Source organism: Myxocyprinus asiaticus, chromosome 23 (genome assembly GCF_019703515.2).
Source record: "Myxocyprinus asiaticus isolate MX2 ecotype Aquarium Trade chromosome 23, UBuf_Myxa_2, whole genome shotgun sequence".
NCBI classification, from domain to species: domain Eukaryota; kingdom Metazoa; phylum Chordata; class Actinopteri; order Cypriniformes; family Catostomidae; genus Myxocyprinus; species Myxocyprinus asiaticus.
This window is the reverse complement of record NC_059366.1, coordinates 9,631,634-9,919,991: the sequence shown is the minus strand read 5'-3', so window position 1 is coordinate 9,919,991 and position 288,358 is coordinate 9,631,634. Positions and strand designations below refer to the sequence as shown.

Genomic DNA, 288,358 nt, shown 5'->3' with positions numbered 1-288,358 from the left:
TGTGTGAAGTTTTGAACACTCAGGTTTTGCTTTGTCCCAGACTCTGTATTTTGGGTGATGGGGCGGTCATGCATTTAGGGGATAATCACATAAAAAATTGGGTTATGACCAGTCTCATGATCGGCAGGCAAGTCATTTTAAGGGGTTGGAAGTCAAGTGGAGCACCCTATTTTTCAGAGTGGTGTGTGGCAATGGGGAGGGTAGCTGCATTTGAAGAGGCGGTAAGTAGAAGGCTGGGGTTTAGGGACTTATTTGCTAAAAAATGGGGCAAATATTTAGTTTTTTGGGGGGACTCTCGGGGAGGGGATGTGGAGAGTTTAGTTTAATCATGTATGTTTATTATTATTTGATTTATTTATTTGTGTATATGTATGTATGTATATATATATATTATTTTATGTGTATATATATATATTATTTTATGTGTATATATACAGGTGCTGGTCATATAATTAGAATATCATCAAAAAGTTGATTTCACTAATTCCATTCAAAAAGTGAAACTTGTATATTATATTCATTCATTACACACAGACTGATATATTTCAAATGTTTATTTCTTTTAATTTTGATGATTATAACTGACAACTAAGGAAAATCCCAAATTCAGTATCTCAGAAAATTAGAATATTACTTAAGACCAATACAAAGAAAGGATTTTTAGAAATCTTGGCCAACTGAAAAGTATGAACATGAAAAGTATGAGCATGTACAGCACTCAATACTTAGTTGGGGCTCCTTTTGCCTGAATTACTGCAGCAATGCGGCGTGGCATGGAGTCGATCAGTCTGTGGCACTGCTCAGGTGATATGAGAGCCCAGGTTGCTCTGATAGTGGCCTTCAGCTCTTCTGCATTATTGGGTCTGGCATATCGCATCTTCCTCTTCACAATACCCCATAGATTTTCTATGGGGTTAAGGTCAGGCGAGTTTGCTGGCCAATTAAGAACAGGGATACCATGGTCCTTAAACCCGATACTGGTTGCTTTGGCACTGTGTGCAGGTGCTAAGTCCTGTTGGAAAATGAAATCTGCATCTCCATAAAGTTGGTCAGCAGCAGGAAGCATGAAGTGCTCTAAAACTTCCTGGTATACGGCTGCGTTGACCTTGGACCTCAGAAAACACAGTGGACCAACACCAGCAGATGACATGGCACCCCAAACCATCACTGACTGTGGAACTTTACACTGGACCTCAAGCAACGTGGATTGTGTGCCTCTCCTCTCTTCCTCCAGACTCTGGGACCCTGATTTCCAAAGGAAATGCAAAATTTAATTTCATCAGAGAACATAACTTTGGACCACTCAGCAGCAGTCCAGTCCTTTTTGTCTTTAGCCCAGGCGAGACGCTTCAGACGCTGTCTGTTGTTCAAGAGTGGCTTGACACAAGGAATGCGACAGCTGAAACCCATGTCTTGCATACGTCTGTGCGTAGTGGTTCTCCCCCACATTTTTGAATGGGTTTTGTTTCACAATCCTCTCCAGGGTGCGGTTATCCCTATTGCTTGTACACTTTTTTCTACCAGATCTTTTCCTTCCCTTCGCCTCTCTATTAATGTGCTTGGACACAGAGCTCTGTGAACAGCCAGCCTCTTTTGCAATGACCTTTTGTGTCTTGCCCTCCTTGTGCAACGTGTCAATGGTCGTCTTTTGGACAACTGTCAAGTCAGCAGTCTTCCCCATGATTGTGTAGCGTACAGAACTAGGCTGAGAGACCATTTAAAGGCCTTTGCAGGTGTTTTGAGTTAATTAGCTGATTAGAGTGTGGCACCAGGTGTCTTCAATATTGAACCTTTTCACAATATTCTAATTTTCTGAGATACTGAATTTGGGATTTTCCTTAGTTGTCAGTTATAATCATCAAAATTAAAAGAAATAAACATTTGAAATATATCAGTCTGTGTGTAATGAATGAATATAACATACAAGTTTCACTTTTTGAATGGAATTAGTGAAATAAATCAACTTTTTGGTGATATTCTAATTATATGACCAGCACCTGTATATATATATACACTATATTGCCAAAAGTATTCGCTCACCCATCCAAATAATTGAATTCAGGTGTTCCAATCACTTCCATGGCCACAGGTGTATAAAATGAAGCACCTAGGCATGCAGACTGATTCTACAAACATTTGTGAAACAATGGGCCGCTCTCAGGAGCTCAGTGAATTCCAGCGTGGTACTGTGATAGGATGCCACCTGTGCAACAAGTCCAGTTGTGAAATTTCCTTGCTACTAAATATTCCACAGTCAACTGTCAGTGGTATTATAACAAAGTGGAAGCGATTGGGAATGACAGCAACTCAGCCACGAAGTGGTAGGCCACGTAAAATGACAGAGCGGGGTCAGTGGATGCTGAGGCGCATAGTGCGCAGAGGTCGCCAACTTTCTGCAGAGTCGATTGCTACAGACCTCCAAAGTTCATGTGGCCTTCAGATTAGCTCAAGAACAGTGCATAGAGAGCTTCGTGGAATGGGTTTCCATGGCCGAGCAGCTGCATCCAAGCCATACATCACCAAGTGCAATGCAAAGCGTCGGATGCAGTGGTGTAAAGCACGCCGCCACTGGACTCTAGAGCAGTGGAGACGCGTTCTCTGGAGTGACGAATCGCGCTTCTCCATCTGGCAATCTGATGGACGAGTCTGGGTTTGGGGGTTGCCAGGAGAACGGTACTTGTCTGACTGCATTGTGCCAACTGTGAAGTTTGGTGGAGGGGGGATTATGGTGTGGGGTTGTTTTTCAGGAGCTGGGCTTGGCCCCTTAGTTCCAGTGAAAGGAACTCTGAATGCTTCAGCATAACAACAGATTTTGGACAATTCCATGCTCCCAACTTTGTGGGAACAGTTTGGGGATGGCCCCTTCCTGTTCCAACATGACTGTGCACCAGTGCACATAGCAAGGTCCATAAAGACATGGATGAGCGAGTTTGGTGTGGAAGAAATTGACTGGCCTGCACAGAGTCCTGACCTCAACCCGATAGAGCACCTTTGGGATGAATTAGAGCGAAGACTGCGAGCCAGGCCTTCTCGTCCAACATCAGTGTCTGACCTCACAAATGCGCTTCTGGAAGAAGAATGGTCAAAAATTCCATAAACACACTCCTAAACCTTGTGGAAAGCCTTCCCAGAAGAGTTGAAGCTGTTATAGCTGCAAAGGGTGGGCCGACGTCATATTAAACCCTATGGATTAAGAATGGGATGTCACTTAAGTTCATATGCGTCTAAAGGCAGATGAGCGAATACTTTTGGCAATATAGTGTATATATATATATATATATATATATATATATATATATTTATATATAATTAGTATTTTTTTTTTTGGGATTGTGTGTGTGTGTTATGTGGGACCACAGGGGTGTTCGTTAGGGGTCAGGGTGGAATTGTATAAGTAGGGTTTAAATGTAAAATGTTGATTCTTTATATATGTGTTGAGTTTTTCCCACTGTCATATGCATATGAATCAATAAAAATGTTAATTACAAGAAAAAAAAAATTAAATCAGTGAGCCTAACAGCTGAAACCAGGGCATTATTACATTAAATTTTTTAGAGCAATAACGGGACACCGGCACATACCTCGTAAAACCGGGACCGAATTCTGGTCACCCTAGTTTTCTACCTGCTTTGCTTCTCTCTATGATGTACTGTAGTGATTTCCTCCCGCTCTGTCTTTGCTAATGTAATGAGGCCAATAGTCATCTGCTGGTGCCATCGCCACTTAGTGGCATCTTCATGTTAAGGTGATAGCGGGTTTAAAGGTTTAAAAACATATTGCAACAAAAACGAAAACTAAAAAATGTTTACGATTATTTTTTATTTTAGTTTAGTTTTTTCAGAGCCATGAACATTTATTTTAGTTTAGTTTCAGTTTTTCCAATTATGTTGATTTTTATTTTTATTTCAGTATACAAATTTATTATTACTTATTTTTTTTACATTTAGTTTTAGTTTTAGTTTATGATAGTAACCTTGTTTCAGACAGACTATCATAGCTGACATGCTCTGTTAAAACTTTGCCCTATTTCTGTAATTACTTCACTATCCACTGGTAAATATTCACATCCTATCTCCCTCCACAAAAGTATGTTTATTATTTTGCAAATGCCCCCATTCTTTGACACTAATACAGACTGATATTCTTAATAACAGATAGGCAATGCTTTAGAGAGGAAGTTCAGACAGACAAGTAAACTCCAGAGCCCTTCTATCAGGGCGAGCCTACAAGGGCGGTATACTGGTGAGGAGACCAGAGGCCTTTGTTTGAATGGATGTCTATGGAGGAGATGCTTCAGTACACTGAATACATTTTTGTGAAATTTTGCAAAATTTATATATATATAAATATATACATAATATATATATATATATATATATATATATATATATATATATATATATATATATATATATATATATATATATATATATATATATATATATATATATATATATATATATATATATATATATATATATATATATATATATATATATTTATATGTATATATATATATATATATATATATATATATATATGTATATATATATATGTATATATATATATATATATATATATATATATATATATACATATATATATATATATATATATAAATAATAATCACACACATTTAAAATTGCACTTCTCTCTCCACTGCCCCTCCCCAAGAGTCCTCCAAAAAGGCCAAATAGCAGCCCCATTTTTTATTAAATGAATCTAAGTTGCCTAGCCTTCTATATGACATCTCCTCGAATGCCGCTACCCTTCCCATCTCTGCGCACCACTCTTGGAATGAGGGCGCTCCAGCCAACTTCCATCCCCTAAGAATGATCTGTCTACCCATCATAACACTGGCTAGGACCCAATTTTTTATGCACTTATCCCCTTTATTAATGACCGCCCCATCGCCTAAAACACAGAGTCTGGGGCTAAATTAAATTTGAGTGCCCAATACGTCACACACAAAACTCTGAACCCTCAACCAAAATTCCTGGATCTTAACACACCACAAAAAAACATGGGTTGTGTCCCATCTTCTGATTGGCATCGCCAGCAGGTGGGTGTGTCTTTAAGACCAAGCCTATTTAATCTAGAGGGTGTCTAATAGAATCTATGTACAATCTTGAATTGCATAAGGCGCCCCCTTGCATCTCTAGATACAGACTTTATGCTTTTTAGAATCCTAGCCCACACTCCTCCTCCAATACCAAGTTTAAATCTTTCTCCCATAATCTCTTGAGTGAAGTTGAAGCTCCGTCCCCCAGACTCTGAATTAGCAGGGAGTAATACACTGATTCCTCATGACCTTTTCCAAAAGCAGTAATGACCACTCCCAGAGTATCTGCCGCTTTAGGGGGGTGTATGCTACTCCCAAAAATAGTACAGAGCAGGTGGCGCAGCTGTAAAAACCTAAAGAATTGAGACCTGGGAATCCCAAAATGTTGAACCATATTTTCAAACGATCTCAACACTCCACTCTCATATAGGTCACTGAGCATATTAATCTCCCTCACAATCCACTCTGTCCAGCAGAAAGGGGACTTATTAATACATAATTTGGGGTTCAGCCATATGCTCGAGGCAACATTTAAATAAATGTCAGAATTAAACACTCTGGACACTTTTGTCCATACCGTGTGCAAATGTGAGATAACGGGGTGTGACTTAACTTCTCCGGTTAGTTTGATAGAAAGGCTTTGCACTGGCGAAATAGGGGCAAGAACTTCCTGTTCAATACAAAACCAGGGAGGGGCTCTCCCAGGTGGAAGAGACCAATGAGCCAAATGTCTGACACCGAATGCATAATATTAAAGCAAAATCTTGCATAGGCCTAGCCCACCTTTGTCAATCGGCCTATGCAACTTGAAATTTTTGCTTTTGTGAGGAAACAGCTCATCACTTAATGAACTGACTGCCTGTCTGCTAATCTTCAACATGTTAAACACTAAACAATACTTTTGTAATGAACTATGTGTGGAGTTTACTACGATAAAATTGCTGTTTTACAAGAGAAGACAGTGACAATTTTGCGACAGATAGGTCTCCGTTTACGGCTCTCCATATTCATATGTATGGTATCCGCAAACGGTGACTCACTGTCGTAATACGCTAGTTGACTGTTTTGCTCTCTATATTGTAAAAACACAGTATGTTATTAAATGATCTCTGGTAAATACAGTTTGTTTCCATCCAGCACACAAACGAACAAGCGCCACCGTGTGGCAACATGCACACATACAGCCATGATCACATTTGATCACAACACAATTATATTATTATATTTGTAAGTCAACTGAAAATATTTTTTGTTTATTTTTACATTTCCTCGAGTCAAAAAGCTTGACTTATTGCTTCATAGATTTATTTCACCCCACTACTCTTGATACCATTTTATTTGTTTATTTTTTGTCAGTGCATCAGCATCTGTTAGAAATACTCAGGGGTTACAGTTTCAGTTATAATAACAAAAAAGAAAAAAAGAAAAAAGAAAATAAAAACATGTAAATAAATAAATCAATATACAAATTAATTAATTATATAAATGCAATTATATTATACTCTTAAGATATAAAATCACTATCTGCTTTTATCCTTCCTTTTTTTTTTTTTTTTACTATATAGGTTTGTGGTTTTATGAAATTTTAATTAGTTGTTTTCATAAGTAAATGTTTGAATGTCAGAATCTCCTAATAAAATATATAAAAAATAAGTATCAGTTTGTAAATAAATAAATACATATTTTTTCCCCCCCTGGTGTTTGGACGTGGTGACGCAATCAGTGCGCGGTTCTTCGTCTGCGCAATACCGGAAGCAAATAACAGCTCTTCAGATACAATTGAATTTCACCAAAACATTTGGAGAAAAGAGTTTGATAGAGGAACCAGGTAAAACAATAATAATAACCAGACAGTGTTTGTTGACGTTTTCTTTTTATGGTAAGTGCTTGTCCTGTCGGCTAGTCAATGCACCGGAGTGTCATCTATACAAAAAGTCGAATATATGTCGAATATATTCTTTATATGTCAATGTGCGTGAGTTAAACTGCAATGAATCGCTCTATCACAAATAACGTGTCTCGTATGACAGGTTTCTGTCAGGAGCCGTTGAATGGAAGTGGAGAGGGGCCGAGAGATGGGTCCAGAGAGAATCTCGCCGAACACCGAGGAGGATCTGGCGCAGGATCGGCCTGTAGACGCCGCAGTGCAGGAGGAGTGGAGCGGAGAGGACATGGAGGAGGATGAAGGAGGAGCTGGAGATGAGGATGAAGGCCATGGAGGAGGATATTATTATCAGCCTCTGAATCAAGACCCAGACGGCATGAACAGCTCACACACTGAGCCAGCTGATGAGGGAACGACTGCCGAACAGCTGCAGGACGTCCAGGATAGAATAGAGGTACGAATTCTCTTTTTCAGGTGACTCGTTGTGTACTAGTGCGGAAATGAGGTTTTACCCATCAATGGTTATAATTACATTTGAATTGTCATCTGTATCAACATTGTGCAGGCCATGGGCCTGTTCCTGCCCCAGCCTCCTCCTCCAGACAGCGATGAAGAGGAAGACCCTGAAGGAGCTGCTGCTCACAGGAGCAATGCATCTATTCCCATGGATGCAGGTAATAGTTTAGTGCATTTGCTCTACAACCTTTTTACCAACTCTCATACAGTACACTGGCACATAATTTCCTGACAGCTGTTGCAGTAGTTCTCTATCAGTATCAAAATCTCATCACCCTGATCAATTCAGTTGGCCTGATTAGAAAAGAAGCCATCATAAGTGGTCAACCAATATATTTATTTTAATGGCTGATCTGATATCTAGAGGGAAGAGTGGCCACTGTCCAGTATAAATAATGATAAACTCAATGATAGCAAATAAGTTCTGATTAATTTGAGTAAAATATACTCAATTCATTGACAGTCGCTGGCAGATTTGGGAATTGACAGGTGGAATGGCACACTGCTAAGTCAGTTCAATAGAGCACAACAATCTGGTTCCGCAAGTAAACATCCCATTCATTTTTTTAATAGGTGAATACATTTTTTACGATAACATATAAACCTTCAAAGATAGACATACCATGAGCTCTGAGTTTGTTAATAATGGTTTATGCTTCTACTGAAGCCATCAGTCCACATAATTCAACGCTAAGGGTTTTTTCTACTGGCCCAGTAGATTGAGCCAGTGCCATGCCAACATTTTCACTGGCTCCAACACAAAAATGAAAAACCATCATGGCTTTAAAATAATGTGTTGAAGGTAAATATTTTGTGTATGTATATATATATATATATATATATATATATATATATATATATACATACATACAGTTGTGCTCAAAGGTTTGCATACCCTTGGAGAATTGGTAATATATGTACCATTTTTAAAGAAAACATGAGTGAGCAGGCAAAACACATTTATTTCTTATGGGATTCATATTCAACTGTAGGTTATAACAGAATGGCACAATCATAAAACAAAACATGGCAACAAAGAAAAAAATGAAATGACCCCTGTTCAAAAGTCTGCATACCCTTAGTTCTTAATACTGTGTTTTTCCCCCTTTAGCATCAATGACAGCATGCAGTCTTTTGTAATAGATGTCTATGAGGCCCCAAATTCTTGCAGGTGGTATAGCTGCCCATTCGTCTTGGCAAAATGCCTCCAGGTCATGCAAAGTCTTTGGTCGTCTTGCATGAACTGCACATTTGAGATCTCCCCAGAGTGGCTCGATGATATTAAGGTCAGGAGACTGTGATGGCCACTCCAGAACCTTCACCTTTTTCTGCTGTAACCACTGGAGGGTCAACTTGGCCTTGTGCTTAGGGTCACTGTCATGCTGGAAAGTCCAAGAGCGTCCCATGCGCAGCTTTCGTGCAGAAGAATGCAAATTGTCTGCCAGTATTTTCTGATAACTTGCTGCATTCATCATGCCATCAATTTTCACAAGATTTCCCGTGCCTTTAGAGCTCACACACCCCCAAAACATCAGTGAGCCACCACCATGCTTCACAGTGGGGATGGTATTCTTTTCACTATAGGCCTTGTTGACCCCTCTCCAAACATAGCACTTATGATTGTGACCATAAAGCTCTATTTTGGTCTCGTCAATCCAAATTACAGTGTGCCAGAAGCTGCGAGGCGTGTCAAGGTGTTGTCGGGCATATTGTAACTGGGCTTTTTTGTGGCATTGGTGCAGTAAAGGCTTCTTTCTGTCAACTCGACCATGCAGCTCATTTTTGTTCAAGTATCGTCGTATTGTGCTCCTTGAAACAACCACACCGTCTTTTTCCAGAGCAGCCTGTATTTCTCCTGAGGTTACCTGTGGGTTTTTCTTTGTATCCCGAACAATTCTTCTGGCAGTTGTGGCTGAAATCTTTCTTGGTCTACCTGACCTTGGCTTGGTATCAAGAGATCCCTGAATTTTCCACTTCTTAATAAGTGACTGAACAGTACTGACTGGCAGTTTCAAGGCTTTGGATATCTTTTTATATCCTTTTCCAAACTTTTGATCAGGGCCATTTGGGTGATTTCTGTTATCATTATGATTTAAAAAGGAGCAAAACAACTATGTGATAATAAATGGCTTCATATGATCACTATCCTTAAATAAAAGACAGTTTTTTTGGCATGATCAGTCATATTTTCAAAATCAATGCCAAAATTTCACAATTTCTGTCAGGGTATGCAAACTTTTGAGCATAACTGTATATATATATATAATATTGTTTTTAAGAAAATTCCCCCCAGAATTGTATCACATTTATAATTTGCAAGATATGATTTATGCCTCATGGTAATCGCATAAAAGTGCTTTACAGAAAAGTGCTTTTACTTTTGCTTTAAAGTTGAGATCTAAGCAATTGATTTTCATTGATTTAAGTCTCTTTTAATACCTATTCTTTTAATTACAGTCAGATTATTTGAAACACACAGCACGGATGTGGTAAAGAAACCACTCAACTGAAACAAGTTCACTGAACAACCACTGTTCTTAAAGAGACAGTACCATTTTAACGTTTGTTACACGTAAAGTAAACTGAATGTAAATACTACAGATGATGCATAGAAAATGCATATATTTAAAGGGGCGATAGTAAATTATGAAATAATTATGAAACACACTATTGATGAATTTAACAAATACATTAGGCTCTTACAGTATCTATGCAAGAGTTTGGTGAAATTCGGCAAAGAGTTCAGGCAGTTCTTTCTCATGCTGCTATATCTTTTTAACTCATCTGAATGATGGGTGCGTTCCATTCAGAAGTGATCATCCCTACACCCTATTTCCTTCAAAGACTTTACACTAAATTGTGAGCGCTTTGAAGGGCTGAAAGGTGTGGGGCTCATAAATAGTGGTCCTCTCTCACACTGGCCCCTGGCCATCATGCATTGTCCATTGTCGAGCCCTGTAATTTCAAAAACTTGCTTCATAGCTGAATTCCTGGTGAAGAACTACTCTGCCTGTGAATCCTAAAGGAACGATCCACCAATTAGACTACAGAATCCTGGCACACAAATCGCGCCTAAAGCACTCTGCAGCTATTTGCATATTTATGAATATTTTGCAATACAATTAAAATGTATTGTTTGTATACTTATAACGAACAATTTTACATCGTGTTATATTTTTCCATTATTTTTAATTGATTACGCTTCTTGAAATTGTAGTTCATTCCCTCATTAAAGACATAAAAGGAATAGTTCACCCAAAAATGAAAATTCTCTCATTTACTCACCCTCATGCCATCCCAGATGTGTTTGACCTTCTTTCTTCTGCAGAACACAAATTAAGATTTTTAGAAGAATATTTCAGCTCTGTAGGTCCATACAATGTAAGTGAATGGTGACCAAAACTCCAAAAAGTACATAAAGGCAGCATAAAAGTAATCCATAAAGACTCCAGTGGATTAATCCATGTCTTCAGAAGTGATATGATAAGTTTGGATGTGAAACAGATCAATATTTAAGTCATTTTTATTATGTCTACATTTGACCAGCTCCGACCAGTAGGTGGCATTATGCATGAAGAATGTGGAAGTGAAAGTGGAAATCTGGGATGGTATGTGGGTGAACAAATGATTAGATTATTTTCATGTTTGGGTGAGCTATTACTTTAAAGGTGCACTTAGTCATTTTTTCCCCATTAAAATGTTTTACTCCTAAAGAAATGAATTGTAATTTGAAAACATGTATAAAATCATGACCGCTCACATGAGTTGAAGACTCCAGACATATCAGTAATCTTATAAAAGCTCTTTTATTCTACATGGGGCAGGGGCGCCCTTGTGGGGGCTGCCATTTTAGAATCACATGACCAGCTGAATACTACTCGCTTAATCTCAGTGACTGTCTTGTTTTTGGACGCTTTCACTCTTGGATTAAATTAATGGCTGATTGTGAATAGTGATTTTCTACAATGGCATCTGTAACTGAAAACTACTGATTTTTAATGATGTTGCATCCACACCAACAGGTGTCACTGTAAGTCCAAAATGACACGAGCAAAAAGTTACAGAGTGCATTTTTAAATATAGTCATGTACCTTTGTCTTTTTGTTCGATTTTAAATTTTTTATTAAAAATCCCTATTGGGAAAAATATTTCCTGAACAAAGATGGCTGAAAAAGTGGGCGGGCACTGTTGCACTCTATGACGATTATCAGAAAATGGCCAGATATCTGCCTATCATTAATCTTGACTTCCCATAGAACTCTTCCATTCTTCTTGTTTGTGCTCATAGATCACGTTGAGCTGGTGAAAAGGACCATGGCGGCTATAAATTTGCCAACATTAGGCATCCCTGCCTGGGCGCAAGAAATCTCCGATGACCAATGGAAGGACATGGTCCAGCAGACGCTTCAGTCCAGACAAAGCTCTGCAGGCCTGAGACTGGACCGCAAGTGAAAGCGTTTTAAGAGCCCAAGCTAATCCACTACATCTGAGTGCAAAAACACAAGCTTCTTACATGTGGTAACTCAATACGCTGAAAAGACGACGAATCTAAAGGCACGGTACCACTTTCATAGTGGACATGTCCTTTAAGTTGGATGTTCCGGGTTCAGTACAAGTTAAGCTCAATCAATTATTACAACAAACAACAATTTCGACTCGTCCATCGTTTATTAAAAAAAAATAATAATAATTGTGGTTTCAGGTTACAGAGGCACATGCAATGGAAGTGAATGGGACCAGTCCATAAATGCTAAAATACAGTTTCAAAAGTATAACCACAATATGTAAACATCATACGTTTATGTGATATTAGTGTGGTAAAATCCAATATTATACTTGTCATGATGACAAAACGCAAGAAAGCTCTGTAAGCGATTCCATCACACTGAAATCATTTAAACATATATAACATTTACATCCTGTTGTTATACTATTGAAAGAGTGTGTATTTTAACATTTATGGACTAGCCACATTTACTACACTTTATTAAGTGTTTTACTGTAATTGCAGTTTTTTTGCTTTTTAAATAAGGAGCGAGAACAAATGATTTTCTGTGGTAATCAACATTATGGTACGACAAATGCTGTCGATTGAGTTTAACTTGTACTGAGACCAGAACATTCCTTTAAAACTAAAATTAAACAATATGGACTGAAACTTTCGAAACGGAAATCTTATAGTTGACTTTCTGGAGCCAAGATTAAAAAAAAAAAAAAAAAAAAAAAAACAACACAAAAAATAATTATTTCAATATTTCAGCCTACTTCCAACGTAGTTGTGTTATTCAATGTTTTTTTTTTTTGTGTGTGTAAGGATAGTTTTCGCAAAATTTGTTGCTTTTGTATGACAGTATAGACAATAATGGTGCATCTCCATTGTGTTGTTTGAATCACGGTTCCAGTCATTTGATGGTTGACAAGAGACCACCTTGTGCAATGCATCTCACACTGCTTAAGCAACACACATGGCCATCACATCTTTTGTGTTTCTTTATTTTTGTTCTGTACATTCATGAACATCTGTACAAAATATGACTTTCTTACTATGTAATGCTCGACCTAATTAAAGTACAACATATGTACATATGACCTGGAAAGCAGCTTAAGATTAGTGTCAGACTTGGGGAACGGGGCTGGGAGAGGAGGGAAAAGGAAGGGTGAGTGTTGAGAGACCCATACGTTCTTAATTTCCCTCTATGTTTCACATTGCTGCCAGACAAGCTGAACACTGGCCCCATCCGCCTGTCAAGATGCAAAATATTGTCCCTTTGCATTTAGGAAGGAGGCATGCAGCATTGCCTCTGTTTCTGGAATGTTCTAGTCTGGTAGAGGCGAGTAAGATGGCAATTCATGCTCTTGATTGAGTCAGAGGTGACTAACACTTCAAACAGCTAATAATTGAAAGATTTCACTTCTGCACTGCATACTATACACTGTAATTGCACAAGTCAAAATATATATGCACACATTTGGACCTATGGAAAAGTACAGCTGGGACAGGTAAGCCAATGAAGTGTTGCGTTGTCCAGCAGCCTCTTGGAGGAGTAAATGTTCCCTCACTATTGGAATGATCAGAGTGAGTTATCCTTCACAAGCCAAAGACCTTTACAACAGAGACGGGACATCATACAAGCAAACAGAATTAAAGAAAAGATTAATTTGGGGCAAAAAAGGGAATATTGTAGGGCATTGGATGGGCAAGGGTGCAATCGTAAGCAAATATACAGTACACAAGTATTTGCGACAGTAACTGCAGGCTTTTAGTTTCCATATATTAAGCCTGCATAGGTAAGCGTGTATCTCTTAAGTATATTGTCCTATTAGGACGATTGTATAGCGCTTGAACATACACTCCTTATTTTTCTTATACCAGAAAAAAATAAAAAAAAAATAAAAAATACTGCTTAGGTGCTTTAAAAATTGAAAAAACATCAACAAGACCTATAATCTTGGACAGGAGTCTTGAGTTTTTAACACTCCTCTTTAGGTTTTTGGATGTTACGAATAGTTTCCTTTTTAAAGGCTTAAATATGAAAGGTTTTTCTTTCATTTCTAGGTACAACACAAAATCTATGGAGCAAAACAAGACACATTATAAAAGCTAAGACATTTTGATTTCAAAAGGTATAAATCTTAAAAATAAAACAAAACATCTGGAACCATGGACCATTTCAGCCTGTACATTAAGGACACATTAGTTTCTTTGCGACCATAAATGGATGGAGTATATACTATTTTTACAGCATTTTTAAAAGTGTACTGCTGGTGGTCTGAATAGAGGTGATCACTTTCATAAAGCTCCTTTACTGTTTTGGTTGACAATCAGATACATAATCACAAGGAAAACAGCATATGGATTATGAAGAACACTTCAGCCTCATGTGAGCAGGGTGTTGGGTCTCAAAAATGACTTGAGTCTTAAAGGGATAGTTCACCCAAAAATGAAAATTCATAATTTATTCTCCCTCATGTCATCCCAGATGTGAATGACTTTCTTCTGCAGAACACAAATTAAGATTTTTAGAAGAATATCTCAGCTCTGTAGGTCCATACAATGCAAGTGAATGGTGACCAGAACTTTGAAGCTCCAAAAATCACATATAGGAAACATAAAAGTAATCCATATGACTCCAGTGGTTAAATCCATGTCCTCAGAAGTGATATGATAGGTGCGGCTGAGCGACAGATAAATATTTAAATCCATTAAAAAAAATTTTTTTTGTTTTTTTTTTACTATAAATCTCCACATTCACTTTTGGCTATTCACATTCTTTGTGCACATCGCCACCAACTGGTCGGGGATGGTCCAAGGTTTATAGTAAAAAAGGACTTAAATACATATTGCTTCTGAAGATATGGATTAAACCACTGGAGTTATCTGGATTACTTTCATGCTGCCTTTATGTGCTTATTGGAACTTCAAAGTTCTGGTCCTCATTCACTTGCATTGTATGGACCTACAGAGCTGAGATATTCTTCTAAAAATCTATGTGTTCTGCCGAAGAAAGAAAGTCATACACATCTGGGATGGCATGAGGGTGAGTAAATAAGATAATTTTTGGGTGAACTATCCCTTTAAGATGACTAACTGGTGATGAGAAGCTTAGCTAGTCACATTAACTTGCACTGTAATGTGGGTCAGTTCTGTCCTTTTCTAATTTTTGTGATGGCTATGGAGATATAACCTGAGTTATTTCTAAGGAACTTGAAATAAATGTGCAATCTCATGAGAGTTCAAATTGCTGTCTAATATATTAGGCTTCTTTATAAGAAACCAGTTTCTTTCATTTGTTTTCTGTATATGATATCCAGATCACATTTATTTGGCTTCCATCCCTAAGCTGAGCAAGACAGATCCCTTGTGAAAGAACAGCACACACACACACACACACGAGTCCAGTCAGCTATCTAATGCAACAAATCCAGTACAATACAGGTTCACCATCACTGTCTTCATTTATCTCTTGAGTAACATGATTCATTTAGTTAAGTCTAGCCCCTTTGTGCCTAACATGTCAGAGAGATTGGATTTACAGAGTCAGGGAATGGAATACAGGAGAAGCTCTCAAGCAGCGGGAGGAAAAAATGGGATAAGGAACATGCGGACTAATGCCTGGAAACAGATTGGAGTATGGAAACAACAAACAAAAAGTGCATACTTTGATTATTTGTAAACCACACTGCTTTCTACCAACCCAAAGGTTGCTTCAGTTCTGTGAGGATCAGTAACTATGGATTTGTGTAAACTTTGGAAAGTGTTTGTGGGTGGGAGCTCTCCACTGCTCTGTGAGCTGGATTAGGCAGACAGGGCTCTCCAACAGCGAGGGAGGAAGTGAGGATTGATAGAGGAAGAGGAATAGAGAGTTGGGTTACAGCAGGTGGCAATTTTGGACCAAGACAAGAGGGACAGTTTAGGCATGGCTAAGGGTGGCGGTGCTCCCTGGTCAGAGGGCTTCCTGGTTGGCCGTCAGGTACTCCTCCGCTCGCTTGTGAGATTCTAGGGCTTTTATAGTATACACGTCCTGCGGCAGCTCAGATTTTCGCCTCATCAAAACCTTGTCTTTCTTGATGTCTTTCATCCCCTAAAAGGAAAGAGTCGTGGTCCTGAGACAGTGCAGCTTACAGCAAGACCAAGACATTACAAGACATGCGGAGTGTTTAGAAGCTGACTCCTAGAATAAATGACCATTTTTGCCTATGTTTTTAGAGCAACACTACAGGTCAAACATTAACTTCAGAAAAGTTGGCGGCATCATTATTTTATTTTTACACAGAGATAGGTAGGTCTATTACTAAAATCTAAAATTAAAACTAAAATTGTTGCATCATATTCCAATGAGTCAAAATATGGGGAAAAACACTTTTTTGTGTTGTTTTTCCAAAGTTGGAGTGTCTTTAACTCCTGGAGTATTAAATGTATCTTAATATCCCTTTAAATTCCGGTTCAGGACAAACTTTCTTTTTTGTATCTACATTGTTTAAGCCCTATGTGGTTAAATCCCAGAGATATGGGGCTCTCAGTGTGCTATCCATAAATTGATACATTTTCCACATATTCACTGGTCGAAAACCAAATGTGGGTCACATGATACAGTATTAAAGCTAGCATTTCTTGTCCAACAAACAAGGGTCTGAAGTTCAAATAATGTTGGAACTATAAATGTACCTGTATTTATTAACTTTAAAACAATCATCAAAAATAAAATAAAATCATCAAAAGCTTGATTTTCAAGAGACAAAAGTGTTTTTTCTCTCATTTTTTGGACTCACGTCATTGGCATGTGATGCAACAATTGGAGCTGAAATCAACTGATTTTAGTAACAGACTGACCTATCTCTGTGTAAAAATGAAATAATGATGGTTCCATCTTTCTAACCTGTAGTTTTGCTCTTAAATCATAGGCAAAATTGTTTTTTGACCCCCCCTGTATGAAGATAATGAATGACTCAGCAAATATTGATCCATGGCATTTAACATATTGGCTTTGATCACCACTGTTTTTTGTTCTGTTTAAAAAAATTCTGAGCCAGGCAAGTTTCTAAAATTAGGCTGATTTGACATGGAATAGCCCAAGAGTTTCATTCAATTGTACCTGTGAGGCTTCTGACTCCACAGTCTTCTTCAGAAGCTGGATGTCCTCGGCTGTAGGGGTCTCTGTCTCCATTGAGTACAGGGGGATTCCTCCCGGGCTTTCATTATACATCATATACTGCATATAAACATGAACCCATACATATATAAGTTAGGCGGTATGACTGTATATACCATGTGACGATAGAAACGTGTTAACCAAGATATATCCTGAATTGGACGAGCCACATTCAAAGCTGTTCTTATAAATGACTTCGAATAAAAAGTATTTTAATGACTTTAAGCCCACACCAAACAATAATTAACTTTATTACTTGGTGGATGTCTGAATTGTTTATTCCAAATACTATTAATATTAAATGTAACTACTGAATAACATACTCTGCTTTGTGTCATACCTAACAACACCACCCTTTGCCCTTAGTGAAATCGCTGTAAAGCACGGCCTCTTGTGGCTTATTGCTCTATTTCACAACAGCTTCAAATGAAGCTTATCCAATTTGGAAATACCCATTTTATAAAGTCTTTTCTCAAGTGTTACACAATCTAAAGTGGTTTTTGCACTGATGTCAGACTTATCATTCGTTATCAATACTCTTTGTTTTGTGTCCATTCAATTCCAAATAAGAGAAAACTGAATAAGAGAAAATAATAAAAATAAGAGAAAGTTACAAATGAGATAAAATGAGATTACGTTTATTTGTAAAGTTTATAATTCACTGGATTATCCCAAATAGGCATGATCACATGGTTTTTCTTTCAAATCTGTTATATAAAATGACTTATACTATGACAATATTTTTATTCACACCACCCAACTCTATGCCTAAACATGGTATGAAAGATGAAGTTTAAAGAAAACCCAAACAGTAGGATAAGTGCATTTTAATATCCATCATGTTTAGAGACAAAAGTGACTAACCTCCTCTTGGGCTAGACCAGGTCGAAGTGTGATCTTTGTACTCTGTGAAAATTCAAAGGTATGTCAAGGGACATTTATGAGACACTATGATTGACAAACACATTTACACCATTCCTTCACATCCACATTAAACTCTGGGGTTGTGTGTGTTTGCCCTCAGAGCACATGGGTGCCTCAAGAGAGATGAACTGCAATAATTAGACTTGTCAGGAGTATTTTGGAGTTAATTCATTCAAATTGCACACTAAGTTTTAACAGTAATAGTAAAACAACTGCATTATAAATATTGAAGCTTTTGCATCTTAAAGGTGCATTAGGGCAAATTTGTGTTTATTTTGTGCTGGTAAGCTAGCAGGGTAGATGCAGCATCATGCAAAAACAGATGATCTCAGTTACCGGTGTCACTGTAAAAATTCACAATTCTCATTTCAACTCATGAATGTTCTCCCAGCACTATATGTAAAATAAAGCAGTTTTTTCTCCAAGACTGATATGACTGGAGTCTTCATCTCATCCGAGTGTACACAGTGGTGTGAAGTACTTGAGTAATTGTACTTCATTACTATACTTAAGTACTATACTTCACTCAAGTGCAATTTAAATGGAATGATTGTACTTAATTACATTTCCAAAGGGGAAAGAAATTTACTTTTTTACTCCTTACAATTTTATTCAGACTTGAAAAGTACTTTTTTGCAGATCATTTTCTTTTGTCTTAAAGCCGCCTTTTCACTGCATTTGACAAACGATAGACTGGAAGTCATTCATTTCTAATGTAGAGCCACACGGGGGCAGCGTGGGTTTCCAACCATCTGTGGATGCAGTATTTACAGATCCATGCTGAAATATTTTGACTTGTGCAACTAGACCTTATGCGACCACCCAACCGGATGTGATAAATGCAAAGTGAGAAATATCAACAGTTTTGTCCCAAGTTTTATTCTAAAAGCCTGCTATTTCAGCAGATTGGATGGTATGAATGTAGAAGTCACAAATTATAATTTACATTGTATATTTCATAAAAGGAATTTGTATTTAAATGTACGTGTAATTTATTTCTGCACTTGAAAAAAACCTTTCATATCTAAATCATACATATTAATTTTCCTCTACCTATTTTTTGAATTATTATTATTATAATTTGTATTATTGTGGTCATTGTTAGGCTATTTTCATAATAACTATAAAAACAGTAATAATAATAATAATAATTACAGTAAATATTAATCATAAATTTGAGTAATTTCATTATGAGGTTTGGTAGCAATTTAATTTAAATGTTATTTATTCCACCAATAAAATGCACTTAAACAATTGAATTGGCCACATTCTCCTCTCACTTGATTTCATTCTAGCAAGGAAAAAAAGTTACATTTTATAATTTAATGTAAATACTTTTTTACTTTCACTCAAGTATGTTTTTGGCTTGATACTTGGACTTTTAATTGATTACAATTTTCACTTCAGAAATTTTCAATTTCTGAGTACTTTTAACACTCCTGTGTATATCATTTTAAACATATTTTCTATTAACTTTAAAATAAAATTAACTATTTTATTAATGACTTATTTCTGTTTAAAGGTTTAACAATAAAAATACTCCTTTAATTTGAGAATGCCTCATACAACTATAAAAGCTGCGAGCTAAAAAATTCTGCCAACAGTTTTGTTGTGAACGGTGCCCTGTCATTCTCATAGCTCTCTGTGAGCATGAAAAAATTGTTTCTCTCAGTGTATTAGTATGAGAGTATAGTGGAAGGTGTGTACCTGAGGGTTCTGTTTCGCTAACTCCTCAATTTTGTGCCACATTTCTTCCCGTTCCTTCAGTTTGTACTTCTCTCTAGGGAAGAACCGGAAAACAAACTGTTTAGGTTGCATCAGCGACAGTAACTCATGTGTTTATGGATGCACATGGTTGCCATTAGCTAAAACAAAATCCAAAGAGATTAAACAGACCTGCCATAATATCTAAATGGAGACAGTGGCTGTAACTCAGAATCATTTGAATGTGCTCAAAAATGCTGTCTAGGTAAGCAGCTCTCTAGTTTTTGCAAAACAAGCAGTAACAGCTGATTATAAGAGCGTCCCAAACAATCTGCCTGAGAACAATCCTATACAATCTCCAAATTATCTCTCTTCTCCTTTGATCTTCCACCACATTCCCTCTTTCTCCCATCATTCACTCACTTCTGCTTCTCAGCCTTGTACTGCTGAGTGCAGTCATCAAACAACTTCTGGTTCATCTCCATGAAGAGCTTCAGAGCATTGTAGATGAGCCCATGGATTGTCCTGCAGGAGGAATGACAACACTAGTACATCAGACATTTGAACAGAACTTTGATCTTCAGGTTTTCATCATTCATAATCAAAAAAAGAAACAAAAACACAAATAAGATGCATCATTTTTTAATTGTGTGACAACTCCAGAAGGTAAGCTGGATTAACAGAGGTGTGACTGTACTTGTTCCAGTGGCTCTTGGAGTTCTTGTAGAGTGCGGGGAACATTATGGGGAGAATCTTGGCGGCGTTGTCGCTGATCAGGCTCATGATGTACTCATTGTTCCAGTAATACAATGCTCTTTCAGCAACCTGGAACATACATGGACATTACATTTAATTGACCAACACATTTACAAGACAAGACTATAAGACTAGGACTACAGCAGAAACATAGAACATAGAAACACAGAAGAACTGATTTTATTGTCAATCTATCTGCCTAAATTGGTAAACTGAAAAGTTTCACAATTTTCTAGGAGTTTAAAGTGAAAGATGTCCAACACTTAAATTCTAGAGTGAGACTGTGCTGTCGCACCTGGAAGTGTGGACTTGATACACACTTGGCCAGTTGTCTAAAAAGGGGCTCCATGACTTTAACAAACTCTGAGGGCTCGATGACATCCAGAATTTCCTCCAGCTCATTCAGAAACATCACCTCTTTAGGACTGTGAGTCTTAGGCCAGAACTTCAGCAGACCCATTATCACCTGATGCAGACAAGAGAACAAGTAGAAGGCAATTAAAGGCTAATCTGTACTTACTGGGGGGACAGGCTTCGCTTAGCTCGCCTACAAATGATGACAAAATGCAGTGACGTTTTTGTTCTGCTTTTTTTTTTGGTGATATTTCCTAGGAGAACTCAGCTGGTCGAAGAGCATTGATGACTGATTAAAACTAATCATGGGTGTGGTTTGGACATGACAATCGCGCATGCCAGCTGAGTTGTTGTTACCTAGGTTAGTGTCATTAAATGGAAAACTTAGAAGCCCGTCTATCAAAGATTGTGCTGAAGTATACTTTTTTTTACATGATTCGCAGCACAAACTCCATAAAGGCAGGGTGGTCACGACAAATGAGTGGAGAGTGATTGTAGTTTTTAAAAGCGGAAGGGGCTCTGTGACAAGTTTAATAAAGCAAAAAAATCGATATAGCTCTAAAAGCTGCGATCCATGGAGAGCCATGCCATCCTGTATTACTTCTGTGGCTGGAACAGTACGTTAAATGCGTGACATCACCTTAAACAAAATAATTTTAAAACGACATTGCACATAGTATAAGCACCGGCTTCATTCGCCTAGGGTGCTTTAGTTAGTCCAGGAGAAAAAAGTTTGGCTTCTTCCAAAGTATAAAGACAGCTTTCTCAAAGATATCTATGCATCAACAAGTTTTTTTTAAAGGTACACACACTCAATTTTATATGATATGGCAATTGTTTTGGACTTTATATTAACACTAAAGCACTAAGTATACTTCGATTTTGATGTGAATGCTCAACGTTTACATACTGTCGAACAAGAGCCAGTCAAATTATACTCCATTTAACGGTGCGCGCATAAACAAGCGGTTGCCGCATGCGCGGTACAACTGCTTTAAGACACCGGACTATTTCTCTTCAGGAGTTTAGACCCATAAGGATGTCTTTATATTCCTACAGACTCGAGGTATACAATTACAGGTATCTCCAGACCTCCTCACACATGCGCTCTTGACGTGCACATCCACTGTTGCTATTTTTACAACAGTACAACAGGTGATTACATCATCTTCTAGCGATTCTTTGTGATAACAACAGCTCAAATGTGAGTATTGCCACCTTGTGGACACACCAATTCATGCAAATAATTCCAGGCACATGCGGATTCTGCACGTTCATAGACACACGGTTAGAAAAATCGGGCTGCACGCGTTCAGCGCTGATGATGAAATTTGCATCACGCGTCGTGTAGTCTGACCGAAGAATACTTGGGCTTAAGCGGTATCTGATGCAGCATCACACAAAACAATTATTGCATGAGTGAAAGTGCCCAAAATCTAGAGGGTTACCGAGATAAAATTAGTAGTATTTGGTCTGATATATAATCTTAATGTCTGCCCCCATGAATCGACTGGTCCAAGTAGAATAAAACACATTTTATAAGGCAACTGATATAACTGGAGTCTTCACCTCATGTTAGTGTACATGACTTTAAACACATTTTCTTATTAGTACTTTTCATATTTTTAGGGGTAAAACTTTTGAAATGAGGAATGAAATTTAATTTCATGTGCACATTTAAAATTGAAGTTTACCATGAAAGAATGAAAAGAAACATGAAATAAGGAAATTTTATTAATAGTGACAGGAAATGGCAAAGACATTGTTGCCAAAGCTGTAAAGTCTTACAGGTTCAGTGAGGCTGCTGTCCTTTTCCAAAAACTGCACCACACAGTAGGCCAGCTGAAAAGACAGGAAACAACACCTCAAACATTTTCCAAAAGGCATTACAAAGAACACAATAGGTTGGCTAACACAAGTCACTGCTATTCTTCATTCTATTCATATATTCTGCAAAACATATCACTGTGAGGGTGGGGTGGATAATATACCAGCTGAAATAACATACAACTTTGAGTATCACTGTTGTGTAAAACACAAGGGTGTTTTTTTTGGCCGTTGTTTGAAAAAAAGTGCATAGAGTGTGGTGTGGAAGTGACCCTGGCTGCGTTCCACTTCACTTTTAATCCCCACCACCATTTTGGAATTCCGTACCACTTCAATAAGCAGGCGAGGGAAGTTTTGTTGACTCCGATGTACGCTTCAGGCAGCTCCATATCCCACAATGGAACTCGATTGTGACATCACAGTAGATCGCTCTTCATCAACCCCCCACCCCACACAACTCTTATATCATCTTGTGAATGATATAACAGAAAGCTGTGCACAGCTGTATGTGAAGTTAGGTCAGTTAAGCAGTTCAGAAGAGTACCACTAGGATTTAACCGTATAATACTTGTAGCTACCTTAAACTGACACAGTCACAGCCTGTGTCCATTGCAATGTTACCATTTTCATTTGTGGAAAACTGGATTAATCCTAACAGTTGGATGAAAAGTTAATTCATACATGGCAAGATTTACATATAAGCCTCTGAATTTACAACTAAACTTTAGCTGAATCTGTCATTGCATCAATCTCTGAAGACATTGTCTTCTCAGGTGCAAAAAGAGCAACTTTTGCAGCCTTACTGCAAGAGTGACAACGAGCTCAAGTGTTCAAGGGTTTAGGCTGATAAATTTCAACCAACTGCATGGGTTCTGCCAGTAGTGGGCTCGTGCAATGTAGGCTATGATGTACATCCAAGTCCACGAGATGAAGGGAAGTTAGCGAGGGGAGGGTGTAATAGTTTGAAGTGGAACACAGCCCCCTTTGTTCAGCCCTGCCTCCCTTAGTTACTGTTGCTAACACTGGAAGAACAGGTGCTAGTAGGAAATCTTGACATTGTTAAATGTGGAGAAATTATTGTATTGAGTGATTTACATCAGGATCTGTCCATTTATGAGAGTGTTTCTTCAAACATTTTTCATTTTATCACTCATTTATGTCATTTGTCTAATGACACACATAAAAGCAGATTATTTAAATGCATCACAGGAGATTTCTGTGATTTTTGTCATGTTTTTGTGACAGTCATGAAAAGTCCCACCAGTGTCATTTCCAGCACATCTCAAATTCTGTATTGTGTTTAATAGAATTCTGTGGTGGAAATGTGTGGCTAATTCATAGCTAACATTTTATGTAAAAAACCACAATTTAATAATATCTTCACACACTTTTTGCTTTATTGGAAATGACACTGAATAAAAATATTCTCATCACAAGTGATATTCACTTAAATTTGTTAAAGTTTTTAGTTTTCTTCAAACATCACTTGTCTCATTTTTCATCTCAGGCATGCTCTTCACTGACACTTTAGTCCACTTGGTGAACAAGTGAACTAACTTCTGAAAAAAGTTATAAGGGGCAAAACTGTTTGTTGTGATGGAAATTATGTGTGGGACAGTCGTAATTGTTTAACAGTCAATAGAAATAATTTTCAAACATTAAATATTGAAAAGGTTTTTGATTTTTGTTTATATAATGGATTTTTATAGTTTAATCATAAAAGTCTAGGTCTGGGGGGACAAGGTGGCAAAAACAGTAAAATCCATACATAAAAGGCCTTTGAAAAGTACCAAAAATAAGCGATGAAAGCCTGATTGAAATTGTCCAAAGTGATCTTCATATAACAAAAAGAAAAATGTTTAAATCGGTTTGTTTTAATAAAAATAAACCCCTGGGAGTTTAGAATTCATGCAAACGATTATGATCAACTTAAAGAGGAGCTTAATTTTTGGTTGGGTTTAAAGAGAAAATGGTTCTAAGCAGATTCAATTGTAATTTTTTAACAATTCGTTTGATTCTAAATCGCTCACTGATAGTGTAAGTCCACTAACGCATGGTGAGCAAAGCTGAACGGGTGTTTTTAATTTATTCCAATGAGAATCAACCTTACGAGCGTGGCGCTCAGCTCTTATTTGAATAAATTGAAAAACACCCGTTCAGCTTCACTCACCATGTGCCAGGGGAGGGGACACATATAGTGACTGACATCTCAACCAATGTCAAAAGCGAAACTGCGCAAGAGAGACCCAGTGCGTGTGCAATAGAAACAGAAACAGGCAGAGAAGATTGTTTTATTTTTGAGATTATAAGCTTCAGCAAATTAAACTTCTTCAGCATTCACTATATTTTATTTCTGTATATATAGTAGGGCTGAAACAATTAGTCGACGTTGTCGACAATAAAAAATTGTCGACAAAAATTTTCATTGTCCAATAGTCGTTTGATCTTAACGTAACATAAGATCATATGAAACTCTAATGATTGCACACAAGAGCAGCACTGCAGCTCGTGCCTGACTGAGGAGAGAAAGAAAACACATCTCACAGTCCAGATGCACTCTAAACTTTCCAAACAGCTTCAGGTGATGTAGATCGCAAAGTATGAGGGAATTATAATGCAAAAATACAAAATAAGTAAATACAGAAGCACTCTTGTTGTGAAATAAGCGTAGCTGGAGCTGATGCTCAGCTTAAGCAAAACTTGCGTGTCGAGCGTCTTTAAAGGAAACACCCCGGCGTTACATCTTTAATGCAGCTATATTTAATGCGTTATGGCTTTATTAAAGTATTAAAGGAAACTGGCATTCCTCTTCTATGAGTTGCGCGAAGTGTCCCGATCTAAGGGGGAGAGATTGAAATTGCACCCGTCTGAGGTACACTCTGTTGCGGGTACGCTCATCCCTCGAGTGCGCACGCTTAATGAAGCTAGATTATAACGCGATGGCAACTTATTGAATCATAATATATGTCACTGTGCATTTCTTATCGTGAAGAAAATTGGCAAAACGCAGCTTTATTAATAAGAGAGAGTTTGTTTTTTTGTGAGTTAAAGATGGACTGAAGTGAACAAAAAGATGAGAGGGGGTAGTCTTCACCCCATTATACACTGCAACAAAATACGTTTTTTATTTGTTTTTGTTTTGGCTTGTTTTCCAATATAAATATCAAAAACTCCTTTAAAACAACGTACATTTACTTTAGCAGCTATACTGCAGAATTAAGTTTTTTTTTTTTTTTTTTTATCTGAGAATGTTGAATATAATATTAAAAATAAAAATATTTTAAAATATCTAAAAATCCTTTTAAAAAAGATGCATTCACCTGAGAAGCAGCAGATAAGATATTTAGACTTGCTTTTAGAGAATAGATCTTGAATATAAGTATATTTTGTCTTTATTGCACTGGCAGAAGTATAAACAAGTGAAAAAATACACTTATATACAAAATACACTTATATTAAAGATATATTCTCTTAAAGCAAGTCTAAATATCTTATATGTTGCATCTCAAGTAAATGTATCTTGTTTTAAAGATTTTTAGACAATTTTAAATAGAAAAAAAGACAAATATACTTGATAACAATAGGATTTTTTTTGTAGTGAAATTTTTACTGAATTAAATATAATAAAAAGTATTTTTTCCCTTTAATTCAGTGAATGTCATTTAGAGGTATTTTTAAAAGATGATTTTGTCCTCTTTATTGTTAGCAAGCACGTTTAATACAACCTTTTAAGTCGGGGCACAAGCTGAATAATCAGTTAAGAGCTAATGATTAATCATTGCAATAATCGCCCGAATAGTCGAATAATCGTTCTAATAATCGTTAGATTAGTCGATTATCAAAATAATCGTTAGTTGCAGCCCTAATATATAGTGTCTAATAATGCATCAGCTATGTACACTTAAATTTCTCTTGCCAATAAAGTTTGATATATTAACTGAATCTGCCCATTTGTATAAAAAAATATATAATATTTCCACTGGAAAACTGCAGAAGATTTTGCCCAACATTTAATTACAGCATATCCACTAATGTATGGCATGCATACATACAGTATACTTGTATCAAAGATGTAAAAGTGTGTCTAATTAACTCTATCCACCAAAAAACTTAACATTTCAACATGTACATATTTAAATAATTAAAATAAATGACTAATTAGTCTGTGTTTTGAGACAAATTATAAATTAAATATATTTATGATTATATTAATGTTTGTTTTATTGCACCATGCACCACAATTAATCGTGATTAATTACAGAAAACTGTGCAATTAATTAGTTAACATTTTAATAAAACAGAGCCCTATTTCAGACATTAAAGTAAAAATGACTTTTTTCAGTAGTTTTTCAAACAGTGTTTCTAGTGATAATTCTCATTAATCAGCCAAAGTTTTAGGAATACCATGATTTCTACTAGAGGTAGACCGATATATCGGTTTTACCGATAGTTGCATTTTGGAACAATCATTATCGACAAAAATCTATGCCAATACTTTTTTTTTTTTTTTTATTCCTCCGTGTTCGTCTTTGGATGGCGCTGAAGGAGTCTACAGTTAGAATGATTTGGTTCTACAGTATAACAGCGGCCTCAAGTGGCAAAATAAAAACAATCATTGACACTTCGTGGGAATTTGCTGTATCTAAATGTCATCATTGACAATATTCATCCATATTTTTATCCTCACTTCAATGCATATTTTGTAAATCAAATGTTCTAAACTGGAGTAGAAGCATGCAAAGAAAAATGCATGTGCCATCAGGTCAGCACATACATCGTGTCTCCAAATTCATTAAACCTCATCTGGTGAAATATATTGGCTATAAAAAGCTTAATTTTGTAAATTCTTGCATAAAGAGCATTGCAACAGAGCCATGTCTCTGTCATTTCAAAATCAGATTCTCTGGTGTATTCTGGGCTTGTTTATATTTAAGTATTGCGTAAAGCACCAAATCTTTTTTCCAGGTCATTATTGGAATTTTGGTTGAACAATTATCTACATTTGGGATTTTATTTATTTTAGACTCTTGTAGCCTATATGTCTGTGCCTGACACAGTAAGGAAAGCCTTATTTAGCCTATTTTAACATTCTAAAAAAAAAAAGAAAAACTATCAGCCGATTTCTCAGATATCTGCCTATTTCACCACCTTATATATCAGCAAAATCCACTATTGGTCGTCCTATAATTTCTACTGTGATTTTTTTGTTGTTGCATAACCCACCCCTACGAGGCAATCATTACCACACACAAACTGCCAATGAAACAAATGTTTTCAGGAAAGAGTTCCTCTTAAGCGTACCTGCGGGTGATAGACGCTGAGAGACTTGACTTTGTGTAAAGGCAGCAGGACTCTGATGAGGAACATCTTGTGCTCCTCTTTCAGTGGCAAGGCAAAGCCATTAATTATACTGTGGGAAGAACATGAGACTGGTCATGTGACAGACACGTTCTTTCAGTTCAGTAAACAACACTTGATAGTGGCAACACTCACCTTCCTAAGATTTCTAAAAGCTCTGCGATCCCATTGTGATGCTCTGTCTCGTATATAAACCTACAGTGAGAGATCAAGGACATCGACTCAGCTATCCGTCTCACCTGCTCTCATTCCTGAGAATGGAAAACTCTCTACTGATTCAAAGACCAACTCACTTCTTAGAATGCCAGCATTACAAAGCTTATGAATGAGGACACATTTTTAGAGCACCATATAGTCAGCATCCATAGCATAAGTAAGAAACTAATACAGATGTGGATTAGTTTGAGAGCTTGCCTGTAAAATATGTTGTTAATCTGCCGACGGATGTAGGCTCTCAGCCCCAGGAACTTTCCATAGATCCTGTGCAGGATGGTCTTTAGGAAGTCCCTCTCTCTGGGGTCTTCACTGTCAAACAGCTCCAGAAGCTGTAAAAGAAATGAGGCATTACCATAATCATCTATGAAAACACTTCAAAATATCACTTTTCCCTTATTACTGCTGAATCGTCTTGATGTTGGACAAATGAGAGCATCTGAAGGGATGGAGCAGCTCTCCCATTCACCATTGTTTGACTAAAGTAACCATATTTTAACCATTATACTCATGGTAAAACCGAAAGAAAACCAGAACAATGGCAATAAAAATCATAATCGTTCTGACTAAAAGTGAGAATGCAAAACTATTTCAGAAAATAAATTCCCTCCCTATCCTCAAAGAGCTTCTGTAAGAAACTGTGTGGAAGTAGTACAAAAGAAATCAACTGGCCCTGGTCATGTAGTGATATATAAATTATATTTCATTCAAACTAATCCAAGGTATTGAATCATTAGCTGCTGGACGGAATTTAGCGTGGTTTACAACAGATGAGGGTCACACATGAAATGGGCATCATTTGCCTTGATAAAGAACACTTTAATTTAAAAAAAAAAAAAAGTTTAAATCCTCAAACTTTTAACCCAAGTACAGTGCAGAAAGAGATAATCACTGCACTGCATAAACTTATATACAATTTATATAGCAATAGCAACTTATATAGCAACCAGAGGCCTGTTTTCTCACTCCACAACAGGTACAGTGTGTATCTTCCATTGCTGGTCTGTGGGTGAGGCAAACTGTGATGCAGTTATAGCACACAAGAAAGGGTACTCACCGACATTACAAACTTTTGGTCAATATATTTTTTGGCAACGTTGGGCTGGAAGTCAGGTGATTCCAGGAATCTTAAAAAGAACTCGTATACAAGCTGAAGGATGGAGAGAAAGAGAGAGACAAAAAGAGAGGGGTAGCAAAAGGATCAATATCAATACAAGATTAATGTATCAGTCAGGTCCTCTTTGCCACCACAAAAACAAATGTTGTTCGTTTTAGCACAAATGGACCTCTTACTAACTTGAGATGGACGCTCTGTGCTAAGACTTAGTGAATTGCCTTGCTTTGTACTGCCTATGCATGCAGCTGCCTTCTAAGGGTAAAACCTAATGAGATGGAACCTCATAAGTGACTATTTTGGAACACTACATAGTCAGCAACTCCTTGCGCCACACTAAATTGTGCTCTGCATTGGAGGCTAAACTAACGAATTTGTAAGAGTTTGATGTTAGCTTGTTGCTAAGCTAATAACATGATACTCTAAGTATAAAAATACACAGCACATCTAATATTAAAATAGTCAATTTTAAATTAGGTAACTTTTTTAACCCATACTTTTCATTATTGAATGAATTAAGTATATTACTAATTCAGATACCTTTCGCCTTGCTCACCATCTTGGATTACATTTTTCCCTTAGCTCAAAATTGAGTAAAATTGCAAACCATGTGTAACACTGGGCTAAAACTGCATCTAGAGAGTCAGTAAGAACATGTAAATGGACTTCCACATGACTAGCATCAGCGTTGCCAAATGCATTGTAGTCTATGGAGTGAAGCGTCAGCTTGCACTTCTGTCAAGCATTTTAACGTGGCCCTCAAAGTTCAAACTATTTCTGCTTTGACCCTGTAGCCACAGACCTTTCGAAGCATCAGCCAATAAGAAAGGACATTTTCAGATGGTGTATCATTAGATGGGAAGTGCCAGCATTTAAATCAAAACAAGATGTTCTCTGCAGTGCACTGACGCACGACATGAGTCATATGGAAGGCCCTTAAGAGTCAGGTTCTGATGAAATGAAGCTCCACACACACCTGCAGATGCGGCCAAGCTGCCTCCAGAGTGGGCTCATCCTCCTCAGGGTCAAACTCTGCTCCTGTAGGGTTGGAGGAGGGGGGCAGAGTCCTGAACAGATTTACAGAAAACTGAAAAAGAAAGGAAAAACACATAAGCTGTTATTTAGTTAACAGAGCAACTGCCAATTCCAGAAAAAAGGTATGTATACTGTATATCAGGGCTGTCGATTTAATGTGATATTTTAGTGCGATTAATCATAAAAAAAAAAAACTGTGTTAAAATATTAACGCAATTAATCATGTCCCTGTCCCTTACAAAAATTCTGTAATAAAAGCACGTATTTTTCTATCATCGGTGCAATTCAAAATTTGTGTTCCTACAAGCAGTGTCAGTAAGCGGCAGTCAGCGCTCCTCATTAAACCTCACAAAACTCCCTGGACGAAGCACAATAGAATGCAGGGATCATGAGACACGATTCTCAAAGTTTCAACTACTTTTATCTTGACACAGTATCCTAAAAACATGGCATTTGTGACACTGAAAACCAGTGCGATGCTCCAAAAGCATCCATCTACTGCACATGTACATAGACTGACAATTAAAAATAGCACAGATAGAACTGTGAGAACAGGACAGATTAAGAAACTCAACTGTAAAATAGATTGCTGTTGACTGTAGCCTTATGTTAAAGGGGTCATGGCATGAGGAATCACATTTTTCTTGATCTTTTGACATAAGATCAAAAGATTTTACAGTATAAAAACATACTGTAAGTTTCAGAACTTCCTCAATAGAAAAAGAGCATTTATTTAAACCAAGCTTCTGAAATGGCTCGTTTGGAATTTGTTGAAACTGTGACATCACAAGGACCAAATACATCTGCATATGACTGCCTCTTCAGCAAGACATCAACGCCTATTTTCCGTCATTGCACCCTTGGCCCTGTACACTGGTGCTCAGTCAGTCACACAGGTGAAGAGGAGAGAGGGCCTGTCATGGAAGATTCATCCAAAGGGGACTTACACAAGACACCTTCATGTGATTATCTGGATTTAAATGTTTTTCTACATAAAAATGCACTAGATGAATGAGTTTGACCATTATTATGTATCTCATGCCACTTTTAAAAGAGGCAATGCCAAGTTATAACTCTAAAAAGGAGAATTGACATGTTAGTAAAAAGCCAGTGAATCTGAACTGTCCAGTAGAGGTCGACCGATATATCGGTTTTGCTGATTAATTGGCACCGATAACAGACTTCTGGAGCTATCTGTTATCAGCAAAAATCCACATTGATAGTTGCGTCCGTTGCATGAGCGGCTGGGAAGGGTCCGCTGTTTTTATGCAGTATGAGAGCGGCCTCTGGAGGTGAAATAAATACGATCACTTCACTGATGCCTTGTTGTGTTTGTTTTGACACATGAGACTACATTCTGCATGGAGCGGAACATCAAACATCAAAACATCAACAACGAAAAGGTATGTATACAGTACACGTTGCCATATCATTATGAAGTAATTAATTTGTTGACTACATGCTGCATTAGTAGAGAACAGCAGTATGTTTGCTGAGAAGACGCTAACATTAAAACTAACCTCAAGCGTTTAGAACAATATGACAAAAATACATGCAAGTCCTACCCAAATGTTTAAATTGCACGACTGTTACCAACTATTACCATCTATTTGCATTCGTTTATATCCAGCTGGTCACGTTTATGCATTCATTAGCCAGCTAAGTTGCATATTTAAAGCTTGTGACGTGAGAAAGCAAATTAATATCTTCATGCAGCCGAGAGAAACGTATAAACAAATCAGAAACGCATCTGATTTCAATTAAAAAATTGTATCCTTACTGTAATACGATGACTTCAGATCGCTCCCATTCTTGCACTAAAAAAGTCTAGACACTGCGCAATAAATACAGTTTAACAGAAAGCAGGTGTCTCAGTATGCTTTTTAAGTTATTTTTAATTAGACACATCATTTAAAAAACAGCACTCCTGCAAGAGACGCTGAATAAACATAAACAAAGGGAAACAAAGACGTTCGTCTAGCGTGCGTTTACATAGAAAAACAAATGGATGGTTGCAAAAGCATTTGTTGTGAACTGTGAACAGCCCCTTACAGTTAGTGGAGGTCTTTAGCCATTGGGTCTTACTTTCTTATGAGCGTTTCTCAGATTAAGCAATGAGTTGTTTAAATGCTTTATCAGGAAAGATGTTCAACTTGGAAATGTGTTCAGTTCCAGTCTGTTGTGTTCCGTCTTATTGAACAGCCCCTGGCCTGGGCTCATAATCTGAGCCGCTTCACCACCGAGTTCAGCCGAATACCACTGCTATCTGTGAATATTGCTACTCTACATACAACTGTACTGAATAAAAAACAATGTGGTATTACACTGTTATTATGAAGCTCGAGTCTGGAGTAGTAGGAATCAGTGTAACACCATGTGAACTGTCTATTGAAGTGTTTCCCCCCCTCATTTTAAATTTGACTTAACGTTTGAGAATATGGACTGACTAAAAAATTTTTATTTTATGCACATTAGTTGAAAATGAAATGCTCTTTTTTTTTTTAAGAGCCAGGATAGGAATGTTCTATGCCAGTGTTTCCCAAACTGGGGTATATTAGTATATTATATATATATATATATATATATATATATATATATATATATATATATATATATATATATATATATATATATTCATATTTATATATTTATTTCATTTAAAAATGTACAATACATTTTCATGGTTCAGTCAGTATTGTTTATTTTTGTAATACAGTTCAGCACTATTTTACTTTGAGTGTTATTTCTTCATTCAGTATTAATTTTAAAAACTATCGGTTGATTAATCGGTTATCGGCAGGTACTGCCCAACTTAGTTATCGGTATCGGTAAAATCCACTATCGGTCGACCTCTACTGTCCAGCCAGTGAACCCTTTAACTCATTGTTTCTAAAGTTCAATAAGTGTCTGAAGTGGATGTAGGTCATTGAGAAGACACCAGAAAATCTAAATTTTACCTAACGGTGGCTGTTGCGTTTGGATTGATGCATGAGAAAAAAACGAACATGATTTCTTTTGATTAGGAAAATTAGAAAATGACACAAGTGCTAATTTTGTGATTTGAGCAGAGTGAATGGGAAAAATTGTGTTGAGCCCTGCGTTTCGCAATATATTTTTTGGAGGGACAAATAAATTTACATAATGTGAAAAGATTGTCTATATTTTTAATTCAAGAGTGTACTGTAGGATGACTGGCTTGCTAATGTAACCAGTTCTGTTGTATTTTGCCAGATATTCAAGTCAGTTCCTTCTAATAATCCCAGATACATATGAACATGTTTAATGCTTGCTTCATAATTAATTAGCACAGCTAAATAGCATACATTTTCTGATGGGTCAGTTACACGTGACAGCAGTGTGTAAATGCAGTCGACACTCATCTCTGTGATTTATACAGACATCGCTTATCCCATGCGAATCGAAGGTAAACCTTAGACGTCCGCAGTACCCTAATAAAATGGTTTTACATTACAGACGTATGTCCAGGAAACTAATCAGTGTTTTGAGCTGCCTCTGCGCTCTCACCTCACTGTAGAGTGTTGTTGGAATCGGCACCTGTCACCATCAGTTCACGAATCACACAAATGCACATCAGGGAATTGTGGGTAATTAGCCATCATAAATCAAGGGCCAGACACCTGCGTTTCCTCTCAGCCATTTATAATTCAGAGATCTGCTGTGCCCCAAGTGCTGGGTGATATAGCCTTAATCTCAATATTTTTCAGCCTTTTGACTACATTCAATATTTTATGTATTTGCTCTGAAATGGTTTATATTTTTGACTGATGTCCCAAACAAATCAAAATTTGATCACTTTTGAATTTATTTGATTTGAACTGATTCACATAAATAAATCAAACGTACTAATCTAAAGCCACTTTTTTTGCAGTTTGCGAGTTTAAACGCTGCCTCATCTCTGATAATACACTCTGTTTAAAATCTTGGACCTAATACAGCCGCCAACACCAGATATTTGTCAGTGTAGAAGCACACATATAGCCTATTAATGTAGCCATACCCGAAATGTAGCGCATTCTGTTGGGAGCGGAAAGTGAGCACCTTGTGAGCAGCCGGAGCAGGGCTGAGCGTGGTTTCGTGAAACGCACTCCTCGCTCCAGTGAAATTCGTATCGTTCCGCTCCCGCTACGCTCCGCTCACATGCTCTGCTAGACGGATGTCTTAAATCGGTTCGATGCATTTACGGCGATGTGTGCAGTGTTTTAAGAGGACTACAAGCACAACTTTTAAAAACGTCTCATTCTGCTGCTGCCACTGACCGGGAGAAACACATGCCGTTCTGTGTGTAAACAAACACGGACGATGTGAGATGTGAAGACCAGTGTCTCTGGTTGGCCTGTTTAAGCCAGTTGACGCACCCAACATCACCATGGATTGTATCACGTTTGCGTTTTCAGAACATTTCAGCATGGACTATTTGTGTATTCGGCTCATATCAGTGTGGACTGCTTGTGAACCAGTGAGTACCAAAACTCTTGGACCGCAAAACCGTAAGTAAACTATTTAATTCATGAATATTTCATATGTCATAACTGTTTGATAGTTTATGGTGCTGGTTGAGTGAACAGTTTAATAATTTCAGATGAAATGTGGTGGATGTGGGTTACCGTATTTTCCAGAAATAAAGTCACACTTGAATATAAGTCGCATCGAGTCAAAATTGCGTTGTTGAGAGGAAAAAAAAACACAGATAGGTCGCATCTGTGTATAAGTTGCACTGACAGAGGGTGTATGCGGCAGGCACAAGGACCCGGGAGCAGCCGCCCGAATTCCCGTCAGCCGTTCAGCAGCATGTCAGACTCGCTCTAGCGTGAAGATTACCTCAGCATCTACGCATTGTATCACAGTGTATTTTAATTGGGAGTATTTGCTCAAAGTAATCGTGTGTAACAGCTTTTCATATTCTGTTTATGTTTCATGAAAAACAAACCCCTTTAACCCTCTGGGGTCGACGGACGCGCTGGCGCGTCCTGCTGGATTTTTTTCCTCATAACAGCGGAAACAACTTAAAATACTCCGTAATTTTTGGGCATACAGATAAGTGTACGACATCATTAGAGACTATAAGGGTCTACTTTTATTTGTGTACACTCACAATAACAACAAAACCTTGTTATTAAAGAAAATAAACAGGGTGCGCTTTCAGCCGTCTCTGTCTCCGCGAGCATCTTTCTGAAACACGTCACAAAAATGAACTGAAACTCCACGAATATTTATCATACAAACATGAAACATACAGTATGTCTAAAGAAAGCTTAAAATGTCAACTATTAAATAAAACAATTCAAATTTAAAACAAATATTCTCCTGCAATGTAATCTGTATGAAACAAAGTGATGTACAGTTTCTCCTGGCTCAGCTAATTATCTCTAATGTGATCACACCCACCAGCAGTGCGCGCTATACATACGGTAATGTGCTGCGGTGATCAATGCAAATGGTAAACGCCCCCAACAATGCCTTAAAAAGCATCAAGTTCATCATCAGATCCATTCGCTTTTCTGCAAGTTTGGAAGATGGCACGCTACACAGGTGAGGAAGCTCCTGGATAGTGACGAAGAGTTCACGTTTTCCTCAGAAGAGCGGGACTCCGACGATGAATGTTTGCATTTTGAAGAGCGACTTGATCCAGCCAAGGATACAATTTCGGATGAGTAAGTCTTTTAGTTTTACATACATTAGTTGACATGCTATTTTATATAAACATGTACATATTTTACTAGTTGGACTATTTCCAGACTTGCCAGCCAGTATTCAAAGTATTGAAATTTGAAATATGTCCTAATAGGCAAGTTTTAGTTACATTTAAATGTTGTTTCAGCTAAAGCAGGTATTTAAATTGTATGCTGTATGATATCAATATGATATGTAATATGATATAAAAATAATATGAATGTTTAGATTATATTTTAACTAGTGTTTATGCTGCCTCATTATCATCAATGAAGCTTGTGCTTGCAAATATCTGTTTGGGTGTAAATGTGTAAAATGTGCTGTAAATATGCCCATATTAGAAAATCAGCATATTAGAATGATTTCTGAAGGATCATGTGACACTGAAGACTGCAGTAATGATGCTGAAAATTCAGCTTTGATCACAGGAATAAATTGCATTTTACAATATATTCAAATAGAAAACAGTTATTTTAAATTGTAAAAATATTTCACAATATCAGTTTTTGCTGTATTTTGAATCAAATAAATGCAGCCTTGCTGAGCAGAAGAGACTTCTTTTAAAAACATTTAAAAATCTTACCAATTTAAAACTTTTAAACGGTAGTGTAGGTCTAAAGTTTTTAAGTAAATCTTTATGTAAAGAAAATGTATAGTCAGATTATACATTCAATCAGTCTCCTCACATTCATTCTCTCTCAGGGGAGGGGTCTTTGTCTCAGGTGTGAATCACATCAATATTCACGATCATCCACGCCTCCTCGCATATGGCCTTTCTAACACTAAAGGTGTCTTACAAAAGTTAAATGACTATATTGTTTTGTATGAATGAGTGATCAGGATGGTTTTCACATCATAATTGTAGCAGATTTTGTAGCAAAAACTCTAGGCTACAAGATCCAGTTCTCAAAAGTCTTGTAAACAAATGTTTAGTATGTGTTATATGGCTTTATTTTAGTGACTTGAAATTTTAGTTTTTTCAAAAACCACACATAAATGTTATTTTCTCAAAAATACAAACATGTACACATATATTACTGTAGCCCAGTTTGTGCTGAATACAGTGTTATAAGACTTTAGCCATTAATATGTTTTTAAGCAACTGAAAAAAGCACAAACGTCAAGGCATGTCAAAATTTCTCCAGGGCCCAAAACACCCTCAGACCCCAATAATTGATATGGGAATAAAACAAACAATCTACTGACCTCAACAGCCTCTTTTTTTTATTGTCTATTCAATGTTAGAGCTGCACGATTCTGGATAAATTGAGAAGCACGATTTTTTTTTTGCTTAGAATAAAGATCACGATTCTGAAGAAATGCTTATGTGATTTACAAAACCTGGACATAAGGGTAGTAAACAAAATAACATGTAATGTACTAGAGGTTCTGACAAAATGTTCTCTACTTCGAACTATGCAAAAATGCAATAAAATTGTAAATCAAATAATAAAATGGTGCAAAGAATACATTACAAACTAAACAGCACCTTGTTATTGCAAAATAAATAAATAAAAATTATAATTCTGTTAAAAAAGTGCATAAAAAAATAAATGAAACGATTTAGCCTGTTTCTCACATGCTAATTAAGAAGTAAAACGAGCAGAAAAAAGCTTCATTAACAGTTTTGTCAACTTAGTTTTGCAAATATGCAATAAAACACTTATTTTACCTCTTAAATTTTTTTAAAATAATATATTAATTTAAATTCAAACTTTAAGTTTTCCAGCAACAGTAATTAAACATTTAAAAAATTACAATATAAAACATTAAAAAAGTAATTTAATGCTAAATGAAACTACTTAAATATTTGACATTCTTTACTGTGTGATAAGATTTACATTAATACTGATTTGATGCAGTAAGAATGTCTGAATGCCTATAACAGACAGCATGCAGTTTATATACATTAAGACATTGCACAGATCTAACATTTTTAAGAATTTGTCCCATCTGCTTATACATTAACGTCTGTGTTTGCTTTAATATCTCGTCAAGACAGCGCAGATTTAATCCCGTCTGTTTACACTCTCATAATTCATTAACAGCTGTGTTTACATTAACATCACCTAAAGATGGGTATTATGATTAAGAACAGTGCAGAGTCTCGTGCAGGAGCACTGCATTCATCACAAGACACAAGCGCATGGGCAGACACGCATGTGAGCGTTTGAAAGCAGCCGGCTATAATCAAACAGCTCACAGGTAGCGAAGTGAGTCAGATCTGGGTAATGCCGGTATTTTTGTTGCATCGGTGGCTATAAAAATATTGAACTGAACAGAGATTATGTCACACTCCTGGCTAATCGTGGCTGCACCCTTCAGTTTGTAATGCACTGTGCTGGCCAAACATCTTTGGCTGTTGCATTTTAGTTTAATCAGCATCTCGTGCAGGAGCGTTGTGTTTTGTTGATGCCATATAAAGTTTATCAACATTTAAAAACACGTTTTGAAGTGAATTTTTTATTTAAATTTGACTGCCTTACAAAGGCATGCCACGGGAACGTTAATATACATTGCAGAATCGTTGTCATTTAGAAATGAGATCGCGTGGGTGTCTGAATCAACATAGTGATCTTTTAAAGATTACCCGTGCAGCTCTATTCAAAGCTTTATTAATCTTATCTGATTAATATCTGAATATCTGAATTATTACATTTCTTATTCTGTAGGCCCTACTGATATTGAATTACCTTCCTTTGGGGGTCTTCCTCAGCAAATACTGATATGCGTTAATGAATCTGCATGTCATGCAATTAATTCGATTTAAAATTTTATTGACTGACAGCCCTAGTATATCTTAATACTTCGATAAACCACACTTATTATAATGGCTATTAGGTATCACTGTAAAATCACTGTAATGCATGGACTCTCGTTTCTTATTGTTTTAGTAAATGATGGAACAGGATAAAAGACACTCATGTTCCATAAATAGTTACATTTATTAAATTGTAAAAATCTGAATAAAAGGTTCTACTGCTCAGTAAAAGCATAACTGGACAAAAATTGTATTATAGAAATTTCCAAGACTTTTAAAATTTTCAGTATGACTTGCATTATATCAAAGTCTCTTTCAAAGCAAGCCAGTCCACTTGGTGGCAATCTTTGGAATGCTCCCAGGCAGGCTAGGGCAGTTATTTTCAATGTAACAATTGGCATAAATGTACAGCTCCTGTCTACTTGAATGGGTAAAGACTGAAATCTCCAAAACTGTTGGTCAAGATTATGATCAAAAAACATAACTGAAATCAGCAGTAACATCTGACGACAATGGTCACATAAATTGTGCTTCTTTAGTTCAGATCATGTATAAAAAAATAAAAATAAAAAATAAAATATATATATATATATATATATATATATATATATATATATATATATATATATATATAAAAATTCAGGCTGGTTCAGCTAATACGCATGCACATTCTCGAGTTGACTATCAGGCAATGTCTGTATCTCTTCCAATTTCTCCCATTTATTTTAATACCAGTGGTCATTCTCTGCTAAACGGCCTCTGATTATATTCAGTCTCCTGAAGCCATACAATAGTGAATCACAAAGGATGCTTTGAAAAATCTGCTTTTAAAACCGCACTCATCACAGTTGTGCAGTAACACCACAGAAGTACAGCACTGAAATGTCATCCAGCATTATCACTCATTATGGATGCCAGTGTTAAACGCATATGGTCCCAAATATAAACTCCCTCTGAAGCGACTATGGGTCTGTTCCAAAATTAAGGGACAAACCTATCTGCCTCCTGCCTATGGCAGCTCCTAACCAACATGAAACCTCAAAAGTGAATGATTTGTAATGATGATGATGTCTTTTGGAAGGATCTTCACAGCACAAGTGTGCCCATGATGCCCTAAAAAGCTGCCTCATTAGAGAGCTCAAGTTTTGGAACAGAGCTGATCAGAGATAAGATGCTGGTTGTTCTCCATGTCCCAAAATGGCTGATAAGGACAGGTGTTGTTACTACTTCTGCAGAGGGGCAGCTCTCTCTGACAACATGATGCAATGTGTCTCCGATGAGTGTTGACTCAGCTCCTCGAGACAGTGGAAGAGAGAGGGAGGGGCGAGACATTCTCCATTAACACCTCACTCTGAGACAGGAAAGCGGGACATGAGTCTAATGAGTGAGAAGAAATGAGGAGCAAATCTGATGAAGTTGTATGACAAACTATGTGAATGCACCTGAAATTTGTGTGCAGGGCAATATATCGAATATATTTTTCAATGATCTTGTATATAAAATTAAGCACCACAGTGAATATCGCAATGACTGTAATGCGATTTTTATTTGGCTATTAAATTTCACAATCCTCGTTTGTATCATTACTTGCGAGTTTTAAAGCAATAAGGCTTAAAAATGTTTAGATTTTATGGCTATATCACCCAGCCCTTGGGGCACAACAGATCTCAAAATTATAAATGGCTGAGAGGAAGTGCAGGTGTCTGGTCCTTGATTTATGATGGCTAATTACCCACAATTCCCTGATGTGCATTTACAGTTGAGCAGATTTGAGGGATTTATCCTGGCCTGGCTAGTAATCGCAGTCTTTGCACTGGTCAGGAAAAAGCCATTACTGTCAATAAATCAAAGATGATTTGTTGTGCTAGGACAAGGTGTGAAGGTGAGAACTCACTGAGCACTTCACTAGGAACACCTCTACACCTACTTATTCATACGATTATCTAATCAGCCAATCGCGTGGCAGAAATGCGATGCATAAAAACATGCAGATAAAGTTAAGGAGCTTCAGATAATATTCAAAATGTGATCTCAGTAATTTGGATCGTGGCATGATTGTTGGTGTCAGACGGGCTGGTTTGAGTATTTCTGTAACTGCTGATCTCCTAGGATTTTCACACAGAACAGTCTCTAGAATTTACTCAGAATGATGCCAAAAACAAAAAACATCCTGTGAGCGTCAGTTCTGCGGACAGAAACACCTTGTTGATGAGAGAGGTCAATGGAGAATGGCCAGACTGGTTCGAGCGAAAGGCTATTGTAACTCCGTACAATGACTGCTCCGTACAATTGTAGTGAGCAGAATAGCATCTCAAAATAGGGCTGGGTGATAGGACGACGTAATCGGATATCGACGATATCTTACAAATATCCTGATGCCGATTTGCAACACTCATTAACAGACGATGATCGACAATATCGGGAAATGGAAAAACCATGGCTCTGGGAAGTCACCAATTATCAAACAGCATCCCAGGGTGAGAAAGTAGCACCCGTCCAATGCAACGAGGCTGAATCCAGTTCGCAAGTTCCTCGTCCAAATGCATGTATTCCATGCACGTATAATTTTGCTCATTTACCCACAACAGGCAGGCGACCTGTAAGACATCTCGGAGTGACACATGACATGAAATGCTGTTAGTCACAAGGACTTTGAAGGCTTGATGAAACACACTTTATTATATTTTTAAGAACACACAAAAGAAAAGCAGTGAATGCGCGTGTCTGATTCGCTGTTTGTTCAGAGGCGTGCAGCTCGAGTCTTGTGGAACAGGCGAAAGTAAAGAGTTCCTCTTTTTCTCGGTTTCATTCGTCTGAACACTGTTTGGAAGAATAATGTCATCTATGAGAATGCTGCAAATTATCTCAGATCATCTCGGGAGGTGCTGTGAGTTTAGTTTGCTTTATTTCCACGGAGCAGTTCATGGTTAACATGCATTGTGAACGCAACTCTGCAGGTTCAGTAAGATATATCTTTGTATTACAGAAACAACGACGGAAGTGATTAAATCATAAAGTAATGCAAGACACGTTCACCTTAATTATGATAATTATTGTCTTTACCTTAATAATTGTCTTTAGTTCTTAATTTGTAGGCTGCTTGTAATTTTTCACCTGTTGTCGCTGACTATACTTGCATGATGGCAAATGGGGCCGTTGGAGACGGTAAAATTTTGGATTTGGGGAGGTGGTTATAAGATTTTTTGATCACTTCGTTATTTTAATCGTTTTTTGTTTCGTTTAGAGTACATTTTGAATTTAGAAATGTCTTTTAAGTTTTTCGTGTTTCAATAAATTAATTAAATTTTTAAAGCAAAACCCATAAAGCAAAAATATTCACTGGCCCTCGGTAGGGCGGTTGAAGATGTAATCCGATGTTGCAATATTATTTAAGGCGATTATCGATAAAATATTTTTTACATATCGCCCAGCCCTATCTCAGAATGCACAACACGTCAAACCCTGAGGCGAACAGGATACTACAGCAGAAGACCACTTCAAGCACTTTATTAGGACCATAGTGTTTACTCATACTGCTCGGTGAGTGTATTTATGTCAGAAGAGCGTGAGAGAGAGAGAGAGAGAGAGAGAGACATGGAAGTTGATGTGGAATGCTGATGTTGCAGGGTTTGTGTCTAGGGTTGGGCACGAGGAACGATCAATCATGAAAATATAATAATTTTTGATTTTGTGACTGTTTATTACTTTAACTTTCCATTGCGATCTGCTGGGGCATTGCACTGCAATAGTGTGGTTTCCCTCTTACATCATACTTAAGGAAAATGGTATGCGTATTTACATGCAAAAATCCTGAAATAAGGGCATGTACATGTAAATGGGGCCACTGTCTCTAGCTCATGATTACCAAAAACTATTTATTTTGATAGTTTATTTCATTTTAGCTGGTTTTTTAGTTTTGTTCAATTTTAATTTACTTTGGTGTTAATCGTTTTGATCATTTTATTTCAGTTTACATTTTTTTAGTTTTTAGTGTATGGTTACTAATCAATAGTTTTCATCTTCATTTTCATGTACAATAATAACCCTAATTCCTCCACATCTCTTCACATTGAATAAGCTCTTGTGACTTATATAAAAGGTGAGTCACACTATACAGCTGAGGCTTTATCTTAGTGTGCTCGCAATTCTGAGGGATCTCTAAATGGTAAGAGTGGATAAATGTTGCCATGGAAACTGAATTTGAGGGACAATCTTAATCATTCGAAAAACTGCTTAGTGAGTTTTAAAACAGTTTATTTAGCTATTGCTCTTTTTGTTCTTTAAACGGATAGTTCTCCCAAACATGATTATTCTCAAATCAAAATCAAATCACTTTTATTGTCACACAACCATATACACAAGTGCAATAGTGCGCAAATTCTTGGGTGCATCAAGAGTAAATGATGTTGATTATTTTGACATCATTTACTCATCCTCATGTTGTTCCAACCCATATAACTTACTTTCTTCCGTTGAAAAAAAAAAAGAGATGTTAGGCAGATGACCATTCACTCTCATTGCATCTTTTTTCAATACAATGAAAGTGAATTGTGATTAAGGCTAACATTGTGCCTAAACCTCCGTTCAGATTATGTGCATCCCAAATTACACACTTCTGCACTATTATTAGGGCTGTGTCGATACAATCAAATATCGATATATAGCGATACTTTTTTTTCAAGATATTGTATCAATACTTTAGATCCATGTATCGTGATATTTAGATTCAACTGTTTGTGTATTCATATCATGTCCAGCATTTCAATTAAGAAGAAGCAGGTCGTCTAAATAAGTGCAAACTCAAAGAGGCGCTCCTCAGTGCAGTCAGATATCCCAAGGTTGCTCTTTTATTCTATGTGCAACCCTCTACAATGCCAGTATGTGATTAAAAATGTCAGTGATGATTTGCCACTTGCTGGTAATTTTTCAGATTTCACTCACCAGTGTTTGAGTAGTGTAGTGGCGAAGTTCAGCAGAGAGATCTTTTCACTGCATGCTGAGAGTAACAGTTTGGTTTGACTCTTTCCGAGTTTTGTCCTTTCCGAGAGTCCAAACCTCACGTGACATAAGTGCGCTGGTTCATGCGAGAACTGACGCGATACAACCGGAAGAGCAGCTCGATTTGTTTACAAGAGATCGCTGTTCACAAGCTTCATTGGTTGTGTTCTGCTGAAGAAAGTCATCCATCCACACCTGGGATGGCATGAGGGTGAGTAAATGATGAGAGAATTTTAATTTTTGGGTGAACTACCCCTTTAAACTAAGGTTGGCCAATGCGCTAAAACTAGCGGAAACACATTACGTGCATTTGAAATAGACGTAGACGGTATATCGGTTTTACTGATTAAACAGTAGCGATAGTTGCTTTTTGAATCTATCGTTATCGGCAAAAAAACAACACAGATTGTTGCAGATAGTTTTTTTTTTTTTCTTTTTATTCCTCCGTGGCTGGCTCTGGAGGATTCTACAGTTAGAAAGATTCTACAGTATAACAGCGGCCTCTAGAAGTTCAAACAAATCAATCACTGATTGACAATATTTATCCCTATTTTTTTTTTTATCCACACAAATGGAAATTTGGTTATTATAATTAGATAATGAAGTGTACTAAATTGAAGCGAGGGCATGAAAGGAAAAATACAATTATGTGCCCTGTCAGCACATACATTGTGTCTACAACTTCATATATTTGTGAATAATAATTAAAAACCTCATCTGCTGGAATATATCAGGGTTTTTCCTGCATTGAAAATGTTTTGCCGGCCAAAGTAAATTGTATGATATTTATCTTGCTTTCGCGCTTTATACACGCTAAATATGCTTCTTATGTGGAACGCGAATGTGCGCGGTGTGACTGAAGACGGGTTAGAGCACTGACAATGAACAGCTCTGAGCCAGCATCAATTATAAGATTTTTCACATCTACACATCAACACCCTTACTAACATTTATCATTCGTTGCAATTCTGGCAGTTGTATTTAAAAAGTTACGTTTTTAAATGTGTTTAGGCTATTCATTTTTCATAACAAACGGTTAAATTTTTTAGAACGACTAACTAACCACTGTAATGAGCCATCCAGGGTCTTACTTTGATTATGGTATTACAAATGCAACTGTTAAACAATGAAAGAACTATGGTAAACAGAAGGGCAAGTACAACGTAGAATAAAAGTCTAGAACTTTATAAATCATGTAATATTTTAATAAATGTCCTGTTCTGATGATGTTTGAGATTGGGAAACAAACTGGACTGGTCTGATTTGGCTTCAGATTTTTCTAGAATTAAAATGATTCCCAAGTCATTAAGATTCTGATCATATGAAAACAAGGTCTGTTATGAGAAACAAACATTTCCACAAGAAGCACAGTCCCAAATCAGTAAAGTGGCTTACTAATGAATATTAGCTCTATAGAAATAAGGTGTTAAGTTTGATTTCCCACAGCACCATGAAGCACAAAAAATCTGTTGAATTTAGAAGGATTAAAAAAACTGTGTACATCAGCCACCACCGAAGACCATTTTTGACCCAGGAAAAACCCTGTATATAGAGCATTATAACACAGCAAAGTCTCCATCATTTCAAAATAAGAGTCCTGAAATAAATATATTTCGGGCTTGTTCATAGACACGCGTTATGCTCCAAATCAGCATTTGTTTTCCTGGAGATTATGGGCATTTTGTTTGAACAATAAACTGCATCTGAGATTATATTCATTCTGTACTCTTGTAGCCTCTTTCTCTGTGCCTGTCATAGTAAGAAAAGACTTTACATTCTATAAATCAATCTTAAAAACCTTTGGCATTTAATCGTTTATCAGCCTTTTCTACCACCTTAGTTATCGGTATTGGCAAAATCCACTATCTGTCGACCTCTAGTTTGAAACGTCACTTCCATCAGCTGTAAAACAGTGAATGATTCAGTGTAGTAATAAAAAAAATAAAATAAAATAAAAAGTTAAGAGTTCCATTTGGGATGATACTACATTTTTAAAATTCATACACTGCATGGCTGAGTGCATAGTGTATATTGTTAGTGCATCGTGTATCATGCGTAATTCGGGACACATCTATTGACATTCTATTCGCAAAGGGAATGTTGAAATCTTTCAACATTTGGAAATTGATATTTCCTACTGATACACTAAAAGCAGAATATATAAAATAACTGCTTTAAACGGTTAATCGCTGAAAAAATATAATGCACTTAAGACTTTTGCACAGTACTGCATTTATCCATGTGGTTACAGACAAATTATATAAAACAGTGAAATCAAGGACAACTCTGTATTTCCTGCACTCGACTCTCAGGGGACAGATGATGTGAGCTTTAACATATTCACTCCTATTGGTTTTCTTTGCGCAATATTGCTCTGCATTTGCATAAAGATAAACTTTTCTTAACTTGATTGCGTCACTTGACACATCCACATCCTGTTACCAAAGGTTGTTGTCGCTCATATCAACGGAAGTCACCAGCTCTCATTGAAAATGAATGGTCTCCTGTTGCTTTGTAGCTGTGAGTCGCTGACAATATGAACTGGCCTTAACATCTTTTTTTTTTTTTTTGTTCCACAGAAGAAAGTCATACAGGTTTGGAATGGCATGAGGGTGAATAATCTCGCTTAATCTCAGTAACTGCCCTCTTGTTAGACACATTCACTCATGGATTAAATGAATGATGGCTGACTGTGAATAGCGTAATTCTACAAAGGCATCTGTAAATGAAAACTATTGTGTTTGAATGATGTTGCATCTACGCCCCTAGGTGTCAGTGTAAGTCCAAGACGACATTAACAAAATTACTGAGTGCACCTTTAAGAGAGTTTGTGCTCTCTCACCATGATGACAGCTTCAGGGTAGATGGACTCCGTGACCACATCGCGGTTGTGTGTAATGTACTCCACCATTTCGTTAAGGCCAGCTCGCTTCACCTCTTTGTATTTGAGATCACTTAGTGGATCAGTCACAAAGTCGAAAAGCACGCAGCACTGCCGCAGCTTCTGCACAAACAACTCTTCTCGGTCAATGGGCGGGGCATCTGGAATGGGAGACACAAACAACACACAAAACAGCATGAGTGACAGCTCTCAGGCAAGAGACGGGCTGCAGGAAAAGTAATCAAACCGCAGGTTGAAACCTCCCAATGAAGCTTTCTAAGAGCCTCTCCTACTGTGCTGTTTCACACCAAAGCACTGTTTAAAGAGTTCCTATTTAGCAGGCTCTCTGGACCAACAGATTCTCATTAACACCTTCCTCTCACCTTGACCATGCACTTCATGTCTCCCTTTGCATTGTGAACTGTGTGCCCTGCATGGGCCTGAGGAAAATAGTACTGCTTTGACAAGAGTGCTGCAATTATGTTTGGGATCACATGACTAAGTACAAGCACTGAGCAATGTATTAAATATTTCACAATGTATTCAAAATGACTTTGCTGGCTATATAATTAGGCAACAACATGAAAACCGTAATGATTTTAAAGGTTTACTCTGTTGTTGTTTTTTTTGCCCTCATTAAAAAAAGTTTTACTGCTAAAGGAATAAGTATAAAATAAAATAAAAATGATTTCAAATGAAAGAAAATCTCTCTCAGTTAATGTTTTTTTATGAGTAGTTTTTCATCACTTTGGTCACATTTTAGCTTTTAAAAATATACAAATTTCATTTATTCCATCAATAAATATGATGTTAAAGAATTGCGTGTGTGTGTGTGTGCGCGCGTATACAGGGTTTTACTGTATTTAAATCCTTTGGCTGCAAACTAACTAACAACTGAGGAGCAATCCATTGTCTTAATGATAAACACAAGGACAAGTAGGCTACAATGTAGAATAAAAGTCTGGACCTTTATAAGTCATGTGTAATATTTTTCCTGTTCTAGTGATGTTTGATATTAGGAAACAAACTGGCCTGGTTTGGCTTCAGATATTCCTAGAATCACAATGATTCCTAAATTATTAAGAAATGTTATGCAGTAGTTATGCAGTAGGAAACAAACATATTTACTATAGAAGCACAGTCCCAAATCAGTAAAGTGGTTTACTCATGAATATTATAATTAGCCCTATTGAAATAAGGTGTTCAGTTAGTTTGATTTCCCACAGCACCTTAAAGTACAAACACCTCTGTTGAATTCAGAAGTTTCTAGATGTTCAGAATAGATGATCAAAAATAAATATTATTACATATCTTAAATATCAAATGTCTCAGTCTCTTTAGGGACAGGGAATTTAACGCGAATAGCGCTGAATGTCCGATTAGAATTAAATATTTATTTTTGTTGTTGTTTTTATCAATATCTAACTTTAAAGACCAAAGAGGGAATTATAAGAGACACTACAGTGTTTCCCCTAGGATTCTTTTCAGCAGCAGTGCTGCTGTGCGCGAGTCCACGAGCCTGCAAGGCCGGACCCGTATTTACGCACATCGGTGGAGTAACAGCTTACAATGACCTCAGAATCATTATAGATGTTATTCATGTTTGCCTTGTCATGTGTGTGTTTATTATTTACTGGGAGCTTTTGACACTTGAAGCGCTTTCACTATTTCTTTTTCTCCCTTTTTCTCCCCAATTTAGAACGCCCAATTCCCAATGCGCTCTCTTAGTCCTCGTGGTGGCGTAGTGACTCGCCTCAATCCGGGTGGCGGAGGACGAATCTCAGTTGCCTCCACGTCCGAGACCGTCAACCCCCGTCAAATCTTATCACGTGACTTGTTGAGGGCGTTACCGTGGAGACGTAGTGTGGAGGCCCACGCTATTCTCCGCAGCATCCACGCACAACTCACCACTCGCCCCACCAAGAGCGAGAACCACATTATAGTGACCACGAAAAGGTTACCCCATGTGACTCCACCCTCTCTAGCAACCGGGCCAATTTGGTTGCTTAGGAGATCTGGCTCAGCACACCCTGGATTCGAACTCGCGACTCCAGGGGTGATAGTCAGCGACAATACTCGCTGAGCTACCCAGACCCCTTGGTGTTTATGTTTAATAAAAATAGTGAAAGCGGGGGCCTGGGTAGATCAGCGAGTACTGACGCTGACCTCCACCCCTGGAGTCGCGAGTTCGAATACAGGGCGTGCTGAGTGACTCCAGCCAGGTCTCCTAAGCAACCAAACTGGCACGGATTGACGGCCTCAGACGTGGAGGCAACTGAGATTCGTCCTCCGCCACCCGGATTGAGGTGAGTCACTATGTCGCCACGAGGACTAAGAGAGCGCATTGGGAATTGGGCATTCCAAATTGAAAAAAAAAAAAAAAAAAAAAACAATAGAAAATATAAACCTATCTAACAGCCCATATGTCACCACAGGACTCCAGATTAACATATGAGAGTAGTTCCACAGATGGTGGCACCAGCACCTGATTTGGTAGCAACAGTGGAAAAATACATATTTTTTGTCCTTAATTAAAAAAAACAAATAAAAATAATGATAGAAACAAATAAAAAGTGACATTATTATATATTTTATATTATTTTGTTGCTGAAGTGCACATTAGACAGTATAGCATTGGTTTTGACTTGATGCAACAGTAAGATATATATAAAGGCCTACCTAACTTATATAGGGCTAAATTAAAATATTCTGCGTGTGATCCTACTGATTAAGTACAGTCAACTCTTTGAATTTCTGAAGGAAAACAAAGCCAGTTACTTTTTCCTACAATCAAAGAGCAGATTCTAGAACGGATTTTACACAGAAGAAAAACTGATTGATTGGTCCATAATAATTATGAAAAGTTGCCATGGTTCCTCCATTAGTGTCCATAGTTTTAAGTTATATTTGTAACTACCAAGCATGGCTCCTTGCTACGAAAGTAACTTCAACAAAACAATCTATGGCATTTTTATAATGAAATGACAGAAACTTACATTTAGAGACTATAAAAACAAAACAGAAACTTTTTGAAACTGACAAAAGTAACAGAAATTAATTATTTAATAGGACTATATAAATAATATACAAACATTTAGTATGAATATAACACATTGCACATCTGCCAAAATACCATTGTTAACACTGTAAGTGTTACTATAGTAAATCCATGGTACAATTTTGTTAGGGTGGTAATGTGTGGTTTGCACAGCCTTATAATTTATGTTCTGGTCTGTGTTGTTTATAACGGTGTCTTTAAACATGGTTTAAACTCGTTAAATCACCAAGGCAAGAGACACTAAGGGTTTTCATAGGGTTTTTCCACAGTCAAATTCAAATGAGTTTCGCGTCACGCTTCTCACAGCATTGTTTATAATGATTTGCGCTGCGTGGGTGAGACTGCTCTGCGCTGGCACTGCTCTGTTTATTGAGCTGGCTGATAATTGATCATGTCAGGTCTGCTGCTTCTCTGTTGTGTGTGTACACACTCGTGAACAGCCTTTGAAGGGCTGCTATACGATGACGTCACTGTGAATACGTGCATGTATATGATGGGGTTCCTTTTGCTTCATACAGGTGTTCCATTTAACTGCACGCAGTATAAGAGCGCAACTGACTGGTGCTGGCAAGTGTTGTTGCGTCATGATATTAATGAACCATGTGAAATGTCAATAGATAATAGCGGCACAGTGAATGCATATAGGAGAAACACTGCATCAATAACAAATACATTACGTGGATCTCATCTTTGGACACACATTACAAGGTAAACCAAACTTTTACTCTCAACACGCAGTGAAAGGATGCTGAACTCGCTGCTGAACTGGTGAGTGATATCTGAAATATTATCAGGCAGTGGCTACTTGCAGACATTTAAGTCGCATATGTGAGTGATATACTCTAATTGTAAAGTGCTGCGCATAGAGTAAAAGATCAATTTTAGGATTTTAAGAACTGCTATCGATATAACCAAATAAAGATTGCGGTTGGTGTGAAAATCAATATTTGTGCACGACTCTAGTGTTACATCCATGAGAGAGGACCAGCGGAGAAACGGATTCAGTTTCAGTCTCTCTTGTGCCTCATAGAGCTCTGACTGCACTGAGAAAGCTGCTTTGAGTTATTTAGATGACCCTTTTTGTCTTTATTGAACTGTTGGACATGATATGAATACACAAATAGTAGAATAAAAATACTGATTCAGGGATCAAAAGTATCGATACTATATTGTGAGGAAATGTATCACGAAATATAGATATTTGAGATTATTGGCACAGCACTAATGACAAGTGGAATACTACTTGCTTAATCTCAGTAACCGCCTTGTTACTGGACACTTTTTTTGTGTCCCAATGTGCTTTGAAGTCCTCGTGGTGGCGTAGTGATTTGCCTCAGTCCGGATGGCGGAGGACGAATCCCAGTTGCCTCCGCGTCTGAGATCGTCAACCCGTGCATCTTTTCACGTGGCTTGTTGAGCGCGTTGCCACAGAAACATAGCGCGTGTGGAGGCTTCACGCGTCCACCGCGGCAACCATGCTCAACTCACCACGCGCCCCACCGAGAACGAACCACATTATAGCGATCACAAGGAGGTTACCCCATGTGACTCTACCCTCCCTAGCAACCAGGTCAATTTGTTTGCTTAGGAGACCTGGCTCAGCACGCCCTGGAATTCAAACTAGCGAACCCCAGGGGCGGTAGCCAGCATCTTTACCACTGAGCTACCCAGGCCCCCCTGTTATTGGACACTTTAACTACTAAATTAAATAACTCATGAATAATTATGAATAATGAATTTTTACAATGGCATCGGTAACGGAAAACTACTGTTTTTGAATGTGGCTGCATGTATTCCCCTTTGCGTCAATGTAAGTTCAAGACGACATAAAAATATATATAATTTTTTACGTACTTTGTTGTTGGGTCTTTTTCCTTTCTTACTGTATTGTTTGTGATACAGTTTATGATATATTTCATTTTTGTTGTATGTGCAATGTTATATTTATAAAAAAAATACAAATAAATTGTGCACCATTAACACACTTTTCATTTGGCCATTAGGGTGATTTTCACGAAACCTGTCAAGAAAATGTCCTTGTCAAAATTTACACAAAAATCAAAAGAAACTGATAAGAAAATATATATTTTTGCACAAATTCTCTTTACATAAGTGCAAAAAACTATTATTTACATTGTAATGTACTCATCCATCATAATAGTAATCTCTTGGTACTGCCTTTCATTTTTTACTGATTTTAATTTAAAAAATAATTGTAAAAATTTATTTTTTTTAAAGTTACGTAATCTCAGTAGAAGTGAAACATCCAGATGTGTTACGGTAATGAGAATTTGGGGGTACAATATGCTTAAGTGTCATATGACATGTCAATAATGTTACAACACAAAAAAATCTAAAACTAAAGTTGGTAAATTCAAATGGTCCATTTAAGTTCATCTCTAATAAAAGGCGCAAAATGCCAAAAATGTAACAATATTGCTGCTTATTACAATGTATTGTTACATATAAATGAAAATGAGTATATATTCTTTCTTGTGTTCATTTAGTGTGACACTGTATTAGGATCACGATATAATCGAGTTGATTTTGTGATGATATAAAATAAAGCAATATTGTGTATATAGATATCATTTTAATTTGCTTTTTATTTGGACATTAAGATTCATAAAGAGTTTTTTAACGATCCTTCAGGGTTGCAAAATTAATCAAAATAACTATGGCAATATGTTCATATGTGATTATTAAACTGCAAAAGTTTGCGATTAAAGACAGATAAACATGGTTTGTGTGCGCTTCAGAATAAACCAGTGATGCACTGTTCCGTGCATGCACAGGGCTCATGGGCTCATGTTCATAGTGCTTTTACAGCAGCTCACATGCACTGTGATAGAAAAGTACTGCAGGTTCAAACATTCATGCAATTCCCAACATTAGTAACTGCTACAAGTTATTATACAAATCTACAAAGGTGGCACAGTATAAGAGAAAAGGGGGGGGATGACAGCATTTCACCAGATGGGGAACATTGTAAACTACACACTGCACTTTCAGAATCAAAATAAAAGTTCCAGGTGAAGGTGAAGTAAATACATTGCCTGGACAAAAAAAAAAGTTGCATACTCTAATATTTTGTTGGCCCTCCTATAACTTTGATTATGGCACGCATTTGTCGTGGCATTGTTTCGACAACCTTATGCAACGTCACAACATTTATTTGTGCAACTAGTATGTTCATTATTGGAGAACAACAAAGAAGACAAAACATGCAGTCAGCAAAATTGTCATTATGTAACTTGCACATTAGGCCAACTCATTCATTTTAGTTGCATAAACGCCTACAAGTGATCCTGATATTTACATCTGTTAACGAGTTGGGATTTGTCACCATAAAATCACAAAGAAGTGTATTACATCTGATGGTGGTTTTGGTTAGAGACATAGTCCAGTGAGGGTAACAATAAGAGGGAGGGGGATTGATCCACTTTTGAACAGCGATGGGGATGGAAGGAAAAATTTCTCAAATCCGGGGCGCAAACGACAGCTTCAGTGAATCTATAATAAACATGATTTGCAGAGAGCTGCACTGCACCAGCTCTACCTGAACATTATAACTTTCTGTTTCACATGTCATCAAACAGAATGGCACAAGACTCAATTCTGCAGGCAGCAGCTACCTCAACAATCCACTTGTAAAATGTTTTCATTATTAAACTATTTGAGAGGTGATTCTGTTAACTTGCCGAGCAGTATGTCCTGCACCACTGTTTAAGTCTAACAGAATTCTGAAGAAATGGTTCCATACATATATTTCTCTAAAAAAGTGCATTTTCAATTCTGTGAGAGTGTGAAATACTCTCAAGGTATAAGCTTTGAAAATAAGCCATATCTTTAACCCTGCTGACACAAGTGTATTTTTATCCTCAATGCTTTATGTCATGCTGAAAAAGCTGGCGGAGGATAGCAGGATCTTCAGACTATCTGCAGGCCATGAACCTCAGCATCCTGTACCAGGCCTGCAATCTGAAGGGGTGTGGGAAATGAGTCTGAAAGATATTATGCAACAGCACAAGAGAGTGAGAGTGGTGAGTGGAGAAGGACAGTACTGGAGGAGGAGGACAGCCTGCTGCCAACAGCTTTTCTGATGATTAATGCGCAAGAGTGCTCTTCATATCGATCTAATATAAAATATGCTCTAGTATACACATATAAAAATGTGAAACAAAATAATGTGAGTCAGAAGACATTGTTCACTGTTCAGGAAATTTGAGGCTGGTATTGATAACCAGTATTTTTCAAAGAGACCTTTCTACCTCACCTTTACATAAGTATTTCACATATAACATTGCAAAACTGGTAACTAGTGTTCCGCATCTCCAACATAAGCTCAAGCACTCAAGTGACTGAAACTTGTATTGCATTTTAAACGTGATAGTCTACCCTCAAACTTTCAAAAATACTGCCTAATATTGATACGAATGCTTTTTTTTTTTTTTTAGTGTTGACTTGGTATACCAGAAATGCCTTTTTTTTCCCTTCTTTTTTTTTTTTTTTTTAAAGAGACAGTACTGGTTTTAGCACTTGTTCAACAAATCAATGTAAATAGCACAAATTATGCAATTTAACAATAAATATGTAACAAAAATAATATATGAAATACCATATTTATTGATTGAATACATATGTTCATTTTTAAAAAGCCAAAATGTGACCAAAATGATGAAAAAGTAATAAAATATACTTTGTAAAATTAATATTTTCCTAATGTACCTAGTTAAAAGGTCCCCTGTATAATTAATTATCTTTTATATGTAAGCAAAAGGGACATTTATAACTGAAATAAACCCATATGAATCAATATTGAATCGAACTGAGAGCCTGTGAATCGGAACTGAATTGAATTGGTAAATCTGTATCAATACCCAGCTCTAAGTAATTGCTTCTGGTCAGCAGCGGTATGCACATGATTTAATGGTGTTGGCACATGAGACACGTGAGAACTGAGGCACGTGCGACACACCCGGAAGAGCAGCGCTGTTTACAAGTGAGTAGGAGAAACGCTGTACAGAATTTTCAATGGTTTTGGTTTAGATCTGTATTTGTATCCGTTTCTTTACTCACAATGGTGCGTCTGTGTGCTTATTCTGGATGTCTCAACCGAGATGAGAACGTGAGATTACGTCCATAACATGCCAACACGAATACATCACACGAGAGACCACATGAACTCCACCCTCTCATGGAGCTTTCTGGAAGCGATGGATTATAGTTAAAAAGTATTTAAATACTGACCTTATTTTTGCACCAAAAGCCATTATTTTAACCGCTGGAGTTGTATTGATGACGTTTATGCAGACTGTCTGAGATTTGTGGAGCTTCAAAAGTCTGATCACCATCCACTTGCATTTTAAAGACCTACTGAGCTAAGATATTTTTCAATTTTTCTTCAAATGTGTCCAGGTGAAGAAAGTAAGTCATACACACCTGGGAAATCAAAAGGGTGAGTAAATGTTAAGAAAATTTTCATTTTTGGGGAATTTGAGAATTTCCCTTTAATATAAAAATGGCTTACTTATAGTTGACTAAAGCAGAAGTATTTTAACACTGAAAAATGACACACTTCAGCTTTAAGATGAATATCACCCAATAACAATTTTTGGCCAATCAATTGTTGCATCCCCAATAAATGATGAACTGATGGCTCCAACAGTCAGTAATTTGTTGCAGGAAAAAAAGTGAAAAGCTAGTGTGTAAAAAGAACTGTAACAGAGCACTGCCTCAGCCCACACACACAAAGCAGAAAATGTAGCAGCACACAGTCAAATGTCTCACCTAGGGCCTATTCGATTATCTTAAAGTTGTCATACCCCCAGCAAATCAAACTGGTATGTGACAGCAGGCCTGGAGCTAGGCACCATTTATCTCTCACGGCCTCTCATACATACACAGTGATGGCATAGAACACACAGCTCTGGCTTGCCATTTATTCTTTAGTGATACTTGCTTAATGAGCCTTAGTTTTCCTTGAGTCCTGCAGATGGAGAGCAGAGCTGAGTACTGGAGGGGAAGCCCTTATGAATGTGGGATTGACTGTTTCTAGGCCTCTGCACAGGGACCTATTGCAACAGTAATCTCTCCCTTTAATACTCATTTAAAATACTGTTTTTTTTTTTTTTTATTCACTATAATGTGTTACACCATCCCATATACCATGTAGTGTTAAAGGGATAGTTCAACCAAAAATGAAAGTTATTTCATAATTTACTCGCCCTCATGTAGGGTTGCAACAGTATGAGATTTTTCACGGTACGATAACCATCTCAGAAAATATCACGGTATACGGTATTACACAATTATTATTATCAGTTACAATGACCCTTAAAGGAGTGAAAACAGAAGGGTTTTTTTTTTTTTTTTGGCTGAACAAACGCTTTATTATAATTGAAACTTGGAAGTATGTATAAAAAAAGTCTCCCTTTTGAAAATAAATAAAATAAATAAGAAAGCTAACAGAATTATAATAATAATCCGAATTATAAACATGATAAAAAAATAGCATGTAACTATAACATGTTATATAACTAAAGCATGTTATTTTACATGTTAGCATAGCATGTTAAATTAACTACTAAATGAAAAATATCATCAGCTGTGTGAGCTTTTAAAGTAATGTCCTATGATTATTAATAATTAACATATACTGTAGGTGCGTGACAGCACAGACTGCTCCTGTCTGTACCTTTAACTCTCAACTGGTTTTGCTTCAGGACCAGATTTTACATTGGAAATCAGTGTAAAAACATAACCTGTATTTAATGTATTCCTTTTATGTTGCATAGTTTTGTTCATGGTTTTCAAGTACAAGGACATGCATCAAGTGACATTATTTTTGTTGTTGACATCAACAACAAAAGTGACAGCAAGTTTTCTCTCCCCCTTTTAAAAATTGAAGAGCATATTTACTTATTATGGCCCATTATTATCCCGTTTGTTTCTCAATTACAAACATCATTCAATCAGAACATACATATTACACAGGAGGAAAGGCTCCTCATTACCCTGGTTAGGTCAGTGTAGCTAGTCTTAAATAATAATAATAATGATAATAATAATAATAAATTATAGTATTTATGAAAAAATAAACACTAGCTGAAACACATCTTGAAAAATGCCATGGTTGATATAAAATGAGGTCTAATAGATTCTACCTATAGAATATTTCATATGAAACTAACATTTTGTTGAAATATAACAGTTACTTTTACTCATGTAAAATCATGAAACAATTTTGTAAAGGTGATGATGTGTAATGAAAAACAAATTAGCGCATAACACAGTGTTGCTCTTTTCCTCCTCAGTGCTGTTTGGCATGTCAGGTCTGCCTACTGTTTGAGAGGTTTGACTTGACTTCCTCCGTAACTCTTTAAACTAGAAAAGTCTCACTAGAATTGAAATTGGTCACATTAGTTTTGAGGTCTGCACTCTGCAATATCGAGGGAAGCCCAGTTGTTACGCACGCACGCCAGAGAGAAGAGCAGATCATGATCGTGAGCTGGTTCCGTTACACTCGTGCGAAAGTGCAGATGAGAAGCCTTTAGCCGATTGCGAGATTATCATTAAATCTGCCTCGGCAGTCCTAAATAGGCTATCACTTGGGCGGCCGCCGAAATATCTTCAATGGAGAACCATGGCATTGTTCTTTCCCTGCTGTCCACGACCCAGTCCGAATAGACTGCAACCCACCAGTTGAGAATCACTGCTTTAACACACTCACATATGTCAGATCCCCTCGCCTCTCTCTGACATTTTCTCTGCTGCATGTGTGTGTGTGTCGCAAGTTGACAAGTCTGACAAGCAGTCGAGGAGGAAAGGAGGTGTGCATGCACAGGTGAGATTCTCCGTCCGTTTGCATTTTTTTTCTCAATACCATAGATAAGCAAATGTACATGGTATGAAAACAGTCAATTTTCATACCGTGGTATACCGTGAAACCGGTATACCACTGCAACCCTACCATCATGTTGTTCCAACCTATGACTTTCTTTTGACACGCAATGTCTCCGCAGTAACGCGCTCAACAAGCCACATGATAAGATGTGCGGGTTGACGGAGGCAACTGAGATTTGTCCTCCGCCACCCGGATTGAGGTGAGTCACTACGCCACCATGACGACTTAAGAGTGCAATGGGAATTGGGCATGCCAAATTGGGGAGTAAAAGGGGAGGAAAAAAATGCTGCTCTTTTGCTCGGTTTTGGTCTCAAAATTATCTTTGGAGGGTGGGGTTTTGGAATGAGGGAGCGAGGCTAATTAAACAGCTCAGTCACGTGAAAGCTTCAGAATGCTAAAATCGCTTACAGCACCTTTAAGAGAAACCTGAATTGTTGAATTCCCATCCCTAGCCAAATTGGTAGGTTGCTTGGCAATGGTAAACAGTCAACAGCTAAGCTAATGAACTACATTAGTCTACTTGGCTGAAGAATCCTTTCCTCAGATGATGATGATTAAAAAATGTAATATTGATTGAACATTGGTGTCTTTTATGATATTGCTGTTGCCACCATTTTATTTAAGTAATAAGTCACAAAAGGCTGTGCGTTTCAGTGATTCTACCACGGTTAAAAGGATTTTAGACACTCGGCTTCGAACTGTGTCTAAGAACACATCTTCTTTCATGTAAAATACTATACATGTTGGCAGGTGAGACAAATGGTGAGACAGCTGAATTAGCCAAAGTAACAGTTTGCTAAAACTAAACCCTTTTGTTATGTTGTTATTCCAGGTTTAGTAAGTGAGGGTCTAACTGTTCAGTTCATTTTCCTTTGCAAGAAGTCAATGAAATGACAGTCTACATCTTGTATGCCACATACAATGGAAAGTCTTTCTAATTGCATGAACATTTGTATGCTCAGACCGTGCTGCAGGCAACCACCGCGTGATATAGTGTACTCCACAAAATATGGAAAATATATGCAAGCATTCATTTGAAGCCCTGTTCAAAGATGCTATCACTAAAATTATGTAATCTACCTACTCTATGTTGAAATCTAGAGAACAGACCTCACAGGGAATTGATGTACTTATGCACATGGCTACAATAAGCACATATAAATAAATTATGAATGTATGCATGCAGTTGTCTACATTTTATCTCTACATCAGTAAATCGATACAGATATTTCTAATCATTAGGTCTACATTCATAATGAAAATTTCCCTATTTGCATGTTTATTTAAAACACAAACACTTCAATATTAGCATAACTACAAGGACTGTCTATTGACTTTTGTTTTTATATCAACCTAGCAATATCTTCTGTACCCTAATCCATACAGAAACATTACAGACAGTTTTAGATTTGATTTCATGTAATTTTAGATTTAATTTAATGTAAACCATCCAAACTGGCACCATGGCTGCAACATAGTACATGCACTGGGAAAACCACTTGTTCAATGGAATTCCAAGACAAACAAGCATTTGACTTCACTGAAGAGAAGTTCACATACAAAGACAGGAAAAGGGAGACCTCCAAGCTTCCTCTGTTTGTTTGCCATGTGGACATCCAGAGACAGTGCAAGACCACTAGTAGCAGTGTCGACTGGGACAGAAACAAACACACAGAGACATTGTTCTAACACATGCAACTGTTTGGCATCTGGCATAGAAAGGTGAATACTTGTAATGGTCAAGGCTCCATAGGAATTAAAAGTATTTTAAGATACAGTGAGACTATAATCTGACACTGTTATAGCAGTGCGTGGATGCACAACTTCAGAACTAAAACACATTCCTTGTGGTCATTTTTACATCACTAGGAAAAACATTTTAAAACCTAGCTGATGATTCACATTATTGTAAATTGAAGCTCATTCAAGACCAACCGAGCATCATTCTTCAAGTCAATTGAACTCATATGGGCCATTTCACAAGTTCCACCCGATATGTGTAGTGCAATACAAACATTAATGTGTATTGTGTAGTGGATAAAACACTTCAATAATCATATTCAAATATAAGAGTGTTGTTTATCTTCCTCAAAGTAAGTAGTATTGGTTATAAATGTTTTTTGCGAATAACATTATATCAACATGAAAATAGCTTGTCATGACTCCGCTCTGCAGGTAATTTCTGCAGAGTCCTCTCTCAAACCAGGAGATTCATCCGCCACAAGAGCAGAGCCGAATCACAACTGACATAACGTGTTCCTCTGCATGTAACTCGCAGTTTTATGCTTCCACCGCTAGAGGACCAAAAGTTACATAGTGTAGCTTTAACTGCAAGACTCATTTATCACTTGAAAAGAACCAAGAATTCGAAGTAATTACTGGATGTTTGTTGATATGACACTGTGTAGTTAAAGATACAATTTTAAGTTTAATTAGTGTTTTATAAAAATGAATGAATCAAATTTAAAAAGTCTATGTCAACATACCTTTTATAACAATATGTTCTATTACAATATGAAATCATGTTATTTGGAAACATGCTGCCTACGGCTGTATTAATAAGAATTGCATTTCCAAATATTTCTTCCTTAAAAAGTACTAAAAGAATCATTAATGGAACCATTAAGAACAATACAAAAGACCAAATACTAGGGCTGCAATGGTACACAAAATTCACTGTTTGGTTCGTACCTCGGTTTTGGGGTCACGGTTAAGTACAGTTTCGGGACAGCAGGCAGGGCTCCAGGCAACAAAAAAAAAAAATTACTAAGGAGCTGTTGACTCCTAAACGGAAACATTTAGGAGCCAAATGGCTGTTTTAGTTGCCACATCACAGAATAGCTTGATTTAGACTGTTGTTCTAAACAAGATAGAAAGTCAAAGAAAATACAGCCGATAGCTCATTAATCATGTGTTTAATATCTATACTAGAGCCTGACCGATATGGGATTTTTGAGACCGATGCCGATATCAATTTTAGAGTGGGAAAATTCACAGATTACCGATATGGTGGCCGATATATTTAATTTTTGAGCTGGAATGAAAACAGACCTTTTCTATGTGGATTTTTCACAGATTTTGCACTGATATGACTGTGCAAAGGTACTCAGAAGGCTGCTTTCTTAAACAAATATTTTTTTATCAAAGAACATTTGATATTATTATACATTGTCAACAAATTCTAGAAATGCACTGAGAAAATAAATAAAAATACAATAAATAGCTAAATAAACATCAGTTCTGTTTAGTATCAGTCAAATGCTGACTATTAAAATAAAGAATAAATACAAATACAATAAATAGCGAAATAAACATCAGTACTGTTTAGTATAAGTCAAATGCTGACTATATTAATATTGCCGAGTCAAGATAAACAGGGGCAGCGGTGTTACACCGTATTCTGCTATACAAGTTCAGGGGAAACTTTTAACGGTGGAAAACCAGACTTTTAAATATTACATTTTATAAATGCAACGATTGGAATTGTTCGGTTGAAGGGGGTACCAAACTGTGAATCCTGAACAAAACAGTTTGGTGAATACGTTTACACGCTGACAAGGTATGAAAGTAGCTACGTGATTAGCTAGTTAGCTGTAAGCTCGTTGTCACGGACAGTAAAAGATGGACGTTGTTTATTTTACTTTCCAGCATTGTGTCTCACCAACTAGGTAACAGCGTAGCATGAAATCAACACTCATCAGACACAATCCACCACCACACCGTTGTCTGCTGAGCTGAAAAAGATACTCTGATGTTTACCTTTCAATCTGCTACATTACTGACTGCACTGACAAACTATAACTGACTAACAGCAAACAGATGTGATAAACATGAGTGACAAGGTTGTCAGGGACAAGGTTAATGTTATATTAGTTATACTGAAAAGGGAAAATGATGGGGTCATTGTTTATTAAGTTTCCAGTGTGTATTTCACAAACTAGTTAACAACTTACCGAGACACTGCTGAACTCCGCCCGTTATATTGGTCGGGCACTAATATATACTGTATAGTTGAGTGCACAAATTTGCATTCCCCTTTTTTCACACTTATATACAAATAATTTATACAAATATAAGAGATCAAATATATTTTTTTTTATTTAGTACTGCCCTTCAGAATCTACATAAGAGGTATTTTTCATAAAGTATAGTATGCATATTGTAGTGTGTTGCCTTCTTGAACATCAGTGAATGTTTGCACATTAATAGTTGTGTATGAGTCCCTCAATGGTCCTAAATATCAAAAGCTGGATCTCACATCACAAATAAATAAATTATAATTATATATATACACACACACACATATATATATATATATATATATATATATATATATATATATATATATATATATATATATATATATAAAATCTTAGTCTTTCTTTACTGTAACTAGATGGCCAAGAAACAAAGACAACAAGAGTGCAAATTTAATGAAATCCCCGATGCAGTTTATTGTGCTACTCCAATCCCAATCAATAATAACCAGTAAAAAAAAAAAAAAAAAAAGATTTGGTACATAACACAGGACTTTTCATTTTAAACAAGCCCGAAATACACATGGGACTACTATTTTAAAATGTCTGTGCTCCCAGTTGTGAACACACTGACGGTTGATTCGCTGAGAAAGTGATTCGAATTCAAACTGCTAACCTGAGCTCCTGAGTTCAAATGAGCTCTTGCCGGGTGATTCATTAGAGAGACCCGGTTCAAAAGAGTCATTTGTTCACGAATCAGACATCATTGCTCACGCTGTGTTTGTTGCTGCATGCAGCCAGCGAGCTCATATCATCAACAGAACGGGTGAAAAGCAGCGCGAGACACACTGACGCTCTATATATGTATTCAATAACTCACAAGATAATATCTGACACACACAGCCTGACTGTCGTCAATGGCAACTAGATTTTAAATGATTGTCGCAATCGTTTATTTTTTTGGTCACAATTGTGACCATTTTAGTTGCAGTCTGAAGTCCTGGCAGGGAAAAGAAAGAATCTTTCTTTAAATTTATTTTGAAAACACAGTGGCTGATGGGCAACAATTATTTTTGTGAAGACTCATTTATACATGACTGCACTATTTCTTCAACTAAATTACAATACAAAACTTAAGAGCCTCTTATATGAACATTGTATAAAAACATAAATAATAATAAAAGTAAAAAAAATGCAATTATAATAATTAGAGATCAACCGATATTGATTTTTTAAAACCGATATGATACAGATTATTTGTCTATTTTTTTTATATCTGATAACCGATATGCAGAACCATTTTTTTTAATAAATTTAATTTTTTTCATCTTTATTTTACAGAGAAAATCAAATTTGCAAAAATTTTATATTACAATAATAATCACATACCATTTTTATATATATATATATATATATATATATATACTACAACAAAAAAAAAATAATAGGCTAAATAAATTGGCAACGTCTAATTTCAAATGGAGAACATAAATAAACAACTATACATATACAGTATGTACATACACCGATCAGCCACAACATTAAAACCACCTGCCTAATATCGTGTAGGTCCCCCTGTTGCCACCAAAACAGCTCTGACCTGTCGAGGCATGGACTCCACAAGACCTCTGAAGGTGTCCTGTGGTATCTGGCACCAAGACGTCAGAAAGCAGATCCTTTAAGTCCTGTAAGTTGTGAGGTGGGGCCTCCATGGGTCGGACCTGTTGGTCCAGCACATCCCATAGACGCTCGATCAGTCATGTTCCTCAAATCATTCCTGAACCATTTTTGCAGTATGGCAGGGCGCATTATCCTGCTGAAAGAGGCCACTGTCATCAGGGAATACCGTTGCCATGAAGGGGTGTACGTGGTCTGCAACAATCTTTAGGTAGGTGGAACATGTAAAAGTAACATCCACATGAATGTCAGGACCCAAGGTTTCCCAGCAGAACATTGCCCAGAGCATCACACTGCCTCCGCTGGCCTGCCTTCTTCCCATGGTGCATCCTGCTGCCATCTCTTCCCCAGGTAAATGACGCACACGCACCCGGCCGTCCACATGAGCTAAAAGAAAACGTGATTCAGACCAGGCCACCTTCTTCCGTTGCTCCATGGTCCAGTTCTGATGCTCACGTGGCCATTGTAGGCACTTTCGGTGGTGGACAGGGGCCAGCACGGGCACTCTGACTGGACTGCGGCTACGTAGCCCCATACACAGCAAGCTGCGATACACTGTGTGTTCCTTTCTATCATGGCCAGCATTAAGTTTTTCAGCAATTTGTGCTACAGTAGCTCTTCTGTGGGATCGGACCAGACGGGCTTGCCTTCGCTCCCCACGCGCATCAATGAGCCTTGGGTGCCCATGACCCTGTCGCCGGTTCACTGGTTGTCCTTCCTTGGACCACTTTTGGTAGGTACTAACCACTGCATACCGGGAATACCCAACAAGACCTGACGTTTTGGAGATGCTCTGACCCAGTCATCTATCAATACAATTTGGCCCTTGTCAAGTCGCTCAGATCCTTACGCTTGTCCATTTTTCCTGCTTCCAACACATGAAATTCAAAAACTGACTGTTTACTTGCTGCCTAATATATCCCACCCCTTGACAGGTGCCATTGTAATGAAATAATAAATGTTATTCACTTCACCTGTCAGTGGTTTTAATGTTGTGGCTGATCACTGTATATGTTTTACGTCTTTGGCTGCCGTATTGCGTGTCGTTGTTCCAGTGTCTATTCATTATTAAAGGATGTTCTAATGTAGTCTGTTACAATAAGTACAAAAGAGGGCATATAATGCATGATATTTTGTCATTGTGAAGACTCGCTGGCCAATTCAGTGAAACAATGCCCAGAATGTGCATGTCTGTTCTTCCTTCAGGTTACCGTAATAAGCTTAGTAAGAGCACACCACTGTTTCTGAACCATGTATCCGCAAACCGTGGTTGGCGTGACTGAAGATGGCATAACCATCGCATTTTTAAAATGCCGTGTTAAGTTGAAAATAGTTTTGTAGACCTGCATTCTGATACATTCATCTGTGCTCCATCTAGATGTTTGAAAGAAAGATTTCGCCTTGTGTGTGTGCACATGCTTCTCTAGAGTTTGGAGCACTTTCTTTGCCCCAGACAGAAAGTCACGCTCTGCTCTGACGGAGTAACGGGAAAACTGCAATGGAACGCAACTTTATGTTGAACTTACAACTCATGTGGAAATCTTCAGCTCTGATTTTGCAGAAATGCAGGTGTGTGACATCGTGTGTCGGCACAGAGGGAGATTTACAGTCAATGATAAACCTTCACTTTTATTAAATAATATACATTAATGACTCAACGTTTCTACATTATTTGACAATAAAACTTGTTTAGCAAACATTTGCAGAGACAAACATTCAAAACAGAGGTGGATTTAACTTTCTTTTTATTAACGTAAACCTGTAGAACAAATGCTAGCAAACGCTAGCTAGCAACGTTTATCAGTTCGGTAGCTATGGACGTCTATGTTGACAATCAAGGTACCGCTGAAAATCACAACGTAATCATTCTCAAAATTAAAAATAAGGCCCCTCTTTGACATGTTTGTGTATAGTTGTCAGGTATTTGTCACTGAATTTCGAATTCAGTGAAAAGTCATGACAAGCATTTTCATTATTGATCATAATTTTCATGATCGATCATTGCTGTCACTTCAGAGTACCCGTGGCCCATCCATACAACTCGTTGTCCAGTATTACTGTAGTTTAATCCGAAACCATAATGCTCCCAAACAACAGATTTTAGAGACAGTGGTGGGACTTCAATCTCTGGCTTATTTATGTCTGACATATTTATATTTTGTTTAGTTCCATCACAGTTGGGAAAAATAGTGAGCTAGCTAGTATAAACTTCACATGCATTTATCTGATCCGCAGTTTTTAGTGTAATGTGTGACGCTCTGTTCTGTTAAGTTTTGGTTCCGTGCAGTCCCGTGTTGCGCTGCAATCTTTTTTTCATTTTAGTTCTACACGGTTTGTGTTGTTCTTTATATGTTGTTTTAATAATGGTTTCACGCATGCTAAGATATGTAATCATTCATGTGACTGCGTGTACCGTACTGAAGGCCCTGTATCCATTCGGTTCGGCGTAGATACATGTACCGCTGCAGCCCTACCAAACACTCTACATTTTCATCTTCACCCTTATCTGCTGAATAAAATTTGTTTGCTCACAACATTCGGCTAGTGTTCCCTATACTCCCGTGACGACATAAGAGGGATGCTGTAGTCCTAAAGAAATCAAGCTTCTTTTGCGACTTGGGAGATCGGTTTATGTGATGGCCAAACAGGGTTGGGAGGGTTACTTTTGAAATGTATTCCACTACAGATTACAGAAGACATGCTGTAAAATGTAATTTGTAATGTATTCCGTTAGATTACTCAAAATCAGTAATGTATTCTAAATACTTTGGATTACTTCTTCAGCACTGGTAGATTATAAGAACTTGTTTTGACTATAAAAACTCTGCCAGTACAGAAAGACAAAATACACACATTAAAAATACATTCTCTGAAAAACCTAAATATCTTATGCAGTGTTGTTTCTAAAACAAGATCAATCAAATTGATCTTGTTTTAAGGATTTTTAGATATTTTTACAGGAAAACAATACAAAAATTATTATCAAGAATATGATTTTTGCCCTAATATCAAAGGTCTTACTAGAAAAAAATTAATTATGATCCAACGTGAATTTTCTTGTTAAAAAAATATGATCGTGCCTGGTAACATGTGCATGTAAAATGGCTAGAAATAGCATTTTATCTTAGCGTAAAGCTGACAATTTACACAAATGTATTTCTATTTCTTCTGCTCCAAACTTACTTCAAACTTACTTCTCTGTCTGCTCATATGAATGTAACACATCATAAGAAAGTGTTTCACCACTGTTCAAATGCACTTTGGATCACATCATTTATATGTATAAATGTTTTCCATCTGAAAGGACTAAATATTAAATGAAACAAATGACAATAAAATGCAAAGTAATCTCTTCAGTAATCAAAATACTTTTTGGATGTAACTGTATTCTGATTACCAATGATTTCAATTGTAACTGTAGTGGAATACAGTTACTTGTATTTTGTATTTTAAATACGTAATCCCATTACATGTATTCCGTCCCAACACTGTGGCCAAATTATGAGACCACCAATTGAGACAGGAAGTGAATATGAACCAATACCGATTGGTGGCCAATTGATCGGACCACCCCTACTCAAATCACATTCAGAGGATGTCAGAAATGGAAAGTGTAAACTCTAATGAGTTCTAATGTGATGAGCTCCAGACAACAGTGAAGAACAGGTTACTTGTCTAACACCAGGCCAAAACAAGACCTGCCATTCAAAAAATGTAAGTCATTACAGGAGTTAACCACTTACAAATAAACCTGGTCTAAACGACTATCTGTCTTAGCTGACCACTTGTGATCAATTCACTCGAGACATATGTTAATACCAGGTTTATACAGGGTGTAAATTAACACAGGATAAACACAGAGCACTGCAACTGAGGAATGATCATGAACCATACCATAAGCTTTCTAGGAAACATCCACTTTAGATTCTAAGAAATTAACTCCCAAGTATGAATATAAATAGAGTGTAAAACTACCTAAATTGTGGATTGTGGCAAGGTTTCACTGTCCTACTTAATGTAGACACTTGTACTGCAGATCCTATTACCGTCTATGAGTTGTCATGTGCTCATATTCCCTGCATAGCCAGATGGAAAGGAATCTCCCTGACTGAGCAACCAAGGACCATGTCAGAATACCATGAGAAAGAGAATAAAGGAAAGAACAGAGAAAGAGGTCCAGAGAAGAGGCAACAATAAGCAATCTTTCAATACTGAAAGATTCAATCTCCGTTTTTATATCATAAAATCACTGTGTTAACTACCAACTAAATGCTTTTTGGAAATCTAATCAGGCCCAACTGACCACCAAACTTGCAGCCATAGAATGCTTTTGATATTTTGATTTGGCTGGACTAGGGTTGGGAATTGTTTTATGCATTTTTATATATATATATATATATATATATATATATATATATACACATACAATTAATATAAAGTTTTGATTATCAAGGAGGTGCTTCCTCAAAAGTAATATAAAAATAATTAAATGGAACTGTTAACTGGAATCGGAAACAGAGTCGTTAAACTCCTTTCGATTTGAGTCCCTACACTAAACAGAAACTTGGTAAACGGTACACATAAATTTGACAGCAATGAAAAGTGTCTTTTACTTGGCTGACTGTGAGAGCCTCATAACTCGGCAATCAGCAATCCTTGGCATCAAACACAACTGCCTCAGAAACAAGTAAATTACAGCCTGAAAAAATGATGCAGAGGTCATGTAAGGCTGTTTAATTAACACAATTGGCACCAGTCAATGTGAAATGCTCTATGTACACAACAACAGATAATTTGATCAGTTCTAAGAAGGCAAAAAAGAACCATGACTGTTCAGGCGGTGTTTGGAGTCATTTCTACCTTTGAGGGCGGGGAGTTTCTGCAGTTCCCGGTTCTTGCTTAGGTTGAATCGTGATGAGCTCTGTCGACGCTCCTTCTTTACAATCTGTGGTCCACCAGAGTACTTAATTTTGTTGAGTTGAGTAGGAGGTGGAGTGCTGTTGCTCGGACGCTTGCTGGCAGTCTGCTGGGCCTGGGAAAACAGTATGTTCATAATGAAAATGGGCACTTTAAACTATTCTATGCTATTATACCGCTTTTGGTCACAGAAGGACAAACTCCAGTGTCTAATGGCAAACACAATATAAAAGAAACAAAATAAGACCACAAAATGTAAAGGCAATCCTGACAAACAAGACTGAAACCAATTACCAATTTTATTTTTGACTGTTCCGACAGTCCATGTGGTCTCTAGCCTATGACAAAAATCATAATAGGAGCGTTCTAGTTTTCTTAAACTGTCTACATTGCAAGTGAGCAACGTCATGCAACAAAACCAAAATAATTCCAAATGATGACTATGCTTTTCACTTTTGTTCTAAAGCAAGCATCTGGGCAACAGATGGTTTAAAACTTGCACATCTGGATCGGTTGTTATCATAATGGACAAATACAAATGTCTCTGATTCACCACTGATTCAGCAGCGGTCATAGTAATCTCAGTTTTTTTTACGATTAATTGTGTAGCTCTGTCCTGTTGAGTCTTTACTGGAAATTCCTGACAATGCAAATGGTGGGTGAGATAACGCACCAGATTTGTTGACCCTGAATATTATCACCCTGAAATCTGTCTGGAAAAAAAAAAAAAAAAACGCACAATAAGGAAAGTTTGCAACTGTCATAAGAGATTCACAGGTCATTTGTAATATGCTATACCCACTTATGAGAGGCATGTTTCGCAATAAACATTGTAAAGATTGTAGAATAAATCTCTTATTTACACTGTCAAAGGCTTAACAGTTACAATGGGAGCATTCTAGTGTATTTTGTGTAGGGCTGGGTATTGATACAGATTTCCAAAATTCTTGATTCAATTAAATTCTGATTCATATTGGTGTATTTAAGTCATAATGTCCATTTTGCTTACATATGAAAAATTATTTCTCAGACAATGCTGTTAATTATAGAGGAGACCTTCTAGCTATAGGTACATTACGAAAACTTTACTTTATCATTGGTTTTTCATCATTTTTGTCACATTTTAGCCTTTTTAAAAGTGTACAAATTTGTGGACCATCATAATGTCTTGAAATAGCATTTATATATTTTGTTACATGTTTATTACTTACGTGCATAATTTGTATTATTTTCAAGCAAGTGTTTAAATGGTATGGTCTCTTTAAGAATAGCGACAGTTCAGCAAGCGTCTCACAGAAGCGTTATGACTGAGTGTACTAAAGAGAGTGGAGTTGAATGGCTTCTTTACAGCATCTGTGCAATGTGTGATTAGAATTGAATGTTTTTTTGTTTTTTTGATCAACAACTGACTGTAAAGAACAAAATTAATTTTTACATTGAAATGATTCAATGACAAATGGACTGTGTGGATCTCATCTTTGGATACACATTAGAAGAACCAGTCAAACTTTACCCTCAACAATCAGTGAGAGGATGTCATTACCAAATTTATTCACCACAATACTAAATCATTGGTGAGTGAAATCTGAAAATTTTACCAGCCAATGTCTACAGTAATCTCTCATTTTTACTTACATAGCAAGAAATTTGGTCACATGTGCAAGTGATTTATTCATGTTGTAGAGGGTGGCACAAAAAGTAAAAGATCGATCTTGGGATTTTAAGAATCAATATCAGGATTGTTCAAATGAAGATCGTGAATAATCAGAAAAACAATATTTTTACCCTAATTACCCTTTTACAGCCCTAATTTTGGGTTTTAAAGGGGTCATGGCATGCCTTTTTTATTATTTTAATATGTTCCTGGAGGTTCACTTATAATATTAGAAAAGTTTTTTGCACAAAATTCAGTCACATATTTATAAAACATGATCATTTTCCACCCTTCTGTCCCTCTGACAGAAACACTCAGTTTTGGTGCTGCTTCCTTTAAAGAGGCCCTATTATGCTTTTGGGGATTTTACCTTTCCTTTAGTGTGCAATATAGCTGTTTGTGCATGTAAAAGGTCTGCAAAGTTACAAAGCACAAAGTCCATGCCAAAGGGAGTTACTCTCTCCCACAGAAAACACTGCTCCTGAACTGCCGGAAATGTCTGGTTTGCAGTCCAGCCATTACTTCTGTGACTTAGCTATGTCGCTATGTAACACATCTGCATAATGCCTGACCTAAGCAATACTTCGGTTATGGTAAGGGCCCTTACATTTCCGACACATGCTCTAAGCGGTTGACCAATCACAACAGACTGGGCTTTTCGGAAAGGGGGGCTTTAAAGAGACAGGAGCTAAAACAGAGCGTTCCAGCCAGAGGGTGAAAAGAGGTGCTGCAGCAATGTACAGTATGAGAAAAATAATGTTTTTTGAACATTAAAGCATGTAAACCTATTCTAGTAGACCCCCAAAATACAATTATGAACCTGTAAATGAGCATAATATGGGCTCTTTAAGACTTGACAGTAAACGCCCACTGTTTTGATTGCCGTTTTGGTAGCTTGGTTTCAACAAACACTCTTTTTGCAGTGAGGAGAAAGTTGAGCTCTGAAACGTACAGTATGTTTGTTTAGTACAATGATGACCTCTTTTATGTTAAAAGATCAAGGAAAATGTGATTCCTCATGTCATGACCCCTTTAAGCCATCTACATTTTAAGCGAGAGGCATAACATCCAGCAATTAAGTAATTAAAAAATTACCGCCAATGCTTTTCATTTTCTAAAGCTACTATCTGAGGGCAAGTTGATGCTTAAGCTGCATTTATTCATACATACCACCACGAACAGAAGAGAATCACTAAACACTGAGGATCAGACTGCTTACAATTTGCTTATTAGGACAAATAAAACACCTCTGAATCGCCATTGCGTTCATTTGCTTGACAGACATGTCTGTAGTTAGTAACAATGCTCAACTGCTGCAAAAATAGAAAACTCTGACACAGCAAGACCTTAATGGAATGCTGTAATCATCACTTTTCTATTTTTCACTCAATTAATAGTGCAGCTCTATCTAGTGTATACATGACAATGTTACACCTAATCATGGGTGGCAAGTCAGGTGTAAGTACCTCAAGAGATTATTTGCACACACACACACACACAAAAAAGTTAGGGTCTTGACTGTTTTTCAATGGCAAACCATTTAATGAAACTATGCAATTAATGTTACTGAACTTTGAGTTGTGGTAACACAAAGCAACAAAGTGCATCAGTCGACAAGCTGCAAGCGAACTGCCTCCCAAACCCCTAGAGTCCACAACAAGCCCAACCTACATACATACTTCTTACCATATCTAGATTAAGCTCACATTAAATTTTCAAGAGTAGCCTGAGCTACACTATTAAATAAATATGTGTCTTCCATGCAAGATGAGTGTCACAGAAACCTTTTTGACCATAGGTGAGAAGTACAGTATTACAACAAAGTGAGCCAAATAAACAGGTCTTGGACCAGAAGCATGGCGCAACTTCCCACAATGAGCACGTTTGCATGCATGATCTTACACGGTTATGCTTAATAACCTGACAACATGTAAGGTCATTTTAACACCTTAAAAAGTTTCACCCCGATTTCAATCTGCATGCAAACAGCTTTCCCAGCGTTTTGGCAGCTTATTCAATGGCAGGATGTCTTGGGCGCATGCTTGTTTACACTTGACATCAAAATTGGAGGACAACCTGATAATTTCTGTAAACACTGTTTTCATTCATTATCAGTTTTTTTGAATAAGCTGATTTTTGGTAATTATCAGCATTTTGGTGTGCATGTAAACGCAGTAATTTACTTCAAAAACAGAGCTGATCTCTAATTTATTAGAACACATGCTAAACCAGACTGCATTACTAGCACCATGGTGGAAAGTTGAAGCAGCGAAATGCTAAATGAGCAACATGTTAGCATGTGACATTTCCAAAATGACACAATCTATGAGTGCCCACATTGGAAAAAGGCTTGTAAATGTATTGAAGGTTTTAATGAGACCAAAAAAAAAAAAAAAAAAAAGTAAAAACTACAGTAACACTTTCCAGGCAACAAAGCTAGGGGTGGGTGTGCGTATTGCTGTGGGACACATGTTGAGGCCTGCCCATAACACTGCAGAGCTGGCCTGAGTAACGGGTTGCATGACTGAGCCTAGCTTAAAATAGACCAAATCGATAAACTTCACCCTATGCTACGTCAGATTCTCTGCCCATCGATTCCAGCCATCAGTTTTACTCCCTCGTAAGAACACTGGGATATTTGAGCACCTACAGAGACATGCTATTACATCAGAGTACAACAACCAGACAATTGGATGGAACTGAACACTGGCACTTTGCTAAAACACGCCTAAATTATCCAGCAAATCACTACTCTGGCAAGCAATATGAAAGCAGTGACATGCAAGGAAAGAAATGTCTGTTTGGCCAAAAACTACTTGAGATGTACCTGTATGGGCCGATAAAAGCAATTTACTGCACTAACTGCCTCTGGTCATGGCCAATTTTTTTCCCTGTCAATCAAAAGGGGGTGGAAAAAAGCATCGACAATTAGTCTACAACGTGTGCCGTGTGTGAAAGAAAATGTCTCTTGTGTGGAATTACTTTGAATTGGGTGGCAGCAAGCACGTTTATGGCCCAAACATACTCTATACAAGTACGTGAACGCAGACGCACCTTGCTACGCAAACTTGATTTCATGCGTCGTTGCGTTGTGAATGCGTCAGCGCTCAATTCAATACACAACGCAAGTACGCGCTGCATTCTCAGCGTTGCCGCAAGGGGCGCTAGAGCAGATTTTCTTCTTTCAATCAACAACTGTCATGGCAGACTCTGGCAGCAATTTGAGTTGAATCTTTTCTGAAAAAATATGTACAACATTTTGTCCCCAGTCCATTCAAATGAACTTGTTTTTTTCTCCGTGTCTCTCCCCACTCCTCAACTATTTTTACTCACCTACCACATCTAGGCTGCATCTGAAAACAAACGCAGCTGACTTGCTGCCTAATCAGTTAATGGATTAACTGACAGCTGTTTTGAATGAATGGAACGCTTAAGGAACTAGTCTCCAAACAGTTTGAAAAGCACCTTATTTTCATCCTGCCTCTGAAGGCAGCATTTTCCTGGTTTTGGACACGGAGCTATAAAATAACTGTTTCGGATGCAGCTTCGGTTTCGTGGTCACGCCTAAAAAGTCTATTGCCCTCTTGTGGTCTGTTTGTAACCGCCAGTGCAACGCAAAAGTGCACGTAATGTATGTTTAACGGGACCACACATTGGCCAAGTGCTCGCGTCTGCGTTTGCATACTTGCGTGAAGTATGTTTCGGCCTTTACATGCACGTTCTTACATCGATTATGCTTCATAAGCCGACAACGTGTGTGGTCATGTAAATGTATTCAACAGTGTTCCTTTACCAATGTAAGGTCATTAACAGTGTAAGAATAAACCGAATAAACACAAGTTAGATTTTTGCCCATTACACCAATTCCACGGTGCATGAAAACACCTTAAAGGTGCATTCAGTCATTTTTTTCCTCATTTCAAAAGTTTTACTTCTAAAGAAATTAATTGTAATTTTGAAACCCATGTATAAAATCATGACCACTCATGTGAGATGAAGAGTTCAGTCATATCGGTAACCTTATAAAAGCTCTTTTATTCTACATGGGGAATGGCGCCTTATGGGGGCTGACATTTTAGCATCACATGACCAGCCAATTACTACTCGCCTAATCTCAGTAAATGCCCTGTTATTGGACACTTTAATTCACAGATTAAATTAATCCTGGATTACTCTGCATAGTGAATTTCTACAATGGCATTGATAACTGAAAACTACTGTGTTTGAATGATGCAGCATCCAGGACACTAGGTGTCAGTGTAAGCCATACTTTGACATACATCCAAAAATTACTGAGTGCACCTTTAAACCGGCATTCTTACCAGCTTATCCAATGTATGGACCTGTTGTGCGCATGCCTCTTCATGGTTTGACGTAAAAAGAATAACTCAATTTCAAATATCATGTAAATGATGATTGTTTGCTTTGTCTGATTTTTTAAATAAGCTGAAATTTTGAGAGTAATCAGCGTATTGGGGTGCATGCAAATGGGCTCAATGACAGCAGTGTTGCAATTTGCAAGCTTTGCCCTGCTGGAATTTCATGAGGTGGAACTACCGTTAAAACTATTAACACAACAAATTTGATTACTCACCCTACAGCACTGACACAGCAAGAAAAAGATGCGTTTGTCAAAGTCAAAGTAGAGGCTGCTTCAGCTAAAAAGGGCCAAGCTTCATTATTCAGAAATCCAGTTAATGTGAGTTAAGAATGTTAATAATAGTTTTGTAAAGAGTTTTGTTTATAACTGAGACCCATTACTCTGAAACGTGGAAGACATGTACAGACTAAAGAAGAATAAAATTTACATTAAATTTATTTGAAGTTGTGTTTTACTAAATAATCGGATATCCTATCGGCCACACATTTTGTATCGGCGCATCCCTAAAAATAACATCAGGTTTGATTTAACTGAGTGGGACTCAAAACAAACTAATCAGCACATGTAGGCATAGCAAGGAGAAACTGTATTTACTTTGTTAAATGAAATTCTAGTAACCTGTCCTTCAAAATTGTGCTGCATTTAATCCTAGCTATGGCCTTCTGAAACAGTCAACTAACTCTGGGAAACTATGCATGGTCTATCCTCTTTACATCCAGTGCAATTCCACATCAAAATTCCATTAAAAGAAACTATAATGACAGGTTAAAACATTGAACTTGAGGCTTCTCCTTCTCACTCAACATGGAAAGGCAAACTGGTCTCTTACAATTTACCTGGGCCATACTCCAGAAAGAAAATTAAGCATGAATTAGAGACAGAAAATCACACAACTCTGTTAGCCTATTTTAAGCAGCTGCTATTAAATCTAATAACACATACTGTCTTTACCCATTTTTAAAGTGGATTTAAATTGCTTACAATAGAAAGAAAAATACAGCTTTAAAGTCGTTTCAATTGTACTGGTTATTCAAATAATATTTGAACAGCGGAAAAAGAAAGATTAAACAAAACCAATAACCAAACCAGAATATGCAACAAGTTCAGCTGCATTAGGAGGAAGATACTGCATTGGGTAGCAAGATGTCAGAGGGTTACCCATCCTCACCAGATCTTAGATGTATAATGAATGCTCTGCTCACACAGAGGCGCCATTCCTTTTTTGTTTTTTTTAGTTAGTTAGTTAGAAAACCCAGTGTAGTCTGGATCTCGAATCTGCAAGTATTTAGTTATAGACCTACTGTTTGCCAACCAGAATTATGAGTGTGAAAATCCAAGCATGTTACTGTAAAGGAGGTGAGCCACATTATACTTTTATAAAATACTTTGCACGAATTTGCAAGGATTCATGAAATCTTAGATGCAAGAAAGATCTGCAAAATTGCATGATTGCAGTGATTGCTTTATATATTACTATGCATGCATAATTAATGCCATCTTGCAAAGGCACTGAAATTGAATTTTTTAGTCTTCTCGTGTCCTGAAAAGGCAAAAAAAGTTAACATTTTTAGACCCAATATGTCTTTATAATACATCTTTACCTCTTCAGAATTTTCAGTTCCAGCATCCTTTCCACCACCGGCATTACTGTTTTTCGTGCTGCTTTTTGCAGATTTGGTGGGTTCCTGCAATGACCAAAAACAGACCCAATAAATGAGATATCTGAGATATACATGTTTTCATGCAGATCACTCTAAAAATCACCATTCATCATATCACAATATGATGGTCTGCATACAGGCCATTAACATGACAGGGATGATATGACAGGTGGGGGCAACTAACAGCCCAAATGCAACTACATTTTGAATCAGTCAATGACATGCACAACTAATTGAAGTGTACTGGCAATGATACATTATTTCAGTTCACACCACCCAGCATATCGTGCCATACTTGTCCACTTCTGTATCGAGCGTTTATATAACGATGTCCAAAGCCTATCCATTGCTTCTGATCACAAAAACATTGACTCATACCGAGACAAGGGACATGCTGTCCAGCTTATGCTGCAGTGTGTCAACTAATGCGCCTCTGTATTCACACATTAACGACCGTTTATAATCTCACTGTAGAAAACTGATCTAAAGCAAAGACAGGGTAAAACAGATGTCTAACGGAACTGCCCCAAACATATATGAGGCATATTTGTAATACACGTGCCACCGAGCTTTCTAAAAGGCTTTCTTTATATTTAAATACTTCTGAACACATAACTGTCCGTATTTTGACTGAACATACACAGACACAAATGAGGGCTAGACGCTAGCGCGGCCTTCACTACCGAAAATGACACCAGCAAATGTTGAAGAATAATTCATTCGTAAACTAATATCTGGAACGCAATCATTAGACATAAACTAGCGGATCCGGTAACGCCAATGTAACCTGTACTTTACCTTTTCTTTTTTAGCTTTATTCGGCATTTTGCAAATGTTGTCTTTAGCCGTGCCTCGGTGATAGGGCTTCCCTTGCACTCGGGCTCTCGCGCACTCTGTTACCGCCAGCTCCCCGCGCCCTCCCTTCATCAGCAGTGTTCTGATTGGTCCACAAGGTGCGAAAACCACCTAGCAACAGCACAGCGGAATATTTCTATTGGGCGCTCCTCGAACCAGACAATAAGAGATCCTGCCTGCAACTGGGAAGGGGGCTACAGCTGTTGTTGACCAGTCTTTTCTATCGGTTTTGAAGGTGCCAGAAGTCACAAGAGGAATTGATTGTGGGAGGGATGTTCGAGTGTGTGGCATGTTTATTTGTCAGTGTAGGTTCACAGGGGATTTTAATTGCATAGGAAAAATGATCTGGCCTGACCTCGACCCCTTATGTACCCTCTGATGCAATTTAAGTCAATTGATGGACCAGCTTCAGAATAACAGTGTTATCAGTTTCGTATATTATATTTCGTTGCAACCTAATGATTTAAAGATGCATGATTTGAATGGTTATTTAGCATTTTATTCATTATGGTCTATTCATTAAAAAAACGAACCCTTTTTAATTGCATATAAGACATGCTACTATGGAATTCTTATAACACATGGTTAAAATGTTGTTAAAGAAGACAAGATGTCCAACAAATCATTTGGGTCTTCTCTAAAAAAATATAAGACATTATTTAGCTTATACCAATTGTTACACATTTACATCATAGCTTTACATCGTGTCAAATATTATATTTAATGTTTGCACTCCAAGATTTGCATTTATAGTATATGATGGCTTAGACTTCTTTTACTGTTTCTTTGTTAGGCATTTAACCCTTTTGCACTCTTCGTTTTAGAATCACACTTCTACTCTTTGGGTCAAATCTGACCCGAAAACAATAAAGTAAAAAAAAAAAAATCTTTTTTTTAAATTTATTTTTTAATGAAAGAAATGTAATAACACTTACATTAAAAAAAAAAAAAAAAAAAAAAAAAAAACACTAAAGTTGTCCACCTTATTTGGCTCTAAATTACATCATTCATAAAATAAGCTCATTTTATGTTATCTTTACTTCAATAAAAACCTTCATTCAGGGGTGGGGCCAGAAGGGTGGCACAGGGTGGCAGCTGCCACCCTAAGAATGAGCTTTGCCACACCAACTCGGACCTTGCTTGCGTTCTGGAGATGGTGTACAATGGCTTAACCCGTCCGTGTCGCCGTTCCTCCTCAGTCAGTTAGATGGCTTCAGTGCTGCATGCGTTGGCTGATCTCTATAAAAGCCAATGTTGTAACAAACTTAATTCCTAGATATTATATCAAGTTATGCATTGGATATATTTTTAGACATTATATAAAACAAATATTTGTTAAATTGTGGCTTTTTTTTTTTTTTTTTTTTAAACCACTTGGGTTGAAGTGTCAGGTTTTGCAATGATGCTCCACTCCAGGGGCAGTGGTGGCTCAGCGGTTGAGGCTCTGGGTTACTGACCAGAAGGTCAGCACAGCCAAGATGCCACTGTTGGGCCCTTGAGCAAGGCCCTTGACCCTATCTGCTCCAGGGGTGCCAAATCATGGCTGACCCTGTGCTCTGACCCCAGCTTAGCTGGGATATGGGAAAAAAAGAATTTCAATGTATATGTTCAAAATGTATAATGTGTGACACACACAAAAAAATTAATAAATAAATAAAATAAAGGGTTCTTCATTATGATGTCAAACCTGACCATATGCTGCCACAGTCAAATCTGATTATCTTTCAAAGATGTCATTTATTTCAAACAAAATAATTCTTGCATAAACTCTGTCGCACAGAGGTCAGGCTTAAACTTGGACCTGTTTGGTATGTGTGGACAGGTTTGTCCAAAATGTCCTTATCAGTAAAAAAAAAACAAACAAATAAAATAAAAATTAATAATAATAATAACTGGGTCAGATGATGTTGATTTTCAAATCTAGTGATGTGCACATGTTTGTGTGATAGTTAGGTTTAGGGGTAGAGTTTGGAAATAGAAAATATCATTAGCCTGATATGAAATCAATGGAAATCAATAAGAGATCCAGGGTTAGGCAGATTACTTTAAGAAAGTGTTCTGGGCTGAATACAAAATATATTCAGTAAAGTATTCCGAATACATGAAATAAAAAGTAACGTATTCAGAATACTTTTAGAATACATATTAGTAAAGGCAAGGCACAATTGGAAGTATTACATGTGATGTCATTATTATCTAATCTTAAGTGCTACACCTCCAATTTTAACTAATCTAAGTGAATCTGAATAGCTTGTTTCTTTAAATTAGATTTGAACACTAATGTTTTTCTTTGTGGAAGGCAGAAGGCAAACAGAAGGCAGTTTGTGGTCAACTACAATATTTTAATAATATTTTAACAACATTTTAATCTTCTTAACTCCTTATTTTTATTGGACTGACAAAGAATAACAGGCCTATATTTTGACACAAAATTAGAAAAGAAATGCAAATAAACCATATTTATTTTCGAGATAACTGGATGCCATGTGCAGAAACTAAACTAATGAGGTCATATGACAACAATGTAGCATATTCATGATTTTAACTAGACTTGCTTGCATATTTCCATATTAGGCCAATGGCGGGAAACAATGTATAATGCGCGCAAATGTTCTATTTGTGGAGAAACATGTTGCCGGCTGTATTGATACTGTTGCACAGCTGACACCGCGCTGATTGTCAAGATATTCAATCCGGCAATCATTGTACATGAATAATTTGTTGTATTTTCATTCTTTAGTGCCTGACATCAAACCTTTTGGTGACCGCGGTCCATTTTTAAAGAATCCCAAAAACGCAACCCACTATTTTACTATTTTAACCGGCGATTGTGTTTTCATATGAGCCCCAATTTGGCATGAAACCCTGGCAACATTACTACTGATCTGAAACACTCTTCAGAAAAACTATCAAGTTGCTCACTTGATTGACAAAAATGTTGTTCTTTATGCCTTATTTTTGTGGTCATTATGAGAGAATTATTCTAACAAATTTTATAAAGTAACTGTATTCTGAATACAGGTGCTTGAATACGTAACGGGGGCTGAATACAGTTACTTCATTATTGTAGTCTGAATAAGTAATGCCGTTACATGTACTCCGTTACAGCCCAACCCTGGAGAGATCACTAAAATAGTCAAACAAACCTGTATGTGTGTGTGTGTGTGTGTGCGCGCGCGAGCGTGTAGAAGTGCAAAAACCATATATGCAAGGTATGCAATGCATAGGGGCGCTATGTAAAGCGAGGTGCCAGCGGCTCAATAAAGGTGGTGTAATCGGCCTCCTGGACCCCTCCAACATCTTTATTTGACAAATAAACAAAATCTCTGTATTTTAGTATTTCCCATTAATTTTCTCTGGCGGGTCAATTTTGACCCGAACACCATAAGTGTCGCTTTTTTGTTTATGCCCACTTGATTTATCAAATCAAGTCTTGTACTTCTCAGATAAAAGATACCATTTTTTATTAAAGGAATATTCTGGGTTCAATACAAGTTAAGCTCAATCGACAACTTTTGTAGCATAATGTTGATTACCACAAAATAAATTTCTTTAACCAAAAAACGAGGTGACAGTGAGACATTTATGATGGAAGTGAATGGGACCAATTTTTGGAGGGTTTAAAGGCAGAAATGCGAAGCTTATAATTTTATAAAAGCACTTGCATTAATTCTTCTGTTAAAACTCCTGTATTATTCGAGCTGTAAATTTGTTTAAATTGTAATTTTAGGGGTTGTTGACATTACATCATCATGGCAACGAAGTTGTAAAATTGGCTATAACTTTACACAAAAATGTTAGTAAGTGATTTTATCTCACTAAAATTGTTAACACGCATATGTCTGTTGTTGTGGCTATACTTTTGAAACAGTATTTTAACACCAAAAATTGGCCCCCATTCACTTCCATTAAGTGCCTCACTCTAATCCATTTTTTTTTAAAGAAGGGATGAGTCAAAATAAATTTTTGTGGTAATCAATATTATGTTACAAATGCTGTCGATTTACCCCAGAACATTCCTTTAAAGAAACAAAATGAAAATGGGTCAAAAATGACCCGAGGTGTGCATAAGGGTTAAAGATAACAACCATTAAAATACACGTTATTTTTATATATCTTATATTTATAGGCAATTTATATTAATAAAACATGTTTATTAGGATTCAATCACAAAAGAGCCATACAGGGAAATCTACAGCCATCTGTTCATATGAAAAAAGTATTTCAACGTGATACTGTATATTCATTTGATAGAGGCAAACACTACACAAACTGGACACATGATTCAAATGACAAGTATTTTATTTGAAACACAAAAGATACTTTTCATACAAATTATGAAGTATCTTTAAATGTTATTTTCAACCAATGTGTTAGTTTATAAACATGCGCGCACACAAAATATTAATTGCAATCTAATAAATGGTGTCAATTAGCCTAACTGGTAGAACCTGTTGCACTTTAAACCACTGTCCTCAATTGATGTTGATCAATGCACAGTAAAAATACATAAATTGGACATTAACACTTACCTTCACGGATCACAGCAGCTTCACTTTTTGCTGTTGCTTCAGCCCCCATATCTGCAGATGTCAGTTTCAGCTGTATTATTATTGTCATTAAAACACATGGAAAATTAAGAAAAACCAACTTCAATGATTAGACAGGCTGGAAAAATACCTTAAGATGTCAACATATAATACAATATAATTATATCCTAATATAGTTTTTATGATTCTTTTAAATCCTGACCATTCAGAACTGTGGAAAAGTATTTGCATGTAAACAATGCACAATTACAAATAATAATTATACAAATTAAGTAATCTCTAATTTAAGATACTCAGTAAAGTCAACAGTTACAGAGTATTAACAAACACTAGCATAAATCTCTGCATTCATACACCGATCAGCCACAACATTAAAACCACCTGCCTAATATTGTGTAGGTCCCCCTCGTGCTGCCAAAACAGCGCCAACACGCATCTCAGTAGCATTCTGAGATGATGTTCTTCTCATCACAATTGTACAGAGCGGTTATCTGAGTTACCGTAGACTTTGTCAGCTCAAACCAGTCTGGCCATTCTCTGTTGACCTCTCTCATCAACAAGACATTTCCATCCACAGAACTGCCCCTCACTGGATATTTTTGGCACCATTCGGAGTAAATTCTAGAGACTGTTGTGCGCGAAAATCCCAGGAGATCAGCAGTTACAGAAATACTCAAACCAGCCTATCTGGCACCAACCATCATGCCACGGTCCAAATTACTGAGATCACATTTTTTTTCTCCATTCTGATGGTTGATGTGAAAATTAACTGAAGCTCCTGAGCCATATCTGCATGATTTTATGCACTGCACTGCTGCCACACGATTGGTTGATTAGATAATCGCAGGGATGATTGTTGGTGCCAGATGGGCTGGTTTGAGTATTTCTGTAACTGTTGATCTCCTGGGATTTTGCTTATGTTTGTCAGTGAGACAATAAAGTTATGGCACAATGTGGGCACAAGGTTATGAGAAAGTACAAAACGAATTGTATCAACAAGTATATAAATAAGAAGCAAACAGAAAATGAAGCTGTGATTTATTTGAGCTAGCACAGAACCTGTGCAGTTACAACAATTATTTGTTTGTAGATACCAAACTAGCATGGTAGCACTGTAAACAGAACCAACACTGGATTAATTCTTTAAAAAACAGAAACCAGAAAGAAAACCCATCAATACACAGCACAGTGTGACAAGAATTGTACAGGCCAAGCTTGACATTTTCGGGCAAGAGGGGTGAATGCATATGCATATGTCCTTCAAGCATGAACTCCACTCCATTTCTCTCTTCTGAGCCTGGATCTTTCTGGCTCCTGTATTAAAATATCTTCATTCATTTAAATGGAACGAACAGAGCTAATGGTTTTAGAGTCTGAAATGTTTGATACACATCATATTTTTAATATATATATATATTTTTTTACATTACCTTTGTTTAAAAAAAAGTAATGATTTCTGCTGAAAACAGAATTGGGAAAAACAAAAAGCTCAAAAACCAGGTGCTTTTCACAAGAATATAGTGAAACTCTTTCAGATATTAAGAATTCATTGCTTGAAAGTTTTCATTCTCTTAGAAGGGATTCCTTTCCCAGCAGCCACTTCAGAATGAATGAATTTTCAGTCCACGCTTTCACTGGCATTACCTGCCAAAAGGTTAAGAATAGACATGAAATATTCTACCTGGATCAAGCAAATAAACAGAATACATCAAAATCACTTATTTACATTCAGAGATAGCATGTGAGAATACATCAAAATCACTTATTTACATTCAGAGACAACATTTACATCCCTAAACCTACTCTCAGAAGGTCCTTTACAAAGGCTCAAAGCTGAATTCAAATGTGTCCAAGTTCAGTTGCTCAGTGAAAGAACCTGGAAGGGGGGACAATGACATGGGTTCCTCAGATTCCAGAGGGTTTTCCTCTTCATTATTGTTTAGTTGCATTGTGTCCAAACCATCAACGTCCATCATGGTTTCACCACCCTCAGAGATTTCTAAAGTAAAGACTTGCTGTTCATCAAGCTTTTCCTCTTTTGAATCAATATTTTCATTTAGATTTTCATCCTCAGATGCTTGTTCAACTTCTGAGGCTTCGTTTTTGAGTGGTTCTTCACTCTGTGAAATCTCAGTGTCTTCGTTCTCTAGAGTTTCTTCGATTTGTGGAACTTTTGAGTATGCAATTTTGGGGGGGTCTTCACTATGTGCAACCTGCAATTCTTTAATCTCTGGGAGTTCTTTGCTCTGGGCAACTTGCAAATCTTCATTCTTGGGGGGTTCTTTGATCTGTGCAACTTGCAAGTCTTCGATTTCGGGGGGTTCTTCATTCTGTGTAACTTGTGAGTCTTTGTTCTCGGGGGGTTCTTCGCTCTGTGCAACTTTTGTGTCTTCATTATTGGGAGGTTCTTCACTCTGTGCAACTTGTGAGTCTTCATCCTTGGGGCGTTCTTTGCTCTGGGCAACTTGTGAGCCTTCATCCTTGGGAAATTCTATGCTCTGTGCAAAATCATTATCGTTTTTCTCTTTTTTGTTGGACTCATTACCTTCAGAGGCTGCCTTAATGCTTGAGTCATTATCTGGAGGTGTAAAGCCAGAGTCTTGTTTGTCACCAACACTGGCACCAACAGAACCCTTAACAGCTGTGTTTCCACTGTAGAAAATGTCAAACAAATCTTTTGCTATTCCTGCTGCAAGAGTGGTCTTTGGCTTCACAAATTTTGGAGGAGGGCCAGTGGATTTAAAAGGAAGCTGAGGAGGAGGACGAAGGATTATGGTGAGCTTCTGCTCCTCCTCGGGCACTCCAGGAGCAGCTACATCAGATTCAAGAGTAACAATGCATTTACTTGGAGTAACAGGTTTCACCTGGGGGACATTTTCCTTTTCTGCCACTGCAGGGGAGGATACAAGTGGTACAGCGGTGCCTAAGATATCTATAGGGCTTGCAGGGATGTCCTTTTTAAGTTTTATTTGCACCTCTTCACCACTAAATGCCTTGGAGATTAGGTCTGCTGGCAATGCTGGACCCTTTTGAGTCTGATTTCCTATAATGGGTCCAGGAGGTTTGTCACTTGTTGCAGTAGATGGTTTATTTTGCACACCAGTGTAGGACTTCCTAATAACCATAGGAGTAGGGACTAAATTGGGACTACTTTTATTTTCATTGTAAGCCAGCCATTCATCAGAAGGCGGAAGCACAGACTTTGCTGATAGTTTGATTGCAATAGATTTTGCAGCAGCGATAGACTTGGTAAAAGCATCTAGTTCAGGATCTTTGTTCTCTTCATCTACTGTAGGCATACTTTCTTCATCTTCCTTTACGAATTGTGCCGCTATTCTCTCTGCTTCCTTCTCCAGTGCTGTCTTCAGTGGCTTTTTTCGGCGAAATTTTCCAAAGCCAGGTCGAGCGGCAGCCTCCTCATTCTTCTTGCGAAGTTTAGCCAGCAAGGCCGGGCTTGGCCCACATAAGATTTTAGGGGGCTCACTTGGTTTCTCTGGTTCTGCTTTGATGTCTTTAACATTGGACTTCCTCACACTTTCCTTGTCATCTTTGAAAAAACCTGACTTGCCCTTTTGGTCCTTCTTTCCATATTTTCCATTACTTTCCTCTGCCTCCTCCCACTTTGATTTTTGCCACCTCCCATCGTCCTCATCTTTGTATTTGGACGACTTCTCTGCCTCCCGAGTGTATTTGCACCTCTTATCATCTTCTTTGCCATACTTGGGCTTCTCTTCTTCTCTAATGTATCGGCCTCTATCGTCATCTTTTCGGAATCTATATTTATCATCCTCATCCCTATATCGATACCGTTCATCTTCATTCCGGTCTCTATATCTGTTCTCTTCATACCTGGATCTCTCCCCTTCCTCCTTCCTGTACCTATACATGTATTCCTCTTCTTTCTTATATTTGTTTCTCTCCTCTTCCTCTTTTTTGTATCTAGCTCTCTCATCCTCCTCCTTGTATTTCTGTTTATCTATATCCTCTTTTCTGTATTTGAAACGCTCCTCGAGTTCATTCTCATTCTCTTTGATATTCCTGTATGCATCCTCCTTGCTATACTGTGGTTTTGGCTCCACATCATCAATCAACATTTTTCTTTCTTTGCCAAGTTTGGATTTCTTCACATCGTTTTGATCATCGTCTTCCCGTTTTCGCTTGTGCTCTGAACTCTTCTGGCTATCTAAGCCAGCCTGACGGTCCAAGTTCCTTCTTTGCTCGTAGAGGGGATTTTCATACATTTTTGCCTGTTGATAAACATCAAACACATGAGGCAATCACATCTTGTCCAAAGAAGAATAATATTAAGTTAACTCAATACAGTAATACTTCATCCTAAACATACATATCCTATACTAAGACTACCTGTTTTGATAGAACTTATGGAACCCTTTGCTTTGCACTGCGTACTGCATTTTCCTCTCTAAAAAATAAACCTTTTTTTAAAGACTTCACTCCACATTTATTCTTAAAATTTAACTATTTGTGTGATGTTTGGAGAGGCTCATTGACATCCATTCAGTTGATGTGAAGGAAACGTCTGAACTTTTTAGACCTGTATGCAATTGTTGTATGACATTTGTACATATTAGGAATGTGCATTTTTGTTTTGGGCATTTTGGCAGCTCAGAGGAATGGGGGATGCACATGTGTCTGTGTTGTTGTGTACTGCGCCATGAGTGCCACATTGGTTATTGGCCGTGTAAAACAATCAATTAAAATGTTTTGAAGGTTTGATTTGAAAGGTTACTGAAGGGTCTGGAGGTAGGACATATAAAATGTTCTCTTGTGCCTCGTGAATTTACGTGACGGCCCTGCTTGGAGGGCTATAAACTGTCCTTTTATGAAAAAAGACCTGTGTAAAAATCCTCCTTTTTGTGTCCACTGAAGAAAATAACAGCAAAGGAGTTTGGAATAACAAGAGGGTAAATAATTAAAAAATAAATTTTGGGTGGACTATTCATTTAAAAAGGTGGCTTGGGGTAATAAAACATCTTAAAATGCTAGACCAGTTAGGTGAAGATCCAAAACCAAACTTTTAACAATATAGAAAAGATACTGTACTGCACAAATTATGAAAATTATTTTTCATGATATTCAAGCAAAGTTACCTTGTATTTCTCATTGTGAGCATGGCAGGTGACATGAGCCTCAGCACAAATGGGATCCCCGAAAAACTCTTCACATAACTGGCAGAAGAATCCCCGTATAGGTATCAAGAACTCAGAGCCTGGAAGAGGGTATGCAGCAAGAATTTCATAAATTTACAACCATCAAAACCATTACACTTTGTTGGTAATTATCTTTGCCCTGCTCCACTGATGAGGCACACTGTAAGAAAACCACAATTTATGCCACTGCAATCAAAAGGGCAGCAATTAGGGATGCAGAATCATAAGCAGGGTTCCCACTCTTTTCAAGGCACAATTTTCCAGGACATTTTATGCGCCCCACAAGTGTAGTATTTAATCCAAAAAAAATGCGTCCATTTAAATCAAGCTTTTATTTTGCGTTTCTTTTTGTTTTTGACAGTAGTTTCTCACCTCCAGATAAGCAGTTTGCTACATGGCCCAGTGTGATTATTAATCCCCGTAAAGCTGTGATTTAATTAAATAAATACATAGTCTGTATGTGCTGTGCACTTCAGAGTGCTCTCTGTCATCTCACACACACGAGAGCGCGTGATGATCATGATGAAGTGTTTTCAGTGTATGAGCGGGTTCACACATTCATTTTGAAGTGTGCATCACTTGCAGATTAGATATTTTTTATTTTGGGGATTTTCTCCCCCTTTCTCCCCAATTTGGAACGCCCAATTCCCAACGCGCTCTAAGTCCTCATGGTGGCGTAGTAACTTGCCTCAATTTCAGGTGGCGGAGTCCAAATCTCAGTTGCCTCCGCGTCCGAGACAGTCAATCCACGCATTTTTTCACATGGCTTGTTAAGCGCATTACTGCGGAGACGTAGCGCGTGTGGAGGCTCATGCTATTCTCCGTGGCATCCATGCACAACTCACCACGCACCCCACCGAGAGCGAAAACCACTTTATAGATCCATGAGGAGGTTAACCCAATGTGACTCTACCCACCCTAGCAACCGGGCCAATTGGTTGCTTAGGAAGCCTGACTGGAGTCACTCAGCATACCCTGGATTCGAATGTGCGACTCCAGGCGTGGTAGTCAGCTTTACTTGCTGAGCTACCCAGGCCCCCTAGATTAGATATTTATTAAATAAAATTACGGACTTCTGAAGTTTAATTCATACACTAGGGCATATCGCAATTTTAATTTTATTAATTGTGCATTCAAAAATTCATTTTCTTCCAAATGTGTCATATTCCATGACATTCTGCATTGTTTTAGCTAATGGCATTTTTATGACTAGATTCCATCTGTGTTTTCCGCATACTACATGTGGTAACCGTGGTATAAGCAGACTCCGATCGCTGAATTAATTAAAATGAATTCACATCCCAGGGTATTAAGGCCGAATCATCAAGATAACAACCAAGGGTGTGAATAAAATTTTTTTTAAAAAAAAAAACTAATTGTGGTCCGACAGTCATCGTCGACCGTCTAAAGTTTATAACTCAAATGTTTTTTGGTTAACACAACAGTAATGTTGGAATGAAAAAAATATATTTTGTTTATATCAGTTTTATAGTATTTTGCACTATATCAATACTTAAAGCATAGATGGCAACAGATGAGCACAGAATGTATGTGACAGAGATTCGTTTATGACAGTTAACCGTTGACGTTGTTTCACAATGCGCAGCCACCAGCAGTGACAAAACGATACAACTCTGTGTATTTTGCTCCTTTCCCGAGTTTTAATCGTTACCATGTTTTAGTAAATGTAACAAAAACTTTGTTAGTAACAGTTTTAAATATTTTCCAGGACAAATCATTATTTTCCAGGACATTTAGCTATTTCTCTCATTTTCCATGACTTCTCCATAACTGGAAAAACTGTATTGCAAAATTCCAGGTTTTCCAGGACACGTGGGAACCCTGAAAAGGAATTTAATGATTTTGGTTCCAATTCAGATTCCACTTAATGATTCTGGTTCCATAATGATTACTTTAAAAATTATTTTTGAGAAAGCCTCATCCTACCATAAATTGATCCTAACTTTACAGATAGACTATGACATTTATCAAATAAGTTATTACCTTTTGCTGGCTTTGAAGTCCTCTCTCCCACTGGATGTTTTTTCTCACTCTCTTTTTTTGCCCATGGTCTTTCGTAAGGATCTAGAGTCTATAGGAAAGGAAAATAATGGATGACTAAAGCAGAGATGCAACATACAGGAAAAGAAGCACAATTCAAATAAAACATTCTAAAACATTCGATTACAATGTTAGCACATACCTTCCTATGTATTTTGCTGTGCAAATGCATGAAATAGTCAAACATTGAGCCACTGGTAACATTGCAGTTTTTACACCAGTGGTTTCCTGCATCGTAGTACTCAAATTGCTCGTCAGCAGTGTCCAGAGTACGGCTGCTCGACGGAAGCGACGCCTTGAGTTTTTCAGGAGTGGCTTTTGATTTTGATGGGGCAGCCTAGATTGTTTAGGGAATACAAATAATGCATTAGTGAAAGTGCCAAAGCAAGCAAAGAAAAAAAATCAAATGCTGATGAAGTAACTAAATTTAAATGAATGAGCAAACGTTTGTCAGAGAAAAGATTATCAAAAAAGTCAAATCCTGATTGCCAATCATTAAAGTTTGTCATAGTACACTCACCTTTGCAAAACAGGCCATCTGTTTTCCAGTCGGGGAGAAGTTACCCATGGGTTTACTATTTGAATGTAATCGATTTTAAATAAATGGCTTTAAAAAGCAACTTCAAAGTGAGATTTGAAATGGCTTTTATATACTGTTCAAATTGTATGGTGTACATGTAATCAAAGTAAATCACCAATTTTAAAGTAAGATTTCAAAACACCTCTGCAGTGAATATCTTTCTACTTTTAAGCTAAAGACAAAGTAACACACATTTTCAATGTTTGCCTTTAGCAGAAAACTAGAAAGATTCAGTGCAAAAACTCAAAAATGGAGTCTTTATTTTTGACCACCCTTTTTAAGAGAACAGATAGTGATTTAACCTTTAGGCCTACCTGGTTATATGCAAGATTAAGAACAAATGATTATCTAACAGACTTGTGGGGTAGCTGAGCCAAAGCTATAGAAACAAAAGTCACTAAAATAGTCTGATATGTTCATTTATTATAAAAGAAGATGCTGATAAATATGTAAGCTCTATTGGGTTGTATCAGACTAACAATTTTCCATTTGAAACATTTAGGACGTTCAAATCATTCATGATCAGTACTGCTGAAGAAAAAAATAGGTTTGCAAAATGAATTTTTGTTTTGTTTTTGTTTTTTGTGCTAAATCTACCAAAATCGCAATTGTTTAAACATCTTAGAGAAGAGACATTTTTTTAAATAACCATTACAACTGTCTAAAGCCACAAGCATTTCAAATGAGCTGTTATTTTTTACTTCATGTAATGTTTCAGAAAAAGTTCAATCCAAAATCACAAAACTGCAAAGACATGTTAGGCTGCAATGTTGTTATCAACTGAAAAGTGATGGATTTAATTTGACAAAATCAATATAGGCAAGTGTTGCATGGGCTTGATCCCAGATGAAGCAGATTTGTGAATAAGGCCTGGCAATATTTTACCCTTGGTCAATATTTTAGGGAGAATGTTCCTGCAATTACTGTGCAGGAAGTTGCGTTGGACTAAAAGCATCTGTAAAAATGAAAAGGTCTGTTTCAAGCACACAATCTACATTTTGACATGATTCATTTGCATGAGGCCAAGAGAAAAAATAACCAACTAATTTGCTAAATTAGTTGGTAGTAAAATGTCAGTCAACCAAATGTAAATATATCCCATTCAACTCCAACAGGGTGTTTAACATCAAAATGTACAAACTGTGTTAACTGTAAAATAATAAAACCAGTAATATTATAAAATTACCACCATATTTTGTGGAATACCTAAAAAATTATGTCCCATGAATATTCACAATATAAAAAGTGTTTAGTCAAATATATGTATGTAAATGTTGCTGTTAGTTATTATTGTATTGTTAGAATAAAATATGCCTTTTTTTTGTTTAACTAGATTTGAACTGTTTTATACAACTGCTGTCTGATCGAAATGATGGCTCTTTCATTTGAAGAAAAAAATTAAAACCATTATAAGCCATTTCAGAGCAAAAGCATACATTTGTCTTTATCGCCCAGTCCTAGCCACTTGATTTCATTTTTAAACAGGCTAATCGAGGGCAAGTAACTTTATGTACCTTTCCTGTAACAGCATTAGCAACTCTACCTTATTGCATGAGGTGCTGGTGGAGGCCCCCGATTTCACTGGGCTTCTGGTTGATTCCTTCTTACTCTGAGCAGGATGCTGCCCATCACCAGACCTCTTGGAGTCTTTGTAGTCTATACCAAGGATGAGAGCCACTTTGACCAGCTCTTCATGTTTTTTATCAGCCTCCTTCTGTTCAACACGTAGTTTGGAGATTCGAGCCATCGCATCTTCCTGGAGCTGATTGAGCTCTATCAGGACAGGGTCCTTATGCCCATCCTTCTCCCTTCGCTTCTTTCTTAGGAGTTCCCCTTAAAAGGACAAAACAGATGGGGTAGTACAGCATGCCCTTATATACTGTTTATAATGGTAACGTTTCACTTATACACTCACCGAGCACTTTATTAGGAACACCTGTACACCTACGTATCCATGCGATTATCAAATCAGCCAATCGTGTGGTGGCAGCAGTGTAATGTATAAAATCATGCAGATACGGGTCAGGAGCTTCAGTTAATGTTCACATCAACCATCAGAATGGGGAAAAAATGTGATCTCAATGATTTCGACCATGGCATGATTTTGGTGCCAGATGGGCTGGTTTGAGCATTTCTGTAACAGCACAACAGTCTCTAGAGTTTACTCAGAATGGTGTCAAAAACAAAAAACATTCAGTGAGCAGCAGTTCTGCAGACAGAAATGTCTTGTTGATGACAGAGGTCAACGGAGAATGGCCAGACTGGTCCAAGCTGACAGGTAGGACTGTCATGATTATTTAATAACCGTGTGATCATGGTTATTTGCTCTAATCGCGGTTATGTGAGATAAGGGAATTTTAAGCGAATATATAAATGCCATCAATGGCGCGTTTGTGTGTCATTCAGTTTAACTCTGAACCTCACTGAGCTGCACCGTGGTTGTCAACCAGAGCAGCTCCTGTCCAGAAGAGCGTCTGAAGCGCTTCAAGCGCTCTGAGGGGTGCTTCGTCAGCAGAGGCTTGCTCATTTACACCTTAAGAAATATGACAATTTATGACAATTAATCGTGACATCCCTAAGAGACAATTAATCGTCATAGCCCTAAAACAGACAATTAATCGTCATAATCGCAATTATTTGTTTGACAATTAATCATCAGCCAAATTTCCTAATCATGACAACCCTAGCCTATGGTAACTCCGATAACCCCTCTGTACAATTGTAGTGAGCAGAACAGCATCTCAGAATGCACAACATGTCGAACCTTAAGGTGGATGGGCTACAACAACAGAAGACCACGTCGGGTACTTTGTTAGGACCTAGTGTTCCTAATAAAGTGCTTTAGTGAGTGTACATTGAGAGGGAAATACCTTGCTCCTTTCTTAAGGTCTCCACCTCCTTTAAGAGATTTTCTTTCCTCTTCAGTCTTATTTCTTTTTCCATTTTTAGTTTTGCAAGCTCTTCAGTGACCTAAGAGAGAATTTTATTTGGGCCTTAAATTTCTTTACCAGCACAGAAAGTTCTGACAATATTCAGGGCATAGTTCACCCAAAAAGGAAAATTCTGCCATTTTTTTACACACCAAGTTGTTTCAAACCCCATATCCTGTTATTTTTTTTCAGTGGAACACAAAAAGGACAATCCTTGAAGAACTTACACACAGTTCTTTTCCATACAACAGCTGAGATAGTGGTCACTTTTTCAAGCTCCAAAAAGGACAATAAAAGCACCATAAAATTTGTCCATACGATCCATTTGCTTTATTTTTGCTATATGTCTATTGAAGCCATACAATAGCTTTGTATGAGGAACAGACCAAAATGTAAGTCATACTTCTCCAAATGTAATTCTTAAATCTCAATCTTCATTCTGCATAAATGCAGAATTTGCCCCCTTAGATTTTCTTTGTGCACCCCAGAAACTTCTGATACCCCTTCCCTAACCAATGAAGAGACAACCACTTGCCCACCCTAAACATCCCCCTCCCCCACTCCAAAGATGCATGGCCAGGTCTGAGGGGGAACTACGGTGGGGCACTGCCCCCTTATATCGTCTTTGTGCACCCCTCCCTGTGCAATGAAGAGAAAACCACCTGATCACCCTAAAGATCGCATCTTTGTATCGTCCCTGCTCAAACGGGCATGTTGCACTCGGTTACGACACCAATGGTGTTTTGGGTTTCGATAGCACACTCGCTGAAACGCGTAATTTTATAATATAAATGTGAACGCGAATGAGGTTGAGCTTTGCTGTCGTACTACTTTTGTGGTTCTTTTATAGCATTGATGTTCCTTTTTGGAGCTTGAAAGCCATCGTCATTATGTCACTATTGCCATTGTGTGCATGAAGATTCTTCCAAAGTTCTCTCTTTGTGTTCCATGAAGAAACCAACAGAATACAGGCTTGTCACAACATGACTTGAAAATAATGACATAACTTTCAGTTTTGGGTGAACTGTTCCCATACGAATCTGCTTCACACTGAAGGACTTACCTTTTGTTTTTGGCTGGCAGTGTTCTTATCTTCAATAACTCGCCTCTGACTGCCACTGGTGATTGCTTTAGAGGCCACATCTTCCAATTTAGAGAGTGCTGAAAGGATGCATCAAACCAAGTTGGTCGATTGTGATGTACAAAGTATAACTATAAACAACTACATACAAATAACGAACCTTTTTTATCCGTCTCTTTCCCTTCACTTGCCCCCATTCCAACCACTTTTAGAAAAGGTCGCTCCATGTTGGGGAGTCGGTAGGGATCCATTGGACTGTGAGGTGGCAGCGGCATACCTGGAGGTGGGTACATTGGCCATCCCGGAGGCATATATGGAATATAATTGCCATATGGGTCGTAACCACCAGGAGGGTAGTCGGGTGGCATTACACCACGTGGGGCTGGCTGAGGGTAGGGAGGCATCTGGTGTGTCGAGAGGTTGGGTCGGGGAGGATACACCTGTGTCCCGGGAGTCGCAGTTGCTGTTGTAGGCCACCCGCTTTCAGTAACGCTAGGGCGACTCTCCTTCTTATTCTGACTCTGGGAGCTTGAGGATCTGTGTTCCGGGGAAACTGGCTTCTTCTTGCTGCGCCTTGAAGTGCGATCAAAGCTGCTGCTTCGACTTCGGCTTTGGCTGCTACTCCGACTGTGGCTTCTGCTGGAGCTCCTGCTGCTACTGCAACTGCTGCTGTAACTCCTGCTGTGGCTCCTGTGCTTTCTATTGGACTGCCGGCGAACGGGTGCCTTCTTTGCAGGGGTGTTACCGTGGAGGCGGTCTTGTGTCCTAGTGGCCATTTTGCTGATGTCAGCTACACCCAAGTCCAAGCCGATGGTCTTCAGTAAGTCTTGGATCTTCTCATATTCCTCCACCTCCTTCCTTTCCTTGACATCCTGAGGTCCAACTCCAGGTGGGAAGTCGTCAAGCTCTTCTTTGGAATGCACCTCAGGTGTAGCCGAAGAACGCCGCCTGTCTGGCTGACTGCTCTCTCTTTGCGAATGGCTCGCTTCATCTTCTTCAGGATGACCAAAAGGGTAAGATGTGGTGCCATATTCATTTCTCAGAATCTCATGAGACCGTGGGAACCTCGTGTCCGGAAAGCCAGGTTGTCCCTCTGTTGGAATCTCTTTAGCTGGTTTCACCTTGTCGTCCTCCCTGTCATCTTCCTCTTCATCTCCATACAGAAATTTCTCCTCGTCTTCAATATCTGTAAGACTTTTCTTTTTAGTCGGTGGTTGTGCAACAGCCTCTGCCATCATTCCAAGGAACTCACTGAGGTCTGATTTGTCTGGTCTTTCTTTCTCATTAGCGAGCTGCATGTCACTTCCACTGTCTTTGGCTGGCTGCATCCTGCCAAGCAGCTGTTCAAGAGCACTGGCATCAGCGCATTTCCCCAGCATTGATGCTAACAAGTCTGGATCTATAGTTTTGGACAGTGTGCACAAAAGCTGTTCTGCCTCAAGTGAAAGACCACCGTCTGGGTTTCCTCGAGGAGAATCACTATGCTGAAACAAAACCAGCAATAGTAGGTTAAACATGGGTGAAATATTTAAGAAAGGAGAGAACAACAAATATATCTCTGGCATATACAAACATAATCGATGCATGAGTAGAATACACTGTAGAACACATGCATGATCAACTAGCCTACATGCTTCTTTACTTTTAAAAAATAAAGCCAATTAAATCTCAACTACCAGAAAATTTGTAGGCCAACTGAGTTGAGGCAAAGAATTTTGGAATTAAAAGAACAGTTCAACCAAAGATAAAAACTGTCATTATTCACTCTTCATCATATCATTCCCAACACGTTTAACTTTCTTCCATGAACTACAGAAGGAAAATTTTTAAAGAATTTTCTTGCTGCTCTTTCCCATTTAACAAAAGCATACAGTAACTAGGAGCTGTCAAGCTCCAAAAAAAGCATAACAGTTGGCCAGTCGCGAATATTAAATAATCATCTGATCGCAGTTATTTTAGATAACAGCAATTATTGTGCACTTTAAATGTTACATTTTACAGTCCAAATCAGGGACAGTGAACATATAGGCCTAATGTTAATGCGAATATACTGTATATTTTATTGCATTATGTGAGCACAACTGTGACGAGGAGGAGTGCAGGGCCGTGGCCGTGACTACGCACGCCCGGCCCCCAATCAGGCTAATCAGCCGAGGAGAGGGATAAATGCAGCGGAATGCGGCAGTTCGAGAGAGAGAGAGAGCCACACGCAGTTGCCGTGTGTGCATTTGCGCCGTGTCTTTTTGGTTAAATTAAATATTATTTTGACTGTTCAGCCGGTTCCTGCTGCCTCCTTTCTAGAAGCTAGTAACCTTGTTACAACAACAAATGAACTCTGAACGTCACTGACCCGCACAGCGGACTGCACAAAAGACTTAAGCTACTCTTTAAGGTTTCACACTTGAGTCCTCTTTAATGAATCAAACTCCAGTACAGAAAGCTGAGGCTGTAGTGGGCCCACCATCTGTGTACCTCAGCAGAAATCGAGAATCATCAGATCAGGCTATGTTTTTCCAGTCTTTAACTGTCCAGTTTTGGTGAGCCTGTGTCCACTCTAGCCTCAGTTTTCTGTTCTTGGCTGAAAGAAGTTGAACCCAACGTGGTCTTCTGCTGTTGCAGCACATTTGCCTCAAGGTTTGACATGTTGTGCATTCTGAGATACTATTCTGCTCACTACAAATGTACAGAGTGGTTATCTGAGATACCGTAGCCTTTTGTCAGCTCGAACCAGTCTGGCCATTCTCCCTTGACCTCTCTCATCAACAAGGTGTTTCCCTCCACAGAACTGACGCTCACAGGATGTTTTTTGTTTTTGGCACCATTCTGAGTAAACTATATAGACTGTTGTGTGTGAAAATCCCAGGAGATCAGCAGTTACTGAAATACTCAAACCAGCCCGTCTGTCACCAACAATCATGCCACAGTCGAAATCACTAAGATAAAATTTTTTCCCTGTTCTGATGGTTGATGTGAACATTAACTGAAGCTCCTGACCCATATCAGCATGATTTTTTGCACTGCATTGCTGCCACACGATTGGCTGATTAAATAATTGCATGAGTAAGTAGATGTACAGGTGTACCTAATAAAGTGGTCAGTGAGTGTATATATTAAAGGTATAGTTCACCCAAAAATGAAAATTCACTCATCGTTCAGGCTACTCACCCTCATGCCATCCCAGATGTGTATGACATTCTTCTGCAGAGAAAAGTTCTGTAGGTTCATACAATGCATTTGAAAGGGTGCCAAAATTTTGATGCTCCAAAGAGCACATAAGGGCAAAAAAAAAAAAAGTAGTACTCCAGACGACTCTGGTGGTTAAATCCATATATTCTGAAGTGATTTGATTGGTGTGGGTTAGAAACAGATCAATATTACCTGATAGAATTTTTACTATAAATTCTCCTCCCTGCTCCGTCAATTTCCACTTTCACTTTCTCATTCTTCTTCTTGTGTTTTTGGTGATTCCCATCCTTCCTGCATATGGGCAGGGAGGAGAATTTATGACAAAAAATTACTTAAATATTGATCTGTTTCTCACACACACCTATCATATCGTGTCTGAACATATGGATTTATCCACTGGAGTCATATGTGCCATGTTCACACAGCAGCAGAATACGGTTGTCAGACCTGTTTTGAGTGCTTATTACGGTCACGCTCACACACAGGACTGTTATTTACGAATATGACAACCACATCTATAACTGACATCGCAAATTTTCAGGTCTCACAACCACATTCTCGGCAAACCTGTGAACGTAATCATACTGGACAACTAGTTGTTAGTTACGTCATGTAGAGTGAGAGACACTCATCGCTGTACACATGTGTGTCTCGTGTGTTTCATGTGGGGTTTTGTTAACTCACGGAGACAGAGAAAAGAGCTGCGTGTCATCCGAATGCTCACGGGCGCGAGCTGCGCGACAAAAAAGCTGCGCTCTGCACGCGGTTAAAAAGCATTCAAAGTCGCTGTCGGTTACTTATGATCTGATGGATGAACTCGCCCTTCAATTGGACTCAATAATAAAGCGACAGCAATTGTGATAAGACATGTCAGTGTTATGGATGTCGCCATCTTTTAGTCACGGTCACTATGGTTACAGCTGTTAGAATACGGTTGTGACTTGGTTGTTCGTTCATACGGACAGCGTTCAAACTGTTACCGTAAACTAGGGCTGCAACAACTAATCGATAAAACCAATTATTATCGATAACGGAAATCATCGACAACGATTTTCATAATCGATTATTTGGATTTCGGTGGGGGTCGGTGGAATGTGAGTTGCGAGGCACATTGCAAAAGTTGCGAGGGGCGAGGCGATAATCTGTGTTCCGTTACTGCTACCGGGTCCTTGAATAACGTATAACGTGTGAGTTAGGGCAGCCGGTGGAGTTTCTGGTACCCCTCCTAGAGTAAGATGATGCTCCCCTAGGGAGTTGGTGCCCTACGCAGACTGTGTAATATGCATATAGGGAGGGGCAGTACTGTTTAGATCGTTTCTCAGGTGAGCACATTAATATTTCAAAGGCATTAAATAAAAACCTATTTAAAAATTAAGGCATATTTCCCACAGTTTTTGACTAAATTAACACAAGGGAGATTCAACTGTAATCATTTTCATTGATTTGCATGTTTATACTTATATTTAACATACAATCATATATGGAAGCCTAACAAAAATCGTATTTAACTTCGCATATTGTTACTAAAACATTTTTCTTTGTGAATGAACAAGGTGTGCAAAAACTACGTCACTTATTTTTTGGAAACCAGATGAATATTGCGTCGTACTAAATTATAAACTAAGTTTATTAATATAATGTAATACTGAATTATTATTATTTTCAGGATAAGATTTGTTAAACTCTGTCCCTTTTATTTTGACATTGCAAGTGCAGTCGTGTTTATTTCACCTTCACCAAGAGCTTTTATCATGAAACGGGAAGTTTGACAGTTCTGAGTTTCGCATCTTGTGAACCACTGTCAAACTCTACTGTGCCGCATTTGTAGATTTGTATAATAACTTTATAGCGGATACTAATGTTTGGAATTGTGCAAATGCTTGAACCTGCGTTAATTCACAATGCAGTTGAACTGCACTAAAAACACAAGCCCATGATCCCTGCCACCCCCCACGCGTGCACACAGATCAGTGCATCGCCGGTTCATTCTGAAGAGCACACAGACCATGATTATCTGTCTTTGATCGCAGCCTATGGCAGTTAAATACATAATCACATATGATCATATCTCCATTTTGATGTTATTTTGATTCAATATACAGCCCTGAAGGATCGTGAAATTAGTCTACTGATGAACTCTGTGAAACTTAATGGCCACCAGGGCATGCTGAGTGACTCCAGTCAGGCTTCCTAAGCAACCAAATTGGCCCAGTTGCTAGGGAGGGTAGAGTCACATTGGGTTAACCTCCTCGTTGTCGCTATAATGTGGTTCGATCTTGTTGGGGCGCCTGGCGAGTTGTGCATGGATGCCGCGGAGAATAGCGTGAAGCCTCCATGCGCTATGAGTCCGCGGTAACAAGCTCAACAAGCCACGTGATAAGATGCACGGATTTACGGTTTCAGACGCGGAGGCAACTGAGATTCGTCCTATGTATCGCCCAGCCCTAATTCCACTAGTAAATTTATACCATGTCAAACATTATTTTACTGGATAAACATACACATTTTATTTTGAAAAGAATAGTTTAGAAAAATGTAATCAGCAACAACACTATTTTAAAACCTACAATATTAATTTAAAATTCTTAAAATGTATGTAATCAGTGACAGTGTACAAGCATATGTATCTAACATAATTATTAATTTTTCAGCTGGGCAAAATTATTTCTATTCTGGTGTCACCATTGCCCTCTGCTGGGCTGATGTTTTGTCCCACTCCATCCCCAATGGATAATTTTACTCTTTAATGAACAGTACTTTTTGTTCTACAAAGTTTTACAAGTAATGAAAGGAACTATTTTGCATATGTTCTGAAATTAATAATAATAATAATAAATTCAAACTTTTCATGATTCAGGCTTTGTTTAAAGTTTTGTGAGAGCATACAATTATAAATTCTACCAAATGTAAATTGAACCAAATCCTTACGCCCTTTATAATTTGTTTTTGAAAAAATAATGTTTTAATAAAATACAGGAAATAAAAGTTCTTTTTTTATCCGATTAATCGAAGAAATATTCGAAGATTAATCGATTATCAAAATAATCATTAGTTGCAGCCCTATTGTAAACTGTTGAATGAACGGGACATTTCAAGGCTCACACCTGTAAGTAAACAAGGTTGTCCATCCCAAACATTGACTGTGTGAACGTAGCCATGGATTACTTTTATGCAAATATTGAAAATGTTGGCACCCATTCACTTGCATTGTTTGGACCTACAGAGCTGAAACATTCTTATAAACATCTTAATTTGTGTTCAGCAGAAGAAAGGAAGTCATCCACATCTGGGAATGCATGAGGGTGAGTAAATAATGAGAGAATTTTCCTTTTTGGGTGAACAAGTCCTTTAATATGTCTCTTTAATTAAATCTTAATTTGCACAGGCATTGCTATGCGGTCCAGTTTAACCAAAGAGTTTTAAACAGTCGTGCTTTTATTTCGCGGCATTTGCATCAAGAGTTTCTGTGTGAAACTGAATTCACAACAGCTGTATACTGTGCTCCTCATTTTAACATCATCTCCTCCATCCACAAATACCTGGAGTATTGTTTGTATGTGTATATTAACTTGTAGTGGCCAAGCATATTTGGAATTATACAAAAGTTAAATGAAAGTGAATCTAGGGCACAAATAAAACGCGATCAGCGCACGTAAGCAAACAGAGCCGAACTGAAAGCAAATTTGTGGTTGAATATTTAAACTTGCCCGTGACCTGTTTATGACTCATGCTTGAAGATTTTCATCTTTTTTGGAGCTTGACAACCTCTGGACATGCTTTCATTTTATGGAAAACAGCAGTTGGGAAATTTTTCAAAATACCTTCTTCTGTGTTCCATGGAAGAAAGAAAAATGTACAGACTTAGAACAACACAAGGGCGAGTAATCTTTTTTTGTTGTTGAGAATTATCACTTAATTTTCATCAATAACAGTTTTGGACATTTTGGATGTTAAATCATTTCCCAAAATCTGATGAGAGTTTGTTACCTGCACTAGCATGGGTGAATCCATCTCAGTGGAGTCCACCCTTTTCTTCAAAATCGACTTTGCAGGCTTTACAAGCATATCCTGAATTTCCTTCCGTCGTCGAGCCTTCTCTAGCTCGCTAAAATCCTCCACCTCTGCACCTGGTTGGACTCTTCTGTTGACACTGCCCCGTCGACTCCTACTGGAGCTGCGGCTGCTGCTGCTACGACTACAACTGACACTGCGGCTCCTACCGCGGCTCCTTCCTCTGCTCCTCCCCCTGCTACAGCTCCTGTCTCTGCTGCGGCTACGGTGACGACTCTTGCTCCTCGCTCTACTGCGTTTGGGACTACGGCTTCTGCTGTGACTTCTACTGTAGCTCCTGCCACGAGGCCGGCTCTTACTCCGTGCTCGGCTCTTCGCCCGCTCAGGACTCCTACCGTGACTGTAGCTCCGACTTCTGCTACGCGGACGACTTTTGCTGCGCCCATAGCCAGGACTGCGGCTCCGCCCCCTGCTCCTGCCACGACTAAGACTGCGCCGTCTTGCACCCCTATCGCTGTGGTCATCATAGCTTGACCTCCGTGGAGAGTAATAGGGCTTTTTGTACAGTTGATCTCCTGCACTGTAATCGCTAGTGATGGAAAAAACAACATCATACACTGAAGTAGAAGTAAAAACACTTTAAGATTTAGTAAGCTCATAAACTCAAACAGAAATATTTTAATAACTAGTCCTGTCAGTCAGTTAAAATGTTTCATTGCATGATGTTTCACAGTTAATCGTGATCAATCACACATTTTGAAAGTGCCTAAATTTAACTCTATGGGGGTATTTACACTTGGTCACTTTGTGCATTTTTAATGATCGGATTGGTTTCCGACTGAATAATCACGTTCCATTTACAGTTGGCCACATCAATGCATCTCCGCCAAACAGATGTTAATCCAATCTTCAATTCCAGCGCTACTCTTCCATGATTATGCTATTGCCGGGCAGCGAACTTAATTTTGCCCGGTGAGTGTGTGGGAAAGTGACAACAATCTGTGCATTTCTGTGACTGGGGTAAAAGAAATAAGAAAACAGCAGCACAGACACACTTAGGGAACCTCGAAACTGCAGCAATGTATGAGTGAAGTTGACATATGTGGCTTGGACAGCCATATGCATTTACACTTGACTGAGTTTCGACTGGAATGCATCTCAAACCACCTCCGGAGGATTTCAATCAAAGACGTCCATCCAGTGAGTGTCACTATCACTGATCTATAAAAGATGCACACAAAAGCATGTGTGAACGGCCTTAACTCGCCCTATACTTGGAAAAACTGACCCAAACCCGGCAGGAAAATCTGGCGGTTTGTCGGAACTCGTTAGGTTGCAGACCTATATTGCACATGAAGAACAACCGAATAGTGATTTTGATATTCGAATAGTGCCGCATCGAACGGTTAACCGAATGTCAACTATCCATGCACATACCTACCCTATATATAGTATACTCATTTTCCTGCCAAAATGCATTTAGTTCCTTCCGAGCAAAGAAAACAAAACAATATGTAACAATAATGTTTATTAACATTTTCCAAACAAAGCCTTCCACTGTATACAGATAGAAATGCACAAATTGCTTTCATTAAATAAACTTCTATTTTACATAATACTTACACAAAATGTACTTCAAATTTTTTATTAGATTTTGGAATTAAGCTGTTAATTGGCCAAGCAGCCAATGCCGAAAATCTCAAAATTATCAAATATCGACTGATTACTATAATCACATCGGTGTATACAGCCTGATCTCATGAAAACTTTGTTACCGTGGCAACATTTTGGCAAAACAAAATCACGAGCTTCAATACATTTCTCTGCAGTTTCCCATTGCATTGTGTCGTAATTGGCCAAGTTTTTTAAGGTGAAAATTAGACTAGGTTTAAATATGTAAAACGTACCTCCCTAACCCAAAACATTAGCCTAAACCTAAAGTGTCCTAAAAGCAAACACGATATGAAAAGCGCATTTTCTGAAGCAACCTCGTAATTTTATGCCGCTTCTATGACACTTTCGTCTCACGTGTGTCAGCTTGCGTGCTTGAACCATTGTCTTCCGTGTCCAAAGTCCAACACTATATCAGGTGATCTACCACACAAGCTAATCATGTTGGAATAAGTGTGAAAATGTAGATAGGTCTGCAATACAAGTGTTCAAATGTATAGTTTTATAAATGATGCATACTGATATTGTGAAATATCGAAATCATAACAGCAGTGTGTGAGTGATAGAGCGACAAGTAAGTATTTAAAAGAAGTCATAGTCATGATTTGCGCAAAAGTGAATGAAATGCAAATCCGCCATTGTAGCCTCTAGTGTTAATTTCCCCAGGCAACTGCGGCGAAACGTAGAACATGGCACGTAAAAGTCAGATGGAAAAAATGTAGTTACAGTAACGTTCATTCTATGAGACCAGGTTGGGTCCATCACTTGTTTGCAGTTCCTTACCGGACATAGGGAGCGTCTGGGCCTTTATAGCCTGGTGGATGGGTCAGCTCATTGCCCACAGTTATGACCAGACTATGATCAACAGGAAGACCAGCACGAGGAGGTGAAGGGCTGTATCTCTGTTTCGGAAAATGGGAACATAACTTAATCAACTAACTAATTAAACAACTCACACTTTACCAAACATCATGATGAACAAGATGCAGGCCTGCATGGAAAGAGGTTTTCTATTTTGCAATAGCTCAGTCCCTTACAGTGCTGTAACAGTAACATTGTACAGCAATGATATCTGATAATAATACCATTGCACATTGTTACCATATTCATATACCATGCCGTCTACATAGTACTTCACAGAATACAATGGTATTTAACTTGTTAACAACATACTTCTTGTAGTATCAGTGTAAAACAAATGCAAATATGTGTTTGTATCAGAGGGTAATGCTATGGCACTTATCATTTTCAAAGAGCATGTTATTTACATGGCGGGTACTTCTAAGGATACCATTATATTAAAACTTGGCAGCACCAAGGTACCAGGGGTAATACTGTCACTTTACTACCATACTAATATACCATGAATATTTACACTGAACTCCAGGCTAATTCAACATTGTTAGTATGCAAACAAGCTGGTAAATGAAGCTAGAAGAGCAATGTTTTGTTTTTCCTGCATACCCCATAGGGTCTCGGAGGTCTCCCTCCTCCTCTATACTCATCAGACGGATCTCTTGCTCCGGGTGATGAATACCTCCTCCGCGGGGACGGGCGCCGGTACTGATCGGGAGGATGACCAGGCCCAGTTCGGGGATCGAAGCCACGAGACGGCGGAGGATGATAGCCCCCTCGGTGCGGCCTAGAACCGCGATACATCACGACGCTTAACAGCTCACTCTATATCCGGATCGAGTCCTTCCGCTCTTTCCTGCAACAGATAAATGTGCATGCACAGATTTCACCTCAGAGCGTTCATTACATTCATCGCACAAACTCAGCACGAACAACTCCGTCAGGTCTACGGTTGCAGGATATGACGACACATCAAGATAACCCAATGAGATGCAGTGACACCGCGTCATATGCGTTTCCTCTGATCAACACCGCATGGCAGAGCTGAAAATCCACCGATTCAGAAAGAGAATTACGTCAACAATATTAAGATAAACACATACAGGAACATATATATTTATCCCTTAAAGGTGCAATATGTAACATTTACTGTACTAAAGCATAAAATTATCATAATATGTTATCAGAGATTAAGTAATCATGCTAAGTTGAAATACTGGCTTCTCCGATAACAATGCTATAGCTAGCATATTCTACTTTGAAATGTCCGTTCCGGGCCGGAATTTCTGTTTGTGTTTTGGCCTATGTGATCCCGCCCACTGCCCATATCCCAAGAGTATTTCGACACCCCGGGTTGCCAGATTTGAAACAAGTTAGCCGGCAAACACAGCAAGCTGCAGCCATGAAAGCCATCTAGCTAACATTGACAGAGTCATAAAAAAATCCACACGAGCTGGTTTATAATTTGCAAACAATAAAAACAATGCAAAAGTATACATTAGCTGATCACTACTTACAGTAGTTCTAAGGCTCGTCGCTTGCCATTGTCAGTTTGCTCGTTCCTGTTGCGTGTCCTCACCCTGGCAACCCGCGTGAGCTTGGAGTCTGGGGAGGGTGTGGGGGAGACAACTCTCCAATATTTAAACATTTGGACTGCAGTACCCATTTTAAACGCTTCATGTCAATGTTACATATTGCTCCTTTAAATGCATAAACTCGGGTCTTTATTTAGTTTAGTTCCTTTACCTCATCAAAAAAAAAATAAATAAATAAATCTTATGGTATTTCTCAACATTTCGCTTATGAATCGTATAACAATAATAACAATAATAATAATAATAATAAAAAGACAAATGGCAAATAAATAAAATAGGCACAAAAAAAAAAAAAAAAAAAAAAGGCGAGTGCCATATTCATAAAAATTACTACCATATCGTGTCGATTTTCTGCGCAATAGTGGTGAATCATCAGCATCCTATATGCATATTACACATTTCTTTGTTATTTGTAACTCAAAGTGGCACTGATTTTTCAGTGATTGACTTGATTTACATTTGACGAAGCAACATGGAAGTAAACTATAGCAAGTACAACACCTGAACAGTTTATTTTTATTGACATTTGGGTGTTGACTGCTATGGAAATTCTGTACGTTTTACGGCTATTTAGACTTAAGTGCCTGAGAAAATACTTTTGTGTAGCTTATGTGTAATTTGTGTTATGTGTAGCTCAATGGTTTTACAGCCAGTTGAGTCTCATAAAATTTCAGCGTGGAAGTAATGAATCCCTTTCTATCATTTGTTGCATCATCTCTTTGATATATAAAAAAATACAACACCAAAATATAACAGAATATATTATATAAGGGATAACATACAGTGAGCCAGTTGTTATCGCAAAATAAAGTGCAACGGTGCTCAGGAACCTGATGCGATGTGGAGGACTCTTGTATCAGCCTGAAGGGGTTTATTTTGCGATAGCAACCGGCTGACTGTACATTATCCCACTTATTACACGGCTAGTAACCAAATAATTAAATACATGAACATAAAATATTTATTTGCGTTGAAATTACACAATTATTTATGTGAGAAGAAATAAATTGCTGAACAGCTGAAATCCAGCTCGTTTGTGTCAAGTTCTGTCTGTTTATTCTGTGTAAAAAGTATCGTCTTTCTCCTCATTATTCAACCTATTACAAAACTACTTGACAAATAAATTAATAAATGCACATATTTAAAAGGCAGAAATGTGAAGCTTATAATTTTATAAAAACACTTACATTCTGTTAAAACTCATGTGTTATTTGAGCTGTAAAGTCGATTAAATAGACATTTTTACAGCCGTTATAGGGTTTGTTGACATTGCATCTAAATGGTAATGATGTTTGTTACAGTAAGGCACTCACAATGGAAGTGAATTGGGCCAATCTGCCACAAGACATCAAGAATATGCATGTAAACATGATTTTAGTGTGATAAAATAACTTACTAACAATTTCCGTGTAAAGTTATTGCCAATTTTACAACTTTGTTACCATGAAGATGCAATGTCTAAAACCCCAAAATGACAAATCAATCAACTTTACGGCTCAAATAATACATGAGTTTTAACAGAATTCATTTTTATAAAATTATAAGCTTCACATTTCTGCCTTGAAACCCTCCAAAAAGTGGCCCCAATTACTTCCATTGTAAGTGCCTCACTGTAACCTTGATTTTTGCTTTTTTTTTTTTTTTTTTTTAAAAAGCAGGGACAAGTCAAAAATGAATTTTTGTGGAAATCAACATTATGCCATGCTTGTGTAAGCAAAAAGGAGACATACCACATACTAAGAAATGTATTTGAATAATAATAATAATAATAAGCTCTTCACTCAAATTATTACGATAATAGAGACTTTTGGGGGAGTCCACTAGATACTCAAGTACACATATAATTTTATTTTTAAACCTCTTCGAGTACACATTTAAAGTTAATATTATGCCATGTATGATCCCAAAATCAGCCAAAGATGTTCAGCAGTGTTGTCAGGACAGTTCCAAGACCCATTTTTTAATCCACTGGTGTCTGTATGTCACTGTCCAACATCTCCATGAAAGAAAAAACAAGATATTTATTTGCCACCAACAAAGTCAAAATAGTGTTATCTGTAAAATAATAAACAAGATGACATAAATGGAGAGAAGAAATTTCAGCTTAATGTGACTTGCAATCCAAAGAAAATTAATTTACATAAATGGAATAAGTCAGAATAATTTATTAAAACATATTTTATTGAACAATTTCAACAACCCATTCTGCAACACTGCTTTATGTTCAAAACTTTTCCTGTCAAAATGAAGCATATTAGTGCTGATAGAATTTGTATGATTCTTACACTGAATTTGTAAGTGTATCATCTTAATGGATGAGTGTGGCAGTTTATTTACATAAAAGCAATAAATGTGCTGAAAAGGACATTCTATAAGTGTACCAATGCTAGGACAGAAATAATTAAGTGTATTTAGATATTAATTTATACAGAACTTTTTGTACATTTTTCCAACATCTTTGTACAAACTCTTAATACAGTTAATCGGTGTGCAGGTGTAGTGGCAATGAATCCCATCACACAGAAGACATCAGTTCAACAAAAAGAGCAGCTCATAGTCAATAAAAAAAACGTATCTGATGAATCCAAGTGTGAAGTAGATAAGGTCTACTTTACATAACTCCATACTGGTCATCACACAATTGCAGCCATGAAGTCCATACTGTCCACACTGCATGTATTTTAGAGCATGTTGAAGATTCTTGATGTATACGTGGGCAAAAAAACTCACTGGCTTCATTTAATGTCTTCTCATCTCTCTTTTTGAGGTTTCCACTTGTAATTGAAGTGACCAGGTCCAGTACCAGTAAACTGGAAACATAGGTATTAAATCATAAACACATGAGATGAAGATTCCAGTCATATCAGTAACCTAATGTAAGCCGTTTTATTCTACATGGAGAGGTTCCCCTAATAAGGGCTGCAATGTTATGATCACATGATCTGTTGAACACTACTCAATCTCAGTAACCACCCTGTTATTGTACACTTTAACTCTTGGATTAAATTCATTACTGTGAAAAGTTAATTTCAACAATGGCACCTTTTGAATTATGCTGCATCCACACTGCTAGGTGTCATTGTAGTTTCAAATGACACAGACAAAAAAAAGTTACTGAGTGCACTTTTAAATAGACAAATTCTTTTTGATTACATTTTCTGCACTGATTTTGGGAAAAACGTGCAGAATGGATTTAAACATGGTAAAATGTTAAACAGAGCAGAGAGTACTACACTTTTTGGTATAGCGAAAGCTTAATCGCATTAGCCAAAATAATGAATGAAACACAATAGATGTGTATAACTTTATGAACGACAGGTGTTATCAATCCTGTATGTGCAATAAACAAGCACTGCCCTGAACAATGTACAAACTTACCTCTCCAGTTCTTGAGATGTTGTGTTGGTTTGAATTATCTAAATAATTAATAACGGTTTGTCCCCCCCAATGGCAACTACTGAGAGGCCTTTTTAACTAAGTTGCACATTCAAAACAATCCCTTTACATTTGCAAAATCTCATTATAAAAGAAGAATCTTAATTAAAAAGCACATACTGTCCAGTAAAGTGATAAAATTTTCTCATTTTTATTTGATACTTAACTGAATACATAAAACAAAGTATGTAAAAACTTTATCTAACAGATGAACAAAATGTTTGCATGCATAGAAAAAAAGTCAGATTACATTTCATTCTAGGCTGTATTACAATGCATTTATAAGTTACAAAAGAACAACAATAAACACAATCACAAGACAGAAATGGCAATTTATAAGTGGCATCTGCATTAGCAGAATAAAACAAATGACATTTTCAGGAATTTCATTTTTTTTTTTTTTTAAACAGATGGGTCAGATGTCTCCATCTTTGTCTCAGTCTCACTTTCCCACTTCTCCAGAAAGTCCTGTAAATTCAGATTGAAGGTATCAATGCCTTTACCAGAGAGGTGAACACCATCTGGTCTATAAAGTCCCAAATCTGGCTTAATGTTGTTATGGCTCAAAGCAGAGCCACCACGTTCAGTCATAATTTGATGTATGCTGTCATTGATGGCCGAGCGTATGATGTCCATTTCTTTGCCATCTTCTGAACCCCTCCAGGTTTGTCGTGGAAGGGTATTGGACCACACCAGCAGGCATTCAGGGAATATGCTCTTCATTGAGGTCAGGTCTTTCTTCACAGTCTCAATGAAGGCCTCTGGAGCGGTTGTGCTGATGTCGTTTCCCCCCAAGTGGATTATAAGCACGTCAGGTTTGGGCCAGTTGTCTTTGAGCTGGAGCAGTAAAGGCAAGAGCTGTTCCCACTTCATGCCCTGCACACCCTTCCACCAGATTCGTACGCTGTCTGGGTGCATGCCCAACTGCATACCGAACTCAGGGGAGGTAGCCCTCTTCTCAGCCCAAAACACCAGAGAGTGGCCACAAATCCACACATTTTTTTTCTCACTGGGGGTACTTGTACCTGTAAATATGTTACAATAGGGTGTACATTAACCTCAACAGGCTTTAAAAGGATGGTACATTTTCTAACAAAACCCACCATGTCATGACATGGGAAAACGCAGTAACTACACATTTTTTGCCAAAATGGTCAAAGATTTTGTCAAAATTAACAATGTCCTGTGACAGATGGTTTGGTGCAACTATGTTCAGATTCAGAGAAAATGAGGTGTGACAATTGCAGTACCTACAAAAGCCACAGTAAGTGAATTTAAGGCACACTGGCTTGGCACTGTTGTGTTTTCAAAGCAGATACTGCGCTTTGCCTTTGGATTCTATCCGTTTTTTTTTTAATTATTTTTTTTTATGCTACATAACAATAACATTTTTATTGCCATGTACTCTCATAAGAAAATTTTACCATGTGTAAATGTACAATACATTTGGCTGGACAATCAAAATATTTTGAAGCCATTTTTCTCTGTTTCAGTGTACATACCTTCATGTTAGTGTACCCATGGTGTACACAGGGCAGCATAGCTCTACATGATGTTTACAACAATATATCCTAAAGGCTATAGTATACTTCGTTTTTCCACATTCTATCTTGCGCATGTCCGAGTGCTCAGCCTTTCCAAAAGTACACTCTCCAACATCAGGTGCACAAGCAGGCAATGGGCAAAGACGCAGACTGTCCCTGGTCTAGCAAAACTATGCTGCACAAGTACAGTCCATAAGTACCATGCTGATACTTGTGTAATGTGCATTGGGCATGATACGTACCGACACGCAGAATAAAAATGTATACTTTGGCCTTAATCCCTACAAGCATCATCTAATTAAGACACATATGTTAATGACAAAAAATAAAGGAAAAGTGTTTTTTTTTTTGTGTGTGTGTGTGTGTGTGTGAGATTTTCTCCCCTTTTCTCCCCAATATGGAATGCCCAATTCCTAACAAGTCCTCATGGTGGCGTAGTGACTCGCCTCAATCCGGGTGGCGGAGGATGAATCTCAGTTGCCTCTGCGTCCGAGACTGTCAATCCACACATTTTATCACGCGGCTTGTTCAGTGCGTTACCGCGGAGACGTAGCGTGTGTGGAGGCTTCACGCTATTCTCTGCGGCATCCACACACAACTCACCACGTGCCCCACCGAGAGAGAACCACACATTATAGCAACCACGAGGAGAAAAGACAAACACTCCTACAACTGTTCTTAATCTAGATGTCTAATTTGTAGATCTGCTATACAAGGAGCCAATTAAGCTCCACACCTAAGGGCAGCATCCCTCTAGCTGTTTTTTATTTGTATTTTTTTCAGCTTTTCAGCCTATTTGTAAGGCACCATTTACATTGTCGTTCAAGAATCAGAGGTGCAGTGCACACTGCCACATCTCTCAGCAGATTGACAATAAAAGCCCCAGGGACTTCACTTCTTGAGGCCATGAGTGTGACCAATAAGCATCTCACAATGAAGAACTGACAAGCAACTCTCCTAATCTGATCTGATCCAAACTATTTCCCACACAAATGCAAAGCCACCTATCACAAATGGCAATTGTTATCCTTGGTGACTGTGTAACCAAGGTTTTCCATGGGTTTATATGACTAATACAATAAAGTGGAGGCACAACAGTTTGTTTTTTGTGTAAATCTTTTTTTCACTGAAACTACTCATGAACATGTTCTATGGCAAGCCCGTAAATGACAACTAAAAAAAGTCTGCTTTCAATGTGATTCATGCTGTTAACAAAACAATTTCACAATGAAAAGGACACTCCATAATAGAGCTAAATCTCAATCACTGAGTATGGACCGTCATTAAAAAAGCTTACCATAATTAGGCACATTTCCACATTGGGCCAAACGGTTCTCTTTGCAGAACCGCGCCGTTTCGTACAGATCCAGGTTCTTTGGCACAGTTACGGTTTCTTTTTCCACTGCGGTGCTGCGAACTCAGGATTAAAAATGGACTGGGCAGATAAACGATCATGAGTCACCATGTCACTACAGGCATTCCACCGGCACGGTTCTCAATCCTGAGTACAGTTAGCAAATCATGCTTAGAATTCCAGGCCAGAAATGGTTTAAAATCGAACCAAACCATGCACAAGTGGAAATGCCAATGGTTAATGATATCATCATTACTGATATCAATAAATTTAAGTAAGAGGTTTACTCTCATGTCCAAAAAAAAAAAAAAAAAAAAAAAAAAAAAAACATTTGTTTTGATATTATAATCGCATCAACACATTAACAGATTTAACAGGCGATCGGCAGCCTAGTTTAAACTTAAATAAACCCTAATTAAACAAATTAAAAAGAATTAAAGAAATCTCGCAACAAAAAAAAGAAAGACTTACCAATGATTATTTGGAGTGAAAATCACACCTCATTTCCTGTTCAATAAATTCGACAAAACATCTCTTCGCTATCAAATTACGTATATACAGTATATCACATAATGCTAGAGGGCCTTGGCATGAATGTATCTAAAAGACTACAACCACCAGTTACAAAACAATTTGATTAGCTGAAGAATATAAATATCTGACAATAGACACAAATCCATTTGTTCTGTTGAGGGATTCACTGGAAATTCTGAAGACCCTAAGGGGTAGAGCCCAGACTCACACTTTGCTTGTAAATGTAAATAAATTCTTATTGGATAAATTCTTTCATATTTTCGTCACTATTCGTTTGTGTGCTGATGAAGTCTACATACAGACAGAAGCAGGTAAGGAATGCATAAAAAATACATAGGTAAATAAAGGCTTTGCTGGCCCTGAAAGTTTGCTACTGAGTCACGGGTTAAGTTACTTTATAAATTGCATCCCAATTCAGCCAACACCTGACAGGAAATTAGAGAGGAATGTCAGAGACAGTCGTTTAGTCTGTCATCCCATTTCCATTCTTAATAGGTGAGTGTGACAAGCCTCTGACAGAAACGGGTAAAATTTCAGCAAAAAGTCATATGATGTGAAATCACCTACCAAAACTGAGTTTTCAGTTGGCTAGTGGGACACTGCCATGTTGCCACCTTAAAATGTTCCTAAAAAAACCCCAGCTCATTTTAAGGTAATATGTTTCTTAAAAAGCTTTGTCATGATCTAATAACATCCCTAATATGACCTAAAATAACTGCTGTTCCTTGAAAAAGAAAAGACTAAGGCAATAATCTTGCTCATAAGACAAAAGAATAAAAAATTAGGTGAGTAACGTTTAAAGACGCTTGCACTGTAGAATTACAAGTGAATAAATGCTTCAACCTAAAGGACCTGGAAATACTGGTACCTGGTGCAGAATTCCGATTTTGTCCACGTGATCGCTGGGCTTCCATTTGCTGCTCTTTCTTCAGCTTCATTCTCTGGTTAAACTGTTCAAGCTGCCCAGACCACAATTATAAAAGAACAAAACTCTCATTGACACAATGGTGATAAAACATTCAATAGATTTTTCACAAGTACAGAATATTACAGAAAACAGATTAATCACTAAAAACAATGAGCTCATGGCAGCAATGTCCTTGGATGTGCTCTGAAATTTGACACATCACAGAATCACAAACAAGTGTAACATGAAAATAACATTACACATAACATGAACATTAAGGATCACCAAACAAAGGATCAGAGAAAATCATTTGATTCCACTTGTGAAAAGGCGTCATACCCGTTTCTTCTGTTTAGCCTTGATGTCATCCTCGGTTATGGTAGAAACCAGTTTTATCCCTGCCGCCTCCTGCAAACTTTTTGCTGGACTGTTATTTGCTTGAGTGTTCATTGCTTTCTTTTTCTTTCTCGCTTTTCTTTTTGGCTTTGCTTTAGAATTAACTGACACAATTACTTCTTCCATTTTCACTGTTTTTGTCATTTCTATTGTTTTGAGACACCTAACAGGTTGTGTCTTTATGTCAATTAGGTTATGACCAGCACGTAGGGTAGGGTACGACAAATTCGTGGAAGAGAGGAGGAGAGGGTTGGAGACAGGTGGGGGCCCATAGGGAATTGGCATGGTGAGTGGATGGGGCACAGAATAAGGATTGCCCATTTGTGTAGGGTATGAACTATAGGCAGACATCATATGTTGAGCCACTGCTTGCAAACCACTGGCATAACATAGATTAGGGGGTGGAGGTACAAAGCCATAGGGGTATGCAAGATACTGCAAATTAGTGTTCTGACTGCTATCCAAAGCAGAGGCAGAACCCCAAAGATTTTGTTCATTACTATGGTAGGAATATTGTGACGTTAAAGTGGGAATGGTGGAATTTTGAGCATACTGGGAACTGCCAGGTTGAGCTGTGGATATACCATATGTGGATGCAGGTTGGTATGAAACTTCAGAAACTGTTGTCGACTCAGATGAAGGTTTGGAAGGTTCTTGTGTGCCTTTTGTTGATTTCAAGTTCATGACGGTTCTTTTAAGGCCAGTTAGGTCTACATCTTCCACTTTGTGCTCATCTCTGTATTTAACAGAGTCCTTGTAGCTCATGTAAACCTTACGATTAGAGGACTGAGCTGGGGAAACAGAACGGAAGCCATCGGAGTCCGAGGAACCTGCCCTACTTCTACCCCTTCGCTCTGATCCACTCATTGATTGCTCCCTTTTTTGGTCAAAGGATGCACTATGAGGTTTTATCGTCTTACCATACAACCGCTCTTTTGTCCTATCTGCCAATTTGCTAACCTCTGCTGTGTCTAGATGAAGTCCAACTGTTTGAAGAAGACTCTGAATTTTTTCAAAGTGCTCTGCCTTTTTGTCTTTATCTTCATTGCTTTCTTCAGTCTGCTGAAAAGCTATGCTTTTGTTAAACTTGCTATCAGGCATCTCACTGTCCTGTACGTAAGAGTGCTGGACATTTGGATGGACATTCTGGTATTCAACAGACTGACTATGCTCCTTATAGAGATTGTTGTCGTCATCAGCATAACGTTTGCTTTCTGTTACATACAAATCAGTGTCCCCTTCATAATGATTCCTTCGCTTGAAGCGATTTGGATCTTCTTCATGCATGTTCCAATTATCTGCAACCAACTGATGACCATAGGGTTTCTTACTCTCAGCTTTTGCAGTAGGTTCTACATTATATTGCATTCCAAAAAGCCAAGAAGTGTCACTACCATCCTTTACAGCTCTCTCACGAGGCAAGAGGTCATCTTTTCTGAGGTCATCGAAACGGGTTTCAGTCTTCACAGGGCTTTTAATTTGTTCTCGGACAAAATGTTTACTCCCACCTCTCCCTATAAAGAGAGGCTGATCCTCATCATCGTTTTCCTTAAAAGGATCATATAACTCATCCATGAAAGGAATATTGCTATCTAAGTGTGGTTGAGGGGCCTTCTGGGTGCCCATTAATGCCAGATCTTTTCTAGCCTCTTGAAACAATGAGCTTACTATACTGGAGTCTGCCTTGTTGAGAGCACTAAGGAAGCGCTCCATTTGTGTTGTAAGGTTGCACTTTTGTTCTGAAGGTGCGGCCTGACTTGTAGAAGGGTTACTGCTATGGGAGTGGTCATGAGTCTGATGAGATGATGCCCTGTGCTGGTCATCTTGAGATTTGTAACGTTTGGACATTCTGGAAGGTTTAGAGTCATGTACAGATCTTAAATCGGATGCTTGCGTGACTGACTGTGGGACAACTGCCTTGTTAAAAGGGGAAGGTTCAGCCACACGCAAGGTTGCTGAAGACTCTAAGAGCCTGTTGAATAAGCCCAAAGTATCTGAATGAACAGGCTGTGGATTTGAGGACCTATCTAACAGAGCAGCTGCTGTTGATTGAGAGGGTGGTTTTGTAAAAGCAGAATCATCTTGACTTGGTTGACCATACTCATCAGCTGAGGTTGTGTTACTCTGCAAATATAAAATGCAAAATACAAATTATAATACAAATTAAATGGTACTAACAACTGGCTTTTCCTTGAAACGGTTTGCTAATTTTTGCTTCATGTATTCTTCATATCCCTGCTGGAAAATCAAGTTAAAACCAGCTTCAGATGGTGGAAGGTGTTACATGGTTTCTATTTGGTCAAAGCTGGTAATTTCTGGTGCCGGATTCACGAAAATGTTCTTAAGAAAAACATTAAGAAAGTTCTTAGGATAAATTATAAGAAGTTCGTAAGAATGTTCCTAATTGCAATTCTTGAAAAATTCTTAAGTTCTCAAATATTTTCTTATGAATATCTTTTTTTCTAAAGAATAAAAAGACAGGCTTTGACATTGTCTGATCAGCCTGCTAATGGGCTTGCCTTGTCTAATAGCCTACAACAAATTCAGTACTTCAACACTGGTAAATCATATTGATACATTTATCTATTAACCTTTTATTTTTATTTTTTAAAGTAGCAAGCCAAGCACCTCACGGTCATTTAAAAAAAATATAAAGTGCGTGAGATGTGTTAGTTTAACGACATTAACCATCATAGGAGAATTTACTTGCTGCTAACCATTTGATAACTTTTAATTTGTCATGGAGGAAAATAAAAACTTTATCAGACAAGAGGTTCTTGTTGAGGAAATTACTGCAAGGAAAAATTCTCCTTGGGAAGCTTGATAATAATATTACGTCAGAAATTAAGAGGCGGGTAAATGGGAAAGGATGGCGGAGGCTGTTTCCGCGGTGCCCAACTCCGATAGGGATGTGGATGGGGGGGGGATAAAAAGAAAGTCTCAGCTTACTAATGTTATAATTATTGTGTTTCTATGATCTCTAAAGATCGCGGAGAGAGCGTGCTAAATGCAGCGCATCCATTTGAATAAGCATGATTGGTCACCACATTAAGAAGCTTCAAAATAACATTAATTGTTTGGTGATAAAATTTACATGGTTTGAAAGCTGAAAATAAAAATATCATTAGTCACAAAACAGAAACATGTTTGTCTAAATCACATTTCTACATAAACGGCCCATTGCTACTTCACACTCAACATGATAGAACACGTCACATTTAAAACAACCCATTTAATTCATTAAACATCTTACCTTTTAGAATTTAAGACAACTGTGATCTTAATTTAAGATGTTTTTTACGACAATTGTTAAGAAAGACTTTTTCAAGAATTTGAATGCTGCTTAAGTTTTTTCTTGAGAACAATCTTAAGAAAAAAAGATAAGAACTTTACGTTTTTTCGGACTTTTTTCTTAAAGCTACACTATGTAACTTTTTTTTGCTAAAAAATAACAAATTGTTATTAATGAGAGAGTGCAACAAAATCCATCTTCCAAACCATGTCTTTACCCAAATACACTTTGATAAACCTATAATAATTATAAATATTTTAGAGTTGTTAGGACGGATTTCGCGGGAAATCGCATACATACGTCATTCGCCCGTGTGTGTTGACGTCATATCCGTACACAGAGAAAATAAGGTCCGGCTACTGTAGCGTGTGTGTGGGAGTAGCTGAAACTGAAAGTTTGTTGTTACAATGAACTAGAAAAATTGACCATGGATCATTCAAAATGGCAAACCTCCAGAGAATCACCGGTTGCAAAAACAAAGAAACCTTGAACAGAGCAGAGTCTACAAGCAAAAAGGAAAGCGACAGAGTTCGTAATAAAACCTGAATCAAAATCGGCTTGGCTTTTCAGAAGTGGCGACAACTCCGAGATCTGAAAGGATTTAAAAGTGACCCAGAGATGGCTTTTTTCTTACTCAACAGGTAAGATATTTTACTGATATGGTTTATGTACAGTTGTGTAATCACACACACACACACACACACACACACACACACACACACACACGTCTATCTGTAATTGGTGAAGAACTTATCACTTGCTAGCACACATGTGTATTTTTCTTTATAACGGCAATAATTTATATAAATAAATCCTTTAGTCCTAGGCTTTCCAAGGACATGTGAGTCTTGAAATTATGTTGACCACTGGTTGGTATAATGACAATCTATAAATTAGTTACTACCATGGTCTATTTGGCCAGAATATCCTGCAGTTATAAAAATTTTACAACGTTTGTCCTTCAGACTAGCAATCAGACTACCAATCATTATGTCTAATGTAACGAACGTTGCCTAACTTTTGTAACGTCATTTATTTCAAAACATCAGTGTTTCCAATAAGTCAAAAAACAGCATAAGATATGGCACTTACCTGCTCAGATGACATGTTTTTGGATATCCGTCTTATCTTTTCTTTCTTTATTTGTCCATTCACTCTGATAAGATGTCCTGTATCCAGTGTGCCTCGAACCACATTCATCCACGCAGAGGAGCAGAGCCGAACCACAACCAAAATAATGTTCTTCCGCAAGACGCATGCAGTTTTATTTTTTAACCACTAGAGGTCCAAAAGTTACATAATGTAGCTAAGTTAGAAATTAAGAATAAAATAGTAGTTAAGAAGAATTTTCTTCTTAAGAACGTTTCGTGAATCCGGCCTCAGGACATTAACTGAACTGCCAACAGATGGGGCCAACCTTGTAGACCATCTTGGCTAAACTGTTGGGGACCAAAATCTAGACAGTTTCCAGCAACAACTCAGCAACCATGCTTGAGAAAACCACCTTAATCTGGTTTAACCTGTTTTTGTTTTTTGTTTTGTTTTTCCAGCAGAGAGTACTAACCTTATCCAACATCTGGATATACAAACCTGAGAGCTAAGAAACTCGGAGCGATTCTTCAAAATTGACTTTTTCGGCTGAACTTCAGATTTTATGTCAGAGCTCCATAAGTTCTCTTTAGACATTACAAACTGGTCGTATGAGTGTGAGTCAAACTCATATTCCTTTTCCATTGCAGGTGCATCTCGAATAGCTTTGGTCTTCTGTTCCATGGCAATTATCGCTCTTTTGCGTGCTACTGACTCACTTAGTTCTTCTAATTGCTTCTTTTTCCTCACCAATTCTGGATCCTCACTTTGAGGTAACAGTATTTTATCAGACCCTTTAGTGGTCAAACTATTCTCAGAATCACTTTTAAATTTGGAGTAGATGGGTACATTCAAGTCAAAAGCACTCAAAAGGCATCCCATTTGTATGTCTAGACTCTCACTCTTTACAAAAGCAGCAGTTTCCTTGCTTGTAGAAGCCTTTGAAAGAATAAAAGAGACAGAGTGAGATATAGAAGGTAGGACATGAAAAAAAAAGAAACTTGTCTGAGCTGAAACAAACCTGAGATTGAGGATCTGGAAGTTCAGACTGTTTCTTTAAGATGGACTTGACTGGTTTTAGGTCAGGCATCCACATGGTATCCCGATGCACATGTTGATAATCAAATGTTTTAATTCCACGTTCATTGTCTATCTCAACCTCAGGCTCAATTTTTTTTACATTTTGCTCCATAGCGACAATAGCTTTCTTGCGTGCAATCAACTCATTGAGCTCCATTAGCTCTCTCCTTTTTCTCAATAATTCATCACCAACATTGTCCTTGGGGCTTTCGGTTCTTTTTTTGATGCCGGACTCTTTACTGCTGCCTTGTTTTTTATACCTATCATCTCTGTGATCTGGGCTGCGACTTCTCCTCCTGGCACTTCGGCCGCTCCTATCTCTGCTTCTGCTGCGACTCCGTCGGTATCTGTCTGAATGGTCTCTGCTCCGACTACGGCTGTGTCTGTATCTGCTGTCCCTCTTCTCACGACTGGAACTTCTGCACCTTCTGTAGTAGTTGCTACCTCTGTCTCGGCTGCGGCTTCTGCTCCGACTACACCTGCGTCGACCATTCTCTCTGCTTCTGCTGCGACTATACCTGTGTTGACTATCTTCCCTGCTTCTGCTCCATGCCTGATCTCCTTTAGGTTTAGTCTTTTCTTGTTTAATTTCACTTCCCTTCTTCAGATGTGTTATTGATGGTGATGCCTTGTCGTTTCCCTTGTTTGGCTTGCTGAAGTTTAAGAATTGTCAAGACAAATCCCATAAAATTTATTTAAACATGTTATGTAAAGCATATAACAAAAATAAAAAAAAAAATGTAAAAAATCAGATCTGGAATAAAAAAATAAATAAAAACTATTCACAAAGCCTTTAAACTGGACCAATACATTCCTGTGTTCCTTCTCACTGGGAAATCAGACAGTTTGTATTATGAATTAAAACATTTGAAATCTGTATTGTTGGATGGGTTATATTTTGCATCCAAGCATGCAAATTACTTAAGTTTGTTGTGCTTATGTTCAGGTCTGCAAACTAAAAAGTAGAGCTGGGTGATTTTTTTTCATTTACTGTACTTTAAGTCAAGGAATCAAGGTTTTGCTTTTTTTTTTTTTTTTTTTTTTTTTTTTTTAAGCAAACGCTATAGTTAGATATGTTTTCAATACACCAAAGGCTGAATAAGGAAGAGAAGGAACTATGCCAATAATTTGGAAAGAAACTAATGTGTGTCCTGTAACAAAAGTCCCTCATCTAGCTGAGAAAAATGATTGGAGATCAATATCTCTAACATCATGTTTGGGGAATGTACAAGAAAAGCTAATTAAAAAAAAACAAAAAACAAACACCCACAGTAGTAGAAAGGTGTACAAATCAATACGCTTACCTACCAAAGTACAGTACAACAAATGCTCTCATACGGTCCACACATACAGTGCATTCAGACATCTGCATTTTTTCACATTTTGTTATGTTGCAGCATTAAGCTAAAATGCTTTAAATTATTTTTTTTTCACATAAATCTACAATCCATACCCCATAATGACAAAGCAAAAAACAGATTTTTGATAACTTTGCAAATTTATTAAAAAGAAAAAACTGAAATATCATAAGTATTCAGGCCCTTAACTCAGTACTTTGTTGAAGCACCTTTGGCAGCGATTACAGCCTCAAGTCTTTTTGGGTATGATGCAACAAGCTTTGCACACCTGGATTTGGGGATTTTCTGCCATTCTTCTATGCAGATCCTCTCAAGCTCTGTCAGGTTGGATGGGGACTGCCGGTAGACAGCCATTTTCAGGTCTCTCCAGAGATGTTCGATTGGGTTCAAGTCCGGACTCTGGCTGGACCACTCAAGGACATTCACAGAGTTGTCCCTAAGTCACTCTTGCATTGTCTCGGCTGTGTGCTTAGGGTCATTGTCCTGTTGGAAGGTGAACCTTCTGCCCAGTCTGAGGTCCTGAGCACTCTGGACCAGGTTTTCATTAAGGATATCCTTGTATTTTTCTGCGTTCAGCTGTTCTTCAACCCTGACCAGTCCCCCAGTCCCTGCAGCTGAAAAACACCCCCACAGCATGATGTTACCACCACCATGCTTCACCGTTGGGATGGTATTTCGCAGGTGATGAGCAGTGCCTGGTTTTCTCCAGACATGATGCTTGGAATTGAGGCCAACAGTTTCATCAGACCAGAGAAACTTGTTTCTCACAGTCTGAGAGTCCTTTAGGTGCTTTTATGCAAATTCCAATCAGGCTTTCATGTGTCTTCCACTGAGGAGAGGCTTCCGTCTCGCCACTCTGTCATAAAGCCCAGATCGGTGAAGTGTTGCAGTGATGGTTGTCCTTCTGCAAGTTTCTCACATCTCCACATGTGCTCAACCAGAGTGACAATCGGGTTCTTGGTCACCTCTCTTACCAAGGCCCTTCTCACCCGTTTGCTCAGTTTGGCTGGAGGGCCAGCTCTTGGAAGATTCCTGGTTGTTCCAAACTTCTTCCATTTAAGAATTATGGAGGCCACTGTGCTCTTGGGAATCTTCAATGCAGCCAAATTTTTTTGTAGCCTTCCCCCGATCTGTGCCTAAAAACAATCCTATCTCTGAGCTCTGCAGGCAGTTTCTTTGACCTCATAGTTTGGTTTTTGCTCTAATATGCATTTTCAGCTGTGAGACCTTATATAGACAGGTATGTGCCTTTCCAAATCATGTCCAGTCAATTGAATATGCCACAGGTGGACTCCGGTCAAAGTGTAGAAACATCTCAAAGATTATCCAGAGAAATCAGATGCACCTGAGCTAAATTTCAAGTGTCATAGCAAAGGGAAGAATCCTTGTCAATGTGATTTCAGTTTTTTCTTTTCAATAAATTTGCAAAGTTATCAAAAATCAGTTTTTTGCTTTGTCATTATGGGGTATGGAGAGTAAATTGATTAAAATAATAATAATTTAAAGCATTTTAGCTAAAGCTGCAATATAACACACAATGTGGAAAAAAATGAAGAGGTCTGGATAGTATCTGAATGCACTGACTTGAGCAAACCTACAATAGTTCGTGTTTTACTGACTAATATGTCAAAAGCTTTTGAGCGTTTAGTAGACCATACCACATTGATCCTGCATTTACAGAGTATGGATACTTGTCCACAGCTTCTAACATGGTTGTGTAGCTTTGTAACTGGATGAAAACAGCCCTCAGGAAGTCCTTCAGGAAGACTTACCATCTATTTTACACTAATATTTTAGTGTTCTCTTTGTGGGAAGCTCTAAAAAAAACAAGAGCTGGCCTTGGAAAGAGAACAAAAAGAGCGATCAAGATTATGACAAAAAATGGGAACCCCCACAATCATTCCTACACTGCAGAAAAGAGAGGCTGCAAAACAACTTATCACTGACATGCATGATACAGATCATCTGCTGCATGACCTTCTCCCTCCGAGTAGAGCAGAAAGCACAGGGACAGTCCTCAGGATTAAAACCATCTGACATGCATTAAAGCCAGAACTGAACGTGTAAGACATGGAACTCTTGCAACTGCCATTAGACTCTTTAATAATGAATCAGGGCGCTTCGTAACTTCCCTTCAGACCATATGGATAGGCTATAAATATGAGAATCAAACATCCACCACTCCTTTTGCCATGATGCTTCAGATAGATCGCTAATTATTGCTATGTTCTGTGACGTGTTTCAAGTGTACTGCATCTTTGGCCAACATTTGGCCAGTGATAATTTTGACAAACTTTGCGAGTTGAATTGTAATGGTAAATCATTTCACTTTGCAGCGCTGGTCAGCACGTACCGCTAGTGGGCTTGCCCTGAACTCTATCGGCAGCAGTTTATGATTATACATACAAAATGTTTGATATATATATATATATATATGACTCATATGAGTACTTTCTCAATAAACTTGATCTCTAGACACTGATTTGTAGATAACTTTCTAGACAGTCTTGGTTTAGATAAAAAATACAATGTCTAAGAAGTATTTTGTAGTTTTCGTATTTTATACTATTATTTCTCAACATCTGGGTTCATTAGATTTCAGTTTATTGTACATTTACACTATGTTGACAATCTCCTGTGTGGTGCAGTTTTTCTTTTTTTGTATTTTTCTTGCACACCTATAATGAAAAGGACTTTGATTTATCTAGGTTGCCTTGCATTCTAATAAAGAACATGATTGAGTTACTTTTTGAGTACATTTAAAAATTGAAAAAAAGAGAGAAACAAAATAATGAATCATTCTTAAGTAAAAAAATAAAAAAAATAAATAAAAAATAAAAAAATCAAGATTCTAGTTTTTTGCCACATCACCCAGCTCTACTCAGAAGCAGATAAAAACTTGTGTTATGCTTGGTGTAAATAGTTTTGGTGCGAATTTTCACATCATTCTTGCTGTAAACAGGCCTTTTCAAGTGAGGAAATGGCAAATCATATTTCTGACATTTGACTGGCTTGGCTGTGAACCACACCACTCATCAATTAATCCGATATATTGCCCCTTGAACAAACAAGTAACACTTCTACCTGTCTAACAATGCCTGTATGATACTTTGTACATTACTTCAAGGAGACTTACTCAAACAATGCCAATGCAATGGTGTCCCAAATGAAGTACTCCTTCAGAACATTTGAAAAACCAACTAATGTGCTAAAATGATCAACTCATGATTTACTTACACTACATCCATTGATTCACTGCTTTTGTGCCCTGATTTGACCTCATCTTTGATATAGTCTTTTGGATCCTTCAGCAATTTGATGGCCATTTTCTTCTGCTGACAGCCAAGCAAATGTAGTGGAAAATTTTAGGCAACCAACCAACCCATGCAAAAAAAATAAAAAAATAATCATTAAATCGGTAAACTACTCATTCGTATAAATTAGGGGTTGCACGACTAGTCGAGTAGTTCTGCAACTAGTTGAAGTGCTGGTTGATGGATCGTGTCATCAAGTCGTGGATCACAATGTGAGGTGTGCTTGTACAATGGTCAAAGCAGGAGGAAAATTCCTGTGTCCACAAACTGAATCCCAGTGTAGCTGTGTGACATCAGTTTTGAACAGTAGCCTGAAACATGTTTGTTTATAACATGCATTCACAAAAAAAAAGTGAATGATGTACATCTGACATTGTCCATGTTCAATTCACTGACAAGCCAAAAGTTTCACAAACCACCACGAAACTAGTCAAGTGTCACCAAAAGGCAAACTAAGCAAATGAGACATGTTTTTTGCATGGTTTAAGACAATGCAGTAAGCAGCATGACTCTGGAAATGGAGATATGGATGCTTTAATTTTTCACCATCATCATCTCAGTAGCGTGGGCATTTTCTCCACTCACACACTCTACCACAGCATTGAACTTGCCAGAAAGAACAATTATCATTGATGCTGCGCAGCATATAGTAAATAATGTACATGACATATTGACACGCCAACTAGTTGACTTCTAAAAATGAGTAGTCGTGCAAGCCATAGCATAACCCTTAAAATATGCTGTACTGCACCTTCTCTTTAATCCCAAAGGCATATAATTTTGGTGCAGACGTGAAGACGTTCTTTTTCAGCCTTCTTATTCTAACAGCTTGATTTCCCCCTCCAGCTGCTTCATTCTTCAAATAGCATGAAAATTACATCAGATCTCAGGATTTACATATCAGCATCCAAAATTTCTCCTCTACATGTCCAGTAAATGAACAACTACAAACAAAATACTGAGCAGGACGAATCCAACTGTTAAAAAGAGTACATGAACCAAATGTGTGTAAATACTGGATACTTATTTCATGATGAGGTAAAACAACAAATATCATGATGTTCCTGCATTGGAGAACTTACCGATACTATCGTAAATGCAACCTTCTCAAACAAAGCGAGTTTGGTCTCTTCCATGACCTCACTCATGTCAAAATATAGCTGCGGGTCTTGTTGCGTCTTGATGAACCCGGAATTATCATCCAGCTTGACTACAAACCCCTATTAGATGGAAGCATGTCATAAGCAGAGAGTTCATTTACATTTACCTTACACAAAACATATTTTAAAAGGGTCATATTGTAAATGTTTTATTTAGCTTAAAACATTTACCCTTTGTAGTCTGGGTGAATAAAGACATCTATGCTGAGGACTCATTACACAACAGGTCATGTGGTCTGTGGGGTCATGACATCTGTGTCCAACAGTGCAGTGGATCAAACCCTGGACTATTTTTTATTTTATACAGCTAAATGTGCCATGCTGGCCTTGGAAAAATATATGGTGCAATTGCTAAGCTACTTTTAAATGACCAATTCAACACTTCGGCCAGAAACATTATGCAGGTATGCAAATGCAGACATGCATGCTTTGCCAAGCGCATGGCCCTGTTGAACATAGTGCTCTTGCATTATTGTGTTGTAACAAAACGCAATACTTAGTGATAGTTCACCCAAAAATTAAAATTCTCTTATTATTTACTCACCTTCATGCCATCCCAGAATTTGGATTTTTAAAATAATATTTCAGCTCTGTAGGTCCATATAATGCAAGTGAATGGGTGCCACAATTTTGAAGCTCCAAAAAGCAAAAATCTTTGCGTCCAGCAGATGAAAAAGTCATACACATCTGGGATGGCATAAGGGTGAGTAAATGAGAGAATTTTTATTTTGGGGTGAACTATTCCTTTAAGGGGGCGATTAAGTTACCTTCATGTCTGTGCTATTAAAACAATCTTTTATTATTCAGGCAGCTTACCATAAACATCGGCTAACTAACTTCCTCAGCAAGATTCTCTTCAAACAGTTGCTAAGTCATGAAAACTTACCATAGAAGAAGATGTCACACTAATGTCCACTATAGATACCTTTGCGGCAATGCTGAGAATGCAACGGGTACTTGTGTTGAATTATATACAGCAGCCCGATACATTTCGAACTGCACGATGCACAGAATTGAGCTTGCGTAGCAAGAAGCATCTGTGTTAATGTACTTGCATAGAGTATGTTTTAGCTTTAACATCTTGTGTGAACTGCCCAAAATGCTCCTTCACGACTTGCTGTAGGAATGTCACAGATGACTTAAACACCAAAAAAATTAAATAATAATAATAATTAAAAAAAACTCACTATCTTTCGTTGCTCTTCAGAGTCCGCCTGGAAAGTGTCTGGCAGAATATCCACGTTGACAGCACACTCCTCCTTCGTTACGCTGTTGGTTGAGATGTTGAACTGGACCTTGTCACCGACCAACATGGTGGCTTTTGCGATCACATCACCTGACTTAAAAGATATGCGTTTCTCTGTGCCCTCCACTGTTGAAACCAGTTGACCCAAACTGGGCTCTTGCTTGTACTTCTGCTTAAAAAGAAATAATTGCACGACCACTGCTTTGAAAAATTGTGCCTCAATTATCATGGCACAATGAACTAAAAAGACTAAATCAATAAGCTCATCATTGGTCAACTCCTACACTGTAAATACTCACAAAACCAATCATGCATCCTTTCCCAAGCAATCATACAGAGCTCAAAGGGACTTTCCTCCTCAAAACTCTCAAGTTAACAAATATCTAGTTTACTAGGAAAATACTTCAATTGAGCACAAAAGTGACCACTTGTGCTTGGTTCTGATAGTATTTTCCAATTTAATTTCCTCCCTTGGCATTTTAGTATTCTCTAATCAGAAGTTATAAGCTATGAACCAAAGCAACCAGTTCCAAGACGAATCACAAAATTACAAACTATGATTCAAAGCCAAAAAGTCTGGAAAAAAGGGTAAAAGGTATGAGACTGGGTAACTGACATCTTATGAGTGAATGAACTGCTCATCTCATGAACCACTGTGAATGAAGTAATCGAATTAGAAGGCAATCAATAGTTCAAGATAAAAATACAACAGTCAAATATACAACTATTGAAAGTGTAATGAGATTTCAGAATTTTTCCTACATTAAGCATTTTTAACAGCCACCAAGCGAAATTTCAGGCCCATTTATTTCAAAGCCAATTTAATGATAGTCATCTCAGGTTTGAAACTTTAAACCTGCTTAATGTGCTTCTCATCTGATACAAAAACAATTGAAGCCCAGTTTTCGCCTGAGTGTGGTGCAAGCCAACACAAAACAACTCGTGCAATGACCCGCTCTGCCTTATCCTACTGTATCTCTGGAGTGTGTGGACTTCCCTCAAATTGCATGCTCCAGAGATGGGATCATCAACCGGGCTTCACTTGATATCGCGGCACAGACCACAAAATTATGCAACCCATTTGAATTCTACCTGAAAATTTTCTAGTTTAAAGTGCTATGGAGGAAGTCAAACCTCTCAAACTGCTAGACAGCCCTGACATTCTAAACAGCAACAACAAAGAAAATCAAACCTTTCCTTAATTATAAAAAAAAAAAAAAAAAAAAACCTTCCTCATCCAAAGCTGAGCAAGAATTAGATAAATGGTTTCAATAAGCTGCATGTTAAAATGCTTTGCAAAAATAAAAGAAGACAGCAAAAATAACCAAGTCTTTGCTTGAAGGATCTAGTGGAATAGTAATTGTTTTTTGTAGCTTGTAGCCTACCTTCATTTCCTGGGTTTGGGAATTCTTTGGCATGATTTTGACAACTGTTCCCTCGTATTTCTCACTGCTCACATCGTAGGAGACAGCTGACTCTTGAGAACCAGTCTCTGAGGTTACCAGCTTCCAATAAACATGCAAATGGAATTGCAAAAATGATGACTCATTTCAAATAAACACATCTCCTACCTGCCATTGGTCGTACAAAACAGAGAGCTTGGCTCCTAACTCACACATATAGACCTTTTTCACGCTAGCACCATCTTTGATTTTTAATGGGAATGACAACGAGATTGTGAATGATAGACTTACCTTCACTTCAAGGGCACGAACGGTATAAAGTGCCTAGGTCACATCTGATTTTCCATAACTGATGTTGACTGGAGTTCTTTGTATACTGAATGTTCTCAGACAGATATTTTGTCAAAGTTTTGTCTGCGGAATGATCCAAAAACACTTTAAACTGCAGTACAGCCCAATGAAGAGAAGGTAAGTCTATCCCACACAGCCTCGTTGTCATTCCCATTAAAAATCAAAGATGGTGCTAGTGTGAATAAGGTCTATTGGTTGAGTCGATGTTGCTATGTCGGCATGGTTGGGTTACTCAAACAATAGTTTTGATAGTGGCTACGTTTACATGCACCTTCTTAATGTGATTACAGTGAGGTTTGAGGTTTGATTACAATACTGCGATTAAACTGTTGCTCACGTAAACAGAATATTGTGATTGTGATATTGCGATTATGCTAATAATCAGAATAATGATAATCGCAGTAAGATATGTGGAGTACTCCTATTTTAATCGCTTTACACTGGCATGTAAACGCTTTAATCATTTCTTCCACCCTGACTAAAGTGCGCCTGCGCCAGTGCTACAGACGGATGATATTATGCTCAAGCACAGGTTCAAAAACATCACGAAACAAAAGCTGCACTTACTTCGCGGTTTAATGTGAAACAGCAGTTTCTTGTACTATTTTCCAGCAGTGGTGCTCCCCAACTGCAGAATCGACAGCCCCACGGCAAAAGAAAACATTTTCCTCGAGTTGTAAATGTCCGTTTGCAGTCTAAATTGAATGATGGTGAGACAAAAAGACTGTATACCACAAAACAAAAATGGCAAGTACATCTTTCAAATGAGTTTGTACTCAACAACATCAAGCACGTGTATTCCTATCCAAGTGACTATTATGAACCGATTTTTTTTAGTGTATCAAAAGAGACAGCGCATCTAGTGCAGTCCGAAAACGACTCTTCTGAACGATTCTTTTTAGTGTATCAAAACAGACAGCGCATCCAGTGTAGTCGAAAATGACTCTTATTAACTGGTTCTTTTAATAAATTGTTTAAAAAGATTCACAAACTGACTAACTAATTTTCCTAATGCCAAGCTGAATTTAAAGATACATTTTGACAACAAGATATTTGTTCTTTTTTTTTTTTTTTTTGTCATATTATTTTATAAGAAAAAAACATTAAAACATCAAATTTCTCAGCAAATAATCAGAGTATTGGCAAGAAGCATGTAAACTGTGATTGAAGAGGTTTGCCCAAATCCTGTAAACATCTTAATCTAATTATTCCTTATACTCTGATTATTGCAATAATCAGAGAATTAGAGTACATGCAAACGTAGCCAGTGTCACAGAGACAAAAGTGTTTACACTTTTTAAAGGAATGAACCTACAAATGGCTTACTTCCAGATAAAAATTACAAAATGGGGTGTTATTGGAGAAAGTACTTTAAACATCGTAAAGATTACACACTGCAGCTTTAACAGGATAGTCGTGAATGAACAATGCCAACACTATGGCCTAAACTACCTTGTCTTTAACAGGGTCAGTGCCAGGCGTGTTGTCCTTTACTCCAGAAATATTTTCATTGCTTTTTGCTTGATGATTAAAGGTAACAGAGCCCTCAGGTAGCTTTTTGAGTCGGACCGCCTTCTTTGTGTCGTTCACCTTAAACCAAAAGCATTTATTATGAAGCTTTGAATGCAATCAACTAAACCAAAATGTGTTGTACTGGCAAAAAAAAAAAAAAAAAAGACTCACGGTTATAACAGTTAGCTCCACTTCATCCATGACGTCAAGTTCATCTTCAGATAAACTGTCAGCAGCCGAAGCAGTCAGGTTATTGTATGTCTCTGTCATAATGGTCAGGGTTCCATCAGTCTTGTTCATGATCACACCCTGGGAATAAAACAACAATAATAACTAGATAGTAAAGTTTGAAGACAAACTTTATGTTGGCTTGACAAAGCCTTGTCTGAAAGTTTAAAATGGTTTGAAGAGTTGGAAGTTTGAAGGTCTTACAGTCAGACAGACAGAAGGAACATCATACAGATAGACAGCCAGCTGCAAGAAGTCCTATGCAACCCTACCCCTTGCTTGTTTTTCTGAATGGCAAATTGGTTGCTAGGGTAACCCCATCTGGTTGCTAGGCAGTTACCAAGGTGACACTGAAAAGGCTCCTTGCTACCCTGAGTCAAATGAACAAAACCAGAAATCTCTACAATGTTCTGGTGCAGAGGTATGTGATTTGTTACTTGGTTGCTAGGGTAACCCCATCTGGTTGCTAGGCAGTTACCAAGGTGATACTCAAAAGGCTCCTTGCTAGCCTGAGTTAAATGAACGAAACCCAGAAGTCTCTACGATGTTCTGGTGCAGAGGTATGTGATTTGTTACTTGGTTGCTAGGGTAACCCCATCTGGTTGCTAGGCAGTTACCAAGATGATACTCAAAAGGCTCCTTGCTACCCTGAGGCCGATGAATGAAACCGGAAGTCTCTACGATGTTCTGGTGCAGAGATATGATTTGTTACTTGGTTGCTAGGGTAACCCCATCTGGTTGCTAGGCAGTTACCAAGATGATACTCAAAAGGCTCCTTGCTACCCTGAGTCCAGTGAATGAAACCGGAAGTCTCTACGATGTTCTGGTGCAGAGATATGTGATTTGTTACTTGGTTGCTAGGGTAACCCCATCTGGTTGCTAGGCAGTTACCAAGGTGTTACTCAAAAGGCTCCTTGCTGCCCTGAGTTAAATGAAAGAAACCCAAAGTCTCTATGATGTTCTGGTGCAGAGATATGTGATTTGTTACTTGGTTGCTAGGGTAACCCCATCTGGTTGCTAGGCAGTTACCAAGGTGTTACTCAAAAGGCTCCTTGCTGCCCTGAGTTAAATGAAAGAAACCCAAAGTCTCTATGATGTTCTGGTGCAGAGATATGTGATTTGTTGATCAGCAGTTACAGAAACACTCAAACCAGCCCATCTGGCACCAGCAATCATGCCACGTTCCAAATCACTGAGATCACATTTTTTCCCCATTCTGATGGCTGATGTGAACATTAAATAAAGCTCATGACCCATATCTGCATGACTTTATGCACTGCTGCCACACGATTGGCTGATTAGATAATCGCATGGATGATTGTTGGTGCCAGACTGGCTGGTTTGAGTATTTCTGGGATTTTCACACACAACAGTCTCTAGAATTTACTCAGAATGGTGCCAAAAACAAAAAACATCCAGTGAGCGGCAGTTCTGTGGATGGAAATGTCTTGTTGATGAGAGAGGTCAATGGAGAATGGCCAGACTGGTTCAAACTGACAAAGTCTACGGTAAGAATAACATCTCTGAATGCTATTTTGAGATGCGGGTTGGCGCTGTTTTGGTGGAACGAGAGGGACCTACACAATATTAGGCAGGAAGTTTTAATGTTGTGGCTGATCGTTGTATGGCAATGACTCTTGAATTATTTTTTTGTGTAATAAACATGTAGCTGGACCTAAAAAAAGAAAAGCAAAAGCATTTCCTGACTGCATGGTCCATATAAAATCAAAAGCCAATGGAGACAAAGAGTCAAGTACACTTCATGAATGAATATGAGTTAAGTCATGCGATGGTCAAACAAGTCTGATAACTCCAGTCCTACACTTTCAGACAAACCTTAAGGTCTAAGGGACATAATGAGCTACTTACCATCTCTCTGATTTCCTTAGTGAGCTGAAAAGTTTCTGGTGTTTTTGGTTTGATGTGTGTGGCTCTTTGTTCCCTAGTAATAAGATCTGTCAGCAACTGGAACTCCACACGATCATACAGCAGAAGAGTCACATTGGTGTCCTGCTTTCCGAAGGGCAGTTTAACGGGATCCACAGAGAGAATGGTCCTGATGCAGCCAGGATTAGGCTCCTTGACTTTGCCCTTAGTAAATACAGAATGAGATATTCAGGTCTTTAGGACACTTTTATATCATGACAGATTACACTGGCATTTACTGTATATAATTCAACTGAATCAGATCAAAGAAACCATATGAAAGAAAATTATAAAATATATTTGACAACATTAGAAATTCACTTATTGATAACAGAATGTGTGTTCTGAACACAAATAATCCACTGAAAAGGCTTTTGTTAAGGTTACAAGCAGACACAAAGGGATAACTACAACTTGTCATGGAATTTTCTGTTAAAGACCCAGTTTACTGCCTTCAAACGTGCACTTTTATTTTCTGCGTTTTGGAATAAAACACACCAGAACATTTTCTTGACAAATTATTTTTGTTATTATTGAACAGCCCAACTAATGCCTCATTGATGAGAGAGGTCAACAGAGAATGGCCAGATTGGTTTGAACTGACAAAGTCTACGGTAACTCAGATAAACGCCCTGTACAATTGTGGCGAGAAGAATATAATATCAGAATGCTATTATGAGATGCGGGTTGGCGCTGTTTTGGCAGCACGAGGGGGACCTTCGCAATATTAGGAAGATGGTTTTAATGTTGTAGTGTGTGTGCGTGTGTGTATATATATATATATATATAATATTGCCTTAGTCTTTCTTTACTGTTACCAGATGGCCCAGACACAGAGACAACAAGAATGAAAATTGAATGAACTCCCAGATGCAGTTTATTGTGCTACTTCAATCCCAATCAATAAAGAAAAGTGGTACACAATATGGGACTTTTAATTATAAAGAAGCCTGAAATACACATGGGACTCTTATTTTGAAATGTCTGCACTCCCAGTTGTGAGTTCACTTACGGCTGATTCGCTGAGAAAGTGAATCCGATTCAAATTGCTAACCTGAGTTCAAACCCTGCAACAGATCCGGTTCAAAAGAATAATTTGTTCACGACTCTCTCGCGCTGGGTTTGTTGTTGCATGCAGCGAGCTCGTCAGCAACAGAAAGGGTGAAAAGCGGCGCGAGACACACTGTTGCTCTACAGATGTATTCAATAACTCACAAGATGATATCTGACGAAACCGCATATGAACTCACACAAGACTAGATTTTAAATTATAGTCGCAATTAATTATTTTTGGTCGCATTTGCAACCCTTTTAGTCGCAGTCTGGAGCCCTGGATTTCCTGATTTGATTTCGATTCACAAGCTCTCGATTCCAGTTTCGATTTGATATCGAATCATATGGGTTAAAGTAATGTCTATTTTGCTTATATTTGAAATAATTATCCCACCTAATAGTGTTAATTACACAGGGGAACTTCTAACTATGTTCATTATGAAAATGTTACTTTTACTAATCATATTTTCTTATTTTTTCATCATTTTGGTCACATTTTAGCTTTTAAAAATAAACAAATCCATGTATTCAATCAATAAATAAGATAATATATTGCATATATTATTTTTGTTACATGTTTTTTTAATAAATTAATTTGTACTATTTACAGGTATTTACATTATCTATGATTCCATCCAAGGTTTTTTTGTTTTGTTTTTTGTGACAAACGTGAAGCGCATCAAAAAGTTTACTGATGCAGCTGATGGAAATGCAAATTATCGCTAAAATCTCACAAGTGTTGACATAAATTTTCCATTTAACTCTAGCGCATAAACTATGTTGATACATAGTTTGGAAACTGGTTTGGAAACACTTTGTTGAGAAAATTGGCATTAAAGCAAAAATGTAGTGTCACATGACAGAATTTACCACAGTCGTTAGCCTGTGTTAATCATGGCGCTGTGTCTCGTTTCGAAGGCTGCGTTCTAGGTAGGACACGTCCTTTGAAGGCTGCAGTATACCGAGTGTCCTCCTTTAAACAAGTCTCGTTTAAAGAGACGGACTTCATAGGACAAACGGAAACTGAACGTATCATGGTTGCTATGACAGCACGCCACTCTTTAACAAGCAGGAGAGCTTTGAGTGAGAAGGGAACAAAGTCCCTCTGGAAGGGAATGTATGAGGTACATTTTAGGAGAGTTATAATGATGTAAAGAGAAAAGAAAATAGATTTTACAGGTGTACTTTTAGTCTAAGGCTATGTTCAGGCTGCAGGCAAATCTGATTTTTTCTCAAATCAGATCTTTTCAGGCAGACTGTCCGCACTATTAATTTCAAGTGATCAAATCAGATTTGCGCGTTCAGACATAACCAACCTATCTGCATGGGTTGCTCTGGTTACGATGTAGGTGTACCAACGTGACAATGCTTTCAAAACAGATGCGGGAAAAACGGAGGTGCATCATTTCGCTCTCCAAATAAGCGCCCTGTCCAGGCGCGGTGCAGAACTCCTCCGTCACACAAGAAAAACTCAGCAACGGAGGAGACTGGTAAATATTGTGATGTTCCATGCTGCAGTCACCGATTTTTGATGTCATCGTTGTGTGTCGCATTAAGAGTGACGCAAAAGACCATTTGAAATCCAATTTGAAATCTGATAGTATTTTCCAATTTAATTTCCGAGATACAGTTGTGCTCAAAAGTTTGCATACCCTTGGAGAATTGGTAATATATGTACCATTTTTAAAGAAAACATGAGTGAGCAGGCAAAACACATTTCTTTTATTTCTTATGGGATTCATATTCAACTGTAGGTTATAATAGAATGGCACAATCATTAAAACAAATCATGGCAACAATGAAAAAAATGAAATGATCCCTGTTCAAAAGTCTGCATACCCTTAGTTCGTAATACTGTGTATTTCCCCCTTTAGCATCAATGACAGCGTGCAGTCTTTTGTAATACTTGTCTATGAGGCCACAAATTCTTGCAGGAGGTATAGCTGCCCATTCATCTTGGCAAAATGCCTCCAGGTCATGCAAAGTCTTTGGTTGTCTTGCATGAACCGCACGTTTGAGATCTCCCCAGAGTGGCTCGATGATATTAAGGTCAGGAGACCGTGATGGCCACTCCAGAACCTTCACCTTTTTCAGCTTTAACCACTGGAGGGTCAACCTGGCCTTGTGCTTAGGGTCACTGTCATTCTGGAAAGTCCAAGAGCGTCCCATGCACAGCTTTTGTGCAGAAGAATGGAAATTGTCTGCCAGTATTTTCTGATAACATGCTGCATTCATCTTGCCATCAATTTTCACAAGATTCCCCGTGCCTTTAGAGCTCATACACCCCCAAAACATCAGTGAGCCACCACCATGCTTCACAGTGGGGATGGTATTCTTTTCACTATAGGCCTTGTTGACCCCTCTCTAAACACAGCGCTTATGGTTGTGACCATAAAGCTCGATTTTGGTCTCGTCACTGCTGTGAGGCGTGTCAAGGTGTTGTCGGGCATATTTTAACCAGGCTTTTTTGTGGCATTGGCACAGTAAAGGCTTCTTTCTGGCAACTCGACCATGCAGCTCATTTTTGTTCAAGTATCGTCGTATTGTGCTCCTTGAAACAACCACACTGTCTTTTTCCAGAGCAGCCTGTATTTCTCCTGAGGTTACCTGTGGGTTTTTCTTCGTATCCCTAACAATTTTTTTCTGGCAGTTGTGGCTGAAATCTTTCTTGGTCTACCTGACCTTGGCATCATAAGATTCCCAAATTTTCCACTTCTTAATAAGTGATTGAACAGTACTGACTGGCATTTTCAAGGCTTTGGATATCTTTTTATATCCTTTTCCAAACTTTTGATCAGGGCCATTTGGGTGATTTCTGTTATCATTATGATTTAAAAAGGAGCCAAACAACTATGTGATAATAAATGGCTTCATATGATCACTATCCTTAAATACAATTTCACAATTTCTGCCAGGGTATGCAAACTTTTCAGCACAACTGTATTTGTGTTGGCACTCCTGGAAGTGTCATGTTTGTTTGATTCAGGATCACCTGCTTTAAGTTGTGATCTCATTTTCTTTACTATGTGTATTTTTCAGGAAGTATTAGACCAAAATGTGTCAGAATGAGTGTTTATCCTTTTTTTATTTTTTTTAAAGATACATGTAGGGCTGTCACGATTACTCGATTTCATTTGATTACTCGATTAATAAAATTCCTCAATTACACACTTGCTGAATCTACAAATTGAAAGTAAGGCAGAAATGACACAGTCCATGGACGAGGGTGCGAACACAATGACAAGAGGTGTAAGCTGTGTAACAGTGCTTCACTTTAGATTTGAAAAACAATACAGGACCTAAAAAACATCACTTCAGTAATGCAATGCAATTATCTTATTTATAAGTTCACTTTAGACATACATTATATTGCCAAAAGTATTCGCTCATCTGCCTTTAGACGCATATGAACTTAAGTGACATCCCATTCTTAATCCATAGGGTTTAATATGACGTCGGCCCACCCTTTGCAGCTATAACAGCTTCAACTCTTCTGGGAAGGCTTTCCACAAGGTTTAGGAGTGTGTTTATGGGAATTTTTGACCATTCTTCCAGAAGCGCATTTGTGAGGTCAGACACTGATGTTGGATGAGAAGGCCTGGCTTGCAGTCTTCGCTCTAATTCATCCCAAAGGTGCTCTATCGGGTTGAGGTCAGGACTCTGTGCAGGCCAGTCAAGTTCTTCCACACCAAACTCGCTCATCCATGTCTTTATGGACCTTGCTATGTGCACTGGTGCACAGTCATGTTGGAACAGGAAGGGCCATCCCCAAACTGTTCCCACAAAGTTGGGAGCATGGAATTGTCCAAAATCTCTTGGTATGCTGAAACATTCAGAGTTCCTTTCACTGGAACTAAGGGGCCAAGCCCAGCTCCTGAAAAACAACCCCACACCATAATCCCCCCTCCACCAAACTTCACAGTTGGCACAATGCAGTCAGACAAGTACTGTTCTCCTGGCAACCCCCAAACCCAGACTCGTCCATCAGATTGCCATATGGAGAAGCGTGATTCGTCACTCCAGAGAACGCGTCTCCACTGCTCTAGAGTCCAGTGGCAGCGTGCTTTACACCACTGCATTCGACGCTTTGCATTGCACTTGGTGATGTATGGCTTGGATGCAGCTGCTCGGCCATGGAAACCCATTCCATGAAGCTCTCTACGCACTGTTCTTGAGCTAATCTGAAGGACACATGAACTTTGGAGGTCTGTAGCGATTGACTCTGCAGAAAGTTGGCGAACTCTGCGCACTATGCGCCTCAGCATCCGCTGACCCCGCTCTGTCATTTTACGTGGCCTACCACTTCGTGGCTGAGTTGCTGTCATTCCCAATTGCTTCCACTTTGTTATAATACCACTGACAGTTGACTGTGGAATATTTAGTAGCGAGGAAATTTAACGACTGGACTTGTTGCACAGGTGGCATCCTATCACAGTACCACGCTGGAATTCACTGAGCTCCTGAGAGCGGCCCATTCTTTCACAAATGTTTGTAGAAGCAGTCAGAATGTCTAGGTGCTTCATTTTATACACCTGTGGCCATGGAAGTGATTGGAACACCTGAATTCAATTATTTGGATGGGTGAGTGAATACTTTTGGCAATATAGTGTAACTGTGTTTACATGAATACCTCACCAAGATGGGCATTTTGGCGGAATTTTGAAATGTATTTGATCAATCAGACACTTGTGCGCATCACCACGAGCGTTCTGGAAACACACGCATGTTCAGCACACACACAAACCAATCGCTAGCAAATTATACAGTTATGCACTCTGGATTATTATAGAACGTTAACTTTGTAATCCAGTTTGTAAGGCCGAAGTTTACATACACCTTAGCCAAATACATTTAAACTCAGTTTTTCACAATTCCTGACATTTAATCATATAAAAATGTCCCTGTCTTAGGTCAGTTAGGATCACTACTTTATTTTAAGAATGTGAAATGTCAGAATAATAGTTTTATTTCTTTTTTATTTCTTCAAAATTTTATTTCTTTCATCACATTCCCAGTGGGTCAAAAGTTTACATACACTTTGTTAGTATTTGGTAGCATTGCCTTTAAATTGTTTAACTTGGGTTAAACATTTTGAGTAGACTTCCACAAGCTTCTCACAATAAGTTGCTGGAGTTTTGGCCCATTCCTCCAGACAGAACTGGTGTAACTGAGTCAGGTTTGTAGGCCTGCACATGCTTTTTCAGTTCTGCCCACAAATTTTCTATCAGATTGAGGTCAGGGCTTTGTGATGGCCACTCCAGTACCTTGACTTTGTTGTCCTTAAGCCATTTTGCCACAACTTTGGAGGTATGCTTGGGGTCATTGTCCATTTGGAAGACCCATTTGCAACCAAGCTTCAACTTCCTGGCTGATGTCTTGAGATGTTGCTTCAATATATCCACATAATTTTCCTTCCTCATGATGCCATTTATTTTGTGAAGTGCACCAGTCCCTCCTGCAGCAAAGCACCCCCACAACATGATGCTGCCACCACCATGCTTCACGGTTGGGATGGTGTTCTTTGGCTTGCAAGCCTCACACTTTTTCCTCCAAACATAACGATGGTCATTATGGCCAAACAGTTAAATTTTTGTTTCATTAGACCAGAGGACATTTCTCCAAAAAGTAAGATCTTTGTCCCCATGTGCACTTGCAAACTGTATTCTGGCTTTTTTATGGCGGTTTTGGAGCAGTGGCTTCTTCCTTGCTGAGCAGCCTTTCAGGTTATGCCGATATAGGACTCGTTTTACTGTGGATATAGATCCTTGTCTACTTGTTTCCTCCAGCATCTTCACAAGGTCCTTTGCTGTTGTTCTGGGACTGATTAACACTTTTCACACCAAACTACGTTCCTCTCTAGGAGACAGACTGCGTCTCCTTCCTGAGCGGTATGATGGCTGCTTGGTCCCATGGTGTTTATACTTGCGTACTATTGTTTTTACAGATGAACGTGGTATCTTCAGCTGTTTGGAAATTGCTCCCAAGGATGAACAAGACTTGTGGAGGTCCACAATTGTTTTTTCTGAGGTCTTGGCTGATTTCTTTTGATTTTCCCATGATGTCAAGCAAAGAGGCATGGAGTTTGAAGGTAGGCCTTAAAATACATCCACAGGTACACCTCCAATTCATAACACCTCCTATCAAAAGCTAATTGGCTAATTGTCTAAAGGCTTGACATCATTTTCTGGAATTTTCCAAGCTGCTTAAAGGCACAGTTAACTTAGTGTATGTAAACTTATGACCCACTGGAATTGTAATATAGTCAATGAAAAGTGAAACGAGCTGTCTGTTAACAATTGTTTGGAAAATTAGTTGTGTCATGCACAAATAGATGTCCTAAACAACTTGCCAAAACTATAGTTTGCTAATATGAAATCTGTGGAGTGGTTAAAAAATGTTTTAATGTCTTCAACCCTAAGTGTATGTAAACTTCTGACTTCAACTGTACGTGGCACAGGCCTAGACAATATCACAAATATAGCCAGTTATTTTCTCATTTTTTAAGTTTTAATCAGGTTATTTGTCCACTTCGGTCCACAAAAATACCTGGTGTAATGAGATTTTCGATTTGTAATTGTATAGTAACTTGTAGTGGTCAGTTAAAGTTAATTTAGAGTGCTATAAATTCAACTGCATGCAACACATCCTTTATTCTGTGCATGAGATGACATTCGTGGAGGGAGCACAGACAGAACAAACTCACGTGCTCTCAGAACAGTGCTCGCAGAGCAGCGCGTGAAGACTATTTGCTTGATTAGATCACAGCCCTTTGTAGTTTAATATTCATAAGGTCATCTCTTGATTTCGATTGTATTTCAATGGATTGTTCAGCCCCACACAATGCAATACAAAGACATGTTGTTTTTGTGCTATTTCACGGAACAGGTTATTTTTCATCTCATCAAATTGAATTCAGACCTCAAGCTCACAATTTGAGTGTCATTCTCTTGTCATGGTGCTGGAAATTCAGTAGCGGCGGAGCACCTTTTCCAGTCATTTGTGATGTGCATTGTGATCCACATAGCGGATTTTAAAAAAATCATTTTGATTTAGACTGATTCGTAATTTAATCATTCAGAAAGATTTTCAAATCAGTTACTGAAGAAAAAAAAAAGTTTCGCAATAAAAAGAATAATTCGCTTGCAAATCAGACATCACAATTAGTTGTGAGGGAGTTTTAGTCTACAGAAACTTAACACCAGAGCAATATTTTGCGATTCAATATTTTAGTGCCAATGTAAGGTCGCTAGTTTAGCGAACGTTTTCAAACATCCCACCCATGGGTGTCATGAAGTGAAATAACACCTACTTGTCCCATGTTGAACAGAAAGTATTAAAGTGTCTGTTTTACTCACATCAGGAAGGGCTGTAGTAACAACGCCTTCATACACTGTACTGTCAATGTCCTCTGTTCCTCTTGGGGCCACTTTCACATCAACTGCACATTCTTTTCCCTGACATCACAAGCAGTTATAGTACAGAAATTAGAGCATTTTCAATAAACAACGATTCATCAAGAGAGAGCGGGGGAGAGAGAAAAAGTGATTTTAGCACATTAAATATACAAAGACTCACCAGATTTTTCACGGCAGTAAAATGCACTTTAACCCCAGGCACCAGGTGTGATCGTATTCCAAAAAAGGCATCAAAGACAAACGAAAATTTCTTCAGATCCTCCCGTTCAATGAAACCACAATTATTCTGAGAGAAAATGAACAAAACAGTGCTGTACATTGTTTGATATTCAGTAAGGTGTTTTTTTTTTTTTTTGTATGCAAGAAAAGTTGGTAACACAACAGGTTCCATTTGTTAACATTAGTTAATGCATTAGGTATCATGAACTAACAATGAACAATATACATATTTTTACACTACTTTTTAATCTTTGTTAATGTTAAAGAGCACATATTATGGTTTATAAACGTGCCTAATTTTGTTTTAAAGGTCTCATACAATAGATTTTTGTATAGACATGCATCCAAGGTCAAAAAACACATTAATTTGCTCAATTTAAATAGCAGCATTACTTTTTCCCAGTGTCAAAAATGACTCGTACAATGATCCGTTCTAAAGGATTCATTCTAAACTCCTCCTTTCAGAGAGCATACTCTGCTCTGATTGGTCAGATGTCCCAGTCTGTTGTGATTGGTCTACCGCTTAGTGTTTGAGGGTGGGTCAAAGCTGTTCACAAGCAGCCAATGAAGACCAGAGGTGGGTCTTTTGTTACCAATTTACATAGGTTAGTACAGGAAGTAAGGTATCTTCAAAGTAGTCACCCTTTGCCTAGAATTTGCAGACATGTACTCCTGACATTTTCTCAACCAACTTCTTGAGGTATCACCCTGGGATGCTTTTTAAACAGTATAGAAGTGCTATGTTGGGCACTTATTGGCTGCTTTTCTTTATTATTTGGTCCAAGTCATCAATTTAAAAAACCTTTTTTTATTTATTTTTTTATTACATTTTTGTTTTGTAATTAAATTAATATGGTGGCACAATTATATTTTTGTCAACAAAACTAAATTTCAAACATTTAAGCATACGCCTTCAGATCAAAAGATTTTTAAGATCATGAGAAACATTTCAGGCAAGTGTTTCAAAAGTTTTGACCAGTAGTGTATTAGGTGAGTAAATGTTGTTTTATGGTATTGTAGCATTGCAGTTGAATCTGAAGTAGACTAGATTCCATAAACTCATATTTTAGGTTTATTTTGAGCAGTTGGTTAGACTTTAAATAAAATTAAAAAAATCAATAATATTAATAACAACAATATCTAGATTTGTATCATAAAAATTATCTTTTAAGGGATTATATTATTTATTTATTTTTTTTAGGGAATTTATATCAAAATAACGTTTTATATTTTTATTATGTAGTAATTGTTTTATAAAAGAAAATAAAAGCACTCAAGGCTGTGATGTATAGTGAATACAATTACAGCTGAAGGGGTTGCTTAACAGCGGCCAACATTCTCAATATGGCACCTTTTCTTGTAATTTTCTATGTAAAATATCATTAGCAAAAGTACTTACACCAATAAATGAAATGATTCCCAGTGAGCGTCCACGGGGCACGCTGAAAAAAAAAAAAAAAGTAATTACTTTAAAAAACTCTAATTTACAGTTTGAATTTCTCAAAACCACTAAGTACTTTAGCTAAAAGACAGAGATGCAATAATTTGCTCGAAGACACAAATCAGGAGTATGACTGTGGAATTACTTTGCTGTAATATTCTTGAACGTTGATAATTTTGATGCCATCGTCTTGGGAGAATTGATCTTGGTGTCTTTCAGTGCTGGCTGATCTTTTTTCTTCTGAGATTGGGGTGGACATGCTATCCCGGGGAGAGGAACGTTCTGAAACAAAAGCCACAATAACTATTGCACTGCACATCAACAACCCATAGTAGACTGACACAACACCAATTGTTCAGTATAGACCATTTCAAGGACTGTTTGTCAGTTTAAAGATGTGACATCTTTGTCCCTTGAACATTTACTAGTTACTAGTTGTCGAAATTCATTCAGAAGAGAGCAAACCACAAACTGACCCATGAAATGCATCAGAGAAGTGAGACTGCTGTAGTGTAAAAGCTAGTGTAGAAGAAATTATATATATATATATATATATATATATATATATATATATATATATATAAAATTTTTAAAAAGTCATGGGCTTACAGTTTGAACAGTTTCACTGATTATAATAAGAGCGACCGAATATTCCCGAACATTTGATGTTCTTTGAGAAAATGCGAGGACTCAGAATCTTCTTTAAAGTATCCAGTAATGACACCTCATGTTTATTTTCAGTTTTTGCAAATATCTTGCTTGTTCTGTATTAGCTAGACTCCAAAAGTATGCGCTAGTCATTTTATTTTTGACAGTTCTAAAAATGCTTAAAAATATGACTGGAAATGCTTCAGGACCAGACTTTTGCAGTAGCATTCTAATTCCTTTGTTATTGTTTACGTCCTTGAAATTGTATATAGAACTGAATGCATAGGTGAACTTAAAACAGTGCTAAAGGTCTCAGAAGGTGGTTGTGGTACTGGACCTGGGCACCAGAAATCTTGTCCAGCAAACCCTGCTCTGTCTACAAATGGCTATAAAAAAAAAAAAAAATTGAATGAACTCTGATTACATTTAAACACGTTAATTATTATTTAAAAAAAAAAAAACAAAGTTTAAAAAAAAAACAAAAACAAAAAAAAAAAAACAAGAGTTGTTCAATAGGTCTATATGGAACCAAACTTTTGTGCATCATGTACAAAAAGCTGAGCATAAATTGTAGGGGTGTGAATCTTTAGGCACTTCACAATTCGATACAATTCTGATTCTGGGAGTCACGGTCCGATTCCAAAACTATTCTCGATATACACTGATCAGCCACAGCATTAAAACCACAGACAGGTGAAGTGAATAACATTGATTATATCGGTACAGTGGCACCTGTCAAGGGGTGGGATATATTAGGAAGCAAGTGAACAGTCAGTTCTTGAATTTCATGTGTTGGAAGCAAGAAAAATGGGCAAATGTAAGGATCTGAGTGACTTTGACAAGGGCCAAATTGTGATGGCTAGACGACTGGGTCAGAGCATCTCCAAAACGTCAGGTCTTGTGGGGTGTTCCCGGTATGCAGTGGTTAGTACCTAACAAAAGTGGTCAAATGAAGGACAACCAGAAAACTGGTGACAGGGTCATGGGCGCCCAAGGCACAGAAGAGCTACTGTAGCACAAATTGCTGAAAAACTTAATGCTGGCCATGATAGAAAGGTGTCAGAACACAGCGTATCTCTGCTTGCTGAATATGGGGCTGCATAGCCGTAAACCGGACAGAGTGCCTATGCTGACCCTGTCCACCGCCATAAGCGCCTACAACAGGCATGTGAGCGTCACGCCTACAAAGGGCACGTGAGCGTCAGAACTAGACCATGGAGCAATGGAAGAAGGTGGCCTGGTCTGATGAATCACGTTTTCTTTTAGATCATGTGGACGGCCGGGTGTGTGTGCGTCATTTACCTGGGGAAGATATGGCAGCAGGATGCACATGGGAAGAAGGCAGGACGGCAGAGGCACTGCGATGCTCTGGGAAATGTTCTGCTGGGAAACCTTGGGTCCTGGTATTCATGTGGCTGTTACTTTGACACGTACCACCTACCTAAAGATTGTTGCAGATCACGTACACCCCTTCATGGCAACGGTATTCCCTGATGGGTGTGGCCTCTTTCAGCAGGATAATGCGCCCTGCCACACCGCAAAAATTGATCAGGAATGGTTTGAGGAACAAAGAGTTCAAGGTGTTGACTGGGCCTCCAAATTCCCCAGATCGCAATCCAATTGAGCATCTATGGGATGTGCTGGACCATCAGGTCCGATCCATGGAAGCCCCACCTCGCAACTTACAGGACTTAAAGGATCTGCTAACATCTTGGTGCCAGATACCACAGGACACCTTCAGAGGTCTTGTGGAGTCCATGCCTCGACGGGTCAGAGCTGTTTTGGCAGCACGAGGGGGAATTACATGATAGTGGGCAGGTGGTTTTAATGTTGTGGCTGATCTGTGTATCTAAAAAAAAAAATCTTGATTATTCTGCTGGGCAAAGGTAAAACACAGTAACTTCACAATTTTACCAAAATTGGGTTTCTTAAGCCCAATTCGGACAGGACTAGTTTTCCCTGAGGAGGTCAGAGAAATTCGTGTTTTACAGATGTACTGTGTGATTTTAATCTCATCCGAATCTGACAAGTCTGTGTTTTTCCTCAAATTACCTACTGTTTTTTGGCTAACTCCAAGGGTCCTCTGAGAAATCGAATCCCATCCAAATGCGAATGCCTGCGATTGCTTATTTATAATTTTCACAACGCTTTTCCTCATGTCTTTTGACTTACTCAAACTACCGTCTTGAACACCTGCTGAGCAGGTGTTCAAGTTTCAATTTGTTTGGACGGCAATTATTTTATTTGCCGAGAAAATTCCTGGCCAAACTACCTAATTTTTTTTAAAACACCAAGGTCATATGGTAACTAAATTACCGTCCGAACCCACATCTGAGTTTATAATCCAAAAGCCGTTTGGGAAATCCTTTTTGACCACTGTTAAGTGCCGTACGTTTGCGCTGCGCGTGATAACAGCTCCGGTGGTAATGGACAGACGTGGAGTTGGAGGATTGTGTAACAGACATTTTTATTTTCTCCCCTTTTTCTCCCAATTTTGGAATGCCCAATTCCTAATGTGCTTTTAAGTCCTCGTGGTGGCGTAGTGATTCGCCTCAATCCGGGTGACAGAGGACGAATACCAGCTGCCCCGGCATCTGAGACCGTCAACCCGCGCAACTTATCACGTGGCTTGTTGAGCGCGTTGCCACGGAGACATAGCGCGTGTGGAGGCTTCACGCCATCCACTGCAGCATCCACGCACAAATCACCACACTCCACAGAGAACAAACCACATTATAGCAATCACGAGGAAGTTACCCCATGTGACTACCCTCCCTAGCAACCGGGCCAATTTGGTTGCTTAGGAGACCTGGCTGGAATCACTCAGCATGCCATGGGATTTGACCTAGCGAACTCCAGGGGTAGTAGCCAGCGTCTTTACCACTGAGCTGTGTAACAGACATTTTTGAAATAATTCATAATAAAATTGCATCATCACTCCACCACAGTGAGTGGGAACTCTTAAGTAGAAGGGAAAGAAAAACGAGAGCCAGATCACGTAAAATTTTGATATGGTCCATTATTATGGCAGCAATGTAATAAAATTTTAATATATCATGTTTTAATGTAGAAAGGTTTGCTAAATACATTTATACATGGGGCCTGCATGACTACTTATTTATACAGGTCAAGTAGTCCCAGAAGTTACCGGGTTAATTTCTATCTTATTTAAAAGGATTCATTTCCACCTCCACTTTTTAAATACTGACAGATCATTTCAAATGATGTCTGTAATTTTGATAGATAAAACCATTTTTATCATAGCTCCTCAAATTTCATTTTAACTATCTTTACTGTCCTTGATATGTGCGGCTTCTATATTTCCTTGTGTGCGCTTAGGAACTGCGCAACTGAGCCGATGCAGGTGACAAAACATGCGTAACCACATTGACAGATTTATTTGCCTGCGTTGATAAACAGTCTTGTCCCTACAGTTTCTTGATTCGTTTAATTGCTCTTCGCAAGAATTCAGGCTTGCTCTGTATGTGAAAATATACTGTAAATGTCCGCAGCGCTGTTCCCTCTAGGGATGCTGGATTGGTATTGGCTCCGATACTGAAGCTTTTAGACAGATCGGGTATCGGTCCGACAAGCCCAATCCAAATCAGATACTCTGTGTTAGTCATGTTCGTTACTGTCAATCTCCAAATATAACCATAAAAACACAATTAAAGTAGTTCATATGACTCATGCATTTTATTCAAAGCCACTTGAAGACGTGCAATAGCTCTGTGAATCACAAAAGGCTGTGTTTAATAAGTAAATATATAAAATGCATGCGCAGCTCCAGCTGCTCCGTTTACACACACACTATTTTAAGCCTTCACGCGGAGCGCAATATTTGAGCGCTACTCACAAACAACATCTCAGATGTAGATGCTCAATAGTTCAGTTCACTTATAATACGCATTTAGAACAGCACTGGAGGTGCTTTTTTTGTTTTGTTTTTTACCAGAATTTGAATAAGAAGCGAATTAAACTACTGTGAACTTTCCTACAAACAGACACACTTACAGGACTTCCTGGAGAGTTCAGAATGTCAAAATAAAAGCGTGAGGGTTTAAAAGTTAAAGGTGCACGATTGAGAAATATTACTATATATTACTATTATAATATATTATTATTATCATTTGTTTACAAATTATAGTAATATTTAAGTTGAATGGGTTCCAAAAAATAACCGTGTGAATGAAAAATGAGCTGATATCTTACAACAAAATTGAACAAAAAAAAGAGATCTGAATCCTTTAAAGTCCAAATACAAATTGAAAAAACAACAACAACAAAAAAAAACAGCTGCTTTTATACTGATGACATACTGGAATTACTGTTAATTTTGCTGCTACATTATATAGTATACTAGTTAACAATAAAGTTTTTCTTAATAAGCTATACATTTATTTGAAATAATGTGCAGTTAGAGGTTTGTGTTTCTTTACATATTAAAGAGTACTCCCAATTAGTTACACACAATAAAGATATTCTAAACTGATTATGCAAAAAAACAAAAAACAAAAAAACAACAACAACACTGGTATCGGATTGGGATACTGACATTTCCGATATCGGAATCGGAAGAGAAAAATTGGTATCGGTGCCTCCCTATTCAAAAGTAGAGCCCAACCGATATGGGATTTTTGGGATTATACATTGTCAACAAATTCTAGAAATGAACTCTGGGAAAATAAAGAATAAATAAAAATACAATAAATAGCTCAGTATTACTGTTTAGTATCAGTCAAATGCTGACTATATTAATACTGCCGAGTCAAGATAAACAGGGGCAGCGGTGTTACACCGTATTCTGCTATACAAGTTCAGGGGAAACTTTCAACGGTGGAAAACCAGACTTTTAAATATTACATTTTATAAATGCAATGACTGGAATTGTTCGGTTGAAGGGGGTACCAAACTGTGAATCCTGAACAAAACAGTTTGGTGAATACGTTTACACGCTGACAATGTATAAAAGTAGCTACGTGATTAGCTAGTTAGCTGTAAGCTCGTTGTCACGGACAGTAAAAGATGGACGTTGTTTATTTTACTTTCCAACATTGTGTCTCACCAACTAGGTAATAGCGTAGCATGAAATCAACACAATCCACCAACACACCGTTGTCTGCTGAGCTGAAAAAGATACTCTGATGTTTACCTTTCAATCTGCAACATTACTGACTGCACTGACAAACTATAGCTGGCTAACACAGCAAACAGATGTGATAAACATGAGTGACAAGGTTGTCAAGGACAAGGTCAATGTTATATTAGTTATATTGAAAAGGGAAAATGATGGGGTCATTGTTTATTAAGTTTCCAGCGTGTATTTAACAAACTAGTTAACAACTTACTGTGATGACACCGCTGAACTCCGCCCTGTCTGCAGATCCACCATCAGTTCAGAGTCAGCTCTGTAAACAATGGAGTCGGAGCGCGCTCTGCTGGACAAACTACGCTATGACACCAATTCTAAAGCACTGTTTTCTGCATTAAATGTTCTGAAAAAAGTTTTCATATCGGCACATATCGGTAAAATATACGGCGATACTGATATATCTGTGAAATGCTAATATCGGCCGACCGATTTATCGGTATATATTCAAAATATCTTTCAAAATAAAAGTCCCACTGAAATGAGAGCTCTATTCAACTGATTGCGTGAAATTGAAGACATTATGACAGAAAAAAATATTACTATTGTATAAAAGTGTAATATTCAAAGCAGTTGCAATAATACTCATAGTGGTGTTGTCACAGTGCCAAAATGTCAATAGTCGGTACCGATACCAGTGAAATTTCATGGTTCTCAATACCAATTTCGATACCACAGCAAAAATATGCTAATATGATAATGTGCTATTGAACACACCAGTTTAGTTATTTTAAATATTTTAATAATTAGTTTAATAATAATAATTATTTTCCAGAACTCAATGTTTTAAAGTTTAATTTCATCATCAAAATGGTTTCTAATCAAATAACAAGTGAAAATAGAACTTTTCAACATGTCATTGTTTTTTTGCCAAACTTTTATTCAACAGCTGTCTTGCTTGTGATATATTGCTTTATTATTATTATTATTACTACAGTGAATATTAAAGTACATTTTACTATACAGTTGTAATATATTTCTGTCACAATTTCTTCAAAAGACCTTTTTCACACTCCGGGTTTTGGAACGTGGAAGTAAACGTTTGCAGGGTAAACTTCGACAGCGGTGAATGGGAGATCACAGCAAATATTATTTTCACTTACCCATTTGCTCCAAGAGCAAAAGAAAACCCCCACTATTACGTTTGAATGACTTTCCAGAAGAGGAAAAAAAGAGAGCGGTGGATTAAGACAGTAAAATAGGAGATGACGATAAATTTACTGTCACTCTCTCAGCAGCTGTAATAGAAACCCCCTCACAGCTGTGGTAATTCATTTTTTTAAACTAACTCCAGGGTAATATAACACAAAACATAATGTTATAAATTTACACTCAATATTTAAAAAATGTATAATACAAAAAAAAGTGCGAGATTTTCACTGATAAATAAGGCGGAAAAGCGTCACAGTCTGCGGAAAAGGTCAATTACAGGCATCCAGCTTTTATTTTGAATTGTGCTTTTATTTTGACGTGTGTTTTTTGCCGGAAGCTTCACTTTTATGTATAAACAGTTCATGACACAGCCCAGTGTGATCACTGAAGACTTTAAAGTCATGTCTGAAATCTCATCTCTTTACACTGTCCTTTGAGTCTGACAAATGAAATGTAGGACACAGTTTTGAAGTGTTTGTATTTTATATTTCTGGTATGTGGTATTGTGTGTATGTGGTCATTTTGAAATGTTATGTTTTAAATTTTATTACGGTGAAGCACTTTGGTCAACTCTGTTGTTTCAAATGCGATATAAAGCTGAGTTGAGATTAAAGCGCAAATGCTGTGATTTAATTACAGGTGCATCTCAAATTAGAATGTCGTGGAAAAGTTAATTTATTTCAGTAATTCAACTCAAATTGTGAAACTCGTGTATTAAATTCAATGCACACAGACTGAAGTAGTTTAAGTCTTTGGTTCTTTTAATTGTGATGATTTTGGCTTACATTTAACAAAAACCCACCAATTCACTATCTCAAAAAATTAGAATATGGTGACATGCCAATCAGCTAATCAACTCAAAACACCTGCAAAGGTTTCAAAATTGTCTCTCAGTTTTGTTCACTAGGCTACACAATCATGGGGAAGACTGCTGATCTGATAGTTGTCCAGAAGACAATCATTGACACCCTTCACAAGGAGGGTAAGCCACAAACATTCATTGCCAAAGAAGCTGGCTGTTCACAGAGTGCTGTATCCAAGCATGTTAACAGAAAGTTGAGTGGAAGGAAAAAGTGTGGAAGAAAAAGATGCACAACCAACCGAGAGAACCGCAGCCTTATGAGGATTGTCAAGCAAAATCGATTCAAGAATTTGGGTGAACTTCACAAGGAATGGACTGAGGCTGGGGTCAAGGCATCAAGAGCCACCACACACAGACGTGTCAAGGAATTTGGCTACAGTTGTCGTATTCCTCTTGTTAAGCCACTCCTGAACCACAGACAACGTCAGAGGCATCTTACCTGGGCTAAGGAGAAGAAGAACTGGACTGTTACCCAGTGGTCCAAAGTCCTCTTTTCAGATGAGAGCAAGTTTTGTATTTCATTTGGAAACCAAGGTCCTAGAGTCTGGAGGAAGGGTGGAGAAGCTCATAGCCCAAGTTGCTTGAAGTCCAGTGTTAAGTTTCCACAGTCTGTGATGATTTGGGGTGCAGTGTCATCTGCTGGTGTTGGTCCATTGTGTTTTTTGAAAACCAAAGTCACTGCACCCATTTACCAAGAAATTTTGGAGCACTTCATGCTTCCTTCTGCTGACCAGCTTTTTAAAGATGCTGATTTCATTTTCCAGCAGAATTTGGCACCTGCCCACACTGCCAAAAGCACCAAAAGTTGGTTAAATGACCATGGTGTTGATGTGCTTGACTGGCCAGCAAACTCACCAGACCTGAACCCCATAGAGAATCTATGGGGTATTGTCAAGAGGAAAATGAGAAACAAGAGACCAAAAAATGCAGATGAGCTGAAGGCCACTGTCAAAGAAACCTGGGCTTCCATACCACCTCAGCAGTGCCACAAACTGATCACCTCCATGCCACGCCGAATTGAGGCAGTAATTAAAGCAAAAGGAGCCCCTACCAAGTATTGAGTACATATACAGTAAATGAACATACTTTCCAGAAGGCCAACAATTCACTAAAAATGTTTTTTTTATTGGTCTTATGATGTATTCTAATTTTTGAGATAGTGAATTGGTGGGTTTTTGTTAAATGTGAGCCAAAATCATCACAATTAAAAGAACCAAAGACTTAAACTACTTCAGTCTGTGTGCACTGGAATTTATTTAATACACGAGTTTCACAATTTGAGTTGAATTACTGAAATAAATGAACTTTTCCACGACATTCTAATTTATTGAGATGCACCTGTATATAAATATATAGTTTACATGTGCTGCGTGGTTCACAGTAGATTAGTGCTCTGTCATCTGATACAACGTGAATGATTCTCAATGTCTGTGGAGTTTCCAGTGTATGAGCAGTCGGATTTATTTAAAATACGCAGCTTATCCACAGTAAGATTGCAGCCTTTAGCGGTTTAATAAATCACACTAGGACATGTCATGATTTTAATTTGATTGTCCATTTCAGTGTAAAAGGAGTAACAGAACACATGTTCAAAATAAGCCTGTGAGCATTTTAAAGCAGTCGTGTGTCAGTCAGACTGTGCGCTGGTACCAGATAGAGTCGGTGCTCTGTACTACCAGTACTGCAGAAACACTGGTACCGTTACATCTTTTTTTATATAAGTATCAACTTGGTACTGAAGTACCGGTACTTTTGACAACACTAACTCATAGTAACAATAATATTATATTAAATGGTTTTATTATTAGTATTCTTATATGGAAGCAATATCACATAAGCAAGTATACTGAATATCAGCATGTTGTGATTCAGCCTTGGCAGCCTTTTGCCTCAGGTAATCAGATTAATACTGTTTTCATTAATACTGTAAAGCTCAGTTGTGCATCTTTTTTTTTTTTTTCCAAAAATAATATACACATATACATATATACACACAGTTGTGCTCAAAAGTTTGCATACCCTGGCAGAAACTGTGAAATTTTGGCATTGATTTTGAAAATATAACTGATCATGCAAAGAAAAACTGTCTTTTATTTAAGGATAGTGATCATATGAAGCCATTTATCATCACATAGTTGTTTGGCTTCTTTTTAAATCATAATGATAACAGAAATCACCCAAATGGCCCTGATCAAAAGTTTACATACCCTTGAATGTTTGGCCTTGTTACAGACACACAAGGTGACACACACAGGTTTAAATGGCAAATAAAGGTTAATTTCCCACACCTGTGGCTTTTTAAATTGCAATTAGTGTCTGTGTATAAATAGTCAATGAGTTTGTTAGCTCTCACATGGATGCACTGAGCAGGCTAGATACTGAACCAAGGGGAGCAGAAAAGAACTGTCAAAAGACCTGCGTAACAAGGTAACAGAACTTTATAAAGATGGAAAAGGATATAAAAAAATATCCAAAGCCTTGAAAATGCCAGTCAGTACTGTTCAATCACTTATTAAGAAGTGGAAAATTTGGGGATCTCTTGATACCAAGTCAAGGTCAGATAGACCAAGAAAGATTTCAGCCAAAACTGCCAGAAGAACTGTTCAGGATTCAAAGAAAAACCCACAGGTAACCTCAGGAGAAATACAGGCTGCTCTGGAAAAAGACGGTGTGGTTGTTTCAAGGAGCACAATACGACGACACGAACAAACATGAGCTGCATTGTTCAGTTGCCAGAAAGAAGCCTTTACTGCGCCAATGCCACAAAAAAGCCCAGTTAAAATATGCCCGACAACACCTTGACACACCTCACAGCTTCTGGCACACTGTAATTTGGAGTGACGAGACCAAAATAGAGCTTTATGGTCACAACCATAAGTGCTATGTTTGGAGAGGGGTCAACAAGGCCTATAGTGAAAAGAATACCATCCCCACTGTGAAGCATGGTGGTGGCTCACTGATGTTTTGGGGGGGGGGGGGGTGATCTCTAAAGGAACGGGGAATCTTGTGAAAATTGATGGCAAGATGAATGCAGCATGTTATCAGAAAATACTGGCAGACAATTTCCATTCTTCTGCACGAAAGCTGCGCATGGGATGCTCTTGGACTTTCCAGCACGACAGTGACCCTAAGCACAAGGCCAAGTTGACCCTCCAGTGGTTACAGCAGAAAAAGGTGAAGGTTCTGGAGTGGCCATCACGGTCTCCTGACTTTAATATCATCAAGCCACTCTGGGGAGATCTCAAACGTGCGGTTCATGCAAGACAACCAAAGACTTTGCATGACCTGGAGGCATTTTGCCAAGACGAATGGGCAGCTATACCACCTGCAAGAATTTGGGGCCTCATAGACAACTATTACAAAAGACTGCACGCTGTCATTGATGCTAAAGGGGGCAATACACAGTATTAAGAACTAAGGGTATGCAGACTTTTGAACAGGGGTCATTTCATTTTTTTCTTTGTTGCCATGTTTTGTTTTATGATTGTGCCATTCTGTTATAACCTACAGTTGAATATGAATCCCATAAGAAATAAAAGAAATGTGTTTTGCCTGCTCACTCATGTTTTCTTTAAAAATGGTACTGTTGATTTTGACCACCCCCCCTTTGTTCAGGGATACATTATTCAATTTCTGTTAGTCACATGTCTGTGAAACTTGTTCAGTTTATGTCTTGGTTGTTGAATCTTTTTATGTTCATACAAATATTTACACATGTTAAGTTTGCTGAAAATAAAAGCAGTTGAAAGTGAGAGAACATTTCTTTTTTGCTGAGTTTATATATGTGTATGTATATAGTTGAAAAGTATTATATTTTCATTTGATTAAACACAATTTGATCATAACATTAAACCATTTAACATGGAATCCAGAAAAATGTAAACAGAAAAGGCATAATTTGTATCTTTAAGACTTTATGCAGTTCTTTTTGTTAATAATTTTCTGTGTAATTTCATCAAAAATCTGATTTTATTTTGATTTTTTTTATTTGTTGTTATAAGTTAGTATCAATACCGAGGTACCAGGGCTGGTATCATACCGAAGCCAAGATTTTGGTATCAGAGCAACCCTACTTCCTTGTCCTCCCCTTCCACTAAATACTGATGTTTATAAATGAGCAGAGCTTATTGTGCTGGCTGTCACCACATTAAATAATTCTACAAGATTGCATTAGATAACACCAGCATCATGTAAACAAGATTTCATGACGAACAAGCTAGTAACACTTATCAATAGCTTGCTCATGACAAAAATTATAACTTTATTTTGTGTATAGAGTGCAGCAGAAACGCTGCTGGTGTAAAATCACACGTGTTGTTTGCTGCAAAATTGTCGTGACGCACTGCTTTGGCACGTGATAAGAAACAGGCATCACCCTTCACAGAAATGGTCCCCACCAAGTCTGAGGCCTTCACAACCCCAGAGAGTATAACTTCAATCACAGGAATCACTTCACCTCCACCACTAAACGCATCACCTAACAATGCCACTTCATTAACCAGTTGTTTTGCTAGATGTGGTAAACCTCAGCCAAAGAGTCCACGGGCATATTTTTAGAATTGGCATTTATTAAGTTACATTTATTCAATATTCATTTTTATATTGATTTTATTTCATTTATTAATTTTTACAAATTTAAGTTGTTATTCCTTCTACAAATCATCTAAGCTGAGTGAAATTATTCCATCTGTGGGACCACTCTGCACCACATATGTAAATAAGAAAAAAATATATACATTTCACTTAAGCTTAATACTTTTTTTTTTTTTTTTTTTTTACTTAAAATAATAATAATTTAGTGGGTTAGAGCAGTGGCTCTCAACCTTTCTGACTCCAAGGCCCCCCATTGTGGGAGAAAATATTCAAAGGCCCCTCATGTAGGCTGTCGGATCTTTACATATATTATAAGATATATCTATTTTAAGATCTTTCCTCTAATACTTCTACTATAATGATGGCAAAACTTGCCCCAAGAGATTAAAAAGATTCATCATAAATTTTGTGATTCCAGAAATATCTAGAACTGTATATTCTTCATAAAAAGCAAGATGCTGAAGGGAGTTGTTACATTTTTTGCATTTTCAGTAAGTTGAATTATAATAATTATATAAAGATTATAATAATCTACCTTATTTAAAATAATTTTAAGAGATCTTGAAGCCCCCCTGGAAGTGTGTTGAGGCCCCCTAGTGGGTCCCGACCTCCTGGTTGAGAACCAGTGGGTTAGAGTACTCCACTACAAACTTACTTGAAGACGGTCATTCACAATTTGTAGTATATTACTACTTTTAAAGGAATATTCCAGGTTTAACACAAGTTAAGCTCACCCGACAAAATGTGAATGTTGATTACCACAAATATTTTTTTTGACTTGTCCCTCCTTTTCTTTGAAAAAACAAAAAGCAGCAGCAGAAATCGAGGTTACAGTGAGGCACTTGCAGAGGAAGTGAATGGGGCACATTTATGGAGGGTTTAAAGGCAGAAATATGAAGCTTATAATTTTATAAAAGCACTTCCATTAATTATTCTGTTAAAACCTGTGTATAAATTGTTTAAATTGTCATTTTTACAGTTATTTTAGTGTTTGTTGACATTACATCGTCATGGCAATGAAGTTGTAAAATTGGCAATAACTTTACACAGAAAAGGTTCGTAAGTGATTTTATCACACTAAAATCAAGTTTACACACATACTGTTTAAGATTTGTGGCTGTACTTTTGAAAAAGTAAGTATTTTAACATTCAAAAATTTACCCCATTCACTTCCATTTTAAAAGCCTCACTGTAATCCAGATTTTTGCCTTTTTTAAAGAAAAGAAGGGGCAAGTCAAAATAAATTTTTGTGGTAATCAATATTATGTCACAAATGCTGTCTACTGAGCTGAACTTGTATTGAACCCGGAATATTCCTTTAAGTAATTTACACAACACTGGGTATGGGACAGTGATTAACAAGGAAAGTTAAAAATGGCACTTCACGTCCAAAAGGTTACATAACTTCATGAATGTTTTAATGGCTTTGCAATGTAAACAACGTATGTAAATAAAAACATTATGATGGCACCATTCACATCCCTGCAACACTCATTTTTTATACAATATCTACCCCACAAAGGGATCTTCCATGGCCTGTAAAAGGTTGAAGACCCCATGATCTAAATATTTATGTTGACGTGATTGACCCAATAACTAACTAGACAGCTCACTAACCACAAATCTCTCAGATGATAAATGAGGTCGTCAAAAACTTACATGTACATCCATTGGTTGCATAAAATGTGGGTCTCTTGGACCAAACCGCTCCATCGGGGCGAATCCAGGATTCATCATGGGGAAAGCTGGTCGATCATCAAACTCTGGTGGGCGGAAGCGCGGTCCGCACTTAAAGCGCGGATCAACATCAAGCAGCGGCGGGCGTACATTCATAAACCGTCTGTCATCGGCCATGTTGTCCATCATCATCATCATCCTCGAGGGCTGCGGTCCGAAGTTGTGTGGGGGCCTAGGAAACCTTTGACCCGGCAGACCCATCGGGCGACCGGGAGTAGGCAATAGAGCGCGAACCCCGCCGTGAGGAGGATGAGGCCTGGGCCAGCGCACTTTTGGCGGCGCAGGAGCGGGTGCTGCAGGACGCACCACACACTGAGGTCCAGGCCCCGGAGGTTTGCCATTTTGGTTTCCTTTTGCACGTTTTTTACGATGTTTCCTCATCGGGCGACCGGGAGCAGGAGCGCGAACCCCTCCTTGAGGAAGAATAGGCCTGGGCAGCGCAGGAGCGGGTGCTGCAGGACGCACCCCCTGCTGAGGACCAGGTCCTGGAGGTTGGCCATTTTGGTTTCCTTTTGCACGTTTTTTACGATGTTTCCCCATTTTACTCAAGTGCGGCAACTGGTCAGTGACATACGACAGCCACCAGATGATCGGTGACCAACCAGAAATAACCGCCTCACTACCACGTCAGTTCGATTTTGCGTGTTTTTAACCAATCAGATTGTTCCTCAACGCAAATCCTAAAGTTGTTTTTATCGCATTCGAACCGAGTTCGTAAAACTAACGTTCATAACCCACGCTTCACTGTACGAACTCCCTTCACCGCGAGCACAAGCAGAGAAACAAACGCAAATGGCCAGCGGATGTGGCGTATTAGTTTCAAAATAAGAGTTCATCATGTATCTTTTGAAAAGATTGCACCAGAGATCTTTTATAAGTGGATCCTCCGCTTTTTGACCATAGGTGAGAGCGTAATGGTCACTAGTTGTCAACTAGCGTGTCACGACAGTAAGTCACCGTTTGCGGATACCATACAATTGAACGGGGAGAGCCGTACACTGACATCTACTTGTCGCACAATTGTCCATGTCTTCTTTTATTAAACGGCATTTTTATCGTTGTAAACTCAACACATAGTTCATTCCAAATAGATTTTTTTGTTTTGTTTTTTTTGTGTAAAACATGTTGAAGATTAGCGGACAAGCAGGCAATTCATAAGATGACCAGCTGTTTTCTCACAAAAAGATTTTTTTTTCATCACACTGAAGCATCTCCTCCATAGACATCCATTAAAAAACGACCTCTGGTATTCTCGCTAGTGTTCCACCCAAAGTATGTCTGTGGGACCGCCGCGTTATGCTTTTTGTTGCTAACCTTGTATGCTACTTGGTAGAAGGCTTCTGATTACACATATATTTTATCTGTCTATTTTTATTTATTTTTGTCTAAGAAAAATAATTTATGTATAGCTTTGACTGGTGAAGACATTTGTTATTATAGAAAATACAACTATTTACCACGCATTTTAAACTTTATAATTTTGACAAATTACAAATGTAGAATATCTGAATGTATTTTGTTTTAAAATTTATCTCTTTAATACAGTCACTTAAATTAATAATGAAAATAATATGTCCATTGTCAAATATAATGAATCTGTATTTGTGTGTTTTATTTTATTTTTAGTCACCCTTTTGTTTTGTTTACATTCTTGCTCAAGATCTTCAATGGTAACTCAACCTGGGAAAATAACTAAAGTCCCTTAATAATATCTCTGGTAATAACAGAGTTCAGGGCCATTCATGCAGTTTGTGTTTTTGTGTTCCGTCTATGTAGTAAAGCAGAAACTGTTTGGTCCCAAGACAAAGCACTTGTATTAAAATGAGTGGGAGAAATTAGAATACCCAATATGACGGATGTAGAAAATGAAGTCCTGCTTTACAGGTAAAAGAGCCAATCACATTTCAGATACAGACATTGCTTGTCAGTCAACTCGAGAACGCGCATGTGTATTAGCTGAACCAGCCTGAAAAACAGCAATTTTTAGCGTGACCTGAGCTGAAGAAACACACTTTACGATACCAGTGTTGTCAGATTTTACTTCTGATTTGAAATATGTTCTTTGATCATAATCTTGACTAGCTGTTTTGGAGATATCAGTCTTTCCCCATTCAAGTAGATAGGAGCTGCACTTGTTTACACCAAAAAATAGCTGCTGTAGGTCCACAATGCAAGTGAATGGGTGCCAAAATTTTGAAGCTCCAAAATCCACATAAAGGGAGAATAAAAGTACTCCATATGTCTCCAGTGTTTAAATCCATGTGTTCAGACATGTTATGATAGGTATGGGTGAGAAACCGAACAATATTTAAGTAAAAAAATATTATCATAAATTCTCCCTGCCCATTAGAGGGCGATATGCATGAAGAATGTGAATCACCAAAAAGAAAGGAGAAAGTGAAGGAAAAAGGACTTAAATATTGATCTGTTTCTCACCCACACCTATCATATTGTTTCTGAAGATAGAATATAACCACTGGAGTCATCCAGAGTACTTTTATGTTGCCCTTATGTGGATTTTGGAGCTTCAAATTTTTGTCTTACGTCTTGCCCTGAATAGCCAAAACTCCACCTTACGTGACAAAATAGTATTATAACTTTATTTCAATAGGGTCAATTCTCTGAGGCCATCAGATGACATTCGGCGCTTCAGCTCTGCCTCTGCACTTTTAATATTCCAACTCCATGAGTTCCCGTGGTTTGGATTTTTTGATGAATGAGGCATACTGTATGATCCGACCCCTAAGAACCACCTTAAGAGCCTCCCAAGCCACACCCACAGAGGATACTGAGGTCCAGTTGGTCTCCATATAAACACTGATTTCAGCCTTTAGCATTTGTTGGAATTCAGGATTTTGAAAAGGGATACATTAAAGCATCAACTACATGATTTCCTTTTCTTCATATGTGGCATCACCTCTAAACTCACCAGGGCGTGATCGGAGACTAAAATGTTTCCAATTGATCAATCAAAAACAGACGAAATGAGGGACTTAGATATAAAAAAAAATAATAATAATCTATTCTAGAATAAATCTTATGGACTGATGAAAAAAAAAATGTATAGTCCCTACCAGATGCGTTCAAAAGTCACCAAATATCTGTAAGACCAAGATTTTTACACATCCTGTGAAGTGTCAGTGTTGCTCTAGGGGGATTACACACTTTTGCTTCACTATGATCAAGGACTGAGTCCATCAAAAGATTAAAGTCTCCTCCCAATATTATATCATGAGGGGTGCCAGTGGCTTGCAACATCCCTTCAGGATCTATAAAAAAGCCCTGATCATCAGTGTTAGGTGCGTAAATATTAGCCAAAATCAACCTTTGCCCTTGAATTTCAGCTAAAAAAATAATTACTCTTCCTAATTTATCTTTAGTCTGTTTGAGACATTTGAATTGTAGATGTTTACTAATCAATGTAATGACTCCCCTGCTCTTACTTAAGCCAGCACTAAAGAAAACATGTCCACCCCATATCTTCCCAAATTTTTCAGCTTCCTGCAGAGAAAGATGCGTTTCTTGAAGAAACACTATATCATATTTCTTACGTTTAAGAAAAGAAATAACCTTCCTTCTTTTTATGGGGTGCCCCAACCCATTCACATTCCACATGGAGAGAGACAACTTATTCATATTAACATTTGACCTTTTGACATATTAGAAAAAATAGATTGTGTCAAAAACAAGATTATAAAACCACATTCCAATATTAGAGCAACAAACAAACCCTGAACTTCCCCCAGAAAAAAAAAAGAAAAGAAAAAAGTGCGCATTAACCCCGCGCACGATGGTGTCCATCCCTCTAAACCAGGGGTTGGGAACCTTTTTTCACTAAGGAGCCAATTTTAAACTTTTTGGTTGATGCATTTTTTCCGAAAGAGCCATACCACAAAAGAATAATTTACTATTTTCAAAAACAAAGTTTTCCAATAAAATAAAATTTTTATATTGCCCATAGACTACTCAAAAACAAACAAATATGCAAAAATTAATAGGTAACATGTTGCAATATGGAATTGAGTACACGTATTTGTGCAGGTCTCCATAAAATTACTTCATTTTACAATTGTTCATGAAAAATTTTACTTCCCTTTTGGGCTGGACGATATGTAAAAAATATTTTAATGATAATTGCATTTAAAATATTGCAATATCCGATTATATGGTCAACCACCAAGGTCGGTGAATATTTTTGCTTTATTGATTTTGCTTTAAAAATTAAATTAATTTATTTAAACATGAAAAACTTAAAAGACATTTCTAAATTCAAATTGCACTTTAAACTAAAAACAAAACAATTAAAATAACAACGTGATTAAAAAAATCTTATATATAACCACCTCCCCAAATCCAAACATTTACCGCCTCCAACGGACCCATTTGCCATCATGCAAGTATCTGTATGCAACAACAGGTGAAAAATTACTAACAGCATACAAATTAAGAACTAAAGACAATTATAAATGTAAAGATAATAATAATCATAATAAATAAGCCTAATAAATTCCCTTGTGTTCCCAAAATAATGCTGCCAAATGTGTGTTCTTATCAAATTTGTGTTTGTATTGCATTTTGGTAATGCAGTTAATGCTGCCTAAAGAAAAGAAAATAGAACTCAATTTTAGGTTCATGGTGAACGTGTCTTGTGTTACTTTATGATTTAATCACTTTTGTCTTTGTTTCTTTAATACAAAGATATATATTACTGAACCTGCAGAGTTGTGTTCACAATGTGTAAGAGCGAACTGCTCCGTGGAAATAAAGCGAACTAAACTCACAGCACCTCACAAGATGATCCGAGATAATTTGCAGCATTCTCATAGACAATATTGTTCTTCCAAACAGTTTTCAGTCGAATGAAACAGAGAAAAAGGAGTGATAACACTTTACATGCGGTTGTTCCACAAGACAGGGTCCCGTTGCAAGCCTCTGAACAAACAGCAAATCAGACACGAGCAATGACATCTTTTCTTTTGTCTGTTCTTAAAAATATAATAAAGTGTGTTTGTTCAAGCACGTGTCTTTATGTCTAACATCATGTGTCACTCCGAGACATGTTACATGTCACCCGCTTGTTGGGTAGATGAGCAGAATTACTCGCGCATGAAAAACGTGTATTTGAACGAGGAGCTCGCGAACTGGATTGAGCCTCATCGCATTTGGAGTGTGGCTGGTGCTATTTCACACCCTGGGGCCTGGGCGCACATAAATAATGAACTTTCATAAAATCGCTCATAGAAAATGCTCTTAACAGCTAAGATCAATAGTTATTGGGAAACGAGGCCCAGAACTCTACGAATGTGCGTATCTAGGAGAAATACTTTCATTGCACTCGTGAACAGTGGAGCTCACTGCACACACATATCAAATCAGACACGCATGGGCTGCTTTTCTTTCATCTGTTCTTCAAAATATAATCACGTTTTGTCAAACGCGCACCGTTTGTGTCTAATTCCTTGTAATATATCACTCTGAGAAGTCTTACAGGTTGCCTACCACAGTGGCTGGTACATCAGCGAAATTACCCACCACTGCCCACTGTTCATTTCAAACCTTGTTCACCAGGAGTAGGCTGTACGACAAATTCGGAAGAAAGGAAATCAAAACAGTGCCACTGACTTCATGCTTTGCAATCGCACCCACACTTTCTGTTTGAAAATTATCTCTAGAAAGTTTTAAACGATCATGTGTTGGTGAATGGTGAGACACCCTGCGAGCCACTTGATTTTTAACAAAGAGCCACTTGTGGCTCGTGAGCCATAGGTTCCCGACCCCTGCTCTAAACTCAAACAGTCCATGTACGCCTACGAGAGCCCCCACGACAACTTTGCCATCGGATTGCTCGAGTCCTGTGTTTTTATACATATTTTGTGAGACAGAATTACACAACAGAAAATAATAAAATAAACAAACAAACTCCAGCCAATATGAGGCATAAGCACAAAGAACACGTAGAATCATCCATATAACTGTTCCAAAGGTGTGTTCCTCCACAAAACAAACTCCAGCCGCTAGCGGAACCAGCAAAAAAAAAAAAAAAAAAAGTGAAGTCCCGTTTCCTCGGCCCGTTCGGCCATTACATGAGTGGAACAGATGCCCTAATCACTCTAATGATTTTCAAGAAATGTTCCACAAAACAAACTCCATCCAATAGGAGGCATAAGCACAAAAAACGTGCAGATACATCCACAAACTGCCCTAAGAAGTGTTATTCCACAAAACAAACTCCAGCCGCCAGGTAGAACCACACAAAAAGAAACAAAGAAGGCACCCAGTTTCCTCGGACGATCAAGTGAATGTTCAGTGAGTCAGGTCCACTCGGCTGTATCAAGAACATCACACTAACTCATTCCATTGACTTTATAAAGGACATCGCTTGCTGTGGGCATGTAAATATTTTGCGGCCATCCTTAGTATCTATTCTCAATTTGGCCGGGAACATCAGTGCAAAAGAGACCTTCCGCTGATGTAAGTGTTTCTTGCATTCCTTGAATCGATCACGTTTCTCTCTTGTCGAATTCACAAAGTCTGGGAACAAGAAAATGTTGTGGTTCTTCCAAGAAAGCCTTCCTTTACTCCTTGCCTTGCATAACACGAGATTTTTTTCGGATGATCTCAGAAATTTGGCCAGAATTGATCGGGCCTGTCTCCCTCAGCGGATCTCCGAGCCGGAACCCTGTGAGCTTGCTCGATTTCCAGCTTATGGCCTGTTATGTCGAGCAGACTCAGGAAGAGCACATCTAGGAATTTCACCATTGAACCCCAAGTTGCTCCCAATGGCAGGCTAGCGCCTTGCATGGCAGCTCTGCCGTCATTGGTGTGTGAGTGTGTGTGTGAATGGATGAATTAGTCACAGTGTAAAGCGCTGTGGAACCGCTAAGGTTAAAAAAGGCGCTATATAATTGCAGACCATTTACCATATCTCTATTTTTTTATTTTTTTATCATAAATTATCCCTGCCCATTAGGGGGCGATATGCATGAAGAATGTGAATCACCAAAAACGGGAGGAGAAAGTGAAAGTGAAGGAAAAAGGACTTAAATATTGATCTGTTTCTCACCCACACCTATCATATTGTTTCTGAAGATAGAATATAACCACTGGTGCCCCTGAGAGGCACTGGGGGAACTGGTGCCAACACTGTCATCAAACACTTTTTGTAAGAGTTGTGCAACACGAAACGTAGTTTTCGACTCCCCTGCCAAGTCCCCTTGGCTGGGGGGGGGGGGACTCTCTTCTTGAGGAAGGGGGTGGAACAGAGACTCCGCGAGTGCTGTTCACCCACTCCTTTTCCCGAACCAGAACACTGGTTAGGTCGCCTGCCTTTCCTTGTTCCCCTGAGGGTTATACGGGCGATGTTTGGCAGCCGCCGCAAAAGAAGCCTTACTTCCCGGCTGGTGTTGTTACGGCTGTGCCCCTGCCTGCACTGACTGCTGGGACAGGGGGTGCCTGGTCTGGGTCCTGAATCCAGATTGCCCACATCTAAAATGGGTTGGGAACACAGAACGTGACGGCTGCGGAGCTCAAGCAGTGAATTTTCAGGGAAGGCAAGTTTCAAAGCCTCCCAATCTTTCTTATTTGAACCGCACTACTGCCGCATCGCAGAAACCATAGCCCCGAAAAGGGCTTTCGGTTCCACTGGGGCATCCAGGAAGTCCCTCTTCTCTCTCTCAGACAAACCCGACAGTCCCAGCCAAAGAGCCCGTTCGCCCATGATGGCAAGACCCATGCCACAGCCGCAGATCTGGACAGCTCCTCTTGACGTGCGCAGGTTGAGATCCGCAACAACACAGATCTCCTCCCACAACACTGTGTCCGGCGCCCCGGCATCAATTTGCTGCCCCATCTCCTCCATCAGCTCAGCCTGATACGCTGAGGAGCGAGGTGGCATTAAGAGCCCTTACAGCTAACGCTGAAGATCGGTAGATCTTCTGATAAAAGGAGGCTGACAATCTCTCCATCTGTCCCAGCAATGAAGGGGGAGTGGACAAAAAGGCCGCCCAACGATCAGGGTGGAGGGGATTCGCCACCGATGCCTTGACCGGAGCGGGGCTGGACATCCCTAGATCATCCATACTGTGCACATCCAGCCTAGAGAAACCTTAACAGGCACTCTGTGAGAAAATGGCTTGTCTCAAATATGTTGCATCTCCGCAACGCACACTGGGACGGCAGGAATCAATTGTTTTACCGGGGCAGCACGAGACGGCAGATGTTTAGCATCATACAGGTCTCTCTCTGCACCCTGGCCCACCTACTGTGATGGCCAGTCGATGGAGAGTTTGGCTGCCGCCCATCTACACATTTCAACCAAGTCCAGCTCTCCCTGGACAGGAGAGGGGGATGCGCTCATCGCACTGCTCAGCCGAAAATGATCGGGGTGAATAGCATCATCCTCCTCACCATCATCCTCCAAAAGGCAATAATCATCGTAATCCTCTTCTTCCCTGTACCCGCCAAAGGGGCAGATTCAAAGAGGGGAGGCAGATCGGTAGAAACTTCATCCATTAAATTGCCCCAGCTGTGCTGTTCCTGCGGCTGGTGTGGGGGGTCTTTCTCCGCTGGCGGTGGAGAAAAACAGGAACCCCCATTATTCAACGCCGCGACCTGCACCCTCCTTTCTAAAACTCGCTGCACGAACCAGGAACAGTGCGGGCAACACTCAGGATTAGCAAGTGCAGCCTGTGCATATCTGACCCCGAGACAGGTGATACAGAGCGGGTGGGAATCCTTGGGCGAGATCATAGATCCACACGTGCACGGACAGGAGGGATCCTTCCCCTTGACTCTGCCACTTGGTGAGATCGCTGTCGCCATACAGAACTCTGAGCTCAAGAACACAGAATCAGTTCACCACAACTTGCCATTCGATTCTGTGTTAATCCCTGGAATGCTCCTTAATGTGATAAAACCAGCCGATCTGCCACACCACCACGACATGCAGGAGAGGGTAGGAGCTATAACCGATTTTAACTCTACCAAATAAATACGTAAACAAGTTTACAAGTTTTCACATTGGGGCTGTGAGTGTAAATTTCAACTTACAAATACAAATATTTATTGTAAAAGTTCTCAAATTCAAATCTACAAGCCCTCGAATTTTGCAACAGGTTTACCTTTATAATTGGCTCTTTTACCTGTATGGTGGGATTACAGGTAATACAAGTGCTCCGACTAGGGCTAAACAGTCTTTGGTACAGTCTTCTTTGGCCGTCTCACAGTTTTTTCAAAGTCTTGTGCCATGACCGCTGTGTTGTTATCCACAATATTCTCAGCGAGTCCACTGTATTTCGCTAGGTGGACGGAATTTTGGTTGGCTAGTGGAAGTGCGATTGGTTGGCGTTTTGTGTGTAGCCGGCTGCTTGCTCGAGTGTCATGCGGTTAGATTTTTGCTTTTTAAATGTTGTAAGATGTCTTATAAATTTCCTGGACAATGTGTGCAATTAATGGTTATCCTAATAATCAAGCAAAACTAAAGTATTACAGCAATGTTATGATCAGAAATCATTCACAAAGCACAGCGCTCCTGTCCCAGATGCTGCTTCTTCCATCGGCCACCTACAGAAGGATTGACTTGAAACATCTGTTTGAAAAAAGCTTGGAATAATTTGTTTGTGTGCTCTTTTCACTTAATTGGCAAGAAGTCAACAGGAGGGATTACTTATGTAATCCACCGTTATGGTCCGGCTATGATAGACGTCCAGAAACGGAGTGCAGTAAATTACATAAACGATAGCATTATTGTGCTAACAGGTGTGTGTGTAGATGTGCTGAAATTTCATTAGACATTTTGAGAGTTTGTTCATTTCTATTCAGCATTGGCCTTTGTGAATGCTTTGCATATTTTGAAATGGCATTATGACGGAGTATGAAAAGGAACTGTGTTTTTCCTGAACTGTTTTCATGCTGTGATGCTAAATGTTGTGGATCAATACTGTTAAGCATTTTTATTTTTTTATGGAATGGTATGCATAAAATGTTCCTAGTCCCTGAAAGATATTACTAAAATAAGAGCCCAGAAATATCTCAGCGGTCTTTGTGAAAGCACTGGACTGTGTAAACAGTACACATCTTGAAACTGAGTATTTTAAAGTTTAAAGATTGGCCCCATTCACTTCCATTGTAAGTACCTCACTGTAACCTCGATTTACAGTCAAAAGGGGCAAGTCAAAATTACTTTCTGAGGTAATCAATATTATGTCACAAATGCTGTCAATTGAGCTAAACTTGTATTAAACCTCGGAATATTCCTTTAAGCTTCTTAAAATGGCCAAAAAAAAAAGCACAAGTAAACTCCTCTCATTTTGAAGAAAAGCCTTTATTTTGCGAGCTGAAGTTGTGCAACTTCTTTAAGTTGAACAGAGAAAACATTTCAGATGATGAGACAGTATATGAATATATAGGTTCATCTCAACAATTCAAAATCGGACTTTGGAAGATATTTTATATCTCCATCTCTATACAAGTGAACAAACATGTCCAAAAAAGACTTAAATGTTCTTTTGAGGAAAGAAAGATGAACAAAGTGATTCAGGTATGTTTTGCTTGGCAAATAATATGACGAGCTACAACACTTAAATATTTATTGCCATTACATCTTAATGAGACAGGCTAAAATTCAAATTTTTAAGTTTTTAGTTTTATGGTGCCTGACACAACCAGCATCATCCTTGTCATGGACTGCTGTCTGAGAGACTAGTCATTTTTCATGCAGCCCTTAAACACAGATGCTGATGTTTTTCTCTTTTCAAAACCTTTGCAAATATTTCCCGTTTCAAATGCTTATCCAACAACTCAGAAATGTAGTACATGAAGGCATTTAAAGGAATTTAAAATGGAATATAGGCAAGTACTTTTGATATTTAAACTAGATAATATGCAATGCTGATGCTTTCTTTGACCAGATAAAAAAAAAAAAAAATCCTTTCCTGATGTTTACACACCCATTCTTTTTCAATTCTCAACCAAAAGAGTTATGCGTTAACAAAACTATGAACAGTCAGTTTCAAAAAAATATCACCTCTACAACTTTAACAATTAAGATCCTTCATTGAACTTAGTAAAGTACCCTCATCAGCCGTGAACAAAGTTACAATTTTTTTAAGATAAAGAAACTGCCTGTAACAACCCTAAATTAACAAAATATTTTTGGTGTAGCAACCAAATTAGGCTAAGATTCAAAGTAGAAGCTAAGTGTGAAGCACTAGCCACATTACAGAGAAACTTCCGGGATTCCCAGAACAAATGGTCACTTTTACTGCTATATCATTCTCATATGGGTGTGGTATTTGTAGCGTCTACTCCAATACACATAGACATCCTGTAAGCATCGTTAATCACTCTCATGGTAATTTAGTCCAAAGGGCGGAAGTCCCTCTCTAGGTTTTCAGATTCATCGTCATCAGAAAAGAAGTCGTCATCATCGATGTCTTCCTCGTCATAATCCTCGTGCCACTCAGGAACGTATTCATCATCATACTCGTCATCCTCCTCTGCTTCTTCACCAGCGTCTTCACCTGCATTGTTGTTGTTGTCAGAGTCTCCAGACTCAGAGGCCTCATCTGATTTGGGCCTGAAACCAAAAAAGAAACTAAAACTCAGCAATTTGTTTGCATCAACTTTCATAAATGTTCACAGAAGTCTATGTGCGGAATTTTTCATATGCTAAAATTATGGCCATTAACTTAACATGTTCATTTAGCATGATTATTTATAAAGAAAAAACAATTAATCATGGCGCCTGACCAGAATTTTCCAACAGTCTAATAAGTTCAGACAATTCTCCTCACCAAACCACACTTACAAAGAACAGGCAGCACAACTGCTAGATGAAGATGGTACTGCAGATGGCTGCCTCAGTGTGGAGCTCTCCAATTGTTTTGTTGTTTTTGTTTGTTTGTCCTGTGTTTAGTAATTTTTTTCCCAATCAGTTTTACCAGGGACAAACTGCTAAACATTCGGCAGCACATACCAGACAATCTTTCCGGTTTTGGACTATTCGGACGTTTTGATGGACATTTTAGTCAGAGGCGCAGCTGTGTTGTTCAAGCGCGCTATGAGACGCAAGCGAGGGAATCGAGCCGGCGTGCTGGTCAAGCTCCGTCAACACAACGTTCGAACAGTGCTGCAGAGTATTCATATAGCGAATCTCCACTTTCTCCCTAACAAAATGGATGAACTACATCTCCTCACCCATACAAACAAGGACTTTTCAAACTCTGCTGCTTTGTGCTTTACAGAAACCTGGCTGAGTGAAGCCATTCCGGACAGCACATTACATCTGCTGGGCTTTCAGCTGTTCAGAGCGGATCACATTGCGGAATTAACAGGAAAAACGAGAGGCGGTGGAACATGCTTTTACATCAATGAAAGTTGGTGTACAGATGTAACAACATTAAAGATGATGTGCTGTCCTAATTTGGAAGCCTTTCTATTCGCCGCGGGAGTTTTCCTCATTTATTCTGGTGAGTGTTTATATTCCTCCACACGTGTGCGTGAATGCAGCACTGCAACAGCTGGCTGATCAGATCATGGACACAGAACAACAATACCCGGCCGGACTCACTTATTCTCGGCGATTTTAACAGAGCCAGCCTCACCCATGTGAGACAGCACATTACATGCCCCACCAAAGACAGAAATATACTGGACCATTGCTACACAACATTAAAGGATGCAAATCGCTCTGTCCCTAGAGCAGTTTTGGGACTCTTTGATCACTGTCTGGTTCACCATCTTCCAACCTACAGGCAGAAACTAAAATCAGCTAAACCTGTAGTAAAGACTATAAAGGATGGCCGATAAAGCAGAGCTGGAACTACAAGCCTGCTTTGACTGCACTGATTGGAGTGTTTTTGAAGCTGCAGACACCAATCTGGATGAGCTCACAGATACTGTGACATCATATATCAGTTTCTGTGAGGATATGTGCATTCCTACTAGGACTTATTTAACGTTCAACAATGACAAACCATGGTTTACAGGAAAACTCAGACAGCTTCGTCATGCCAAAGACGATGCTTACAGAAGTGGGGATAAAATCTTGTATAATCAGGCCAAAACACACTAAGGAAATTAAAGTGGCTAAAAGAACCTATTCTGAGGAGCTGAAAAACAGGTTTTCAGCTAATGACCCAGCATCAGTGTGGAGAGGCCTGAAAGACATTACTAACTTCAAGACACCATCCCCCAACACTGTAGGGAGCCAACAACTAGCTGACGACTTGAATGTGTTTTACTGTAGATTTGAAAAGCCCAGTCTCACACCCCACACCCGCTCTGACCTTCACTTCACACAAACACCTCCTGCAACCACCCCCCACTACTCAACCTGCACTTAAGATCTGTGAAGAGGAGGTGTCCCGGGTCTTCCTGAAACAAAAGATAAGGAAAGCACAGGGCCCAGATGGTGTTTCACCCTCTTGTCTAAAATCCTGTGCTGACCAGCTGGCCCCCATCTTCACACAGATCTTCAACAGATCACTGGAGCAGTGTGAAGTTCCCTGCTGCTTCAAATGCTCCACTATCATCCCTGTCCCAAAGAAACATAAGATCAAAGGACTGAATGACTACAGACCCGTCGCTCTGACGTCTGTGGTCATGAAGTCATTTGAGAGATAGGTGTTGGCCCACCTGAAGGACATCACTGGACCCTTTCTAGATCCCCTTCAATTTGCTTATAAAGCAAACAGGTCTGTGGATGATGCAGTCAACATGGTATTGCATCATATCCTGCAACATCTGGACAGACCAGGACATATGCAAGGATCCTTTTTGTGGACTTCAGTTCGGCTTTCAACACCATCATCCCAGATCTCCTATGGAATTAACCCAGCTCTCTGTTCCCACATCTATCTGCCAGTGGATCACTAGCTTTCTGATGGACAGGCAGCAGCTAGTGAGACTTCCAGCACATGTGCAATCAGCATTGGTGCCCCCGATGGATGTGTTCTCTCCCCACTACTCTTCTCACTGTATACCAACAACTGCACTGCCAAGGACCCCTCTGTCAAACTTCCGAAGTTTGCAGACGACGCTACTGTCATCGGCCTCAACAAAGATGACAATGAGTCTGCATACAGAAGGAAGGCTGAACGGCTGGTTCACTGGTGCAGTCATAACAACCTGGAGCTCAACACGCTCAAAACAGTGGAGATGATTGTGGACTTTAGGAGAAACACACCAACATTGACCCCACTCACCATTCTAAACAGCACTGTGTCAGCAGTGGAGTCATTCAGGTTCCCGGGCACTACCATCTCACAGGACCTGAAGTGGGAGACCCACATTGGCTCCATTGTGAAAAAGGCCCAACAGAGGTTGTACTTCCTTCACCAGTTGAGGACGTTCAACCTGCCAAAGGCGCTGCTAATCCAGTTCTACTCAGCAGTCATTGAGTCTGTCCTTTGTTCTTCAGTAACTGTCTGGTTTGGTTCAGCTATGAAATCGGACATCAGAAGACTACAAAGGACAGTTCAGACTGCTGAGTGGATTATTGGTTGCCCCTTGCCCTCCCTTCAAGAACTGTACACTTCCAGAATGAGGAAAAGGGCTGGAAAAACCACTCTGGACCCCACTAACCCAGCCCACTACCTTTTTGAACTGTTGCCTTCTGGCCGATGCTACAGAGCACTGAGCACCAGAATTGTCAGTCACAAAAACAGTTTTTTCCCTCAGGCTATCCATCTCATGAACAGTTAAAAACTATACTATAATTACATGCAATACACAGTCTAGTAAATTGTATTATTTAACATATCCTACCTCTTCTGCATTACATTTCCTTATAACAAATCCCTATATAACAGATTTGTATTTGTACATACTATATATATTTTTTTGTCTTATTGTGTATTTCTATATATACTTATATTTCTACTTGCTTTTTATTTGTATTCTTGTTGTATTGTTTGTGCACTGGAAGCTTCTGTCACCAAGAAAAATTCCTTGTATGTGGAAGCATACTTGGCAATAAAGCTCATTCTGATTCTGAACTACAGAATGAGTGAGGGGCAGTTGACAAAGGGTCTGTTTTTGTATCCGTCTGCACTGACTTGATTGTTTATCAACGAAAACTAATGCTAGACGGGGAACATCTTTGACTACTGCAGTGTGTCTGGCTGTTTTTTTCAAGCATCTTATGCCACGAGCGCCACATTTATAAGCCATTTTAATTTAAAAGTTTGAGTCATCTGCATTCTACCATTCCAATTTGCTATTTTTGAAAGTAATAACACGTTCTGTGTGAACACACCCTAAATCTAGCTTGGACAGATTGGCGAAGTGAATTCAACAGATTGTGGTGGACTGCAGGCCAGTAACAGGCTTATGTTCAATGGTATGGTAATAATAATATATAATAAAACATACAATATATTGACTTCTCAAGCCACTTTTTGTAAATTTTTCTTTCAATTATATTCAGTTGGGGGCTTTTCTCAGCAAATGTTGATATATACAATTAATATGATTAATTCAATTGATTAATCAGCATAGGATGTACTTTAATAATTTTTTATTGATTGACAGCTCTATTTAAAACGTTTCAGTATAATATTTATGAAGGTAAATATTTCCGTTTATTGCTATGTATTGTTATATTGGTGCATATAAAGGAAAATTATTAAATATTATTCTGTCCATTTAGTGAAAAACTGTGTGCAAAACTTTTTTTTATACTGCATTTTACTGCAACAATGGATATTTGTGTGCAAATAAATAAATAGAGATATATCTATTATTCCCCAAAAGCTGAAACATTAAAATAAACTCTTTAAAAAAAAAAAAAAAAAGAAGAAAAAAAAAAGTGTCAGTCATGTGTCTCTGTAAACGTGTGGTGGCTCACTCTTTGTTGGTATCTGTGTTGTTAGCCAGATTCGAGGCCTGCGCAGTCTCCTGGTCTGGCCCAGTCTTGGACTGATACCCTACACGAAAGTCCTGCAAATAAAGAAGACTTAATTACAAGTAAAGAACAATAATTGGAGATAATCAATTAATTTTAATAATCAAGGCTGTGAAAAGTATTAAAGAATGTTAAACCCTAACAAAGATAAATTGTACTGAATCAATTTGTGGCCAGGTAATTGATATGTCAGAGTGAATTTACCTGTGTGGAGTGTTGCAGGATGGCCACAAGACGTTCCTGAATTCGGCGAATAAGCTCCAAGCCAGTGTTCAGGTGTTCAGGTTTCAGGAGTCGGACACAGGATGCAAGATCAGTACACTGCAACAGTGTCTCCTCTGATGACAACCAAAAGATAATTAGCTAATAATCTGTGTTTTAAAATGCATCAGGACTATAAAATTAGAATTGAAATAAAGATGTGTTTCAGAAGAAAAATTGCTTTCTAGCAGTACTGTATAGAGCAGGAAAGGTTTATAAAGACCTACCATGTGCTCCACACATCAAGTCAACACAAATCTGTGATTTCAACTGCAGTTTTATGAATTGACAAATTCCTAGTGGAAAACTACACTACCCACAATCCTGAAGCAAGACCCACCAATCAGAGAAGTCACTATTGCGGCCCAGGGGTGCACAGCACAACAAAATTGGCAAAGCAAATAAAAGCTGAAAAAACAACGGAAATAAATCCACACCCTTGGGCCATTGTAGCTATCACCATGGAAACCAATATAGCGGCAAAAAAGCCAAACATTGCAAATGACGTAAACGAATCACTATCAAACAACTTGTATATTTGTATATATTTGAATATTTTGCAATAAACTTCAAATATGTGATATTTTATACTTTTAATTTAGTTATAAAAGTTTTATATTGTACTGTATTCGTCTGTCATTCACAATGCTTCATGGGATGAAGAAGAGTTCATTTCCTCATAAAAGATGTACAATACACCGTCTTGTATTGTCTTTTTTCCTGATTTTCATATACTTTTTTCTTTTTCTTTTTTTTTTGCTTCATATCAAAGGTTGTAATGTTGTAATTCATCCCAAGGCTAGAATTGTTTTATTAAAGGCTTGGAACAATTTTTTTGAAATGCCTATGGAGAAAATGAATGGGAAAAAAATCAGGAACCAAGCCTGCTGTAAAAAGTGGGTGGATATTGTTCTATTTTAAACTATTTTTAATTAACAACAAACTACTTAACTATATCTTTTAAAATAATCATCTTTACACAACAGCAATACACAGTAGATTTACAAGTAGATTGTATTTTCCTAATACAAACCCAGTAGGATCTGCAGAGCGTTAGTATGAAGGTCCAGAGCTTCAGTCTGCTGCTCCATCACATCCATCTTCTCAGTGTCCTGGTTGTAATAGCTGTATACACACGAGTAAGCCAGCACCTACATGACAAATCACAAATCCAAGAATAAGGAAAACGAATGGGAATACTAAAAAACATTAACAATTTAAGTCATTTAAGGTTCACACCTTCCGAGCTTGGGCAAGAATCTTGCAGGCATCAATGACAAATGTCAGAGACTTCATCTGTAAAGCTTCGTTAATAGAAAACACCTTGTTCTCCAGGTTGATCGCAAAGTCCTGCATAAAACAATAAGCAGAAAGATTTTGACATTCAAAAATGTATAAACAATTTTTAAAAAAGCAAGAAATTATTGGGATGAATGGCTCCAACATACCTTGGCTTGGTTATGAAACGTGCATCTCTCATTGTAGTCTTGGAACTTCTTCTCTTGTCTTGCAGCTTTGCTGACCTGTGATTAAATATTGAACATAACTTTTTTGGGTTGGGTGACATCAAATATTCATTCGTTCATTCATTCATTCATCACCACAATATATTCACAATGACTTTGCTGCAATCAGGGTATTCCTCTGAGAAATAATAATTAGATTAAGACATCTATTTTGCTTAATTGTAGTGCAAGGGAAATATATGGCAAGCCGTTTTAGCTTTAATTCATTCGCAGGATATGAATTGTTGAAATCACATTCTTGATATCAAAAACGGAATTTCAACTAGTAAAAACCTTAATTCTTGATATCTGTATCTAGTTGAATTTCATTGATCTCTGATACTGTTGCAATCTGAATTGACTCGCAGGATATGAATTGTTGATATCAACAATTCAATTTCCACTAGTTAGAATGCCAATTCTTGACATCAAGAATATAATTTTTACTAGTGGAAATGCCAATTGTTGTTATCAGTAATTACATTTCCAATAGAAAAATGTGAATTCTTGATATCAAAAATGACATCACTCGCAGAAATCACATTTCAATTAGTAAAAACCGTAATTTTTGACATCTATAATTGAATTTTCACTAGTAAAGATTCACACCGATATGTTATTCACTCCTATTCAAAACACAATTATTGATTTCAAAAATTAGTTTCTTACTAGTTGAAATTCCAATTTCACATATCAACAATTCTTTTCTTACTAGTAAAAATAGAATTTTTAATATCAAGAATGTAATTTCTACTAGTGGATATGGCAATTTTTGATATCAACAACTGAATTCCAACTAATAAAAATGCTCATTTTTGAAATCAGTAATTCATTTTTCACTAGTGACAATTTACATTTCTGATATCTGCAATGTAATTGTTACTAGTAGTTGTCTTTTTCAATATAATTTAATTACACTCCAAATTATTGATCTGAAATCCATTTCCAGATATCAGAAATACCAATTGTAACATGTTGAAATTAATTTACTGATATCAAAAATTATCATTTTCACTCGTTCAATTCAATTGTTGATATCAAGAATGAACATTTTACTAGTAACAATGTAATTATTGATATCAGTAAAGGGAGCTCTATTAGTAACAATTATTGCCTTGATATCTAAAATAGCATTTGCAACTAGTGAAAATAGAATGACTGATATCTTAAATGTGATTTTAACTAGTAAAAATACTATTATCGATATCTAGAAATACAATTTTAACAGGTAAGAATAGCTATGGTAATGAGTTTATGAATATTAGTGAGACCTGGTTTTCCCATGAATCCACATTTGTCGGCAGTAGTAGCAGCTTAAAAAAAATGGGAGACATTCCATGTGAGTAAAAACAGCTTGTTTTTTTTTTTTTTTTTAAGTTTTTATTTTTATGTTTAAGAAACGGAAAATGAGAATTCATTTCAATTTGACTTTTTTGTCCATTGTTAAAATAAATAAATAAATAAATAAATACAATATAGGCAGCATTGCAGTCGGGATGCCTTTTGTCCGAATAATTAGTCTTAGCTATAGTTTGATGGTTTTAAATGAGCGTTTAAAATTGTCATTGCGCTTTCATGCTTTTTCTGACATGAAACCAGTAACAAAAGAATCACTCCCTGCGCTAAACGCCACCCATCTGCTGCTGTCTGCCCAAGGAAAAAGACTTCTTACCTGACAAGCCAAAATCGAGGAGGAATGGGTGTTACAATAGCGCATAACATAAATGAATGTTCTAGAATGCTAATATTGTATGTCTGTGTGTTACTGTATGGTAATAAAGTGCAAGAAGACAGTGTGAAAAAAAAAAAAGTATAATAATGGGTGCACCCTTTATATATATATACAGTGGTGTGAAAAAGTGTTTGCCCCCTTCCTGATTTCTTATTTTTTTGCATGTTTGTCACTTAAATGTTTCAGATCATCAAACAAGTTTAAATATTAGTCAAAGATATTACAAGTAAACACAAAATGCAGTTTTTAAATGAAGGTTGTTATTATTAAGGGAAAACAAAATCCAAACCTACATGGCCCTGTGTGAAAAAGTGATTGCCCCCTAAACCTAATAACTGGTTGGGCCACCCTTAGCAGCAACAACTGCAATTAAGCGTTTGTGATAACCTGCAATGAGTCTTTTACAGCGCTGTGGAGGAATTTTGGCCCACTCATCTTTGCAGAATTGTTGTAATTCAGCCACACTGGAGGGTTTGAGCATGAACTGCCTTTTTAAGGTCATGCCACAGCATCTCAATAGGATTCAGGTCAGGACATTGACTAGGCCACTCCAAAGTCTTCATTTTGTTTTTCTTCAGCCATTCAGAGGTGGACTTGCTGGTGTGTTTTGGATCATTGTTCTGCTGCAGAACACCCAAGTTCGCTTCAGCTTGAGGTCACGAACAGATGGCCGGACATTCTCCTTCAGGATTTTTTGGTAGACAGCAGAATTCATGGTTCCATTTATCACAGCAAGTCTTCCAGGTCCTGAAGCAGCAAAACAGCCCCAGACCATCACACTACCACCACCATATTTTAATGTTGGTATGATGTTCTTTTTCTGAAATGCGGTGTTACTTTTACGCCAGATGTAATGGGACACGCACCTTCCAAAAAGTTCAACTTTTGTCTCGTCAGTCCACAGAGTATTTTCCCAAAAGTCTTGGGGATCATCAAGATGTTTTCTGGCAAAAATGAGACGAGCCTTAATGTTCTTTTTGCTCAGCAGTGGTTTTCGTCTTGGAACTCTGCCATGCAGGCCATTTTTGCCCAGTCTCTTTCTTATGGTGGAGTCATGAACACTGACCTTAACTGAGGCAAGTGAGGCCTGCAGTTCTTTGGATGTTGTTGTGGGGTCTTTTGTGACCTCTTAGATGAGTCGTCGCTGCGCTCTTGGGGTAATTTTGGTCGGCCGGCCACTCTTGGGAAGGTTCACCACTGTTCCATGTTTTCGCCATTTGTGGATAATGGCTCTCACTGTGGTTCTCTGGAGTCCCAAAGCTTTAGAAATGGCTTTATAACCTTTTCCAGACTGATAGATCTCAATTACTTTCTTTCTCATTTGTTCCTGAATTTCTTTGGATCTCGGCATGATGTCTAGCTTTTGAAGATCTTTTGGTCTACTTCACTTTGTCAGGCAGGTCCTATTTAAGTGATTTCTTGATTGAGAACAGGTGTGGCAGTAATCAGGCCTGGGTGTGGCTAGAGAAATTGAACTCAGGTGTGATAAACCACAGTTAAGTTATGTTTTAACAGGTGGGGCAAACACTTTTTCACACAGGGCCATGTAGGTTTGGATTTTGTTTTCCCTTAATAATAACAACCTTCATTTAAAAACTGCATCTTGTGTTTATTTGTGTTATCTTTGACTAATATTTAAACTTGTTTGATGATCTGAAACATTTAAGTGTGACAAACATGCAAAAAAATAAGAAATCAGGAAGGGGGCAAACACTTTTTCACACCACTGTATATCTATATATATATATATATATATATATATATATATATATATATATATATATATATATATATTTCCTTCCAAAATTTTTAGCATTTTTCTAAGTGCATTTCTAAAAATTTGAATTAAGAAAATAATTGTTGTGCGTTTCCATTCACTACGTAATGCGCATTATCATGAGGGAGCCGCCTCTTCATGATGGAGCAGCTGAATAACCTCTCCCTGCTTTGGGGACTGTTTTATTTATAAGACCGGAGCAAATATCTAATTTTATTAAATGCATCCATAAGACACCGCAGAATAAGTGTAATATTAGATATAATGTGGGCTGAAGTAGCTGCAGTGTCCACACACCACCAGTCTCCGCATACCTGGGAGCACCTGCTCTCAAAACTGTTCTGGCGGATTGTGAGGACCCACTTTATTGACCAGCTGTGGGTTAAACACTTCCGAATGACAAGTTCTATGTTCAAAGATTTGTGTGCCAAGGATGGACCTTTTGGTGGGCTAGTCATATCAAGCTATTGCACACTCACAACACATGCACAAATGGTCAAAACAAGTCATCGTTTTGTGAATAAACAGTTTCCATCACCTTAATGCGCATTTTAACTAAAGCAAAACTCTAGAAAATCCACCTCCTCCTAGCGCATTAAATTTTAAGCTCATTTAGAAAGTTTATTCACATATCAAGCATTTCCATTCAGGATATTTTATGCACAATTTCAAAATGTGCATAAAAATTGTTGGATGGAAACCCATGTTATACCCAAGGCAATTGTTAGTGCTGTCAACAAGGCTAAGAGACTAAATTATAATTCTTACCTTAAATATGATACAAATTCACCAGATATTAAAGATATTAAAATTGACCGGGTTTCCATCCAACTATTTTGATGCGCATTTTGAAAACGTGCATGAGAAATCCTGAATGGACACTTGATATGCGAATAAACTCTCATAATTCGCTTTAAATTTAACGTGCTAGGAGATGGATTTTCTAGAGTTTTGCATTAGCTAAAATGGGCATTAAGGTGATGGAAACAGTTTATTCAAATATTGATGTGTTTTGACCATTTGTTCATGTGAAGCATGATGGCATTATGCTCATCGGTTGGTATGGGTGTGCGTTAGCTTGATGTGACTGGCCCAACAAAATGTCAGACGTTGGCACACAATTCTTCCTACATAGCCCTTGACATTCGGAAGTTTAAACTCACATCTTGTTTTGAGCGCGGGTGCTTGTAGGAATATATGGAGGAACTGGTGTATGGGCACAGCAGCCATTTCAGCCCTCATTATATGAGATATTACACTCATTCTTCAGCAGCATTAATCAACAGCACACAGATGCATTACACACAATAGTATCCATCTGATGAGCTGCAGAGCCATAGGTTTGATGCAGAAGTATAAATCAGCCTCAAGTCACAGCAGTTTCAGGCCGATGGGCGGAGCTAATGACAGAACAATCATGTCTGAGAGCACGGTAAATTGTTGTCTATGTAAAGTTTTATTAAATCTAGTATTTTTGGTAAACAATTACTTTATTAAGCCAAGTGTTTTTCCTGAACTACTGGATCTGTATTCATGTATTTCTCGTTATTCTTCTAGAAGCTTAAACTGGTTATAACGAATATTAATCTGGAAACAGTTCGATTGCCGATCGGGTTGTATTTTTTAAAAATGCTTTTGTTTTGAGTCACTCAAGCCTTTGTTTAAATAATAATTTTAGTATAATTTATTATTTTATACATTTCTTATTATGTTTTATTTATTTCTTTATTTTATTTTGCAATGTACATGTTTTGTTAGGCTTTGTAATTGAATGTTTATTTTGAACCTTATATGGTTAAATACATATGACATTAAATGCCCATTCTTTGTATCTTTAAGTACTCTTTGTAACTTTATGAACAGGAAGGAAATCAAATGATCACATATAAAATAGTCAAATGGGTAACACCTTACAATAAAGTATCATTTGTTAACTACATTTGTTAACTTGAAAAACAATGAGCAAAAACATTTTTAATTTCAACATATACTAATATTTTTTTTTTTAAATTAGAAGTTGTAAATGTTAACATTAGTTCATAAAATATAAATTAAAGAACAATGTTTTATCCATTAACAGAGATTAATAAATGCTGTTAAAAGACATAGCATTCATTTTAAAAGTGTGTGTGGGGGGGGAGCTGTCAGTAGGTGGCACAGACCCAGCACTTACAGTGCAGTATTAATATATTACAGTATATTTGTATAAGTATTATTAATATATACATTTTATATACTTTTAATATTTGTAGTATTTTAAAGATTCAAACATTGCAAAATAATTGCAAAATTAGCTGCAAAACTAAAGGGCATCTTATGGAGCACTTGCTTCTGTTTCACACATGATAATAAAAGACTGAGCACAAGCTGGTCCTGAATAAATTATTTAATCAATTACAATAATTCCAAATGTGCATGTGCACAATTTTATTTTTTCCTCTGTGCTTGTGCATTGTGGGATTTAAATATATCCAAGTTGCTCGAGTGTTTTGACTACGTTCACCAAAATTCGTTCAGATTCATTTAATGATTCAGTGACCATTTCTGGTGATGCCAGATGGTGGCGACAAATGAGTTTCTTGTGTGAAATGAGTTAGTCACTGAATCAACGGTTAAAATGAAAATTGTAATCCTTTAAAATTTGTATGTCTACAGATCTACAAAGAGAATTTAGTAGAGGTTTTAAGCATTATAAGAACAAACCAAATCTATCATTTCCCTACAGTTTGAGAGCTGCTGAGCATGACTTATCAAAAGACAACAATAGTCTTATAATTATTATAATTAACATCCGTACGTTTTCATGTATAAAAAGCATGTCTACATATCTATTGACTTTCTAAGAACACAGGAAATCTATCTTTGCACACCAACACAGAGGTAAAAAACAAGAGCTGATATCAAAATTAGCTTTACATATTTAACATAGATCTAGTAATCTGCTTAAACTGGCAAAAAAAAAAAAAACCCGATCAAACTATTACCTCGCAAACAATGTAAAAAGCATAACTTAATGAAGACTCATGCGCTGATACAAACTCCACTTACAATGTGTGCTTAAAAGGACTGTCCTTTGTTTTTTTTTTCTGCAGTGCATCTCACGTAATACTGCCAATCAGGAATGATAAGCAGATAAATAACTCTCGTTTGTGTGTTCCTCATCTCTAGATTATTCATTTAGATCAACATTAATGGCGATAATAAACATGGTTAGATGAGCATTGTTGAAAGCGACTTTGTAGAAATGAACAGAGCCACGTTGATTAGACTGTCTGACTGATGGCCTATTACGTAAGGGTTGTTTCGGCTCATGAAACTCACCCATGATTGGCTAGATGTTCACTCAATCAGCCCAAAGTAACAAAATGCAAAGAATACCGTTTACAAATGCACCATTTGGACTCAGTATGGGTTTAGCTTGGAAAAGTGCAGGGGACAAAAAAAAATCACCTTTTTAAAGAGTGCGGGGGACGTATCCCTCACGTCCCCCGTGGCTGCTATGCCCTTGATGAAACCTACTGCATTAACTAATGGTAACACATGGAACCTAACTGAAAAGTGTTGAAAAGGCTACCATTAAATGTTTCAGATAGTAATCAAATTAAAATGTATGTAAAAACAGCACATTTTAAATCTAAAAAAGCAAACAAACATAAGAAATTATGCTCCAGGGGCTTGGGTAGCTCAGAGAGCAAAGATGCTGACAACCACCCCTGGAGTCACGAGTTCGAATCCAAGGCGTGCTGAGTGACTCCAGCCAGGTCTCCTAAGCTAAACTAAATTGGCCCAGTTGCTAGGGAGGGAAGAGTCACATGGGGTAACCTCCTCATAGTCGCTATAATGTGTGGTTCTCGCTCTCGGTGGGGTGCTGCGGAGAATAGCTTGAAGCCTCCACGTGCGCTATGCCTCCACGGTAATGCACTCAACAAGCCACGTGATAAGATGCGCGGATTGATGGTCTCAGACGTGGAGGTCTCTGAGATTTGTCCTCCGCCACCTGGATTGAGTCACTACGCCACCACGAGGACTTAGAGCGCATTGGGAATTGGGCATTCCAAATTGGAAAAAATATGCTCCAAACGGTAGATGGCGCTAATCTACTTACACCGCACCGGTCCTGAAACTGCTGTGGCTCTGCAGATGGACATACCTTGATACACATTACAAAATCATACAGTGTTATTAAATATAAAAATAATATACACCTTGTGGTGTTGATATGAGAAATATAAGTGTGGTTTATAAACAGGAGAGGAAATGGATCGTGGGGATGAATTAGCAGTTCTCTTTTCCCCTTGCGTATCCCCTGTGAGGTTCCATACCTTTCTTTTTTATTGGAATATTCATAAGGTACGTAAATAACTCGTAAGCACTCCTCATTACTATGCACATTTCCAAAAAGGAATTTATTATATCTGAAATGACCATTTTAACTAGTAAAAATTACATTTCAACATGTAACAATTGTTTTTTTTACATGTAAGAATTCAGTTACAGATATTACGAATTACGTTTTTTACTAGTTTAAATTTCATTTTTGATATCAAGAATGTATTTCCACGAGTGATGACGTCATTGTTGATATCAAGAATTCACATTTTTAATAGTGGAAATGTAATTACTGATATCAAAAATTAGAATTTTAACTAGTGAAAATTGAATTGTTGATATCGCCAATTCATATCCTACATGTGATTAAAAGTAAAAAGGGCGGCAAAACTATGCAAAGGTAATTACAGATATCAACAATTAAATTTCCACTAGTTAAAATGCTAATTCTTGTTATCAAGAATGTACTTCTTTCTAGTAAAAATATCATTTTTGATATCAACAATTACATTGTTACTAGTAAAAATATAAATTCCTGATATCAATAAATACATTTTCACTGGTTAACATTTTAATTCTTGATAAATGTATTTCAACATGTTACAATTGGTATTTCTGGTGTCTGGAAATGGATTTCAGATATCAATAATTTGGAGTGTAATTAAATGATTTCTAAAAAGACTTTACTAGTAACAATTACATTGCAGATATCAGAAATTAAAATTGTCACTAGTGAAAACTGAATATCTGATATCAAAAATGGCCATTTCCACTAGTAGAAATTATATTCTTTATATCAAAAACGATCTTTTTTACTAGTAAGAAACAAATTATGTGAAATTGGACTTTCAACTAGTAAGTAACTAATTTTTGATATCAATAATTGTGTTTTGAATAGGAGTGAAAGACATATTGGTGTGAAACATTACTAGTGAAAATTCAATTATTTATATCAAGAATTATGGTTTTTACTAGTTGAAATCCCATTTTTGGGATTTTTGGGATATAAAGGCTTGCCATAGAAATAACTGTAGCCGTTTGCATTAAAACGAAGCCTTTAAGACCCAGCAAAAACCTCTACCAGCTGGTTGCTTCAGTGGGCAGAACTAACGCAGAAGCGGTAATCCCATTGGCTAGCGCTCACGTCAACGTCCTCATTTAGTTACATCTAATCATACATCTACGTTACGGTAACGTTTAGTGAGTTTTTAATCTCGGACCACTTTATTGTTAGTCTTTTTTGCCGAAACACTAAATGACCAATAATGTTTCATGTACAGTACAACCATCAGCCAAAAAACTGAAGGGGACAGACATTCGGGACTTCTTTCATAGGATCATGTGTGTGACAACAATAACCTTAAGTCATAGTTTACATCTAAACTATGATATTATTCTTGGACTTTACCATGTTTTTAGATGAATGGTAATGGTGATGTTTGTGGCATATCATTTTTAGAAAAAAAAAGAAGAAAAAAAAGAGAAAGATCAGTGACCAAGTCAACAGTGTAGACAGAGGTAACACAAGCTTCTGAAATTGTTCAGGTAACATCATATTTGACATTGACGTTAAGGAATATTTTGTGCTTTGATTCTTTGTTTCAGGCTGACTGGACAAATGTTTGAAATGATTGACAGCAGTGATTAAATTATATGACAATTATATGAATTTCATTCACACATGGTTGCTACGTTTTAGTTAATTATTAAAGTTAAATTAAATCACAAAAAATGATTGATTGACTGATGTTTCCTAAAAGTTCAGTTATCATGATATGAGATCACATTCTAAAAAAAAAAGAAAAAAAAAAAAAGAAAATCACATTCTTATCACAGGTTCTTAAACTGTCATATTGTGAAGAGAGGCTGATGAGATTTAGAATGTGTCACCCCCACACCCCTGAAGGCAATATAAATTAATTGGCTGAAAAATACTGAGATACAATTGTTTGTTTTGCATCAAGACGCACAAACACTTTTTTTCAGCAAAACTATTCCACATGCACATCTGCAGTACAATCCATCTTCTGAAGATACTTACCATGGCTGAGCAGTTGTAGTAATCTTTGTGTGTTGGCTTCCACGGCTTTAGACATCTCCAGCAGAATCCATGGTTACATTTGGTACATGTCATACTATAAGGAGATAAAGAGTTTCAGGTACAACTTCAGACTTTTACTGAAGTAAGATTTTACACAATTCTTTAGAAAGGAAATAAATAAAACAATAAGGACATTACTCTATAGTGGAAGTAATGACACAAATTTTTTATTTGGGATTGCATTTTTGTGTGTATACTCACTGAAGGCAACCCTCATTTTTCTCGATCTGGGCCTGGCAGCTGGGGCAGCGCTTGGATATAAGTTTGGCCAGATGTTTACTCTGCGCTTCCATGCTCATTCCCTCATAATATCCTCCATCATCCATCCACTGAGACATGTGACTGCAGCTGGCTGGGTAGTGCGCCTGACAGGGGAACCAGTGAGATTACAGAGGCATGAGTACAGATTATCCTGAATAACATTACAAAACCTTACTGTTAGCCTTATTGCCTTGCAGGGTGAATCTCACAATAAAATGTCCAGGTCCCCCTGAAATCAAAAGTAAAAAAAAAATAAATAAATAAATAAATAAAAAATATTTTGCTTAAAAACAATGAAGTCATTACGATTTTTCGCATTGTGACATTATTTAGATGACAATTAAGCACTCCCCAGATTCTCATTAGCGTAACATGTCTGGATGTTTTACTTGTGAGTCACATTATTATCATTATTTTAAAAGATTCTCAATACTGTAATACAGTATCTTTTTAATGTATTACTGTAAAAATAAATGTAATACAATTGTTTTTTATATTTAAATCTGCAATAAAAACTACCATGTAAGGTACAAATAAAGTACAACAAATACTATGATGACGTATTAACACTTTACAATTAAAAAAAAATACATATATTATTGGGATTTTAGAACAGGCTTCATTGTCTTTAAGCAGCTGCAGAATATAATTTCTTATTTTAAGATGGGGGTAAACTATGACCATTACATGTAAAATATGAACTTGAAAGGTTTTGTGAGATTCACCCAACAGATCAATTACTCTATAAATACATTCACATGCACTTTAAAAGTCTGACTTCAGTCAGACTAAAACAATAATTTCTAACACTTTACGATAAGGTTCTATTTGTTAACATAAGTGAATGCATCAGGTATCATGAATCAATAAGGAAAATGTTTTTTACGTTTTTACATTTACAGTATTAATTAATAATGGTCAACAATTGTTCATTGTTAGTTCATAGTGCATTAACTAATATTAACCCTCTAAAGCCTGACATATAAAATAACAATAGTATATATTTTTAAAATGGAGCTGGTTTTAGAATATATAGACAAAAGGAATAATATTTTTTTGTTTTTGAAAACTCTTTGAAATATAAGTAAAATTATAAACTTTGTTAAATTTACTTTATCATAATCGGCAAAGATTTCACATAAAAAAAGACATGTGCATAACAATACGAGCGGCCATTTTGGAAATTCAATTACAAGGTCTTCTACTTCCAGAAGAGCACAGAAACTTCCAACAGGAGGCAGTAGAATTCTAGTACATTGCATGCAACAGTTTTTTCAGCTAAGTATTCATCATGATGATGCTTTTGAGGCTTTATAAAATCATATATCAAATATGACACGTGCAGCTTCATGGGGTTAACAACTTTTCATTTTAAAATAAACATTAATAAATATAAAAGCTGAATTATGTAACTTTCAGTATTAAAATACTTCTATCCCAGCTTGATTTGCGGAAACAACTATAAGTCACTCAGGGGTTAATTTTCTCAAAAATTGTAAGGCTTTATCTCTGTGGCACTATGAAATTCCTGTGTTTGTTTAGAACGACCTGCTTAGACCCACCCCAACAAGGTTAATCAACCAATGGCATGAGTTGGGGGCAGGCTATCTGACAGTTCGAACCACAGCAGACAAGGGCGTATTAAGAAAGCTGCTTTGAGGGGGCCTGGGTAACTCAGCGAGTATTGACGCCGACTACCACCCATGCAGTCGCGAGTTCGAATCCAGGGTGTGCTGAGTGACTCCAGCCAGGTCTCCTAAGCAACCAAATTGGCCCGGTTGTTAGGGAAGGTAGTGTCACATGGGGTAACCTCCTTGTGGTCGCGATTAGTGGTTCTCGCTCTCAATGGGGTGCGAGGTAAATTGTGTGAGGATCGCGGAGAGTAGCATGAGCCTTGACATGCTGTGAGTCTCCGCGGTGTCAAGCACAACAAGCCACGTGATAAGATGCTTGGATTGACTGCCACCCGGATTGAGGCGAGTAACTGCGCCACCACGAGGACCTACTAAGTAGTGGGAACTGGGCATTCCAAATTGGGAGAAAAGGGGATAAAATAAAAACGTTATATATAAAAAAATATATATAAGAAAGCTGTTTTGAAAACATCGTATATTTTTGCAATTCCGTTCGGCGGCGCTTGCGTCGCAGAAATGACATACTTCAGCTTTAATGAATGCTGTAAAAGTATTGTTTATTGATGGTTTATGTTAACTAATGTATTTAACTAAAGTTAACAAATACAACTTTATTAAAAAGTATTATTCCAATAGTCTTTAGTCTGACTGAAATCTTAATCCGATTTTTGCGACTAACAGACCTAGATAATGCGACTGTAGCTCGGCTTCATCCACCATGTGTACACGTTAATCGGACCACAGGTGGTCTCACCATTGTGCACATGTGCCAAAAGACAGAGGTGACGTGCAACATGTATTTAACGCAGCATATTTGAAGTCCTTCCTTCAATTTTCAGATTAAGCATTATGTTATGTACACTTGGAGAGACAGATAAATACTGTAGCTCGAATACACAAAAACCCGCTGTAGCACGATTAGAACTGGGCATGTAAACGCTAAATGAGTTAGTTGTTTGATGTACTAAAGCGTTAGATTAGGCATATAACCTCTGGGAAGTTGCAGCTGAAACAGGAAGACCAGCAGCACTTGGAGCAGGTGCCCATGCTGCCAATGTTCTCCTTGCACAGGATCTGGTCACAGCCCTGAGGGTTGGTACACCAAGTCAGGTTGGAGCAGCACTCCACAAAGCCCCGCAGAAGGGCACTGTCATACTGCAAGAGAAAATTCATGCAAACACAGATCAGGATACAAAATATTTCTCTAGTCCATCAACCCACTTGAAAACGCACATACTTTGGCAATGGTGTCCTTATCAGTGATGATGTTGTGAAAGAACTTGGAGGTTGGCTGAGCCCGACAATCAGTGATGGGACAGTCACAGCTCATCACCAGATTTTGTTCGATACGAGCAGAGAGGTACTCCTGCCAGCAGGACTAATGGAAAGACAATGCAATTTTTTATGATAAAAAATTCATAATTTAACATGAAGTCACGTAAACGTTCAAAACACATAAATGCATGTTCTCAAACAAGGATCAAAATATATGAGCTATGCTGACTTATTACATCTGTAGTTCTTAAAGAAACAGGTTCACCCAAAATGTTTATTTCATTCACTATTTACTCACCCTCATGTCATTCCAAACACATAGTTTCAAAACTTGACAGCCCCAGTCATCATTCACTATCATTATATGGAAAAAAATGGCCAGGACATTCAGTCAGGACATGAGGGTGAGTAAATTAATTTTCATTTTTGTGTGAACTATACCTTTAATTGTTGTACTTTTAACCTTATGTTGTGTTCCGGTCATTTTAACTCAGACACACTTGTTTATTTTTTTATACTTAAATCCAACAAATAAAATTCCTTGATTTTGTTCACATTTGTTATCTTATAACACAAAAACATTTGACAATTTTCTTTATATTTTATTGGTTTTATTTCACTGTTACACTTGTTCCCATTCAAAAATGACCGGCCATTGGAAATGAATGGATTAGACTACAAAAACACCTCCACCCACACACACTGTGTGTTAAGCGCCCTTTTGTGCATCATCTTTCAATGTACACTCTGAGGAATATTTCAAGATCTACTTATATTATGATTTGTGCAGTTTTTGATTTATGGTTTTACCAACTCTGAATATAATTAATGTGATAAATTTGCAAATGATGAGAATCATAATTTGTCAGCCAATTAAAAAGCATTATTTAAGAATTGGTAGGATCAGCTATATGCATTGTAAAGTCCATATTCTAAGCTTTAAAATGACATCTATTTTGTTCAGATCAAGCACATGGTTATTAATTTATAACAATTATAATTATTATTTTAATAATATAATTTTTGTTTTCTGCAGTGAGTGCCGCAAACTGGCTCGGTATAAGCTCAGACAGTTGAATTAATATTTCTATCAATAAAAATATATATTTTGTTTTTAAATTATGTTCAAAAAAATGAGTACAAAACCTGTCATAATTACTAAAAAAGAAGTTGATAAAAAGATCTAATGCAATATCTTGTGATAATATATGCAATATGAGAGAACAATCTTAGTGGGCCGGTCATTTTTGACCGGGAACACAAAATGTGTTAGCACAAAACAAACCCAACACAAGGGTTAAAGAGCCAATGAAATAAAAATCTGACTTAAGTGGCTTTTAGTCCATTTCTGTTAGTTTTGTGGCTATATATATATATGAAAGTATTCTTCTGAAAATTGACAAAACTTACTTTTAACAGACATATGCCTTTAAAATGTAGTCTTTCTCTTTAAGAAAAACAGACTAAACATATTGATGACATCATCTTGCACCTAGAGGCATATCCACATTTCTGACTAATAAAACACTTTCTAAAATGAGAATGTCTCTCCTTCTAACACACAAAAACAACTAGTAAATCATGTTTCACAGTACTGAATTAAACTAAATACTACCAGCTATTATAAAAAAGGGAGGAATAGGAAATACATCAATACAAGAAAACTGCTTGTCACACCATTTCATGAGGACATTAAAATACAAAACTCCTCCACACTCACCCTGCAGCAGTAATGCATGCAGCAGAGCATTGGGGGCGGGTCGCTCTCTTTGAACTGGGAAAGGCACACAGGACAGTGGGCGACAGGGCCAGGCGCTGGCTGGGGGTTGTGGATCTTAAGGCCGGCAGCCAACACTAGGGAGTCTGGGTCGTCTGTGTATCGCTCAATCAACATATCCACGTTCCATTTGCAGTGTATCAGCAGGTGCTCGGCCCGGTCCAAATCCAGACTCAGGGTTCCTGCCACCTGCTGTACGGTGCGCTGCATCATTTGCTTGACCTCCTCTTGAGTCATTGTGCGACCCATGGAAAACAGAACAGCCTCCAGCACGCCATCCTCCGTACGCTGCGGAGGAACTATAAGGCCTCCCAGGCTGCAGAGGGAGATATGTGCACAAAGTCATTGTGACATTGTGAAGCTTGTAAAACAGTTGACAAAGGCATTTTAAAGAGATAGCTCACCCAAAAATGAAAATGTGTCATTATTTACTCACCTCATGTTGTTCTAAACTGGTATTGACATTCTTTCTTTTGTGAAACACAGGAGATGTCAGGCAAAATGAGAGCCTCAGTCACCATTCACTTTCATTGCATGGGGGGGAAAAGATGCAATTATGCCTTGGAGCGGTTTGTGTTCCATGGAAGAAAGTATGTCATACGCAATTGGAACAACATGAGGGTGAATAAATGAGGACAAAATTACCATTTTTAGGTGAACTATTCCTTTAAATCACACTTTCACAGTTTTTGCCTCTCATTACCAGGCAGAGATGGAATCTGAAGACTTTTTACTTTTTCTTTGTTGGACCTGCTAAATTAATTTAAACATGGTAAAATGTGTTAGAGCTGAGAAAACTACATTTTCATTGGAAAGCATAAATCTAATTTATTTAAAAATATTTACTTAAATACATATATTTTAAATAATTTTTATAATAAATATATGTACATTCATTTTAAAAATAATCAGATCATCAGAAATGACCATATAAAAGCTTAATCCTTTTATGAATTGATGCTGGTCTAGAATAACTTCTAACTTGCTCAGATGAGCTTGTTTTTAATACGTTTTAATATAGAATTTATTTTGTTTACATTTATTAGAATTTATTGTTCATTTTTTGGAAACATTTATAACCTACTGTTTATCAAAATAATTTCTGGCACATTCTGAAGAAATTGGGGTTGAAAGCCTCTTTTAGCCAAGAATTGCAATTGCAAGTTACTGAATGGAAGGCTCAAAATAATTAAATCAAATATAAATAATTACATAGAATAAATGAGCAACAAACATGATTCAAAATTTAAAAGGTCTTTATTTTGTTTTAAATGAGTTAAACATAAATGGCTTAAGTTGCCTTTTTCAATATATCAATATTTATATATTGAATTCTGTGCTGAATGAACATATATCCAAGTATTAGATTTTTTTAAAAGTCTTCTTTAAAAGGAAATGCCAATAAACTGACTCATAAAATCTGAAGTGTGTAATGTCTGTTCCACTAGTGGCAAGTACAACTGTAATCTCTTTGCTCGAGCAGACACAGCAACACTGCCGCAAACAGTGGTGGGATTTGGGATAGGACGGGCGGGGTGGGTGATGTGGTGAGTGTTTGAAACTTGTTTGCAAACAGCAATTAGTTTTTGCAAAATTCTGTTTGGTCGCAGGAATTACACACTTCACCTTTAACAGAAAACTTTAGTGCTAGTCTCAATAATAAAGAGCCTATCCTAAAGCGTTCCATAACTCTGTCAAACAGAAATATTCACACTGACCCATCAGGAATGGACTAGCTCCGCCCTTGCATAAGTCATACTTAGTGTATTTTAAAGGGATAGTTCACCCAAAAATGAAAATTCTCTAGATTTTCACACCCTCATGTCATCCCAGATGTGTGAATTTCTTTCTTCTGCAGAACACAAAGATTTTTAGAAGAATATCTCAGCTCTGTAGGTCCATACAATGCAAGTGAATAGTGGCCAAAACTTTGAAGGTCCAAAAATCACAAAGGCAGCAAAAAACTAATCCAGAAGTCTCCAGCATTTGAATCCATATCTTCAGAAGTGATATGATAGGTGTGGGTGAGAAACAGATCAATATTTAAGTCCTTTTTTACTATAAATTCTCCTCCCTGCCAGTAGGTGGTGATATGCCAATAACAAAAGAATGTGAAAGTGAAAGTGGAGATTTATAGTAAAAAAGGACTTAAATATTGATCTGTTTCTTACCCACACCTATCATATCACTTCTGAAGATATGGATTTAACCACTGGAGTCGTACGGATTACTATTATGCTGCCTTTATGTGCTTTTTGGATCTTTCAGGCCACCATTCACTTGCATTGTATGGACCTTCAGAGCCGAGATATTCTTCTATAAATCTTTGTTTGTGTTCAGCAGAAGAAAGAAAGTCATACACATCTGGGATGGCACGAGGTTGAGTAAATGAAAGAATCTTCATTTTTGAAGAATTATTCCTTTAATGTAAAGAGCAGCTGGGTGTATAAAACAGCTCTCAGATTATCAGAGATAATATAAGAAAAATAAATAAAACAAGCAGCAAAAGACCTCCAGTGCAAATGTGAAGCTCCTGCCTCACACACAGGCTCTGTTACAAAACCTTGTAAGCTGCCTTCCTGTCTCCTGCCTGCATGAGCAGCTGACTTCTAAGGCAGCAATCTAACCAAGACGTAACCTTATAAGTGACTGATTTGGAACAAAGGCAACAACTCTGCAAGCCACAAAATAGTGCTCCTCATGGGAGATTAGACACAATTGGTTCCAATGCAATCAACTGATCCATCTGGTTCCAAAAAGTATGTTTTCCCATTGATGACCTTACAAATTAGTTGAAGTGAAATTGTGGATTATGCTGCAGCCATGCAACTGCCATTGAAATGAATGGGAATGCTAATAGAATGCTCTTTCCTGGTATTAAAGTCCTCCTTGGTTTAGGTAAGGACCTCACTAGGTTTTGGAACAGGGCAACACACACAGGAAATATGCAAAGAGCTAACAACAAGAAGGAAACAGGACAGACAATGTGCTTGCCCTGCAAAGTGAGCCCATTTGGCATCATCACATCTCTAGTTTCAGGAAAAAAAAAAAAAAAAAAAAAAAAAAAAAAATCAGCCCTGAGAGGGGAGGAAAAACTTCAATCAACTCCTTTTCTCTGCCTCTTGTCTTGCACGGGGGTCTAGAGATCAAGGTTTAAGGGTCATCAGCACACCTGGTGTCAGGCTTGCTGCTGCCTGCAGTGCTCTTCTTCACATCCATCTTGAAAGAGAACTGCGCCTGGCCCTTGCGGGGTGTCGAGGGGTCCTCCATCAAGAACTCCACGATGTGTGGGCTCTCGTCGTTGCGCTGCAGGTAGCCTCTGTTGATGACATGCATGATGCAGGAGAGCACATCAGTTGTACTGCAGCTGAAGCGGACCGAGCCGTGAGGTCGAGTCGTCTCCTGCTTCTGACAGCTGTCCAACACCTGTGACGTCACAAAAAACAAGCACAAAACACAAACTCTCAAATTTAGTAACAGTATGCATATATATCAAGATTGATATGTTCTAGACATATTTAACCACCTAAAAACATTCAAATAAGAAATTTCTATCGTTTAAGACAATGAAGCACATTTTCCCCTGAAATTGCCATTACTGTAATACATCTGGGCATTTTAGTTTTTTTGTACTGCCCATTATTGTTAATGGTGATAATGGTGTAATTCAGTAATTTTATACAGTATGAATGTCAAAAATTACTGTAATACTTTTCTTTTAAAACAGCATAAATCAATCAAACAAAGTAAAGCATATGTAAGATTAATAATTTAGATTTTTTTATTATATATTTTATATTATATTCTATATTTATATGTAGTTTTTTACATATTTTATATATTTAATAAAAAATATTTAGTATCAATTTAATACTAAAACAAAAAAGTATAGATGTTTTTTTTTCAAATTACAGTAATTACAATGAGATTTATTTATTTTATTATTTTTTATTCCATTTTTTTCTTTACAGTAATGAGAATGTGGGAGAAAATGAGTGTAACTGTGATGAAAACAATGTTACAATCTTTACTTATATATAATATTTTAATTTGGTGTAAAATATGATCCAGGCATATCCTGGACAGCTTTTGTGAGATTCATCCACTTCTGGCTTTTAACAACTAAATTCAAAGGGCTATCACTAGTGAAGCCTCTAATACCATTAAAAGGATAGTTCACCCAAAAATGAAAGTTCCCTCATCATTTATTCACCCATCCCAGATGTGTATGACTTTCTTTCTTCTGCAAAACACAAATGAAGATTTTTAGAAGAATATTTCAGCTCTATACGCCCATACAATGCAAATTAATAATGACCAGAACTTTGAAGCTCCATAAGCACATAAAGGCAGCATAAAAATAATCCATAAGACTCCAGTGGTTAAATCCATGTCTTCAGAAGTGATAAGTGTGGGTGAGAAACATAAATATTTAAGTCCTTTTTACCAATCTCCATTTTCACTTTCACTTCTTTCATTTTTTTGGTGATTACATTTTTCATGCATATTGCCACCTATTGGTTGGGGCTAGTCAAACGTGGAGATTTATAGAAAAAAAGGACTTAAATATTGATCTGTTTCTCACCCACACCTATCATAGCACTTCTGAAGACACTGATTTAACCACTGGAGTCATATGGATTACTTTTCTGCAGGCTTTATGTGCTTTTTGGAGCTTCAAAGTTCTGGTCACCATTCACTTGCATTGCATTGTAAGAACCCACAGAGTTGAAATGCTCTTCTAAAAAATCTTTGTTTGTGTTTTCCAGAAGAAAGTAAGTCATACACATCTGGAATGGCATGAGGGTGAGTAAATGATGATACATTTTTCATTGTTGGGTGAACTATCCCTTTAAGCTTCCTCCTTTATGGATCAATACTTTACCTTGAACACCAAATTGTCAATATGCATCTCCTTCTCATTCTTCATGATCTGCACAATGAGACAGTAGATGTAGTTCCTCTTCCTCTCCAGTGTGAGTGCAGCATCTTCATCCACATTCAGGTAGGTCTGCTTGGGAAGCAGGAAATAGTAACCGTGTCTGTCCGAACTCTGAGAGAGGGACCTCTTGTTCAGTCTCAGGACCCCTGAAAAGTTAATCACAGAGTTCATACACAACCCTGTGGTGTACATTAGGCATGTAAATCTTTGGCTTGACAGGTAATCAATTCGATTCACTATTCACTGGTTTTCAATTCGAATCAAAAGCGATCCAGTTACTTCTTGAAATGCACCCAACACAAATGAGTCATAATTTAAAAGTCATATTTCAAAATTGATGCAGTTTTGCATTAGCAGGGTTTTTAATCGATGCATTGGGAAAACAAATGAATCGTTCCACTCCTAGTGTTCATAGTCTCTGTTTTCTCATTTTGAGAGTGTTATATTCAGGAGGAATAAGAGGGGGGCACTAACCCTTCATGGGGTCCTGGTCAGAGCCGATGTGAGTGAGAACACCCTTCTCTGCAGCGAGCGGTTTGAGGGCATGAGTCAGCATCGCTGGAGAGAGACCCGTGGACTGCAGCAGAGCCTCCACACTCACATCCTGGAGATAAAACAGGGCCAAGTCAACACTGCTGAGGACAGTATGGATTTGCTATCTTATGTCCAGGATGACAGTGATCTTTTTTTTCTGTGTGTTTTTATGGAGTACCTCTTGTTGGTTGAACTGTAGCAGGATGTACATCTGCAGTGTGGAGACGTAGAGAGTACATGAGCCGTATTGAAGCTCTGCATGGCCGAGCCACGTCCACTGCAGCCGCCGCGGCTTACTGTGGGTCAAGCTATACATACGCTGACCTGTAGAGCAGACACACACACATTTACTATCAAATAAAAACAGAGCCATCAAACTACACAAATATATTTAACGGTGAACACGATTTAGCCAAGTAGGATCAACAACCTTGCTGGATGGTCCAGGATCAACATTTCTATCAACCAATCAGATTTTAGGAATAGGTTGAATGGTTTGAACATCATTCTTAAAAACCTATCACAGGATTCCCACATTTTTGACCACTGAATTTCCAGGACATTCCAGTCATTTGTGATTACTGGAGACGGATATTTCGGATCACAAAGATTGTGTACACAGAGCAATTTTTAAGTAATGAAATATTTTAGAGTTGGGCATTTCCAGAAATATAATTTCTGATATTTCTATGACATTTCCAGGGCTGGAAGTCACGATTGAAAAAATCTTTCAGGTTTTTCCATGACTGTTAGAAACCTACTATTATTTGCCATGATTTAAAGGACAGGTTAAATACAGGGAACAGTTTAAGTTTAACCTTCAGAGAGGCAGTGTAGCAGAACTGCCACGCTTGTTTAAAGCAATAAAATAATCCCTATTGTTTACATATAAATACATATAACAGTAACTGATGCTCTGAACTGTTTCAGAGTTTGGTGGGGCAAAAAAATTGCATATTGAATGTCAAGGTTGGCTAAAGTCACAAAAATGTTTCTGCAATCAGTGGCTTCCTAAAAACACTTTCTAGGAGGAAAAAAGAAAATAGGCCTAGAGTTTTTGTCCATACAACGCAAGTCAATGGGGTCCAACACTTCCAAGCTCCAAAAAAGGACAAAAAGACAGCATAAAGATAATCCATACACAGTAGGGATGTGCAAAAGGACAATTTCAAAATCGACTAGTCGGTGGGTTATGTTAACGGTTAGTCGACTAGTCGGTCAATAAAGCCGTGTATAATTAGGCTGGAGTAATTTCCACAAGACACCAATCAGATGTGATTCTTCATAATAAGCTATTAATAAACAGTAAAAAATTAATTGGTCAAACATGTGGGAACCCTGTGATAGGTTTAAAGAATGATGTTCAAGCACATCACCTCAATAGGATAACAGATAGGCTATTCCAAAAAATCCTCAGTGCCGCAAAAAACACTCTCTCGGCTTGGGCAGACGTGGAAGGGACAGCTATGCATGAGAGATTAGAAAATATAGACTCTCATTTTATCTTCCACCGTTGGAGAGGGTTCTGGTTCGGGTTCATGCAGTGATCTTTGTCATATATCTCCAGCTCTGTAAGTCGGCTAAGAATGTTGCAACTGACGGCCATTACTGCTTGGCCATTTTCGCTTCTTTAACACCACATGAAGATTCTGCCCGACTCTGAGCTCACATCTTGACATTCTGAGCATTATTGACATTATTTTGCAAATACTGCATTGTACTACATCAGTTCCCACTTTTGTGAAACTTGTCCATGCAGTGCTTGTTTTCCATGACGTGACTTGCAGCAAATATGAGTTAAACCATCAGATTTATGAAAATAATATTTGTACTTATAATTATTTAAACCAACTGTAATGGTGTTTGTGATCAAAAAAACATTTAAACTACAATAATTCCAATATTAACATGCTTTCTTAAATATTAAAATTAAAAACCATTTAATTGTTTTTTTATTGTTTAAAAATTACTTGTCGAAGTCACTAATCGACAAGTCAGTTGTTGAACGACTAGTCGACCATTCTTGCACATCCCTAATATTCAGGCTCAAGTGGTTTAATCCATGTCTTCTGAAGCAATACAATCTATTTTGGGTGAGAAAGACCAAAATGCAACTTATTTTTCACTATAAATCTTGACATCTGCAGTCTCCTAGGCGCGATCATGATTACGAAACTCGATTACACTTTGTCGCGCTTGACGCTTGCGCAGAGCGCTGTATACTAAAATCAAGGTTCAAGTCATGATGGATTAATGCCTTTATGTCCTTTTATGAGCTTGAAAGTGTTGGACCCCATTGACTCACATTGAATGGATAAAAACATCATCTCAATCATAAAATCTTCATTTGTGTTCCGCAGAAGAAAAAAAGACAGACAAGTTCGAGATGGCATTAAGGTGAGCAAATTATAGGAGAATCGTAATTTTTTTGTTGAACTATTCCTTTAATCTAGGAACAATCATGTTGCATATGGCAAGCGATTGCATGTCGGTACAGTGGAACTTGAGCTAACTGTTGGTGTAGAACTCAGTGAATTCAGCCAGGTAATTGCAGAGTTGAGGAGGGAAGTGTTTGCTGGGGTCCTCAAGGTAGCAAGGAGCTGACACAACCCAGCAGCGAGGGGACAACACCAACACTTTCACATCACCCTCTTCCTCAGGCTCAGGCACATCTTCATCCATCATCTGAAACCATCCACAAAACAATGTTAAAAACATGATGAATAATAATATTCACCATTATCACCAAGGCACTAACTTTGCCTAATAAAGAGAAGTCAAAATGAAACAAAAAACAGTGGGTTCCAACAAATAAGTCACAAAGAGAAACAAGCTGCTTCAGTCTGAAGAATAAAATAATGCTTGAAATCAGATTTTACAAACACCATCACTAACAACAGCGCAACCACATTTATATGGTTCAAAATCCGATAATCAGATTTTAAGAAATGTTTCAATCTGAATGAACATGTCTGTTATTTTCATCATTCAACACAATGTATGTAATGTTACACACAGTGCAAAGCAGTGTCCAAATGTACTAATTTCCCCACTTAGTGAACTATGCAGAAATTTCTATGTAGCGAATACAGAATTATTGTAGAAGAAAGCCAAACAGATCTGATTTCATCACTTGCACTGCGAGCAAAGCCTTTGCTTTCATAATCGTTCAGTACTCAATTGATTTTCTAAGCATTTAACTTTGTGATCTCTAAGTGTGTCAATGTGAAACCCTCTTTGCAACCCATTTTACTTCTAAAATGGGATATATTTCTCAAATGAGATGAATTTCAAAAACATCAGGCAGAGCTTGATTGTATCCATCTGTAATTGACTGAATCATGAAAAGTGGGCACTCCATACCAGAGCGGAGCCAGAACTGAATACGAGTTTGCTAAAACCAATGGTTCTCAACTGGTTTTGCTTGGGACCCAGATTTTACAATGGAAATCAAGTGGCAACCCACCATAGTAAAAACGTAACCTGTATTTAATGAATCCTGGGTTGCATTTCCTTTTATGTTGCATAGTTTTGTTCATGGTTTTCAAGTATTAAGGGCATGTATCAAGTGAAATTACTTTTGTTGTTGATGTCAACAACAAAAGCAACAAGAAGTTTTCTCTCCTCCCTTTAAAAAATTTAAGAGCATTTTTATTTGGGTGGCCTGGGTAGCTCAGCAAGTATTGACGCTGACTACCACCCCTGGAGTTGCGAGTTCGAATCCAGGGCGTGCTGAGTGACTCTAGCCAGGTCTCCTAAGCAACCTAATTGGCCCAGTTGCTAGGGTGGGTAAAGTCACATTGGGTAACCTCCTTGTGGTCTCTATAAGTGGTTCTCGCTCTCGGTGGGGCGCTTGGTGAGTTGTGCGTAGATGCTGCAGAGAATTGCGTGGGCCCCCACACGCGCTAGGTCTCCGTGGTAACGCGCTCAAAAAGCCATGTGATAAGATGCATGGATTGACGGTCTCAGACGTGGAGGCAACTGAGATTCGTCCTCCACCACCCGGATTGGGGCAAGTCACTATGCCACCATGAGGTCATAGAGTGCATTGGGAATTGGGCATTCCAAATTGGGGAGAAAAGGGGTGAAGAAAAAAAAAAAAAAAAAATGTATATGTGCCTATTCTTATCCCGTTTGTTTCCTAATTTCAAACATCATTCAAACAGAACATACATATTACAGGAGTAAAGGCTCCTCATTATCATGGTTATGTCAATGTAGCTAGTCTTAAATAATAAATATAGCTGCAAGCAGCAATTGTCGGAGTTCAAGCCTTTTAAGAACTTTCAATGTATGCAAAAAAGGGACTACCTTCCCTCAAAGTTTCAGCTCTCTACAACTTACGGTTTGGTATGCACGATCAGTTTTAGGGCAGAATAATAATAAAAATAAAAATCCTTACAATTACAATAGGGTTTCAGCCCTTTGGGCTTGAAGCCCTAATAATAATAAAAAATTATACTAGCCGAAACACATTTTGAAACAAACTACAACTGCCAATTTTGAAATAAAAATGAGGTCTAATAGATTCTACCTATAGAATATTTCATATGAAACTAACATTTTGTCGAAATATAACAGTTACATTTACTCAGGTAAAATCGTGAAACAATTTTGTAAAGGTGATTTATTTTTATTTTTTTGTGCATAGCAGAGTGTTGCTCTTTTCCTCCTCAGTGCTGTTTGGCATGTCAGGGCTGCCTACTGTTTGAGAGGTTTGACTTGACTTTCTCCGTAATGCTTTAAACTAGAAAAGTCTCACTAGAATTGAAATTGGTCACATCAGTTTTGAGGTCTGCATGCCGCAATATCGAGGGAAGCCCGGTCGTTGCATGCGCGCACCAGAGAGAAGAGCAGATCATTAGCGTGAGCTGGTTCTGTTACATTCACACGAAAGATTTATATCGCAGTGCAGATGAGAAGCCTTTAGCTGAATGCAAGATTTTCATTCAATTTGCCTCAGCAGTCCTAAATGGACTATCAATTGGACGGTTGCCCTAAAAATCTTCAATGGGAGAGCCATGGCATTGTTCTTTCCCTGCTGTCCGTGACCCAGTCCAAATAGACCTGCGACCCACTTTTGGGTCGTGACCCACCAGTTGAGAAACACTGCTAAAAAATGCCTAAATAGCTATTTGACTAATGGTTAATATGCAGCCTAAGCGAAGTCAGTAAAAAAGGAAAGCAGTTTCAGAAGAAAAACAAGTTATGACATATTGATTAAAGATTACGAATTGCACTAATGAATAGCTAACAATAAGACCACATACATGCATAAGGAATGTAAATAGTAAATTTTGCTTTCACGCTGACTTTAAGCAGCTCTTAAATAATATTTCTGTCGCTCTCACCTCCTCAAAGTCCTCCAGATTTTTGTCCAGCTGTTGTAGACGGTACAGATGAAACTCCTGCTGAAGCTCTTCAGATTCACTAAGGTTGGTCAACATCTGCTGGGGAAAACGGTTTGGAAAGCAGGTACCGATCTGCTCGATTACGGCACTCTCCAACCACAGCTTCCCCTGACCTAACAGCCGATCACCCAGGTAATACCTAAACACAGATGGAAAGATGTACAATGTTTATCATGTCAACGCAGGCTGTTTTTACTGACTATTCAGTACAATCATTGCGAATATCGGGATTATATTAATGCACTTTTTAATTTTGTAATTTTGAACCATCACTAAAATTAAGATTATTTTTTATAAAGTGCATAAAGGCTGCAAACATAAATAGAAATACTAATCGCAACATGGCCTTAAAGTGAATGGGTGGCACTCTGTTATGTCTACTACACGTACTCCAAGCATTAAACATTTTTAATCTACTTGGCAAAACAAAGGCTGACTGGTCAAAAAGATGGCATGTCTGACTGGGAAATAAAACATCTTAAGACATTTCAAAGCAAATACATTAATATCGAGAAAGATATCACATACAGTCTCATAAAATGGTTAAAACAAAATCAAGATATAATTGTTTTAGAAATATCAGTCAGTTGCAGTTTTCAGCAGCTGTTGTCATACCTGTAAAAGTGCTCAAAGGTGTTGGCCAGCTCCAAACCAGACAGGAAGAGCATGGGCTCCAGGAACTGCTGCAGCTGATTCAGGGTGTCCACATTCCCAGAGTCCACACCACCCTCCTGGATCATCTTGTCTATGTACTGTGCAAACCGTTCACTCACCTTCAAGAAAAAGAAAAATAATCGGTCTCAAACAATCACTGCTCATGAAATCACTGTCTGAGGTATGACGATTTAATGGATTAAACGTTTAAAAAGAATCCTTTATTTATTTATTTATTTTTGGTCTTCAAAAAAATTATTTATACATAAAATTTAACAAAACAAGAGTGCAACAAATCATTCCGATGTCATTGTGGGACTCTATTGCTGAAATCAAGGGATTTTTCAAAAAGTGCATTGGGTATGAAAGTAGGTGCATCTCAAGACGTGTCCAGGTAACATTAAAATATATATATTTTACATCAAGTAATAAAAGCTAGTTTTATGACTTTTAACAAGTTTTGAATTGTGACATTATTTTCCTGACAATTAAGCACATTTTACCTGGAAATTCACCACAACCTAACCAAACATTTTAATGCTTTGAGTTTTTTGTTATTACCATTATTGTCAAAGTTGATTCTCATTAGAATCTTAATACAATAATACAGTAAAAAACTACAGTAATACATTTTTTTCTATTTAAAACAGCATGAATTAAAGGGCAGTAAAATACATACAGTAACACTTTACAATAAGATTCTATTTGTTAACATTAGTTAAGAACATTAGTTAACATGAACTCACAATGAACAATACTTAAGCATTTATTAATCTTTGTTAATGTTAATGATGTTTGAACTTACATGAACTAACAATGTATAAAAACATTAACAAAGATTAATAAATGCTGCGGAAAATTCACTCACCGAGCACTTTATTAGGAACACTAAGTTTGTAATAAAGTGCTCAACGTGGTCTTCGCTGTTGCAGCACATTCGCCTCAAGTTTAGACATGTTGTGCATTCTAAGATGCTATTCTGCTCACTACAATTGTACAGAGGGGTTATCTGAGTTACTGTAGCCTTTCTGTAAGCTCGAACCAGTCAGGCCATTCTACGTTGACCTCTCTCATGAACAAGGCGTTTACGTCTGCAGAACTGCCCCTCACTGGATTTTTTTGTTTGTTTTTGGCACCATTCTGAGTAAACTATATAGACTGTTGTGCGTGAAAATCCCAGGAGATCAGCAGTTTCAGATATACTCAAACCAGCCCATCTAAATCACCGAGATCAATTTTTTTCCCCATTCTGATGGTTGATATGAACATTAATTGAAGCTCGTAACCCATATCTGCATGATTTTATGCACTGCACTGCTGCCACACAATTGGCTAATTAGATAATCACATGAATAAACAGGCATTCAGGTGTTCCTAATAAAGTGCTCGGTGAGTGTATATTGTTCATTGTTATTTCATGATACCTAATGCATTAACTAATGTTAACAAATGGAACCTTATTGTAAAATGTTACAAACCTTCCAAGATGTATCAATTCTTGACAATTTCAATAATATATTATTTTTGTATGATAATGAGAATGTGATTATTGAATTACAGTAATGAAAATTAAAAAATACTTGCTCAATTGACATGAAAATATCAATGCCAATAATAAATCTTAATAGTCCTAAAAATAGGCCTCATTTTCTTCATGCAAAATATAAAAACTTCTTTATTCCTTTTAAATATGACAGATTCATTGAAGTATTCCCTGCTGACTCACATGCATGGCAGTGAGGATGGAGAGCTGGAGCAGTGCAGCAGAAAACCCCTGACGGAGTGCAAGCACAAATGCTGTGTGCTGGCCAAAAAGTTCCTCCATGGCATTCTTCAGCCGTAAGAACATGCTCCTGTAGCGCTCAACAAAGTCATCAAGGCTAGATGTCGAATCCAAAAAAGTCTTCACCTGGAAACAGCCAAACACAAAGTTACTGTAAACTTGTTTTCACCAGAATTACCTGGCTGTGATCTGTTTAAGATTGAGATGCTCAGAAGGTCATCAACACCTTATTTTTATAAATAAATCTGGACAGCTACATATCCAAATCAACTGCATACAGTGCAAGCAGGCCCACACTGAAAAAGTTAAGCTAATTTGACAGTCCTTTGAGCAACCAAACAAGAGTTTTCGTTCTGAAGAATTCTATAGATTCTCCCCCTAAAAAGCTCAAAGGATGCGTTATAGTCTGCAGACTTCATCTGGGCCTGGAGATGGGGAAATAAACATGTTTAACCCATTGCTAATTGTTAACTGTCTAACCTGTCGCTGAACGACACCTTGCCAGCACAGAGCAATGCCTGCAATGCTGCTAGTATTCTTCACTTTTGGTTTGGAAGAGGATGAAGATGAGCTCACTACTGTTGTTTCCTTATTCTTCCCCTCTTTACCATCTGTGAAACAACAAACACAAAGACACTGAGTTGCTGCAAATGTCAAAAATATGATCACACATAATATGGCCTACCATCAAACTGAAAAAAAAACAAAAACAAATTATATATATATAAAAAATAAAAAAAGCTAATGGGCCACAAATTAGGGCTGCACAATTAATTGAAGTCAAATTAAAATACTAATCGCAACATGGACTGTGATTATACAGTCTGTGTGCTTCAAGTGAAAGGGCGGCACTCTGTTATGTCTACTACACATACTCTTAAGCTCTCGTGGGGCTCATGATAGTGTTTTCAGTGAACTCAAGAGTTAAAATACAAATCTAATGTAATGAACACATCATGGCACAGAATTAATCATATTTATGAGTATTTGCTGAGAAAGGCCCTCTAATAATAATTAAATATGTAATGATTAAATAATTGTAAAAATGTATTTTATTTTAATTAGAAATATAATATATTTTATAAAAAAAATTCAGATCATTAAAATGCATTACATGATTATGTCAGATGAGTAAAGCATATTGATATGACAATACAGAAAGTGCTTTAGAAAGCAATATATTGTTTATTTCCATATTGCTGAACACAAGTCTATCATTGGATACAGCCCACATCCACAACAATGAATTCTGCAGTTGAATTAATCGATTCGTCCAAGACAGATTTATAATACGGGCTTTTCTAAGTAGGCATCAATGTACACCTGCATCAGATAAATGTATCTGGTCACAAAGCATTTCTATGTCGCTGTGCAAAGTTAAACATTGTTTGAAACTAAGAAAAACACATCTCAAGATCCCTGAATTCGGAATTCCGCTCCGTCCAGCTGTTTGAACGCAAGAACTCGTCCTCATCTTGTGCTGTTGCTAGTGTCACGCCTGAGTGTGGTTTGTTGTCTGTACAGCTGTGTGTATACATCTGGAGTTTCGCTTACTGACCCCTGCTGAAAACAGGTGGTACTTCAAGCATGAATTGTTCCGATGATCAGAATACTACTTATTAAAGTCCAGGGACATTATTAATTGCGATCATTGTTTTAACACGTAATTTTTTTTATATAATTAATCGCTCTGAATTAACGTGTTAATCAACAGTCCTAGTAATAATACAATATTTTATTACATTAATATGATATTAAAGTGGACTGGGTTCCAAAAAAGGTGAAAAGTGTACTGAGACCCATTCACATTGAAAAAAAAAAAGGGCAAAAAAAGAGGTCTGAGTCCACTTTTGAGTTCAAGTGCAATGTGAATGCAAAGAGGTGGGTTTTTCTCAATTCAGTTAAGGATTAACTGAAGGAGAACCAAGATTGATTATTTTAAAGAGGACTCAAGTGTGACCACCCTTAAAAATTAACTTACTCTATTGTCAGAAAAAGTATGGGCACATGATTAACATGAGATGTTTAATGGTTACTATATCGCAGTTCAAGTTGCAAATCACAATATTTGTCAAAATAATAAAAATATCTATATATTTTTTAACAAACCATGCAGGTCTACCAGCAATTCAAATGGAAAGAATAAATAACAACAGTGGAAAAAACAAACAAAAAAACAACTTCGATTCATTTAGTTATGGTTAGTTTGAAGTTGAGCTTAGCAATTAATGGGTGCTGCAAAATACATAAAATGAAGTCAAAATAAAAGAATGTAAACTTCTACACTATTACTTACTCTTTAAATCTCTGCTTCTGTTGATACCTTCTGAAAACAAGAAAAAAAAATCTTAAAAAATACAGGAGCCTTGATTTATCACATCTACAGCAGGCCATTTAAAAATAGCAAACCTGTTCTTTTGCACTGGCTAGCAAACATTACCCTTATATTCTACATATAAAAGTATCCCACAAGAAGCAGCACTCCAGTCTTGAGAAGTATTGCAATTTTTGTTGTAATCAGGAGGTCACTCACTGGATTTGATGGGAGGTTTGAGTTCTTCTGTATCGACAGTGCTCGTGTCCACATGGACAAGTAAATGAGTGAGCCGCCGTACACGGGAGTTGAAGATAGAGGTTGAGCTCTTATACCGCTTGGTCGATTCAGAGTTCTCCAAATACTCATTGAGCAGCCAGGACAGAGGGCTTAGAACAGAGGTCTCTGTTACAGAGAGAAGAACACAAGAAGGTCAATACAAACCACACCACAGAAGGAAAGTCCAAACATTCTAATACATGAAATATAGGTTCAATATCAATGGTTCATTCTCATGAATGCTGGATACCTGAGATGGTGATGCTCTGGATGATGGGGGTGATGAGGGCTTCCCAGCAGGTCCGACCCAAAGCCTCTGCAGCCTCAGCGTCAGGCAGAAATCGCTCAGCAAACATCTGCTCATGTCTCAGTGCGCTGTTTAACCTAAAGACCAAAGAAAAACCAACATTAAAAGGGGTGTGGGCAACCACCAGCACTACATATAATGCAAAAAAGAAATACCTGTTCCCAGTAAAAATATATAAATCTTAAAATCTCAATAAATCTTGCAAGGCTGGGTACAAGCCAATTGGGTAAAAAACATACAGTATACTTAATTTATGATATATTCTCTGAAAACAAGTCTATGCATTTTATACAATCTAGCTTAAATTATATTCATCTTGTTTCAAAGATGTTAAGAATGAGTCATTTTGACAGGAAAACAAGAAAAACATATGGTTGAGAATTTGTTTTTTTTTGTATTGGCATTTCACAAATGATCAGGAATAGAAAAACATGGCTGCCCACCATAAAATACTGTTCCCAAAAAAAAAAAACATAAAATCAGCGTTGAGTGCACAGAACTGAACAACTTGACGTGGTGCAGACACAGACACACGTCTAGTCTTGTTGACAAATTTTGATACGGTCTCTCTCCAAAATAGTTTCTCCCAATAGCCTATAATTTAATATAGACATTTATTTAAAGGAATAGTTCACCATGCATTAAATCACTAGTCATATTGATCGCCTTTATGCTGCATTTATTACTTTTTGGAGCTTCAAAGTTTTGGTCACCATTTGGTCACCATTCACTTGCATTGTTTGGACCAACAGAGCTGAAATATTTTTCTAAAAACCTTAATTTGTGTTCTGCAGAAGAAAGAAAGTCATACACATCTGTGATGGTATGAGAGTGAGTAAATGATGAGAGATCTTGAGATCGCTTTAAATGTGATTGTTACTCAAAAAACTCCACATTGTGTATGTGGCCAATAAGCTCAGCTTTCATTCTCTTAATTCTGCTCTATATAAATGTTCAAATGTGGCAGAAGGTCTCACTTGTTAAAAAGCTGCAGCAGCTGGTTCTTGTCCTCCAGGATCTCCTGACACCAGGTGTGAGCTTTTGTTGTGTAGAAGAGATATGTGCGGCAGCACAGTTGCTCCTTAAACACCGGCCAGAATGTGGGCTTTGGCCCCAGAACCTCAAAGCCGTGCACTCGTGTGTCAATGCCACCCTGTGCACAGGAAGACAATTAGTTCAAGTAGCACATTAGAAATGTACATAGACACAGACATACTGACATCACATAGTCCAATACTTACGTGAGTCAAACTTACTAGATTCTTATGAAGGTCATGTTATATTTCAAGAATTCAAAACAACAGTCCAACTCTTAAGCCAACATACAACAGGATTCAATATGATAGTTGCTTTTTATTTTATTTTAGTGTATTATTATTCGTCTGTGGCTCTCCCTTGAGGGTTCTACAGTGTAACAACAGCCTCTAGAGGTGAAATAAAAACAAACACTGACTCTGTGTAGTATTGATGAATGATGATATACTGTTGATGAATTACTGCTCATACAGTATTTATTAGACCATATGACAATGTTCACTTTTTAGTGTTTAAATTGTAATACAGTGAAGATGATTGTAAGAGTGTTTTCGTTTGTTAAAAATGTGTTATCATTTTTGTGATTGTGTGAGCTGGGAGCACAGACTTTAATTACCATTATTATTGGGATTTTGGTTGAACAATACACTGCATCTGACATTTTATTCATTTTGGACTCTTGATGCCTCTATGTTTGTGCCTGTGATAGTAAGGAAAGTCTAAGAAACTTTTTTCAACATTTAAAAACTATCAGCCGATCAGTTATCTGCTTTATCCACCAACTTGGTTATCGTATCATCAAAATCCACTGTCGGTCCACCTCAAATGGAGACAGACAGTTTGCTTTTCTTAGGAACAACATGCACCAATGAATCATGGACAATATGATCAGAAACGTGTATTAGCAAAGGAAAAAGAGTCAACATTGACTAAGCAAAAAAACATTTTTATTCAAATTTTATCCATCTTACAACCTAAAACCTGGTGATAACAAAGACAGACATCTCATTTAATATGTCTGACCTGTTGACATCTTTTGATTCTGATCTGTATGATGGGCCAGAACCGGGTCATATTCTCCAGCAGAACCACATGACTGGCTGAGGGAGGGACATTTACCTGTTCATCATAAATAAAAAGTGTGAGGCATCTTTATATGCCATCTTAACATTCCCTGTACATCATTATATCTGCAATGAGAGATTATGAATGAGAAGTGCTTTCTCACAGTGTTGAGTTCAGTGTTGATATTTGTGGGATCATCTCCTCCTAGAACAACAATACGAGCTGGCATGTAACTTGAGTCCTCACTGGCTACCAGCACCGTCAACTGCCTGTGAATGAAGAAAATGACAGAGGATTTTCAATGTGACACAAATAAGCCGTGTTCTATCATTTAAAGCAACAGTTCACCCAAAAATGAAAATTCTCTCATCATTTACTCACCCTCATGCTGTCCCAGATGTGTATGACTTACTTTCTTCTGCTGAACACAAACAGAAACTTTTAGAAGAATATTTCAGCTCTGTAGGTCCATACAATGCAAGTCAACAGGGTCCAAAACTTTGAAGCTCCAAAAATCATAAAGGCAGCATAAAACGAATCCATATGACTCCAGTGGTTTAATCCATGTCTTCAGGAGCGATATGATAGGTGTGGGTGAGAAACAGATAAATATTTATGTCCCTTTTTACCATAAATTCTCCTCACTGCACAGTAGGTGGTGATATGTACGAATAATGTAAATAGCCAAAAACAAAAGAAGAATGTGGAAGTAAAAGTGAAAGTGGAGATTCATAGTAAAAAAAGGACTTAAATATTTATCTGTTTCTCACCCACACCTATCATATTGCTTCTGAAGACATGGATTAAACCACTGGATTCATATGGATTAATTCTATGTTTCCTTTATGTGCTTTTTGGAGCTGAGTTCTGGTCACCATTCACTTGCATTGTATGGACCTAAAGAGCTGAAATATTCTTCTAAAAATCTGTGTTCTGCAGAAGAAAAAAAGTCATACACATCTGGGATGGCATGAGGGTGAGTAAATGATGAGAGAATTTTATTTTTTGGTTGAACTATGCCTTTAAGGGCACGTTTACACTAGAGTGGGGGCGGAATCCAACTTGGGACAATTAACCGAGACTTTCTGGAATTTTGCTACACAACTGCTGCAGAAAATTAACAATTTTTATGAACTGTTAGAATTGTTTAAATACATACATTTTAATAGTGGAACAAACTTATATACTGTATGTTTTATGAACTGGAGAAAGAAAATGATTCAGAATCTGAGCATAGCATATCAGTCATGCATTCATACATGTCTGATTTTTGCCATAATCATCTATAGAACTATAGAAGTAACACTGGCTAAATGAAATAAAGTATAAAATCCAGCATACCTGATGACCACCCCCTTATGCATGTAGATGTTGATAAAATGGGAGCCTGTGCAGCCATTGGATTCCCAGTAGGTTTTAGGGTTTTTGTCTGTCAGCTTGTTAGCTCGATGGTGATTGGAGGAAACCTCCACCTTCTCCCAGCACTTATCCTCCTTCAATTCCACACTGGAGCCTGCAGAACATATTCCATTCAAATCAAACACTGCACTTGCAGCTTAGCAGCTTCAACATTCAAGTGCTGCATGGCTCAGTGTTGCAGTGCTTGTTAAAGCAGCCAGTCTTGAATTTTTCGAGAATTCTTGTGATTTTAAAAACATGCTGTATGCCCTGTAGTTTAATAACACAGATTTAAAGGAATAGTTCACCAAATCATTTACATTTACTCATCATGTCATTCTTTTGGCAGACAGTCCGAGATGCTCTTATAAGTGAATGGTGATTCTTATTGCCAAACTCCTTAAAAGCACCATAAAAGTAGCATAAAATAGTTCCAATAGTAGCCACACAATAGCTTTGTGTGAGGAACAGACTGAAATTTAAGTTGTTATTCACTGGAAGTCTTCCCTTCCACTGGAATAAAAATCTAATATTTTATTTTAATATCTAATATTTAAAATTGGTGCCTTTAGACATGTCGTGACAGGTGTGACATCAATGATACCAAATAGCAATGGTTCTCGCATCACATGACTGATCGTGATACAGCAGGTTTAAATATACCTGACAGCAAACATGGTTTAGGAGCTACGGCTGTGGACAAGATTACCAGTGAATAATGACATAAATTCTGCCAGTTCTTCACACATAGCTATTGTATGGCTTCAAAGGATTTGGAGTAAAGCACACGTCATACAGAATACAGTATAAATCACCATCTACTTTTATTGTATGGAAAAGAGCAGCTCAGACATTCTTCCAAATACCTCCTTTAGTGTTTCATGAAAGAAACAAAATAATAAGGTGTTGGAACGACATGAGGATGAGCACATAAGATGTTTTTCCTTTGCGACTGCAACACTCTTCACACATCAGTAAGAGCAAGAGGAACAGACCTTGGCACAAGTTTCGCAGGAACACATCAAAGAAGGGAATATTGATGGGCTGATGGCTACGACGATGCTCCTCAATCTGACCAAGGACCATCTAATGATACAGATAGAGGACAAATTAACATTTGCAATATTAATTCCTAAAAGATGTCCAGAATAACTTGCGAGCTTTATACCTGAATGCATCCGGCCAGCACACTGGTGGTCATTTTCTTGTAGAGGCTGGCGTACTTCTCACAGTCATTGATGAGGTCTCGCAGCTCTGTGAACATCAGCAGGTTGGTGCTGTGTTTGTCCAGGGCTTTCAGAAGAGCTTCTTTAGTGCCTAGACGACACATCACCACAGCATAGTCTTTATTTAGAGATGCAAGGTGATACAGGAAGCGGATGAACTGTTGTACGACCTAAGTGTGGGAGATAAAGAGGCATGAAATACTAACATCTGACTTATCAACAAGAAATCATATGATTAAATCATTTGAAGTGAAAGTACCTCTCTGTCACTGATAAAGGCTGTCATTGAAGACAAGCAGGGCTCAATACTCTCATGCCAAGGCAACAGATCCTCCTGGTAGTTATCCAAAAACTTGTTCAAAATCCTGTTGAGTATAAAAGAGTTACCATCACTGGTAAAAAAAAAAAAAAAAAGAAAAAGCAAACTAGCAAACCATCACTACAATCAAAAAGTTCTCGTTACATTCTCACATTCACGTTACATATCACATTCTCGTTACCATAATGCAAAGGAAAAAATAAATACTTCACATTATGGAAATAAGAAAAATAATACAACACACACATATATATATATATATATATATATATATACACACACACATATACATATATATATATATATATATATATATATATATATATATATATATATATATATACACACACACATATATATATATATATATATATATATATATATATATATATATACACAGTTGTGCTCAAAAATTTGCATACCCTGGCAGAAATTGTGAAATTTTGGCATTGATTTTGAAAATATGACTGATCATGCAAAAAAACTGTCTTTTATTTAAGGATAGTGATCATATGAAGCCATTTATCATCACATAGTTGTTTTGCTCCTTTTTAAATCATAATGATAACAGAAATTACCCAAATGGCCCTGATCAAAAGTTTACAAACCCTTGAATGTTTGGCCTTGTTACAGACACACAAGGTGACACACACAGGTTTAAATGGCAATTAAAGGTTAATTTCCCACACCTGTGGCTTTTTAAATTTCAATTAGTGTCTGTGTATAAACAGTCAATGAGTTTGTTAGCTCTCACGTGGATGCACTGAGCAGGCTAGATACTGAGCCATGGGGAGCAGAAAAGAACTGTCAAAAGACCTGCGTAACAAGGTAATGGAATTTATAAAGATATCCAAAGCCTTGAAAATGCCAGTCAGTACTGTTCAATCACTTATTAAGAAGTGGAAAATTCAGGGATATCTTGATACCAAGCCAAGATCAGGTAGACCAAGAAAGATTTCAGCCACAACTGCCAGAAGAATTGTTTGGGATACAAAGAAAAACCCACAGGTAACCTCAGGAGAAATACAGGCTGCTCTGGAAAAAGATGGTGTGGTTGTTTCAAGGAGCACAATATGACGATACTTGAACAAAAATGAGCTGCATGGTCGAGTTGCCAGAAAGAAGCATTTACTGCGCCAATGCCACAAAAAAGCCCAGTTAAAATATGCCCGACAACACCTTGACCTGCCTCACAGCTTTTGGCACACTGTAATTTGGAGTGACGAGACAAAAATAGAGCTTTATGGTCACAATCATAAGTGCTATGTTTGGAGTGGGTCAACAAGGCCTATAGTGAAAAGAATACCATCCCCACTGTGAAGCATGGTGGGGGCTCACTGATGTTTTGGGGGTGTGTGAGCTCTAAAGGCACGGGGAATCTTGTGAAAATTGATGGCATGATTAATGTAGCATGTTATCAGAAAATACTGGCAGACAATTTGCATTCTTCTGCACAAAAGCTGCGCATGGGATGCTCTTGGACTTTCCAGCATGACAATGACCCTAAGCACAAGGCCAAGATGACCCTCCAGTGGTTACAGCAGAAAAAGGTGAAGGTTCTGGAGTGGCCATCACAGTCTCCTGACCTTAATATCATCGAGCCACTCTAGGGAGATCTCGAACGTTTTTTGATTTTTTTTCATTGTTGCCATGATTTGTTTTAATGATTGTGCCATTCTGTTATAACCTACAGTTGAATAACAATCCCATAAGAAATAAAAGAAATGTGTTTTGCCTGCTCACACGTTATTTTTTAAAAAATGGTACATATATTACCAATTCTCCAAGGGTATGCAAACTTTTGAGCACAACTGTGTAATATATATATATATATATGAATGAATATTTAATATATTTAAATATTTTTGGGGTTATATTAAATTAAGAACACATTTATTGAAAAGATGTTACTTATACAGGCTCCTGTGTATACTATGATTGTTATGATTTCTATCCTGAAAAAGGTAAATCGCTTATTTTTGCTTATTTTAGGTGAGGCAAATCCCTTATTCTGAGCTTGTTTTTCCAAAACAGATGACTTATTTCTCTAAAGAGATCTGGAAACACTGCAACTAGTATATCACCCACCCGTTACACATTATTAACTGCTCTTTTATTTAATTCTAACCAGTTACCATTTGGAAAGGAGGCTGCCGACCGCCCGAACCGGAACGTAAAAATACTGTTTCAGCTCAGTACGAACCGAAATGTGAAACATTTAATTTTTAGTCCCTGCTTTGAACAATAAACAAGTTCAAAACAAGCAAGGGACTCTTATTTTGAAATGGAGACCTGGCTCCATTACAATGCTTTCATACAAAGTCCCTTTCAAGGTAAGTCTGTCCACTAGGCGGCAAAGTTTGGAACGCTCTCGAGCAGGTTGAGCAGCTATTTTCTATGTAAACAAGTGGCATACAAGTGCAGCTTCTATCTACTTGAATGGAGAAAGACCAAAAACTGTTGGTCAAGATTACGATCAAATAACATATTTAAAATCAGCAGTAAAATCTGACAACACCGGTATCATAAATTGTGCTTTATTAGCCCAGAATACGCAAAAAAAAAAAAAAATAAAAATTCCATCTTGTCTAGCTAATGTGCATGCGCGTTCTCGAGTTGACTGGCAGGCGATGTCTGTATCTAAAAGGTGATTGGCTCTTTTATTTGTAAGGCAGGACTTCCGTTTCTTCATCCGTTGGCCATTGGGCACTCCAATTTGTCCCGTTCATTTTAATAGCAGTGGCTCATCTCTGCTAAATAGACTGTCTATAATCTCTCCCTCTCTATTTATATACTGTATATATATACATTTTTTCTTTGCATGCCCTTGCTTCAATTTGGAACACTTGATTATCTAAACTAAATAACCTTTAATTTAACATTTATTTATTTATTAATAAACTTTTATAAAAAATGTAAGTGAGGATAAAAATATGGATGAATATTGCAAATGAAAAAAGGTTCATACATAGCAAATCTCCACATGATTGTTTTCATTTCCCCTCTAGAGGTAAACTATTGCTTACTATTAGCATAGATTATAGACTTGTTATTGTCTCACACCTAAGAATAGAGAGCTGTACGGCCCGGTCCGCTCTATGTTGGTCCATGAGGCGTATGAGGTCCTGGAAGGTGTCTCTGCTGCGGATCACCTCGTTTTTCTCTTCCTCCAGTTGGGAGGCATCATCACACAGCAGCTGTTCCAGGGTCAGTATGACCTCTTTGGTGGCCGGCATCTCCTTCAGACTCACCACCAACATCTTCAGCTCGGTGTCTTTGAATTCATTCTCGTCTTTAGACTCTACAGACACAGACAGAGCTGCACGTTACTTCAAAATAGGTGATTATGGTGCAAACACTTGTGTTCCAAATCAAGAATGGAAAGACATTATTAGATACTTTATTAATATCCTACTAATTACAGGGGTGTAGAAATCATTGTGACTTTCAGAAATAATGATGTACTTTTGGTAAATAGTTTTTACTTTCAATGCCCCGTGCAGGTTTTGCAGAGATAAATCAGTTAGGATAAGGTTAAGATAATGCAGAGTGATACCTTTCTTCTCAAGCTTGTGGACCATGGAGATGTGGTTCAGGGCAATGATGGCCAGCATGCTGTGATGGTTCTGAGCAGAAAGGCACTTCTTCAGTGTGGCACTGACATTGCAGGCGACTAGCTGCTCTGCCAGATTCTTGTGGCTGGAGATCAACATGATGATGACCAGCAGCCCATTCCGCACGGACAAACCACAGCTGCACACATCACAGGATTAAAATGAACAAGAATTCAGAAATCACAGTCAAGAATATAAAAAACTAGAGCTGGGTGATATGACGGCATATATACCGAGCAATGGTACAAATGTGTCAAGCAGTAAAAATTTTGATATACTGCTTACAGTGCAAGAGAGAGAGAGAGAGAGAAAAAAAAAGACACCAAGCTGAAAACATACTCTGCAAACGGTGACGCAGACAGGCACTTCCAGTGTAAACAGCTTTGTTGATTATCATCAGAGCTACTGTGTTTTCACGTGTTATGATGCACCAGTCATATCCTTTGTGTGCACCAGTCATGTCCTTTGTGTACACCATGTAATTGTTGGCCGTTTCCGTTTGTTGTTACAGGTGTGCGTATATCAGCTATTTTACAAGGGCTCAGAATGTGCCTCATCCAATCATATTTAGTCTATAATGTAGACTATTACTGTTTTTAGTCTTAAGTTATTAACTAAAGTGTTGAATAATGTAAAGTTATATTTGCATTGATGACAGACACATTCATTTGTTATGAACAATTTTAAATAATTTTTGGTTTGTATCCAAGTTCCAAATAAAATAATCAAATGAGATGAAGTACCTTTAACTTATAAAGTATTAATTTTCCAGATTATCCAAAAATAGGCATTACTACATGATAAAAGGTACAGTTCACCCAAAAAAATAAAAAAATAAAATTGTCATCATTTACTCACCCTCATGTCATCCCAGATGTGTATGACTTTCTTCTGCTGAACACATATGAAGACTTTGAAGAATATCTCATCTCTGCTGTTCAATGCAAGTGAATGGTGGCCAGAACTTTGAAACTCCTAAAAGCACATAAATGCTGCATAAAAGTAATCAATACGACTCCAGTGGTTTAATCCATGTCTTCAGAAGTAATATGACAGGAGTGGGTGAGAAACAGATCAATATCGAAGTCCTTTTTTACTATAAATCTTCACTTTCACTTCCACATTCTTTTGTTGATTCACATTCTTTGTACATATTGCCACATACTGGGCAGGGCTGGTCAAAGGTGGATATTTATAGTAAAAAAGGACTTAAATATTGATCATATCGCTTCAGAAGTCATGGATTAAACCAATGGAGTCATAAATGCTTTTATGCTGCCTTTGTGTGCTTTTTGGAATTTCAAAGTTCTGGCCACCATTCACTTGCATTGAATGGACCTACAGAGCTGAGATTTTCTTCTAAAAATCTTCATTTGTGTTCTGCAGAGGAAAGAAAGTCATACATATCTGGGATGGCATGAGGATGAGTAAATGATGAGAATTTTCATTACTCTTATAACTATTCGTTTTAGTATATAAAAGAATTGGGATTGAATTTCCTGCAAAAATAGCAATTTTTGACATTTCATTGTGTGAATAATTTCATATCACGACAACGGTATACAAAATTTAGGTCATTCTTATGAAGGACACACACTACACTATGACTAAACCAGATTTCTTACCCTGCTGTGCTAAGCATGAGGTCAATAGCAGAAGGGATGGAACACAGTAGCCCTTTAGAGCCCTCCGGTGTGGCAGAGCCAATGCTGGCAAAAATCTCCAGCATCATCTGAGTTCCAGACTCAGAGAGGGGCAGACACCCACCCACACTGCGTGGGTCATGCTTACTGGCACCTGTTATCACCTTCAGAGTCTGGGAGAGAGCAATACACATTTGTCAGGCCTAAGAAAATAAGAAGAAATGTAAGAAAAGAACACAAGAATGGCAACTCACCGCCAGAGCGATCTGCTGCACCTGAATACAGGTAGGATACTCCTGCATGCAGGACAGGATGGCTTTCACACCTCCCTCTGTGGCGAAGGAGACCCTCCACTCGTATTTCAGCATGAGACTGCGGGTCAACAGCAGCGCAGTAACAGCATTCTGCTTGGGCTGACTGCCAATCATTTCCACCAGCAACTTTATCACTTTGTCACTGCAAGTGAGAAGAAAAAAAGCAGAGAGTCACATGATATCAGCACTTTTTATGAGAAGTGATGCATAAGTTAGATTTGCAGTGCTTTTAAAAAAAAATAATAAATAGAAAATTAAGCATACTACTTGTATGAAAAATGTACAGTGTTTGTGACTGACCAAAAAAAAAAGTTTTCTTTTTGTAATTTATCAACTTTAATAAATTAATAAGAAGGTTACACCGAATAATTTAGAAAGATAATCAATTTATTATTATTAAAGTTTAAACTTTAGCAAGATCTGTTGGTTAAATCTCATGAAGTAATGTCCAGGTCAAATGTCCACCCTCTCACCGGATGGTCTGTGCAGAGTCTGATCTGAGGGTGCTTCTCTCCTGTGGTCCCTCTTCCTCCAGAATCTTACTGATGACCTTCATTCCAGCCAGCTGCAGTCCTGAATCAGAGCTGCTCTTCTTCATGATGTCCACCACCTCTCCGATCTTCTCCAGAGCGCTCTTCTTACCCTGCACCTTTGGACTGTTGAACACTGCAGTGTACAGAATCACAAACAGGCACCTGTTAATTTTCTCAGTGCTGGTCAGGTTGGAGAAATCACAGTCATTTTTGATGAAAGGAGACTTGAATTTGGCCTAATGAAGGATTCTGGTTCTGTTAACAAAAGGAATTTAGATGTGTTTTGGGTGATCCAATCACAAGTGGATGGGTGAGGCACTTCATTTACACCTGGTCATAATATGCGTCTCTTTTAACACCTTGTGTTTGGTTTAGAGGGGAGGGTCGCTGATTTCATGACGACAAACATCAATCTCTATATTAGTGTGCTAATTCATGACTATAAAGTAAAATAAAAAAAAAAAGACTCAAATATGTTTCTCTCAAATACACTTGAAATTGATTCCAAGCACAAACATGACATTTTGAGCAGTTTTCTCCATTATTTAGTGGAGTTTGTCACTGCATGTTGATATCAGACACACTGAAGTCCTGTGAAGTCTTGTGCATGTGTATAAGCACTTTTTTAAATATTCAGATCGAATGGTCATTTCTAGGGATGTCCCGATATAATTTTTTGAAGAACGAGAACGAGTACGAGTACCGATACTTCCTTTTCAGTACTCGTGATACTTTTTTTTTTTTTTTTTCTGAATTCCATATCACCTGTTTATTTAAATTTTACCATCATAATAGTGACTAAATAAATACATTTAAAACTTAATCAAATGAAAATTGATGTTTCAATGTTATTGTTTACTGGGGCCTATTACATTGTTTTATTTTTCATTTTATGAAACATATTTATGTGCAATTTAATGGCACGGATTATGTTAAGAAAAAAAAATCCCCAAAAATAAATAAATATTAATATATACATATATACGTAAAAATCACCGGACTTAAGCAATCTGTTAGTAATAGTGTTCCGGAAAGTCTCGTGAACGCGCATGGACCGTCAGGATTCCGAGCGATGGACACCAGAAAAACGACTCAAAACGACTGTTATGTACGAGGTTGAAGTGCATTTTTTTCTGTTTTGTGGCTAATTAAGGATTTTGTGATTACATCAATGTTGGTTAGAGGTCTATATAATTTAACCTTGTGTACACAATTTTTCTTTGCATGTCAATATGTCACACTTTAATGTAGGTAAAATGTTTCTCTCCATGTGGAATGTTAATGGGCTGGGGCACCCTATAAAAATGATGCGGTTGGTAGCGAATTATCAAACCCAGATCGCTGAAATCCCACTTGACACAAGAAGGCGTTTGATAAAGGCGTTTGGTGGAAAGTTAATCTTTTTAAGATTTTGGAAATGTATGGGTTTGGGAACACTTTTATTGGATGGATTAAGTTATTTTATAAACAACAGTTAGCAGCAGTGCCAACTAATGGATTAATTTCAGATTTTGTTTTTCTCTTGGTAGGGGAACAATGTAAGGCTGTCCACTCTCCCCTTTATTGTTCTGTCTTGCACTGGAACCATTAGCAGCCACGATAAGAAAAGAGGATGATTTTCCTGGCATTGTAGCAGGAGGTATGGAACAAACATCTCTACGCAGATGATATATTATTATTTTTGTCTCCGACCTTAAAAGATCTATGCCTAGCCTCCACAGAATTATTGATTCTTTCTCCAGATTTTCAGAAAACAGGGTGAATTGGTCTAAATCAGAAGCTCTTGCTCTGAAAGCATATTGCCCTGCCACGACTTTCCAACCTGGCGCCTTTCAATGGCCCAAGCAAGGCATTAGGTATTTAGGCATTTTATTTCTAGCAAATGAGAGATTTAGTTAGAGTTAATTTTGCCCCAATAATGAAGTTTCTTATGTGATGTGGATAGGTGGGCTTCACTAAATTCTACTACAGTCTTTCCCTCTAGAACAGGGGTACTCAATTAAAGTTCCAAGAGATCCGGTCTCTACATTTCCTTCCCAGTAAATGTCCAGGTAGTATGTAGCTTACATGGTGTCAGTAGTTATGTGGCTAGGAAATTATGTATCTTTTTTTCAATAGTTTTTATAACTTACCATGTTGACAGTAATAGTACTTTGTAAAAACAAATAAAAACAAATAAATCCTGATGAGGACATTGGGGGCCCAGAGACAGCTAGTGGGGCCTGAGAGATCTTTTCTACCAAAAGATTAAAATATTTCATCATGACTTCATCAGTCGAGGGCACCTGGATGTGAATATTAAAAGATAAGATCAACAGTTTGTTTTGAAGCTGAATGATAGCAGTCCAGTTTTGTTGAAATATTTTCAACAATTCAGAATCTATACCTATGTATGGGACACAGGAGGCTTTTGACAGATAAAATACTGTGGGTTCAGGGGTGTCCCCTGAGAGAAAATTATTACAAATGTAAAAGCCTGAATGGACCATTTTTATATTTTCCTTAAAGTGAGAATCTACTAACAACAAACAAACAATTTACATAAGTGAAGCATTAAATATCTGGACAAATAGACTTTCCTTGCCATGATGACATCTGATTAATTTTCACAAAATTAGAACAAAAATCTGTTTATTATGAAAGGCTGGTAACATGCTGATTAATGAAGCTAAATTTAGATGGAAAAAAAACGTTATAATCTTAAGGCAGCACGTTAACTTGTCCTGACACAAACCTGGCTTAGCTGAACCGGTTGAATCACATACCAGACAGATGAAGATAGTTTCACTTAATTTTTGTTTTCTGCAGTGTGTTTAAGCGAAAGATGCTAGTATCTATAACGGTGTCTCCGCTACTGTTGTTAAAATAACCACACCTGCAACTCATACGTACAGTAAATTAGGCTTTATGCGGCACCTCATGTCTATAGCGGGGAGAGAGGCAATGCGCGCGGAGCGGGAATAAAGTGAGTAACGCTGAATGTGCTTTATTCCCGCTCTAGAGACAAACATTTCTCTCTAGCGCTGAACGTAATTTATTCCCACTCCGCGGGCAAATACACGTATGCTTACATAATCATTTAGCCAGGTGTCAGATAACTAGCACAAAGCTTCAGAGCTCACTCTGGATTTAATTGTCCTTCGGTCCGGATCCGGACCAGAGTCCGCCAATTGAGTACCCCTGCTCTAGAAGTTCCTCTTTCTTATTTTAAACAATTTGATAGAATATCTAAGTTTTTTATTTGGAATGGTAAACAATCTCGGTTGCATTTCAGTAAGTTACATAGACCAATTGACAAAGGAGGTTTAGGCCTCCGCAAAATGTATTTTTATTACTATGCTTTTAATCTTAGAGACCTGGCACATTGGTCTCTTCCACCTGAGAGAGCCCCTCCCTGGTACAACATTGAACAAGCTGTCCATACCCCAATATCTTCATTGCAAAGTCTTTCTATTAAATTGCCTAGAGAAGTAAAAATGCATCCCATAATTTCCAACTTACATGCAGTATGGACAAAGGTTTCCCGTATGTTTAATTTTGATACTTACCTAAATGCTTCCTCAAACATATGGCTGAACCCAAAATTATGTATTATCAATTCCACCTTTTGCTGGAATGAATGGATTGAGAGGGGTATTGCTACAATTGGTGACCTTTATGAAAACTGAGCTTTGAGATCATTTGAAAATATAACACAGCAATTTGGGATTTCTGGGTCTTAATTTTTCAGGTATTTAGTTGTGCCATCTACTTTGTACTATTTTCTGTGGTAGTACACAACCCCCTAATGCTGCAGACACTCTTTGTATGGTGCTCACAGCCTTTGGAAAGGGTCATGAAGCATCAGTGTATTATTCCTCGTTGATTTAGAGTCTTGGTGACGGGGCCTTAACAGCTCTAAAGAGGTTATGGGAAAGAGATTTGAACTTGATATTGGAGGATGGGAAGTGGGAAAGAATTCTTAAAAATATTAAAACAATGTCTAGGGTACGCCTTATTCAGTTTAAGATTTTGCATAGTTTCTACTGGACTTCCTCTAGATTGTTTAGGCTTGGTCTAAAAGATGCACCTACCTGCTGGCGATGTCAGTTGGAGGATGGAGACATAGCCCATGCTCTGTTGTTCTGCGCTAAGATTCAAGAATTCTGGGTAAGAGTCCAGAATTTTATCTGTGAAGTTTTAGATACTCAAATTTCATTCTGCCCCAGATTATGGGTGATGGGGAGGTCCTTAAAGTAGATGACAAATATAAAAAAAAGCTGGGTCCAAACTAGTGTAATGATTGGCAGACAGATCATTCTTAGAGGAAGTCAATTGGCGCTCCCTCATTTCAAGAATGGTTCACCGAATTGGGTAGGGCGGCAGCATTTGAAAAGATGTCATATAAACAGCTTGGCAAAACAGACACGTATGGTAAGAAATGGAACAAGTACAGGTGCATCTCAATAAATTAGAATGTCGTGGAAAAGTTCATTTATTTCAGTAATTCAACTCAAATTGTGAAACTCGTGTATTAAATTCAATGCACACAGACTGAAGTAGTTTAAGTCTTTGGTTCTTTTAATTGTGATGATTTTGGCTCACATTTAACAAAAACCCACCAATTCACTATCTCAAAAAATTAGAATACATCATAAGACCAATAAAAAAAACATTTTTAGTGAATTGTTGGCCTTCTGGAAAGTATGTTCATTTACTGTATATGTACTCAATACTTGGTAGGGGCTCCTTTTGCTTTAATTACTGCCTCAATTCGGCGTGGCATGGAGGTGATCAGTTTGTGGCACTGCTGAGGTGGTATGGAAGCCCAGGTTTCTTTGACAGTGGCCTTCAGCTCATCTGCATTTTTTGGTCTCTTGTTTCTCATTTTCCTCTTGACAATACCCCATAGATTCTCTATGGGGTTCAGGTCTGGTGAGTTTGCTGGCCAGTCAAGCACACCAACACCATGGTCATTTAACCAACTTTTGGTGCTTTTGGCAGTGTGGGCAGGTGCCAAATCCTGCTGGAAAATGAAATCAGCATCTTTAAAAAGCTGGTTAGCAGAAGGAAGCATGAAGTGCTCCAAAATTTCTTGGTAAATGGGTGCAGTGACTTTGGTTTTCAAAAAACACAATGGACCAACACCAGCAGATGACATTGCACCCCAAATCATCACAGACTGTGGAAACTTAACACTGGACTTCAAGCAACTTGGGCTATGAGCTTCTCCACCCTTCCTCCAGACTCTAGGACCTTGGTTTCCAAATGAAATACAAAACTTGCTCTCATCTGAAAAGAGGACTTTGGACCACTGGGCAACAGTCCAGTTCTTCTTCTCCTTAGCCCAGGTAAGATGCCTCTGACGTTGTCTGTGGTTCAGGAGTGGCTTAACAAGAGGAATACGACAACTGTAGCCAAATTCCTTGACACGTCTGTGTGTGGTGGCTCTTGATGCCTTGACCCCAGCCTCAGTCCATTCCTTGTGAAGTTCACCCAAATTCTTGAATCGATTTTGCTTGACAATCCTCATAAGGCTGCGGTTCTCTCGGTTGGTTGTGCATCTTTTTCTTCCACACTTTTTCCTTCCACTCAACTTTGTTAACATGCTTGGATACAGCACTCTGTGAACAGCCAGCTTCTTTGGCAATGAATGTTTGTGGCTTACCCTCCTTGTGAAGGGTGTCAATGATTGTCTTCTGGACAACTGTCAGATCAGCAGTCTTCCCCATGACTGTGTAGCCTAGTGAACCAAACTGAGAGACCATTTTGAAGGCCCAGGAAACCTTTGCAGGTGTTTTGAGTTGATTAGCTGATTGGCATGTCACCATATTCAAATTTTTTGAGATAGTGAATTGGTGGGTTTTTGTTAAATGTGAGCCAAAATCATCACAATTAAAAGAACCAAAGACTTAAACTACTTCAGTCTGTGTGCATTGAATTTATTTAATACACGAGTTTCACAATTTGAGTTGAATTACTGAAATAAATGAACTTTTCCACGACATTCTAATTTATTGAGATGCACCTGCCTTTCTGGAGGGCTCTCAGTGGGGATCATGTGGAGAGAAACAGAATTGTGTTCTATTCTTTGTGGAATTCTTTCTTTTCTCTTTGTTGATTCTTATTTTTATGTTCTCAAATATTTTCTTTTGTTTGTTTGCTTATATGTGTGCATGGTGTAATTTAGGCTTTGACCACAGGGATATTTGTTGAGGGACAGGTGGGGTTGGGTAGGGGGATTATAATGGGAGTTAAATTGATTGTGTGTATATGTTCTGTTTATTCCATATTTCACATAAGAATCAATACAAATGTTAAATTGCAAAAAAGCTTCTTTTAGATCACCTAACTAAAAAAACTCAGCTGGTCGAAGAGTGTTGATGATTGGATAAAGCTAATCATGGGTGTGGTTTGGACGTGACGTTTTTTATTTACAATCATGCGTGAGGATTTGTCACCCAGGTTACTGTCATTAAAACTTTATAATTTTGAACCCCGTCTCAGATTTTGTGCACAAGTACATTTTTTAAATGATTAGCAACATAAGTTCCACAAAGACAGTTTTTATGAAGTCAGATCAGATAACTTGTCCTCACTAGTGAAAGGGACTCTGTGAGGCGCTAAAATCAGCGATCCTCGCAAAGACCTGCATTACTGGCATTACTTCTGTGGCTGGAACAGTATGTCCAACACTGTGATGTCACGCTCTACAAACTCATTTTAAAACGACACCTTGCGCAGTATAAACACCAGATTTGTTTATCTAGGATGCTTTGGTTCGTCCAGGAGAAAAAGGTTTGGCTTCTTCCAGAGTATAAATTAGGCTTAACAACATGCCTAAATAAGTTCTTCCTCATCTTGACTTGTTTGGGACACATCCCACTATGTATTTTCACATTACCTCATGATTCAATCTGTGTAATAGTAAAATCTCTACCGGGTGAAACCAGTATAAAATGCAGTTTATAAAAAGAAAGGCTTGCCTTTCATCTTCTCCTCCAGGTCATCAGGATACTTTGTGTCATCTTCACTGGGAAGCTCGCTCTCTGTCTCACTGCCACAGCTGCCTGTGTCCACTGGAGTCTCTTTCTTAGCTTTCTTGGACACAGAGCCCATAGTGCAGGAAGAGGCAGAGGAGGAGGATGAAGTTGTGGCTGATGACAGTGATGATAAAGATGAAGCTCCTGGTCCTCCAAGCGAGCCATCCATCAGCATTTCCTCATCCTCAAGACCGGCACCGCCACAGCTCAGGTAGTATTTGCTGAAGGTGTGCGAGCAAAGCAGGTCACCCAAACACGAGGCCTGCAGATTCTGTTTCAGGTAGTGGAGGATCTTCCGTACTACCTCACTGGTGAGGGACAGCTGGATCAGAGAAGAATCGTCCAAATCTGCCATCTAACACAAACCAAAAGAAAGTCGAAGAGAAAGCATGAGGTCACAACAAGTAGGTTTTTTCAGTAGAGCAACTACATACAAGTTAATTTGGGAGTGCTTACACCGTTTCCAAACCAGACCAGGGTTTTTCCTACATTGAAAATTACTTGACAGCCACCCAAGCAACAGCAAATTTAAGGATAACCATTTGTTGAATCATTTGCTGAAACGCACATTTTCGTGGCACGACTGAAGCTTGGTTTCAGCGCAAGTGTGGTGCGAGCCATCATAGAACCACTCGCAAGATCTGCTCTGCTCTATCCTATTGTGTCACTGGAGCATGCACGTCTCAACCAAGAGATAGGAAAGTGCAGAGCGGATCGCTTGCATCATACGGCTTCCCTCGATATCGCGGCGCAGACCACAAAACTTCTTCAGTCCCTATGAAGTCAACTGAGAACTTTCTAGTTTAAAGCGCTATAGAGGAAGTCAAACCTCTCAAACAGCTAGACAGATCCAACATCCTAAAAAAATCACTGATGAGGAAAAGATACAACAATGTGCCATGTATAGTTTTATATTAATATTTAATCTATTAGACTTAATTACAACTGTGACAGTTGAAGTTAAAATTTCTCGATGTGTTTAGGCTACTATTTCTTGATATATATATATATATATATATATATATATATATATATATATATATATATATATATATATATATATATATTATTATTATTATTTTTATTTTTTTAAGACTACAGGTAGCTACACTGACCTCACCACAGTAATGATTCGTCATCCATGGTCTTATGCTTTTAGATATTATACTGTACAAATAATAAAAATAAGTTCATAAAAGTATGGCTTTAAAGTATGGACCTCCATGTTTTACAGACAACTATGGACAAAGATTTCCTGCTGTAATATTTGCTCTGTTCAAATGATGTTTTATATTAAGAAATAAACAGGCCTTTTTTGCCTTAAGATATTCCTAAAAATCATTAAGAGTCTGATTAAAGGAAAACAGTATCTGTTATGGAGTGGGAAACAAACATTTTCACTAGCACAGTCCCAACTCAGTAAAGTGGTCTACTCACTGGCACTGTCAGAATATTATAACTAGTCCTATAGAAATAAGCTGTTAATTAAATTAAGCTTAGTTTGATTTCACAAAGCATCTTAAAAAATAAAAAAATCTGTGTCGAATGCAAAAGGTTCCAGATGCTTAGATGATAAAAAAGAAATCTCATATTTAGTGTACACATGAAATGCAATCAAGAGATTTTTATATATTAATTGCGATTATGTAATAAACCAACTGAGCATGTGGATGACCTATACTTGACACTTCCAAAGACCATTTTTGACACAGGAAAAACCCTGCAGACACAAAAGTTGAGCAATTTTTTGGTCCTCCCTGAATTCAGAATGCTGCACAAAGTGTCAAAATCACAGCCAATCAGATTTGATGTTGAAAGTCAACAAAAATTCAAAACTGACCACTTTTACATTCTTAATGCACATTCCTGGACTAATTGTGAACAACTCATCTTCTGCAAAATTAAAATTGTCTTTTTAATCATTTATCACTAACACTTTACAATAAGGTTCCATTTATTAACAGTAGTTTATGAACTAACAAAGAATAACATTTTTTACAGCATTTATTAATCTTAAAGGAATAGTTCACCCAAAAATGAAAATTTGCTGATAATTTACTCACCCTCAGGCCATCCAAGATGTATCTGAGTTTTTTTCTTCATCAAAATAGAATTTAAGACTTTTAGGATTTCATTTCAGGCCTCCTCCTCTAAAAAATGCAAGTGAATGTCCTCCATTTTTTGACGGTCCAAAATGCATATTTACGGTGCATCAAAATAATCCACATGACTCCAGTTGACAAATAAAGTTCTTCTGAACGCAAACGATTGATTATTTTGAGAAACAAAACAATACTTATATACTGTATAACTACAAATGTTCACATCCATACATCTCTGTGGTGCGTGCTCATGAGAGGGATGATGTAAGCTCGTTAGTAAGGCCACGTGGAGGAGGAGTCAGGAAGTGCGTCATTGTTTACATTGTTCTTTTTTTTAAATTATTATTTGGAAATGTTTATATATATTGTATATATATATTGTTTTGGACTGTTTTGGTTTGTGAATGGCACAAGTTTCTCTTGTAAACAATGACGCACTTCCTGACTCCTCCTCCATCAATCGTTTGCGTTCAGAAGAACTTTATTTGTCGACTGGAGTTATGTGGATTATTTTGATGCACCCTAAATATGCATTTTGGACCGTCAAAAAATGGAGGACATTCACTTGCATTGTTTAAAGGAGGAGCCTGAAATGAAATCCTAAAAGTCTTAAATTATTTTGATGAAGAAAGAAACTCAGATACATCTTGGATGGCCTGAGGGTGAGTAAATTATCAGCAAGTTTTCATTTTTGGGTGAACTATTCCATTAACATTCATTTCAACAGATACAAATACATTTTTTTTTTTTTTTTTTTAATCAAAATTTATTAGTTAATGCACTATGAACTAACATGAACTAACAATGAACAGTTGTATTTTTTATTAACTAAGTTCAACAAAGATTAGTAAATGCTGTAAAAAAAAAAAAAAAAATACTATTAACTGTTTGTTCTAGATACCTAATGCATTAACTAATGTTAACGAATGGAAATTTATTGTTACCCATTTATCAAATTGTTTCACTTCAAATCTGCCACATTAATGTCACATTAGTAAATTTAGGGAAGTAAAATGGAATGCAAAAGGGTTTCATGTTGATTTTAATACACAGCAGTCATCAGGGATCATAACCTTCCCCGTGAATTTTTCAGTCATTCGGGATAATTGGATAAGTATTTTTAAAAATCATTTTATAGGGATTAAAGAAAGTGAAATAATTTTATTGAGAAAAACAGCAATTTCTAGCTAATTTTAGAGCTCTGCATAATAAATATTTACGGTCGGTTTGTTTCTTAATTCACCTGCAATTGGCAGGTGTGGCAAAGTTAATTTTGTACCCTGTTTTCAAGTAAACCCACTCACTGCTCAACAGCCTATTCTTTGAAGGAAAGCCAAAGTTAAAGAATTGCTTGTAGTAAAGGTCGAGCGCACCGGTTCATCAAGGCTCTGTCGCAGGATATTGTTGATCTCCTGCTGCTGTTTGGACTCCAGCTTCTTAATGAAGAAGAGCACCTCCCACCATTCAGCACGACTCAGGGTGCTTGCATCATTCTGAGAGCACTCCAACAGGTATGGCAATGTGTAAAGCCCACCGGGGGGCTTTGAGAAGAACGTCTGACTCACTAAAATGTTCACACAGAGATACATAACAGAGGAACACAGAGTGATGCCAACTTTAGAGATGGATACACAAACAAAGCAAGCACAAATGGATGGATCTCATAAAACCCATCAAAAACATGTCTGGGTCACCGTTCACACCAAAATCAAAATAAAGAAAAACAAATCGTATTTTGTTCAAAGGAAATTAATTTTAAAACCATTAACATATTTTGCATTGTGACGTTATTTACATGACAATAAGGCTTAAAAAAAAGAAATCTAGTTCTCTCTAATCTAATTCTCTTTATTGTACTGCGAACAAATATAAATTACTTAAAGGGATAGTTCTCTAAATTCTCTCATTCACTCACCTCATGCCATCCCAGATTAGGGCTGAAACAATTAGTCGACGTTATCGACAACGTCGACAATAAAAAATTGTCGACAAAAATTTTCATTGTTGAATAGTCGTTTGATCTTAACGTAACATAAGATCATATGAAACTCTAATGATTGCACACAAGAGCAGCACTGCAGCTCGCGCCTGACTGAGGAGAGAAAGAAAACACATCTCACAGTCCAGATGCACTCTAAACTTTCCAAACAGCTTCAGGTGATGTAGATCACAAAGTATGAGGGAATTATAATGCAAAAATACAAAATAAGTAAATACAGAAGCACTCTTGTTGTGAAATAAGCGAGCTGATGCTGATGCTCAGCTTAAGCAAAACTTGCGTGTCGAGCGTCTTTAAAGGAAACACCCCGGCGTTACATCTTTAATGCAGCTATATTTAATGCGTTATGGCTTTATTAAAGTTCAAATAATAAGGAAACTGGCATTCCTCTTCTATGAGTTGCGCGAAGTGTCCCGATCTAAGGGGGAGAGATTGAAATTGCACCCGTCTGAGGTACACTCTGTTGCGGGTACGCTCATCCCTCGAGTGCGCACGCTTAATGAAGCTAGATTATAACGCGATGGCAACTTATTGAATCATAATATATGTCACTGTGCATTTCTTATCGTGAAGAAAATTGGCAAAATGCAGCTTTATTAATAAGAGAGAGTTTGTTTTTTTTGTGAGTTAAAGATGGACTGAAGTGAACAAAAAGATGAGAGGGGGTAGTCTTCGCCCCATTATACACTGCAAAAAAATAAGTTTTTGATTTGTTTTTGTTTTGGCTTGTTTTCCAATATAAATATCAAAAACTCCTTTAAAACAACGTACATTTACTTTTGCAGCTATACTGCAGAATTAAGTTTTTTTTTTTTTTTTTTTATCTGAGAATGTTGAATATAATATTAAAAATAAAAATATTTTAAAATATCTAAAAATCCTTTTAAAAAAGATGCATTCACCTGAGAAGCAGCAGATAAGATATTTAGACTTGCTTTTAGAGAATAGATCTTGAATATAAGTGTATTTTGTCTTTATTGTACTGGCAGAAGTATAAACAAGTGAAAAAATACACTTATATACAAAATACACTTATATTAAAGATACATTCTCTTAAAGCAAGTCTAAATATCTTATATGTTGCATCTCAAGTAAATGTATCTTGTTTTAAAGATTTTTAGACAATTTTAAATAGAAAAAAAAAAAAAAAATACTTGATAACAATAGGATTTTTTTGTAGTGAAATTTTTACTGAATTAAATATAATAAAAATAATTTTTTCCCTTTAATTCAGTGAATGTCATTTAGAGGTATTTTAAAAGATGATTTTGTCCTCTTTATTGTTAGCAAGCACGTTTAATACAACCTTTTAAGTCGGGGCACAAGCTGAATAATCGGTTAAGAGCTAATGATTAATCATTGCAATAATCACCCGAATAGTCGAATAATCATTCTAATAATCGTTAGATTAGTCGATTATCAAAATAATCGTTAGTTGCAGCCCTATCCCAGATATGTATGACTTTCTTCTGCAGAACACTAATTAAGATTTTTAGAAGAATATCTCAGCTCTGTAGGTCCATACATTGTAAGTGAATGGTGATCACACCTTTATAGCTCCAAAATTCACATAGAAGGAAACACAGAAGTAATCTATATGAGTGCAGTGGTTAAATCCATATCTTCAGAAGCGAATTAATAGGTGTGGGTGAGAAACAGATCAATATAAGTCCTTTTTTTACTCCAAATCTCCACTTTCACTTTTACATTTGAAAGTGAAAGTTAAAATGGAGATTTAGAGTAAAAAAAGACTTAAATATTGTTTCCATTTCTCACCCACCCCTATTATATTAGGGCTGAAATGATTAGTCGACACTATCGATGACAAAAAATTGCCAACAAAAATTTCCGTTGTCGAATAGTCGTTCGATTTAACTTAACATGACATCAGATATGAAACTAATGATGCCGCACGAGAAGAGCACTGCATCTCATGCCTGATTGAGGAGAGAAAATTTCAGGTGATGTAGATCAAAGTATTAGGAAATTATACAAAAATACAAAATACAGAAACACTCCCATTGTGAAACACAGCAGAGCCGGAGCTGCCGTTCCACTGAAGGAAAACTTACATGTCAGAGCGTCTTTAAAAGAAACATCTCGCCGTTATATCTTTAATGCATCCTTTATTAAAGTTCAAATAATAAGGAAGCAGGTCATGTAAATACGTACAAACTCCGAAACTGGCATACATCTGTGCGGTCAGCGCTGCTTCTATGAGTTGCGTGAAGTGACCCGATCTAAGGGGGAGAGACAGAAACTGTACTGATGTACACTCTGGCACGGGGGCGCTCATCCCTCACGCACGCTTGCTCCAGTTAGATTATAACGAGATGGCTCGCTACAAAGTGAATCATAATACATGTCACCGTGTGTTTCTTATCGTGAAGAAAATCGGCGATATGCAGCTCTATTAAGAAGAGAGAGTTTGTTTTTTGAGAATTAAAGATGGATCGATGTGAACAAAAAGGTGAGAGGGTGGTCTTTGCCCATTATATACTCTGCAAAAAAAATACGTTTTTGATTTGTTTTTGTTTTGGCTTGTTTTCCAATATGAATATCTAAAACTCATTTAAAAATAAAGTATATTTACTTTAGGAGCTATACTGCAGAAGAAAAATTTGTTGTCTGAGAATATATTACATTTTAAATATTTCAAAATATCTAAAAATCCTTAACACAAGATACATTTACCTGAATCAACATACAAGATATTTAGACTTATCTAGAATATAATTATATTTTGACTTTAATGCACTGGCAGAAGAATAAACAAGTGAAAAAATACACTTATATACAAAATACACTTCAACTCAAGATGCATTCTCTTAAAGCAAGTCTTACTTGTTGTCTCTCAAGTAAATGTATCTTGTTTTAAGGATTTTTAGATATTTTTAAATAGAAAACAAGACAAAAACACTTGATAACAATATAATTTTTTGCAGTGAATTTCTTTACTGAATTTAACTTCATAAAGTCATTTTTTTCCTTTAATTGAATGAATGTCATTTAGAGGTATATTTTATTAGTAGTAAGTACGTTTAATACAACCTTTTAAGTCAAGGCACAAGCTGAATAATCGTTAAAGAGCTAATGATTAATCATTTCAATAATCGCCCAAATAGTCAAATAATCATTCTAATAATCATTAGATTAGTCACTTACCAAATAATCGTTAGTTGCAGCCCTATATTATATTGCTTCTGAATAGTGTTGTCACAGTGCCAAAATGTCAGTAGTCGGTACTGATACCAGTGAAATTTCACAGTTCTTGATACCAATTTCGATAACACAGCAAAAAAATGCTAATATGATAATATGCTATTGAACACATAAGTACAGTTATTTTTAATAATTATTTTAACATGTTTTAAAGTTTAATTTAATTTATCAAAATGGTGTCTAATCAATGAATTCTTAAAACTTTTAATAAGTGAAAATTTTTAACATGTCATTGTATTTTTTTGCCAAACTTTTATTCAACAACTGTCTTGCTTGAGATAAATTGATTAATTATTGTTATTATTATTTTTATTACAGAGAATATTACATTTTACTATACAGTTGTAATATATTTGTATTCAATTTCTTCAATTTCAAGCATCCAGCTTTTATTTTGAATCATGCTTTTATTTTGACGTGTGTTTTTTGCCGGAAGCGTCACTTATACACTTTCTGTATAAACAGTTCATGACACAGCCCAGTGTGATCACTGAAGACTTTAAAGTCATGTCTGAAATCTCATCTCTTTACACTGTCCTTTGAGTCTGACAAATGAAATATAGGACACAGTTTTGAAGTGTTTGTATTTTATATTTCTGGTATGTGGTATTGTGTGTATGTGGTCATTTTGAAATGTTATGTTTTAAATTTTATTACGGTGAAGCACTTTGGTCAACTCTGTTGTTTCAAATGCGATATAAATAAAGCTGAGTTGAGATTAAAGCGTAAATGCTGTGATTTAATTATATAAATATATAGTTTACATGTGCTGCGTGGTTCACAGTAGATTAGTGCTCTGTCATCTGATACAACGTGAATGATTCTCAATGTCTGTGGAGTTTCCAGTGTACGAGCGGTCGGATTTATTTAAAGTACGCAGCTCATCCACGGTAAGATTACAGCTTTCAGTGGTTTAATAAATCAAACTAGGATATCACTTGGATTAATTGTTAATTTCCATGTAGAAGGAGTAACATAGCAAACGTTCAAAATAAGCCTGTGATCAGACGGACTGGGAAGAGAAATCGTCCCTGGATTTTACATAGAAACTGGCCCAAAAGTTGTTGCTGTCCTTTTCTGCATATCGTGGCACCGTTTTTCGGCCCTCTACAGTCTGTCGCAGTCCGTTCTGCATAACACTGCGGCCCGTTTCAGCTTATCGTGGCCTGTGCGACCCCGTTTCGCAGGCAGCCCACTGAGAAAAGTCCCGGTTCTTCCTATGGCAAGTCCGCCCCTACCTGTGAGCATTTTAAAGCTGTCGTGTGTCATTCATATTGCATGCTGCTACCGGATAGAGTTGGTACCACTGCAGTAAAGTTAGTTTTACGTTTGACGTTTGTTGGATATTTGGGTTCATACACATTAAACTTCAAGACCATTTGACCTAAAGATGTCAAACCAACTGCAAATTACTCAGAATATTATTCCCTCTGTTGCACAAGGCTTATTTTTGGGAGCTTTTCTTTGTTAGTTTTTCAACAGAATATTTAGTCCGTTTTTAAAACAGTCGGTACTACCGGTACTGCAGAAACACTGGTATCGTTACATCTTTTTTATTTTAGTGCCATCTTGGTACCGAAGTACCGGTACTTTTGACAACACTACTTCTGAATATTCTATTCTTTTAAGATAGACAGACTAAGATATTATTTATTAAAAAAAAAATTTAAAAAAGTGTTCTGCAGAAGAAAGAATGTCATACACATCTGGGATGGCACGAGGTGAGTGAATAAAATATTTTTCATTTTTGGGTGAACTATTCCTTTAAATTGCTAGGTTTTTGTATGTCATGGTAGTATTTCTTGTACACCCTTAAAGGATTAGTTCACCCAAAAATGAAAATTCAGTTATTGTTTACTCACCCCTGTGTTGATATAACCCAAAATACTTTCTTTTTCTTAACACAAAGGGAGAAACTGCTAAAAACTTGGTTCTCAGTGATGTCATACAATGGAAGTTTATGGTGACCACCTCTTCAAGCTTCAAAAGGACACAAAAGTAGAATTCAGAAGTCTAATAAATGATTCATTGAGACTCATGATTGTTATAAAAACATATGATTAGGTTTGGTGCAAAACAAACCGAAATCTAATGTATTATTTAGTAAAACTGTTGACCGACCGTTATTCTCCTCTGCGCGTTAATGAGACCAGGAGTTCACGCAGCCCGCTGGCGAAAGGGGGCGTTCAAGCGAAAACGCATTTTATCTAAAAACAGGTCTGCCACAGTGATACTAAAGAACACAACACAGCTGCACACAAACCAGAGAACCGAACTTACAAAACACGTATGAAGAGTTTGTAGTCCAAGAATAGATGCATTTATAATGCCAGCCTTATTTTTTCCAAACAGAGAGAAAGAGTGGGTGGGAATGTCTGTCACCTGTTCTTCATTCTGAACCTCCATCTGAAGAGAGCGATACCTCAGCGAAACATTTTGTAGGTGTGACATTCTCGGCCAAAATCAAGTAGTTTGTAACCGTCTCATGATATGCTGGCTTCAATATACTGTTATGAGAGTGTTTTTGAAACGGTATCAGTTCACAGCGGACAGGGTTACCAAGCCCGATGCCGAAAATAGAGACCAAGCGAACGACAGATTGTACCATCGCTTGTCACGGCTAGTTAGGAAAAAAACTCTGAGTAACAGATAAGATAACTGTCCTTTTATTGCATGTCGTTTGCCGTCATGTTAGGAAAAGGTGTGACTGTGGCTGCCTTCAGCCTCCTCGGTCTATGGCTGCATCCGAAAACTGGAAAATGCTGCCTTCGGAGGCTGTACACAGAGGTAGGATGAAAATAAGTTGCTCTTCAAACTGTCCTGAGACCAGTAGAGTTCCATTCATTCATGAACACTGTCAGTTAAGCCATTGACTGATTACGTTTTCGGATGCAGCCTCTCTCTCTAAGTTTGACTGAGTACTTCGGCTAAAATAAATAAATAAGGCTGGGCATAGAAATGCATCTATTCTTGGACTACAAACTCTTCATACATATTTTGTAAGTTCGGTTCTCTGGTTTGTGTGCAGCTGTGTTGTGTTCTTTAGCATTGCTGTGGCAGACCTGTTTTAAGATGAACAAAATGCATTTTTGCTTGAATGCCACATTTCACCAGTGGGCTGCGTGAACTACTGGTCTTGTGCAGTCTCATGAACACGCAGAGGAGAGCAACGGTCTGTCAAGATTTTCATTAAATAATACATTCTATTTCAGTTTGTTTCTCACCAAACCTTATTGTATGTTTTCATTACAATCATGAGTCTCAAGGAATAATTTATTAGACTTCTGAATTATACTTTTGCGTCCTTTTGAAGCTTGAAGATGTGGTCACCATAAACTGCCAATGTATGACAACACTGAGCACAATTTTTTTTTTCACAATTTCTCCCTGTGTGTTAAGAAAAAGAAAGTCATATTGGGTTATAACAACAGGGGTAGTAAACAATGACTGAATTTTCATTTTTGGGTGAACTAATCCTTTAAATTTATGCCCGTTTAAAAGTACAAAAATCTTTGTATTGCAGTATTTTTTTTACTGTAATACAGTAAGAATTATGCATAACAGTAATGAGAAATGTACAGAGCAACAACAATTTGTGGGGGAAATATGCTTTACTGTCATGACTGTAATTTTCTTTATATAAAATAAAAAAATGTTTGGTCTTTTGATTTTGGGGTGAAATATGACCTGGACATGCTTTTGTGAGATTCACCCAATTAATCATGTGTCTGAATAGCCTCAGAACGCACAAAGGAAGTGTGTGATTGCGTTCCTTATTCTTCGTGTCTGACCTGTAGTGAGTTTGAGTGTCTCTGTGAGAGAAGAGGCCTTCTCCTGAGACTCTTTCACAGCCTGGCCTCCACTACCATTGCCCAGGATCTCAATCATATGCCAGTGCACCCAGTATGTCCTGGAGAGGGAGTTCCAGTACACCTGCAGATAAAAAGGTTTAAAGATGAAAAGATCTTTAACAAACTTCATATGGAACACCATATGTTCCGTAAACCTTATCAAAAAGCTGACTGAAGTCAGTTAAAGGTCATATTGTGCATGATTCACTGGTGCACGTCACTCCAAAAAATTTCATTTCAGTTAGGATGCTACCCTAGATGGTAACGGCATGTAAACAGTAGTCAGCAAGACAACTTACTAGAGGACTAAAGTTCCTGAATGCAGAAAATATTAATAAAATGTGTCTTTGTCAAAGAAATGTTAACTGTTCTTTGAAACATATGACATGCTTGATTTGCCTGATCTGCATGCATTCACATAGCACTGACCTGCACGGGTGGGGAGCCGTCGTTACTGTAGCGAAACTCTCCCTCGTCCCCAGCACTGACCTCCTCGTAGTCCTCCAACATACGGACCGCCATGCCACTCTTCAGGTTGTCCTGCACATACTCCACATATGCAGAGCGTGACGTGAAGTCAGAACGTGTCTTGAAACCATTTGTCGTTTTCTTCTTCTTTTGTGGCGTGACCGCTGCAATGGCCGTAGCCACGATGACAGACGTAGCTGAGAAGCGTGGCTGAAAGATCGAGCGAACGGGGAGTTTCTGGGTGTCGTTATTTATCTCCTCCACCCCTCTGGTTGCACTCGGGGTGATCATGGGCAACTGTCGGTTGCGGTCCCAGCCCATGACACGCACCAGCTCAGAGATGAGGTTGGCCATGGCCATGGTGAACTCAAACTCCCGCTGCAGACGGGCGTGCTCTGATTGGTAGGCAGCAGTGGAGGAGGAGGGGCCGACATCCTGTCGCTCAGAGGTGGACTCGACACCCGAAGTGTTGAGCTTGTCCATCAACGAAGTGACACACAAGTAGCGCTTTACCAGAGAGAACAGCAGCTTGCCTGGAATCTATAATAGATACAAACAATAGACACTGGTATAAGAAACTATGAGGAGCGTTTTCTTCACAAGCGATTTTCCCTACGCCCAAGTACCTTCTAAGACTTAACATTTTACTGTGAAAGCTTCGGAGGGCTGAAACATGTGGGGCTAAAAAATAACGGCCATTCAAGACTTTAAGTCATATTTATTTGAAAACATTTCTGAAACTACCCTAAAGCATGGATACATTGACTGGTCCCTATTCAAATTGCCCTGTGAAGGCATCATTTATGCCATTTGGAATGCAGTGTTATGATCCTGTTTACCATCAATAAAGGCACTCAAAACAAGAGGTACACAAGAGCTCGGTTTCAAAATCTTGTGATCCACCCGTAGACCTTATTCATGCTAGCGCCATCTTTGATTTTTAATGGGAATGACAACGAGGCCGTGAGGGATAGACTTACCATTTCTTCAACGGCACGAATGGTATAAAGCTGTAAAGCTCCTAGATCACATCCTGATTTTCCAAAACTCATGTTGTCTGGAGTTCTTTGTATACTGAATGTTCTTGGACAGATATTTTATCAATGTTTTGTCCACAGAAAACACTTTAAACTGCAGTACAGCCCATTGAAGAGACTAAGTCTATCCCTCACAGCCTTGTTGTCATTCCCATTAAAAATCAAAGATGGCGCTTGCATGAATAAGGTCTGAGCATTTTAAAGTATCATAGGAGCACTACAGATGTGAAGGCTATTACAAACAGACAGCAGGCAGCAACATTCTGCTGCCTTAAGCCAGCATCTTACTAGCTGATTTTTCCAGTGATTTTTAGGTGTTAGCTTTAATAACAATCACAGGCCAGGCAGAGGGAGACGGAGCACGCATTAGCATCTCTCAGCGGGAGACCGTCGAGACTCCCTGCTGAGTTAACTGCTTCAAAGACTGAAAACGAATCCAGCTTGCTTGAAAAAAATTCAGTCATTCGGTCTTGTGTTCTTGTCAAGTGATCAATGAGCTTCTGCTTTTACTGAAGAATGGACAAGACGTCAAGTTGAGGTGAATGTTTTCATAGCACTAAGATTCTGTAACCAAGCTTTTTCCTGCCTTTTTTCCTGCATTAAAATGAGCCAAAACAGTCTGTTTTTATTGGATGTATTTCTTCACTCACTGAAAGCTGCATATGTACATGCGTGCCATTGGATGAATAAACAACAATGCACTTTCACAAGGTGAAGTTATTTCATCTTCACGATCACTTCTCTCCTTTGTAGATCGGCAAAATAGAGGCACAGGGGGAGAGAGAGCCAGTGAGCTCCATGACTTTGAGAACAGGTATTTTTCAATTCAGAAATAATACAAAAGCAACTAATGACGGATAAAAATAATCACAATATACATTTTTCCAGTTTTTCCAAATATTACCTTGTGAAGCCAGCTGAACCTATAAGAATATGCAACAACGCAACCCTCTATGGACACGTTGGAGAAAGAATCGCCATTGGCTTGTAAATTTTAGTTTTTACTCACCAGACTTTTGACAACACGTAAGGGTGATGCAACTGAAAACTAAAAAAAATAAAGAAAACCGAGAAGGGGGCATCATCATATATAATATATACAGCTGAAGTCAGAAGTTTACATACACTTAGTTTGAAGTCATTAAAACTCATTTGTTTTAATTTCTATCTGACAGAAAATGTGTGGGCAGAACTGAAAAAGCTTGTGTGAGCAAGGAGGCCTACAAACCTGACTCAGTTACACCAGTTCTGTCTGGAGGAATGGGCCAAAACTCCAGCAACATATTGTGAGAAGCTTGTGGAAGGTTACCCAAAACGTTTGACCCAAGTTAAACAATTAGGCAATGCTACCAAATACTAACAAAGTGTATGTAAACTTCTGACCCACTGGGAATGTGATGAATTAAATAAAAGCTGAAATAAATCTCTCACTACTATTATTTTGACATTTCACATTCTTAAAATAGTGATCCTAACTGACCTAACTGATCATTTTCTATGATTAAATGTCAGGAATTGTGAAAAAATGAGTTTAAATGTATTTGGCTAAGGTGTATGTAAACTTCTGACTTCAACTGTATGTATATATTTTTAAATCATATATATATATATATATATATATATATATATATATATATATATATATATATATATATATATGCACACACTATATTGCCAAAAGTATTCGCTCATCTGCCTTTAGACGCATATGAACTTAAGTGACATCCCATTCTTAATCCATAGGGTTTAATATGACATCGGCCCACCCTTTGCAGCTATAACAGCTTCAACTCTTCTGGGAAGGCTTTCCACAAGGTTTAGGAGTGTGTTTATGGGAATTTTTGACCATTCTTCTAGAAGCGCATTTGTGAGGTCAGACACTGATGTTGGACGAGAAGGCCTGGCTCACAGTCTTCGCTCTAATTCATCCCAAAGGTGCTCTATCGGGTTGAGGTCAGGACTCTGTGCAGGCCAGTCAAGTTCTTCCACACCAAACTCGCTCATCCATGTCTTTATGGACCTTGCTTTGTGCACTGGTGCGCAGTCATGTTGGAACAGGAAGGGGCCATCCCCAAACTGTTCCCACAAAGTTGGGAGCATGGAATTGTCCAAAATCTCTTGGTATGCTGAAGCATTCAGAGTTCCTTTCACTGGAACTAAGGGGCCAAGCCCAGCTCCTGAAAAACAACCCCACACCATAATCCCCCTCCACCAAACTTCACAGTTGGCACAATGCAGTCAGACAAGTACCGTTCTCCTGGCAACCGCCAAACCCAGACTCGTCCATCAGATTGCCAGATGGAGAAGCGTGATTCGTCACTCCAGAGAACGCGTCTCCACTGCTCTAGAGTCCAGTGACGGCGTGCTTTACACCACTGCATCCGACGCTTTGCATTGCACTTGGTGATGTATGGCTTGGATGCAGCTGCTCGGCCATGGAAACCCATTCCATGAAGCTCTCTACGCACTGTTCTTGAGCTAATCTGAAGGCCACATGAACTTGAGGTCTGTAGCGATTGATTGTGCAGAAAGTTGGCGACCTCTGCGCACTATGCGCCTCAGCATCCGCTGACCCCGCTCTGTCATTTTACGTGGCCTACCACTTTGTAGCTGAGTTGCTGTCATTCCCAATCGCTTCCACTTTGTTATAATACCACTGACAGTTGACTGTGGAATATTTAGTAGCGAGGAACTTTCACGACTGGACTTGTTGCACAGGTGGCATCCTATCACAGTACCACGCTGGAATTCACTGAGCTCCTGAGAGCGGCCCATTCTTTCACAAATGTTTGTAGAAGCAGTCTGCATGCCTAGGTGCTTCATTTTATACACCTGTGGCCATGGAAGTGATTGGAACATCTGAATTCAATTATTTGGATGGGTGAGCGAATACTTTTGGCAATATAGTGTATATATATATATATATATCAGTTTTATATACACTATTGGATCCTGGCATAGGTGATATAGGCAGGCACATAGGGCGGCAACGCTCTCTAGGGAGGCACAACAGGGTACATGATCCGCCGCCCCCGCACAGAGCTCACAAGACTGCAAATGGGAGAAAGGTGCCCCAAATCGTGCCGACCCGCCCCCGCAAAAAGCTTGCAAGATCGCGATCGTGAAAGGTGCCCCGAGTTGCTCCTGACAGCCTAATCAGCCTTGAAGGCTCTATATAGTTAGGATTATGGATGTTCATAATGCATTCTTACATTCTGAACAAACATAACATAACCATGATCAACAGTATAGGTACACAATGACATAGGATCACTTCAGTGGTCTTGAGAAAATAAGTATCAACCATGTGATTGCTGGGTATGGGGTTGGGGACGTTAAGGGGGGGCGCCACGTTGGATCTCGCCTAGGGCACTAAGTAAGCCAGAACCACCACAGTTCATATATATGATTTCACACAATATAGTATGCTAGATTGCACACTTTTTCACTTTTTATCCTTTTAATCACATTTTAGCTTGTGTACAAATGTACAAATTTGACATTCTATCAATTTATATAGTGCCATGAAATTGCATTTTTAATGATACAAGCTGTTGTCACTGTTTGAAATTTGTAACAAAATATTCACAGGGTTGGAAATTAATGAAAATTTAATTAATTATATTATAAAAAAATATTAATTTAAGTGCTACTATATCAAAAATATATACATATTTTTTTTTAACCAATCCCTTTCATAGATTTGTTAAAGATTTGTATTTGTTAAATTTTCATATTTACAGTGTTTTCTGAAGATAAAATATTTCAGAGTATGATTGTGCCTTATAAATATGTATTTACAAATGTATTACACTTACTACATTACTACATTTTGTAACGTTTGTTTATATGCACTTGTGCGCTATACATTGAGTTCATATTGACATGTATAACAAGCGCTAATCTGGTACTGTCTCTTTAAGAGAATGGCTGCTCTGCATGTTTATGGTTGAATGAGCGCAGCACACATTAACAGAGAGAAGTTGCAAATTGTTTTCCCCACATACGTGCAATGTACGATTAGAAATAATGTTTCTTTTTATCCTTTTGATCACCAACTGACTGTAAATAACAGAAAGGATATTAAGAGACACTAAATGAAAATGGGGTTCCTGGGTCTCATCTTTGGATTCAAAATACACGGAACGAAGCAAAAGGAAACTTTTACTTGTATAATGTGTATGACTTGCTTGTACAAACATTTATTGTACAAGTTATCAAATTCAAATCTACAAGCTCTTGAGTTTTGCACACTTTTACCTTCTAACAGACGTCCAACAGGTGCATTACTGGTCTGTAGCCACGCTGTAAAACTTAAAATGTTGAGAAAACAGTCCGGGGAAAAGTATAACCAAAGTCAGAGTTGGCATCATTAAATGCAGTGTCAGTGCCATTTCACAGCTGAACTAAAGTGATGGAGACAGCGCAATCATGACAGATCCGGACCCACTGCAACCAAATAAGGTCAATCACGAAACACAATACGCTGTAAAAGACGAGGCTGAATCCAGATTCTTAATCACTGGCTTCCTATTCAGTAAAAGGATTGCGGCACACAAGTTCTTCTATGCCACTACACAACTCAATCTCTGGCGAGTGAAATCAGAATATTTACAAATCAAGCATGCTACATGTCTGAAAATACCCTAAATCATTATTGCAGTTGTTTGTGCTCACATAGTACTCCTTTTGTTTTTCGGTGAACTCCACGTGGCAGGAATCAGAGAAAAATAGTTGCAGTGAGTCTTTATGTGTCACCCCTCCACCATTTCATGTCGGAAAGTGTGACAAAGCTCAGACATAAAAGTGCAAGATCGAGAGAGTCACGTGACGCTATGCGAGTGGAAGCAGCCTAGTGGTGAGCTCTGCTATACTTTGATACAATTATCCTTTCAATCAATATTACTCGGAGAGAACTGATTTAGTTTTGATTGATAAACTGCACGAGGAGTGTAGGATGTCGAAAACTTCGAAATCGTAGGCATGTAGAGACATTAAAAACCATTTACGGGCTACCACCCCTGGAGCTCGCTAGTTCGAATCCCAGGGCGTGCTGAGTGACTCCAGCCAGGTCTCCTAAGCAACCAAATTGGCCCAGTTGCTAGGGAGGGTAGAGTCACATGGGGTAACCTCCTCGTGATCACTATAATGTGGTTCGTTCTCGGTGGGGCGCGTGGTGAGTTGAGCGTGGATGCCGCGGTGGGTGGCGTGAAGCCTCCACACGCACTATGTCTCTGTGGCAACGCGCTCAACAAGCCACGTGATAAGATGCATGGGTTGACGATCTCAGACACGGAGGCAACTGGGATTTGTCATCCACCACCCGGACTGAGGAGAATCACTGCGTGACCACAAGGACTTAAAAGCACATTGGGAATTACAACATTATGGTTTTTCCAGACTTTGCCAGTGCTACACAAGCGAAACGGGAGAAATTCAAAGAGTGTAAGAAGTTACTTCAAGCAGAGGTGAGCTTCGCTTTGCTTTTCCCGGCTAAGCTGAGAATTGATGCAAAGGATGGATGTAAGACTTTGACATGTCCATGACAAGCTATGGCCTTCATTAAATCAATGGAGTGCATGGGTAACTCTGCCCGCACTGAATCAACAATATAGACTACACATCGTACATTTGTTGACGCAGTCTGAGAGGGTTTGTTATTTGGTCGGTTGCCCACTGTTTCTCTCTCGCTCTCGATTTATTGAGTTTATTTGTTCATTTTGGGGGTCCGATGTTGTTGTTTACTGGGGCCTATTTCATTGAAAACTTCTATGTGCAGTTCACTGGGATGGTTTATGTTAAAAAGAGGGGAAAAAACAAAACACCGGACTGAAGTAATCTTGTAGCAATTGTGTCGTGGAAAATCGAGCGTGCATGGACCGTTGGATTTCCGGAGGATGGATGTCGGTTGAGACTGTTATGCGCGAGGTTGAAGAGCACCTTCTTGTTCTTTGGGTTATCAAGGATTTTATGGTTACATCAATGTTGGTTAGAGGTCTATATAATTTAACCTTGGATACACAATTTTTCTTTGCATGTCAATATGTCACTTTAAAATAAGTAAAATGTCTCTCTCCACATGGAATGTTAATGGGCTGGGGCACCCTATAAAAAGAAGGAATTATATATTTTCTTAAGCGTAATTTTTTTTTTAAAAGCGTTCCTTCAAGAAACGCACCTTTCTTCACAGGCTGAAAAACTTAGCATGGCATGGGGTGGGCATGTGTTTTGTAGTGCTGGTTCGAGCACAGAGCAAGGGAGTCACCACATTGATAAGTAAGCATTTAAATGTCTCAAACAGATTAAAGATATTAATTTACACATGAAGAAATTGTTAATATATTAGGAAGAAGGAAATAACAGTACACACAGTAGTCCAGCAACCATGGTTGACATGACCATGTTAGCAATCGCATTTTCTCAAAAAATACAGAATCAAACCAATTGTTCATACAGTGCATAGTGAATATGACATTTACTTACAGCGCACGTGAAGCGCTTTTTACTTAGAAGTTGCACTCACATGCTCGTGCGAATCCAGCATGAGCCTCAATGTCCTGACAGTTTAAACGGCCTGGATCACCTGCTTGGATTGTCACGGACTGACCACCATGATTTGTGAATCAGAGGAACTTTTGATCCTGAAGTTTTGATTCTGGCTGATGGAATACACTCTTTAGAGAATGATATTAGATGAGCGCTCAACGGGAAGAAACCTTTCAAACTTTTCGTGAGGTTTGTGAATTACATCTGTTTAAACAAGATATCTGCATATTTGGTATTGGAGGATGGGGAGTGGGAAAGAATTCTTAAAAATATTAAAACAATGCCTAGGGATGCAAGGGTACGCCTTATTCAGTTTAAGATTTTGCATAGTTTCTACTGGACTTCCTCTAGATTGTTTAGGCTTGGTCTAAAAGATGCACCTACCTACTGGCGATGTCAGTTGGAGGATGGAGACATAGCCCATGCTCTGTGGTTCTGTGCAAAGATTCAAGAATTCTGGGTAAGAGTCCAGAATTTTATCTTTGAGGTTTTAGATACTCAAATTTCATTCTGCCCCAGACTATGTATATTGGGTGATGGGGTGGATATTAAAGTAGGTGACAAATATAGAAAAAGCTGGGCCCAAACAACTGTAAAGATTGGCAGACAGATAAGTCAAAAGGCACTCCCTCATTTTAAGAATGGTTCACTGAATTGGGCAGGGTGGGGGCATTTTAAAAGATGTAATATAAAGAGCTTGGCAGATTGGTTGCATATGGTAAGAAATGGGACAATTACTTGGCCTTTCTGGAGGGCCCTCGGTGAGGATCATGTGGAGAGAAACATGACTGTGGTTGAATTTTTCTTTTCTCCTTATCTCTCTTTATTTGTTGATTTATTGAGTATTTCTTGAGTTTTTGTTATCTCTAAAATATTTTTTGGTGTGTTTATATTAGTGCTGTCTGCATTAACGGGTCAACTCATGTGATTAAAAAAAGTTTAACGTGTTTATTTTTCTTAATCATGATTAACACATTTACAGTTAATACAGCATTAGCAAACACTTCTTGGGAGGGCGGAACCTTTGTAATGTGTCCAACCGGAGGCATTACACTGACGGACACAACACAAACACACACAACAGCGCTTCCTCCAGTGATCAAATGATGGAGAAAGGAACTCTTAATGCTATTTGATTTACAAAAAAGCCAAGATGGGACCTATGTAAGGTGTGTTTTAATTACCACAGAAGCACGTCAAGTCATCACCAAAATGCAAAATGAGACGTTTTTGTCTGCAAGGGTGAAGTTCAAAGTGTAATTTAACGATGGCGTTGACGCTCCGACGCAAATCATGAACGCAGCTTCACGGTTGCTGTAGGAAAGCGGATAGCCACAGTCTACCGGCTGATTACTATTATAGGAGATGAGAGTTTAACAGATTTAATGCCCACTGCAATTAATCTGCAACCTATGTGGGCACTAGTTCTTTCAAGTCAAACTCCCACTTAGAAATGCTTAATGTTTCTTGAATTGGTGCAGTTTTACAGCATTTCTATCTTTATACTATGGAAGGCTTTGTTCGGAAAATGTTAATAAACCATCATATTGTTACATGTTGTTTTGCTCCCTTTCCTAAAATGTAAATAAATGAATTTTGACAGGAAAATCAGTATATATAGTGTCAAATTTCAGCATTTTCTAAATCTGCGATTAACAAAAAAAATTTTTAAATTGCAATCTATTTACAGCACTAGTTTGTGTGTGTGGGGCTTGGCCACTGTGATGTACGTTGGTGGTTGGTGATTGGGAGGGGCATAGGGAGTTAATGGGTGTTGAAGGGGGATAATGTTTGATTCTGTGCTTATATATTGTGTTTTGTGCTGGATAATTCTTAGAATCAATAAAAAAAAAAAAAAGGTTAATCTGAAAAGTGTGAGAACTCTGTAAAACAGTCTGCAAGTGTGACACCCTTGGCCAAAATAGAGTTAATTGGACTCTGCAAGTGTGACGCCAGCATTATAAGACGCCTTGTTTTGGCCAAATTTAAAAGCAGCATTGCATGTATCCTTCGAAGACAAGCAAATCTCAGAATGCATTGCGATGAGCTCAAAATTCATCCAAAATGTAAAAAAAAGAAAATTTGATTTCAAATATACTTATGCATACAATGCTGCTGAAATGCACCCAATACTGTTGAAAGCATTATCAAATTAGCTTATATTTTAAATAGTTCTGTTGATTTAACATGTTAATACAGTGCAATTAATTATATAAATAACACGTTAAAAAATGTTTACGCAATGAATCATTTCCACGGAGGTATTTTCCGGAAATAAAGTTGCACCTGTGTACAAGTCGCACTGGGTCAAAATAGCGTTGAGAAAAAAAAAACAAAAAAAAACACATACACGTCGCATCTGTATATAGGTCGCACTGACAAAGGTTTGATCCAGCAGGCACTAGGACATGGGAGCAGCCGCACGCCTGCCATTCACCGGTTCAGATGTCACACGTTCTCCGCGGAGATTAACTCAGGATTTATGCGTTGTATCACTGTGTTTTTTGGGCTTGTTTTAAATGGGAAATTTTGCTTTAAGTAATCGTGTGTAAAAGTTTCTCATATTCTTTGTACGTTTCATGAATGAAATGAACAATCAATTTAATAATTTAGCATTAAATGTACATGAAATCATCAACTTACACCTCCATGTCAACTGCATATAATGAATAAAATTAAAACATTACAACTCGCCAGCACAATTGGGTGGAGTTTAGAACAATCATTAATTTAATAATTCATGAAATGTACATGAAATCATCAACTTACACCTCCATGTCAACTGCACACAATGAATAGAAATAAAACATTATATATAACTCACCAATAACACTCAATCAATGGGAACCCTGGGCTTGTTTCCCTGAAATAATACAGTCCCAACGAGAAGGGATGGGGGACAGTGAGACGAAGCGTTTTGCTAATGTCCAGTCTGTTCCGTAACTTTGTTTTAGTGGCTTTCATTGAAGGAAACCCCACTTCGCAAATGTATGAAGTTGGAAAGGGGAGTAAACTTTTAAGAGCCTCCGCTGCTATCTCTGGATATTTTGTCTTTGTTTTAATCCTGAAGCCCTCCAGGGAGGATGTCTGAAACATACTTTTCAGACCACTGTCATTTACGATCTCAAGGAGTTGACCCTCTTCCTGAACTGACATAGACGATTCGCGGGGCACATATGCAAACGAGTCACGGACCCATTCCTTTGCACTTCTTGGATCGCTTGCATTTGGGAAGTAAAGCTCAAACTCGGTTGACAGTGAAGCTATATGATCGCAGACCAGCTGGGAGAGAGAAGGCCCAGGTTCTTTATTTCCCAAATGTCCAGACAATGTTGGAAACATGTCAAATGTGCCCCTTGGCACTCGCCACCCCCACAGTTGGCTTTGAATGCAGACACTTTGTCTGCCAACTTAAAGACAGTTGTCATTCTCCCCTGAAGTGACAAATTGAGTTCATTCAGCAGGTTGAAGATGTCACACAGGTACGTGAGTTTAGCTACCCATTCCTAGTCACTGAAGTGGTGACCTTTTTTCTGAAAGAAATCTGTGTTGGCTCTCTTAACTCGTAAACTCTCGCTAAGGATCTCCCCCTTGAAAGCCACCTTACTTCGGTGTGCAACAAAAGGCGTTTGTGTTCTGCTAACATTTCTTCGCAAAGCTGTTGGAAAAGACAGGAGTTGAGGGTGTTTGCTTTGATGTAGTTGATTATTTTAATAATGTCATTCAGCATGGAGTTAAGTTCTGGTGACATTTTATGGCTAGCCAGCATTTCGCGGTGTATGACACAGTGTGCAGATTCACATTTAGGCGCAACTTCTTTGACCCTGGTAGTGAGACCAGACAGTCATCCAGTCATAGATGCAGCCCCATCTGTGCATATTACAATGCAAAATGACCAGTCAAGTTTACCTGACATGTAGTCATTCAAAGACTTGAAAATTTCTGCCCCAATTGTGTTAGTTGGCATTGAGCGCACACACAATATGTATTCATGCACATCGTCTTGAAATAAATATCGCACATAAACCAATTGTATTGCCTTGTCGACCTGCAATGCATACCACGGTGGCTTGTTAAGCTCGTTAACAATTGCTCTTCAGTGTTCTTTATGATGTCATCAATTCTCCGTGTGACAGTGGTAGCTGAAAGAGGAATCTGGCCTATCTTGTTAGCTGCATCTTTGCCTAACATTTCACAGCAAATGTCTTGGCAACTGGCGAAATCAATTCTTCCCCGATAGTGAAGGGCTTCTTAGCTTTAGCGATACGGTCAGCCACCAATTATGACGCTCTCAGTGCAGCTACGTTTGTAGATGTCGTGGCTTTCAGTAGTTGCTGGTGCCCTGTTTGATTGCGTTTTTTTCCCGTTCAAAGTAATCAAGGGGTTTGTCTCTCAATGATGGGTGTTTAGTTTCAAGGTGTCGAAGCAATTTTGAGGGCTTTATTAGCTAATTTCTCTCCGCACATTATACACATGGGGTTTGGAGCATGTGAACCAGCCACAGTGACGAAACCGTATTTTTTTAGATATTCACCATATTTTCGGTTAAAGGCGGCTTTGTTTTTTTCCCTTTTTCTCATCAGTAGCTGTCTCTGCATTATTGCCATCGCTTGGTCTTTCCTACCTCCTCCACTAAAGAAACTTTCGAGTGATGTTTGTTTCACACTCATTTTAACATTGGGTATTGGAAGAGTGGAACCGGTTTTCTGAAATTGCGCCTTTTATGTAAATGTGGATAGTGGCTCTTAAAGGGCAAAGCTCACAACAAATACTACAGTGGCGTTTATCAGTGCTGCACAGAATTTTTTTCCAGAACGTTCTCGTGACCTGGTAGCAAATAAAAATCTCAGTGGGGTTAAGATCCATAACACTCTTTTCCAATTATCTATTGTCCAATGTCTGTTTCTTTGCCCACACTATAAACCTGAATAAGTTAGCAGAACTCAAATTTGAGGTAATCAGTTACATAAAACACGTTAAGAAATTACAAGTTTAAGTAAGCAGATCTGTCAGATTTTGATTTTGTACTATTCACACATGTTGATTTTTTTCTTAACTTGAAATATTGAATAAGCTAACTCATGCATTTTAAAATGGTACTTAACTTTAAATGTAACTCTTTGGCTGAACTTAAAATCACCATGTAGGCACAACTTAAATAGGTAGAGGGAACCTAGCTAGTTAGTGCTAGCTAGAACAAGCTAATACACTGAATGTTAATATGCTGAATGCATGCTAATTGGATAAACCATGCTTTGATTAGCATTGCAATTGCTCAACAAGTAATCAATATACTGTAGAACAATCTAATACTGTACTTGTCCTCAACTTAATCTCAAGCTCCACTATTCACTGTAATGGTAACCCCCCCCCCAAAAAAACTTATACATGACAGAAACTCTTCTAAACAACACAACAAAAAATTGAACAATAACAAGTATCTCCCTTGAAATTTATCTTGCACAAAGACACGCTATATAACTCTTAATTTTAACATTTACTCTCCCTGTCGAGTGCCATGTAAAGCATGCTGGAAAATAAAAATCCCCTTCCCAGTTTCAGTTAAAGTTCCTGTAAATTTAAAGAGACAAGTTCATTAAACTAAAAACATTAAACAATTCAGGTTCCCTAAAAGGTGCAAGTTTTGTGAACTCAAAAAAAAAATAAAAAATAAAAAAAAATTCTAAATACTCAAGGTTAATTTATTTGAACACATTTATATAATTTAATTTTTCCCTGCTCAAAACAATTAATTATTTTGAGCATTAGGGTTTACAGTGCACTCTAACCTTTTCTTTTTGTTTTTCTGTCAAAAGTGGCTTTTTCTTTGCAATTCTTCCCATAAGGCCTGCACCCAAGTCTTCTCTTTACTGTTGTACATGAAACTGGTGTTGAGCGGGTAGAATTCAATGAAGCTGTCAGCTGAGGACAAGTGAGGCGTCTGTTTCTCAAACTAGAGTCTCTTATATACTTATTCTCTTGTTTAGTTGTACATCTGGCCTTCCACATCTCTTTCTGTCCTTGTTAGAGCCAGTTGTCCTTTGTCTTTGAAGACTGTAGTGTAAACCTTTGTATGAAATCTGTTTTTGGGCAATTTCAAGCATTGTATAGCCCTTCATTCCTCAAAACAATGACTGATGAGTTTCTAGAGAAAGCGGTTTCTTTTTTGCCATTTTTGACCTTAATACATGCCAGTCTATTGCATACTGTGGAAACTCAAACACAAAGACCATGTTAAGCTTCATTTAACAAACCAAACAGCTTTCAACTGTGTTTGATATAATGGCAAGTGATTTTCTAGTACCAAATTAGCAATTTAGCATGATTACTGAAGGATAAGGTGTTGAAGTGATGGCTGCTGGAAATGGGGCCTGTCTAGATTTGATCAAAAATTACTTTTTTCAAATACTGATGTCCTGACTATACTTTGAGATCAGTTGAATGCCACTTTGGTGAATTAATGTACCAATTTCCTTCTGAAACAGCAAAATCTGTACATTACTCCAAAATTTTGGCCGCCAGTGTATATTTTTATATTAAAGCAAAAAAAGTTATCCAACACCTATATCGCCCATGTGAAAAATTAACTGCCCCCTTAAACTTAATAGCTGGTTGTGCCACTTTTAGCAGCAACAACAGCAACCAAACGCTTCCGATAACAGGGGATCAGTCTTTCCGCTGTGGTGGAATTTTGGCCCAATCTTCTTTGCAAAACTGCTTTAGTTCAGCTGCAGTGGAGGGTCTGAGCATGAACTGCCCGTTTAAAGTCCTGCCACAGCATCTCAATCGGGTTCAAGTCAGGACTTTGACTAGGAAACTCCAAAACTTTAATTCAGCTTCTTTTGAGCCATTCAGAGGTGGACTTGCTCCTATGCTTTGGATCATTGTCTTGCTGCATAACCCAGGTGCGCTTGACTCACGGACTGATGACCGGACATTCTCCTTTAGGATTTTCTGGTAGAGAGCAGAATTCATGTTTCCCCTCAATTACTGCAATCGCCCTGGCCCTGAAGCAGCAAAGCATCCCCACACCATCACACTACCAGACAATAGGTATGATGTTCTTTTTGTGGAATTTTGTGTTTGATTTACGCCAGATGTAACGGGACCCGTCTTCCAAATAGTTCCATTTTCAACTCATTAGTCCACAGAACATTCTCTCAAAAGGTCTGAGGAACATCAAGGTGATTTTGGCTAAATTTAGACAAGCCTTAATGTTCTTCTGGGTTAGCAATGGTTTTCGCCTCGCCACACTTCCATGGATGGCATTTTTGGCCAGTGTCTTTCTGATAGTGGAGTCATGAACAGTGACCGTTATTGACACAAGAGAGGCCTGCAGTTCCTTGGATGTTGTCCTTGGCTTTTTTGTGACTTTCTGGATGAGTTGTCGCTGTGCTCTTGGAAGAATTTTGGAAGGTCGGCCACTTCTGGGAAGGTTAACTACTGTGCTAAGTGTTCTCCATTTGGAGATAATGGCGCTCACTGTGGTTCTTTGGAGTCCCAGAGCCTTTGAAATAGCTTTTTAACCCTTCCCAGACTGATGTATTTCAATCACCTTTGTCCTCATCATTTCTTAAATTTCTTTCGATCTAGGCATATTTTGCTACTGGGTGAGACCTTTTAGCCAACTTTATGCTGCTGAAGAAGTTATATTTAGGTGTTGATTTGATTTAACAGGGATGGCAGTAATCAGGTTTGGGTGTCTAGTCCAGCTGAACCCCATTATGAATGAAGATTCATAGATTTGGGGATTTAGTAACTAAGGGGCAAATACATTGTCACACAGGCCCAGTTGGTACTGGATAACTTTTTTGCTTCAACAAATAATATCATCATTTAAAAACTGTATTATGTGTTCACTCAGTTTGCCTTTTGTTTTATGATAGATAGATTTTGTTAGAATTTTCGAAACAATTTAGTATGAGATATACACAAAAACAGAAGAAATCAGGATGGGGGCAAATACTTTTCCACAGCACTGTATAACTCGAGGAGCACCATTTGTAGAGCTTTCCAAATCAGTCACATAAGCGGTTCCATAACGGTTAGGATGCTGTCTATGTAAACAGTAGACAGCAAGGCAGCTCACTAGGTTTTACTCGGAGTGGAAGGGAGGATAAATACCTGGGGAAGATGGATGCCCTCAAAAGATATGCCATGCTCCTCAGAGGAGGTGGTCTCTGCGAAGAGCTCCAATAGGGTGTAACGGTTATCAAAGTCCATGTGCTGCTCAATGCCATCCTGCTGGCTGAGGGACAGAAGCACATAGGCACGACTCCCTGTGGAAGCAAAACAAAACCATCCTCATCAATACCACAGTATGTTTTGTAGGGACGGGTAGTGATACAGATTTCCCGATTCAATTCGATTCCGATTCACAAGCTCTCGATTCGATTCTCATTTGATTAAATATTGATTCATATGGGATTATTTCAGTTATAATGTCCCTTTTGCTTGCATATACAATAAATGCTCTCCCAGCTAATGCTGTTAACTGCACAAGGGGACCTTTTAACTTGGCACATTAGGAAAATATTAATTTTACTAATTTTATTTTATTAATTTATCATGTCACATTTTGGCTTTTTAAAAATGAACAAATAAATGCATTCAATCAAATACATTTTTGATCAACAACTGACTGTAAAGAACAGAAAGGGTATTAAAAGAGACAGTATTCAATGACTAATGGGTTGAGCAGATCTCGTCTTGGACACATTACACGGAACAACTTTTACTCTCAATACGCCATGAAAGGATCTTGCTGCTGAACACTTCACAACTAAACTACACAATTCCTGGTGAGTGAAATGTAAACATTACCAATCAGTTGCCAATTATATTCACTTTAAAGGCATAGCGCGAAATTTGGTTGCAAATGCGAGTGATTTCCTCTCACTGTAGTAGAGGGATGCATGTTGAGTGAAAGATCAATCTTAGGATTTAAGAATCGATAGAGAAAATTCAAATGAAGATTGCGATACATCGGAAAAACAATATTTTTACCCATCCCTAATGTTTTGGCCTTTTGCCATTTCAATTATAAAGGTTGTAGAAGACAGGAAATAATGGGCTACAAAAGGGATTTTGGGAAGTGGATGGGAAATGATGCAATCCAGATTTAATCTTGTGTCACCCATATTAGTACAACAGCTCAACATGTTGGTGCAAATGTACCAACTCCTACACCATGGCAGTAATTATGTGCAAGAAAGTAGTGATAAACTGCTATGTCGTCCACGCCAAGGTACAGGACAATGTTTGGTTATTTTGAGATTTTTTCACCATCAGCCAATAACCATGCCTACTTGTCTCAATTGCATTAGCATATATAATATGTATATCGGCATTATTTCGGCCACCCCGCTCTCTAGTTATGTAGTATCATAATGGACCATTGAAAAACCCCATTCGATCAAGTAGACCACTACAAGAAAGACACTCTCTGCCAGCGCAACACAAGTAATTTGTCCATCTAAACTAAAAGCTGAATTGCTGAGCAACACTACACAATCACAGCCAGTCAGTACATATTTGATGTTTAATACACAACTATGTAGAGTGCATTTGTGGACCAATGAAATTTCACTGTGGGTGGGACCACCCAATACAATTCTGCAGAAATAGAAGCCAAGTGACAGAAAAAAGGTTCTGTGACTCATTGTTTGAAGTGGGTTGTTCGGACCAAAACTCTGCTAAACATGGATGACCTTAGTCTAAGCCTAATATTTTTAAATTGTTTTTTGGTTGTTGTGGTCTAATGGCTAATAGCATTGGCCTTTCATTACAACTGTTGTGGAAAGGCTACCTTCTCATTACCTCCTCATAAGCTGACTCTTTAACAATAGATCAACACCAATCATTATCCATCATTATTAATCATAATGAGACAAAGTTTGTATTCAAATCAGTTCAAACAATTACAATTACAAATTAAGATTTTTAGAAGAATATCTCAGCTCTGTAGGTCCATACAATGCAAGTGAAAGGTGACCAGAACTTTAAAGATTCAAAAAAAGCATGTAAAGGCAGCATAAAAGTAATCCATATGACTCCAGTGGTTTAATCCAGGTCTCCAGAATCAATGATAGGTGTGGGTATGTAACAGATCTCACTCTCAAAATCAATAGATCAATATTTATGTCCTTTTTACTATAAATCTATTTTCAAACAGCTCTCCTATGCACGCTCATGAGAGTTCTTCTGTTTTTTGCTGAATCGCATTCTTTGTGTATATCGCCACCAACTGGGCTGTTGTGTAAATTATTTCTTTATCATTTTCCTTTGCTTTATCCCACACTTTTTTTTCCTTTCTCCTCCCTGCCCAGCAGTTGGAGATATGAACGAAGAATGCTGTGGCGAGCAGGGCGGGGCCGAGCTGCATCTGGGCAGAGCGAGGCCGGGAAGATGAGTGATGAATGAGGTCCACCTGTGTGCCACACCAGTCTCGCGCTTCAGTGAGGGGCGGCGGGAGTATATAAGGAGAGGAGACAGCGGCAGAGGGGAGAGAGAGATGCACGAAGCTGCCTGTGTGTGTTAATTTGTTTGACGTAGCTGGCTGAAAAGCAGTGCGTGTGTTTTATGTGGGGCTAGAAAGCACCCCCTCACACTGTACACTGCAAAGTGTGATTAAAATGTCTTACGTGTTTGTTAAGCCGGTCCCAGCTTCCTCCCTTTCCACGAAATGTTAAAAATGCAAATTGGCAAAAAAACAGAAGATCTGATTCCTGGAGGGACCGTCATTCGGTTTTGGGGATCAAAACCGACCCTGAAGAATTGGCGTTCTTCTTATTGGACAGGTAAGCTTACATAACTGCAAATCATGTGAAATATAGTGCCATGAGGATTGATCTGTGTAATTTTAGCTAACTTGATCTTGCCTGCTAACGCTGACGAATTGCAAGCTACCTTGCTTCGTAACTTTCAAATAATTTCAACGATCTTCTCTTTATACTAAAAGTCAGGTTAATGTCAATGTTAATCTGTAATTATTCAGCAAGATAAACTACAATAACACATGAAATAGACATTTGCTAGACAATGTTCAAGATAATGCAAAAAGACCCATTCATTAGTGTAACGTAACTTGGTTATACAGAAAATATTTACAATTATTATAAAACAATAGCGCATCGATATATCAAAATGACAGTTGTGAAAGGAATCAAACCAATACTGAATTGTCTCAACATATTTATAATGTACAGTCTATTTTATAAACGGCTACTGTCATCATCCACCAAATTTAGATTACAGCTATTGATAAAGCTGGCTATCTAGCTAACGCCGACATAGGCTATCGTATAAATGCAGTCAATGTATCATGCAAAGAAAAGTGATTACTTCAAACTACAGCCTCGCATAGCCAGACCTATATCCACACTTTGTTTTAGACCTGTTCCAGCACTGGAGAGTCAAATATAATATACAGTCTCAAAGTTTGTAGTAAAACAATCATAACTGTGTAATTTTAATTATGCTACCTTATCTGTCCTCATGATGCCGGTGAATCACGTTCAGTCTCTTTGTTTTTGTTATGCTCGCTCGCGTCCCCATAGTGTGCACGCGATCACGAGCAACAGGCTGCAGTTCACTTAACGGCCACAGGTGTCATTAATAACAAGGGTTTCTGAATCTTACATACTGCACCTTTAAACTAAACGAAAAAAGCAATAAAATAACGAAGTGATCAAAAAATCTTATGTAACCACCTCCCCAAATCCAAACATTTACCGTCTCCAACGGCCCCATTTGCCATCACGCAAGCATCTGTCAATGACAACAGGTGGAAAATGACTAATAGCCTACAGATTAAGAACTAAAAGGTTCAAGGTGATCGTGTCTTGCATTACTTTATGATTTATTTAATCACTTTCGTCTGTTTCTTTAATACAAAGATATGTTACTGAACCTGCAGAGTTGCGTTCACAATGTGTAAGAGCGAACTGCTCCTTGGAAATAAAGCAAACTAAACTCACAGCACCTCACAAGATGATCTGAGATAATTTGCAGCATTCTCATAGATGACATTATTCTCGCAAACAGTTTTCAGAGGAATGAAAGGAGTAATAACTCTTTACATGCATGAGCTCCACATGACAGGCTCACGCAGCACGCCTCTGAACAAACAGACTTGAATCAGACACGCGCATTGACTGCTTTTGTCTGTTCTTAAAAATATAATAAAGTGCGTTTCTTCGAGCACGTCTTTGGGACTAACAGCATTTCTTATCATGTGTGGATTCAGCCTCGTTGCATTTTGCGCGTGGCGGGTGCTAGTTTCACACCCTGGCCATCATTTAATATATTTGGCGACTTCCCAGATCCATGGTTTTGCCATTTCCAGATATTGTCGATCATCGTCTATTCGCAAACAGAATCGGGATCTTTGTAAGACATCGTTGACATCCGATTCCACCATCCTATCTCCCAGCCCATGCTGTAAGCAATTTGAACCATTCTGGAACGTCTACCAGACTTAGACGCTGGACACACACAGACACATTAAAAACCATTGTGTTTGAGCAGGCGGAGGGCGATGGGTCCCTCCGAGCACATTGCAGGAGGACGACACCTTTCCGGGACTTATCCGTGCATATATGGGCTGCCCTGTGAACACGCACAATGATTGACAGGCAGAAATGTTTCTGATTGGCTAAACAAATGATCTGACCGCGGCCCCCAGACATAATTTACCCCACTGTTTACCTAGCCTAGGGATGTTACAGAGAAAGGTGTGATTTCACCTATTTCAGTGATATCTGACAGGTAATAGAGATGGTTTCTGCATGTCATTGCATTAAAAAAAAAAAAAAAAAAACACTTACAGCACCTTTAAAGTGGACTAAATTCTTATGGGAGACTTACAATAATTCTATGAAATAGCAGTTTAACAAAGCAGTTTAGTTTTAAGACTTTTAGGAAAGCAAAAACTCAAAGAAAAATACTCAAAAACTGTTTTAACAAATGATACATATCACACCAAAGAGTAAAAAAAAAAAAAAAAAAAAATCCTTGTGATAAAAATGAAAAGGCACACTTCTGAATCATTTATTTCTCCACAACAGAACTCCCATATGCTATGATTTCTCAAGATGTTGTATGGACTGTTAGGTAGCAGACAGCTGTAGAATCTGCATCAGTGAGGTGCTCATGAGAACTGTTCAGAATCATAAAATGACAAATGAGACATCCTAGTTTCACAGGCCAACATAAAGTGCACCGTTTAGGACAAACAGTGAGAGAAGAAAGTAAAAAGAGGAAGAAAAAAAGTGAAAGCATCCTTGCAATCGTTCGTGAGAGCTCTGAAAACACGAGCTTGCCACATCTCACCCACAGAAGAACTACATGACCAGCAACTATTACGTTGATTATTCACTATTCTCAGAAAACACTGCATGAAAAAGATCCAGTTAAAGGTCCTTACAAGTTCTGCTAAACTTTGCAAAGTTGTGCTGCAACAACTAATCGATAAAACTGCTAATAATCAATTATAAAAATAATCAAAAACAAATTTTATTATCGATTAGTTGGATGTGTGCGGTTTTTATTGAGAAGCTCCGTCATTGATGTCTCTTTACAGTAGTGAAAAATGTGCTTGCATGATGAAACTCATTTGAAAAATGGTTGAGACATGTTGAAGTGGAAAAACATAACCATTTGTCTAGTGCACAAAAGCACTTCACATACACTCCAAATGTAAAAATCCAAATAACTTTACAGATCTTTATTGTAAAGGGTTTAAACAATGTTTTGCATACTTTTTCAATGAACCATAAACAATTAATGAACATGCACCTGTGGAATGGTCATTAAGACTCTAACAGCTTACAGACGGTAGGCAATTAAGGTCACAGTTATAAAAACTTAGGACACTAAAGAGACCTTTCTATTGACTCTGAAAAACATAAAAAGAAAGATGCCCAGGGTCCCTGCTCATCTGCGTGAACATGCCTTAGGCATGCTGCATGGAGGCATGAGGACTGCAGATGTGGCCAGGGCAATAAACTGCAATGTCCGTACTGCGAGACGCCTAAGACAGCACTACAGCGAGACAGGAAGGACAGCTGATCGTCCTCGCAGTGGCAGACCACGTGTAACAACACCTGCACAGGGTGTTCAAAATCAGGCGCGTATTTCCATCTCACAAAATTGTTTGTCTTTACGACAAGCGAGTCTCCTTTAAACTTCAATGAGCAAGCGAGCATGCACACATCCACGTCAATCAAACCGATCGCAACAGAGAAAGTGCGCACTATCATTTTGGTTAAACTGCAGTTTAATAAACAATTTTTTTTGTAGCCATATGAAATTTCGTGATGGCGAAACAAATGTAAGGATATTCATCTTGCGTTCAGCTCTTTAAAAGTGATAAATATGCTTCTCATCTGAAACACGTGTATGGTGACTGAAGCATGTTGTGCGATCCACCGCTGAAACGCACGCAAGTGATCTTCTCTGCACTATGTCTCTGGAGCACCACACAACTTATGCCACCTGTTTGAATTCGCTATACTTTATTCACACTGAAGGCAGTCAAACCTCTAAAATGGCTAAACAGCAATGCAGAGGAAGAGAGACAACACTGTTCGTTGCATGCACCACAATAAATTGCAAGGCTTTTTAAACAACACATTAGCACACTTGGGCTTCTAAAATTGATCACAGTAAACTATACCAGAAATGTTATTGAATAGTTTCATACTAAATATCTCTGAAAGAACCCATTAGACTTCATTTTTATAACAACCGTGGTGAAGTTTCTAAATGGGTTTAGGCTATTATTATTCATAAATAATACGATAACCAAACCACAGTATGAGCAGCAATCCATGGATCTTACCTGTGGTTATTTATTATATATCATTACAAATGCACTGTTAAATAATGGAAGTATGGTAAACATAAAGGACTTTAAAGTCTGGATCTTCAAGAACTATAAACAAATTGATTTATGGATAAAGTTTTCCTCGTTTAATATGTTCTGTTTTAATGAAGTTTGATATCAGGAAACAAACTGGCCTGGTTTGACATCAGATATTCCTAAAGATTATATACCTAAATAATTAAGAGCATGATGAAAAGGAAACAATATCTGTTATGGAGTAGGGAACACATTTTTTTTTACTAGAAGTACAGTCCCAACCCTGTATGAGTGCAGTCATGATGTTATAACTTAAGTTAAACTGTTGATTTCAAAAGGTTCCTGATCCTGAGATGATCAAAAATAACCTATAAATCAAATGTAAAGCTTACATTTAAATTCATTATTTAGTAACATTTATAATCCATTTTAAAACACAATGTATATCATACAGTACAATAATTTGTTTTTAATAAATACATTAATAAAATACAGAAATAAAATGTGTCTTCGAAGATTAATAAATTATCAAAATAATCGTTAGTTGCAGCCCTAGTGCAAAGTCTCAGTACAGTTCACATAGTCAACCTAGATTATTATAGTTAGGCTACCTCCTATAATTTTAGACTTTTGCTGGCTACCTGTCATAAGGTATCATAAGTTGTAATTTTTTGGTGGCAAAATACATTCTTCTATCCCAGTTTAAAGAAATAGTTTACCCAAAAAAGATTCATCTCATTTACTCACCCTCATGCCTTTCCTAACCCATCTGACTAGGGTCCAAAATGAACTTTTTAGCCCACCAGCCAAGGTTGCTGGTTGAAGAAAAAATTACCAGCCAGTCTGACTTTTTTCTTTCTTTTTTTTTTTTTTTTGCATTTTACAAGTGGAATTTACAGACATGAGAGACAAATGAACAATACTGTAAGCATTTCTAAAAGTAAACTGCTCTTTTAAAGAATTGTATAGCTTTATCATTTATGAAATAATTTATTGCCAGACAGTCAATTTAGAATACTTTTTCAGATTATTCACTTATTACAACAAAACTAAATTTGTATTTTAAACTAAATGTCATATGAATAACCAGTAAGTAATTCTCATGAATCTCATGAGCCTAAAGTATACATAACACAGTAACAGTTCTTGGATTATTTGAAGTGAGTCAATTGATTCAGTCAGCTCCAACTGATTAATAAATCTTTTTGATCTACTAAAAAGAGGCGGCTCATTGAGTTATTCATTTGGGAATCAGACTATACTGGTCGCATGTTATGTCTTGCACTGTAGATTCTAAAGAACCGGCTCATTAGGGTCATTTGTTTGGGAACCAGACTCCACTGGTCGCACGTTATGTCTTGCACTGTAGATTCTAAAGAACCGGCTCATTAGGGTCATTTGTTTGGGAACCAGACTCCACTGGTCGCACGTTATGTCTCGCACTGATTCAGAAGAACCAGCTCATTATGGTCATTTGTTTGGGAATCAGACTCCACTGGTGGCACGTTATGTCTTGCACTGTAGATTCTAAAGAACCAGCTCATTATGGTCATTTGTTTGGGAATCAGACTCCACTGGTCGCACGTTATGTCTTGCACTGTAGATTCTAAAGAACCAGCTCATTAGGGTCATTTGTTTGGGAATCAGACTCCACTGGTGGCACGTTATGTCTTGCACTGTAGATTCTAAAGAACCAGCTCATTAGGGTCATTTGTTTGGGAACCAGACTCCACTGGTCGCACGTTATGTCTCGCACTGATTCAGAAGAACCAGCTCATTATGGTCATTTGTTTGGGAATCAGACTCCACTGGTCGCACGTTATGTCTTGCACTGTAGATTCTAAAGAACCAGCTCATTAGGGTCATTTGTTTGGGAATCAGACTCCACTGGTGGCACGTTATGTCTTGCACTGTAGATTCTAAAGAACCAGCTCATTAGGGTCATTTGTTTGGGAATCAGACTCCACTGGTCGCACGTTATGTCTTGCACTGTAGATTCTAAAGAACCGGCTCATTAGGGTCATTTGTTTGGGAATCAGACTCCACTGGTCGCACGTTATGTCTTGCACTGTAGATTCAAATGAACCAGCAAATTAGGGTCATTTGTGTGTGAATCAGACTCCACTGGTTGCACGTTATGTCTCGCACTGATTCAAAATAATCGTCTCAGAGTCATTTTTTTGGGAATCAGACTCCACTGGTCGCACATTATGTCTCACACTGTAGATTCAAATGAACCAGCTCATTAGGGTCATTTTTTTGGGAATCAGACTCCACTGGTCGTACGTTATGTCTCGCACTGTAAATTCAAAAGAACCGGCTCAGAGTAATTTGTTTGGGAATCGGTCCACACTGTTAGCATTTGATGTCTTGCACTGTAGATTCAGTAGCACCGAGTGTTGCTGCACAGCTGAATATGAAAATATATTTTTTCGTGTTCCACAGAAGTCATACGAATCTGAGACAGCATAAGAATGATGAGAGAATTATCATTTTTGGTGAAATATCCCTTTAAAGCAGCAAGTCATTATTCAGCATCTCAGTTGCCACCTTTTGACATACGAAGGTGCTCACATTGGTATTGCTTCATTTATAAATTGATTTGTGGTTTATCACCTATATATTTATCTGCGATATCTGTAAAAAAAAAAATGACCATTACAATCTACGCTCAAAGGGCATTATACAGCTTTCTGTTCCCTGCATTAGATCTGAGCTCGGTAAAAAAAAAAAAGTCTCAAGTTTAATGCCCCCAAAACTTGGAACAACTCAGAATACTTAAAACTCACCACACTCACTCCATTGGCTGAATTTATGAGACTTGTAAATAAAATTGAATACAGTAATATTGGAAATTGACAAATTTTCTTTTCTGCTTGATTTTATTTTTTATTATTATTATTATACATGTTTTTGTCTTTGTGTTTTGCTGCTTTCTTGGCCAGGTCACTCTTGTAAAAGAGATTTTATCTCAATGAGTTATCATGGTTAAATCAAGGTTACTTCTACAAACTAAGCTGTAAAAATATCTCAATATTCTTCAGCCTTCTGGTGACATTTGATACCTTGAAAAAACTTGCAAAAAGATAGATATGTATTTGCACTGATACAACTTAATTAAAAGGGTCATTTCAACAAAACGTTAGATTCAAAACGTTTAATGAAAGAAGTGAACCAGCAAATATCTCATTTAAAATAATCAAAGCATATTTCCACAATGTGAAAGATAATTAATCCTTTTCATTTCTATGCACATAATTTAAACAGTAATAAACAGCTTTACATGCATACCTATTACTAAAATATTTTAACGCATGATAAAATACCACAGGGATTTAGAGCAATATTTGAGTGACAATGTAAACAAAACACTGAATCCTGCAGTTTTCCTGCAGCTCAAATTTTAGAGCACGGCACTAGCAATGCCAAGATCATGGGTTCAATTCCCAGGGAAAAGCTTATGCTAAATGAATCATGGAAATGAATCGAACTTCCCAACTCTGTTGCAGTTTTTGCCAAAGTTTAAATATGAGACACTATGAACACATCTCTGTCTTAACCCTCTCATACTCACAGGACTTTTTATAAAACTTACAAGCCAAATTAAAAGCACATCAAAATCAACACAATTTCCAATGTTTAATGCTTCATTTGTGTACTATCATCGCAAATACATTGCCCTGGTACAATGGTATCATGGCAGAAATTAGCCAAGACAATTCTAACATCAGCCATGTGCCCGTAATCTCCCAACTGCTCTCAAGTGAATGACATGACTCATACAAATGGGAGGAACTAGAAATGAATAAGCACATCCTGTAGAGAAGAGTATGAACGAGAAAGAAAAGAATGAAAGGAGGAACTGGAAGCCCCCAATTTATTACCATAAGTCTTTTAATCGAATATTACGAATAGCTCTAGAAAAAAACCTTATTCGTTTGTTACTTAAAATTAGTAAGCATGATGAAATAGTCAGTAAAACATACATTTATCAAGTCCTCTAAGGACATGAAACACTGGCACAATCTAGAGACTCTACCAACTAATGTTCAGGATGTAGAGCCAATGTGCGATGACACAGCCCCCCACTGATGACTCACAATCCCCAATGTCTCAGTCACAGCACACTGGCAGGAATCTGAGAGCCACACCTCCTGAACTCTTCAAAAAGCACTGATTCTTGAGATAAGGGACAAAACATGTCTTACACACACACAAGTCAACTTTATTTTAAAAATCAATACATTCATAATAATAAAAATACTGGAAAAGTTCAATCTAAAGAAAATGTGTAAACACAGGGCATTTATTACTTATATTTTTAGATAATTTCATTAGAATTTTTAATGCATGCTCTATACTTAGAAGCACATGTAACTTAACCTGTCCTCAGCAATGTTAAACTGCCAAACAAAGTGTTTATAAATGCAACAAATTCATAAATATAAACATCAAATGAAAGGATATAATCTATAAGATATCAAACTATATATAAAGTAAACTTTAAATGATATTTTCCATAAAAAACTGTTTATCAAAGTTGTGTCCTCTCTTTGAGCCAAACTTTTTGATAATCCTGAATAAATCAGACAATGTCACGGTCATCTATAACTCTGAACACACCTTTCCCACTTCCTACTCATGGTGGATGCAACAGTAGGACACATGGTCTAGTAAGTTTGATATTTTTTCATATTTTAAACAAACAATGTTGAAGCTGTGACCGCAGAGAGTTAAACATGTCAACACGTCATTCTTATTATGATCATTCCTGTGGGATACATTTTGTCATTTTAGTTTAGGTTATAGAGACAGTTTCAACTGAAGAAAAAACACAAAATGGCTCCAGTGTACAACACATGGTCAAGATGGAAAAATATTCAATTTTGTCAACTCTGTCAGGATTTTCAGAATAGTGTAAAAACAGAAACAAACATTTATTGAATGTATTTTATTTAACTTTACTGAACACTATTATTAGATAATTAAAGACTTTACACTCTTGTTGGATGGATCAAATTAAAATAGAATTATTTTTAGTGTCTGACGGAGTTGACAAATCACAGTAAGATGCAAGTTATTAAGTGAATGTCATTTTTTTTTTTTATAAAAACCTGTTCTCTTACATGTTTGTTAGCTGACACCTTTGTCTACAAATACAGGTGCATCTCAATAAATTAGAATGTCGTGGAAAAGTTCATTTATTTCAGTAATTCAACTCAAATTGTGAAACTTGTGTATTAAATAAATTCAATGCACACAGACTGAAGTAGTTTAAGTCTTTGGTTCTTTTAATTGTGATGATTTTGGCTCACATTTAACAAAAACCCACCAATTCACTATCTCAAAAAATTAGAATATGGTGACATGCCAATCAGCTAATCAACTCAAGACACCTGCAAAGGTTTCCTGAGCCTTCAAAATGGTCTCTCAGTTTGGTTCACTAGGCTACACAATCATGGGGAAGACTGCTGATCTGACAGTTGTCCAGAAGACAATCACTGACACCCTTCACAAGGAGGGTAAGCCACAAACATTCATTGCCAAAGAAGCTGGCTGTTCACAGAGTGCTGTATCCAAGCATGTTAACAGAAAGTTGAGTGGAAGAGAAAAGTGTGGAAGAAAAAGATGCACAACCAACCGAGAGAACCGCAGCCTTATGATTGTCAAGCAAAATCGATTCAAGAATTTGGGTGAACTTCACAAGGAATGGACTGAGGCTGGGGTCAAGGCATCAAGAGCCACCACACACAGACATGTCAAGGAATTTGGCTACAGTTGTCGTATTCCTCTTGTTAAGCCACTCCTGAACCACAGACAACGTCAGAGGCATCTTACCTGGGCTAAGGAGAAGAAGAACTGGACTGTTGCCCAGTGGTCCAAAGTCCTCTTTTCAGATGAGAGCAAGTTTTGTATTTCATTTGGAAACCAAGGTCCTAGAGTCTGGAGGAAGGGTGGAGAAGCTCATAGCCCAGGTTGCTGGAAGTCCAGTGTTAAGTTTCCACAGTCTGTGATGATTTGGGGTGCAATGTCATCTGCTGGTGTTGGTCCATTGTGTTTTTGAAAACCAAAGTCACTGCACCCGTTTACCAAGAAATTTTGGAGCACTTCATGCTTCCTTCTGCTTACCAGCTTTTTAAAGATGCTGATTTCATTTTCCAGCAGGATTTGGCACCTGCCCACACTGCCAAAAGCACCAAAAGTTGGTTAAATGACCATGGTGTTGGTGTGCTTGACTGGCCAGCAAACTCACCAGACCTGAACTCCATAGAGAATCTATGGGGTATTGTCAAGAGGAAAATGAGAAACAAGAGACCAAAAAATGCAGATGAGCTGAAGGCCACTGTCAAAGAAACCTGGGCTTCCATACCACCTCAGCAGTGCCACAAACTGATCACCTCCATGCCACGCCGAATTGAGGCAGTAATTAAAGCAAAAGGAGCCCCTACCAAGTATTGAGTACAAATACAGTAAATGAACATACTTTCCAGAAGGCCAACAATTCACTAAAAATGTTTTTTTTTATTGGTCTTATGATGTATTCTAATTTTTTGAGATAGTGAATTGGTGGGTTTTTGTTAAATGTGAGCCAAAATCATCACAGTTAAAAGAACCAAAGACTTAAACTTCTTCAGTCTGTGTGCATTGAATTTATTTAATACACAAGTTTCACAATTTGAGTTGAATTACAGAAATAAATGAACTTTTCCACGACATTCTAATTTATTGAGATGCACCTGTATATCCATTTCAAATTAATTTAGTATTAAAAAATATAAACATGTTTTGTCCCTTATCTCAAGAATCAGTGTATGGGTATCATGTACTGGAAACACTTTTAAATCACATATCCCATATGAGAAATCTCATTTCCCATTTAAGCTTATTCAAAATAGCGACCCTTTGCCAGCAGTATTTACATTAATTCAATGATTTGCAGGGAGGGAAGTTCCTTTACTATTACTTTTCATCTGGAGAAATACCCTAGGAAATGAGAGTTATACTTGAACTGTGGTCCAAATAACTCAAATGTGGTTACAGAGACCAAAAAAGAAAAAAAAAAAAAAAAGTTCTGAAATCATTTTGAAGTTGCCAAAGTCAATAATAATGATGATTTAGATCAATGCAGAAACCAGATTTAAAAGGAAATACCTGCATCATGAGAAGCCAGGGCTCGCAACATCTTGCCAGCGCTGCGTCTGGTCTGTCGTTCTTTGTTGCAGAGGAGCTCCATGAGCAGGTCGAGGGCTCCCGTCTCCTTGAACACCCCCACCAGAGAGCCGATACTAGCATAGGCGCTCAGCACGTGAATGGTGTGTGTGATGCTTATACCAAAGTCGCTGTTCTTTGCCATTTGCTTACGTGCACGCCGCACAAGGTTCTTCACGTCATCCTTCATGTCCGACAGCTCGCTCTCATCGAAGGTGACATCGGTTGGAAACTGCCCGCTGGGCCGCGCCTCTTCCTCCAACAGAGGCCTCTGGGAGTCAGACTTGCGCTTGCCGAGCAGCGTGGGGCAGTTGGCATACACGTCTTCTGTGGACATCCACATTAGGACGCTCTCTGTCTTGCTCTCTCCCGAAGTGGAGCCATTGGAGCTGCCAACGCCCGAACTACTGCTGCCACCTCCACTCGCCTCATTGCTGCTGCCTGAACTGCTGTTATCTTCCACCGCCAGCAGGCTCCAGCGGATCAGGTACTCTGTCTGGCCGTCGTGAGTCCTCCTCTGACGGATAAGCTCCTCAGGGTACGCCTGCTGCTTCGGGCCTAGCTGAACCAGTAGGTTCCCATTGCGGCGCTCACCCACCATTGTAACTGAGAATATGAAGAGTCAGTATATTAGATGAGGTTTTAAATGTGATGATTATTTACTCACCCTCATAATGTATTGTTCCAAACCCGTACGCAGTTATTTTTTTCCCATGCAACACAGAGACATTTAGAAGAATCTTTGACAGAAGACTTGAAACATAGTCGTACAGACAACTGCAGTGGTGTACAATTAAATGTCTTTGCATGGAAAAGAGCTGCAGGAGGGTCTGTAAATGACGACATCATAATTTTCATTTTTGGGTGAACTATTCCTTTAAATTCAATAAAATGCTACACCCGATTAAAGGGACAGTTCATCCAAAAATGAAAATTCTCTCATCATTTACTCACCTTCATGCCATCCCAGATGTGTATGACTTACTTTCTTCTGCTGAACACAAATTAAGATTTTAAGAAGAATATTTCAGCTCTGTAGGTCCTCGCAATGCAAGTGAATGGTGACCAAAACTTTAAGCTCCAAAAAGCAAATAAGCATAAACATAACCCATCAAAGTCCAGTGGTTTAATCCATGTCTTCTAAAGTGATATGATAGGTGTGGGTGAGAAACAGATCAATATTTAAGTCCTTTTTTACCATAAATTCTGCTCTGTGACGAGCAGGCCTAGATAGCGATATGCACAAAGAATGTGAATTGCCAAAAACAAAAGAAGAAAAATTTGAAAGTTTAGATTTATAACAAAAAAGGATTTATATTTATATAAATATTGATCTGTTTCTCACCCACACCCATCAAATCACTTCTGAAGACATGGATTAAACCACTGGAGTCGTATGGATTACTTTTATGCTGCCTTTATGTGCTTTTTTGAGCTTCAAAGTTTTGGACCCTGTTGACTTGCATTGCATGGACCTACAGAGCTGAGATATTCTTCTAAAAGTTTCTGTTTGTGTTCTGCAGAAGAAAGAAAGTCATACACATCTGGGATGGCATGAGGGTGAATAAATGAGAAAATTTGCATTTTTGGGTGAACTATCCTTTTAAGGCAATGAAGGTTTGTCTTAAACTCCGTCAATGCATTCTAAACTCATCTTTCATTTTCAGTTCAGTCTTTGGCAACTTATTAAAAAATTGTGTTTATAATAAATATAAGGTTTCATTTATCACATGCTAACCACAAAAACCGTCGCCTACAATCAATAAAACCATCATAAACCTTTTAAACAAGTAATCATGACCGTTTCATATAGCCTACTATCACCGCCCCCTTAGTTTCCAGACGTGAACTTGAAATATTCATCTTAGTTGAAGTCTAGTTAACTACATAAGGCATGTGAAGTTATGAGGATTATTAGTGAGCAAGCACACTGAATAAGAAACTGACGCTCAAATGGGAGACATTTGTTTGCTAAATTCAACCGCCATTTTAACAAACCAAGTACAGTTTATAAAGACTTGCGGTGATTTATTTGTGCTATCAGACATTTAAAAATCACCCCATGATGAAAACAAGTGTGTCATTCTTCACAGTCCGCTAGCGATGCAGCTAAACAGCGCAGTGAGTATCGGCGTGTGGGCCTGATGGGTTCGGTTCACGCTTCCTGGGGCTTGACTAACAGCCCGCTCCGTTCTCCTCTCTGAAGACGTAAAATCCCTCAAGCCGCGCTTTTTTTCTTCTATTACACATGGAAAGCGCAGTGCTATCGCTGATATCCCGTCAAAACACTGGGAGCGCGAGACGTGACGCGACAAACTTGAACGCACTCACTACAAAGAACGCAGCTGTCTGCACTAGGCGCGTATCAGCTGCGTTGATTATAACAGGAACGCTCTAGTTTGACGCGTCGCGATGCTAGCAGTGCAGATGGGGATGTCATTAGCTGTCAGTGCGGCCTCTATTTAAATTAAGACATAAAACCACGCTGACTGAGCTCCAAATCTCCGGTTTGACTTACCTCCGGTGTTGCAGTAGGACTTCCCCTCCTTCTCGACTTTCCCCCTGGGTGGATGGAGTTTTCTTCTCCGTGGTAGCGTATCGTTGCCCAGCCTGAAGTCGTTTTTGCTGCCTGTTGTACAGTTAAGTGTAGTCCAATCCTGCTTCCTGTGGAACAGCTACGAGTTCACCTCTCTCTGCGCCATCGTCTGGAAGCAGCAACTCGTTACCGCCCTCCACAGGCGTGGAGAGAGCTACAGCAGATACACTAGTAGAACGGAATACCCGTTACCCGCATCCTCCTACTGCAATTATTCTTCAAAAGTAGTACAACAGTTTGAAGTATGGAACAATAAACGTTCGCAATACTAGCATACTACAACACTACTGCACAGCATGGTAATTTGCATATATGATTTCCGAATGTTAAGACAAAATTTGGCTAAAAATGTAAAATAATTGTATGTTGTAAAGGTGTATTGTATGTTTTTTTTCCCCCATTAAAAAGTTTTACTCCTAAAGAAATTTATTGTAATTTCGAAACGTGTGTATAAAATCGTGACCGCTCACATAAGATGACTCTTGGGCTGCGTTCCACTTCAAATTTGTATCCCCTTCCCCCACAAACTTCCCTCGTCACGTGGACTCGGATATACGTCATTGCTTACGTTGCGCGAGTGTCCACTACTGGCTGAACCCGTGCAATGGGTTTAACTGGAACACCCTTAACCTTTGATCACTCCACACCAATTTGTGGAATTATTTATTGATTTTTGCACCTGAGAAAACAATGTTTTCAGAGACTGATGCAATCACAGGTTTAGGTAAAGTTTTGTTGTAATTTCAGAGGCTTATGTATAAATCTTATATGTTTAAAAAATATTGTCTCATTAGAATTAATTGTTAGAAAGGATTAATCAAGCTTTACAAAAACGAAAATGGTAACATAACAAAGAGCACATAGGCTATAACTGTGTGATAAACAGTTAAAGTATAGCGTATTATGCTGTTAAATCTCAATATAACTTTTCTAAACTGCTTAACTGACCTAACTTCACTTCTGTCATATATTAGAGTTGTGTTGGGGTGGGGTTTATGAAGTGCGATTTGTTGTCACGTAACAATCGAGTTGCATTGTGGGATATGGAGCTGCCTGAAGCATACATCAGAGTAGGCTCGCTCCCTCAGTCAAAATCAAGGGGTTGAGGGTCTGTCCACAGAAACTTCCCTCGCTCAGTTAATTAAGTGGAACGGATTTCCAAAATGGCAGCGGAGTTTCCTCCGAGGGGAAGTGCTTAGGGGAGTTAGAGATTGGATGTTAAAAATGAAGTTGAATGCAGCCTAGTCATATCAGTAACTTTATAAAAGCTCCTTTATTCTACATGGGGCAGGGGCGCCCTCATGGGGGCTGCCATTTAGGAATCACATAGCCAGCTGAATACTACTCGCTTAATCTCAGTAACCATCTTGTTATTGGACACTTTCACTCTTGGATTAAATTAATCATGGCTGATTGTGAATAGTGAATTTCTACAATGGCATCTGTAACTGAAAACTATTGATTTTGAATGATGCTGCATCCAGACCAATAGGTGTCAGTATAAGTCCAAGATGACACCAACAGAAAGTTACTGAGTGAACCTTTAACTTTTGGCACTCTGGTAAAATAATCTTGGCTATATTAAAAATGGAATATTAGCAGAGACTGTTTAGCCTGTGACAGAGCACCTGTATTAAGGTAAATGGGAGAAATTTGGACGGACAGTAGAGTGCAATAGGAAGAGTTTTTCCGGAAGTAAAAACTCCATTAATGTTTTCAATAGACTAATTGTTTTTCGACAATAACTTATAAAACTTTAAAGACAGACCTACCCGTGAGCTCCAAGGTTGTTCAACGATGGTATGCTCCTGTTGAAGCCATCAGTCTGTGTTATTTTAACTTTATTGTTTGATAGTGGAATTCCTAGTGAACAATTACATGATCTAAGATCCAGCAGAGAAAGATCCACCAATCAAAGAAATGCATCCGACAATGCCTGCCAAACAAGCCCGGAAGAGACTGCCCACTCCCATGACGCACTGTGAATGATACTATCGAGTCGAAGTCCCACCTGAGCTAGGGAAACACAATTTACGATACTATTGTTTTTTTTTCTCCCAATTTGGAATGCCCAATACCCAGTGTGCTTTTTTTTAAGTCCTCGTGGTCACGTAGTGATTCGCCTCAGTCCGGGTGGTGGAGGACGAATCCCAGTTGCCTCCGCGTCTGAGACCGTCAACCCGCGCATCTTATCATGTGGATGTTGAGCGCGTTGCCACAGAGACATAGCGTGTGTGGAGGCTTCACGCCATCCACCGCACCAACCACGCTCAACTCGCCACGCCCCCCACCGAGAACGAACCACATTATAGTGACCATGAGGAGGTTACCCCATGTGACTCTACCCTCCCTAGCAACCGGGCCAATTTGGTTGCTTAGGAGACCTAGCTGGAGTCACTTAGCATGCCCTGGGATTTGAACCAGTGAACTAGCGTCTTTACCACTGAGCTACCCAGGCTCCCTACAATACCATTGTTGTCAGATTTCACTGCAGATTAGAAATATGTTCTTTTATCGTTATCTTGGTTTTGGAGATTTCGGTATTTCCCCATTCAAGGAAGCAGCTGTACTTTTATGCCGCTTGTATCAATAGCTACCTGAGAGTGTTCCAAATATGGCCGCAGAGTGGACTGACATGCCTTTAAATGCCCTTTGGTATTAGCTGAATACTGCACAGTATCCACATTTTTTCCTGAACGCTGAAGTGTCCCCAGATTCTTACTGGAAGCCTGTTTTTGTTTTCCGGTCTCACATATGTTCTTAACAGAAATATTATGTTTTGCGAATTAAATTTGTAAAAATTGCTAAATAAAAGTGCTGATACATTATTACAGAGTCGCAATGTATTTTGACAGTGCCCGTTAAAGTTCAAAAGTGGGTAGATGACATGAAGTGATTGCCTGTGGTTAGTTACGTTGATAACATTAACTACGAGTTCTGACAGCGAACAACTGCACAAGTTGAGCCTGAACTCTCCATCTAGATGTGCTAATACCATCCTTCATCTCTCTGTAAGAATCCAGAGTAAAATAGATCCTCAGTACCCCAATGCTGTTCGCAAGAAGCGATAAAAGGGGCGACTTGTTTGCCGTAAGTTGCGACCCGTGTCGGTGGAGGAAGAGATCCTGGTGCCTGAGAAATATGGTTTGCTGCGGCTGCCACTGTTTCAACACTGTACTTTGGCTCATACTTCACCTAGATGGGAGGTTGGAATGGCTCACTCCAATCAATCATCTGGTCAAGACATGCTGAGTTGGAAGATGAACCTTCGCCCCAGTCTGAGGTCCAAAGTGCTCTGGAGCAGGTTTTCATCAAGGATGTTTCTGTACATTGCTGCATTCATCTTTCCCTCGATCCTGACTAGTCTCCCAGTTCCTGCCATTGAAAAACACCCCCACAGCATGATGCTGCCACCACCATGCTTCACTGTAGGGATGGTATTGGCCAGGTGATGAGCAATGCCTGGTTTCCTCCAGACATGACGCTTGCCATTCAGGCCAAAGATTTACCGATTTTTATTGCAAATTTTCTATCAAACAGACATTTTAAAGTTAGGTAATACCCTATCTGACCCTCATAAACAAGAGCTAGGAGTACCACATGGAAGCATTTTATCAGTTACCTTTTTTAATATCAAAATCAATGGCATTGCAAAAGCCATCGGGTCAGGTATCCATTGCATTCTTTAGGTTGATGACATCAGTATTTGCTACAGAACTAAATCTATGAATAACATTGAACAGAAAATCCAGCTGACAATTAACAGAATGCAGTCCTGGTCAGAATCAAATGGTTTTAAGTTTTCAAAGACTAAAACTGTTTGTATACATTTTTGCCAGCTATGCTCTCTCCATTTTGACCCAGAGATATTCATGGATGGTGAACACATCAGAGTTGTTAAAGAAACCAAATTCCTTGGAGAAACTCTTGACAGTAAACTGAAGTTTATCCCTCACATAAAGACTTTAGAGATAAATGTCTTAAAGCCTTGAACATTTGAAAGGTTTTAGCTAAAACAAAATGGGGTGCAGAAAGTTCAGTTCTTTAAATCTCCACACAGTACTAATTTGATCATGCCTGCATTATGGAAGTATAGTGTATGGATCAGCCAGGAAATCATATATCCAACACTTGGACACAGTACATCATCAAGGCATACATCTGCCTTTAGGGGCCTTTAGGACATTGCCAATTCAAAGTTTGCATGTAGAAGCAAATTAACTTTCTCTGGAGAACAGACGCCTCAAACTAGCCCTACAGTATACAACAAAGCTTTTTTTTTTATGATTAACATTTTTATTTATTAAAACACAGGAAAACAAAACATAATTATAAATACACAAAATCAACTTTTAACACCCACTACCACCCCTCCTCCTCCCCAACCCCACCCCAGACCTCAACAAACATCCCTGTGGTCTTAGATGAACACATAAAAGAATACAAAAACAAAAACCAAACAACTAAAAGAGGAAAAAAGAGAATAATAATAATAATAATAATAATAAATACATATATATTTATATACAAATATAAAAATCACACACACTGACAATTACCCCTCTCTCTCCACTATTCCACCCGAGAATCCTCCAAGAATGCTAAATATCCACCCCATTTTCCCACAAACAGATCTGGATTCCCCAGTCTTCTATAAGACCCCTCCTCTAAGGCCGCCACTCTCCCCATTTCTGAGCACCACTCCTGAAACGGAGGTGCTCCAACCGACTTCCAACCCCTCAAATTCACCCGACTGGCGACCATAACACAGGTCAGGACCCAATCCTCCACATGTATATTCTCCACATTAATTTCTGCCCCATCTCCCAAAATACAGAGTCTGGGGCAAAATGAAACCAGAGTGCCCAAGACCTCATATACAAAACTCTGAACTCTCAACCAAAACCCCTGGATCTCAATGCACCCCCAAAAAACATGGGTTATATCTCCATCCTCCGATTGGCATCGCCAGCAGGTAGGTGTGTCTTTAAGACCAAGCCTATACAGTCTAGAGGGGGTCCAATAGAGTCTATGTAAAATCTTGAACTGAATAAGTTGAACCCTTGCATCTCTAGATACAGACTTGACATTTTTCAGAATCTTAGTCCACACTCCATCCTCCAATACCAAATTCAAATCTTTCTCCCATAATCTCTTAATAGAAGTTAAGGCTCCGTCCCCCATACTCTGAATTAACAGGGAGTAGTACACTGATGCCTCATGACCTTTTCCAAAAGCTGCAATCACCTCACCCAAAGCATCTGCCTCCTTAGGGGGGTGTGCGCTACTCCCAGTAGAAAGCAGGTGGTGCAATTGTAAATATCTATAAAACTGGGGTCTGGGGATCCCAAAATGTTGGACCAAGTTTTCAAACGATCTCAACACTCCACTTTCATATATGTCACAGAGTGTAGCAACCCCCCTCACAATCCACTCCGGCCAGCAGAAAGGAGACTTGCCAATATGTAACCTTGGGTTCTGCCATATACTCGAGGCAACATTTAAATAAGTGTCCAATTTAAACAATCTTGACACTTTAGTCCATACCGAATGTAAATGCGAAATAACGCGGTGTAACTTAACTTTTCCGATTAGTTTGATAGAGATGCTTTGTAATGGCGAAATAGGGGCAAGAACTGCTTGTTCAATAACAAACCAGGAAGGGGCTCTCTCAGGTGGAAGTGACCAATGAGCCAAATGTCTGAGACTGAAAGCATAGTAATAAAACAAAATCTTGGGTAGGCCTAGCCCTCCTTTGTCAATCGGCCTATGTAACTTATTAAAATGCAATCTGGGACGTTTACCATTCCAAATGAAGGACTTCACGATGCTATCAAACTGCTTGAAATAAGAGAGGTGGACATCTACAGGGAGAGATTGTAGCAGGTAGATACATTTTGGAATACAATTCATTTTGATAACATTAACCTTCCCAATCATAGATAAATGTAATGAAGCCCACCTGCCCACATCGCTCAAATCTTTTTATTAAAGGGTCAAAATTAACACTAACTAAATCAGACAAATTTGCTGGGAATAAAATCCCCAAATACTTAATGCCCTGTTTGGGCCATTGGAAGGCGCCTGGCTGAAAAGCCGTTACTGGACAGTACGCTGTCAAAGCCAAAGGATTTAGACCAATTGACTTTGTATCCTGGGAACTTGGAAAAGGAATTAATAATTCTGTGGAGGCAAGGCATAGATCTAGTAGGTTCAGAGACAAATAATAAAATATCATCTGTGTAAAGCAGAAGCTTATGCGCCACACCTCCCGCCACCACCCCTGGAAAATCATCCTCCCCCCTTATCGTGGCTGCTAGTGGTTCCAGGGCAAGACAGAACAATAAAGGGGAAAGAGGGCAGCCCTACCAAGTGCCCCTATCCAGAGTAAAATAATCTGAAATTAATCCATTTGTTTGTACCGCTGCTACAGGGTGTCTATTAAGTAACTTAATCCAACCAATAAATGTACTCCCGAACCCGTATATTTCCAAAATCTTAAAAAGATAATCCCATTCTACCATATCAAATGCCTTTTCGGCGTCAAGTGAGATGGCGGTGACCGGAGATTGATCATTCGCTACTGACCACATGATATTGATGAAACGCCTAATGTTATCAGAAGAGCTACGGCCCCGAATAAATCCCACCTGATCTATATGTATAAGAGGTGTCATAACCTTACTTAATTGGTTAGCCAAAATTTTTGACAATATTTTTACATCTAATTGGATCAGGGAGATTGGATGGTAACTTTTGCACTCGCTTGGATCTTTGTCCTTTTTAAGAATCAGATTGATCCGGGCTTGTGTCATGGTTGGAGGAAGCTTTCCCTTCTTTAATGATTCAGTATAAACTTCTAACAAAAGTGGAGCCAGTTCTGTAGCATAGGATCTAAAAAATTCTGCGGCAAAACCATCTGGCCCCGGTGCCTTGCCAGTAGGTAGGGACTTAATTACCTCGTCAAGCTCCTCCAAGGTTATCTCAGAATCAAGACAGTTTTTTTGCTCAGTCGTCAATTTAGGAAGATCTAATGGTTCCATAAAGTTTCTAATATCTTCATCAGTTGACGAAGACGTGGAACTATAAAGATCGAGATAGAATTCTTTAAAAGCATTATTAATATCAGTTGCTGAGGTAAAAATTTCACCACCAGCAGATTTCACTGAGGGAATGATAGAAAGAGACTCTCTCTGCTTTATATATCTAGCCAAAAGCTTCCCTGCTTTGTCACCTGACTCAAAGTATGACTGTCTTGCCCTGAATAACCAAAACTCCCATTATATCTATATTTCAATCGGGTCAATTCTCTGAGGCCATCAGATGACACATGGCTCTTCAGCTCTGCCTCAGCACTTTTAATATTTCCTTCCAACTCCATAAGTTCTTGTGCTTTGGATTTTTTGGTGAATGAGGCATACTGTATGATCCGACCCCTAAGAACCGCCTTAAGTGTCTCCCAAGCCATGCCCACAGAGGATACCAAGGACCAGTTGGTCTCCATATAAACATTGATTTCAGTCTTTAACATTTGTTGGAAATCAGGATTTTGCAAAAGGGACACATTAAGGCGCCAACTATATGATTTATTTTTCTCTGTATATGGCAACACCTCTAAACTCACCAGGGCGTGATCCGAGACTAAGATATTTCCAATTGAGCAATCAACAACAGATGAAATGAGGGATTTGGATATCAAAAAAAAAAAAATATCTATTCTAGAATAAATCTTATGGACTGATGAAAAAATGTATACTCCCTACCAGATGGGTTCAAAAGTCTCCAAATATCCGTAAGACCAAGATTTTTTACACATCCTGTGAAGCGTCAATGTTGCTCTAGTGGGTTTACACACTTTTGCTTCACTGTGATCAAGGACTGAGTCCATCAAAAGATTAAGTCTCCTCCCAATATTATATCATGAGGGGTGCCAGCGGCTTGCAACATCCCTTCAAGATCTATAAAAAAGCCCTGATCATCAGCGTTAGGTGCGTAAATATTAGCCAAAATCAACCTTTGCCTTTGAATTTCAGCTAAAACAATAATGACTCTCCCTAATTTATCTTTTGTCAGTTTGAGACATTTGAATTGTAAATGTTTATTTACCAATATAATGACTCCCTTGCTCTTACTTGAGCCAGCACTAAAAAAAACATGTCCACCCCATATCTTCACAAATTTTTCAGCTTCCTGCGGGGAGAGATGTTTCTTGAAGAAACACTATATAATATTTCTTACATTTAAGAAAAGAAATAACATTCCTTCTTTTTATGGGGTGCCCCAACCCATTTACATTCCATGTGGAGAGATATAGTACACTCATATTAACAACTGACATATTGATATAATAAAAAAAAAAAACTGTGTGTCAAAAACAAAATTATACAGACCACATTCCCCATTAGTGAAACAATCAAACCCCGAACTTCCCCCCGAACAAAACAAACAGAAAAAAGAAAAATGTGTGCATTAACCCCACGCACGAAAGCGCCAACCGGCGACAATCCCTTTAAACTCAAAAGGTCCATGAACGCCCACGAGCCCCCACGACAACTTTGCCATCGGATTGCTCAATTTTGCCTCACAAGTTTGTGAGGCAAAATTACATAACAGAAAATACTTTGTAAAATAAACCCAGCCAATAGGAAGAATGAACACAGAGAATGTGTAGATTCATTCACAGAACTGTCTCAAAGGTGTGATCTTCCACAAAACAAATTCCAGCTGATATAAATCCATTCAGATTCCTCGGACAGACAGATGAATTTTCAGTGAGCCAGCTGTTATGAGTTCAGTGGATGATGTAATCATTCCAATGTCCCGTAAAAAAACTAAACAAAACAAACTACAGCCAGCAGGAGGAATAAGCATGAAGAACGAACAGATTAATCCACAGCTTTCCAAAGGAGTGTTATTCAGCAGAACAAGCTCCAGCCGCTAGGCGGAGCCAACACAAAAAGAAACAAAACCGGCATCCCGGTTCCCCGGATGGTCGAGTCAATTCACTCGGAGGCTGCATAAAAGTATATACCATGACTTACATAATCCGTCAACTCTATAAAAGACATCCTTTGTGTGAGCATGTAGATATTTTGCGGTCATCCGTAGTGTCCACTCTCAAACTGGCCGGGAACTTCAATGCAAAAGTAATCTTCCATCAATGCAAAAGTTTCTTTAAGGAAAAGTGTTATTCACAAAACAAGCTCCAGCCGCACGGTGGAGCCAACGCAAAAAAAACAAAATGTCGCCCAGCTTCCTCAAGAGTATGTACAGCGAGTCGACCCACTCACATGAGAAACATCCAACGGTTTACTCAGCCATTGATTCAACAAAAGACATTGCCTGATTGGGACATGTAAATATTTTGCGACCGACCTTCGTTTCTATTCTCAGTTTGGCCGGAAACATCAGAGCAAACGAAATCTTTCGCCGATGTTAAGAGTTTCTTACATTCCTTGAATCGATCGCGTTTCTCTCTTGTCGATCTTGCAAAGTCCGGGAACAAGAAAATATTGTGATTCTTCCAAGAAAGCTTTCCTTTGCTCCTCTCCTGGTGCAACACGAGATCTTTATCGGATGATTTCAGAAATTTGTCCAGAATCGATCGGGGCCTGTCTCCCTCAGCAGTTCTGTGAGCCGGGACTCTGTGAGCTCCCTCGATTTCCAGTTTATGACCTGTTATGTCGAGCAGACTCGGGAAGAGCTCGTCCAGGAATTTCACCATATCTCTGCCCTCTTCATGCTTAGGAATTCCAACAATTCGTATGTTATTCCTCCGGCTCATATTTTCGAAATATTCCAGTTTTTCCGAAATTAATTCCAAATCTCTTTTGGACGCAGGTGGATTAGCGGATAATTCCCTTTCCGATGACTCAAGATAATTGATACGTCTTTCAACTTCTGTTACTCTTGTAACCAACTCAGAGAATTTTGTTTCAATCACCGTAATCGATCGACGTATTACAGCGAGATCCTCCAAGTCAGCAACCACCTTCGTCAGCATTACCGAGATGTTGGACAGTTGACGCTGAATTTCATCTACTGACGTGCTGTCCAAATCGAGTCCCCGGTCCACAGGCCCGTCAGAGGCCTCAGCTTGAACACATAACTGTCTTTAAATGTCTCCAGAGTCTGAGGATTTTGACGTCTTTGCCATGTTTACCTCAAAGAGCAAGTATGTAACTGGGTGTATAGAATCTCACCAGATTATAACATGAAAATGACAGAAAACACAGGCTGTAACAGGAACCACTTTGTCGGCCATGACAGGAACCTCTGGGCGGCTGTAGCAGGGACCTAGATAGCAGACATGAAAGGAACCTCTGCGTTGGCCATGACAGACAGCTCTGGGACCTGTGCAGTCATGAAAAGGAATCCTGGGACCAGTACAGTCGAGACAGAAACCTCTAGGGCGATCATAACAGGGAGGTCTGGGACCAGGGTAGCCATAAAAGATGACCCTGGGACTGGGTCAGTCAAGACAGAAATATATAGGGAGCATATGATAGGGAGCTCTGAGACCAAAGCAGTCGTGACAGGAAGCTTAGCGAACTGGGTGTCCATGACGGAGCTCTGGGGCCAAGGCGGCCATAAAATGGGAGGATCCTTTGTCATGACATGATCCTTTCGGGCAGCCATGACAGGAACCTCAAGGGCAGCTATGACAGGTAGCTTTGGGTGGCCATGATAAAAACGTACGTGTCCGCCTTACAGGAACCTTTGGGGCAGTCATGAAAGAGGTGTTGGCAGCTGTAGGAAGAACCACTGGCTGGCTGTAGCAGGAGCCTCTGTGTAGCTGTGACAGAAATCTCTGGGCAGCTGTGACAGAAACATCTGGGTGGCTGTGACAAAAACCTCTGGGAGGCTGTGACAGTGAGATGAAGGGCAGCTATGACAGGGAGCTTTGGTGGCCATAGCAGGAACCACTGGGTTGGGCTTGAAAGAACCTCTAGGGTGGCCATGAAAGGAACCTCTAGGCGGCCAGGGGAGGAGCCTGTTTAGTGGCCATGACTGGAACCTCTGCATTGGCTGTAATGACCAGCTCTGGGACCTGTGTTGTGATGGGACCAGGGCAGTTTAGACAGAACTCTCTAGGAACCCCATGACAGGGAGGTATGTGACCAGGTTAGCCATCAAAGGGGAGGATAATTTTGCCATTAAAGGATCCATTTGGGCAGCCATGAAAGAGGCCTCTGGAGTGGACATAACAGGACAGAGGCCTATGGGCAGCCATCAGAGGAACCTTTGTTCAGCCATGGCAATAACCTCTAGTGGACCATAACAGAAGCCTCTAGGGCAGCCATGACAGGAAGCTCTGGTGGGCTGTGACAGCAGTCTCCTTGGCAGGCGTGGCAGGAAACTCTAAGGGGTTGTGACAGAATCCTCGTTGGCTGCCATGACAGGAAGCTCTGTGCGGACACTGGAAGAACCTCTTTGGCAGCCATGATAGGAACCTCTGGGCGGGTGTGACAGGAACCTCTAGGGCAGCCATGACAGGGAGCTCTGGGCAGCTCTAGCAGGAAGCTTTGGGGGGCTGTGACAGGAATTTCTGGAGTGGCATGGTGTGGAGTTACATCATATTCAGCTGAATGTCTCTAAACGGTCTCAAGGTGGAGAGACAAGGGGATGGTGCAGTCCCATACAATGGCAAGCAAATAAACTATATACTGTACACTGTGTACACATCCCTAGGTAAGTAATAACTGCAGTTGCAAATATTGCTGCCTCAAGCCAAGTGCCAGACGCAACCAGTGTTTTTCAGCCTCGCCAGAAGCAAAGGCTGGAGGGATGGAGAGGCCACTCATGTCAGCCCGCCAGACACAAAGCTGACATAAAGAGAAAAGAAAGGGCAGCACTGACTGTGTGCCTCTCTTTCTCACCACAACTTATGCAATGACCTGAAATGAAAACAGAAATAATGATCCTTGTTTAAATACATTACACTTAATACCACAATTAAATACTATTTAAACAACATAACAAACAACATAAAACAAATGTGAAAAAAGGGAGGCAACATTCTTAAAGAACAGAATTTGAAAATTGAGAAAGCAAATTTCATAAGGTATGAACATTGTCATTTGTGCTATGTATGGGGATGGACAATTTAACATAAAAAGCATGAGAAAGCTAACGTACATAGACTGATAATAAATTAAACAAACTTTAAATGTAAATATATCTTCAAAATAATTTTAGTTAATCTTAGGCTCAGTACCTTAAACCTGTTATGGCAAAGTATCTTCTCCTGACCCAACCGCCACTTTGGCTCAGTCTGCAGAAGAGCCTGAATCAAATTGCTGAAATCTGTGCAGAAAGATGGGAGAGACTGATTATATACTTAAAGTACCATATACTTTACCCTTGCTTTCTATAATCATGTTATTCTAAGCTGTAAAATCTCATTTCAGGTCAGAATATCAGGAAAAATTCTTATATTATCCATATGACCATCTTTTATTAGCCACTTGGTTCAGTTGATAATTTTCCTGCCTACATTCTTTGTTCTGTTTTGAATTATTTTAGAATACAATTGGCCTTCTTTGTTGTGAGGAATTTCTCAAATCTTGACAAGCCAGCTTTTGACCAGCACTTGCATCCATCAAGTTCAGGTCAATGTCATGTGGATAATGCCTACAGACCAATGTAAAGAGGAGCATTCCTAATGACCAGACGGTCGCTGGCTTGCCCTTGTACTTGCCTGTTGCTGAATATTCAGGAAGGCAGCACAGTCATGTGCCTATAGGAAAGAGATTTTTGTCACATGTGTAAGTTTGCATCAACAAAGTATGTGTGAAGTACTCCACAAACAGAAGGGAAGGAGGACACAGGGAGGCAGGTTTTTCCAGACTCAGGTAAGGCTTTTAATTGGCCACTTCAATGCTTTACAGCTTCACAAACTCAACAATTTCAGAGGCACGTAGGCACTCAAACTTATGCACATTAGCTTCACGAACATAAACACATCAGCTTCCACGAGCACTATAGGCTCCCTTGTGTCAGACTCTCTCTGCCTCTCTCTGCCTCTCTGCTGGTGGCGTGGCTGTTTATATGCCGCTCTACCCATGCTCACTGGAATTAGAGACAGGTGTTAGACATAATCTAGCTCAGGTGTAAGCGCCCTTACCACTTTCCCTCTTTCCGGACGGACGCTTAACCACGCCCCTGCTGCCACATATCCCCACTGCCCGACTCAGGCCAGGGAGCCATCCAGTCTGTTGTCTACCACACCCCCCCCCCCCCATTTCTGGAAAGGAAGTCGGCGACAGCCATCTGCACCCCCGGTCTGTGGACCACCTTGAATTTAAAGGGCTGGAGAGCCAGATACCACCAAGTGATCCGCACATTGGTATCCTTCATGCGGTGGAGCCATTGGAGTGGGGCATGATCCAAGCAGAGGGTGAAGGCCCGCCCCAGCAGGTAGTAACGGAGAGTGAGGACCACCCACTTGATGGCCAGACACTCCATTTCCATGGTGCTGTACTTTGTTTCCCTCAAGGAGAGCTTGCAGCTGATGTACAGCACCGGGCACTCCTCCCCCTCTACCACCTACGAGAGTACGGCCCCCAGGCCTCTGTCTGAAGCTTCCATCTGCAATATGAAAGGGAGAGAGAAATTAGGTGCATGTAAAAGCGGCCCCCTGCAAAGTGTGGCTTTAACCTGCGTAAATGCCTATTGGCACTGCTCCGTCCACTGGACTGGGTCTGGAGCCCCCTTTTTAGTGAGATCAGTCAGCGGGCTGGTGATGTCCAAATAATTAGGCACAAACCTCCTATTATAGCCAGCCAGCCCCAAGAACTCTCTCACCCCCTTTTTGGTCTTGGGTCTCGGGCAGGTCGCAATCGCCACAGTCTTGTCAATTTGGGGACGCACCTGGCTGTGGCCCAAGTGGAACCCCAGATACTGTACCTCCACCCGCCCAACCACGCACTTGGGGTTTGCTGTGAGCCCTTGGGGTTTGCATCGCAGCAACCTCAGAACCGCCCTCAGATGCTGCATATGCCGCTGCCAATCATTACTATAAATGGTTATGTAATCTAAATAGGCAGCAGCATAAGCTGAATGCGGTCTGAGGATTCAGTCCATGAGGCGCTGAAACATGGCCGGAGCCCTAAACAAACCAAACAGAAGCATCACAAATTGGTGTAATCCAAACGGTGTGGAGAAGGCTGTTTTTTTCATGGGAAATTGGTGTCAAGGGGATCTGCCAATAACCCTTTGTCAAATCCAGTGTCGAATAAAATCGAGCAGTGCCCAACCAATCGAGCAACTCATCAATGTGAGGCATTGGGTATGCGTCAAATTTAGACACCGCGTTGACTTTTCTGTAATCCACACAGAACTGTACAGACCCGTCACTCTTAGGAACTAGAACAACCAGGCTGGACCAGTCGCTGTGGGATTCTTCTATTACCCCCATATCGAGCATTGCATCCAGTTCTTCCTGAACTATTTTCTTTTTGCGCTCGGGCAAACGGTAGGGACGGCTACGTATCACCACCCCCGGCTCGGTCTCAATGTGGTGCTGGATGTGTTCATACGACCCGGTAGAGGGGAAAACATGTCTGCAAATTCCTTTTGCAACTTGGCAACCTCTGCTACTTGATATGGTGAGAGGTGGTCTCTGCAAGTGACCGGGGTGATATGATTAGGTTTTGTATTCACCTCCGGTCTGAGCTCCGCTCTCTCCGGAACTACCGTAGCCAACGTCACAGGGACCGCCTCCCTCCAAAATTTCAGGAGATTGAGGTGATATATTTGACGTGCGCCCCCTCTATCGATTCGCTTTACCTCCTAATCGAGATCCCCCACTCATCATGTGACCTCAAAGGGTCCTTGCCACTTGGCGAGTAATTTGGAGCCTGATGTGGGGAGTAATACGAGTACCTTATATCCCGGTGCAAACTCCCGCAGCCGAGTTCCCCATTTATACAGTCGGCTCTGTCATTCTTGAGCTTGGAGCAAATTCTGCTGTGTTAGTTGCCCCAAGGTGTGAAGTTTTGCTCTAAGATCAAGAACGTATTGAATTTCATTCTTACTGGTTGAAGGTCCCTCCTCCCAAGCTTTGCATATGACATCAAGCACGCCATGCGGGTGCCGCCCATACAGCAGCACGAATGGGGAAAATCCAGTGGAGGCTTGCGGGACCTCTCGTACTGCAAATAACAGGGGATCAAGCCATTTGTCCCAATTTCTAGCGTGCACAAACTTATTAATCATATTTTAAAGGGTTTTATTAAATCGCTCCACCAGGCCATCTCTTTGTGGGTGGTAAACGCTGATGCGAATTTACTTAATGCCCAATAATTCGTAAAGCTCACATAGTGTCCATGACATTAATGTTGTGCCCTGATCAGTGTGGATTACTTTCGGAATCCCCACCCGGGAGATTATTTTGAAGAGTGCCTCCGCAACACTACAAGCTGCGTAGAGGCACTGCTTCCGGATATCGCTTTGCATAGTCCACCAGGACTAATACAAAGCGATGTCCGCGTACTGACCGCTCTAATGGCCCGACGAGGTCAATGCCAATTCTCTCGAAGGGGACCTCGATCAATGGAAGGGGGCGCAATGGCGCTTTTGGGGTGGCCGGTGGATTCACCAGCTGACATTCGCGGCATGCCACACACCACCTGCGAACATCGCCGCCAATGCCTGGCCAGTAAAAAGGGCTATTAGTCAGTTCAGTGTTTTCCTTTCCCCTAGGTGACCCACCATCGGATTATAATGAGCCGCCTGGAACACCATTTCCCGGCGGCTCCACGGTATTAAGAACTGGGTTGTATCTTCCTTTGTTTGAGAGTCCTGCGTCACTCTATACCAGTGTTTCCCAACCACTGTGCCACGGCACATTATCAAATTCCACAAAATAAATAAATGCATGAAAAAAATAATAATAATTTCAAGGATCCAAACTCCTCACCTTTTGGAGAAATTTGCTGTTTTGAAACCATAATCGGTCACTTTTGTGATTGTGAAGAGCAATGATTAATGTGCAAAAGTGACTGATATTTATACGCATTAAGGGTCTTTCACATGACTCACATCAGCACTGCAGAATACATTGAAGTCTATGAAGTGATGCCACTTTACACCAAAGTGTTTTTCACACACACGTTTTTGCTTCACCAATAATATCTTTGAGAGTACTAAGCAACAAGAAATATTTAAAAACTGTCCAAATTTGTGAAGAGACATTGAATGTCTCATAATTTCTTTTAATTAAATATTACCTTATCGTTTACGAATATCAGAGACCCCAGTTATTGAACACATTTAAATTCACCAAGAAAATGTTTAGACCTAAACATAAACGAGTCCTTTTATTACTTTCTGCTATCAAAGCAACTGCAAGCTTTTTTTCTCTCTTCCAAATACATGTTTTCAATGTTTATTGTGCACACCTCCCGCTTTTTTACGTGGCAAACTCGTAAAATCGCCCCTCTGTGACGCTTTCTGCAACTCTTGTCATGTGGAGGGCAACGCGGTGCTTAACGCTGGCGTTGAACGGAGCGTTGACGCTTCGACTCAACTCATGTGAAATGCGCTTTACAATGATGAAAGAACATTATTGAAACTCAAAATTATTATTATTTGTGTATTATTGTGGTCTTTTCTGATAAAAGCCATGCTCAGCAGTTTAAATAGGCTACTGTAGGAAAATGATACCATAGATCTGCTTTGTGTTTATAATTCTTATACTGAAGTCTGTAGATTTGTAGCCATGCAAGTTTTAATAAAGGAGAAGGTAAGGACGTTATTGAAACTCACTATTATTAGACTATTATTGTTGTCTTTTTGGATGAAAAATAATGCTCAGACTGAAGAAAGACTATACAACTGCTTTGTTCTTTTAATACTTAAACACTATAAAGTCTCTTGGTAGATTTCAGTCGTGAATGACTCAAAATGATTCACTGACTCACTCATAGCACATAAGACGCTCATTTGTCGCCACCTAGTGACATTTCCAGAAGGGGTCACTGAACTAATCAGTTAATAAAATTGAACAAATTTGTGAAACAGAAGCAAGCCTCACCAAAATACTCTTTATTTTGCAGCTAAATCTGCACAGTTGTAAACTTGAATAAACTTGAATCACTAAAATAGCTGGAATTGGTGCTTTTAGCTTATTCTTTAAAAAAATATCCCCAGAAAAAAATTTCGTGGACCAGTGATTGTCTTACCTTTTTCGCCCCTCGTGAGTTTGCATCCCTGTAATTTGTTGTGGCATTGCAAGAACAAATCTACAAATTAGAAAAGAAGCAAATTTGTTGTTTTTTCATTACCCATTAGCGCTCTTGCCACCTATGACCTCACACAGGCCTATCTATGTGACTTGTTTTTTTTTTTTTTTGCATTGCCGAATTTCAAACAGCAAACACGCTACTAAGATGGACAGAAAACATGGACAAGTTCTTGAAAAGGAAAAATATTGACGATAGTTAGCATGTGTGGGATAGTGGTGTACCGTAGAATTTTTTTGTCGTAAAAAGTGTGCGGTGGCAGAAAAAAAGATCTCGAAGAACCGCCGATCTTGGTCTTGGCGAAGCTCAAGCAGGGATTGTTGGTGGGACTGGTGTAGGCCGGCGAGGGACTGGAGGATCTCTGCCAACTGCGAGGACTCCATGGGGTGTCATTTCCTACAACTTCAGTCCCAGGTTTCGGCACCAGTGTGAAGGACTCCACAAACAGAAGAGAAGGAGGACACAGGGAAGCGGGTTTTTCCAGACACAGGTAAGGCTTTTAATCGGCCACTTCAATGCTTTACTGCTTCACAAACTCAACAATTTCAGAGGCACGTAGGCACTCAAACTCATTAGCTTCACCAACATAAACACATTAGCTTCACAAACATAAACAAATCAGCTTCCACGAGCACTGTAGGCTCCCTTGTGCCAGACCTTCTCTGCCTCTCTGCTGGTGGCGTGGCCGTTTATATGCTGCTCTCCCCATGCTTACTGGAATTAGACACAGGTGTTAGACATAATCTAGCTCAGGTGTAAGCGCCCTTACCGCTTTCCCTCTCTCCGGATGGATGCTCGACCATGCCCCCGCTGCCACAGTATGTTTTCTCTGAATCAATTAGCATGTAAGAAATTATTTGGTGGGGTTATTTATTCACTGAAGTGGTTCAATAGAACTGAAAATTGACCATGGTGTTGCTCATGGCTTCTTGTCACCATGCGATACAAAGACATACAGTACAAAGACACTTGATATGATTCAAAATGTCTCAAACAACAGCTTTGAGGGATAATACTCACCATTGAATGTCACATAGACACTCTTTCTAAGTAGGTCCCCACACCTAAAGTCAATCAGCTTCACCTACAGGGTGTCCCGGTTGACAATAAGGTTCTCGAGCTTGATGTCCCAGTGCAGCACTCCACGATGGCAGCACATATCAGCAGCTAGTATGGCCTGCCCCATAACAGACCGTGCTTGCCCTTTATGCATTCTGCCACCATGGGGCTGGGGCCCTTATGGGGAGGGGTTCAGGATGATCAGGCGAGAAGAAAGACAGTTATTAAAATGTTTGGATGGACATGGTTTCCCAAATAAGGATTTAGTACTGGACCATTTTTTTGGTCAAAAGTAGTTTTTCTAGTAAAAAACATTTGTAGATTATAATTAACATTCATATAAGATGTTTTAAATTGAAAACAGAGAGAGGCCTGCTTACAAAGCTAATGTACTTCTCATATAACTTCCTGACCATTTTCAACACCACCTGATGAACAAAGTAAGAAATGTGAATTTGCGTGAGAATTAGTTGCAATGAATATTTGTGAAGTGGTCATTTCATTTCAGTCATTTACTGTATCTTGAACAGATATGTCAAGTTATGTGAATTTAAAGTCCAAGTGCCCTATATAGTGAACACACTAAGATACCTTCATGCCATCCGGCAAGCAAACACCTTCATAGCTTTACTGTCCAGCTGTCCTGTCTGAGGACACACCGCGTACCCTGCTGCTCAAGTGGTTGGACCGTCGTGGACATCCTGGTGGTATGGAGAGGGAGGGACCTCAGGGTGAGTGGCAGGAGGTTTCTCGGCCATGGCTTTCACAGGGTCACTGTAAGGAGCAGGGTTCTGAAGATCAAAACCCTCAGTGATCAGTTGTAGAGAATTCTGAATAGGAGAATATCAACTGACAGCTTGTTTAAAAACAAATATAATTAACTACTGCATATTCATAGCAACACTGACATGACTTTAAAAACATTCTGTTAAATGTATGGTAAAAACTGCAATAGTGGCCAGTTATTCATTGTAAAAATAGATCCAATATTTAAGTTCATAACCACACATATTTCATTTATATAATGGTATACAATCAGTACTTACCTGAACTACTAAAATCTGCTTTGTAGCATAAAAGATAAACACTAATGCAGAATGCCAAATGATTAGGCTTGATAAAGTTCTTAATTTTAAATAAGAAAAAGGTAATCCAAATTGGCCTTCACATGCACAATGACTAATAAACATGTATAGAACAAGTCTAAAGTGATACACATTCATAGACAAAACACTATCAGTGTAAGAAAAAAAAAAATTCTGTTGCACTTTATTCTGATTTGAATACTATTATGATGCTAGTGATACTTTGTAATACAGCACTTTTCATACCACTGTCTCCTAAGATGATTCGCTTATGTTTTTCCTCTCTTGTAAGTCGCTTTGGATAAAAGCGTCTGCCAAATGAATAAATGTAAATGTAAATGTAACACTATAATAACGCAGTAATTAAATAAACAATATAAATGTACCAGAAAACACCACAAAATCCATAGCTAACTGATATCAAACACAAGAAGAAACATAACTTCTTTTGGTCATCTTCTGGGAAATGTAAGCATAGTTCTAGCGAGAGACTCGCAGCTGCACATCATCATGACATTATCTAGTTAGCTCCTAGTCAATCATATGTCAGCCATTGCTTTAAAAGCCTGCTTTCAATCTACCTCTTTGCTGTTTCAGTGTTCCAACACGGTTTCATTCTTCAGCTCACTATGTCTGATGACAATTCAGCCTCACTCCCCGAAGAGCTTACACCAGCTCTGGGCATAGATTCAGTACCGTGCTCCTCACCATCCATCCAGGATCAGTCAGCTGAGTTGTCGCAAAAACAACGACACGTTTGCATGCCCAGAGGGGACCCATAATACTCTGGCGACAATGATGGGGTAAATTTCAAAGAGCATGGATAAAGGGGAGCTGAGTGCGAGAGTTATACAAATTTTGACATCCACCCAAGCTCTCCTGACTGAGTTAATGAGAAACGTAGCGGTGGCCGATTCATAAATCTTTCTGAGTTGGATCTTTTTGATGGATCATTTGATCCAGTGCACAAAACCAGTATAAATTATTCATTCCTGAGTTCAGACTGATCCAGTTCTCAAGCTCAACTCATCGACTCAATGATCTGGTGGCAGCGGGTAACATCTCAATATTAAAATTTTTCTCAGTCGTTTTGGTTCATTTCTCGAATGAGAATTATTTTTTTCAAAACAGTAAGTTCAAATCTCTGAACAGTTAGTTTCTTGTTCACACCAGATTTGAATTTTTATTCATATAAGCAAATTGCACGTGTTTTGGCACATGTGTGCAAAAGAGTAAGTACAATTGTCTACAATTTGCTCAGTAACTAAATGCACATGTCTTGCTGATCAAAAGTGATGAGTTGATTCTCAGTGAAATTGTCATACTCGATTGCAAAATGACCCATTCAGTTATCAAAATCTGTCAGAGTATATGTATATTCCATAAATATCTATGACATGGAATGTTTGTGATGTCTGCTAAATCTCTGGCCTGACCAACAAGAGCGACAGGATGTCCACCAAGAAGATGGGAACTTGTAGTGTTACGTACTATGAAGAAGTCCAATTTACTGTTTTTTTTACAGAACTACCACAGGTTTTTTCATTGTTGCGGGGGTTTTTTTTTTTTTTTTGCATGGATGTTAATTTGTGGAAATTTCCTGTTCACTATATATTACTTTACATGTAAGAAATGCATAAAAATGGACATGCAAATTTGAATTTTCTGTTTACATGTAACACATTGCTACAAAAATACATTTACTGTATACATATAAATGTGCATATCCTTTTTCTGTGTACTACAGTATTATACAGTATTGACTTTTCCCAGTAAACTTTTACCTACTGTTGAAATCAGTATCTAAAAAGCTCAGTGTGATACACAATCGCATTCAGCTAGACAAAACTGACATTATTGTATAGTACAGTAAGCAGTCAGTGTCAACAAAAAAGTAGAACAAAAATGAAATTTTTATATAACAAATATTTCCAGGGTTGACTGCCATGGTGAAAAAACATCTAAACATTTTGACCAGTACGGCTCACACGATGACAAAAAACGTTTCATTTAGGCAGCATTGGCCAATTTACTGACACAATAACTAGGTTTTGAAGCATGAATTCAATGTTTTGGGTGAGTTACTACATTTTGCAGACATGCAATACAGTTGTGATGTCCCATAAAACAGTTGTGACAATTGCACTTAAAGTTTAGAGAATGTTAAGACTGTAAGAAAAACTGTAACAATACATTAACAACAATTGTGCCTTTAAGTCGCAATTACAACTTTACATACTGTATATAATATTTTTCATAATTACGAGATATAAACTTACATTTAAGATTTAATTTCATGCAATTACAAGATTTACAGTTACATTTACATATTAGCTACATAAATGTCTTCTATTTAGAAACACTGGATGGCAGTGTTGTATTTGAGAACTCAGTAGATCACATCAGTCACCAAGGAACAGTTCACAAAAAAAAAAAAAAAAAAAAAAAAAAGAAGAAGAAAAGAAAATTCTGACAAACTCACCCTCATGTGTTACAAACCTGTATGACCTTCTTTCTTCTGTGGAACACAAAAAGAGGAAAAATGTTTGGCAAGATGATTGGGGTACAATTATTATTATTATTATTATTATTATTATTATTATTATTATTATTTTTCATTTTAGGGAAAAAAAGAGCCGCATGAACATTCTTCACATTTTTTCCTCTTGTACTCTACAGAGAAACAAATGTTATATGGGGCTGGAATTACATGAGGGTGAGTAGCCTAAATGTCAACAGAATTTTCACTTTTGGGTGAACTACCCTTGAAATTTTACAGTCAACCAGGTTTTTTTCCCCCCTCTATTTTCATTTTTCATACATGTAATCCATCCTGCGCTGTTTGGTCTACAAACATGAGTGATAGGCCTACTTCAAATCATGTGGCATGCTGTTCTTCTTCTTTTTTTTTTTTTTTACAGGCAAAATATCCCATAGACTTAGGAGGGACCTGATCCAGGACCAGAATATAGAGACTGGGGTATGGACTCTTCTGACTTGGACCATTCAACAACCACCTAGCAATGCCCTGCAACCACCCACAACACCTTAGCACACGGGTTTTCATACTGGGTTCCGGGGACACCCAGTGGGGAGAAGGGGGTGCTTTTTCCATCAATAGACATTTGATTTGACAATATTACAGTTTCATTCTGCTACAAATAAATAAATAAAATAAAAAAATAAAAAAATCCAAAAAATAAAATAAAAAATAAGCTGTCA

At 38.2% G+C, this 288,358-nt stretch overlaps 5 protein-coding genes across 13 annotated transcripts; 1 reads left to right on the top strand and 4 right to left on the bottom strand.

Annotated features, from left to right (window-relative positions):
* The first annotated feature begins 6,774 nt into the window (after window positions 1-6,774).
* Window positions 6,775-12,706, top strand: LOC127413714 (male-enhanced antigen 1-like). Of its 2 annotated transcripts, none has more exons than XM_051651077.1 (4): window positions 6,775-6,890; window positions 7,093-7,401; window positions 7,513-7,621; window positions 11,752-12,706. In XM_051651077.1, the coding sequence occupies exons 2-4, from the start codon at window positions 7,114-7,116 to the stop codon at window positions 11,913-11,915; spliced, it is 561 nt and encodes a 186-aa protein (XP_051507037.1). In that variant the 5' UTR covers window positions 6,775-6,890; window positions 7,093-7,113; the 3' UTR covers window positions 11,916-12,706. The 2 variants fall into 2 exon arrangements, with proteins under 2 accessions (XP_051507037.1, XP_051507038.1); XM_051651078.1 differs by having other exon boundaries at window positions 6,814-6,941.
* Window positions 12,707-12,940: 234 nt separating this feature from the next.
* Window positions 12,941-76,863, bottom strand: LOC127413699 (serine/threonine-protein phosphatase 2A 56 kDa regulatory subunit delta isoform). Its single transcript, XM_051651043.1, has 17 exons — window positions 76,759-76,863; window positions 75,901-75,984; window positions 68,208-68,379; window positions 46,691-46,890; window positions 30,340-30,450; window positions 29,307-29,399; window positions 28,451-28,581; window positions 28,172-28,231; window positions 27,980-28,088; window positions 22,640-22,693; window positions 20,793-20,963; window positions 20,439-20,566; window positions 20,165-20,266; window positions 19,745-19,817; window positions 17,978-18,019; window positions 17,057-17,173; window positions 12,941-16,045 (listed from the first exon to the last, which is right to left on the bottom strand). The coding sequence occupies exons 1-17, from the start codon at window positions 76,783-76,785 to the stop codon at window positions 15,908-15,910; spliced, it is 1,812 nt and encodes a 603-aa protein (XP_051507003.1). The 5' UTR covers window positions 76,786-76,863; the 3' UTR covers window positions 12,941-15,907.
* Window positions 76,864-82,386: 5,523 nt separating this feature from the next.
* On the bottom strand, window positions 82,387-103,884 carry LOC127413692 (zinc finger protein 318-like). Of its 3 annotated transcripts, none has more exons than XR_007892679.1 (12): window positions 103,521-103,884; window positions 102,840-102,958; window positions 100,362-100,974; window positions 93,349-94,672; window positions 93,171-93,268; window positions 92,048-92,147; window positions 90,721-91,010; window positions 88,740-88,934; window positions 88,541-88,628; window positions 86,477-86,595; window positions 82,796-85,612; window positions 82,387-82,679 (listed from the first exon to the last, which is right to left on the bottom strand). XR_007892679.1 is itself a non-coding variant. In XM_051651024.1 (12 exons), exons 1-11 carry the CDS (start codon window positions 103,713-103,715, stop codon window positions 83,183-83,185), a joined length of 5,571 nt encoding a protein of 1,856 aa, XP_051506984.1. In that variant the 5' UTR covers window positions 103,716-103,884; the 3' UTR covers window positions 82,387-83,009; window positions 83,169-83,182. The 3 variants fall into 3 exon arrangements, 2 of the variants coding, with proteins under 2 accessions (XP_051506984.1, XP_051506983.1); XM_051651024.1 differs by having other exon boundaries at window positions 82,387-83,009; window positions 83,169-85,612; XM_051651023.1 differs by having other exon boundaries at window positions 82,387-85,612.
* A 4,184-nt stretch (window positions 103,885-108,068) lies between these two features.
* On the bottom strand, window positions 108,069-155,692 carry LOC127413691 (uncharacterized). Of its 4 annotated transcripts, none has more exons than XM_051651018.1 (18): window positions 154,827-155,692; window positions 140,909-141,045; window positions 140,722-140,764; window positions 139,264-139,389; window positions 139,044-139,142; window positions 130,579-130,800; window positions 128,653-128,790; window positions 128,422-128,559; window positions 126,601-126,720; window positions 125,157-125,387; window positions 123,892-124,029; window positions 123,561-123,665; window positions 122,733-122,830; window positions 118,079-118,790; window positions 117,559-117,996; window positions 112,620-114,800; window positions 112,242-112,332; window positions 108,069-108,966 (listed from the first exon to the last, which is right to left on the bottom strand). In XM_051651018.1, exons 1-18 carry the CDS (start codon window positions 155,442-155,444, stop codon window positions 108,344-108,346), a joined length of 6,258 nt encoding a protein of 2,085 aa, XP_051506978.1. In that variant the 5' UTR covers window positions 155,445-155,692; the 3' UTR covers window positions 108,069-108,343. The 4 variants fall into 4 exon arrangements, with proteins under 4 accessions (XP_051506978.1, XP_051506980.1, XP_051506981.1 ...); XM_051651020.1 differs by having other exon boundaries at window positions 122,733-122,827; XM_051651021.1 differs by having other exon boundaries at window positions 125,157-125,384.
* A 9,514-nt stretch (window positions 155,693-165,206) lies between these two features.
* Window positions 165,207-266,013, bottom strand: LOC127413690 (cullin-9-like). 3 transcript variants are annotated; one of them, XM_051651016.1, is made up of 42 exons: window positions 265,669-266,013; window positions 263,094-263,756; window positions 249,203-249,357; window positions 233,457-234,035; window positions 232,968-233,109; window positions 225,329-225,519; window positions 221,797-222,208; window positions 214,772-214,964; window positions 214,239-214,440; window positions 213,967-214,157; window positions 212,284-212,480; window positions 211,791-212,028; window positions 208,668-208,773; window positions 208,351-208,578; window positions 208,178-208,268; window positions 207,126-207,297; window positions 205,948-206,053; window positions 205,743-205,838; window positions 204,662-204,837; window positions 203,628-203,761; window positions 203,318-203,503; window positions 203,081-203,107; window positions 201,265-201,395; window positions 200,728-200,910; window positions 198,963-199,120; window positions 198,288-198,486; window positions 195,450-195,621; window positions 193,115-193,260; window positions 192,877-193,006; window positions 192,346-192,548; window positions 190,633-190,886; window positions 187,404-187,776; window positions 185,646-185,786; window positions 185,399-185,563; window positions 182,715-182,878; window positions 182,454-182,547; window positions 172,518-172,592; window positions 172,309-172,419; window positions 172,103-172,220; window positions 171,013-171,146; window positions 170,752-170,843; window positions 165,207-166,479 (listed from the first exon to the last, which is right to left on the bottom strand). In XM_051651016.1, the coding sequence occupies exons 2-42, from the start codon at window positions 263,749-263,751 to the stop codon at window positions 166,260-166,262; spliced, it is 7,743 nt and encodes a 2,580-aa protein (XP_051506976.1). In that variant the 5' UTR covers window positions 263,752-263,756; window positions 265,669-266,013; the 3' UTR covers window positions 165,207-166,259. The 3 variants fall into 3 exon arrangements, with proteins under 3 accessions (XP_051506976.1, XP_051506975.1, XP_051506977.1); XM_051651015.1 differs by having other exon boundaries at window positions 203,081-203,110; window positions 265,669-266,010; XM_051651017.1 differs by lacking the exon at window positions 203,081-203,107.
* Between the last annotated feature and the right edge of the window lie 22,345 nt (window positions 266,014-288,358).

What these genes read in the sequence shown, in the direction of transcription:
- LOC127413714 (XM_051651077.1), top strand. Translation starts at nt 7,114, where the DNA reads ATGGAAGTGGAGAGGGGCCGAGAGATGGGTCCAGAGAGAATCTCGCCG. An exon ending in ACGTCCAGGATAGAATAGAG is followed by an intron (nt 7,402 to 7,512) that starts GTACGAATTCTC and finishes AACATTGTGCAG; the next exon opens with GCCATGGGCCTGTTCCTGCC. An exon ending in ATCTATTCCCATGGATGCAG is followed by an intron (nt 7,622 to 11,751) that starts GTAATAGTTTAG and finishes TTGTGCTCATAG; the next exon opens with ATCACGTTGAGCTGGTGAAA.
- LOC127413699 (XM_051651043.1), bottom strand. Translation starts at nt 76,785, where the DNA reads ATGCCGAATAAAGCTAAAAAAGAAAAG. An exon ending in TCAGCGTCTATCACCCGCAG is followed by an intron (nt 22,694 to 27,979) that starts GTACGCTTAAGA and finishes CTGTCTTTTCAG; the next exon opens with CTGGCCTACTGTGTGGTGCA. An exon ending in TAGCGAAACAGAACCCTCAG is followed by an intron (nt 18,020 to 19,744) that starts GTACACACCTTC and finishes GAATTTTCACAG; the next exon opens with AGTACAAAGATCACACTTCG.
- LOC127413692 (XM_051651023.1), bottom strand. Translation starts at nt 103,715, where the DNA reads ATGTATCGCGGTTCTAGGCCGCACCGAGGGGGCTATCATCCTCCGCCG. An exon ending in GAAAGAGACGGATAAAAAAG is followed by an intron (nt 93,269 to 93,348) that starts GTTCGTTATTTG and finishes GCATCCTTTCAG; the next exon opens with CACTCTCTAAATTGGAAGAT. An exon ending in CTGCCAGCCAAAAACAAAAG is followed by an intron (nt 92,148 to 93,170) that starts GTAAGTCCTTCA and finishes ATTCTCTCTTAG; the next exon opens with GTCACTGAAGAGCTTGCAAA.
- LOC127413691 (XM_051651018.1), bottom strand. Translation starts at nt 155,444, where the DNA reads ATGGGGAAACATCGTAAAAAACGTGCAAAAGGAAACCAAAATGGCCAA. An exon ending in CTAAGGAAATCAGAGAGATG is followed by an intron (nt 128,791 to 130,578) that starts GTAAGTAGCTCA and finishes TTTTATTCCCAG; the next exon opens with GGTGTGATCATGAACAAGAC. An exon ending in CCTTTGGGATTAAAGAGAAG is followed by an intron (nt 122,831 to 123,560) that starts GTGCAGTACAGC and finishes CTTGGCTGTCAG; the next exon opens with CAGAAGAAAATGGCCATCAA.
- LOC127413690 (XM_051651015.1), bottom strand. Translation starts at nt 263,751, where the DNA reads ATGGTGGGTGAGCGCCGCAATGGGAACCTACTGGTTCAGCTAGGCCCG. An exon ending in GACTCTGCACAGACCATCCG is followed by an intron (nt 214,441 to 214,771) that starts GTGAGAGGGTGG and finishes TCTCACTTGCAG; the next exon opens with TGACAAAGTGATAAAGTTGC. An exon ending in TGACCAGGACCCCATGAAGG is followed by an intron (nt 192,549 to 192,876) that starts GTTAGTGCCCCC and finishes TTAACTTTTCAG; the next exon opens with GGGTCCTGAGACTGAACAAG.